Here is a 243,793-nt window from a genome sequence, read left to right as displayed (position 1 = left end):
TATAAAATCCAAGAAGAAATGTACTCATTATTGTGTACGTGTGGGTGAAGATAGGATTTATAATACTGTTTCTAGCTAAGTTTGCCTGCAGCTTCAAATCATATGACATAGTTTAAATACTTTTTAAACTTCAAAGCTCTCAGTTATTCTGGCTTCAATGTTCTATACTGTATTTCTAGTCTCATGATGAAACTCAGTTAGAACACTTCAGGTAAAAATAAGTATGGAGAAGAAGAGTTAAAGAGTATATGTTTGTCTTCATAATATGAAACTTGATTATAACAGGTTGGGGGGAAGTCATCTGGAATACTGTTCATCATGCCTAGACCTGAATTTCATTAGTGGGATGCCAATGCTCCATTGTTATTGTGGAGAAAAAAACCAAGCAAAACACAACATTCAAGGCTGTACTTAAAAATTGTGTTACAGATCTGAAACATAACTCAGATGAAAAAAAAGGAAACACAAATCCATAATAATTCAGTCTGAAGAAACACTGAGAAAGGACAAGGCAAAATAAGGATCAAATGGGGTTTAAAATGTGGTTCCAGGCTGAGAATACCATCATCATGCTCAGCCTTTGATGCTAAAGCCATCTTTAAACAAATACTATTCCCATAAATGTCTGGTATGTATTTCAAAACATTACCATCTTTGCTGCATTCTGAATGATGGGAAAAGGAAAGGTGTTTCAAACAGAGGACTTAACTAAAAAATTAAGTATATTTCTAAATACAGATACATATATATGTAGACCTAAATAGCAGAAGAAATAAAGTATATTCTTTCTTTTTCAAAAAATACGCAAAACCAAAACAAAAATTTTTATTTGATCTAAAGCACTGGAGAAATTTGGGGCTTGGGGTCATAGGCTGCAAAGATATTAGAAAAAAAATTATTTCAAAAATGCATAGTGCTCAGCTTTGAGTGGTACATTCGTTTTATAATTTGTATTAAACTATTTAGAGTAATGACATACATACACACACACACACACATATTTATATATATATGAAATATAGTTCTGAGGACACTGATAGTTGCCTTCCTGAGAAAATGTTCTTCCTTTTTGACATGTATAGTTCATGTGCTGGAAATAAAGAAGACACTCTTCGTCTCCTTAGGCTTCAGTTTGGAATACCAAACTATTCTTTTTGTTGTTGCTGTTGTCCTGTTTTATTTTAGCTTTCAAAATACTGAAGCAATGTGGCATAAAGAAATATTTTCAGATATCCTTATTTATAAGGCTAATAAAGGTTTACTTGTATATTTAGAAGTATAGTTCTCCTCTGTACAGGTGTTAAAGTCATGTTCTTGTTAAATGTTGAGATTTCTGTTTGAATGTGACTTGAGGTTTTGCTGTGATCTTTCTGCCAAATTCTTTTTCAACTTCAACAAATGAATATAGCTCAGGTAATTCAATGTGCAGAATGACTCACAGTGTTGTAAAACTGTTTATGGGGACCTGATCTGAATTAATTTTAGAATAATCCCACTCTGCCTGTTTCAGCACAGCCATTTGCTGTCAGCGCAGACAGATTTTGCCCCCAGGACAATTAGTGTTTCTGTAACTAAACAGGTGAAGATACATTGACCCTTTTCTTTGTAAGCAAATCTGCTTGCTGGCTGGATAAAAAGGAAGCAGGTTAGACAGATTTGGTAATGACACAATTTTAATGTAAGGAAAGTTTATGCTGGCTTTTGTGGAAAAAAAATTAGGAAGCCCGTCAGTATGTTACTTGGAACCACTCAATGCATGGGTCATAAAAACACAGTGCAAGCTAAACAGAGGCTTGTTTACACTCCCCCCAGACTACAAGCCTCCATGTACTTCCAAGATTAGCTGCTGAAGGGGATATGTCTATACAAACAACAGATTTGTGGTCTTTTGGTTTTTTGTTGTGGTTTTTTTTTAATAGAAAATGTGATTACTGGTTAAAATAACTGTCATTTAAAGGTATGAGAGCAGTTCAGTATATTTAGTAAATTCTTCTGAATATGCTGTCGTAGTCTTCTTGTATCTATTAGTTTTGTGAAGAGTCATCACTTTATCAGAAAACTGATCTTAAAACCTGCTTATTTCATGTTTTAAGGGTAAGGTGGAAATGAAGAGTCAAACACAAGGCAGAAAAATATGTTCAAATACTTTTAGCCTTTTTCACTCTCCCCAGTGTAGTTGGTGAACAAAATTATTTTACTATTCTTTTGATTCATGCTCATTGAGTAAACTGATTATTTACAAGAAAACAAATCTTTTAAAAACTTCATTTTAGTGAATTCCTTCTTTGGTTTAAAGATGTCAACTTAGACATTTCAACACATAAGCTTCCTCCAGACCTTGATCCATTTGAGCATTGCTACCTGATGCTTTTGCTTTCAGGTAGTTAGATTATTTGATTATTTTTAGTTGATTATTTGGATTCACTCAGAGGGATCAAAGTAATTTGTCATATTTATAATTTTCTATCTTAAAATTTTTTGCCTTTCTTTTTATCTATGACCATCTTTGGCTTTTTTCCCAGTCTTAAAGTGTCACTTAAACTGGGAGGACTCCTCAAAATAACCTCCACTGGTTCAGAGGTTGTTTTGGCTATTTTCTGATATATTGTCGATTGAATTCCCAAGGCCCTGATGATTTGGAACCACCCAATTTATCTCAGTACTTTTATTTTTCCTCATAATCTGTTCAGCACAAGTTAGAGTGTCAAATACCTGCTTGCAAACTTTATTGGGGAAGTTGAATATAGGAGGCCAAATCCTCCATTTTAAGTGTCTTTTTAAATGAAGCCCGAAATTACACTGCAGGAAGGTATAGCTTACAAAAGAAAACTTTTAAAAAAATTTATAAAAGACGAGAACGGCAGACGAGCTGAGGGGTTTCTCCCCCTTTACCTGGCGGGTCCTTGCCGGGCCGGGCTCTGATTCTGTACCCACCGCCGCCGAAGGACAGAGGCGGTGACGAGGCCCGTATTTCCCTCAGCGCCTTCTGTACGTGCGAGAGCAAATCCCACTGAACCTTCCCTCCACAAAGTTACCGCGGGTCGGGGATGATGCCTGCTGGCCACCTTCACCCAAGGATCTGGATGTTTCCAGCCTCCACGGTGACTGCGGTATCTCGGCGCTCACACTCCGCCGACCGCGGCCTGCGGGCGTGCGCCCTCCCAGCACCCCGTACGCCTCCACCGCAGGAAACAGGTGGGGAGGTGGGCAGGGCGAGCCCGCTCCCGCCAAGTCCTCACGTGCATTATTGCCCTTATCTATATGCGAGCCGCCGCTCCCCCTGCACCTCGCCGGTAACTTTTTTGGCCAGGCTTCGCGCCGCCCGCCGGGGGACCACCCAAGGTGGTGGTGGGCTTAGGGTGGCAAACTTTCTGCCCAGATAGGCCAGGGTGCCAGCTTCGTCCTTCCCGTATCTTCAACATCACGGCAGTAGCACCATCCTCCCCCGGGCGCGCCACGCTGAGCGGGGGGCGGTGCGGCGGAGCCCTGCGCTCGTTCCGGCAGCGGGCGCCGCTCCGCTTCGGCCCGCCCCGCACCGGAGAGAGGGCGACAGGCTTCGCCGGACTCTGCTGCTGCTGCTGCTGCCGCCACCACCGCCGCCGTCCCCGTCGCAGGAGGAGAAGGATGGAGCCGGGCAAAGAGCCCCCAGTGACCACGGGGGAGAAGCCCAGCGAACCAGAGCCGGCGGTTTCCTTCCAGGCCCGGCTGTGGAAGAACCTGCAGCTGGGGGGCAAGGGCCGGAGCGGCGGCGGGCGGGCAGCAGCCGAGCGCCGCACTGCGGAGCCCCTCGCCCCGCCGCCGGCCGGAGGGAAGGGGGACCCCCAGCCCCGCGGCAAGGGGGGCGGCGTCAAGCGGCGGCGGCAGGTGCTACCGCGTTTCTTTCCTTCCCCCCACCCCACCCTATCCTGCCCGGCCGCCGAGCCGCGGGACCGGCCCGGCGAGCCCGCCTCCACCCTGCGCCGCCTGCGGGAGCACCTGCTCCCCCAAGGCAAGGGCCCGCCGCCCGGCCGCCGCCCGGAGCCCGCCGCCGGCTGTGAGGGGCCGGCGGGTGGCAGGGAGGGGCGCCGGCCCGGGGCGCACCTGTCCCACCAGAAGAGCTCCTCGCTGCCCAGTACCGCCTGCCTGGAGCAGCTGCTGCAGGGCTCGCCCGCCGCCGGCAGGATCCAGGACCAGCGGACGGAGGACGGCGAAAGCAGCGCGGTGAGTGCCGACCCGCGTCGCCCCTCTGTGTATAGGGGCGGGAGGGGTGGTAATCCCCGGGGAGGGGAGAGGAAGTGGGAAGGGAGCTGAGGTAAGGAGAGGTGGGAGGGCGACCGCTGGGGAAGGGAGCTGAGGGGAGGCGAAGGACAGCCACGGCTGAGTCTCAGCTCTCCTCTCGCTCCCTCGCTATTGAGGAGTGCCTTTCGCCTAAGGAGGGAACGGCTCGGGTCCCGCTCGCATCCCGCGTCGGAGCCCTGCACTCCCCCGGCACGCCGTGACAGGCGGTGTGGCGGGCCCGAACCTTGGGAGCACCTCTGCCAACCGTGCTCCTGCTCCGCTGCAGGAGCGACCTCCCTCAGACCTTCATTGCATAAACCATGTAGAGGAAAGGTGTCTCGGAGGCTGGAGTTAGGCTTCCCTCGCTCTCACGCCTTTCCCCAGTGGCCGCCTCGCACGTCTCTGAGGGCCGTCTCTGCTGATGTCTGCTCTAAACACATGCAGCACGGCTTTACCTCAGGTAACCTCGGCTTTTTTCCTTTTTTGGTTAGCCAGATTTTAATTACTATGCCTTTTGACTTCTGCAAGACGCACAAACGACGACCACTAGTACACATTTAATAGATGGTAGGTAATTATTTGGCACCTACACACTGGGTACTGTCTCATGCAGCTGTTAGTTCAGTCTGCAAGACCATCGTCCTGGTTTTTGGGAGAAGGCAGTAAACAAAGCCGTAACTCTTCCAACTGTCAGTTTTAAAATTACATGGTGAAGCTATTGTTGATAGGGGCTGCTGAATTTTGGAATAAATTTACTGCAAGAAAAGTGCAAAAACATATGAGTATTTTCGGATCTTCTGTAATTCTAAGCAATCATCCATGTTTTTAATTTATGACTAATGCATATTATTATAAATTGTTTTATCTCATAATCAGGGAGAAATGAGTAGCTGAAGTAAAAGGCATGCTCTCTGTGTTGACAAAAATATGCTGTATAAATGCATTTAACTGCTGCCAGAGCAGAACCTGTGTTAATGAAGAGTGATAGTAGTTCTGCAGCGATTTGCAAGTCTACCTTGAGGTCAGGGTTACTTTAATGTCCCTTTCCAGGATTGAAAGGAGTTTGTCTTCACAAATATGAGAGCTAGACTTAACTTTATACCATGGGGTTCCTTTGTTTATAATCACTGGCCTGACTGGAAACTAATGTGGTTACCTCTTGTATAATGCTTGTTAAAGGTTTAGATCATCGCTTATTGAGGTGGGGTTATTGGACAGGTGTGTATAAAGTGGGCATTTTCCTGCATCTTCCTCCCCAAACCCCTGTCTCACAAGAATGTATTTTAAGTATTTAAGCATTTTAAGTATTTAAGTACTGTTGTTTGAGATGACAGGACATTACTCTGCTTTAAAGACTGCTGCATCTAGCAATATGATAATGTGTGACTTTCTTCAGTGTTGTTCTGCTGTTGTGTTTAGTACAGAATTGTAAATGTTTATTTACAACACATGTCAAGTGCTTTTTAGTTGTGAGGGCATTACTCTCGTTTAGATCAAGCTAAAGTCAAAGCATTAGCGTACTGCTATACCAAATCAATTTAGCCTAACACTTGTTTTAAATCAGCAGGATTATGACTGATTCTTCCAAGTGTTTTCTAGTATTAATTTGGGCTGTGCCTGGATACCAGATATGCTTGTTTGTGTGTTGGTGAAGTTTGCAGAGCTGCTGATTGTGTTGGGATGATCTAAACCAGAATAGCTTCTTTGTCATTTCATAATAAGCACATTCACTGCTTTTATCAACACTAAAGTATAATCTCACTTGGGTTATTAAATCTACTTTAATTCACCAGCTTCACTGAGTTACAGGATACTTGGGGAAGTAATACTCCAATTATAAAGCATTGTTGATTATCTTCAAGTATGCCTGGTACTCTTCAGTGATCTGTTAACAGAGTAAGTACCTTCCGCTGTGAGCAGCTGGAGTTTCCAGTTCACTGTACCTCAGTAGTCAAGTCTTGCATGCCTACAGGCTGCGCCCCAGGGCAGTGAGGTCCCTGCCTAACCTCAGTCATGGCCTTTACACCCCTCTGACCATTTGGGATTACACATCTGGTAGCATGGGTTTGTAATAACTTGCATTTTTCAAATTCAAGTTACACTTACAGCATATTCTGGTTTTAACAACTGCAGGGAACCAAACTCCAAACAAGCTGTTCCCTTTCCCACTGTGCCTCCTGACAGTGGAGAGACAATAAGAAGAGATTATGAGTTGAAATAACAATTTACTAAAATCAAAATTACCACAGCAGTATCAGTAGCAAGAAAAGTATTTTAAAAGAGGGTGTTCCACCCACAAAAGGGCATTTATCACTGGGAACAAAAGAAAAAATGCTTCCCAAAGACAGTGCCTGGTATGGACTCCAGACAAAGGCAATATGGCCATGAGAACTCTGGTGGCTTCATGTTCTCATCCCCCTGGCTCAGTCTAAGTAGGGCAAGCAAACCCCTCAGAATCCTGCACCATGCTACTGCCTCAGACCACTGAGTGGTTGGGTTCTGCACAGCCTTCTCTGGCCCTGCCATCAGTCACTTGGCTCTGCAGGGGTTTGGGGTCTGAATGGCTCAGCTGAGATTGGCTCTCTGCCGCCCCTTTTCTCTCTCCTTTTTTCTAATTTTCCCTGGAGTGCTTGGCTTGGACTCTGCATTGCTGTCCTTCAGCACCACATCTTAAAGCCACAGCTCGCAGGAATGGGAAAGGGACTGAACAGTGGTGAAGAGGGGCTGGGTCCACATGGCTGATCCCCATACCTTCTCGCTGGAGAGAGCCAGGCAATGTGGTGCACTTCCCCTCCTGCTCCTTGGCTTTTCCTGCTGGGACCACTCCCCCTTTGACCACAGCGATGACGTGTGTGTTATGGAATGAACAGCATTAAAAGCTCCGTTCCATTTTTTCTGTAACCAGGACACAGCAGCACAGACTTTCAGCAGTGTCTGGATTTTCATTGTCTTTCATTGTGGCCTTACATGTCCAAAGATACAAAAAAAGTATATCAGAATCATTAAAATGAGATTAAATTACCTAAAAGTATATCAACATGAAATTGCAACTTCTTTTAAAATCTTTGTACAATTTTCTTGAAACAGAGAGCAAGCAGATGCTACTGCCTCTTTTGGATCAAGACTGTTGAATTTTTCAGCAAATCTGCACACAAAACGATCTATTACGTATTTTAAGGGAGATGGTGAAGAGAAATAAAATCCCACAAGTCAATTTTTTTGTGCTTTTAAGCCAAAATAATACAGTTGTCATCAATAGAAAGAAGCATAAGTTAGTGGGTGGGAAGACTTTGAATGTAAGATTTTATCTTGAAATTTAATTTTTGGCATAATCAAGCCATTTAAATTGAATTTGATCTCATTAAAATGTGGTATAGCACTATTGCATTGGGCACGGACAGTCTAGCAGAGACCTAGTTTTTTTCAGTATTGAATAAAGCTTCTGTTGCATTGAATAGGATTAGTACCTTGGTTTGAGTAGTGCTGCACAAATAGAAGTGTGGTCTTATGCAAACAATACGTATTACATTTGAGCACTGAATACTAACCTAGGTCTTTACTGAAGACTGAATACTTCTTGGAGCTGTCCGGGAATATTTTTTGGAAAGAGCATTTTAAGTATTTATTGGCAGGAAACTTAAGTTTCTTTTAAACAGTAACTGAAGTGTAAATGTGTGTTTTTAGGACAAAGAAATGAACATGTGCAATTATGCATCATCCTTCTCCACTGTCCAAAGACTATGAGACAGGTTTCCTCAGCCAAACTTTTCATAACTTTCCATGTGGTAGCCAGGCACTGTCATGTAGCTGAGAGCCATGTGTGTGCTCCATCCTTGAAGCACTGAGATGATGGTGATGGATGCCTCCGGGGGTGTCCCCTGGACAGGAGATGACAGCAACACTCCAGGAGCAATGCTTCACAAGGCTTCCAGTGTCTGAGTGGAATGCCATGGCCCAAGGCAATGAGGCAAGGGTTTTTCTACTTGTCCCTTTTAATTTTTCTTTCTGTACCAGCTGGAGCGTGAATTTATCTGACAGTGCCTGTGCCAGCATGGCCTTTCTCTTTAATGTGAGACATAGCTTTGCATGAAAAGTTTTGCGTCACAATAATTTAGTGAAAAACAGGAGGGGAGAAATATCCCTGTTTCTTCTTTCTGATTTGCAGTAATAGAGACCCTACAACTGTTTCACTATCTTAAGCAAAGAACATGGCATATGTCATATTGAATTACCAGTGAACATGAAGAGGGCTTAGGGAAGGGGTTCTTGATTTAAAGGATGTCTAGGCTGCAGTCTGACTTCCACAGTGAGAACTCCTGTGGGCACTTCTCCCTGGTGTGTTTTTCTTGCAACATAACAAATCTGATAAGAACTAATTTTGTAATCTTTTAAAAATTTGTCCAGGTTGATCCATTAAACCAAAAAATGGACAGGTTCTTACCCCCTTCCCTCAAGTTTCCAGTTCTGAGTGGCTGTGAATAGTTTGGAGGTGTGGGACACCACTGGGGTTATTGCAGAGAGAAGATGGGGGCTGGCTAGAGCTGCTACTCAACCTCTAATTTCTTAGCCATAGGAAAGCAAGTTTTGTTAATTTTATGACACATGGAGCTATTTGTTTCATTAATAAGCAGGGACTGGAAAACAGTGGTCTAGAATATATAATAAAGACTATGAGAGATAAGATGAAGTGAAAAATTGGAGATGCATCCAGACACAGACTCTTTCCCATTCTTACAAATAAAGGTTAACTATTAGTCAATAAAGCTGATGTAAGAGGGTGAACTGTAGGGCACAAGAGGAGGACCTGCAGAAAGAAGGGGAGTTTAGTGAGCTAGGTGGTATGGCAAGACATTGTACTTTCAGAGCAAAGAGCATTGTCTTGTACTGAGATGTTGGGAAAGAGAAAGGAAATTGTATTGAGTAGAAAACAGAGCTGGGAGGAAGCCTGAAGAGAGGGGAATTAGAATTAACTGTGGAGTGGAATGCAGGGCCAATGAAGACCAGACTGGCATACCATGTATGTTTCTCTGCCTATACCAGAAAGAATCTATAATTGGTTTAAAGCCGTGTGTGAGTCAGTGAAGTTACACAAGGGAAAAATTTGGTTTGTTTGTTACAGTTGGTGTATGTCACAGGTAATTGATCCAGCCAAAGAAGGAAACAGAACAAGAAAAGACAAAAGGCTGAAATGTCAATGAAAAGATACAGAGATAATGTCACCCAAGAGGATCTTAATTGCTACTTTAATTTCACTGAGAAAGATGAAGCTGGTGAGAAAATTTGAAAACTAGACATTTGCTGACTGTCAAGGATTAATTACCTTTTCCTGACATAATGCCAGTACAAGACAGAAAGAGTTGGGGAGATCTAATTTGCTCAGGTATTTGGAGCATGCTTTGCGAGCAGCATAACTCTGAAAATTAAGAGGGCAATATTTTAGAAAACACGAGAATGCTTGCTTTTAGGGATATGGCCATGACACCCAGGGAATGAGTACATGAAAAAGTGTTTAGGCTGGGTGAGAAGACCATGGAGCTGGTTAAATTACATAGAAATAGCAACCAGGACTAAAAAGCTGTTGCTAAAGTTTGTTTCTTATAAGATAGCTGTTGTAGCTGACCAAAGCTATTTGTTTCTCCAAGAGTTTAATTAGACATCTGATATTGTTAAGGAATGTTCTGCATTACCCAATTTTTCATTGTATTAATCTCTAATGAAAGGTTAATCTTTCAGCAGTTTGAGATGTACTAATCTGTTTCTTGTGCTTTGTTAGCATCTGACTGTCAATTTATGGTATTTTAATAGTATTTATGTTACTGGAAGAGAAATCAAGATACGGCACAACAGAGTTATATTTTAAAGGCACCTCATGTTTCACGTGAGTGACTCTTTTGATGAGGACAAAGGCAAGGTCTTATCAAGTCAGGTGATTAATAAGAATGGTGTGCAGTCTTTTTCCTTTGTGCTCTGCTTTGATGTTGCTAGTTTGCTTTTGTGTGTTGTCATTTGAGCAAATAAAATCTTACAATCACAGAGTGGATTGTGTTGGACGGACCTGAAGGATCATTTTAGTGGCTTATGAACTGATGGATAGAAGTACTGTTACACAGTAAAAAAAAAAGGGATTTTTTTTATAATTAGGATAATGTATCTTGTAATGTATTGAATTAGCAGGATTAGAATGTATCAAGTTGTCCTAGTTTCGGCCAAAGACAGAGTTAATTTTCTGACAGTTCCCATGAAGGGTTGCAACTTGAAGCCTTGCAGGCACCCTGGGGTTGTTGTGATGTAAATGAGATATAAGAACATGCTCTACAGCACAGCCAGGGAGAGTGGTCCTTTTAGGATCTCTGGTAAAAATTACCCACAGAGACTCAAGGGTGACCCTTGGGTTTATGGAGTTGGGGATACAAAGGATCTGGCCTGCTAACCCTAACTAAAAATGAGATCCTTGCAGTTTATTGAAGGGTTTTGAGCTGCTTCAGAAGTTATTCGTGGCAAAGCACAGCTCCTTCTGGCACCCTGAATGCAGGGGCTGGGCTGGATGTTCAAAGGGGAATTTCCTTACACAAATCATGCCACTGATACTACTGGTGGAATAAGTGGATTGCTCTGACCACCCAGTGAGCTCCAACACAAAATGCTCATCACTCAGGGATCTTAGAAATTATAATGAACTGTCCCAAAGGTGAAAATTTTGGATTATTATCAGGACAGGAGGAGGAAAAGGTGACATATGCTGAGGATGCCCCACCGCATAATCAATGGCCAGAAAATGTAAAAGAATATATGTTTTATTTCATGATGGTTCCTGCTCTGTTATAGGAGTATATTGAAAATAGAAAGCTGTGTTATGGAGTCTTAAATGCGAGTCCCAGAAGCTACGGAGCTCCATTGCTGTGGAGTAGTGTTCGTCAAGTCAGGTTGCAGAGCTGAAAGCCATCCAGCTGGCTTTAGATATCACTGAATGAGAAAAATGGCCAGTGCTCTACCTCTACATTGGCTTGTGGATGACAGTAAATGCACTGTGGGCGTGGCTGAGCCAATGGAAAAAGACCAACTGATCGGTGAACAGAGGTGAACCCATCTGGGCTGCTGAACTGTGGTGAGGCATCACCACCCAGGTTGAGAAGCTGGCTGTAAAAGTATTTGGAGTAGATGCACAACACATACCCAGGAGTGAGGCTACTGAAAAGCATTCCAATAATGGACAGGTGGATTGGCTGCCAAGATTAAACTGTTTCAGGTGGATCTGGATGGCAGCATAAGGGTGAATTATTTGCTGCATGATGGGCCTCAGGTTATCAGAGAGAAGCTGTACTTAACAATAACATTATGAACCAGGTTATCCATAACTGTGAAACATTCACTGCAATCAAGTAGGCCAAGCAGGCAAAGCCGCTGTAGTTTAGGGGGATGATGGTTGAAATATAAATATGAGGAGGCTTGGCGGATTAAAGATTAATTATGTCATACACCAAACAAACCTGCCAAGGCAATTATTATGTGTTTGCAGTGTCTTAAAGAACCTCTGGACGGCTGGAGATGTACCCTCTTTCACCACTGCCTAGAACACCATCTTGGGGTTTGAAGACCAAGTCCTGTAGTGACATGACATCTCAGAAAGAACTGAGTTGGACAATGAAACTATTTTTAAAAACATTTCACAGAGACATCTTGGCCAGAGAGCATGGTATTGAGTGGGTATCATATTCCCTGTCATGCAGCACCCTATGGGAAAGTTGAATGATACAATGGACTGTTAAAAACCACGCTGAAAGCAGGGGGAGGTTGGACCTACATTGGACAAAGGCAGTTTGATTAGTTAACGTTGAAGGCTTTAATCACTTGAACTGCCCCTGCCCAATCAAAACCTCCACATACTGTAGGAGAGAACAAAGTCCCCATGGTACATATAAAAAATGTGTTAGGGAAAAAAGTTTTCATTAGTTCTGCCTCTCATCCATGGGATTTTTTTTTTTGCTTAAGGACCTGGGTGCGCTTGGTGGATAATCCAGAAGGTCATGGAAAGACGATGTGTACCTCAAGGAGATATGAGTTTTGGTTGGGAACAGCCTGTAATGTTGAACTCTGTGTGTAATGGCTGCTGAAGGATTCTACCACCATATGTCATAACTACTATGGACAGTATGTGTGGAGGAGATGCTGGAGTGGTTCTTGGAAGATGTTTTACAGTTGATATCTTGCTACCTGCTTTTGACCTTAATTTACATAATAAATTTGGTTGTTTTTTCTGTACAAACTCTCTATAATCCTTTCATGTTGTCATTTTGCAAGACAAATCCAACAAGAATAAAGAACTTAGATTTTTTTTTTTTTTAATGAATACTTACAGTTGATTCTAAGTCTTTACTAAGCTTCAATGCAGAAATTTCTGAACTAGGGACAGGTTGTGTTCAAATTGAGTCACATTAGCACACCATGAAAAAGTAACACAAAGAGTTATTTTTGTCTTTGGAAGTCTTAGGTATACCAGATTTAGTAAGGAAAAGCAATAAACTGCAGAGGAAATCCTGACAGTAAGTGAGACCAAGATTTCTGACAAAAGAAAGTGCAAAGAAAAGAGCAGGGAGGGCAAAAACGGTATTGATAGAAACCTGGTCATATTGAGAGAGGGGCCTATGTGTGCAGCTTTAGAATAGCTCCTGCTGGTTTTCCTGAAGGATTTGAAAGAGATAGCTGGGAAAAAAAAATTCCAAAACCAAAACCAGTTGAAATAAGTTTATGACCTACACTATGCCTGAGAAAGAAGCAGATATCAATACTGATAAAACTGAAAATCAAAAATTTTGCAATACCTTTCAGTAGTATGCATTATTAAATCCTGGAAGAAATTTCTGGAAGAAATAGAAGTTAGAAGAGATGAGAGATATTTTGCACATTTTTGTACAGATAAATGCAGTCAGAGGATTTCAAATGTGACAATTCTTTTGTTGTTAAAAAGCTCAGAATTTTGATATGCAAATAATGTTTTCATAATAGTAACTAATTACTACTTCCCCTTTATTGGAAGTGCACGCGAAACACTTTTCATGTATTTTCTTTTTTGTTTGTTTTTTAATGTCAACACATAGAAAAACAAAATTAAGGCGAAAACCCCAAGCTTTAAAAGGGATTTTTTCGTAATTCTTACATTATTATTTTAGAAAGGAAGCCCTCAAAAGAACCAAACAGCAAAGTCAAGGATTCAGATGATCCCTTGGTAGTTAAAGTTTCATCAGATATTTAGAACCCTGAAGATTGGGACATTTTTATGAATAATATAAACAGAAATTTGTCATACTGGAAGATCTGCTTATATTTTCAGACTGCTTTTATCTGCCTGAATTCCTGTTTCTATATGCTCAGATCTTTCTGAGCTTATTTGAAGGTCACAGCTGATGTTGAGCAGCCAGACCAAAGTAGGAAATCAGATTGCTGCACAGAATGTGAATGGCAGAGCTTATGCCTGCTTTGCTTTCAAGACAGATATCACTCAGACAGTGCTAGGAGTATATTTGTAAATTTCAATTCCACAGGCTTAAGCTAATCTTAGGATTTTTTTTGCCTAAAAGATAAATGTAAGTATTTACCTTGGCTTTAGACTTGGCTTTAGACCTGAGTGAGAAAAGAAGTGGTGTGTGAAGGAAGAAGCTCTGTTATGAACATGTGCAAATATATGTGTGCTTCCAGAAGTATTCTTGGGGCTTTAAGGAAATGTAGGAAAAAAGAGCCTTCCAAAAAAAGGTAAGTAGTTTTTACAGGTTAGGTGATGTAATTGCATGATCTGCTTCTGACGACAGCCTGTGTGAACTTTTCTGTCAGAATACTCCTGCTCATCATAAGTAACTTAATCATGTAATAACTGTTTTTCTCTTTGGTGTTTAGGGGTTTTTTAATTTCTTTAAAAAATATTTTTCCACTGCACTTTTCCTGTCCCGTGGTAAACCTATTTGGTTTTTAGATTCCAGTAGCATTAAGACTCCTCTGTTAATAGGTAATGGGTTACTTTTTGCAGGAGGGATGCTAATCCAACATGCTGGGAAATCTCCTGGGAAGCTCTCTGAAATCATTTCACCAAATCTTGTCTTTCTGCTTCTATTTCTGTGGTAATACTATACTTTTCTCATTAGTGTCGTGGTTGTAAAGACAGTTTAATTATTAAACATCAACTTCTCCACTGAGTATTGTAGCTTCAACAACAGGGATTTTGGCTTGGTGTAACCAGCACAAGTACAGCTGCAGGTTCTTTTATTTAAGTTTATCCATCTGGAACTAAATTTAGCTCCCCAGTTGAGCTACATAGGTAACTTGAAGTAAATCTAAGCCATCTGCAGCCACCAAGGTGCATGATGCCTAAAACATGCTATTTTGGCCAAAATTAGGAGGCATGATTTGGCTTTTGGAAAACTGTACAGGTTATGGTTTAAATTATGATGGATGCTGCACTTTGCAGTGTTGCATCATTCAAAATAAAGGGCAGTACAAATTTACTTTATTAGGTGGAACAGGGTCTCAAAAATAACCATCTTTCCTTAAAGGAAAGTTGAATATTATGTACATATTTAAACAGATGCATAATTTTAATAATAATAATAGTTTTCCTCATGCAGTATGAATGAGTACTCTTGTACTATTTGAACTTGAAAGCTAGGTAACCTAATTACCTATTTACTAACTAATCTAACCTAGTTCAGATTTATTCCATTGAGAGATTTTTGGATCTTCCACATGAAGATGTTTTTGGAAATAATTAAACAAGTGTGTGTGTACATTTTTACCACATAATCATCTAGGTTGGAAAAGATCTTTGAAGTCATCAAGTCCAACCTATGACCCAACACTGCCTTGTCAACTAGACCATGACCCTAAGTGCCATGTCCAGTCTATCCTTAAACACCTCCAGGGACAGTGATTCCATCACCTCCCTGGGCAGCCCATGACAATGCCCCATGGCTGTTTCTATGAAGGACTTCCTAATGACAAACCTAAACATTCCCTGACACAGCTTATAACTGTGTCCTCTTGTCCTGTGAGACATGTTTACAGGCAGGAGTACGCATACGGTGTTTGTCATTTGTGTACATCACTGCTACAATAGAAGAAACCTGAGATGTCACCACACTTTAGTAACATGGTATTAAGAAGTCTATGTCTCTTCACAGTGGCAGTTTCATGGTTTTAAGTTATTTTCTGTGCCGCTGTCAAACTGAATCTGAATATCTTTTATATGACCACAAAGGGAAATGGTTTATCACAGAGCTGAGGAGTGAGAATGTAATGCTTTTTTGTCTTAAAAATTGCTTAATGTAATGCAAGGGGAGCAGTGACATGTACCACCAGGTTTCTCTATGTTGCACTGGGGCATTTGCTGGTACTGATGCTGTTGTGTAATATCTGTGTCTGTGTTTCGTGAATGTACATACGTGTACTGCATATTTGTATAGTCCTGGTCCTGTAAGGGTATTAGCTTAAAGAGCCAGGACATTCTGGCAAATCTTTATTCTAATTGGGATGAAGTGTTCTGTTTATCAGTAACATTTTAATGTATCTCAGATGTAGTGGAGGAAATGCAAGAAGCATATTGTCCTGAAATGTGAATTAATATATTAAAAATATACAGTTGGATTGCATTTAGTGGTAAAATAGCATCTTATCATGCAAATGGAGAAACTGATTAACTTGTTGCCTTTCTGCATGAGGGACAAGTGACACAACTTTAAGACTTCCTAGATTCAGAGGCTCTGTGGACAGTGGCACTCTAAATGCTTTGAGTAATTGGACATGTAAGTAGAAGTTTGCTTTTTCTGTGTGTCCCTGAGCAGATGGTCATGTGAATGAAAGAGGACTCTTGCAGCAGTCTCTTGCAGGACTCTTAAATTAAACAAGGAACAGGGACAAGAACTTCTGCCTCTCAGAAACTAAATCTCATGAAGAGAAACTATGTTAAGTAGGCAGGTTTTAAACTTGGTCTTCATATATACCTAGAAAAAATATAAAAATCTTTTAGCAATTCTGATATAGTAAGGAAACACTGAGGTAGATGCCATTTATTTTACCTGTTAGAAAGTATCTCACTTCTGTAGGCAAAATCCAGTGACTGTAGGGATGCCAAGTTTTTCAGCCATTGCTTTACTGTCTTTCCTTGTAGCGTGTTTGAGGGAAATAGAGATCTGTTGGAGCAGTGATACATGTGAATAAACTCTTATTGTTTCAGTTGTATTTCATCGTATCATGCAGTTGTTCTGAACGAAGCACCAATGTGTTATGTAACTTATGCTTGTTCATACTAATTATCTCTTTCATTAAACTTACTAGAAGTCTATAAATAATTCTTTAAGAGTGGTTATAAATAGCTCTTTTATACTGCCTGTCACTTGAGATTAATATCAAAATTAAATACTAGTTACTTGTTAAATTGTGGATGTCTAGAAAATATTTCCAACATGCTTTTCATATAACCCTACAGCATAACCCAGTAGACTGTTGCCTAGTAATGGAAGAGGAACATAGTACTAATAGTAGTCACTAAATCAAGCTGTTAATCCTTCCAAAGTGTATGCTGCTGGTGCTGGAATTGCATTGTTATTTCTATACTTTCTAGCAAATTAATTCCTTTATTATTTTGGGTTTTTTTCTAAATTATTTTCATGGTGCTTTCAGTGGTCATTTATAAGTGAATGACAGTGCTTTTACTGGCAGTGTGTACAATTTCAGAAATGTCATCCTGTACCTTAATGAGCATCACTAACAAATGGTGTAAGCATTTGTGTCTTTCAGTGCCAATAGTGATGTTTCAGATAACTGAAGTTGCTCCTTAAGTGCCCACTAAAATACTAAATGACTGCAAGGCTGTGTCTCCAGCCGGTGCCAGCTAGCCAGATGCCATACTTAGTTACTCCTATGATGAGAAGCTGTTTTATCCCCTGTGAAAATTGAAAGCAGAATTACAGTCATGGGGTCTCAAGGACTGCTGCTGTAATTACTGACTTCTTGTGCTGTGTTCCTTATTTATGTTTAAAAATCAAAATGGCTATAACAATATCTGAAAGAGATAGAATAAGAATCTGAAATAGTAGAAACCAGTCAGCAAAGACTTCTTGAAGTCTTAAGTCTGATTAGAGTATGAGATAAATGAATGAAATGTTAATGAAAATTAGGAAAAAGGTCTCATGAGACATTCAAAAGTACCTGAAGGAAGAATATATGAAAATAACTTAATCTTGAAAACACGGTTGCAGGTTTTTAGATTTCTTTTATGCTTATTCATAATTTTTTAAAACATGGATTCTAAAAGAACAAGCAGATTGCTTTCTTCCATTGAATGTTTTGCTGGTAGGCACTATTAAGCAGCTATTTGAAGCACCAGCTGGCATTTTAGATTCGTAAAGATCTGTGCTTCACAGTACATTTGTATAGGAAATTCATCATAACTAAATTACTACATAGTGAATGTGAGCTAGTCGGAACCCTTTCTGCATTTTACTGCTGTAGAGATCAGTATGTTCAATTTACCTAAACAAAGGTGGAGGATGATTATTATCCAGGAGAACACATAGGATCTCTCTGTAGGTTTATGCCTGCAAGATTTCTAGTGGTGAGAGCAGGGGGAAGGGAGACAGTATCTTGCTTGCTTCTGCAACATTTTATAAATCTTTAGGCACATTAATCAAGTTCCTTTGGTTCTTGTTGTGAAGAAGGGCACATCTGACTTACTTTTATTAGGTTGATTGGCTTTGAGAGCAACCTATCAAGGTGCACAGCAGACTTGCTGAATCTTTGCACCTCAAGAGGATCTGTTTTGCCTGAGCAGTGCAGTGGCAGTATATTGCAGCTCAATATACTTTAGTATTCTGGGGAGCAGCCAATATATGAGATTTCTTAGTCTTATGATGTCCCAAGATCTGAAATCTGGATCAGTGGAAACTTGCACAGGTTCAGTTTTCTAGGGGCTGGTGCATGACAGGGAGTGTGATATACCTGCTCAATACCATGCTCTCTAGTGTAATTTTTGAAGTGAGTCCTGTAGTCCAAGTCATTTCTTTCATGGATGCCATGTCATTATGGGACTTGCTTTGCAAAGCAAAGCATGGTGTTCCAGACAGTGAGGCACTGGGTACATCTCCAGCCATCCAGTGGTTCTTCACACAAATGTCAGCATGTAGCTATTACCTTGGTGTGTTTGTGGGAGTGTGATGTAATTAATCTGCCGGGCCTCCTCATACTCACATTTTGACCATCATCCACCATTCCACAGAGGCTTTTGACCTCCTTGATTGCAGTGAATTTCACAGTGAGTTTCACAGTTACAGATCACCTGGGAAATAATGTCCATGTTTAAATCCGCCTCTCAGTTGTGAGCTCATCTGTATGTTGAATCTCTTACTCGATGATCTGAGGCATCAAGGGCCCATCAAGCCAGAAATAACTCATCCTTACATTGCCAGTATGGCATGAACCATCACTAAAGAGAGCTTACTACTTTTCATTTTCTGGTACCTGGTTAAGTGGTGGGCAGACCCTCCTCAGCATGTGTCATCTTTTCCTTCTCCTTGTCTGGTAGTCTGATAGTCTGAAATATTCACCTTTGGGTCAGTTCATGATGAGCTCCAGGATCCCTGGGGATTTGGTTTTTCTGTTTGAGCTTCCTCTCTGATCAGTGCAATCTACTTACTCTGTGCAGAATCAGTGGCATGATATGCATAAGGGACTGTCCCTTGGAACATCCAGCCCTGCACTGGCAGTTGGAGTGCCAGGAGGAGCTGCGCTTTGGTGCTGGTCACTTCAGAGGCAGCTTGAACCCCTTCAATAAACTGCAAGGATCTCATTTTTGTTGGAGTGTAGCAGGCTTCAGATCCTTTTTGTCTGTGACTCTAGATGGTAGGTAATGTACTGTCCTCTTCCCAATCTGCTTATCAATGCCCACATCCCAGGATAGGAATCCTAGTTTGGCTTCACTACCATCTAGTTTCATATCAAGGGCCATGCTATGCCAGCATTGGAGCAGCCAGGTCAGCAAGGGCTCACCTGACTGAAATCTCACCGCTGACTTGGGGCTAGAAATTAAGTGATTGTCTTTGGCCCTGCCTTCTGTTGTAAGGGCTCTACTTCTTCATCCCTCACTAAGTGAACTGATTTTGTCTTGGATTTCTTCTTCCATAAAGGGGTAACTGGTACTGGCATGGGTTGTTCCTGTGGTTCAGCTGGAGTTTGAGTGGCCGTCTTTCTTTGCTTACCTCCTCTTCTGGGTGAGGGTACTGTCTAGTATCAAGCAGTGTTCAATAAACAGTAGCCAGGGTCCAGGTTCACTGTAGAACTTTCTTCCCCTCTGGAACTGCCACACCATTTTTCTTTCTGCCACTTTTACAAGGTTCTGTAATTATTCAGGGGTCAACTTCCAAACCATTGGAGAACAGTGCTTTAAAACATGGCCCATTTCTTTCTGCCACATTCCATGTCACTCATAGCCCTTGGGCCAGATATCTGGATAATCTTCCTAGAAACGCTTTCTTGACTGAACATGATGTAGACAGTTCTGAGGAGACCTGATAGACTTAGGAACAAGAATATACTTTACTTCACATACAAGGGACTTCTGAATTCTCAAAAGCTCTTGTAACAGCCCTGAAAGAGGAAATTGGAGTGAAAGGCCAGGGAAAATAATCCTATTCTGTTTCCCTCTTACTGACTTGGTAAGATTATTGATGGACTCCCAAAGGTAGCACATGAGATAAGGACAGGAGAGCAGCACTGAACACGCATCTCAAATGGCCCTCATTGCCCTCGACCTTATCATGTCATAAACTGATATCCCACAGTACATCAACAAAGCCATTCTGGTCTCTCCCATTCTGAAAAATACCAACACATACTGCACATATGGGAATATATACAGGTTGGTGTACCACAACTATCTATATGAACAACCAAGCAACAATGTTACCAGTGGCTCCATACCTAGTGCAACAAATGCCTAGATCATATTAATTTCCAGTCTGCTGTGGGAAGATGTGCCCTTTGTGTCCCACATTATGCACCGCATAATGCTGTTGTGATTTAGGAATGGCACTCCTGATTTAGTGTTCCCACTGGGACTCTCCAAACCACGTTCTACTCACTCAGTCCTCCTCCCCATACTCACATTTAAGTCAGTAGAACCTGGCAGTTCTACTTTAGGAATGAGCTGGAGCAAGAGAAATCAATGAGCCTCTTTAGAGAAAAGCCCTGCTGCTTTGTGAGCTGCCGGATGGAAATGACTCTCCAGCTGTTGTTCCTGTGCTTGGTAGGCTCCAATCCCATCACTGTCCATGGCCCTGGTGTGTCTCAGTCACCTGAGCTGCAGAAAGGTTCTGCATGCTTTTACTTCAAAATAATCTTTATGTTTGAGCAGGGCTAATACATGTGTCGGTGGAATCACTGCTGTTTGCATCCAGGGCTGGAGACAGTGTAGCACTGTTGGTCTATATTCAGTGTTTCATAGTTGAAAAGAAGGAAACATAGTTTAGTTAAATTTCAGTTTCAGTCAATTGCTTCTACAACAGCTTATCTGTAGAGGTTGTGTTTTAATCAAGGTAATGTTGCTTTTAGCATAATGTGAAGCACACATAAGATTTTTAGTTTTACCTTACTGCTTTTCCCAGAATATTAGCACTAGTTTTGTTAAGAGGCCTTACTGATCTCCAAGGAATTAAGATATATTTATCTAAATTCTATAAATATATCAAAAGCTTTTGTTTTCAAACCTTGTTTTCTTTCATTAAGTGTAAGCCACACTGTGCAGAGCAAAATCAAGATGGATTCACTGCTACTGTTTCTGAATTTTTGTATATTAACCTAAGGGAAACATTTGGAGAATATTTGAAGGTGAATGAACTAGAAGTTCTTCTGAAGGCATACAAAATCTTATCTTGTAAGGTGATTTTAATTCTGTGTGGACTGGCATTTAGCAGCAGCACTTGAAATAAGTATTTTGCTTTTACTGAATTGTGGCTAGCACCATAAAGGGAGTGTATCCAGTATAATGCATCACTGGTATTCACCTGTTCCATATCTAGCAATGTCCCTGCATTCTTTCTGGCAGAAGTAGTGACTGCAGGTTGTGTGCACTTAGCTGCAGATATACTGTGTAAATGAGGAAAAAACTTTTTCTCGTGGGCTGATGAGGCAATTTTGCCTGAGGCTGGTTAAAAAGCTCTTAAAAGAAAGCTAACAGGTTGTGGCTGAAAATACAGAATCACTTCCAGGGGTGAGTTCATGTTAAGGGAGGTCAAGCACTGGGCTAGCACATGAGTGTTAGATTCAGCCAAGAATCCTCTGTGTGTTGAAAATTGCAGTACACTTTTCTGGACTGCTTGGTTCTTGCACTGTAATTGGCCTAAAGACTTAATTACTGAATTAAAGTCTTATTCTAGGTCTAGTTCATACTGAGAACTAATAATGATGTAGGGTTTGCAAAGATAAATGAAAATTTGTTCTGAACATGAAAGTATAGCAGCCTGTGTTTCTCAAGAGGATCAGGTTTTTTTTATGTCTTGGGTGTTTTAAAGTACCTTCTAACAAGTAATTTAACTTTCTACTCTCTGAAATTGGGTAAATTCTATACTAGGAAATTTTATGATTCATCTCACCTTCAACTGAAATGAAATTGCTATTCAAAAAGTTCAGCTGGCATAAAAAAAAGAAAGAAGGCAATTAACCAGACTGCTAAATAAAAAAATAAAATTTATATTACTTGAGGTTTGCTTCAGCCTACGTAAGAGTTTTGTGGACATAGGTGTTTGTTTTTTTAAAATTACCAGTTACTATAGATATTCCTGGTAGCAGTCTATATATGTTATCAAGAGATCGTTGTAAAGCCGAGGAATTTTCTAAGCAGGAAAGGAACCTACCTTAAGCATAAACATATGAACAGAGGTGGAAAACATACACTTTCTTACCTAACATGAAACTTGAGTTCAAAGTACAGAGAAGGCCCAAGGGCCAGTGAAGAAAGGAAATTTGACTTTGTGAAAAAAGTGTGGCAGAAATTTATTTGCTTGGATTTTTTTTCTTGCTGTTAATATTTTGAAGTATTTTGGTCTAGAAGCACTGAGCAATTTTTGTGCTTGAATTCTTTTTCTCCAAAACCAGATCCGCTTCTGCAGGACATCAGGAGCTGCCTTGGTGTCTGCAGCAGCTGAGGAAACTGGGCACTGGTCATCACATCACTGTCTCAGCAGCTTGTCTATTTATCTGATTTGTGCTGCCTGAAAGTTGGAGCAGAGTCCTTTCCATGCATATTTATGTTCTACTTATTCAGTTGTTTCCATGAAAAATGACATTTTACAAACAATTTTAGTTTTTCTCCCAGGCTTTGGCAATCCTTGGTACTGTGACTGAGAGCTACAAGCAAGTTTTTAATTTCTTTAGGTTTCTCTGTTAGGTTGTATCAATCTGTGTTGTTGGTGAATTTCTTTGTCTCTGCTTTGTTTTGCTGGGCATTTTTAAAAAGTTTTAATTTTTGTTGCATAGCTTTATGATGAGTTGCCTGTTTTTTTTCAGAACCTTCTGCCAGACTTGGGTCAAGTTTGAGAGAGGAATATGAAAGGAACATTATGTATTGTTTTAAACCAGGAAGATGTTAGAACAACAAAGCTTTTTAATTTTCATACCTACTTTTGCAAGAAACTCAGGAAGAGACAATTTTTTGGAAGTATTCCTCTAGAAAGTAATTATAGTCTTTGATTAATCATAATTTTTATGAAAGAAGGTAGAAAAATATCAGCTTTGTAGGGGAGTAGTTGGCTTGTTTAGAGGTCATTATGTGCTATTAGTAAATCAAAACTCACCTCTTGGAAAGGATGGGCCATCCTGAGCCTCCCTTTAAAACAAACAAAAATGTCAATCCTCTTCTGTCCCTGTTCATATTTAAGCAGATTCTGCGGCATCTTTGTGGTGAGGAAAGACTGAATATGACTTTGAGAATTTTTCTTCTGCCTAGTGATATTTTGTGAGGAGTGTTAGTCCACGTGGTGAGCCATCTTCCTCACCAGCCCATACACAGAGACACTAGTGCGCAGCAAAACATTCATCCCCAGAGAGACTTTCACAGCCTTTTCATCCTGATCAGCCTTTATCATATAGTTTAAATATGTTAAAACTTTAAAAGAAATTCTTGAAGATTCAGACCTGTTTCCTTCCTCTTTTCAGGAAGGAAAAGCTTGACTAACTAATTTAGAAAATGGGAAATGAGAGCTCTGTATGGCAATAACTGTATTGTTGAGCAACAAGTTTTGAAGGCTGTCTCATTTTATCAGTTTCCATGCTATATAACTTTCTGTTTCTTTTCTCCCTATAGAAGTGGAGTGATTCTCTTAAAAGTCATTAGGCTGCTTGCATAAGTACAGTTTGCTTATTACAGTTTTTACATATGCTCAAAATTCCATGATATGGAAGATATCCAGTGTGAGTAGATTATCTGAGCACCCTGTACAGATTTTCTTCAGGAAATAGTGTTGTCTCTAATATATTTAAAATTATCTGTTTGTTTGTTTATGTATTAATTAATTACTTTCTGGAAAAGTATTCAGACATTCATCTGTTGGATGGCAGTCACTTTTCTATCTTGTAAGCCTTTGGGAGTCTTGCTGTTGAGGAGGGGGACATGACTCCTGATTATTTCTGGACACACAGATTAAATAAGCATGATTTATATCAGGAATATCCTCATTTGTACAAAGGAGTAATAGACTACAATGCTTATAAGATGACTTTTGACAGCACAGGTTTTTATAGCATTTCCCAAGAGCTGTCAAATGTTGCTATTTCATAATGAGACTCTGCAGTATGACTGGTGTTTTTGTTGTTTTAGCATTGCTGTCTGAGTTATTTATGTGGTAATTGGAATATAATACACTAAGCATGAAGTATTATTTATAAAGATGAAAATGTTAAAAATCTATGGGCACATATTAGAAGTATCAATTTTAATAAGTCAATCAGTTTTTATTTTCTGACTACATTTTTCTATGCTCCTAATGAAATGCTTAGGTATATTTATCAGTATTATTTTGATAGTTGGTGACTGTGCATGAAGATGCCAGTATGGTAAAATACAGCATGTTATGCAACTGTGCAGCTGATTTTTATAGAATTTAAAAGATTAAAGCATAGTAATAATTTCAGTCAAGCATTCAAAAATGAGTTACAGTATCTTTAGGTACAAGATTTTGTGTTTATATTTTCTGCTTGTGGTATCATGCCATACTTCCTGAAGATGCACTGATTAGTTTGAAATGAGCTGGTGGTACTATGATTGATTTTTTTTTTTTTTTTTTTATAATTCCTTTCCTTTATCTGTTTTAAAACTGGCAATATGCAAGCAATTGAGAAAAAGAGATCAGAAAGGGAATTATGGACAAGGTTAAAATAGTTAAATGGAGGATATATTACTTTCTTACCTTGTTGCAGAGTTCCTAGAAGGTGCTAAAATTGGAGTTCTTGGACTATGATTTGCACTGGTGACACAGTGTTCATTGTTCCAGAAATTTCTATGCATAAAACATGAATATTTTGATTCTTCCCAGAATTTCTCTGACAATAAAATAACATGGTGAAAAAAGTTACTATTTGTGTATGTAGTAATACTCATCAGGAGGTAAATTTGAAAGAATAAATTTGAACAGGCATTTTATTTTGGCTATTCCTTGCTTTGAGATATTTATATAACATTAAAGTCTTCATCTGATAATTTTGACAGGAATGTCTAGCAGTATACTTTTACCTGCTTTTCTTCTGGCTTAATGTCTTCAGCTAACTATTCCTGATGGACTTTAAAAAAAAAAGTTAGTTACAATGAGTAATGTAATTTTTTCTACTCTTGCTGTAGGAAATTATTAAGTTTTATTTGATGTAGAGGTAATTTTATGTAATTCTTTTATTAGTACACATAATGCCATTAATTAAAGTAGTTCTTAGTCCCAATTAAAAGGCTTATTTCTTTGAAATTGGAGACCTTGCAAATTGAGGAAAGTGTATGTATTTCAGTTGTGCTGCATTTTACCTGATAAAGCACAGTTACTAGAAAATGTTTTGCTATAAGAGTATTGCAAGTATGTTAAGAGGTGTAGAAAATGCCTAAAGGCATCTGTAGAAATCTGTTTGGTTTAGATAATAATTTTCCAGTACCATTATCTCGATCCATGGTAGTTGGCTATGGTATAAAAAGATTTGGGCTGTGCCATCTAGTTTATTGAAAGGATGCATATTCTCCAAAGTTGGTTGGCTACTGAATGCTGTCCAGCTCTTCATTTTCTCTGGGAAAATACCTGCATTATTGTAACTGATTATTTCTTGCATTATTCTCCTGTTTTGTAACATTAAACTTCTAAGTTCTTTAGAAAAATACATTGTATTTTTCCCCAGTATTTCTGAGTTCTGCATTCTCCTGCAGAGTTGAGATTATGAATATTAAATTATGGTTGATCTTAATAATTTAACCATTATGTGAATTATACGTATCGTGTTCATAAGTGATAATCTCACAGCTTTCTTCTTGTAGCACAGATATATTTAGTTGTCACACCCATCTTCTAGTCAAACCCATAGCTTTTTTGACAGTGTGTTGTATGCTTTTCTTCCCTAATTAATTGGACTTTTTTTATTTTCCAAAATGTTTCAGTTGTCTCCGAAACTGCTACAAAGGACGGCTGTAGTGCTGTTTCCCATGTTGTTGTTTGGTTTATTTTTTCTTGTGTGTTAAAGTTCAGTGCTGCATCTTCTAGCGCTAGAAAGAGTGCCTCTTTAGGTAAAATTAATTTTTCTGTAGAGAGATGGAGGCATGGCACTGTCTGTAATAGAAGGGTTAGAATGTATGGAGCTCACAGTTGGCAGTGGAATAGTTGAGAACTTCTGGAATCCAGGGGCAAACAAATAATGATGATGTCATCAATGGGAGTCTACTGTTGACCTCCTGGCCAGGATGATACTGATGAATTATTCTTTGAGGAACTAAGGGTCACTTCTAAGTCAACTGCCCTTGTCCTTATGGGAGACTTCACTTCAACTTGCCAGGAGTTAACTGAGAGTTTCACATAGCTGGTACAAACCAGGCCAGAAGATTCCTAAAAAACTTGTAATACAACTTTATGGGACAGATCCTTAGGGAACCAGCTTGGAAAGTTACCCTCTTTGACCTACTGCTTCACAGCAGAGTGGATGTCATGAGTGAAATGGAGATTGGCAGCTGTCTTGGCCACAGGGACCACAAAGTGATCGAGTTTAAAATCTCTGTTAGTAGAAGGAAAAATGCCAGCAGAACCTCACCTCCAGATGTGAGGAGAGCAGACTTCAGGCTGCTCAGGGAATTGGTAAGATCCCCTGGAAGAATGTTTTTGCAGGTGCTGGTCACTTTTTAAACATCACCTCCAAAGGGCACAGAAGCAGCAGTTCCCAAATGTCAACAGTCAAGCAGGAAGGACAGAAAGCCAGCTTGGCTGAACAGGAGTCTTATCTTGGAAATAAGGCAAGAATGGGAGGTATATGCCCTGTGGAAGCAAGGTCAGGTGATGTGGGAAGAATACAGAGATGCTGCTTGCCACTCTAGGGAGAAAATCTATGTGGTCAAAACGCAACAGGAACTGTCCAGAGCTGTGAGGGGGACAATAAAAAGAGGTTTTGTCAAGTATATTGTCAATAAGCAGTGTATAAAGTAGCATTGACCTGTTAAAGGATGAGGATGGTCACCTCTCAAACAGGGACTTGGACAAAGCAGAGGTGTTTGATGCAGTCTCTGTCTCCATCTTCAACAGAAATGATGGAACAAGAGGATCTCTGCCATGACCTGAAGGATCATGTCTGTGAAAATGATCGATTCTTGGTTGGACCTGGAAATGTGTGGGATCTGCTATTCCAGCTGGATCCCTACAAATCTGTGGGATCTGATGGGATTATTCCAGGAGCCCTTAAAGAGTTAGCTGATGGCAGTGCAAAACCTCTCTTGATGATTTTTGACTGGTCTTGGAAATCTGGAGAGGTCCCAGCTGACTGGAAGCTGATGAATGTTGTCCTGATTTCCAAGAAAGGCAAGAAGAATCCCTGAAACTGCAGGCCCGTCAGTCTCACTTACTGCCTGGTGAAGTTATGGAGATTATTGCTCTGGAGTGTACTGAAATACACCAGAAAGACAGCACAGTCATCAGTCAGAGCCAGCACAGCTTCATGAGAGGTCCTGCTTATCAAACCTGATTTCCTTTTATGACAAAGTAAACCCCCTTATGGGTTCCCTTGATCAAGGGAAGTCAGTGGATGCGCTCTTTTTGGATTTCAGAAAAGCTTTCAATAGTGTCTTTCCCAGTATCCTTCTGGATAAAATGTTCAGCACAGAGCTGGATAAACACATCATGGGGTGGGTGACCAACCAGCTCATGGGTCAGGAACAAAGGGTGACAGTGAATGGGGTGACATCAGACTGGTGACCTGTCACCGATGGGGTTCCACAGGGCTCCATCTTAGCCCTGTGCTCTTCAGTGTCTTCATTAACAACTTGCATGCAGACTGGAAGGGATACTAAGAAAGTTCACAGATGGTACAAATGTGAGCTGTTGACTCCCTCAGAGGCAGGGAGGCCCTGCAGAGAGACTTCAGCAAATTACAGCACTGAGCAATCACCAACCATATGAAGTTCCGCAAGGGAAAATGCCAGATTCTGCACCTGGGCAACCCTGCATGTATGGACAGTCTGGGGAATGAGATGCTGGAAAGCAGCTCCATGGAAAGGGACCTGGGGGTCCTGGCCAGTGACAAGCTGAACATGAGGCAGCAGTGCCCTGGCAGCCAGGAGGGCCAAGTATGTCCTGGGGGGCATCAGGGGCAGCATCTCCAGCCAGGCAAGGGGGGGGATTGTCCTGCTCTGCTCTGCTCTGGGGCAGCCTCAGCTTGAGTGTGAGGGGCAGTTTTGGGTGCTGCAATACAAGAAAGATAGAGATTAGAGAATGTCCAAAGGAAGGCAACAAAGAAGGTGAATGTCCTTGAGGGGAAGCTGTATGAGGACCAGCTGAGGTCACTTGATCTGCTCAGCCTGGAGAAGAAGAGACAGTTACAATTTCCTTCTGTGGGGACAAGGATGTGCAAGCACTGATCTTTTCTCTCTGGTGACAGGACTTGAGGGAATGGCCTGAACTTATGTCAGGGAAGGTTTAGGTTGGATATTAGGAAAAGGTTCATCATCCAGAGGGTGGTTGGGCACTGGAACAGACTCCCCGGGGAAGTGGTCAGAGCACCAAGTCTGACAGAGATCAGGAAACATTTGGACAGTGTTCTCAGGCATGTGGTGTGACTTGAGGATGGTGCTGTACAGGGCGTAGACTTGGACTCAGTGATGCTTAAAAGTCCCTTTCAACTCAGCTTATTCTGTCATTCTCTGATTATGTAATGTCTGCAGTATCAAACCAGGATGTATATCTGTCCTTTTATGTTAAACAGGAAAATTACCAAATGTATAAAAAATCCCTCACTAAAAGAGGGGAGATTGAATCCATTGTTATTTTCCATATCTAAGATAAAGGAATATTCAAGTAAGTTAATGTGGAAAAGAAATGTGGACCCTAAATTGGTCTGGTTGCTAATTGAACATATTAGACTAAGAACAGGAAAGTTGTATATGACATAAACTGGTCTCATGTTTAGTGACTGAAGTATTCAGTGCTTAAACAGCTGCAGATGAGTTACTTGTACATGGAAGTGTATGGAATCTTTGAAACTTGAATATGAAATTAGCACTTTTGAGAGCTATCATATTTAGGAAAAAATTGTGAAGTAATTCAGTATAAAAACTTATTCCTGGGTATCCAAATAAAAGGTATAGTATTTTTTTGAAAATTTTAAGGGGACAGGGCAGGAGGAATAGAGAGATATTAATTTATGTTGGTAAACATACTCATGTCATATGAAAACCATAAAATGAGATGGGGTTACATGTTTTGGAGGGGGATTCTGGCAGTACTAGAAACTTGACCAGTCTTTTGGTTGGTCTTGAGGACCACAAACTTCCCTGGTGGTGTAGCTCAACCTGTGGAGTCTGTGTTGCCTTGCCAATAAACACTGTTGACATAACAGAGAGCCTGGGAGAATTGCTTTCTGCTTATTTCACTGAGTAATTTCAGAGGGTGGTTTTGAGTGTCTCTCTTCCCCAGAGGGCAGCTCAGACCTCAGGTGTGTCAGCTTTTGTCTCTTGTATCTGTACAGAGATCCAGGGGCACTTCTGATGTGGCTGAAAAACATCACTTATAGAGGCAGCAGTGCAGTCAGATGCAGCCTTTGTCAAACTGCATTAACCTGAAATGCCCATATTTATCATTATGATCCAGTTTCTCCTAATAATCATTTACATCATTGCCATCATTCACAATGAAATGATCTAGTAATGTCAGTGTTCATTTATGAAATTAAATTAGCAGAATAGTAGAATATTCTTAGTAGAGGAGAATAAAGTAGAAATAAGTAGAACAAGTGAGATGCTTGAGTCAGATGTGCTCATCATGAAATACAAAAGTGGAGAGAGAGAGCATTGTCGTTTAGGCTGTATTGATGGCTACTTGGCAATTCATATGTGACATTAATCCCTTGTCTAGAATAGAACATCCATGCAATGGAAGATACTCTGCTTTTAAAAAGATTATGTTAAATGGTGAGAACATAGTGATTTGAGGATGTATCAATCCACAGTTGTCCTGTGAGCTGGTCATCTCTTTCGTTAAAACACTTTGTGGCTTGAAGGTAGGGTTGCTTCTGCTTCCTGCCAGTTGCAGGTCTTCTGTCATTTTCCAGATCATGATAAGAGACAGAAAAATATTCATAAATGTAATTATACAAAAGCTGTTTTTTCTGCTGTGATTATGTTAGGATTAGGTATTGTATCATTTAGGGAATATTACCTTTTTTTGCCAAATTCTGGCAGGAATGCTGCAGAGCAGCACTACAAGGCAGAAGTGCATATATTGCTTATTGCTTTAGCTGATAAACCTATGGAGACTAGATTCCTGTCTCACCTCTTTTGTGCCCTCAAAATGCTTTAAAAATTGCACAGCTGTTTGCATGTTTTTTTCCCAAGAAACTATTCCGGTGAAGCTGTCTAAAATGTTATATTCAAACTATTTCTTAAATACTTTTGTTCACTGAGACAAATTTTATTTGATTTTATTAGCTTTTATTAGATTTTATTAGAAAATATTCCAGAATAGATTTTTCTTTCTGCTATTTTAAAAATAAATCTTATTCATATTTAATTTTTCACATTCCTATTCATTGTTGCTCCAAATTTTTATCCAAATTTTTTTTACTACAGATTACTAAAAGTAATCATAATGGCTTGTCCATGATTTTTTTGTGAAAGATCAGAATGCAGGTACAATCCCAAGATGGGTAGTTTTGGTTATGAGGGTGGAAGGCTGGTCCTGAGGCATGTATCCTGCTGCACATATCCTGACACTTCACCACTTCAGGTGCTTCATCACTGTGTCTGTCACTTTCCTCATTACTGCCATTTTGGAAACAGGTAAGAGAAAACTGAATGAGTATTTTCTTCCTGGAGGATTTAATAAAGTGCATGCTTGAGCTGAGGACTCTTGATGCAGTACATTACACTGCTCCTCATATCATCATCCACAACGTTCTAAAACACTCAGTTGCTCTTTCAGAGAATGTATTTTACTGCATCACACAGAGCATCTTGCTGATAGGTGCTCTCTGAATCCCAGTGTTACACTATTTGCCAGATCACTCTTCTTCACCTGCTGTGAGAACTGAGAAAGCTTAGGACCCTAGTATGATAAGTTGCATATGTAAGGGTAATGCAGGACCTCACAATGTGATCTTTCTAAACAGACAGATAGTTGAACGTGGTGGCCCAAAAATCAGTTCAAGCCAAAATGAAAATTTTGAACTTTGCTAAGAAGTGCATCTGATAAAGCCTGTCTCCTTTACCTCATCTCCATTGCCATCTGGGAGGGGCTGGAATTTGATGTCTAGCTGAAGCTGGAAATTATTCTGTACATTGTATGTACCTGGAGGTTTTAAGTGAAAAAAAAGTTGAGTTCTGGGCTGCCAGTTACATTTTGAGCGCGTCCATCTGACTTTGCTGTGTTGCTTCTATTTTCTTTCTCACTCTTTGCTATAATGGAACAACTTTGTTCTTGGCCAGTTAGCAAAGTATAATTCTTGTCCTTTGTTGTCCCTTGGTGAGTCCTTCTGAAGCAAGCATTTTGTTTCCAAGAACTTTGCATAGGTGTGTGGAAATTCCTGGTTGGTTCCAGGTATTTCAGAATTGTGACCATCACCATTTAAATGATTCTCTTTAAATAGAATATTTATAATTCTTTAGATAGAAGGAACATTTTAATTTTCATTTTAGTGTTTAATGCTCAAGATACCAGTGTTGAAACAAAGTAGATGGGCTAGTTGAGTTCTAAGCCAGATACTGAAAAAATTGAGTGCTCTTTTATTGCTGTCTTGTCAGTATTCTTTATCCTCACTGACTTGAACTTGTCTCTCTGTATGATTGAATTTTTATTCTAACTTGTCCTGTTATGCTGAGTACAGACTGTGCCAAATTGTCAGTTTTATAAGTGAATCCCTAATGAATATGAATATGAAATGGTACCTACTCTGCCATGTAACCTTGATGGATTAGCAAAATAATTTACAAGGTAAGCTGATTTCTGTAGAAATGAAACAGGTTTCCATATAGAATAAATAAGCTATAGAGACTTCATGTTTTCAGCAGAAGTGTAATTCAATTTGTATTTCTGTAATAGTCACCAGTGACTAGAAGAGATTTTTCACAGTCATCCTTAAATAATCCTCTCTGCCTTTTACAGTCTAGTGAAATCAGATTTTTTCATAGCATAAAACCCGTATTTTAAAGAGCCTTTTTATTAAAAAAAAAATGTTTATAGCATGCCATTATAAACTTTTCATGTTTAAGTGATGATTGAAGTACTTGTTGAAGTTATTTGGAAGAATATGGGCAATGAAATCAGAAAAGAAATAAATATTAGAGAAAATTACTTACTGTCATTTTTCATTAGGACTTCAAATAAAGGCTAAAACCTAATGGCCTATTTTTTCAGTTCCTTTTTCAGGTACCTGTATCTTTCCGAACTCAAAAAGCTATGTGTTCTGCAGTGTTCTTTTAATCAAAAGTCAAAAAATTGCTCTAGGATGAAACAATTAATTTAAGAGCCCTATACTGAAAAAGTTTATTTTTTTCCATTAAATGGAGCTGTGATCTCAGTGCAGTTTAACTGATCTGCAAAGTTAGTCCATGTAAAAATGCAACAGTAACATCACATTCTGAATTTAGCAATGGTGTTATTTTAATTCTTGAATCATGAATATTCTAGTTGCTCATTCATGGTTTTGAGAGATTCAGTCTCCCATAATGGTTTTTAATCTCACTGATTAATTTATGTTAAATTAATTTGTTGCGCCTAATCCAAATTTTAGGATCACTGTTAGTGGTAGTACCATGATTAAATGCTAGAGAACATATATTGCCAGTATCGACAGGAATGCATTAAGTTCAGTGATCTGATTTTTTATTTCTTTTTTTTAATTGGACCTCCTGCAATACCTTGAATTGAGGGATATTGAATGTAATTCTTACATGAGGGATTTATATTTTTACCAGCGAATTAATAAGATATGTGAAAAACTGAGTCTTGATGCTTCAGTGAGTGATTACCCACTCTTCATGCTTACATTATTTTAAATTTGGTTTGTAAAATGTGTAATTTGTGGATTTAAGCAGAAATCCAATCCAGCCAGAATAAAGGGATGGATGAATTATTGTATAAGCAACTGGAGGAAGTTTCAAGATCGCCAGCTCTGGTTCTTGTAGGAGATTTAACCTGCCAGACATCTGCCGGGAGCGCAACACAGTGGAAAAGAGGCAGTCTAGAAAGTTCTTGGAGTGCATGGAGGAGAGCTTCTTGTCACAGCTGGTGACTGAGCCTGCCAGGGGTGGGGCTGTGCTAGACCTGCTGTTTGCAAACAGAGAGGAGCTGGTGGGAGACGTGGTGGTCAGAGGCCTCTGGGGCACAGTGACCATGAAATAAGAGTTCTTAATATTTGATGAAACAAGGAGTGGCATCAACAGTAGTTCCACTCTGGACTCCTGAAGTGTAGATTTTTTTCTTTTCAAAAAAATGATTCAGTGAGTGTCCTTAAAAACAAAGGGGTCCAGAAAGAATGGACATGCTTCAAGAAAGAAATCGAACGCACAGGAGCAGACTATCCCCACGTGCTGAAAGATGGGCTGACAGGGGAGAAGACTGGCCTGATAAGCTTTTGAAAGAATAAAGAGTGAAAAGGAGGTGGAAAGTGGGGCAGGCAGCTCAGGGAAATTTTTAAGGATGTCACTAGGTCATGTAGGAAGGAAATCAGAGAGACAAAAGCCCAGTTAGTACCTAATATTTTTACTTCTGTGAAGGATAATAAAAAACGTTTATATAAATACATGAATGTCAAAAGGAGGGACAAGGACAACCTCCATTCTTTACTGGGCATGTGGTGGAATATAGGAGCAGTGACTCCACTACCTTCCTAGGCAGCTCATACCAAGAGGGTACTTCAGATTGCCAAGAGCATGGACTGCTCCCTGCTATTAATTTTTCATGTGGGTACAAATGAAAAAAAATAGGTAGGATCAAGGAAGGCTATAAAGCCCTGGTGAGGCAGGTGAAAAGTATCAGTCCCTACATCATGTTCTCATCTACCCTACTGGTTAGAGAAACAGGGACTGAAGTAGATAAACAATGTAGATCATCATCTCGTTTCATGGCTGGCCAAAGTTTTGTCTTTTATGACAGTGGGATCTGCTTTAATGATTGTGGCCTGTTAGGGAGGTGTAGGATCCACTGGTCTAAAAAGGGCAAGGGAAGCTTTGGCGGCAGGTTGGCCAGTTTGGTGAGATGGGCTTTAAACTAAAGGTCTTGGGAAGTGGGATCCAAAGTGGTACTGCTCATGCCTTTGCTTCTTCCTGGGGAATAGGTCATACAAACCAGTGCAGTGACTGGTGTTCCTTGACTGCCTCTCAAGATGAGGATCATAGAGCTAAATATATCAAGGATATTTATGAACATGAGGTGAATGCTCTTATATAGCCTCTACAGAACCTGGCTGCATGGCTACCTCTCTGAAATACCTGTATACAAATGCACACAGCATGAGCAGTGAACAAGAACTAGACATCTATGTGTGGTCAGAAGGCCAGGATTTCATTGCAGTTACTGAGACATGGTTGGATAGCTCACGTGAGTGAAATGTTGTCTTAGACAGCCATGTACTTTTAGAAAGGACTGGTCAGACAGGTGAAGTGGTGGATTTGCTCTTTAAGTGAGTGAGCAACTAGAATACATTGAGCTCTACCCAGGGACAGATGAATGATCTGAGAGTTTATGGTAAGAATTAAGGGGCAGCCTAATATGGTTGACACTGTTGTGGGTGTTCGCTGTAGGCCACCTGATCAGGAGGAGGAAGTTGATGGTCTTTCTATGAGCAGCTGGCAATAACCTCATGGTCACAGGCCCTGGTTCTTCTGGGGAACTTCAATCACTAATATTTTCTAGAGGGACAACATGGCTTGGAATACACAGTCCGGAAGTTACTGAAGATCATTGAAGTAACTTTTTGATGCAAGTGGTGGAAGAGCCAAAGAGGAGAGATGTGTTGCTGGACCTTGTACTAGCAAACTAGGAGGAACTGGTTGATAACGTAAAGATTGGGAGCAGCCTTGTCTATAAGTGCCCGTGAGACAGTGGAACTCAGGATCCTGCTTGGAGGAAGCAAAGGGACTAGGACCCTCCAGAGAGGCCAATTTTGGCCCCTGCAAACACATATTTAGAGGAATCCTGTGGAATAGAGCCGTAGGGGAGAAGGGGATCTAAAAGTGCTGATCGGTACTTAAACATCACTTGTTCCAGGTTCAAGACCAGTGTATCCTCTTGATTAAAATGATCAGTCAAAGGTGGCATGATCATGGATCAGTATGGATCAGGAAGCTCCTAATAAATTGCAAATGCAAGAAAGAAATTTGTGGGATGTAGAGAAAGGGAACAGACCATGTGGGAGGACTATAGGAGCATTGTCAGAGTATGCAGGGATGTAAGGAAGAAGGCCAAGGCCCGCCTGGAGTCTGCCTTGGCAGAGGAGTGGTACTACATGATCTCCAGCAGTCTCTTTCAACCCTAACAATTCTGTCATCCTGTGAAAACATTCCATAAACCACATTCACCTGGAAACTGACATTTTTGCAGTATACAGATGATTCTAAAGATAATTTCCACTCTGAACAATGATTTTGTGAATGTAACTGTGAAAGACAGGAACTTGAACACTTTACAGATGATTGCTCTTAAACACTTGAATAAAATATTCAAGTGATTTTTAATTGGACAGTATTTCCCAGAGTTTGTGTAGGCATCTGTGGCTTACAAGAACAGTACTAAGAACATTTAAAAACAAGTTCTGCAGGTTTGAAGGCATCCCCTGTCAGCATTATTCATGGCACTTCCAGTACCTGGCAGCAAGTCAAAATGCTATGAAGTTCTATTTTTCTTCCAAGACAGAAACATGGCAGGTTGAAACCAGCATGTCAGCTACTCACTGAGTTACCATTACTACCATTTTCTAATTTACAGCCCACTTTTTCTTTTTATTTAGATAGAGGCTTCCAGCACCAAAGCAGTGGATGAGGTTTTTGGTTTGACAAGGGAAAATACTTTGCTCTCTTCAGAATTAAACTGAAGATGTACAAGGAGTTGGGAGGGTGGGACAACTGACCCTAGCTGACACAAAGGATATTCCAGATGATATGATTTCATGCTCAGTATATAAAGCTGGAGGAAGAAGAAGGAAGTGGAGGATATTCAGAGTAATGGTGTTTGTCTTCCCAAGTCACTGTTAGGCATGATGGAATCCTGTGTTCCTGGACATGGAGAACAACAGCCAGTCCTTGGGAAGTGGTGAATGGATTCCTTGTTTTGCTTTGCCTATGCATTGTTACTGCTTTACCTGTTCTAAAGGCATTGCTTTACCTGCCGAAAGGCAGAGTTAACATTCTTGCAGGACTTCTAGTATGGCTTCTTATTGGTATGGTCTTTTATGGGCGTTTTTGGACTTGACATGTAGTCAGTTTTCCATGAGGAAAACCCGAGTAATAGGAATTATGATACATATTAGGTCATATGAGTATATATTTTGACACTATTTCTTAAACTAGGAATATACTTAAACTGTAAATAATACTGGAGCACTGTAGGTGTCTTGCCCAATAACTCAAGGCCTAGCCTTCGCTGGCACATCTCATTGTGAGGACATAGACTCTGAAATTGGTCCTGAGGTGAGTGGAGGAAGTATAGTGTGGATACAGTGAGTGGGTAAAGCAAAGCAGCAATTGTGAAATCTGGTGATTTTTCCTTATGATTTTTCATAGAGACTTTAAATAACTTCATCAATTACAGTGTGGGTAGAAGGAGAATCATAGTAATGATTTAATAGTTGCCTCATGAGAAGATTTTCTACTGTTAACAAGTTTGAGGAGTATTCTCAACATTGGGTGCGTATGAGTTAGCATTTGCTATCCAGTATGAGAAACCCATGTAATTTTTTTTTCGCAAAGATTTTAATTGTCACATCGTACATAGGCATATAGGAAAATTATGGAGAAAAATAATGGAATTTATGGAACACCATTGCAAATGGAGATATTTTTGTTTGTTTCCTGGAATATCTTTAATATAAGACACTGCTTGGTTATATACTACCCTGTATACTTCTCTGATTTAATGGACTGATTTAAAAACAAGTTCTGTTCAAGTTACCTTTTTTCCTGTATTTGAAATGGCTTGCAGACTTTTACAAAGAAGGAAAATAAGTATTTAAAGCAATAATTCAAATAAGTATCATTCCCTTATAATTTTGTTCTTTTTATCTGCTGGTTGGATTAAAGAATAACCTGAAAAATAATGCACTTTTTTCACTTTCATTCAATAAAACTTAAGAAAGTGTTTCTGTCAATAGCAGCAATGCAGGAGAAGAGTATGAAAGAATGAAGCAGTTGCAGAAAAATATTAAGACTGTTAATCATCTTCAATCCTAGTTGCTGCTAGAAAATCATCTAGGAGACATTTGGCCAAGATCTGAGATAATTAATGGTGTTCTAATCTATGTGCAGTGAAGATGAGAATCCAGAAGGTTATAAAGGCTTTAGAGGTGATATTATCTGAGCTGAGAGTTTACAGATGTGAATGATTTAACATGAGCAACTCCTGAGATACTACTGAATTAATGTTGATGGGAAAAAAGCAAGGCACAGAAATACAGTTTTCCCATTGTGTATGGTTCTATAATTGGTGATAAAAAATGGAACACATTGGGGTATAGCTTCCTGATGATTCTTTTTCTGTTAGGCAAGATATAATGGAAAAAATTAACCAATCTAGTGCAATGACAGAGTTGTTGATTTGTTGGGCACCAAGGTCAATAACTGTGTGGTACTACTTAATGAGAAGTATCAGGTAAGTATGTGTATAAGTATATATGCACTGAAAAATTCCTGTGCAAAAGTTAAATTTACACTTCATTTTTTCTCAGATTTTTAAGACTACTGAGTTTTTGTGTACAGGTTTATGGTTTTATTTGCATGTTCTTGTTCTACTAAAGCGATCTCCAAAATCTTGATGTGAGCTTACATACTTTTGACATTCACCCTTTTTATTCTTAACTTTAACAGCACGTGAAGAAAAGACCCCTGAATAGCAACTTTAGAAGTTTAACAGCCATTCTGCATCCTTTTTTTTTTTTGCATCATTGTATTTGAATGTTGTTTGACTGACAAAAAATGCTGATGATTTCAGTTAAATGGCAATAGCATTTTCAGTGATTCACTTCACTTTTTGTAGACACAGTTTTAATTCAAGCATGAGATTTTTGGGGCCTATTAGAAGGCAGTCCTCCTCTGATGGGTCTTGTTTCTTTATTTTTGGTGTTTGTTTTCAGAGAAGTTATTTTCCATTTCCTAATACATAGGGAAAAAAGATTAGACTTTTAAAGGAGGGAATAGAAATAAACATTAAGAATGTGAAAGGAAAAATGCTTACAATGTTTTCCAAACTCTGTAAAAGATTTTATCATTAGCATGAAAAGTATCATAAAGGTTTAGATAGTTGTAATACATGACATATTTTCATGCATGAGGTCTGAGATTCTTTTTGGATAGTAGTCTAAAATGTAAGTCATCTCAGTGATAACTTTCGTAATGACTTATTTCCTAAGAGGAAGTCACTGCTACGTAATAAATAAAGATTTCACTAATGCATAATAGCAGTGAGAGATGTTCACATATAATTGCTGAGATGACTGCCATGTTTTAGCACTCGGCAGAATGAATTCCAGATGGAATATATCTAGGCTGTGGTCTATCTTTTCATACAAGATTTAGTCAAGTAAACTCTTTTTCTCCACATGTAGACTGAGGCATCTAGTTATGTAACTTTCTGCAGAGCTGGGCATTTGTTTAAAGGAGATGCAAAGTATCTTCAGTGGACTAAGATTACCCATAACCTCAATATTCTAGGAAGCCAGCTGGTGTTTATTCGTATGTTAGCTGCTTTCATCTGTACAAAATAAAATTCTGGAGAAATTCAGTGTGCTTTATTTGTCTATGTGTAAGATGTTTCCATCTGTAAATGTTAAGCTTCTGTTACTGTAAATCTGAGGGACAGTCCAAATGGTCTTTTTCCCTTCTTAGAAATGTTGAAATTTTTAAAAATCCAAATGAAATTACTACACAGGAAGTATTGTGACACGTACTAATATCAAGGCCCAAAGCTGGCATGGTTTAGAATGTACACAGTACAGGAAGCAGGAAGAATGTATCAGCTTTACTGGAAATGTGTTACACTACATGTAACTGTATGAGTGCACATAAGTATGCATTTGTTTGAAATAAGAAATCTTTACAAAATATAACTGTTAAAATAAAAGTAGTATATGCCAAAATAGTGGTAGTATAAGTAATCCTTACAAATAATTACTCTGTGTTTTAGTTTTTCCCTGCATGATACTATTTCCATATTTATATTTGAAGATGAAGTTGAAATTCAGTCCTTGGCTGATAGATCTCATAGACTCCATCCTAATTTTTTTAAGTGAGTCTTCATGTTTTGATCTACAAGATCAAAGTAAAATTTTTCCCTTTAGCAGCTCCTATTGATCATTAATTGTATTCCAGATGAAATAATAGAAAATAAAAGCAGTTTATTGACTAGCATTTAGGAAACCAATGGGTGTCTTGCCTGTTAACATTGCAGTCTAAGATTCCTGTTTCTCGTAACAGACTCCTGCGAATTTTCTGGATTTTGGCAGTACCTTTCCTGCCCTTCCTCTCCTGTACTTTAAGTAGCCATAATATGGACAATTCATATTGGTTCTATGAGGTTTGTTTGCCTTCGAGAACTATTTTGGTCAGGATGTAATGCAAACCTCTTGGTTGATTGTCGCTGGAAATAGATGCATCTCTTGAACTGTACTCCTGAAGCATATTATAAATACAGGGTTTCTCTGCTTAGTCACTTAGGATATAGAAGTCTTATCACTTTAATGAAAAATACAGAAAGTAATGAAAAAATTATTGCAACATGTATTAAAATCTTTAATGAATAGTGCAAAATTTTGGTTTGCTACTATGAAACAGCACTAATTTCTGGATGTCCAGAAAATGTTTAGAGTTAAAAAAAACCCAAAAAACCCCTGAAAACGAATACAAACTTTTATAGCCATTCTACATTTATACCATAAGTTTGAAAGTTATGTCAAGTATGCGTAGGCATTTTGCAATTACAGAAAAAAACACAGGAAGTTTTTTCCAAGCTGAGTGATGATGGATGCTATGAATTACTTTTTTTTCTTCTTTAGCCCAGTTTTATGCTATAAAATGCAATCCGTGTGAGTGACAGCCTGAAAGGCTTGGAGTGGAGCAGCAGTTAGTGAAGGGATGTTGAAAACATAATAGATGCAAATGCAGATCTATGCTAAACTATCCACTTAATTTTCCTAATCCATCTATTGAAAGGCTGGAATGAGTCATTAAGGTTGCTTATTGCTGTCCATCAAAACATTTTATTCTCTTTCCTTCCCATCACTGCAACTTTGAAATAAACTCAGTTTTCCCATCCAAGAAAATACCAATGTTATCTGGAATACAGACAAAATATCTCTTCCTTGATTTTTTTCTTTTTAGTGCCACTAATGGCTGTATCAAGATGTCTAGGACTGTGTATTCTTTGGGAAGCATTTAGACAAGTATCGCCTCTGCTTATATTGACTGCAAGGGGCATATATTGGTTTTGTCTGCCAGGACTGTGTGCGCTACCAGTGTGTGCTTTTCCTTGTGTATTTCAACAGCTCTTGGTCATACTGAGCTGACTTCTGCATAACTGACCAGTATAAACTTTAGGTAAACCAAGAATTCAAATTTCACTTGAATTTGTCTCATGTTTTTTCTTCAAATACTGGGAATAACTCTTCAAAGAAATGACTTTTTGTGTGAGTAAAAAGAGAAAAGGGAAAATAATTTTAATTTTTAAGTAATAGAAAAATTCAAGGAAATCAATTGTGCCTCTTTTATGCCTTCAGGAATAGAGAAATGGTAGTACTGCTATGGGTTTGGTCAAATTAACACTAGTGGAGCATAAATAACTGACTCGTACTGTTAGTATAGCTTATATGAAATATTGGTGGTTACAGTATATGTTTAGTATAAGATTCATTTACCAAAAAAAAATCAAATAAAATCGTAATTTAGGAAACACATTCCATTTTTTATTGAATTCTTTTTTTACAATAAAATATATACACAGCATGCCTTAGTGAATTTAGCTAAAGAAGTCACAGTTCTTTGAAGTGTTTCTGGCATCTGATTGTTTCCATTTCTGTATTCTTTGAGGAAAAAAACCCTGCTACTCTCTCATACTTGTTAGCAGTGTCAGTTTTCATGTGGGGGAAAGTGATTTCTGTGAGAAAGCTAAATGCAATTAGGACATAACTGATTCAGTTACGTTCTTGACTTCACATTCTTGGTCCTGCTGCATTATTCTATGAAGGTCTGTTGCATGATGACAGACACGTTTAGAAACTGAAAAATTCTGTAAGAGAGCTTTTAGAAAGGGCATGAAGTGACAGAACAAGGGGTTTAAAGTGGCAAAGGGTACATTTATATTAGATACAAGGAACAAGTTCTTGACTCTGAGGGTGGTAAGGCACTGGAACAGGCTGCGCAGAGCAGCTGTGGTTGCTCCATGCCTGTGAGTAACTGGGTCTAGTGAGAGTGTCTTTGTCTTTCTATATAGAAGAACTATATCTGTCTGTCTGTCTATCTATCTGTCTATCTCTGTATGTCTTCCCTATAATATCATTCTCCCCTTTTGACTTGTGCCAGTTTAAATCAAATCAATCTCATTTTGTACAGAGCAGGATTAAGGTTGGTGGGAAAAATAGTGCAAGTTAGAAAGCATGGTGCTGTTACTCACTGGCAGAGTGGCATGCCTTTCAGAAGATAGTCCTGACTTCCAATCTCCTCTCCCAGAACCGAAACTTAAAGCAAGCTGGAGGAGACCGCTAAAAACTGAGGGAAGGGGCCAGACCATGGGCAACTGCTTTCCTTCCCCTGCACAGCTTCTGCAGAAGGAGGTGGCACTGGTGGTCCTCTTGACTGGTCCTTGAGGCAGGATCTGTGGGATAGAGCTGTAGGACTGGAGTCCCTTGTGCAGACCCTATGGATGAACTAAGATATCTCTCTTTGTGGATGATGGTGTTATGAAAGGCAGTTATTGTCATCGCAGCCACATGCTGCACTTTTCAAAAAATTCTGTGAAAGCCAAAAGCTCAGTGAGTTCTGACACTGTGAGGTGTGGTGGGTAGGGGCATAGCTGGGTTTGGGTTGCAGAGGCAGGACATAGTCTACAGGGCAAGTGAGAAGGTCTGTGCTTTTGGAAGAGAAGCAGTAACAGGAGCTGAGAGCAGGTACCCTTCAGGGTAGATGGCAGATCTGGAGGATTTGGAGGGCCCCTCATGAGGCTGCAATGCACTTCAGTGTACAAGGTCTAAATTCAGGCTTCATGCCAAAGGAAATTCCTGTGTTGTATGTAATTTAAATCTTGTTTTGTCTAGTAATAACTGCTAATTGTAGCAAGAATTCTCCTGTGTTTCATCTGTTTTCTAAGCAAGATCTATTTGCAAGTGCAAATTTCAGCTTGCAGTGTCACTGGAAAACGAACTACTTGTGCTGACCCTTTGATATATTCTAAGTTTTTTTTGCTAAATAAGTTGACTAATTAGAGCATGAAGAGAGATGAAGGCTGAGGAGGAAAGTTTTCTTTCAAAGTAAAACCTAAGATCTTGTCAAGAAAAATGCAAATACATGCAGTTACATGTTTAAAAGACTTTTTAAAAATTATTACTAGTGCAATAAGCTTTGGACCCATTTTAGCAAAAAGCTGTCTTCTTCCTGAGACTTAAATGTTTGTACAAATTATATGCCTTCATATCTGAAATAACAAGTTAAAATGTGCTCCTAAAATGCAGTGTGTTAAAATGACCCCTTTCCAAGGTGCTTTTTATCACTAGAGGAGATGAAGAGGATTTGCAATCTATCTTCTCTTCCTGGAATGTCTGTGGTGGTCCAGTGAATGAAAGCATGCTGTACTTTGCAATTACTGTGCTTTGAAAAACACTGAAGCAACTATTTAATATAGTTGATATTTTCTGTCTCCAACAGTTTGCCTTCAATATTTGTATTTATAAAGATGTTCTAAATCCAGCACACATTTGTGAAGGAGCCTGTGGAAAGCTTCTTCATAAATGTATTTTTACATGAATAGAAAAAGGAGATCCTCTTCAGGTTTCCAGGCTGGGAAATGGCTACTGTAGCAAATCAAAGCTTTGCTTAGTCTGTTCAATTATTGAAACCTCTTGGGTCCAGTCTTTCTCCAGAGCTCAGAATAAATTCTGCAGTCTGAGTATTTTAAAGAAACTGTTATGGAAATTAATACCCTGCCACCTTCCTCCCATCAAAACCCTACTTCCACTAAAATAACCCCAACAAAATAACCTCCAAACAACAAACACACAAAAGCCCCTACACCCAAACAAAAACCAAACAAATAAACAAAAAAACAGTTACAGAAAATCATAGCGAGTATCCAAGCTACTAAAATGAGAAAATGTCCATTCCATTCTTCAGGAATAAGACTTAGTATAGAAAATAGATTTTAATGCTGGATTAGTTTTATGTTTTTGCACATACATTGTTCCTATTGCCCCTAAAACTTGAAATGTGATATATGAAAGATTAGCAATTCTGATTCTGGAGCTTTTAAAAACAATTGAAATTGTTTTATAAACAATTAACACACATAGATTTCAAAAGTCACTGTAGCACTTAAGTACTCCTGAGAATTTTTACAGCAAATTCCAGAAGTACCTGCCTGATACCTGTGAGGTGTATTTTGGCCAAAATACAACTCTGTATAACACAGGTGACTGTAGCAAGACACTTAATAATTAGTATTAACCTATTTGTGAATATTAGCATGTCATTATTAATATCTTTCTCATGAGAAACTTAACATCCTGCACCTCCATGGGCAGAGGAGCTGAATGTCAGACAGGTGTCCTTAGAATTTACAAACCCACGCTGCATCTGAAGTGGGCACCTCTTGTACTTCCTTTGAAAGAGACAAATTGCCACATGCAGAGGAAGAGCCTCACCTGTCACTTTCCTGTGCAATACAGTGCTATCTATAATGGCCTTCCATAGTCAAAATTGCACTCAAAATTACCTGGAATGTTGCACTTTAATACAAAGATTAGGATCTGTTATCAGAATGGTTTAAATGAACTATTTTTATGAATTCTGTATTATTTCTAACAGTTTTTTGTCCCTTTTTGTTTAGTGGCTGTGTCCTTGGTTTCATCCTCTTAATTGTGGTTATTATGAAAGGTGAGTCAGAAAGGTTAACTGAAATGTTTTCATGGTGGTCACGTTTTTAACGTATTCAAGAAGATAGCTTTAGAATAAGGGTCAAAGTAGAACCCTCTTTATAAAGTCAAAAGATGCAAAGGTGCACCTTAGGAGAATGAGATATTTCTGCTGTCTGAAACATTTGTTAAAACAACTATGTTTCCAGAACTTATTAAAGTTTATTAATAGTGTCTCTGGTGAACATGTTTTCTACAAGATGATGTACACAATTCTATAAACCTATTTAAACTCCTCTACTTTTAGTTGCTTTATTATTAATTCCAGCTATTTTACTTTAGTATAAATGTCTCTTTTTTCAGTATGGCACTTTTTGTAGAAGCGTCACCTGTTTGTCACTCTCTGGGCCTTTTTCCTTCTCTCTTAATTTAGGATTCTGTTATAGCCAAATATCTGTCATAACACTTTCAGCTGGCATTTGAAATATACCCTCAGCTATAAAATAATATATAATATATAACAAAATAATATGTAATATATACCAAATATATAATATTTGTTAATGGTATTTTTAAATAGTGGAAAAGAGACCTGCACCAACACAGAAACTGCATGTTGTGCCTGTGAAGCTAATACATTATGCATCTTTGGTGGTTAAAATATGGGGTGGTAACCAGTCTCAGTTCAAAGGAGTCTGCTTACACCAAATTCTTGTCTTCAGCAAGTACATTGCATCAGTTCTGCAAATGTAAACCAAGATAGTTCTGTTCTTCACAGAGCTTTTTGTTGAAGTCCACTTGCACTTAGTAAGATGATATCCATTAAGAAAACTTCCCACTCTGACCATTCACAAGAACCTCTCTCAGTCACACTCCCAGTACTTGAGATTTCAGCTGCTGGGACCGAGGCCCCTTCACAGTGGGCTGCACCAGTGAGCTGACTGGAGCCAACTCCTTCCATACACACCACTCACATGTAGTCACACCAGGTTTCTTGTTGGTTCGACCCCAGGTTTCCCACAGGATAGATTCATATCTCTAGTTCTAGAAAGCCATTTATTGACAGTAACACAGAATTGGCTTGAGCTATCTCCTCTTGGAGGAGTGTGAATAAAGGAGTTGCTGGGCTTTTATACACAGTCCAAGTGCCTGTGAGTTTTTGGCTCCTGCTTTGTCTCTGTGTCCATTCACCTGGTCACCAGTGTCTGGGCCCTTTGTTACGGAGAGGGTTGGCAGTTCATGGCTTCTTGTCTCTCCGGACTCTCATCCAGAGCTCAACCTGCATCTCAGTCTGTAGCTTGAAAATGCAGCTTGCAAACAGAGCTACCTACACCAGATGTATTCCTTAGCAGTAGCTCCCTTAGTACCTAAGTCTCTGAGTGGATAGACTTATTTACATGCTTACTTCAAAATCCTTTTTTGTTTTTCAAATCAGGTAAAATGTAAAATCTTGTACAAAATTATCTTCTGTGGTATCTTTACTGGGTCCTCAGTGGACAAAGACTTTCACTATTAGAAAGAAATAGACGTGCAAGTGTGTACGTATGTTTTACACAGGTTTGCATCCTCCCATTTTTTGCACTGACTTGAACCCCATCTTTATGGGGAGTTGCAGTAGGGTTACAAAGTATTTATTGATGCATTTCAAAATTGTGAGTTTTAGAAAGGAGAATCACTGATGTTCAAGGTTGTGTTTATAGAACTAGAATTTCTAGAAAATTTCTCATTTGGGGCAATATAATAAAATCAATAAATTCTATATAGTGCTTGCATTAGGGTTTATTCTTTACCAGAAGTACCATTTCCATGAACATATCAACAATTCTTTATTGTATTATCTCTAGGTATTCTGCTCAGCTCAGCTAAGAGAGATATATGTTGTAGGTGACAGGAACAGAGACGGAGATTTCAAATAAAGTCTGTGCTTCTTATTATGGAAAGAATAAGTACTTAATCTGAGTTTATGTTGTTGCATGTTAGCTGTGGTTTCCACTTTCTGTACTAAAGGGCAGACTGGCCTTTTCAGGTCTTCAGGGCAAAATCCTGTGACTTGGGCTGCTGGAGGAAAACCTGTGGGTCTGACTGTAAAATCCACCTGCAAAAAGTTAGCTCTTCAATTATAGGAAGAAAGCTGTAATTTCCGTACAATAGCTGGAATAAATCTAAATAGCTGTGGTTGCATGTCTGTCATGCCGCTATCAAAATAGACTTCTTCTGCCAAGATTTTTTATTACATGAGAGATATTAGAAAGAGAATAAATATACAGAAGAGATATGCCGAAAGGAAATTACAGGGAAAATAGTAAGTATATTGTGAGTATTCCAAGCCAGAAGGCAGGAAAAAAAACCCCAAGGAAATGGCATTTTAATTCAGCCAGAAATGTTGCCAGATCTTTCAGATAATGAGATTGTCTTACTCCGTTTGTGTGAAGATGTGAAAAGAGGTATTAACCAAGTTTGCATGGTGACTGTGAGTCCCAAGAATGCCTTCATAGGGAATGTAAAATATTCAAGTATTGTCCTGAATTAGCTCCTCCCATTTACAGGTCACTGTAGACTTTTAGAGATCATCAAAAAGCAATGTAAAAAAATCCCATCATTTTTAGGCCTGAGGGGCTTTAGTATGTGTTTCGTATCTGCATGAGTTGTTAATCTGTGCCAAGTTCTGAGTTCCTGATTTTGGAACCAGGGTGTTCATGGCTGGCTAGGAGTTTTTACATGGTATTGCACTGGCTGTAGGCATACTGAGCAGATTACCTGGTTTATACAGCAAGGTAGTGGTGCAACCAAAATCGCTGAAAGATCTATTTGGTTGTCTCATGGATATGAATGGAACTGATTTTGTTATGAAGCTCTAAAATGGGTTTAAATACATGTAATCCAGGAGGGGCCTGGAGGAATAATTCCAGGAGTTGAGAATAAATACTGTATCATCTTCCACTATGCATGAGCAATGAAATGAAATTCCTAATTAAGGGTAAGTAAATGTAATCTTAAGAAGATAATAAATAAGTAGCACTCCATTAACTTTGATCACTGCCCTGTTTAGACTGAAGTTTTAAATGTATCAGAATGAATTTTGTATTTTCATAATTCAGCAGTGCTTTAAAGGAACAGGTGCTCTTTTTTGATGAAAAAGACATTTCAATATGCTTTCATTTTGAGTAACCTGGAACATGGTGATTCTTTTTAGAGTGCATCTGTTTGTAAAGTGAATTTTGGTGTAGGATACATATTTTTGAGTCTGAGCAAAAATTATTTTTGTCTTCGTTACCCCCTTGTCTCTTTTGTAAACTGCTTACACCTTAAGTTACGTGAAGCTGTGAAAAGATTATGTATGGTGGAAATTATAGGAACTACATTTCCATCTGAATGAAAGCAGAAGTTTGCTGTGGAGATAACTTTTTCTATAGGTTCTATTTATCTGCTCCCTTTCTGCAAGCAGTGGAGACATACAATTGCAGTTAGCTTTACTTCTCATAGTGTGGCAAATGTCAGATGTGATTCCAGGATGACTCTTCAGAGTCATGGGCAAATTAGTACATCTATGCTGGTCACATGAAAAATTGTATAGAATTAAAAATAGGACAGGGTGATTTCAGTTTATTAATTTTTGAATTTGTTCCACCAGTATTGAATTGCCATAAATGCTATCTTTTGCTAAATAAAAAAAAAAAAAAAACCCAGCAAAAAAATTTACTTGTAAGTTGATGCTTCAATCTCCAAAGAGATTTTCTTTGGATTAAACATGGGTAGTTTGGGGAAGATTAATTTCCTTGTGGCCATGGCCTCTTTCTGTTTGCCATCCCCACCAGAGGGACAGATTGATGTCAGAGGATTCATTCCATGGCCACACCCCTTTGGGCTGTTCCACCCTCCCAAGATAGTATTTTATTTTATTTTATTTTATTTTATTTTATTTTATTTTATTTTATTTTATTTTATTTTATTTTATTTTATTTTATTTTATTTTATTTTATTTTATTTTATTTTGTAATTTATTAGATACTGCATACCATTTCTCCTCAAAAGTTTAAAGGACAGTGTCTAAAAATTAATAATGCAGTCTTAAGCACAATACAGTCTAAACCAAATCAAAACCAGTCCCTTTATTGAACAACCAAGGTCAGTTTTTGCATTAAAACTATTTATAAGAGAATGAAGTATGCTGTCATTAGGCAGAGAAGAGCCAGAGGAGTTCATCAAGGTATAGGGAAATTTGCTTTAGTATGTTATCTCACTTCAATTTTTCACAAGATATGTCATAGTTTTGGTGCCATTATTTCTAGTTAACTGTTGCTGCTAGTGGTTCTTCTTGGCAGTCTGTCTCTTGGCAATTAAATGAAAGAGGGAAGGAAGACTGATCTGGTGTCATTTTATACCTATGGCTGTGCAGCCTGAAAAATTGCTCTGCTGCACACATACAGCCCTGGTGCTGCTAAATTTGCCTGTGATGAGAAGAAGAGTTCACCAGCAGTGACAGTCTTTGCGTTCTGTGAAATAAAAAAAAGTGATATCCCATTAAACAGAATTCTTTAGTTGAAAGAAATACAGTACATAACTCTTTAATATTTAATGTAGTACACTTGTATCCTCCTAATCAAACATTGCAGTGTTAAAATGCTTTTTTTTTCATCAACTTAAAATGATTTCCCCTTGTCATACCAATGCTAACAAGACCTATCTTATTAATTCCATATTAATTTAGAATGTTAAATCAGGAAGTAACATTATGAAACTCTTGTAGGTGGTGTTTTTCATTTGAATGGTGCAGCAAACTCTGAGAAGCTGGATGCTACTCATGAGGATAGTTTTCTGAAGAAAAATAACACCACTGGTGTGTAAGTGGAACAAATGAAATAAATGGTTCCAGTCTTTCAGGTGAATATACAGTGCTTTGCTGAAATGAATAGTTGAGGTGTATTTGACCACAGTTTGTTATTTTTTGGTATAAGTAATGAACTTGTCAGGTTCCAAGTGAAGTAATCCAGCTGAAATGTGCACATGGATCCTGCAGATAGTGTTTTTATTTTGTGAACTTCAGCAGAAAATGCACATTTTAAGCACACTTTCTCAGTGTCACACATTCAATATGTGCTGTTAATTTTAATTAGGGAAGTGCTGCGGCACATGGTTTACCTTCCAAATAACTGATCCCTATCCATAGCAGGAGGGTTTCAAAATAACCAGATTTACAAAACTATTTTAGTGTAACAATACATCATCATTTGTCTTTAGAAACTAAGGAGACTGGCACATTATGAAAATTAAAGAAAAGGAAACCAAAAGACTGACTCACTGTTGACTCATTGTCAACATTGTCTGTATGCTGTAGTGTGGAGTTCTTGGTGTAATAGATCTTTATCCAAGCATCCATCAGAGCACTCTGGATGGTGTTTCTCAGTCTATACTCGTTTTCTTTGCCCCTTTGCTAATATGGAAAAGAAGTAATGAGTAGCTTTGGAACAATTTCTCAGCATGAGGGCCCAGGAGGGTGCTGGCAGGAACTGACTGGGTGATGGAGAGTTAGGGAGGCGTCAGTCAAAAGGGGGATACCTTTGTTCTCCAAACAAACACCTTTGCTTTTGCTCTATGGGAGATATGTGAGTCTCTTTGAAAATGCCTTTAAATGAGAACAGCAATGTATGTGATACTTAAAAATGAGTTAATTGTTTTCTAGAGCTGCAGTCAAGGAGATAGAAAATGCTACTATTCCTTCTGTGGACCCTCTCACAGCAATAATTTGAGTGCTCTATGTTTCATCTGCAAAGTAAGGAAGAATTACGCTGCTTCCAGTGGTCAAAAATGAGGCATAGAGGGATTAAATGAGATGGATATGGGCAGTATGGTATGTGAAGCCACAAAAACTACACAGATCCTTCCAAAACTATTGTTTCTTCCTGAGGAGAGTGATTCTTTTTTCCTTTAGGAAAATTATGATTAGGAAATTGATTTCTTTTTTCCTTTAGGAGTCATTTAAAATAAAAAAATTACTATTTTATAATCTTTTTTTAGCTTTGAAGTGAATGTCAGAAAGATATATAACTCCACCACTTTGAAATTATAAACACAGATAAAATTGCTAAAAAAGTGTAAGACTGACCAAGAGTAGCGTGCAGGTTCACTGCTATGTGCCATGAGATAATTAGTTCTACCAAATCCTTCCTATTTCCAGCAAGCTGCTGTTGAGGGAAGACTTGGTGTTTCATTGCAGTCATCAGTGATGCTTATTAAATCAGTTATTTAAATATTTAAAATATGAACTACTGAAAAAAATGGCTTGCCCATTTGGTTCCAGTCAGCTGTGTGTTTTCTGAATCCATAAAACTGAAACAACTGCAAAATGTAAAAGATACCTAGAGATTTTAAGGAAAGACATTTCACACATTTCACATGTCCATATTCAAGTTTCAAGCTAAATTGAAGCAAGATTTATGTTACTTTCATTCTGAGTAGCTGCAGTTTGCAGCAGTTGTCAAATGATATTTATGCAGAGCCATTGCTACCAGCTGGAGGTGAGGAGTATTGCTGAGCAGTTGCCAGCTCAGAAGGCTGACTCGGATTTGCAGTTATCTTTGTGAGACACAAAACACTAGGAAAGTTCATCTTAGAAACAGTTTAGTGTTGTTTTACTGGTAGTGATACTATTGCTGTATTTGCTTTTAAATTAATTCAAAATAATTCAAATGTCATGTTCTAATATACTTCCTAAAATGTAAAATACAACTTTGTCATATAATTTAAATAAAAAACTAATCCTGGATAAGCCAGGTTATGTAAAATATGTTTATATGTATTTATATAAATATTATCTGCATATTTTTAGATTAATAATACAGAAAATTAAGGTAGGAATATTTTAGTAGTGTTTTCTGTTGTGAAAACATAGGTGATTCAAGTTTACATACAGTGATTAGAGATTAATTTTTTCAAGTGAATGATGTGTATAGCATTTCTGTTGACTTCAGGTAAGTATCTCATTTTGAAATGGAGAGAGTTAATTGTTCAAAGATCATCTTTGATTTAGATGAGACACCTCCCTCTGGTTCCTAATTGAATTATCTTTCATCTGCCATGTTTGACATCATTTGTTGTGCAATTCTGCACTCTCCAGGCATGTGAGAGAATTTTTCTATGTGATAGTGCAAGTTTTCCTAGAGGTGGCAGAAATGCTAGCTGCCAGAAATTGGAATAGTGCTGGATCTGTCTGAGACTTAGTCTTTGGGAAAAACAGGAAAAAAGGAAATGCAGATATGATTTTAATGCCTAACAGTTCAATTATTTTAAGAATTAAGGGTCTAATTTTAGCAGGAAAAAATGGTGTGAATTTTCAGTGTTATTTTCATCCCCTTAGAGACTGCTTCTATTTCCCCTTTTACTTTGTGCATGCATCATGTGTTTGTGAGTGCAAATGCATGTGTGATTGCAAAAATGTACTCAGACAAGCCATGTAAGTTCCAGTAATCTACTTAAAACCAAAATGGCACAGAATTGCTCAGCCTTTTTCCTTGGAAGGAAAAAGTCTTGGAAACCGAACAATTCTGCAATAGTTTTTCTGAAAGTCAGATCTGATTTGTTTCATGATGACTGGAATTTATTATGCATTTTAATTTTTGAAAAAGATAATATTTGTGATTTTTGAGGGTGCAGGTAGCTTGCTTTCTACAAGTGCATGTAGAAAGCAGCTTCATGTTTGTTGAGTCATACACAATATGGCTTGATGTGCCTTTGAAAGTAATGGGTTTCTTCACAGAGAAGGACTGAAATGTGCAGGGAACGACTACAACTCTTATGAGCACTGCAGCATAAATGCAAAGCAGAAATATATATGCTTATCTTGAAAAATTCAGGGTTTATGTGTATCTTGGCATCTTAGACATGCTCTTCTCTTAAAGGGTTGGAGAGGATGGTAATTCTGAATGCCAACTTGCAGCACTGCCGTATCAGGGCAAACAGAAGTGGAAGGCAAAACAGTGCATTGAGGAAAGGTAGCTAAGTTCATCATATACTTTATTTACCATGACATTTCAAAGCAGTAAAAAATCACAGGGTGGATGAGGTTTGCAGGGACTTCCAGAGACAGACCAATCAAACCTCTTGCTCTGAGCAAGATTGCTCGGGACAATGTCAGAGCAGATTTTGGGTGTCTTCAGGGAGACTCCCTGGGCAAACTATTCCAGTCTTTGGCCAAGGTAAAGTGGTTCAGCCTTGGTACCAAAATTGGCCAGATAGAAACATAGCCTTTATCTAACACAGTTTTGAGTATTAGAAATCTGGCGTTCATCCTCTGAGTGACCGGCAATTTGCTGGTCACTCAGAGGATCCTTCCTGTAATCAAGTACCCCGAATGTCAGATAAAAAGAGCTTTTATCATAAGCAGTGATTACATATTCATGAGCTATCCCTGGTTACTTGATGTATATGTATTATTTCATTTTACATATCACGTCCCTTGTCAAAGTCCTTATGTGGTCCTTCTCAGGTCTTCTTTGGTAGTCTTCAATGTCTGGTGTCCTTTTTAGGTGGTTTTCCTCAACCCCCACTTTTGAGTTAGCACACTATGGTTTTTTTCCATAACTTCTGCTTTATCAACCTTGCAGAGCTGAACTGGCATCTTGCTGCATTTTGCACAACTCCGGTTTGTGTAAGTTACATCCTCTATCTATTTTTCCAAGGCTGTGCTGTTCTGTTTGCCTGTCCTTATGAGGGTAAAATACTGTTCTGCTCTGCTGTTCTTAACAAGTCCTCCCTTTTCTTGAGACTAAATTCCTTAAGGGAACTGGTCTATTAATATCTGTATTTCATTTTATAGTGTAAGACATTACAACAGCTGAATCATGATGCAAGCTGAAACACACAGCGGTTATTATGGTGACAATTACAAACATGTTTTAATCAAGTCCAGCTGGGTAACCATGAAGTAAATTTGATCCAGATTTCTTCAGATCCCCAGGAGGTGTCATCTTGAGCTATGCATTGTCAAATTTGTGGGTTTTTTTCCAGATTTCCTGGGCATCTGTAGACACTCTACCACTTTGATCAATGTGTGCAGAGCAACTGATGTTAATGATAGTGCATACTTCTCCTTGTGATACCAAGAGAAGGTCTAATACCATTTATTTTTGTAAAGTGACTTGTGACAAGCTCTTAACTTCTTTATGCAATGCAGTAATGACATCTGTTGTATGATTATATAAATATAATATAATATAATATAATATAATATAATGGTAGCATAAAAGTCTACTATTTTATTTTCTAGTTCCCTTACTCCTGGCCAGGGTAAAAACCACTGTACAAAACAATAGAGTTTTGTTGGTTGCTCAGTTACAGCATTTAAGGTTCAATTTGTACACTTCCAATTAGCTTCTTATTGATAGTCCTGAGGGCACGTGGTCTTTAACAATTATTGTTATGTTAGGGACTAAGGCTTTGAAAGTACAAATGCCTTTCCAGCCTAGGGGCAGCACTTTACAAAAGGCTTTATCCCCACATACCAATATCCCACATATCCCCATTCCTTTTGGTTCCAGCCAAGGATGATTTACTTTGCCTAGTATTAAGTGTTTGAGCGCATTGTGTGTGTTTTCCAACAGAAGTTCCTATTTCATCAGTACAATCTAGTGTCCTGTTCTTTTGTGGGGGGTTACACCTTTGCACATGTGTACAATCATAAGAGATGTTGGTGGGTACTTGCACACTGACTGATTTGTCTACTTCTTGGTAAAAGGAAGTGTTCACCCAGTAGCTAGTATTAATTTCTTCTGGAACTGGAATTGCCATAAATGGTTAATGGTTTCATCAAAAAGGCTGTTACACAACACCATAGAAAAAGGTTAAGGCAATATACTCCAAAGGAAGAAAAGAAGGGTAAAAGTAAGAAAATTACTTCATTCAGTTCTTAAAAAAACTTGAATCCCTGTGCTGGCAGTCTGTTGTCTGTAGGTGACCGATTATATTTGTAAGAAACAAATGATAACCCCAGTAGGATTTGGCATGATTGCAGTAGTTGCTTTTCACAGAAAACAACATAGTTTTTACAAAACTATGAAAACAACAACAGTTTTTAATTTGTGATAAAAAAAAAGAGGATAATGACATGAGAGAAAGGTGGTAAGGAAGCTGCAATTTTTTTCATGAAGAAAGAAACTTTCAGGTTTGTAATCTTAGTGGAGAAACGGAGAACTTAGTTTTATTTTCCCTTTTGTTGTACCATCGTACTATCTTAGGCTCTGCAAGTACTGCAGAAGTAAAATTTTATATTAGATTTAAATTAATAAATGTCAGCAAACTATTTTGCTCCAAAATCAGGATATGGAGGCAGATGGAAAGAGGAGCAAATTGATGGAAACTCTTCTGTTTGCTTTTTTTGCTGCCAGATATTCTTTGTCTTTCTTTCACCAGTGAGCATGCCAGTGTGCTTTTTGACCAGCATTTTATGTGCGGCAGCAAAAGTTAATATGCTAAGGCTTGAAGTTACGGCTTTGAAACAACAAGAATAAACCAGATATTGAAATGCCTTTATTTTGTGTCCTCCTTCATGCTTTAGCTTTAGTATTACTTTGAAAAGAAGAAAGGGTTTAGTAGGAAGAGATAAAACTTGTCTCTTGGTGAAATGGTGTAGCACTTGGTACGTGTTCTGAGATATTTCTATCATGCAATTTTTTTTCTTGCAGAAAACCCATAATCACATAATAAAATATTAATAGCACTACTCTTAAAAGATTTAGTTCCTAGCATGAGCATATGTAAATATAGTGTTCAAAGTGTGTAACAGATGAAGTTCTTGTATGTACTGTGAATCTATAATTGATTTAATTTTTCTAGTCTTAAAATTAAATATGATGTTTCAGTCACGTGCTGTAATTGGATTCTACTTACAGAGAGATGTGTTAAAATCTATTTTGCAAAAGCTTCTATATACTAAGAAATGTAATTACTTTGTCTTTTGGACAGAAATATGTTTATTGTTCATGCACTTCAGAGGTTCTGGAGAGTTCCTTGCATTCTGACTTCTTCTATTGTATTTTTTTAGGACACATTTTATACAAATAAATAATCTAAGGATGTTTGCTCTGGCAAACAGAACTACAGATGCATTTCATGTCTTTCTGATTATTTCCCTGGCATAGCTTCCCCCAAAACTCTGTGGGAAAAAATCTGCTTTGCTTGCAAAGTACTGCAGTAGAGCACAAAATCTTAATTCATGTACGTTTATTCAATGCATACATTAAAACTAATCTACACAGGATTTGAGGACACTGGTAATGACTAGTCCAAGTAATGCTGTAAGGTCTAGCTTTGTGGTTTTCTTACTTATTTTGCTTCAGTGGGCCAGGACTAGATATGAATGTAATTAAAACTGTAGTTCTTAAAATCATTAAATAGTTTGGGTTGGAAGGAACCTTAATGACTGTCAATTTCTAACCCCTTTATATCAAAGGGTTGGTTTTTCAACCAGTTTGTTTTGTTTATTTTTTTTTTTCTTTTAAGGAATGTTGGTAGTTGTCATGCTGACAAAATAGGGCTGATTCCTCGGTGTTGGGTAGTAGCTCTGAGGTGGGGGAGTGGGATGTGGCCTTTTCTTAGTTCAGTAGGATGATGTTGTATACATATAACTTACGTGAAATGTTTCATAACATTAGCTATTGCATTTTTATTTTTTTCCTCCCCAGAGAACAAGTTCATTTGGAACTAGTAATGCAGATTTCCCACCTGGGGACCCTGGAATATACCAGTTGGATGTTACTCTAAGAAGAGGACAGAATCTAGCTGCACGAGACCGTGGAGGTAAGTGAGCTGGTGAACACTGGCTTAATGATTGGCAATTTGCATGTTCATTGGGTAAATTTATGTGTGAGATTAAAATTAAAATGCCCTGGGGAATATAACTAGTGACTTGCCGCCAGTTGGATGTGACACCACGCAGTCACATGCTCTGGGCCCAGCCTTCCAGCCAGTTCTTAACCCACTGGAGAGTGCACCTGCCCAAGCCATGGGCTGCCAGCTTCTCCAGGAGAATGCTGTAGGAGACAGTGCCAAAGGCTCTGCTGAAGTCAGGGTACACAACATCCACAGCCTTTCCAGCATCCACCAGGCAGGTTACTTGGTCATGAAATGAGATCAGGTTGGTCAAACAGGTTGGACGTGAAATGAGATTAGGGCCTGATCCCTTGATTGTCCTGTATGTGTATATGATCACACTCAAGAGAATCTGATTCATAACTTTCCCAGGCACTGAGGTCAGGCTGACAGGCCTGTAGTTCCCTGGATCCACCTTCTAGCCCCTGCTTGTGGATGGGCAGCATATTGGCTAATCCCTGGTCATCTGGGACCTGATGATAAAGAAATGATGGAGAGCAGCTTGGTGAGCGCTTCCACCAGCTCCCTCAGTACTCTTGGGTAAATCACATCTGGTCCCATAGACTTATGACTGTCCAAACAGCTCTGCTAATTCCTCTTGCATTACAGGATGTTTATTCTGCTCTCCACCCCTGTCTACCAGCTTAAGGGCTGGTTTCCCTGGGAATAACTGGTCTTACTGGTCTTACTGGTCTTACTATTACAGACTAAGGCAAAGAAGGCATTAAGTACCTCAGCCTTTTTCTCATCCTTGGTGACAGTGTTGCCCTCTGCATTCAAAAATGGATTGAGGTTTTATTTGGCCCTCCTTTTGTTGTTAATATATTTATAAAAACACTTTTTATTTTCTTTTACAGCAGTGATCAGACTGAGTTGTAGCAGAGCTTTTTTCTTTCTTATTTTTCTCTTTACATGACCTAATTACATCCTTTTACTGTTCATTGGTTGGCTGTCCTTTCTTCCAAAGGTCATAAATGCCCTTTTTTTCCCCCCGAGTTCCAGCAAAAGTTTCCTGTTGATGAGACTTCCCTGACAGCTCATCTCGCAGCACATTTCACTTACGCATCTCTAAGATTTTCTTCTTAAACTATGTCCAGCCTTCCTGAACCCCTTTATTTCCCAGCAAAGTCCCTGAACCAATTCCAGAACAGGCCAAAGTCCACCCTCCAGAGGCAAAGGTTTTGTTGATCCTGTTCCTTACTTCACCAAGAATTAAAAACTCAGTCACTGTGCCCAAGATGGGCAGCCAAGATTCTGACCAACACAACTCTCACCAATCCTTTCTCTATCCACAAATAGCAGGTCTAGTGGAATCTCAGCCCTGGTAGGCTCTCTTACCAGCTGTGGCAGGAAATTCCACACACTCCAAGAATCTCCTAGACTGTCTCCTCTGTGCCGTGTTGAGTATGCAGCAGACATCCAGCCAGTTGAAATCTGCCACAAGAGCAAGAACGGGCAATTGTGAAATGTCAGCTAGCCACCTGTGCTTCATCCACCTCTTCATGAGGGTTGAGTGGTCTATAAGAGACTCTCACCAGGATGTCTGCCTTATTGCCCTTTTCCCTGAATCTCACCCACAAGCACCCAAACTTACCATCACTGTCCTTGAACTGAAACACTCCTTAGTGTACAGAGCTAACATTCCACCTCTTCTTCCTTGCCTAACCCTTCTGAAGAGCTTCTATACATCCATGCAGTACTCCAGTCAAGTCATTCTACTGTGTTTCTGTAATGGTGACTTGTGTCACAGCTTTTCCACTGCAGAATGGCCTCCAGTTCTTTCTGTTTGTTACCCCTGCTGGGTTCATCTGCTTTAGCTGTGTTATCAAGTTCAACCCTGACACCGGCATGCTGCCCTCTGGCTCATCTTTAGTGAGCCTGGTCTTACCCCCTTCTCCCTCCAAACCTAGTTTACAGCCCTCTCAATCAACCCTTCCAATTCATGAGCTAGAATCGGTTTTCTTCTTTTAGATGTTCCAAAGGTGTCAGCAAAAGATTGATTTTTCTCTTCTTGTCTTTCCACTCAATGCCACTCCCACCTTAACCATGCAGAAGTTCCTGGTACAGTCAAGGGATGCTTCATTGTCAAACTGTCTGCATGAAGGTCAAGGCCTAACAGAATTCATGAGATTGTAGAGTGGTCCCATGGAGCCGGGTCTGGGCACACCATAACATAGTGTTCATACTAAAAACATTCTTCACATTACATAGAATTAATTTAAATACTTGATCTTTGACTTCAAAATTATCACCACTACTTGAAAAACCAAGGAACAACTTAGTTGTGCTAGAAAGAAACACTGAAATTCTGTGCCAGGAATTACAGTTGCAAATGACTGTAACATGAGAGACCACAATTTTCCACCGCTATAGTTTCTTGAAACGGGGAGAGATTAACTTCAGGTAAGGAGTACTGACATCTTGTGGCTGGATGAAATAATGCAAAGACTGCTGCTCATAACCCTTCTAATTTACGTTTAGAAGAGCATGTTGCAATTTTAAGAGAAGCTATTTTTTTTTTGGATGTATTTCGCAGTGAATACAAACACAAACTTCTAAAATCTGCTGGTCTCTTGAAAAGCCCTAATGGTTAGGGAAAAAAAATAATAAAAAAAATTGTCTTATAATTCTGCTACTGTTAAGGAGGTACAGTTGTTACTCAAGTTAGAATTACTGTTTAAGATAGTCTTTGATCAATTAGGCTCATGCGCACTCCTTGATGACTGCAAGTCTCTGTGCCCCCCCAAGACTCCTTCTTTCACAGGTGGTTCAGTTTTTCTGATACTTCCACATACATGTCCCACGCATATGGCATTCATATGTCATATTTAACATTTTTCTTATACCTGTTAGGGTTGTTTTTCTGATGACAATTAATTGTTACTCAGTTGTTTCAAGAGGCTTTGTCCAGTACTCTGTAATGAGTAGGTGATTGCTGCAGGAGGCATGTTGAGGACGTTGTGGTCAGACTTTAGAGTTAATTTTCTCATCATGTGTACTGCAGGAAGTGAGTCTATATGGAAAAGAGAAGCCTGGACACAATAAAGTCATTGAAGACTTACGCTAGAGGTGTCAGTGGAGTATGTGCCTTTTCAAAGGCACAACATAATTAAGTTAGTATTTTACAGGAGCAATTTTAACTTTATAATCTAATTTTTGTTGTTGCATTAAGATAAAATAGTAACCCTGATAAGGACAAGTTAACTCTATTAACTCGCATTAACGAGTTAATTCTGTTAACTAAAAACAATACTCCCAGTCTTTCATGTGTGACTTTGAGAATGGATTGCAAACAACAGAAAGTGATGCAAGCACTCATTTGATGTTAACTGACTCAATTAACTGAGTATTGACACCCTGGAAAGTAATAGATTGTGACAATAAAGAATTCTTTTCATCTGACGCTGTTGTGAATTTGACTATCTGTAGACATTACATTTAGTTCTGTTTAAAGTAATTTAGTCTCAATTTCCTTAGTGTATTATAAAGATAGAATTAGCAGTATATATGTGTCTTTTCCAGGAACAAGTGATCCATATGTCAAGTTCAAACTTGGAGGAAAAGAAGTATTTAGAAGTAAAACAGTACACAAGAACCTCAATCCTGTCTGGGAAGAAAAAGCTAATATTCTTATAGATAACCTAAGAGAACCATTGTATATAAAGGTAAGACAGCAGCTTATATATGTCTGATAAGTTACAACTGAAGAATTATTGGAAGAATTCAGGATTTGTGATTTTCTGTATACTGAAAGATTCATTGCACAATAGTGAAGAATAAAGACTATTTAAAGTGAAAATTATTTAAGTTTTGTTTGAAGAATGATGATATCAGCATTTTTAAAAGTGGCAAATACAGGCCTCTTTTTACTTCAGGTCATAATTATTTTATATTTCTTTAATGTGATCTTAGAAGAAGAGACAAAGTAAACTGCATTTCATGATCCATTTCATTTATGGAAATATCATTGCATAGTAATGATATGTAGAATGGTCTGTCCCATTAAAAGCAATTCACTGCTGAGGTCAGTTTTTGAGAATTTATTGAGATGTCTGCCTGATTCTTCTATGTTTTTTAATTTTTCTGTTTGTATGGAACACAGTGAGTTTGCTTCTGTGTTTCATGCAATTTTCTGCTCTTAAAATTTTTACACTGTAGCTCTCCCTAGTAAATCACAGGTGAGGATGATTTTTTTGTGTTGGATGCACCAATTATTCTGAAATAACAGATTGCTTGAGTTTAGATCAGAAAGTGGCCACAAATGTTATGACTAATAAGCAGCAGTGCCACTAATATTTCTTAGATGTCAGTATTGGAATGGAAACTAGGAAAACTGTGATGGTTGTTCTCACACAGAAGAGAAAGATGCTTTTCTGGCCCTTGTAGTCTATGATGATCTATATGCAAAAGTGATTCTTAGTTGTGTAAAACAAAGTAGATAAAAATAATGTTCCAAAAATCTATTTGGAAAAACTGTAGTCCTAGGATACAAAATGCATACATTGAAAATACTTGTATTTTTCATATGTATGGAAACTTGGCTTACCATTATAATTCTCTTAAGATGATCTGAAATTACATGATGTTTTAGATCAGTATCAGTCTTAATCTAAAATTCATGACAGAATTTTTAACTGAAATGTCAAATTACAGATTTTTTTTTTTAGTAGAGCAATACCACTTAAACATCCTTTAAATATTATTCAGTACTGTGTTTCATGCTATTCAGAGAAAGTATATCGTTACTAGAAAACCTTAAAAGCTAATTAAAATCATCAAATGGCATTTTCCTGCTTTTATTGTTTAATAACTCATAACAAATCAAGAGGTGAAGGAGAGAGGAAGATGCAAAGACTTGCAATATAGTCACCTGTTTAAGGATTTATGCTAAATACCAGATCTGCAGTAGGATGTGTATTTTTTTCCCCCAGGAAAAGTGTGTCAAGTGGTATGTCTATCATGGCTGTATTCTGAACACACTCTCTGAAGTATTTTAGGTTTTACAGCTCATTCAGATATTTTAAGACATGATTGAATTTTACTAAGTCAGCTGAAAGTACTTGGTATTTTTACCTTGGTAATTTGTAGAGGGAGAGAGGGGAGAAAACAATTTTGACTTTGCACCATGAACTGAGATTTCACCATTTGTTTTCTTTTCCCATTGGAATGACTAACAGATGTAGAAAATGCAAGGGTAGATCAATGCATGCAGGTAGATCAGTACATGTGAGAGACTTGTGCTCACATACTTGTATCATGAGTGCAGCTGTGCTGTAGCCTTTAGGCCACGGGATTTCTATTACTACTGTCTTAACCCTGACCATATTAAGGTATTTGTAGAAGATGAACTGTTTTGCCTCCTGGAAGAGTTCCTGATGTACAATAGTAGAAGTACTTACATTAGAGTTGAAGACCTTGAACCTAGTCCTGTCATATACTCAATTTTCTCCTTTCTCTTTGTAAGGTGTTCACAAGTCTCACTCTTACCTAGATGAAGATATGTTCTAGTCCTCAGAAAACCTGTTTACCCCAAAAAAGGCTAATTTACCTTAAAAGTTGATTTTGATAATTATCTTTTCCCTTTTTAATTTTTTGCATTTGTGTTGCAACTTTTCGTTGTTGCTGTCCATTTTTTTTGTTTGTTTCCCTGCAATAGCTGCCCCCAGATTATTTGCTATTCTTTCTTCATTCTTAGGAAGTCATAACCCATCTCAAATAGTACCATCTGATATACTGGCCAGGTTCCTGTTTTGATGTCAGTAAATTTATCAAGTTATTTTCTCTTTTAGGTACCAAATTAGGAGGCAGATTCCTCATAGCAGAGTATTAACTGTCATTGTTTTCTTACGCATATTCGTTCAGTTTTAATTTTAGATTGTAATGTTTCTAACTCTAGAAAGTCGCATAACCTCCAAAATGTACAATTATATTATTTCAAACACTGATGCAAGTGTTATAATAAAAGCGAAAACAGTTTCCATAAACATATCCTGCCCTTCTTCTTCCACTTTGCAGGATTCATAAAGGAATCAGTGTATAGGAAATCAGTGATTCTGTTTGACTTTATTTATTGTTGTGATCTTCCTTCTTTCAATGTCTGTGTTTATAAAAATATTTCTTTCATTTTTATAAAATTGCTGTTGTTCACATGCGTAGTCTACTAGCAGTATTAACCACTGTCTCTATATTATGCAGTCTGACTTATAAACAAGCAGTTTCAGACTTTATTTTCTGGCCAGAAAATTTCAGGTTACTTTTAGGTAGTCCTGATTCAGCAAGTGAGAGACATGACACTACAACTCCAAAAAAGAGTTTCCAGAATAATTCATAGTCAGAAAAGTTCTTAAGAAAGAAAGATTTCTAGTACTAAGAAGTGCTCTTGTGCATCATAGGTATTTGATTATGACTTTGGACTTCAAGATGACTTCATTGGTTCGGCATTTTTGGATCTCACGTCATTGGAGTTAAACAGGTATGGCACAAACAAGCCTATGGAATATTCATATATATTTATCTGCTAAAACCATGCTTGTGGAGTTGAGGGTAAAACACTATTCTAGAAAACAGTTACATAAACCTGCACAGCATAAATCTAACCAAAGAAAACCACTTATGTCTAAGAAATTATTATATGATGAATGTTAATTTATTAGCTGATTATGCACATTTTCATAGTGTTTATGGAGAGGTTTGTTTTATAACCACTTTAATCTTGTTTTTGTATTAGTTTTATTCACAGCATTACCCCCTAATGTTTGAATATTTTTCTGTTTTTTACTCCATTAATGTTATATTTTTGATTTAGTTACCTCAGTACATGTAATACAGTAGTTAATACAGAGTAAAAGTATTTACTATTTTTTATGAGCATTCAGCAGAAATACTTAAAAGTAGAAATGGGGCACATTTGTGCCAATGTTTTATAAGTAGGTTCATATTAAATCAGATGCCTTCAATTATGATTGGGAAATTTCATTATCTGAGAGTCTGAAGACCTAGTAAGTGCATTGATTTTGTCTTTTAGGCAAACAGATGTTACCTTGAGTCTGAAGGATACTCATTACCCCGACCATGATCTGGGAAGTATCTTCCTGTCTGTTCTGTTGGCTCCTGGAGATCAGCGAGAAGCGGTAATTTTGACTTTTGTAAATGTCATCACTCCTGTGATTGGTCTCTGTTGGATGACATAAAGCACAAGAACAAATCTCAAATTATGAGATTAATTTGACTTTTCTAATTCTTAAGATAACACTGAACAGTGTTTCTGGTATAGTATATTATATTTCACCTGAGTTGAATCCTCCCTTATATAGTTAGTAATAGGGGATTCAGATGGATCAGGTAAAGTCAGTTGTAGGTGAATGGTGCTGATTAATGTGGAGGAACATCAGTAAACCATTGGTTAAAGAATTTTGGACCTAGTCTGCTATTTCTATATAAGAATATTTGAATCCTATTCCATGTAGAAAATAAAGTTGAAATAGTGTTTCTGCTTTTTAGCAAATAATGTTAAAGGATTATTTGATGATTTTCAATTTTTTGAATTTACATTTCAATTACAAAATTGTATGATTTTTTAAGTTTATTGTAATTCCTTAATTAGTCTTACTTTTCTGAGCTGCATAGTGGTAAGTGAAGATAGTTTCCAGGTTTCTAGATACTCAGTTGTGACAAACTCTTTCTATTATATTTTATTAGCTTTTGTGACTTTTGACTTGAGCAGTAGAACTATGGCAAGAATAGAAGAGGTGATTCTCAGTATGAGAGGTTGTAAAATAATACAGATTCCTTTGGCCACAGGCAGGCTGTAGGGAAGAATTTGGACTGTGCAGCTAAATTTTGCCATAAACAAGCTGTTTTCAAATTAAAGGAAAAAGCACCTTTAAGCAACAGAACCTGTGGAAGCAGTGCAGTGTTTTGTTGGATTTTTTTATGCCAGTCTCTTTCCCACACCATTTCACCCACTAACTACAACTACAAAACTCAGAAAGTTTACTCCCAAACTTTGCCCAGGTGCTTGAACACAACCCTGAGACACATGCACTCAACCCTCCCCTGCTGCTTCAACACAGACAGATTTCCAGAATCTTCCAGGAAGAATACTATTCTCCATGCCCAGAACTCATCTAGGAGGTATTGGGGCATTTATTTACCAGAAGAGCCAGGGTCATAACCCCCCAATTTTTGTGGGCCTCCACCTGTGATGGACCAGGACTGTACATCACAACCATGAGCTGTGATCACCCATGGGTCACAGAAGCCACAGGTGGTGGTATCTTTCTCTCTCTTCTATTGTCCCTTTTACTTTCTTTTTCTCTTTTGAATTTTCTTCTCTTAAGATGATTATGCATTCCAAAACAGCTATACACCCCTTTTCCAATCTGTTACTCCTTTTTTATTTACTTTTCTTTATTTTTTTTTTTTTCCAGTTATGGTTTCAAAGCACTTACTCTAATATTATCTTTTTTTTTTGTTCTATTGCTTATTTATAGTTTTGGTTTAATCCACCCCTAAGGATCCCTTAACAATGAACCTATTTGCCCTGCCTCAGGGACAGGTAGCAGCAGAGGCCAAGAAAAAGCATTACTCTGATGAATATGTCCATGGATATGGTCAGCTGCATGCTTTTTATAAGAATACGTATGTTTCCATATGCTGTAGTGTGAGACATCCTGTTGCATATGCACTTGCGGAGTACTGGCAGATTCTACTAGTGTTCAATTTACATTTTTTTCCCAAGCAATATTAAATAGCCTAGTAAGCCAACTGGAACGAGGTCTCTGGTATGTAGTAATGCAAAGATGTAGAATTTTGAAAGTAATTTTATCCTCTGTTAATTTTCCTCATGAGGTTCTGCTAGCACGTAATAAAGATAATGGAATATGGTGGTAGTAATGTGCCTCTGGCTTACATAAGCAGTGTGTATTTTTTTTTTAATTTATTTTTTTTATTTTTTTTTTTTTTTTTTTTTAGCAATATGTTTTTCCATGCAACTCAGAATTCAGTCTTGCAAATTTATGCCACAAGAGTCTTTGTTACTTAAATTAAGAAATTAATTCAGGTTTGGATTTTTTTTGCATTTGGGTAAGAGCAGCATTTCTGGGTCAGGTGGAATTTGTCCAGTTTTTCCAAGTTGCTTTGCCACTATCCTGTCATAATTCTAAGTCATGTGGCCCAGAAACATTGTATTTTTTGTGTACAGCACATTTGTTTTCTTTCTTCATCATTCAGAGAGGGTAGCTACTGTGCTGCCCCGTGTTTTCTGCTATTGTACTGAGTGCTCCAGAAAATTAAGAGGTGAGAAAGTGAAATCAAGACACTACAGTGTAACATGCATTTCATGTGGAAGTTCGTAAATTAGCAACTGAATGTTGAAATTATTGGGAGACTTTAGAGTTGCTGGTTAGCAACTTTTTTAATATCCAATAACTGGTTGTAATAGGATGGAGAATTGAGTTTGTATTACTACACATTTCATTATTAGCTTTTTTAAATTTAACTCACATCACCAAATTTTCTTCCCTTTTAAACTGTTATAATGGAACTTCAGTCTGAAAACGGCCAAGATTCCAATTAAGAATCAGATGCCTAATCTGAAGCTTAATATTTATTACTGGAAAGCAGTCTTCCCAAGATATGGATCCCAGAGCAGTTCTGGCAAAATTGCAATAAAATGAGACAATTTGTGTCACAATGCAGAGAAGATGACCTACAGAATTAATGTGGAATTTCTGTATGTTTAATATGTTAGTGCTTTAATAGTTCTAGACTCAATTAGATTTTTTCAGTTACTACTGGTACTTACTTACTTATTAGATTTTATTTACTCTTTAAGGAGCAGGCATATTACCAAATTTATCACTTTAGTTGAGCTGTCATCTTTGGCTATTTTTGAAAGGTTTTGTAACAATGAGGATATTTTTATTGAAATGAAAAATACTGAGGTCAATAAAGTTTCAAATGTTATGTTAGAGGCTCAAGACTAGTTCTTGTCCACTCTTGAAAATATACAACATATAAAGCTGCAATAAAAGCAACTCCTACATTCCCAGTCTGTGTAGTGCACTGTTTGAATATTGATGCTCCCTCTCTACTTGGATATCTCTAAACAGGTAATAATTTGTATGTACTTGAAATATATAGATAAAAACCTGAGCACTTTTAAGTATGCATTAGTGACTGATGCATAGAAGACACAGATACATTGTGTCTTCACATTGTGTGCAGTTTTTTCCTGTCATAGAAAATTTACTTAAATCCTGTTGGTTCAATATCCCTACATTGTGTACATTTCTAAAATGAATTTTCTCCTGAATAGGTTTTACTTTGCTCTGATGATAACTCTTACATGGCCTGCAATTAAGAGTTGCAAGTAATAATGTAATTAGGGTAATATTTTACCACTTTACATGGCTTGCATGTTGTTGCACATAAATGGTGTTAAATGGTTTAATTGTAAAGCTGAAAATTATGGACATTTCCTGGAATCACTTAAATTGCTGGTACTATAATTCCATGTGTTTAAAATTAGAGTGTTTATTAAGATCATGGGGGAAATAAAAAAATAGAATAGCTTCAAAAGAAGAAGTGTTTTCTTTCCCATGTGGCCACAGAGACTACATGGTGTATTTCGGCAGGTCTCTGGCCATATTTCAAATTGAGCCCTTTTAAACAAGACTTGCTGCTTCTGATGTGTTCTTTGGTAATTTTTTGATGTGGATTATACTTTCCAAAGAAATCCTTGCACTGCCTGAACTGCAGCGAGGCTGTTTTGGAGGTCATTCATTAATGTGCAAGTAAAAGAAAAGTCTTTTGAGGATATGTTGTTGGAGGACAGGTCTCACAAAGCATTTTATTGCTGTTTCAAAATAACATAGCTGTATGTTACAAGAAAAATCCTGTCACACTGCCTAAGAAATATTGTTGCTGCTGGAGGATAAGATACTCCAAGTGCAAATTTGAAATTAAATGGGACAAATTCGGAGGCCTAGTTGTATACTGCCACCTGTCTGTGAGAGGGGTATTATTGCAAATGGTTTAAAAAACAAGCAGCTAGTTTGACATAGTAATAGATTATTCTGTTTTGGATGAAGACTTGAGGTGTGAAAAGAAATGATAGAGATATTTGGTCCACACAGGTGCATTTTCTTCCTTATCTTTCTGAAAAAATTCTGATGACATTAAGATTTTATGTGTACTGACTGATGAGATGATCTTGAGAGTTATAGCTGGAAAGGCCCATTTCCTCAGATCAAAGCATTACATTTTGGGATTCAGATATCAATTAAGAATATTAATGTAAATATAGGTTCATATAACTGTATGTAAAACTATATTACACTGACTAGGAAAGAGGAGTATTTATTTTTGAGTCCTGATGAACTGTGAAAAACAGTGGTTTACAATTGTGTTGTTTCAGGGGTTGCATCATTGGAGGATTTTGGACCTAATTTCAAACATACATATATTCAGTAAACCAGTTTCAGAAATAAGGACTGAAATCCTTATTTCAAGGATTGAAATTGATTTTTGTGGTACATTTTATTTGAAGAAAATGCAGAAATAGCCTGCTCTTCTTGAGTATATTCAATACTATTCAATACTATTCAAGAGTATGGGCAGATAAATCAAAATTTCTAGAAAATCTAGTTTGCATCATTGCCATTTGCTACCTGGTGCTTGTCCTAAAGGCATAAAAATGTGAACATTTAAAGTAATAATCTTCATAGTTTCATTCAAACTATGTACTTGAATAGAACCATAGGATGCCTAAATTCCTTATTGGAAGTCCTTTTTGTTTGTTTTTTGATGTGTGAAGGCAATTGATTTGTTGTGATTTATGAACAATCATAAATTGTGAATCAAAATTGATTAATAAATTATTCTTATATGGCTATAAAAATTAGAAAGGTTTTAGTATTCAAGAAAAGTTTAATCTATTTCCAGCCAAATGCAGAAAGTTGCAGTAGCACTAGTTCCAACGATTAATTTGTGTTTGCTTTGTTCTGTTTAGAAGTACTTGTCCTTGACATTAATGCAGCATTTCAATTTTACTGCTTTGAGAGGACAGACAGATTAGGAAACCAGTGTAAACTAAAAAGATGTAAAATAAATAAATATGAGAGAAGTATGTGTATATAATAATGTGAAAGCCTGTGAGCTCTATTGAAAGACTTGTGAATTTTAAGTCTGGTCATAAAAAATAATGTGGTTATGATTTACTTTCTGTATTTTTCATTAATTTCTCCTTTTGATGACCAGTTTAAAAGAAACCAAAAGTAGCAATAGCTTGATTTTTTTCTTAGACCTGCTCCAACAAAGCTTGTCTTGTTACTTTAATTCTGACAGTGTTTATTATTTTTTGGATACATGTGGTGCTGCGTGTGCTAGTGTGCTCTTTGTGATTTCGTGCATGTGTGCGGGCTTCCTGTGGGTTCTGTTTGGTGTTGTAGTCATGGGTTCCACAATGCATGTGAGATTTTCTGACTATTTTCCCATCAGCATTCAGTTCACATATTCCATCACTGGAAAACCTGCGGTAGGCAAGTTCTTCAGAGCTGCATGTCACCCACATGCTGCATGTCTTCACTACCACAGCTGTTCCTTACCTGAGCCTTAACAGGCAGTTTTCAGCTACAGGAAATGACAAAGTTGGTAGCTTGATAAGAAGCGTTGCCTTGGGATCAGCAGAGACTGGGGACAGCTGTTCATCACTGCCAGCGACCTAACAAACAAAGGAAATGGAAAGAAAGGAAACATACGAGTTCCACCTGGATACTGTTATTTATTGAGATTAAAGTTCAAGACATGGCTTTTTTCCTAAAATAATCTGTCTCAAATGATGCTTAGTTTTTTTTTCTTCATATGAAACTATTAATATTATTGTGCTGTCAGTTTGCTTGCTGTGTTAAATCATATTATGCATTATTTATTTATTTATTGATTGATTGCCAGAGGGACATTAATATCATTTAGAAAAACTCCATTGATAGACTCAGGGCATGGAATATTTTCAGATTAAAAAGCTCCATGTAGATAATTTATTCTGATCTGCTCTATGCTATATTTATATATTTTTTATTGGCTTTTAAGGATGGTTGTTATGACTTCAGCTTATCTGCTTTAGCTGATGATGATGAAGCCAATGCACTCAATAAGGGTGGTCACACCTTTCTGTAGCTACTACTCAAACTGAACTCGTCAGAGTTGAGAGAGTCATGAGTAGTTTGGTTTGGAAGGGCCCTTAAAGATCATCTAGTTCCACTCAACCATCTCTACTAGATAACATTGCCCAGGTCCCCATCCATCCTGGCCTGGAAAACTTGCAGGAATGGGGCAGCCACAACTTCCCTGGGTGACAAATTCCAATGCCTTGCCACCCTCATGGTGAACAATTTCTTCCTAGCATCTAATCTAAGCCTGTATAATTAATTCAGCTGTCAGGATTTACTTTGTTCCTTGCTCACAGCCTGGTCTGAAGTACAGTGAAGCTGAGTTTGTCCTCTCACCTAGGATTCAGAAATGACAAGGAAGGGAGGAGCTGTGCTGTGTTGGACAGGACCCAGGAACTCAGATTTTCTTCAGGGCCTGCTTCAGGGCCTCAAGCTGTTTATTTTTAAGTGCTTTTCCTAGAAAAAATTAGTTAAATTACATCTCGAGATTAATGAAACATTTTCATGAAACTTTTCCAAAGCCACAGTGCTACAGTTATTATTAACTTACTGCTGAGTGCTTAGGCTTAGCTGTCCACAGCAATTAAGAAGTTTCCTCAGTGGCTAGTTATTTTCCTTCTCAGTAAAAACTATGTCTAATTGAAAAACTTCCGGATATTTCAGAAACAAAACCCCCACATATTTTCTCTCATTTTAATTTTTTTGCCAAAATGTAATTTAATTTTTTAGCGAGGAAAATATTTAATTTCAAAATTTATTTCCATTATCTGAAAAAGCAAGTATTTTTGAAATAGTTAATAAAACATTAAAATAATGTTTTTCACAGAAAAAGTTTAAATAGAAATGAATGGCCTTTGATTTATTCCTGCTCAGTGTAAATAACAGGCTACTAAATCTTACTAAGTTGTATAAACTGATTTATTTGCATTCCATAGAAATGGTTTAAGCAACAGTGTGTTCGCAGATAAACTTTCCACAACCTACTTGACCAGAATGTTTCTTTTATTTAATGATTAGGAATCTGTCTTGGATACTTTGGCACCTAGCAGTGGCAGGGTTTTACAGATTGTTTATGTAATGGGACAGGAAAATTTGGCTTTTTAAAACAGTGAAGATACAACTTCTTTTTCTATTTCATGTATGTAATTATCAAACCAAAGAACTGTTTTTACTGCTGTGAAATGAATGAGCAGTGATAACCTTAAGGATTTTTTAATCTATTCATGTCATCAAAGGAGTCTCATGCAGATTTTCTCTTTTGCGGCTACACCTGTGAGTAAAACAGTAATATTCAAAAAAACTGAAGTACTTATTATTAAGAAATAATAAATAAATAAATATTCAAATATCATTCAGAATTGAAGTCACTATTCATAATGGCACATTTATTTCTTTTCATTTTTAAATCTGGTTCTTTCTGTCTTTTCTTTCTTACAAGTTTGTGCAATGCATTGTCTCCAGAAATGAGACACTCACTGCCCAGAAAGTATGCCTGGGTGTGCATAGGGCTGCTACTTGTCTGGATTTATTTCAGTCTTGTGTGGATCTGTTGCTGGAGTGTACATGTTGCTCCTTGACTTGTGGTGGTTAAATGTGAATTGCCTTGCTTGAGACTGTTGGCCTCCCTTTCTGTATTGCAGAGAAAAGGTAATAAAAATGCTCTATTTTATTTTCAGACAATGCTAATGAGGAAGAGTTGGAAAAGATCAAGTAAGGTAACTTTGTAAATTTTAGCATTTGATTTCTAGCTTTTGGTGTTTATTTGTTTGGGGCGTTTTTTTAGAACAACAATGATTTGCTGCCAAGCATAAATATATATTTCCCCATATGACTGGAAACTTCTGGCACAGGATTTATTGCCCTTCCAAATGTGTTTCAATGACAGTGTTTTTTGTTTCATTAGATAAATATCATGATACAGTTCAGCTTTTAATGTAATCACAAAACCTTTCAGCTTTGTTAAAGCACTTTAACCTATCTTGAATTCATCTAGTAACTTCTTATAAGTGGCCAATGTCCCAATTCCTTTCCTATAACCTTTAATTTCTAAAGTGTAAAAAATTGCCTTTGTTAATGTGAACAACGAATTCATTTTCCTGTTACTTACTTATCTTACTGATTGGAGTTCTTGTGTGCAAAGTTTTCACAGTGAAGCTTCTTGAAGACAGATTTCCCCTGTCACTGGTTGGGCACAGGTGACAGTCATGGCCAAGCTTTACAAGAGCATAATGGACTCCACTTTATAGAGCTCTTTAGAGCTCTCCAGGCTTTTCTGGTCTTAGGAGTTATGGAGGTGATAAAAAAGGAGAAGTGTATGCTGTTTTCCACAAAAGAAAGACTGAGAGTTTGACTATAGTGGAATACAACCAATTTTTACATTTTTTTCTTCTCTCTGTATTGTTAAAAAGAGTGTATTTAGTGCGTAAAGCAAGTGAATTGAAATTTTTCAGAGACTTGAGCTAGTGAGGCCTATAGAAGTTACTATTTAAAGGTGTTAAAATGAGAAAAAAAATAAATAGCTATGTGGGGTGATTCACTTTTATTATTTACTCTTCTAGCATATTCAGGTACAACTTTGAAAGGGAGGTTATTAAGAAACCTCCTCCTATTAATAAAGTGCTCATTTGACAAATATTTGCACTTTTTTAGGTCTATTTGTATTTTTAATATTAAAACAAAAGAGAGCAGTGTTTGTAATTCTAGGGTTATGGATGAGTTTTTCACACAGTCTGCTTCTGGGATGCAGGACAGTAATCTATTTCCTTCATGAAGTTTATGAACTTCATATGTGAAGTGATGCTATGTAGTTTTTTGATTGTTATGTGGTTCTTGTAACTTCTGAAATATCTAAGATGCTCAAACTGAAGAGATAGGGGAGAACTGGGAGAATGTTGAGGGGTAGAATTGGTTTGCATGATGAAAGTTAACTCCTAATGTGCTGACTATTTTGGGTAACAGATTGTCCCCATTGCAAACTGAAAAAACTGTGATCTTAATAATCCTGAATGAACAATACAGTGTGAGAGTTGGGAATTCTTTAAAGATATTCAAGTGAATTATTTATCCCTGTTCTGCTTTGTTACATTGGTTGGATAACATTTCATTCAGAAGTTGGCATTTTTGCAACCTGCCATGTCAGAATATTCAGCAAAAAGTGAATGTATGGTTTAAACATTGCATTTTTAATATGGTTTTCTTAGCTGGAGTAATATTTTAACCTAGAGGTATAATGCATGTACAATATCTTACATGCATTGCTGTGTTTATGATTTATATACAGTTAAAACAAAGGAGATAATTTGCCTTGTGGGCCTATTCCAACATTCTAAATCTTTGATCTGCTCTCAGCAAAACAAATTTAAAAAATCTTCTGTTTACAAAGAATTCATTCTAAAGTCTTGCTGTTTTCTGGGGTGCAAGATGATCAATATTAAATAAGACTCTTATATCATTTGCAGATTAAAACAAAAGTTGTCTAAAAGTAGGTGTGTAACCCTATTAGGGAATAGAGAAAGTGCCATTTTTGAGATCATCCTTCTTCAGGAAGTTTGTGTTATGCTTCTGAAAGCTGAGAAAAAAGCAGAATATCAGAATTTTTTTAAGATACTTATATATTTTTATTAAAATATTTGTAATTTTTAGGAAATTATAAAATTTCCTGAATTTAATTCTGTATCTATCTAGAGACTTTATGTACCCCTCTAATAATTTAACTTGTTTTTACATGTTGTGCACTGTTCTTTACTTTTTGAAGTTTTTCCTTGAAGCCTACCTTTTTTGTAACATAGGTAGCTTGAAATTAAAGTGTAGCAATGCTACACCTAAACACCGTGATGTTGATTGTGTTCATGAACTGCATGTCTAGCTCATGTTTTCCTGTGTGGCTACAACTATTTAAACAAAGCTATTGCAGTGAAGGCACTGCCTTTTAGCCAAAGCATATGAGAGAGAGCTCTATCAGAAGCATCAGTTTCACTGAAAATTGTTTTCTTCTGAATAAGTGTCTTCTTTTTCTGTTTCCACATCTGTGGGAGAATTGCTATTAAATTGAGTTTGAACATGAACATTCCCCATGTTAAACTTCTTATAATAATGATGTATTAAGGAAACACCAGGAAAACTTTCAAAATGCTTTTATTTAAGAACAAATTGATTAAACAAGTGGTTTAGCAGTTTTATCCAACATATTAGGGAAAAGTATATGTAAGATTTATCTGCTATGCCCTCTCAAGTAACATTATCCCAGCAAAACCTGGACAAAAAGATAATGTCGCCTTTTCTTCTCTTATATGCTCTCTTCTGTTTAATATCATCAATGGTAGTTTAGAACTGAGACCACTAGTAAGTAGTAAAATATAACAATACTCTTTAATTTTTACTATTAATATGTGATGATTTTTTCAGAGTGACATGGATCAGTTAGAACCAAATGCTAATTCTTCCCAGGAATGAAGACAAATTAATATGTTTTGCAACAGGTTATGTATAAACTGAGATTAAAAATACTTTGTCATCCCAAAGTCGTAGAATCACAGTGTGGTTTGGGTTTGAATGGACCTTAAAGACCATCTTGTTCAATCCCCTTGCAGGGACACATCCCATTAGACCAAGCCAATATGGCCTGGTACAGTTCCAGGGATGGGGCATCCACAGCTTTTCTGCACAACCTGTTCCAGTGCCTCACCACCTTCACAGTCAAAAAATCTCCTCCTAATACTCAGTCTCAAGCTACCTTCTTGTCAGTTTGAAGCCATTCATCCTTGTGCCTTCACTCCATCCCCTTGTTAAATGTGTCTCTTCAGCTCTCTTGTAGCCCGTTTGGGTACTGGAAAGGACTCTAAGGTTTCTCCAGATGCTTCTCCATGCTGAACAACCCCAACTCTCACAGTCTGTGTTTATAGGGTGGATGCTCCAACCCTCTGAGCAGATTTGTGGCTGCCTCTGGACCCATCCAATAGGTCCATGTCCCTATATTGAGAATCTCAGAGCTTGGATGCAGTACTTCACCTGGGGTCACAACAGGGGAGAACAGATTACAGGATGAGAATCGTCTCCTTAGATGCTCACCTGCTGACCACACTTCCCTCAATGCAGCTCAGAGGGTCATCCGTGTCCTGGGCTGCAGCAAGGTCATGAGAAGAAGAATGTGAGAAGATCATGTTGAGCTGCTTATCCACAAGACTCCCTAAGACCTTCTCCTCAGGGCTGCTCTCATTCCATTCCCTGCCCAGCCTGAACTTGTGCTTGCCTTAGCCCTGACAAAGGTGTACACCATTGCATTTTTCCTTGTTAAACTCCATGAGATTTGCATGGGCCCCCTCAGTCACAGCTGAGAAGCTACTTTTCATTGGTAAACTGGGGATAAATTAATTTTGCCTAAAGCAAATGAATTAAAGTTTTTTTTCTTTGCATTTATGTAACTATATTTATTTTAATTCAGCTTTAGAAACTTTTGCACATACTTATAAACTGAAAAATAGAACTTATGAACATTTTAAACAAGAATGAATTGTTCAATGAGTCTCTTTCAGTTCCAAACTGCTGACTTTTTAAAAAATTTCTTTTAGAAGCTTTTCCAAAAGTATGTGTGCCCCAGTTGCACAAACTAAAGTGCCAAAACCTATAGCCTTAAAAACTGATCATTTTATGCCCAGCTCAAAATACTTCATTTCTGTGGCTCCTGATTTGCATTTTCCTCATGTCAAAAGCATTTTTTCTGTTTTAAAATTGAAACAAAATGCTTTTCCACTGGAATGAGATGCCTCTTGAGAAGACAATAAAATTGGAAGTAGCAAATCATAGTATAAGTATTGCAAGGACAAACGTAAGCATAGAGTTCTATGATAGTTCTTAAATGAAGGAATTTTCAGTTGGTTCAATCTTTCAGCCAGAATCTCTGAGCCAAAACTCTCAGGAATTTCAGAATACATGGTAGAATTACTGCATTTTAAGTTCTTTGAAGATTTTTAAGACTGAGAAAAACACTTGTGTTTTGTAAGCCATGGGGTTCTAGATGTCAATTTAGCAGCTATAAATAGTGCTTGAAGGAAAGCTACTAAATAATGGAATAGAAGTAAAAACCAGTCAGAATAAATAAGCCTGTTTGGTAGACACCTAATCATAAAAGTTATGCAAATATTTGGTGAGACTTATATTTGCATTAATTGTATATGAGTGATACCAGTTGATCCAACTAATAGCAAGAACAGCAGAGTAGCATTTTGTCATGGGGGTTTCTTGCCTACATTTCCTAAAGCATGGGGAGTTTCCATCAAGTATTGGTTGCCACTGTCGTTTTTTGTATCAGGTCCATGTCAGCTTTAGGACTGTGGTAACATTGATTATCCCAGAGAATAACAGGATCATCAGAAGACCTGTTGACTTTCGCATATTGCAGCTGCAATTTTCAAGGGGAGTTACTGGGACAAAAAACAGAGGTGGTTAGGTCTATGTTGGCACAGCCTCTCTGCAAAGTGCTTCCACACACTGTTGCCCTGTATAAACGTTTTCACCCTGTTACAGAAAATTCAAGTCACAATGAGTGCCACAGTCTGCATCATACTACACCTGAGCTCCATCCAGCAAGTACACTTAAGTAAATTGCCAAATTATTCAATTTAGAAAACCACAAAAATATATAAAATGCTGCAAAAGTATGAGCTCTTATTACATATGTTCTAATGCCACAATAGCATTACGCTATAGTAGAAGTATCAGGTTGTTAGCACAAACTCTATAAACCAGATTTAACAAGGCAGTTAGAACGCTCAGGGTGTAGGGCAGTGTAAATTTCTCAACTATAGAAATTTTTAGTAGCTTCACCTAGAATTAAAGTAGCCTAAAATCTAAAATTTAGTTGATAAAAAGTTAAGGAAAGCATTGTTTTGTATTGCAATAATTACCAGTAGTGGTCCACTTAGAAAACTTTCTTAGTTACAATGAGCAAAAAATAAGAAGGAATCATCATGATCCCATTGAATGCATTTCTGTAGCTCAAGTGTCTATAATGCTGATGAATTATACAAGCTCATACTTTGTGTCATTTCTAATATGGGAAAAGCATTGCAAAATGCATATGACTGTCCCTTGATTTCTTCATTGTTTTGTATATAAAACTAGCAGTTGTATCTACTGAAATTCTCAGTCTTTGTTTTACATTGTTTATCCAAGCTCTGTGAGCATCCTAGAAATTGGGGGAGAAGAATTCTGTTTACATTAATTTACAGCAGTAATTTGCAACACTGACTTTGATTCGCTTTGCTGTATTTTTACATCTGTTCTCTGTTAAGTGATGGAGAGAAGTATTTCTATTTTCTAAATATTTTCACTAATTTCTTGATTGATATTTTTTTAAGCTGTTCTGGTTTAGGGCCAATTTGGGAGGAAACTTCCAAAGGGATCTCCCTAGAAAGCAGATTCAAGCAGCCCCTCCTCTAACTGGTTCAGGAAAATATTTCTTTGGAGAAAAATGGAAAAAAATGTTTATTTAACAAGCAAAGTATACACAAGCATTAAAAAATGAATAATATTAAACAATAAAACCTCTCGCTGTTTGAAGAGATGGTAAATGCAGAAAGTCCTTGTCGTGGGTGTAGCTCGGCCCACTGTCTCTTGTCAGTCCCTCTGGCACTGGAATATGCCACATCCCAGCCCCTGGTGGGCCACAGGTGTGAGCTCCTGGGGTTTGTCTGGGTTTTCAGTCCAGAGCAGGGCTGAACAGATCCAAGAAAAAGAAAAGCCACACTCTGGGGATCTTCTCTACCTCAGCTGGCTAAAAACAAACTAACAGCAAAGGAGAGCTCTGTCCCACTGTCTGTCCGTGCTGCACACAGCACAGCCCAGGAGCAGAAGGCAGAGGAGTGAGTGCTGTTTCTGAAAATAAACTGCAGCTTCTTCCTTCCCCCCTTCGCTCTTGGAACCAGTCTTAAATGTGCGGAACTTAACATCCAGCATAAACAGAACAGACAACTGGGGATACAAGTATCATTAAGTCACCCTAGGACATAAGCCTTGAAACCAAAGTTATTTTCATTTATTTATCTGAAAGTTATTTTTTATTTATTTATCAGAAGTGCCTCTGCAGGACATGTAAGTGGATTATTGATTTGCTTTTTGAAAAAACTACTAAGTTTGTGGTAGACTGTACTATTTCTGTCTGTTGCATTCCAGGACTCAGAGGAGAAATGTGTCCTAGGGGTGTGTGTAATAAGGAGAAGATTTAATAAAAGCAGAGTCTTTTTGCCAAGTACATGCCAGTGGGAGAGGTGGTACTTTGCAGGGCATGAGGGCTGATCAATGAAAAAATGAGGTTGGGCTGGGAGAGGACAATGTAGAGTTTCTCCAACTCAATATGGACTAAGATTCAGAGGACACTTAGTTTCCTAAAGATAAACAGAAATAGCGGATTTTCAAAAATACCAACAAAGTGCATCTCTTCTTTAGACAAAAGTGACAGTAGCTCATCAACAATGTGGTATTGATTATCCTGGGATCAATGCCCCAATTCTGACTAAGCCTAGTTAGTTTCCCATCCTTTAATGTTATCCAGAAATACCTGAATGCATGCAGAATATTAAGTCATAATTATTAGATCATCTTTCAGCTCTGACATTTGGCAATCTGTATTAATCACATCTAGCAGAGGGAGCAATTCTGTCAGAAGATTCTTTCCTGTTGATGCCCCTAGCCCATCCACTACGTTACATTTACACAGAATAGGTGGAACACAAATAAAAGCTGTGTTTTTAACATAAGAAAATGCTGTGTTTGCATGCTGTTTATTAAGTTTTAAAGCAGTGTGTGGATATCAAAATATGTGGTTTTTCTTTCACAGGCAGCTTTGAGCATCTTTTGGCATGAAAGACTCATTTTCAGAAGTCAAGTTTAAGTTTCATTTTGGAAAAAGAGAGAGGGAGAAAACTTAATTGCATACACACTGCAACTTATGCACCACCCCCTTTTTTGGGGGGTTTAGAAACTGTCAGGTGGGAGTCACCATGCCTGTATCCTGCACAAAAATATGAATAATGTAAACAATAGCCCCATATTGATGATGGTTGTAGACTGAGATTTTGATCTTGCTTTTTTCCAAATTGTGGCATTATATATGAAATTTGTAACTTCCCACCTATTTACTGACAAATGAAAAGCTGTGCAGTTTGTTTTTTTTTCTGGTTGTGGCACAAAAGTGAATCTAGGCTGCAATACTCACTACATGCTTTCTGAGGGAAACAAGTTGCCCAAGAATAAGTATTGAGAAACAGTTCTTCATAGCAGAAGTTGAGAAAGATACATGCTCATTTCTTTATTTTATTCTCATGGTTACCCTTCTGGATTTGTATCTCACTGTGGGCTGGACTTTACAGGTTTCTTAGATACTCAGAAATGTAGCTAGAAATGTGCCTGTCTCACACTGTGAAATAAAATTCATAAGGAAAGAACTTTAAAATGTGAAATAGGTCTTACTTTCCTATTTTTTCAGCTCCTAACTTTTTGTCAAATTTGACTTGAAATTTGAACATTCTTTTTTTGTTTTTCTACCTATAAGAACCATTATATGAAAAAAGAGGTTATGTGAGTAACTTATCTGTAATTTCTGAGAATAGAAGTGTGGTTTCAGCTGGAAGAAAAGTGTGTTGAATTCCCTTCAGTCTTGCTTAGAAACACAGAAGGTGCCAGCTGGAAGCTACTCTTGCTGGAGAAGGCCACACAGCCTATATGCCTTTCATGTCCAGGAAATCTCAATAGCTTTAGCTCCAGTGAGCTATTCTCTGACTCTGTCAGTACCTCCAGCAAGCTGTACTCTGACTCTTTCAGTACATCTCCCTTTTGCTGTTCCATGTATCTGTGTGTTACCAATAAAGACAGAAACAAGTGCTGCTGTGGTCCACATTCCCTACCTTGAGGAAGAAACAGCCACAACCAATCAATTCCTCTTTTTAGCACCTGGCTGCTTCTCTTCCAGCATGGCAAGACGTAGTCTCTGGAGCTTCACTGTCAGTTAAGATGCCATGGGGCTCTGCATAAAGCTTTAATTGTCATTGACTGTGAGATGTGGCTGGGAGGGCTTCCTCCAGCAGCATGTGACCATTTGCTCTCCAGCCTCCTGCCTGACTCGTGTAAACTTCTGTCTGACGTGTCTGTCATTTTACACCCAGCTCTTGGTCATCTAGATCAAGTTAGCCTTGCTGCCTTGTGTAGAAATTGCCCACACTGACCAAACTCCTGACTGGTCAGAAAAAATCACCTTGCTTGATGACGAGGCAGATGCTCTAGTGCAGCAAACTATTTTAAGAACTACTGAAAATACGGAATTTAGATGAAGTATATTCTAAATTTTTTACTGTCTCATTGGATGAGTGAAAAAAGAAGAGAATCTAGAAAGAGAGAGCTATGCAGTGTGCTTAAGATTTACTTCAACAAAGCTGTAAGTGCAAACTCATGATAGAATCCTGAAAATCATATGGATTCCCATTCAGCTCTTCAAACACCCCCAAGAACTGTATATTCTTTGCAGAAATAACTACTGTTCATTTCCCAGTATAAAATATTTTCCTAAACATGTCTGGTCTTATTTCTATATCTCTCATCATCTTGTGTTCAGGGCAGAGTCAGTGTTGGTTATTTATTATCCAGTCTTTTGCTCTAAGCCTTCTAATAAACTGGAACAAGAGGAAAAAAAATACCACTTCTTCACAAGTCAAGTCTTTGGAAATGTTGATAGTATGCCCTCAACAAGAGGTGTATTTGTGCTGAGAAAAAATTTGAAGTTTATATAATGCTCCCAAGTTGTAAATGCAATCTCTTCTGGCAACTGATTTTCTCAATTCTGCCCTACTTTTTGTAGAGTCTGCTTTCTGATGTCCCACCACTGCGCCATGTCGCAGGTTAAGTTGAAGAGTATTCCACACACAGTTTCTTGTTTGCCTTTGTAGAAACAGCAAGTTTGTGAGACGTTTCTTTGCAGTCAAATCCTTCACTTCAGGAAGAGAAACCTTTAATAAATATAGTGAAATACTTTGGGAATAACCATAGTACTTGGAATGAATAACCATTAGAAAACACAATTGCATGCCAAAAAAATACCTGAAATATTGCAAAAAGTATGTTAATCAAATCTGCTCCAAGCCCAGTGGCCACAGTTCTCATGTCTCTTCTCTCTGGAGTCTGGATGAGTGTGATTATAGTCCAGTCTAATCCCTGTCATTGTCTCTGGGTAATAAAGTAAAATCCCTGTCCTGAGCATCTGCATAGCTGTAGCCATCCAGCTGAGTTTACAATCTAAAAGCCTCAAACCAAACCTGCCCTGAAACCCTCCTACAGCACACAGTGGAGGTTTGCAGGGAATGAAGCCAGGCATGCAAGACCTGCGGGTGTGGAAGTTTGCTGAGCCCATAAAGCCTTTGTTGCTCAAACTACACTTTGTAATAAAGTTACAGTTATAGCACAGTATACATGCAGACTTGCTTTTTTTGATTCCTAAACAAAATAATTTGCAAGTTGAAATATTGTTTAGCTGTCTAGTGCTCTGATTGTAGATAAGGTAGCCTTGAAGGAATAAAGTTTAATAATAACAGGGAGAGCCTTTACCAACATTGCATCTCAGATGCACCCAAGAAACATTTGCCATCCTCAAGAATGCAAAGGTGATTCTCCAGTTGTGGTACCTTGTACCCATTTTAGATCAGAGCAAACTGGTAATGATCTTAAGTTACTCAAGTTTATATCCTCCTGCTCTCAAACCCCCAGTGGAGTTAATTGAAAAAAACTGTAGTTGCTTGCTTTGTGTGTGTGAATCTGTTAACCCCCAAAATCAGTGGCTGAGCATTCACAGGTCCACAAGTCTCCACACAATTCTAAACAGAGGTTCTGTTCAAACTCTTGAACTTACGTGCTGGTACTTAATTCATGTTTTTGAGAATATCAGACAGATTCAGAAGCAGAGATAGAGGAGTTTATTGAATTATTTTTCCTTGATCCATGTTTCTCATTGTGGTTTATATTGTTATTCTAAAGGACGTTTATGTTCACACTGGGGTTTTATGTTTAGAAACATTGAGTTTGTTCAAATTCATTCAATTACGTGCTGCTAATAGAAGAGACTTTCTAACATTTATTCTATCAGCAGAGGAGGAAGTGAAGCAGAAAAAACACCCTTTTTTAAAAATGAACATTTCCTTGAGCAGCATTTGTTCTGCTTGCTTCTGCAGAAGCAGCATATGACATTACCTGTGTAATTGTCACTATTTTATTTCTCTCTAAGTAATTCTTTGTAATATAGTTTACGTATGTACTGTCAAATAGCTTAAAAATGGCTTAAGGTGGTTGTTTTACATTCATAATTACATTAACAATTACATAGAAACAGAACATTACAAATCAGGGGAAATTTTTGGAATTGCATTAACTAAATCTATGCTTTTGTTTTCCTGAAGTTTCAGACCCAGAGCTTACGTCTCTCAGACCTGCACAGAAAATCTCAGTTATGGAGAGGGATTGTTAGTGTTACCCTAATAGAAGGTCGTGAACTTAAGGCAATGGATGCAAATGGGCTCAGTGATCCTTACGTGAAGTTTCGTTTGGGGCATCAGAAGTACAAGAGCAAGGTAAATTTAGCTGTGACTGAATTTATTATTTTTTTTTTTTAATGCTTTGTTCCTCTTTGGTGTTTTTTTAACTTGTATGACTTTCGATACTGATGGAAATTTATTGTTGTAATAATTACCTGTCAGAGCACCTGGAACTTTGTTCTTTTTTGTTTTGTTATAAACAAAAGTGGTACTAGATTGGAAGAAATGTAGCACTGAAAAATGTGGGTTTGCAGGGGGACACACCTAATGTTCCATACAGACTGTGTTGGCTTTTATTTACTGTTTGGGGTCATTAATGGCAGAGAAGAGATGCAGAATGGGTCTGACAAGATCCTACTGGCGTGATGCTGAGTGCCTCTTTGACCCTTTGCATTGTCTTATCCTCAAAGCATGTCATGCTTGTAAGCTCACTTTTCATGTCCTCATTAACAAGTTTCATTAAAGTTTTCTTCATATATAAGCTTCACAGGTAGAGAGAATTGATCTGGGAGATAATTGTTGTGAAGACTTGCTTGGCTTTGTTACTTTTATTTTTTTCTCTTGGTCCCTACCATTTTGAAAATTGCTGTTCAGGGAAGATACTGGGACTGCTGATGATGTACATGACCTTCCTCTCTTGATGTCCATGACAGTCAATGTGCTTTTCATGGGCAAATGAAGGGTAAATTGAAGAGGAGGGCAGGAACATTTGCTTGTCATATTTTTAGACCTCTGAAGCTGCACTAGGGCCTCTTAATCTGAAATTAGAAGAAATCAAATTTCATGCTTTCATGAATTAAAAACTTTCATTGTCCTTTCTGAATTTTCTTTTTTTTCAAGCCAGGAAGACTGGTGGTTGTAGAGCTTAATGTTTGCTAAGTAGGGCATATATTAGGGGTCTTCTGTTCATGTTCAGGACAGTGAATACTGCTTTTGCATTATGTAGAATTCTGCAAGCTCTCTGTTCTTCACAGTGTGGTAAGAAATGTATGGACTGAAATCTATTGAATGAAGAAGTAACTAGACTAAAAGTGATTTAAAAAGCTACTTTCATCAGAGTTTCAAAGGAAAGAAAGTGAAATACAGTTTTGGAAGTGAACTAATTTTATTCCATAGAAAGTAAACTGTAGTATCATATTTCTCCCAGTATTATTACAGCTGGGAAAAAAAGACATGATACAATTGTTTGTTTATGTACTTATAGTCACCATCTATGTGTCATTGCAGGTGCTTTGTTTCTTTTTGGACTTAGAAACATAACTTTTTAGCTAACTGTCATTTCACAGAGGACATAATTTTTCTACAGAGGAATGGCTCCATTCCCAGGACATTTTTTTTGTTCAGGAGGCTTTTGAAGGTGACAGGATTTTGGAGGTTGTTGTTACATCAGAAAGGCATGAGAGAGCTGGCTAGTAGTCTTTCATAATCACTATTTTTTAATTCTCACTGCTTGAGATATTGATGCTGCAGACAGTAAAAGCTTCCTGAACAGACTCTAATGAGCAAATTTACAATTTAAGAAAGTGTCGCAATGTAATGCGACTTCCTTTTTGTTCTCCTTTTAGATTGTTCCAAAAACTTTGAATCCTCAGTGGAGGGAGCAGTTTGACTTTCATCTCTATGAAGAACGAGGTGGAATTATTGATATTACCGTGTGGGACAAAGATGTTGGCAAAAAGGATGATTTCATTGGCAGGTTTGTCTAATTCTAGCCTTCTTGGTCTGTGGGGAGAGAGAAGTCTGTGAGAGGATGATTAAAATGAGCCTTGCCTTTGAAACTGTTTCTTACGACCATTTGTTCTTGGTTTCTTGTTTGGGTTTTTTCTTAAGTCTGGGGAGGATTTTCTGCAATGTTCAAATGCATTGGTGTAATTCTTTACATTGATGATGTAATATAATTTTTATTGACCAGTAGGTGGCAGCTTTTACCAATTGATAGACTCAGGTTTTTAAAACAAAAATCCCCTGTTTAGAGCAATCTCTAAGATGCAGGAGGTTCCATACAGAAACATCCAGCTTGGAGTAGACACAACTCTTGACTTGCTGCTTGAGACCAAATTTATGCACCAGCCTTTTTGGTAAACTACACACATATTTTGGGATAAAGGATCATTCACCTAATTCATATTCAGGGAGAGGGAATCTGTCTGGGAATTCAAGAAGAAGCTTATATTTGTATGGCTATGCTCCATTTTACAAAATAGGAAGTGGCATTAACTGTTAGCTAAAAGGGAAAAAAATGTCTTGTGCTTATAGCTACTACAAAGTAAGTGTTGTTTGGAAAGCTCAGATATTTGTTTACTTCATGTTTTCCTTGATATCCATGCATTCATAATAATAGTATTAATAATTAGTAATTACTAATTCTATATATTTTTATTATTTTTATTGAAGGTGCTTTCACCATCACTTTCACATGTTATCATATGATAACTATCAATATTTTGAGGTAATGTACTAATTTAGTCCTAATTCAACATGTTATATACCTTGGGAAAGTATTTCAGGTTTTTTTTTTTCATTCCAAGCTTCTTATGAAAATCTGGTGAGATTTAAAGTTTTCATGAGTGATTTTTCAGAGCATTGTCATCCAAGCACCACTTGCTGAAATCTTGCTGTTCTTGATTTTTTTGACCCCTCTGTTGGTGTACATATAATCCCTCTTCAGTTTGTCCTTGCAGACACTGTCTCATTTCACCTTCTGTTGGTACCTTATCTCTGGTAATGTAACCTGCAAAAAAATTCTTCTCCAAGGAGATTTACATGTAAAACTGTCATTTGTCAAGCTCAATCTGAATACGAAAATAGGTCTTAATATTCCCCCTCCCTGATATTCTTTTCCAGTCACTGCAGATAAAAATCACCAACACCTGACAGCTCCACTTAATGCTGACCTCTCTTCCCCAGTTTCTCCTTTCAAGGCTGTCCCTAAAAGCTGGAAATATTTTGTTGCATACACTACAGACTTGCTCTGTGTGTGTGTTATGGCAAGTGTGTGTTAGTTTTTAAAAGCACAACTGAGTTGTGCTCCTTGATTAAAGTCTATGGCTTTCAAGATACACATAAAAAGTTTAATGTTTTGATTCAGGTTCCAGAAGAAGTGATGATGAGGTTGTGGGAGGGAAACAAAAGACTTCCTGGTAGCATTCTATCATTGCTCAAGAATGGAGTGTAATCCATTTCATCTTGCTGCGATCTTCCTGCTTGCTTGAATAATGTGCAAACAGCAGCTGTAATGTTATGTAAGAATATTTCTATTAAATGTAAATTAAAACAACCATTTCTTGAAGATGTCCTCCCTGGCCAGAATGTGCCTAGGGACAAGGCACACTAGATTGAAGAACTGACCAAACTGAGAAAAGGTTCCCCAGGTGGAAGGTAGAAGGGAAAAATTCCAAGATCTTCCTGAAAAATAGCACAGAAAACCTGTGTTTTTAATTTGCTAAGCTCAGTTACTTGCAAATTCTATTCCAAATCAGAATGCTTCAAACTCTTCCGGAATAATACCATGTTTCAGCTGCACTTTTGTGAAATTAAAGAAGTGGGAAATCAAGAACATAGGCTTCTATGGGCCTTGTATATATTATTGTCCTTGTTAGGCTGGAGCATGGTAAGGACAGATGAAAGTTGGGAATGTGACATGGTAGCAATGGTGTGTGCTTGCAACGCCTTGGAATCCATTTCTGAGGTCAGGAAAATACAGGAAAGATGTTTGAGAGGGTTGAGAACATGGAAGTGAGATTCTGTTTTTTGGATGGTGAAGATGAAAGTGGAAGGGGTGGCTTGTAAGATCCCCCTGTAAGAGGGAAGGAAGGTCTTCCTTGTGAGAGGGAGGAAGGTGTTAAGAGTCGGAGTGACAGCATGGCATCCTAGTTCAGAAAAGTGAAAGGAGATGTCTGTCACAGAAGTAGCATACAGCTCTGTCTTCATCTTGATGCCCAGGCATGTTCAGTATGGCAGTGTCTGAAATGAACTACTGTCTGGTTGATTTCCATTCTTAACTTGGAACATTTTGTGTTTATAAAATACAATTGAATTTCAATTGTGTGCATTCTCCATGAGAGTTTAAAGGTTGTAGCACCTTGTGAACTTCCATCTCAGAATATTCTAAAAACCCCAAATCCTAGAACCAATTCTGTGTTTATTTCAGTATTTCAAAAGCCTAGGAAAAGACCTCATACAAGAGCTTTGAGGAAAATATATTTCCAATCATGTGCTGATTTGTATGAGAAAACACTATTCTTGACTAGAACTGAGCTGCATTTTATAGTAGATAAATTCTGCCATCCTTCTGAATATAGCTTTTTTTAAAAAAAGCAATTAACATTTCAGGACCAAAAAATGAGGTCTAGAAATTCTTTTTACTGAAAGCATCCAGAGCTAAAGCCACATGGGCCGCCTTCAGCATTTAAAGAAATGTATAGACTTGCATAAGTGGCATTAGTTATTGCTTCATCTGATAAGTAGAAATATCTATGTGTATATATTTTTCAGTGTGAATGTATTTAATATTCACATGTTTTTGCTGTCAGCAAATAATTTATGTTCTATATTGAGTCAATATGCTCCTGTGATTAAAAATGTACTGCAGTAAGTTTTTGTAGGTAATTACTAAGACCAAAATGAAGGTGATTTTAATCGTCATGTAATTATTTAGCTTTCTTATCATTTATGTTTTTGAAGGCAATTCTGACTGTCACCTTTACGATAATCAGTTAATAAATCCTCATGAATGTTACACCTTTATGCATAGCACTAATCTGAACAAATGGGCTGCTGACAGCTGCAATAAATTGCTAAGAATGAGTGCTGTCAGAGAACAAGTTGTTTCTGTGAACATAGAGAATAAGTAAATCCCATGTCATGCAATTTTATTCAGCTGAAGTTATTTGCAATCCAGTGCAGTGGGATTTATAGCATTATTAATTGGTATGAAAAATCACATTTATCTTTAAAATGACATTGACTTTTGCTTTTATTTTGTGTCAGGAAATTACTGCTGACTTCATCTATATCTATTTTCATAAGTATTTATAGATGCTATTGTCTTTTTTCCCATTTGATGCAAATTAAGAAAAAAAGACCTTGTATGTAGCGAATTCGTTAAGGCTATGTATTAATTTTGTCTATAGGAAAGTCTAATTTCCCATATTCTCTCTAAATATTGACACAAATATTCAGATTGATTTTGTGAGAATCCATATAATGGATGCTGTGAAATATAAAAGTTAAAATACTGAAAATTATTTATTTAAATTTATAATACCTAATATGTTATCCCTCTTCTGCTTAGGTTTTTTTTTTTTGTGGTAAAAAAACCATAGAATGGGTTTAGGGTGTACATAAATACAAATTATATGTGACTATGATTCTCTGATTAATCTGAAAGCACTGGAATATGTTATCCAATTTCTAAAGTAAAGTGAGATTTTATGTTAAAAATACTAAATTATAAAGTACTTATGGTTCAGGTTTTTTCCCCCCACTGACATTTATGTAATTTTGCTGTGGGGGTCTGAGCATTATCATAGAGAACTGAGATGTATATGAATACGCCAACATGCATGTGAAGCTGGGTGAATAACACTAAATATGCTACTGCAAGTGTTTCTTCCCAGATCTTTTTCTAGAGGTGTTGTGGGGACTGTGATCTATATTAAAATATTCGCAATTTTCTGTTTCCAGAGAAGGTTTTGAATAGTATTTGTGAAGTCCATGTTAATGTTAAATTGCCAAGTCATGAAGTTTTCTCAATTTTGCAAAACTCTGTAAACAAGTTGGCTTCCTCTGGAAATGTAACTAGTACTTTATTATGCTGGTCTTCAAAAATATTTTTTGCATTGCAGTTTGAAAATTTCTGCATGTGGAATTTTGGAAAAATGTATTATATTAATAATGTAAGCATAATGATCAACATGTTGTAATTTTGACTTGATGTGTGTGCACGTGAGTTACAGCAATGCTATTCAAACGCAGAAGAGCACACAACCAGTAGTCTGTGTGTATAATCATTTGTTGATTATACATGACAACTAAAGTTAAATTAATTGCAGATGCATTACTTGATGTAAATTAAGATTATGCCTGAAGCATTAAAATCTAAAAGTGCTACTGCCAGGTCTGCCTTTGAAAAATCCTGTGATGTGCTGAGCCGTCTCCATTTCTGATCGTTGTCAAAAGGAGACAGATGTAATACTGCATCTCAAAATTTGGCCTTTAGGTATTCCATACCTTATTTATTCCTATCTCAGCACATCTTTACTATACTGATGCAGAGGCAGTTCTGTTCTGCTCGAAAGCCAAAAGAGTTTCAGTTTTTATTCGCAAATCTTTGGTAACTTTCTCTTACCAGATACTTTATCATTTACAGCTCTTACTGACAGTTGTTATTGTTGTGTTCTGACATGAAATTGATAGCATTCTCCAAAGTATGCTGAGATACAGAATGCTGCCTGCAAGCTGTGCTGTTTACGAATCCTTCTTCTGACTCTGTCTTCTCACATATGGAAGTCTACTTCTTGAAGAGTGGCAAAATAAAAGGAAGGGAGAAAGAAATCAAATGGCCAGTTTAGACATGAGGACCATGACAGTGTGTAGAAAATGGTGAAGAGTGCAAATACGGTTTTGTGATGATTTATGAAAGGCACAGATTGTAGTGAAAACTCTTGCAAAATTTCTTGGGCTAACTAGTGAGGAGAGAACTATATAGGGAGACATAATGTTTATCAAAGCAATAAACTGATTTAGCAGAAGAAAGTGTTAATTTTGCTGCAGAGAAATTACCCCAGTGACAGCACTAACAGTCTGTAGTATGTGATTGTGCCATGGGGACAACCTAGGAAATATCACATCAGAAACCAATCATAAGTAATTTCTGCCTGTGCAATATCAAAAATAAATCTGTATTTTTATAGTGAAGAACTATGCTTAGGAAAAAGTTAATCTGTCATTTCAAAATCCATCAGCAGGTTATTGTAGCATGGACTGTATTTCTTTTAGCAAGCAGTAAACAGTAATTCTGTATTCAGGTATTGCTTGGTGACTGGTGAAATTGTATTTCATAGAGCTCTCATATTTCTGTTACGGTGACTGATTTACCCCAAACTGCAGGGTTCTTTCCTGCCTTCCATGTGTTGCTACATGGCAACTGACAGCCCTGTTCTTCAGGTCCTGCTGAGGTCTTCTCTCCCAGCTGCCCAAGGATCCTCTCCAGCCTCCCCAGCTAAGCTAATCCTCTCTTGTCCTTAGTCAATGTCCAACTTAGCTGAGATACTGTCTCATACCCCTTTGAGAGCTTCCCTGGTTTTCAATCTAACACCTCTATCAACCACTTAACACAAGCATCATGTGGAGTCCATAATTTAATTTCTTTCTCATTATCTTTACAGTTAAAAATGTCATGCTCCAATTCTTCCAAGAAATTCACATTAGTGCAGTCAACACTCAATGTTTCTGAGATGTGTCATTTTCTGCTAGTGCTTTGCAAAATTTTCCCTCTCCTTTTGTTTCTTGGTTTTAGTGGAACATTTTACTCTGCTCATAAAGGATGTGGAGTCTCACAAATTGTAGCAGTTCATGCCTTGCTGCTTCTGATGTGTGTCCAGCTCAGTTCTAATTGTGGAATCACACAGTTTCCTCTCCTTGGCATCCTTTGGAGCAGCATAGACCTGGATCACAGTGGAGTTAAAAATCTGTGTTCCTGAACAAGTCATGATGGTAATTAAGTTGCCTGGTTTGTAGCCAAGTGGTGCTTTTCTGTCCCTATCACTTAGGATTGTGCCAGTTCCTCTTTTATGCTTTATTTTGTCATGTGAGAAAACGATCTCACTATCTGCTGTCTCTCACTTCCCTGGCCACCTGGCTTTTAAGAGGCCTTCTATGTCATGTCGCTACCTTTGTAATTCATTCATTAGCAAGAATATTTCACCAGGGTGCCAACACAGTCTTACATTCCAGGTTCTGTTAGAACTAAAGAGGGGAGGCGATTTTTACCTGTTAGACATGCTGATAATAAAATACTACATATAGTTCTGCCTTCCACACTTTAAAAAGGATGCAGGAGAATTTCACTGGATCAGAAAAGTTACAAAAAGTCATTTGAGGGCTGTAGGAGATATGTTCCTAGGAAATGTATAGGGAGCTGAAAGTGTTTAGCATATCAAAAGGAAGATCAAGAAGAGATATGATTATAGTGTATGAGTTCCTTCACTAGAAGAAAACATGAAACACTAAAGGGTTTTTCAACTAGTAAGGAAAGGCATAAAAAGAACCAAAGGCCAGATATATTCAAATTAAAAATAAATCTGAAATATATTTCTAAAATTTTGTGTGATTAACACGCTGAACACAGTTTCCGACAAGTGGTTGATTCTCCTTGAACCTTCAAATCTTCCTCCGTGGGAGCTGTACCCTGTTTTTGAGCAATTCATCTGTGATAACTTTGGCACATGAGCTTGATGCACTTTTGTGGTTTTTCTCCCTTCTGATCTCATAAGGCCTGAAAATCCAGCTACACATGGTGCCTGTAGTGTTCACATGCAGAACTGACAGGTGGGACACATACCCCTATGTCTCTTTCTGAAAGGCCAGCCAGCCAGCAAAATTGTTCCAGTGCTCCTGCCCACCACTTGAAGTGCTGAAACCAATGTGCCCTGAGGGGGCCATACAGCATGGAAGATACAGAAAAACTCAAACTGCCCTAAAAACTACAATTACTTGCAATATGATTTATAATCATGCTTGGAAATCTGTCTGTTGATTTAACGACAATTTTTTGTCAATAATTCTTCAGGCTGATCTCATCACAGGTGGAAAAAGTCTTTGCCTCTACCAGTAGCATGTAAATAATAATTCCTTAAGAAACAGGATTGTACAAAGTTAGTATTTTCTCATGTTTTCAAAGTGACAGCTGCTGGTCATATGCAGCTTATGGTCTCCTCAAAATGTCTGAAATTTTTCATGGTCCTTAATTTGAGAAAACAGGACAAAAATTTCTCATTCATTCTGTACCACTTTCTCGTAATGTACAAGTTCCCCTTCATCCTCAAAGCATTTTTGTCCTTCATGGAGACAGGCATTGCAGGAAACAAATGTCTTTTTAGAGAACTTCTTAACTGATACAAAATTCAGCATTGCCAAAGATTTAAAGCTTGGAATACTTGAATATAATTCCAGTAAAATATTAAGGGACATTGTCAGCTTGAGCTTTCCAAAGATATTTACATTTGGAAAACAGGTATTTGCCAAAGAGATGCTTATTTTTGGAAGAATTTTGTTAGTTTCAGTCCTACTAAGGAAATGTAGTATAAAAAAGAGTTTTGTGGTTTTCCTATTGGAGTCTGTCAAGATTATTCTGTGATAAGGTCAGCATTTAGGTAATACCTTTATAACCGTATCCTTCACTTTTTTTGGTCCCATACAAAGATCTGGTGAGGTCAGAGGAGAATGAACAAAAAATGATAAAATTTTTTGTCATTTTTTTTAGGATAATTTGGCATGAAGATCAAACGAAGTTGATTTTTTATCATGAAAAAAAAATCAACGACTAATGGGAAAAAAATTGCAATTTTTCTTGCCTTGTCTGCAGATTGGAAAGTTTTACTATGTTACTGAAATGCATGTGCTGTAAATACACTGCCCTTGGGCTGGAGCTCCTTGAGCCTCCGTACTTTCAAGTTAAGCACGTGTAAACTGCATCTCCTGCAAGGCCAGGGCAGAGCACCTGGCATGGGGTGAGAAATCTGCTTTCACCTGACCATGTGTACATAAAGATGCTCTTAACATGGACTTCTGTAAAGCACAAAGGTGACAGTCCTTAATGGAATAACCCTATATTTTTATCAAATTTTCTGAGGGACCTTGAGAGAATAATTTTCCTTTAAAATGGTTAAGGCTTTTACTGGAAAAATTTTTCCAGATCACTTCCTACATTTGTATGATATTAGGAAATAATGAGCTGGTGATAGCCTGTTCATGAAGATTTATCAAGCGGATGATAGATACATATTTCTCAGGTGATCTGTTCTAGATGTGGTGCTATTAGGAATATTTCATTGCTGTTGGAAATGTGCACAGGTAAAATCGAATTATTAGTTGCTTATTTTAGCCTAAATAAAAAAAACTAAACTACCCATGTTGTTAAAGTGTTGTAGCTTCAAGAATTGAAGAAACTGCATCTAGTAGCCCTGATGTAGACCTTGTAATTTTACTCTCATTGCTTTTTTCTGATGGATATATGTGGGATAGCTTTTGTTGCCTGTTTTTGAGTGAGGAGTGGATTATTTCTTCATTTCTAGTATCGTAATGGTCTTCTGTTTCTTTTACTGATTTTAAGAAAGTTTAGACTGGTTCTTTAAATGCTTATTGGTTGAAGACAATATTGTTGCTGAGTCCTATTTTTGAGTGGTATCTGTTTTGAAATAAATTTTTGAAGAGTACTTAATATCAGAGATGTTTTAACCTACTGCAGCTTTGAATGCTTGATTACAATATTTGTTGTCTTAAGGAAGGCTTTAAATTCCTCACTTCATCATAAATAAGAATTTGACTATTTATGTACATGTACCAAGCTTGTATTGATTATCAGCCTGCACTGATAGCAACAGCTTTATTTTTTCTTAATATTGCTAATTTAATTTCTCACTCCTTATCATCCAAAGAGTTCAAAGTAGAAGAAAAGCATTAAGCACAGAGTGCTACATAAGTTGGAAATTTTTTCATTGTAAAATAATTGAACCTTATTACTATATGAGATTTGCAGTAGTTAAGTGAACTGCATAACAGGCAGTAAATGTCTTTAAAAAAACAAAAGACAGTTTTCCTGTAATAAATTTGATCTGCCTGTGATAGCACAATGCTCATTTTACAAGGCTGCATTTATTCTCATAATTGGCTATTTCCTTTCCTTAAATGGCTATATTTTCATGTCTGCCACTTTTTTCTCAGTTTATTGGCCCTGCAGTGACAACATTATCTTTGTCTCCAAAATCAATTGACATTTTATGAAAAGAGTTTGCTAGATATTTAGTTTAGTGAATTAGTGGCATATAGTCCATGTGCTTGTCACATTAAATAATCTCTATTGAAAATGGAGTACACTTTGACTAACTTATACATAGAATATATAAATTTATTTTATTTATTTTATTTATTTAGTATTATTGGTGGTTTTATTTAGAGCATAGAGTTGGCAAAACTCATTTTGGGATACTATAAGTATTCCAATTAGTGCTTTTTCACAGAAATTCCTGTCCAATGCAAGCTGGCGTTACATTTGACACAGACACTGAATTTCCATACTATGCTCAGAGTTGCAATTTAGGAAAGTTGAAACTTGTGCATTGTACAATTTAAAGTATTAAAACATCTAAGCTGTGGGCAGACTAATCAACAGTAATATATTATTGTTTTATTTAAAAGGTTATCATAGTCAGCTCTTGGGTAGCAGAGATACTCCTTTTCCTTCCATCCTTTGACTTACATTTCTAAAGATGTTGCGAATCTGTTTCTGCTGTCTGGCACGTATGGAATCATTCTTCATTAGCTCAGTGTATGGTACAGCCAGATGTATTTGGAAGGGGATCAAGCAGGGCAGATTTGCTTCAGCCACTCGGCACACACTCTGCACAGTTAGGTGTAGACCCTGCCCATTGCAGCCTGAGACATTCTATATAAGGGGTTGTGGCATCAGATTTTACCTTGGGTGCCTGCATGAGGATTTGACCCATATACAGCTTACTGCATGAGAGCTGAGCCTTTCAGGGGGTGCATAAGTTGAGTTTTTCTGTACTCAGTCATCTTTATGCCATCACAATTAAGTCCATGAAAAATTTTATTTTTTACAAAAGGGTTTTTACTGTTGCTAGGTGAAAACTGTTCACATGAAAACTTATGATTTATATCTATACAAGATAAAAGTAAAATTTGCATCTGAGCTGGATTTTCTAAAATTTTCTTTGAATGCATTTGAGTAAAGAATATTAGCTAATCTTGTCTCTAGAGCCTTTACATTCTTATCAATATTGGTTTTTCACTTCAAAACTGTGTAGCTCTGAAAAAAAAGAAACAAGCATCATGGGTTAAAGCTGAAGAGAAAATAAGAATTTCCAGAAGCTGAGTGGGAGTTTCTGCTTACTTGGGTTTTTTGTCCATTTGAATGCAAGCGAGCCATTGTGCTCTTCTTTGATGTGAGAAAAACCACATGCTGATGGAGAATGTGTGTTTCTAGGTGCCAGGTTGACCTCTCGACCCTGAGTAAAGAACAAACCCACAAGCTGGAGATGCCTCTAGAGGAGGGAGAGGGATACCTGGTGTTGCTGGTCACTCTCACAGCCTCAGCTGCAGTCACTATCTCTGACCTCTCCATCAACTCCCTGGAGGACCAGAAGGAGCGAGAGGAGATACTGAAGAGATATGTATGAAGTTTTCTTTCATCCTTTGTTAGCAAAACACTGGCCTATAAAAAATAACTGTAATGAGGGGAAAATCTAAATATATCTCTTCTGTTCTAATCATACTTAGCCAACGACAATCATTTAAACTAGTTCTTAATACACAAGTAGTTACAGCCGGAACAGGTAACATCAAGAAGGCTACAAATGCTCTTCATACAATAAGGTTATTTTTTACATGGTAGTTGAACTGTTTGATGAGGTGTCACATAATGAGGGTAATTTTACTGCCTTGCAGATAATTTTTACCAATGAGAAAGTGACTAAGGGATCATTCAGCAACTCGACAGTTTCTGGTGATTGTTTATGCCAAATAATTTGAGGTGCAGATGGTTTTCAGCTTTTTTAGGTGTCATCTGTTAAAGGGCAAGAAAACTTTTTTTTGTGTTCATATTAGAGGCTGAAGCGCATAAAAATAATTTTTTCAAACAATGTTTCCATTCTAAAATATTCTGAAGCAGATTATTTTAATTTCCCAGCATCCTCACATTACACAGAATCTTTGTAGTTTTATCAAAGCAACAGAGAGGGGAGCTCTTGCTCCATCATTTGCTCATACCTAAATCACTAAAAGTAACTGTCTCCCTACACATGAAGGAAGAAAGAAAAAAATGCTATTTCCACTTGCAATTACAAAGCTTTTATTGTACAATGCTGCCAGGTGTTTAGAAGGGCTTCTCTAGATACTCAGCCATTAAACCAAGCTCTGACTATCAAAGAGGCTGCTTAATTTATTTTTAAGATTTAAAAATATTCCTATTCTATGACGGACATCCTTTCAATAACAGAATTTAATAAAGATGTACCTTATCAGCCCGTGCAGATAACATGAAGTCCTAGTACTAATACTGTACAATATTCTTCAAACAGATTAGCAGGATGTGTGCTTCAGCAAATTTATTCTGTCTATCTCCACTGAATCAGCTGTCTGCTAATGCTTGTACAACTCATACATCAATAGTGTTATCATAAACACAATTTAATAGAGGTGACTTAGTGAGGCTAGATATAATATTCCAAAATGAACTGAAGGCTAAGGTATTGTCCACCATCTCTGAAAAATATTTACAATTAAGAGTGTTACTGCACATTTTGGAATCCACCAAGGCAGTCTGTGGTTGTCAAAATAGATGTCTATAAGTAGAATAATTTTTTTGATGGATATGTTTTTGAGGTGCCATAGTTCCTGCTACCAGCAGCAACAATAACATATTTCTGTGGCTTATTCTGTGTGATGATATGGCAGACAAGTGATACTGATGGTTTTGATTATTTCAGTAGCAGTATAGAAACATGTTACGACTGTACTATTAATAATTTTTCCTAAATCCTCAATTTTTTTGTGCCCAGTGTAAAGCATAATTATGTGGTATAAAATTGATCTGGTTTATTCCTGTTTCTTGGAAATACAAGGATATGTGTCTGTTTGTATATTTACATGGCCGTATGCATTTCAAAACATTTACATTTTAAGAAGACATTTATATTGCAGAGGTATGAATTTCTCATTATGTGTTTGTGAAAATTGTGGCATTTAAATACTTTTTTGATAAATTCCACTGTTTTTATTAAAATTACCAGCACAAGAAAGAAATTACCAATATTAACTTAATTCAAGTAGTTTGCTTTCAATGATATTCACTTTGACTTTGGTATTCATATCTGCATTTCAGAACTAATGCAAAGACAACACATGCAAGTAGCAAGATGCAGAGCTCCCTGTTGAGTGGCTGTATTTTTGGGTTTATTTCTTCTTAAAAAAATCTAGCTTTCATTTGAGAAATGTATTTTGCACCCTTTCTACAGCCAAAAACAGTTAATGAGCTGACCTTGCCATCAGATCAAATAGCCTTAGAAAATGACTCTATTACTGTCACTTAACCATTTGTAGCTGAACATCAGAGCCTTACAAATTAAACAGGCATTACTGTTTGAACCATTATTTTACCACAATTGTCTGAAAAGATTAATTCCTTTTGGGGTGAGGAGGGGGGCACATTAATGGGTACAGACCAAGAGAGATTGTATGACCTTTTCAGAACTGGTGTGCTGAACTCATGGTCCCCCTTGTCACAGTTTAAAAACCAGAGGAGCTAGTTTAGAGAAGTTGTTAGCATTCCATTTTTATTATGACATTTCACAGTCATCTGATTTAATGTCCCTTGACCAGATTGTCCACTGTGAGACGATGGGCTTGAAATGTTATTTAGAGCACTGATAAAAGGTGAGCAGTTCTAAGATGACAGCAAGTCATAAGGCTGGTGGTGTGACATTAATTTTCTCCATAACAGAGATGGAATAAGACGTCATGGTGACAAGCTGTCAATCAGTACTAGCCCCTCAGTGTATCTCAATGCCATGGGATGGGGTATTGCTTCTCCCATAATAGAGCTGAACTGAGATGCTCTTCCTGACAGCTGCTGCAGCCATACAGAAAATATATTATACAGCCTTTCATTAAAAAAATAAAGAAGACTCATCTCCAGAGCATTTCAATCTTTTCCCATCTATTGAGGGCAGAAAAGATTCCCAGCAAACCACAGATTCCTCTGCCATGGAAAATTGAGGCTTCAGAAACTATGCGGATTTTTGGTGCCTTCAACAGTAATCATAAATAAGAAGGCAGAATATCATCTGATAAATCATTACTTAAAGTTATGTATTTAAAGTAATGTGTTAAAGTAATTTGCTTCTCCAAGAGCCTCTGTTGTGTCATTGTATTAATTTTCATCATCTCCCCAGTCCGAATGTGCAGTAAATGAATCTAAGCCACCTACTTTCTTGAAATAAAGGTTCAAAAATTCTGTGGGATTCTGACAAAGGTGGCAAAGCAAAATACAGCACTGGCACCCTTTTGAAGAGTGGGCTAACCAGGATGAAATTTGGAGAAAGGGGACTATATGGCATGATAGGAAGCAGGTGCCGTCTCTTGCTTTGTACTTGGCTTTTGCTTTGTTCTATTTCTACAGTTTGATGCTTGTTTTGGTTGTTGGGAAACTTGGGTAGAATGTGGAAACATTTTTGTAAGTCCTATAATTTTTATCATGCTATTACAGAAGAATTATCTCTGTTCTGGTACCAATTCTGATAAGAAGCTCCCAAACCCTGATCATCATTGTAATAAATGAGGGGGTACCAAGATGCTTTTGAATTATACCAGTGCTATCTGTAATACCATCTCTGCTACCCTCAGCTTGTAAGCACATAAACAAGGGGTTGAGTGTGTGCTTATTAAAATTGACCATCAGTATTTTGAAGTCATATTTATGATGATCCTCTTATTAAAACTGGTAAAAATGCATTCACTGTTATCCCATTATAATATGATGCATGTATATAACATATGGGCTACTACACTTACTTAGATTTTTAAGTTCAGTGTAGCAAGGTCAAATCTTCACTGTAAACGGTAAATGGTCTGCGGGGGTTTGTGAAATTAGTATCAGTGTGATTTAACTGTTAGAATTGTCTTATTAATAGAAAGACAGGGATGCATATTATATGTCAGCATCTTCATGGGTAGATTTTCTGTGCAAAAGCATACTGTTTTTGCAAGCTGACATTTAATGTTTCATTTAAGCAGCATCTGTGATATTTAGATTCAGCGATGTAATTTATTCTCGTTTTCCATAACAGTAAATTTTGCGTCTGTAATAAATTAAGGAATTGTTGATTGGATGTTTTTTTCCTGATGCTTGCTTTCTGTAGAAATCTGGACATTGTCATAGGCAGTGGAAAAACTTTCACCACATTAAAATTTTCGAGAAAACTGTAGGCATTAAATACATTAGTTGAGATTTAAAAATATTTCAAAATAAAGGTAGGGGCTAATATTTATGAATAAAATTTGAAAAACCAACCAAAAATGTGACCACATATATAGATTTGCAAATTTAATTTTAAGTTATTTTGGAGTTCCTCCCCTGGGTTATCTAAGAACTGAACAATAAAGCCAGACTAGTTATTAATTGATTACAGATTCAAAGTTGCATTAAATGTTTTATCATTTAAAACTCTGCAAATTTTAAATAATACTAAAAGCTAGAGTTTGAGAATTATAGCATGTCACACCTAATTAGTGCAATACTCCCAGTTTGTTAGTTTTGGTTACTTGGAAAAAGAGCAGCAGTGGAACATGGTTTTTAAATAAGCTTTCTAAATCTGTGTTGGGTGAATAAATGCAAGCGTTAGTGTAGTGAACTCTTTTTTCTTCCTCTTCTTAATGCATGTATATATTGAAGAAATTTATGCTAAAAATATAATGATTTATGGTAAGAGCTTTCTGCCATGGAATTTGAAACATATTTAATTCTATTTTTATCCTTTCTGCATGTGATTATTATGAAAGTAATTAAGTAGTTGTTATCCTCTTTTTATTGCTTTTGCTGATGTTATTCACAAGCTTATATAGGTGTATTGGTATATACAAGCTTGCATGTAATAGTCAACTACAAAAATCTATATTGGCCCTAGGTCACTGCTCAAGATAACATTGGAGCCATCAGAGGGAAAATGTGAACATAGATCTTGCAAAATAATTCAGGAAGAGGAGTTGTTTCATTTTTTGTGTTAATTTCTTAATATACTGCTAGAATTTCAAATTTTGAAGGACAGTTATTTCCACAGTACTTGAGGATTAATTCACTAGAATTTGTGTTATATTTAATCAATAATATTCTAACTTTTCCTTTGTAATTTTCATTGATAAGTTAAAAGTTGCAAAATATAGGAAGAAATGCAAACATCTGCACACTCTTCAGCAAATAATATTTAAAAGTCTGAGTATGTAGACAGATTTATAGTAACTTACATCTGGACTAGGGAGGAGTGTATTAATATTGCTTTTGATTTGTCTCCCTTGCAATATAGAATTATTTTTCTTTTTATTATTTTTTAGAGTCCAATGATGATGTTCCATAACATCAGCGATGTGGGATTTCTTCAAGTGAAGGTTATCAGGGCAGAAGCATTGATGGCAGCTGATGTTACAGGCAAGGATTCATTTAGTTTCTGTGACACTGAATATCGTAGTAAGATCTGGTGTTTTTAGAACTGGGGAAAAAAGTGCTTAAAACAAATGTTCATCTAAACGTTATGTTCTGCTTGTGTACTTTCACCTTCTGCTCATTAAGAAAAAAATCTAAACAGAAATGAAAGTTTTGTAAGTAAGGCAGCAAGTCATTCTAATGCTAGCAGAGTCCTGTGTAGGTTATTTTTGATAAAGGTGAGTTACATATTTTTCTCCATCAGACATCCTATAAGAATTACATAGAAGAAATCTGTTTTAGTAGATGAAGCTGTACAAAATTATCAACATTAAATTCCAAGGGACAAGGCAAATAAAGTGTTCCAGACTTAGATACTACTTTAAAGTTGTTGCCAAAAGAACCATTTGAGATCTGTCAGATATTTAGCAAGACTGCTGTCGGTTTCAGACATTTCAACTGAATGCAGTTTTCTGTAGCTACTGCTCATCTTTTTAAGATAAGGAAAATGAGATTTTTTTTTTTTTTCAATTCTATTTTATGTTATAAGTTGAATGGTTAATTTAATATGTTGCTTTACAAAATAAAGAAAAAGTATTTCAGGCATACTGACCATATTTATCTAGAAGTATCCAAGTGCCACATTTCCTCTAAGTACAATTACCTTTATACTGCATGAGTTGAATGGAGCAAAATGAGCGGCATCTGTGTCAGAAAATAGCCATCTCTGCTTTAAAATAATAATGAAAATTTTAAAAAATAAGAAGAAAATGAAAGGAAAATAGAATAAATGTTCTGTTAAACGAGCAGATATAGATTTAGAGCATCTTACTTGATATTTAGTAGGTTTTTTTGATAATTAACATGACTACCAGTATTTTAGAGAAGGTAATAGTGCAAACACTTTATTGCTGAAACTGATCAACCAGTTTGTGGCACACAAAATAACAGATTCTATTTTTGGTGAGGTTGTAGAAATACTTCTAAAGATCCCTCCATCTGGTTTGACCTTATAATCCAGTGTTTTCTGAACAGAGAGAGAGATTAAGTTATTCAGGGGCAAATGGGATAATTCAGTCCCTGACCTCGTTCAGTTTTTGACTTTTCCAAATCAACGTGTTATTTGTGCTGGTTGAACAATTTTTTGGAAATACATTCGATTCAATTAAAGATGTATAGAGCTAGCAAACATTTTCAGACATTATATTTAGCATGACAGAAAGGAAGATGGGGAAGAACACTTAGTATCTTCCCTTGTTAGTAAGAAAAAGCATTTATACAGCGATGTATTTTGTAAGATGGCTGCACATTCCATATGTGACAGAAATCTTGTATATTCTGAGCAAAAGTAACCGGGTATTTTGAAATGAGGATGAGGTGGTTATATTATCTACTGTTGTAGTTTATAGCTATTTTTAGTAACTTGTATTTATGTACAGGTCATTAATTTTAAATTAAACTTTGAATAGTAATAGCGAGAAATAAAGTAGGTGTTTGGTGATTGTCAGTAAATCATGTTTGCAAAAATTATGTAAAAACTTGACTCACCTTTATTCAACTAAGTAATTAGAGTGGAGAGAGCTGTCATCAGTGGTGTTACTTACACCACTAAGGATTGCTTCTATGAGTTAAAGCTAAGGACTAGTTTGCTCATCTTACTGTATTGTGTTTTCAGAGTTAATCTTTTGTCCCTGAGTCTGAAAAGTAGGTAGAACAACTGAATAGTATCTGTGTGTTTTGCTCTGTTTCCTGTCTGCTAAACATATCCCATTTCACTTCCAGGAATCTTTTCATGTGAAGTAATAAATCAAAATTTATTAGTTTGAGCTGAGTAGATTTTTTAAATCCTTAATATTCCATCATTAAACATAATCACAGAGGGAAAAAGATTTCTGTAATCTTTTAAGTAGTCATCAGTCCTACTACCATTGCAAGGATTTTTTTTCCCCTTTCAAAATGTGAAATTTTTCCTTTGTACCATCCATTGAGAAGCATTGTTACACTGTACTAACTCTGTGTGAATAAAGAGCAGTTGAGACTCCTGTTGAATGAGTGAGTAAAAAAGCACAAATTACTTTTTAATGAAACCCTCAATTCCACTCCTTTCCTCAGAAAGCTCATAGCTTCCCTCAGCAGAATCCTACTACAGTAGGTCACTTCAGTTAAGCCCCTAATAAACTGCTGATAACCAGGGGCAGTTATTTTTCCCCACTTTCAATAGCCTAATGTTGGACAGTGTGCTTCAAATCCTTAAGGCTAGTACAGATTTTTTTCTTTTTTTTAAAAAGAGTGATTAAGGATGGTGGTTTGGATCTCAGCTTACAACTCCCCTCACATGTACATGCAATGAATAATGTGCCAGGATAAGCTGAAATTTCAGTTAAGTTGCAGGCAGGGGAGCAAGTTGACATTACCGGTTTTGAAATGCTGTGCTGCTGGAACATGCCATAACTGGCTATTAAAAATACCCCAGAAAAGAACAGTCAGACCTCTCACTCAACCCAAATGCCAGATCTAGGAGGGGAAGAACCATTCAGGGTTTGAGAGATTCCCCACCAGTGCTTGAAAGCTTAACTTGATTTTTGGGAGAGCTGAAAAATAGGGTATCTTTCAGGACCAGGGCCTTCGGGAAAATTATTGGGTCTCTGAGGTTGATTCCCTTAGACAAATAGTGTAGTTCCATGATCAATACACAGTTTTAGGGATTCCACCAATGCAAAATTATGTTCTGTTGGACATTATAGTCACAGCAGAAATTACATATTATTTAGTATAAATTCTTTGAAAGTGTAATCTAATGAATGGAAAAATATTGATAATGAAGTTAAGTGTTTCCTTCTCTGTCTGAGAATAAACTTTCAATTGAATCTTACACTGTGTTTTAGCTAATCAGTGCCTGGCTTTTTTCTCCCTAAATCTCGAGTTAGAAAGAGTTTATTCCTGTTTCCCTAAATCTTTTCTTGTTCATGGTATCTCTGGCAGACTTTCTCAAGGATTTGACTGCTTGTAGATCCCTGGCAGGACAGGTGCTGTGCCTACAGTGACATCCTTTGATGTGAAGAGATTTTCTGGTAGTTCAGTAAAACCTAAAGTGTAATGGACTCATCACAGTGGCTTCTGACATGATACATACGGGTTTCACCTGACCCGTATAAATTACAAGTAGTAAAGCAATAAGCCCTTCACAGTGACATAGTTTAGGTTTAGGCAATAGTCAGATATATCTATACCTTCAGCAGCCTAGTCAGGTGTAGGTGGTTGTGGAAGGCTGCTGGCTTTGCAAGGCAGTATCTGCTTCTCTTTTACTGGGGCAGATGCATTGCTCCTTTTCCTTGAAATTAAATGAAATAAAATTCGAAATCTCTGCCTTTTCATTGATAAAAAGTAATCAGAGTGGGAAAAGATGTGCCATAGATTTGATTGATTTCGGCAAAAGTGCTGTGCTGTTAAGGAATAATAGTTACCAACTCAGATTCATTAGCAGAGCAAAACTCAAGCTCCTTAAGATGGCCTGACTAAAAAATAGTTTGTTTTGTAGTCTTTGGGCTTAATTAAGATGTGTTCAATTCTAGCCCCCTGGCTCCCTTCTCCCCCTGCCCCCACCCTTCTTGCTGTGTCACAGGCCAGCGATCAGACGCTTTCAGATGGTCCAGCCCATGACTTTGACCTTCTGCGAGGTCTTGTGTTCCCTGGGGAACCGTTCAGCTCATGAGGTCTGATTTCACACTTCCAGGATGCCTTGGCTCTCATAACAATGACAGGGAGACAAAGCCCTTTAGAGTGGGCCGCATGGGGACTTGTTTAAATTGGAAACTAGAGAGGAGTCAAGGAACAAGGTTACAGGCTACAGAATAGTGCTTTTAATAAAGAGCTCACAGCTCTGGTTCAGCTCAAAGAGGGCTATCTCTGTACAATTAATTGAGACATTTATCTGGAGCATCTTAGGCCTCCACTTTCTCACAGAATTATGTGATAAATATCAGCTAAGAGGCAAGTGAAATGTGCATGAAATGAATTTTTAACACTTTGATTACTGTGTCTTCAGTCTTCATTAGAAGTAAATTTATTTGTGTTTCTGTCCTCATTATTAATCAATTGTCTGTGTTTTTTCTGAGTACTGTGATTTCAGAACGTTATGTATCAGAGAGATTTTATTAAAGAGCTCAGTGATATTTGGGTTTGTTTTCAAAAGCTTTTCAGGCTTTTCCTCCTCTAAAGAAGAGAAACTAAGCATAGAAAATGAGTCAGGTTTTTGTTTTCTTCCTCTTTTTTTTCCAGTTTTTTGTCTGGTATTCAACCTCTCAAGAAAATTCCATGTTAAAATTTTGATTACAGTACTTGAAAATGGGATGAAGACACCAAGATGGCTAATTGTGCCATGTCTTTTCTAAAATCTGTCCTGCTAAACTGTTCTGACATCACATGTGCAAAAATGGTCTTTGAAATGGTTCTTCAAATGCTAGGAAATGCCAGAGTGATGAGCACAAACATTAAATTCACAAAGGTATGGAAGCCCAGGCGTGTAAAATTGAAGGAATAAATTCAGAGGTCTTTTGGAAATACGGTTCCAAAAGTAATTTGCTCTGTCAATTAGTGCAAACAGATTTCAATATACACTTGAACTATCTCCACAAAGTACAAAAATCTAGTAGATATGCAGAATTCTATGGCAGACAAAATATTTCATTGCATCTTATATAGGTCACCTGAAGACTTTGGTCCAGTGTTACGTACAGCAATGGTACGGAGTTTAAAGTACCAGTTCTAGCACAGTAATGGAAAAAACAGGATTTATAAGATACTTTTAAAATATATTTTCTTAAAAGATATTTTTTGTTAACCATAACATTTCTAATTATGCATACAATGAGAGGATGGCTTGTGAACTTTTTTTTATTATTTTTTTTTAAAGTATTCTGCAGAGATGAGTTTAACTTGATTATGCTACTACACTGAGTTGCCTTTTTAAGATACCTCAAGCATTCATGGTATCAGTCTGTTGCAACATGTTTGCATCATCACAGATAGAGTAGAATTATAATTCCCATTTTTAAGATGGAAAACTGAGAAAGGTTAACTGACTCAGCTAAGGCCAACAGAGCAAGTCCTTGTCAAAGGTGGCATTTCGCTTGGGTTCTGTACTTAATCCATTAGATAAGGCAGCTTCTCATGCTATTGAGCCATTCCTCCTCCTGGCCAAAGGTCAGGCTGACTGTTCTGCTGCAAGCAGCTGGCTGGCAGGGAGCTTGGAACAACATTAGTGACATTAGTGTCTGCATGAGTGGCACTGCCCCCCAGAGTCATGAACTGGCTGTCTTGTCTTCTAAAAAAATAAAGGCCTTTTTTGCTGTGGGGACTTAGATCTGTAATGGATAGGCATGGCCAGAGGTAGGAGGGAATCATAATAGCCTATGAAATATTCAAACAATATTTTAGCTTTTATAGCCATGTTAAAGTTGGTAGAACTTCATGAAGTTTTGGTTTGAGAACCTTAGTTTTAAATATAGAAATTAAATTGAAATCCCTTGTTAAGTTTTTAAACTGTCTAAACATTTTTAGTTCAGCTTGGTAATGTAATGTCAGTAATGCAAAAAATCATACAGTATTTAGTTTAGAAAAAGACTAGTGATTTTATAAAAATTGGTTCATGCTGAAAATTGCTGAAATTGACTTTTTATCAGTTTTTGTAATTTAATGGACTGTGAAATGGCAAAGTTATGAAATTATTTGTTTCCCTGGAGTTATACTGAAACCATGCATGTTTTCCATAGCTATGGTAGAAGTATCTCTGAAGGACTAATGGGTATCTAGCCCAATGCTTTGTGCTGAACCTCATGAGTTAATACTTCAGAAGTGCAATAGGTTTTTTGGAGGACAGGTAGATCTGCCATGTGCTCTCTGGCTTGCATATACTCTGAAGAGCAATTATATCAGTGGTAATTCATAGGAAGAGACCATGGCAGCCTTAATGAGAGAGTAAGAGCCCTTCTACAGTGACTGGAGACAGGCTGGAATTTCAGTGATTGATGATAGAGAAGCATGATATTTATTACTGTACACAAGTGTTTTCTTCCTTTTTAAAGCAGAGAATTATCCTACTGCATGAAATATAGATGTTTCCATGTTTTAGTTTACTAAAACTCTTTTACAATATTAACTGGATAGTAAGCAAATGACATATAGTCTTCTGGAGACAAATGCATGTATTTAAGAGAGTTTTATAATAAAAAAATGTCACTGTTGAACTTGTATAAAACATGTCAAGTTGTTCAAATTTAAGATTTGACAGCTCTTCATCAAAGGAAAGTCTGCTTTGTATACAGGTGGAGTTAGGGAGTGCAAAACTGCAGTTATACTCAATTGAAGTCTCTGTTTGAAAGACCTGCTGTGTTCCAAAATTAATTTTTGTTGGAAAACAGTTTGCCAAGAGTCAAAAATTTGTATTGGATGATTTTCACCTTGGGGACCACTGAAGGGAGGCCTTTATAAATTGTCCAGAAATATAAATTATATCATATTCCAGTTTGACAGCTCTAACACTCAGGTGAAGTTCATGATTAGGCAAAAAAAAGATCCTTGCATCTGAATTGGTCACATGTCTTTACCATCTGTTGTGAAAAAGTAGTAATTTTGTAGTTGAATTTGAGATGACACCCAATGGTTCATTGTTCTAGCTGCCCCCTAGATTGGAGCTCAGCTTGCTTCCAGCCTGGAAGGTGGCTGCAGTGGTGTGTGACCAGCCCACCAGCCCATGACCATCGTGATTCAAGGTTTCACAAGTCATCTGATATGTTTGGTGCTTGCTTCTGAGTACCAGCATAGAGAGTCAGATGGAAGTCCTGCGGTTTTTGAACTGATGGAAAGGGCCTTTCCCAAACTTTTCCACTGAAAAGACACACCTGTGTGCTGCTGTGGCTACTTGAGAAGAAAATCCAGAAGCTGAAACTGTGTGGAGATTGAGGCTTTGTTGTTTTGATTTTCTAAATATTTGGAGGAGCAGTTAAAAGTTCCTTCTATCAATCACTATTTATGTCTCTTTTCCATCATGAAAAAAGTGCGTTTTATATTTTCTTGCAGGAGAAAAATGTTTAGGTGACCAACCAAAACAGATAATGAATCTGAGATACCAACTGACTTTGATTTGTTTGTGAAGGACTTTCTGGGCTCTGAGGGACTTGAAATTTTGAAGAAAACAACAAGTAACACATCTCTAGCTCCTCATTGCTACCTCTTTTGGAGACCTGGGGCTGATTTCAGATTATGGGTGTACAGTTCATCCAGGGGCATACAGTTGTTCTGAAGAATAAGGTGACAAGTAAAAGACTAATTTAAATTAATGTGTGCTTGATGTGAGGGACACAGTCCTGACTGAAATAAAATAGTCTTCTTAGATCTAAGTAAGGTAATCTCAGTTTGTGCTCTGGTCTTGCACTGTCTAAAGACAGCATAGCACAAACAAGGATATTTGTCAAACTAGATGCAACATGTGGCCTAAAATTCAAAACCCTCAAAGATAAAAACAAAAATAGAATTCAAAGTTTCAAAAGATAATAGCTCTTCAGGGTTTTTTTAGTGGTGGCATACATGACAAAGTAGAACTCCTAGAGTTCATTATCAGATAGTCTAGTTTTGTAATGGGTAAAGGTGGAAAATGGGTGAGGGAGATCTGTCAAAAGAGAAGTTGCTTTTCCTTACAATTATGCATATTATGTAAATTTGCAGTTTTATTTCTATAATTTCAGGAGTCCTTAGGACTGTACAAGTAGAGACCAAAAAGGATGAGACATTACAGCAGAAGAAGGGATAAATGATACATAACTTTGTATTGAGGTTTTCTGAAGGCTTGATTTCAGTAAGTTGGAAGGTGTACTTTGTTTTTTTCACTACCTACTTTTATTATGAATTCCTGCAATCAGTGGTAAGGTGTGATAGCAGTTAGCTCTGCTGTGATCATGGGATACTCAAAATTTTCAGTGTTGGTGTTAGTGCTCCTGGGAGCATGCTTTTAATGTGTGCCTTAGGCCCATGGCAGTCATCTTATTCTTGTACAGCACTTGTACATGTTGTACATGTTGAGGATTGTATTGAGAAGTTTGTTGTGGATGTCTGCCTGATGAATACATCTCTAAAGTCACTGGAACCAGTGGCTGGAGTAGCCTACAAAAAGCACAGAACAGGGATTGCTAGTTGGAATATCCTCAGTAGATACAGAGAGTTTGGTAGAATTTCTTGATGTATGACAGGTTATATACAATTGTATACAGCAGTTGTGGTTTAGTTTGTGGTGAAAGGTATTGTTGCCATGACAATATAATATGAAATGATATAACTTAGTGTAGACAGCACAAGACTAATCAGAGGTTTTTAAGTGTACTTTTAGAAAGGCCAGGGGGAGATTACATACTCTTCTGAACATGTGTGGTTCTTTTCCCAAAAAATGAGGAAAACCATTTCTGTATCCCTTGTTTAAAATAGCTAATCACATTAACTGACAGTTTTTTGATGCTGCCTTTGTGCTTAAGGTACTGATTTTGAATAACATGGCATTGTTGCCTCTTTTGGGTCCTTCTAGAGACCAAGAAGTCTAAGGATATTTTTTACTCTTTTAGTGCTCTCTTAAGGCTTTCATTGGGAATGATCCCATAATTTTGAACACTCTTGAAATGCAGCAGATTGCCAAGGCTGTCAGTGGGAATTAGGATAGCATTTAGTCTTTCTAATAATGAAAATGTGGCAGATAGATACAAGTTTCACCAAGTCTTCATGCATTGTTCTGTCTTTGTCTTTCTGGATCATGTTCACTTATTTGGATTACTATCTTAATGATTGCCATACCTTATGTTGAGCTTGTCAGCAAAGCTGCCTTCCAGAGGCCAGCTTTGTTTCAGCATATGGAAGAGGTGCCCATAGGCAATGGTGAAGGTGCATATGGGAACATTGTAACCCAGTAAATCTGATAAAACCAACATTCCTTCGCAGAGATGTTCAAAGCTGGGTAACTTCTCTTTGTCAGACATGAACCATGTCATGATATTGCCTCTATTCAAATTGGTTCTTGTAGTATTTTCAAATGAGAGGAGGGAGGAGGTGTGGAATGTTGACTGTAAGTGAGGGATTTTTTAATTTCTAAAAACAATTTGTCTTCAGTTTGATTGAGGAGCTCTGTAATTAGTGTTACATATTATGATTTATATCCATGTAAATCTGCAAGAGGAGTCATTGAAAAAGTGCATGCCAAGGGGAACAGCAAAGAAATAAATGTAGTAAATACCCCCTCTTTGTTTACAGAAGATGGCCTGTATATGCTGCACTGTAAATTACTGTCTGTATGTGTTTAATAAGCTCAACTCACATTGTACCACCATATGCAAAAATGATTGATAATACTTCAAATAATGAGATATAGTAGTCCACCTGTTGTGCCAGTGCTGCCTTGTTTCTTTAGCTATCTTCTGGGTGTTTCTTTTACAAATACTGAAAGCTAAAGAACTCAGATAATATAAATGGTTTAGATTTCCTATCATCTTCTAGCCTTGTGAAGTAGAACCTTGAGATGTGTGGTACATCCGTTTCTGCTAACTAATGAATTGTATCATTTTTCAAGATAATGGGAAACATTCAGCAGTATATGATTTTCTAGAGAAGGTAAGCATCAATTAACTGTAATTCACAATATGTTTAAAACAATTATTCTTTATCATTAAAGTTAATAATATGCACATCAGCCCTTGGTGTAATCAAAATCAATACTGCAGTTTGGGAGATGTGGTCCCTGGACAGCTTTGTCAAAGTATAGATTTCATTGTCATTTGTATAAGGTATGGAACAAATTATGTGCTTCCCTAATATCATTTATGTAGCCCCACTAATGTAGCTACTGTAGCTACTTAGTTTATGGTTTCTAATAATGCATGAAAAATAATACAGAGTTATTGAAGACATTGAGAAATACATTTGCCTAGTATGCTAGATTTAATTGTGGAAGACTAATGCCAACATTCAATATATTTTGAACAGTTTACTGCCCAAAGAAAACTCTGGAGAGAAGAGCAACCCAAGTGGTACTACACATCTCAATTGTTCATTTACATCAGACAAAGTTCCCCTGGGTCCAGGAAGCAGCAATTTGTTGTTCAGCTTTCTACTTACATGAAAATAATGTGTACACTTGTACTCTGCCAAAGGCAAAGGTTACTCCCTTCAGCTACTGGAGAAAATAAAAATATAAAGGCAGGATATCATGTCTCTGTTTTGGACAGCATTTATAGCAGTTGCCATTACTGACATAATTTGAGCTATGAGTTAAATAATTCAGTTCACAATGTGATTTCTTCCCTTTATTGTCTGTTTAATGAAAGAGGTGTCCCCACCATGCCCCTCATGTTTTCATTAGTGTTCTTTCCATCATAGCTGTTCCTTAGGTCTACCTTGCTACCTCCTTAACCTTCTAGAAAATTTCAGGATTGCCCTGAAATGCTGAAGATACCAATCCTGCCACCTTTTTCTTTCTCCCACTTCAGAGCACTCCTTTTTCAGACAGCCAAGCTGCTCTTAAGCATCAGATTCAGGTGTCTGCTTTTCTTCTTATCCTTTTTGTCGTAGTTTGGTCAGGGATGTGTGAGGGCAGAGCCTGGGGCCACATCTAGGCTGTTATTCTATACACTCAAATCATTGCTGATCAGGGAGTCTCACTTCCCAGATGAAGAGGTCATGGCTTCGGGTGGAGGAAGATGGGGGCAGTGCACTTCCTTTCTGGGGGAGTGTGTGGTGAGAGGAATGGTGGGTTGGTGCTGGTCCCAACTGGAGAATTTGTCTAACGTTGTAGTTTTTTTCATTGTCTTGGTCTTGGGGAGAAAAAGTGTAGGTGTGGAAAGTTTGTGTGCTATTATTTTTTATTGTCTCAGGCTTGTGGGAAAAAACGTGGTGGAAGGAGAGGTTAGGTGGCACTATCTGTGGAGGTGGTGTGTCAGACTCCGTGAGCGTTTTGCATGTAATCACCTTCTCTTCTACACTGTTACTGTTTGCTTTCTTATCTAAATACTGTTTCCTGTAAGTTGTTATGTCATCCCATAATTTCTGCCTTTAGTTTCTCTCACCTGAAAGAGAGGCTGGGGAAGAGGGGAGCAGCTTATTTCTTGGTGGGCTTAAACCATGACACCTTTCCAAAATCAAACTATAAAAGGGTTAGTGTCAGTTTCATGTTCTACCCCTAAACTTGCAGTTGTAATCATTTTTCTTGCACTTTCCTTAGTATCTAAGCTTGTGTGCAGTCTTTTGCTGTAATCTGTCTATTTGATATTTAAGGACACAAACACACGCACACACACTTGATTTTCTTTAAAGGAAATAAACATAGACCTCCATTTCCATTATCCTGCTTGCACACAATTATCTACATAATGCATTTTTCAAAACAGCAGCTTCATACTTTCTCTTTTGGTGGCTTTCATGCTGAGGGTCCTCCTTGTAAACATACCCAAAACTACTTTTTTGTGCTTCAATATATAATAAAATATCAACCATGTTTGCCTTTCTGCTGTGCTGAGACTACACCCCATCATTCCAGCCCATACCATCTCATTCTTTAATTATACTTGCCCACTTTGCCATCTGTTAGGCTTTTATATGAGGCTGTCTTTAAGATTCTTTGATTCTGGGGAGAGAGTTTGTTCAGCATGAAACATAATACAGAACAATAGTCTTTGGATAATTTTTGTAGGTGCTATGTTGTTACAAATAATACAGAATAATTATCTGTATATCAAAACACTCCCATTATGTTATCTTTAAAGTCGATGGAGAATTGGTACCATTGAAGTAAAGCTCTCTTAGCTGTCTCTCAAGGGTGCTTGGCAATTTTTAGGAACATGCTGTGTTTCATCAGAAGTGTCTGTATGGTGATTTTTTTTGCCCCCCCCCTTTTTTTTTTTTTAAGGCAGAAAAATTGTTCTTTTAGCAAAGAATGTTAATAGATTATGGAGATGAGTAGTGTGTTATGGATATCTTGAATATAGTGCAGACCAAACCATCCATTACAGTGAAGCTCAGAAAATGAGAAACAGCCCCCCAAACTTGTTTTTATTTACAGCTTGCTCATCATGTGTTTTCTTAGTTCATGCAATTTGTTCACAATTTTCTCTTACAGGTAAAAGTGACCCATTTTGTGTAGTTGAGTTGAACAATGACAGACTTCTGACACATACAGTCTACAGGAACCTCAATCCAGAATGGAACAAAATCTTCACATTGTAGGTGTTTGGATTTAGGTGGGGGGGAATGGATGGGCAGTGGTTTTGGGTAGTTTTTTGGAGGTGAGGGTGTTGCAGAGCAAGCAAAAATGCTTACTGGTAGTTCTAAAGAAGAATGGTGATGACATACTGATAACTGCCTAACTAAACATCCAGTGCGTTTTGAGGATTGAAGATATAAAAAATTAGAGAAATTATATAATTTTGAATGTAAAAATGTCAGGTCTGTTTTGTGGAAACCAGGTATGAGTAATGCTGTGCACACCAGACTCCTGTTAGTCAAGCAAGTGATTCAAGGGTCAAATCCAGTGTGATGGATTTGCCCCTGAAGTTTTGAGTAGGGAAAAAAGATACTGTGAATATGACCTTCATTAAAATGTGGTTGTTAACTGTAAAAAAACATTAGATAACTACATAAAGTAAGAAATTTTACATGCATTTATATTTCTCTGAATTATGATGAAATACTTTCCACTTCTTGTTTCCATTTACCAGCTGCAACTCTCACAATACCATCTAGTATAATACTTGTACAATCCAGCTATAGGGTAAAATGCAGTCTAAAACAATTTAATGGGAAGTTATGTGATTGGTTCTTTTATCCTTGTCTTATTTTGAATGCAGTTAAAGGCTGTGACAAAGTAGAAAAACAGTCTTCCAGAGACAAAATGTCGTTGTTTGCCTTGCTCAGTCGCCTTTTTTTCCTCCCTTCTCTCTTTCTTACTGTAATGTGACACCAATGAGGAGAAAAAACTGATCATTGCAGGTCTCACTACTGCGGAAATTAGTAATAATCCTCTGCAAAAACAGTAGAAGCTTTAGTTTTGTGTACACTTATTTCACTTTATCATACATGAAAATGCTATATTTTACCCTTAATCTCAAAACTCAGTGTGATTTTAATTTTTGTTTTCCCCTCTAGATTTGTTATTCATACATGTAGCATCTACAGGTTTTCTCGACCTGCAGTGAGCTCTCAGAAATTAATTCAGAATGAAAGAAAAAAAATCTCACAGTAGTTGTACTTTTCAATGGCTTATTACAGTAGTTCTCATTTCTGTATCTGCAAAACCATGCTTAGTTGTTCATTGATATATTTTTAATTATTTACCAATAGAGCCAGCAACTAATCATCCTGTACTTCTCAACAGTGTTCTCTGAACAAGGAATTGCCTGGACTTGTAGAGGACAAAAGCCTATCAGAAATCGAATAGAAAACCTCTAAAGGCTTTCAAGGCCTTGCTTCTATGTACATTTGCATTTATCCTTGGACTTCTTAATTAATTTTTGGGCTAGCATTCCCTCATCTGAAGGAGTATATTTTATTGAAGTTCAGCTGCTTTGTTTGAATTTGTATTTCCTGGAACAGCCATTCAATCAAACATGAGTTCTGTAAAATAATTTTTTTTTATTCAAATAAGGAATATGAATTTTTCTCCCAGAAGTTTACAATGTACAGTGACATTTCCTGTGCATGGCAATGGAGTGTTTAAGAGTGTTTAATAGCTTGTAGTCTTTTTTCCTCAGTTGTACCTGAGAGATGCATTGATCCATGTTGTTTGTTCCTTATTTGATGTAATTTGTTGTATATTTGTAATTAACTGAGGATTTCAGAAACAAAGAACTTGTTGTTAGTGCAAGTATATGCTCTGTAGCTTGTAATTATTTCCAGTTTGTAACCTACAGGTTTCACTGTATTTGCAGAAAGAATTGCCACAAGGGTAGCAGTGTTTAAGAGTAGCTTTTAAAAGCTCTCTGTCCTTCTGCTGGTGGCTATACCCAGTATAGAGCACCCAGTGCTGCTCCTTGCAGGTCATGCAGTGCAAAGCCCCGGTTTAAAGCAACATCCTTCAGAAAACTTCTGCTGGAAAAACCTTGCAGAGAGAGGAGTGATATCTGCAGCCCTTAGAAAGTATTTTTGTTATAAAAAGCCTTGCAGAGAGAAAAAGAGAGAGTAACCATTGCAGCCCTTAGAAAGCATTTTGGTTATATTCAGAGATGTCTCATTTACTTGAGCTCAGTTCTCCTCCCTGGCTTGAAAAAAACAGATGGATATCTGTGCTAACCTTTGACAGTTTTGTCCTTGGTACCCGTTGGTGTGACTTCTTTCTTCTGTGTGTACTTCTCTCTTCGTAGCAATATAAAGGACATCCACTCAGTGCTTGAAGTGACAGTTTACGACGAGGACCGCGATCGAAGTGCTGACTTTCTAGGCAAAGTTGCTATACCATTGCTGTCTGTAAGCCTCATTCACCTGACATACTGCTCTGAATTTTTTCTGAAAATGAAAGGGGGGAAAGAGGGGAAAAAAAAATAAAAAATTTGCAGCTCTGAGTCTGTCATTTCTCAACCAAGGTCTGTAATAACACTAAAATTTTAACATACTCTATTCACGGCCATGTTGAATCCCATGATAGTTAATTTTTCCTGACAGACTCGGTCCTGGTAATGAACAGGTACTTGTCAGACTTGCCACAGTTGTTTTGGGTTCTCTGTCAGTTTCAGCAGCTGGGGGTCAGGGGTCACCGGGGGGGTGTATTCAGCGGAGACCGCAAGACAGACGGCTGTCATGTCCTTTTCCTGCAGATTCAAAATGGTGAACAGAAAGCCTACGTCTTGAAAAACAAGCAGCTGACAGGGCCAACAAAGGGGGTCATCTATCTTGAAATAGATGTGATTTTTAATGCTGTAAGTCTTAACTTTAGGTTTTTTTGTACTGCTAAAGAGTTCAGTTTCATGAAAGCTTTTGTTCCTGATTTGTAGAGAATTTCTGTCATTCCTCATTTTCTCTAAGCCTTGATTTATACTACAGAATACTCTTCTGCCACTGCTTGGCACACCCACTCTTTTTGTTGCTGCTGCTGCTATTGCTGCTAATGTACTGAACAGCAGCTCTTGTCTCTGTGTATGCTTATGTGTCCCGAGCTTGGCAGCCATGACTTTGAAACTTGGTAAATTTTGCGAATTGAAGCCTGTGTTATTAGTGAGGAGCAAGTAAACTTGAAATACTGACACGCGTTTTAATGCATAGGTGAAAGCCAGCATACGAACCTTAATGCCCAAAGAACAGAAGTACATTGAAGAGGAAGACAGACTGTCTAAACAGGTAAAGAGTAAGGAAACACTAATCCTTTCTAAAATCCTTAATATCAAGTGTGCACATTCAAATATCTGGTGTCATACTGCTGAGAGTAAAGAATAACATTTTCATTACGTGTTTACAGAAGAATATGATAGGTTGAAAAGTCAGAAACAAAATACATGGGTTTAATGTGTCTCCTCTATAAATTGCTGCCTAATTTCCATGAAATACATGAATAAGAGCACAGTTGAAACCATCAGGTTTCACACGTATCATATTATTGCACAGGTGCATGTAAAATAAGTCTTGCGTAAATTTTTGCTGTTAACTTCAACACAAAAGTTCTCCATTTGTTTCAGGGTAGAGAGCCAGCATTCTTTTAGCCAAATTTCAAAGAAGTTACTTGAGTAAGGCTTGAATCAAAGGTGAAAGCAGACTAAAACTCTTTGGAATCCTAGGAATACAACTGGACTCTTTTTTCTCTGGATATTTTTGCTACACACAGTTTCAATGTTTTGGTAAAAAATTATTTAAACACACATTTTTCTGCGCTCAAACTACTTTGGACTCAGTTTTTCGTGTCCCACAAATGTTGTATCTTACATGAAGAGAACTTGTTAGACTACAGGAACAAGATTTTTGTTGTTTTCAGAGAAAACTCAGAGATCTCAGAAATGTTTTCTTTGTTTCTGAAAGCTTGTAGACTTGAGCATGGTTTAAATTACCTGCTGGATGATTTTTATATCAGTTTATGATATAGTTCATAAAAAAAAATTTCAAGAGGCAAAATATTTCTTTATTTTCAATTTTAAGTAATGCAGTTACTAAAGCTGCATTTTGCACTACTATTCCAGCTAAGAAGCAACAAAGCCTTTTACTCAAGATTCATTCTTCTTCCCACTTTCATAAATGAAAGTGGCATTGTGACTTTTGGAGATGGCAGGAGGAGTGACCATTTGCTATGCGACTCAGTACACAAATCATTCACTGATTTGTTCACTTTTTGTGGTGAAGTGTTTTTCCATTTTAGAAGATTAAAGTACATTTTCCTGAATCAAAATGTAGAGTTTTTATGTCTTACATTTATGTACTTTGAAAGTATGTAGATTACTTTGGTAAATACTTAAAACAATGCTTTCAAAATACATCACAGCAGAAAAATTTGTAAAAAATGTTAAATGGTGCAGATATCTTAATTATATTAGACCAGTAAAGTTTCATGGTTTCAGTTTAGTGTCTTGCAGCATCTTTTTTATTAAAAAAGTCCAACATTTGTTAAGAAAGGCTTAATGAAACTGAAATCTAATTAACAAAATAATTTGTGAAATTTTGTAAGTGGCTTTTTAATGTTGAACAATTTTTGTACCATCTAGAATTAAATTCAACAAATACCAATTGATACAATTAGCAAATTCTCTCTCTTCCAAGTCACAGATTTTAAACTAACTTGCTCAATTTGTTAGCTAGAGAGCTTAGTATTTTCTAAGCCTTCACCCAAATTGAGAATGGCAGTATTGTTAGCATGAACTTCTCCAGAAACTTTTTGAGGTTTTGAAATATTTTCAATCTTTCATCCTTTTAACAGCTACTGTTAAGGAACTTCATCCGGATGAAGCATTGTGTCATGGCCGTCGTTACTGCTGTCTGCTATATTAGCAGTTGTTTTGACTGGGATTCTCCACCAAGAAGTCTAGCTGCTTTTTTGGTATGGTCTTTGTATTATTTTTAATCATCCCAGTGTGTTTATGTTCTAGACTGAGAGACAATACTGTGTAGATTGGTGGTTTCTTTTTAATTTACTTTAAAGTTTGCATTATGATGGTACCATAACTCACGTTTATTCGGTTTTAAAAAAAAGTAATCGAGTTTAAAATGTCACACAAATAAGAGTGTTCTTTTAAACATTATAATTGTATATTTATAGTTAAAATGTAATAGATTATATAAGCAAGATTGGATTACAAGCAGGTAATCCAAATCAAACCAGAGTCAGTGAACTATGGGTAATATATTTTAAGCTTCTCCCTTAATGAAATAATATGATATATAAATGAAATAACATATAAATAATGAAAAAATTATTTCCATTAAATTTTGTTTGGTTCCCTTGCATATTGAATATTAACTCTTAAAGTATTTTTGTTTACTGATTATTCACAGGTGGTGTTCCTAGATTAAAAACATCCACAAAAATAAAACAAACCCAACCTTAAAACCATAAATGCAAACAAACTAGTACCTTTTAGGCAGCAAGCTCTGGTCATAGTTTTTAGTGAATGGTTTTAGTGAATTTTTTCTTAGCTATTTAAACAAGATGGCCACTTTCTTCATGAACATGATCTTCATTATTATTAACCTTTATTTTTATGTTAAATTTTAAAAATTCCAAGCACAATTGTAAGATTGCATTGTGTTACCCAGATAAGTACCTTTTTATTTTTAAAAATCATAAGATCTACAAACAAGACCATTATTTTTTCATATGAGAGTAGAAATGTATGCATGGACATACTTTCTGGAATTTATACGTTTATTAAATTGGCTGAAATACTCTGATATGGAGCCTCTCCACCACGATTATGAACAGGGAAGTTTTGGTATAACTTTGAATTCACACATTGTCTGGTGACAGTACTTTTTACTTGGGTGCTTGAAGGTCAGGTGCCTCAAATTTGGAGAAATCAAACCAGGCATTGGGGTAGTTGGGTGTGTCACTAAGTCATGCTGTTTTGCAGAAAGTTTCTTCTAACATAGCCCCATTTGAACTCTGTTGCTTGTTAAACCCTCCTGTTCCTGTCAAGGATGGCAGAATGCTGTTGGTCCTTGATTGCCATGTTCATTGGGAGTACAGGAGATATATATGCTATTCAGAGAGCCAGGGGGTTGTACTTTTACTGATGTCTGTAGTAATGGCACTCTGTGCAAAGATTGAATATGCTTGCTACTGTTTGCTGTGGGAAGGCAATCTATCATAACAGTTAAAAGTTATCAACACTTCATAGGAAAATGCAGGTTTCAACATAAAACTCAAATGTTAATATTGCTATTACTGTTTCAGTTAGTAAGTATTCATCACTCTAAGTCAGATTTTAATAAGGATATGGAGCACTCAGCTGTTACCAGTGGAAGAAAGGAAAATGGAAAGTCATCCTATTCGTTGGGCAGATTAATATTTTTTTGCCCATGGCACACTGCTGTGGCCGTGGAAGAAGTGGTGTTACTGTTAAACTGTAATTGTTTCTGGTCATAGAAAAAAATCAGTATCATAATAAGTAGTCGTAGTAGTGGTACGTAAAACAGAATTTGAGTAGGGAGGTCAATAATCAGTATATGTTATTATTATAGTTACAGTGCATATTGCAGTAGAAATATGTTTCTGATTATATTTTATAGATATATTCATATTTTTCATTCCTATCTATATAGAGAGACATATTTCAAAAATCTGATTTTCTTTGTTTTCTTACAGCATTTGTTTTGCTGTGTAAGTGTTGCAGTAGATTTTTATGTTTACATCAGTGCTGTGATTGTAGAGATGTATTCCTGTTCTGCATCCAAAATGCATCCAAAATGCATCCTCTGCTTTTCTGCCTGTTGGTATTCTCTGCAAGGATCAAGTCATTCCTCTGTCAGGCAAAAGAAGTTTTTGCTGGCCAAGTCAAATATTTGTGAATTTTTATCGTGATTATAAGCTTTGGGTTTAGATGTTTTCTGGACTTTCATAGGCTGTTGACATCTTGAGAGCGATCCATTTATTTGTGTTATGGTGAATTATACTTGCACTAAGGCTACATTTGAATTTAATACAATGTACAAAATAAATGTACATATATGTTACATTTTCTGTTCACTGTTATACAAATTACATATCCTCTTGAAGTTGTTTTCTAGAGGCTAGGAAATGTCACAGTGAAATGTCAGTTCCAGAAAGGAGATGAGAAGCAGTCTGTTCTGGAGGTCTTCAGCTCTTTAGGTAGACTAATAAACAGCATATGAGAAGTAAAGTTTTAAATTAACCATTTCTTCTATCCGGTTGGATTTGAAAATACACTGCAATGGGTGCATCCTGATACACAGTTAGAGTTATTTCACCTAAATTGCATATGTAAGGGTAATTTTTTTGTATCTCCCAATGCCCCACATTTTTGGCATTACAATTATGGATACTTTTTTACCATGAGGCTTTTCTTTCTGATGGGGATATGCAGGACCACAGGTGAAGAACTTCTGGCAGAATAGCTCAGTTTTCAAAAATGTAATTACTAAGATAGATCAGGAAAGGAGAACTACCCTTGAAAACCTACTGAAAACCTTGATTAATATGGTAACCATAATAAGTTACAGTTACCTGCTTTATATGCCTTGTGCACTCTTCACTGCAGATCTTATTAAAATCATTTGCCTTTGTTAGTCACCAAGGTTAACAGTGTTCATTGATGGGGCTTGCTGATTATTTATACTCCTTAGCTTAGCTGTCTCAAACTTTTACATTATTTGGAACATTTTAGGCATGGAATTGCTGTATTAAGTTTTAGGATGTTTCTTTCTAAAATCTGTCTGAAGCCATCATCTCAATGACCAGTGTTGCCTGTGCTGTTGATAGAGATACAGAAACTTCAAATTAAGTTTTCAAGGTTCTAGATTATGCATTTCCTCAACTAAACAATATTTTACCTGTTTCTATTAAACTTCATAAGCTCATCATCTTCACTGGGGATTTTGTCTGAATAACTGAGAGTTTTCACTCCCATTTATTTTTTTTATGCTTTGGTAATTCACAGCAGAAGAAAAATTCCTACCAATATAGATATGTATTTTCATGCTGATATAACTATGATGTATCAATAGCTGTTATTTTTCAGATACCTAAAAATACTTAAAGATAATAAAGATGATAATAAGTAGCTCATGAACCATAGGTTGATCTGCCTAGCTCTATGACTTTGTCATAGAGCAATTAGAAAATTCTATGTTCTCTCCTGCTTTTTTTTGTATTTTTTGTTAAATAAAGGAAGTACATATCAACAATATTAAGTTAATATTCCAATTCCAGTACAGCTTTATTATATCACATGTCTAGAGGCTGATCAAGAATGTGTTATGTACTTATGTTTATGCTTCCTAAGCCCTAAATACAATGGGGAAAAACAGAATATGTAGAGAACATCTGCCATAAAATCACATATTTTTTTCTGTTTAAAACAGACCTTTGCAATATTTAGCAGTTAATTTTTTTTATTATTATTTGGTAATTAATATGGTACATTTCAGGAGAAAGAACTTTAGTAGAGTATGCAAAAGTGGATGTTTTTTCCTCAGATTAATCCACTGTGGGCACTGAAATGTCTGCTAAGTTTAGCCTAATTTCCATCAGCTTCTTGACCAGACATTTGTGTTCTTTTAGATGTCAGTGGGTGCAACATGAGGCGAAAAAGGTGTGTATTCTTTTTTTCCAATACTAGCATTTCTCACTGTAATGAGCTGAAAAATAATTGGACAATGGGGCTATCAGTGAAAGGACACTCTTCAGTGTGAGTCAATGAATTATTTTATGGTACAAACTTTAATCTTGAAATGTGATTGTAGATAATTTGTGCTACCGTCTGTCCATTTGGAATCCTTTTAACCATTTCAGTCATTATACAGTAAGTACTGCTGTGTTTAACATTAACATTTGATACACATTTAATTTCTGTACTGCTCTGTGGTCCTTAGGGAGCTTTGCTCTAGTGCTACATGAGAAAGACAAAGTATTGATCAGTTAACATTTCAGCTATGTATGTTGCAAAATTAATGAAAATGCCAGACAAAAATGTCAGAGTGCACAAAAAGGTAAAATTTAAATTTGGTAGTTTAATGAAAAGTTTAAGATGAGCATTATCAAAAATATCCCCTTGCCTTTAAAGTACTTTTTATAACTGAGTAACTAAAGAGAACCCTGTATTTTACTTAGAGGAACACTAAATATGAAGTATGAGAGAATATATAATCTTACATATATATAAACACTTACATATGAAGTGTTTGGTATCCCAAAATGTCCTTGGTAAGGTACTTAATTGTCTACTTGAACATTTAACTGTTACTCATAAAATTAACATTTCATTTCTCAGTAGGAGGCAGAGTGCCCTCACCTGATGAACATACATGCTAGCCTCAAATTAAAGCTTCTCATGGACACTTCTCCTATTCCTGTTCCTATTCATTTCATTCATTCTATGTGTGTGCATGCATACAAAGAGAAAACATTTTTTCTTTCCCAGCCTCTCAAATATTGATGAAGTGACTCTCCCTGCATCCAAATCATTTGTCAGGCCTAACTCACCTTCACTTTGTCTTCTAACATTACAGAATTCAAGTGTGAAAATGACATAATAGTGTCCCTAGCTTTTGATTTAGTGCTAGTTCTCTTGCACATATGCCATTTAGTTCTGGAGGTGTCACATTAATTAATTGAAAAGGAAACAGGATTTAAAAGGACTAGTTCCTAGAAGGAAATGAGACAGCAGAACAATTTTGTCAATTTACTGAGCTTTTCCCTAATAAAAAGGGAAACAATACTGTGTATTTTGGAAACAATGTTTACGCAAAAATGAAGACAAAGAAAGATTATTTTTCCGGAGAGACTTGGTATGATACCATCAGGGGTTGGAATGCCTTTGTTGTAATTATTACATATTTTCCTTATTTTTTCACACTGTAATTTTAAGAGAATCAGAATTTTTCACATATATTAAAAAACTTGTAGATGTTCCCATTGTGGATACCATTATTGAGGATACAACCTTCAAATAGTTTTTTTGCTGAACCGGGGTGAAATGTGTCATCATATTATCTTTGCCACCTCTTGTCTAGAAATTTGAACAAGTGTTGGTAAGGGAGTTGCAAAAGCTTTTTTTGTGTCCTAGAAAAAAAGCCTTACAAAAATTGTTGTAGCTATCAAAACTGACTGTTCTCAAAAGAGAGCTTTGCAGAGGTTAAGTAGTATGGCTATGGCAAGGTCAGGAAGAAGATTAATTTCTGATGCACAGTTCACACACGTGTAAGGTTTTTTCAGCTTTTTGTCATCTGTGTCATCACCAGCAGGTTAGAAAAAGAAGTGGACCAGACTGCTGTGGGGTTTGGTGGGGGTTTTATTCCAAAGTAAAGTAGACAAAAAGAAAAGGGGTCTAAGTTCTGTTTCCTCTTTCCTAATTTTCTATGTATCAGCAGAACTAATGTTCGACCTCTTCAAAATTACAATGGAATTTAAGCTTTTTGCACCAGTTTCCTATACTTTGTGCCATGTTTTAGAAAGTGGAATAAGAAAGAAAAAAATAGCAGAACCTGGTATATAGGACTAAATAGATCCATTAGCTATTAATACTGAAAGAACAAAGCAGCACCAGCTGTGAGTAAAAATATACCTCCTAACTATAACAACTGAGGAATGACACAGGAATGGAAAAACTGGTGTCATCAGTCCACATCTTTTGTTTCACAAATTGTATGTTTGCAATTCTGATAAAAAGAAAGACTGGGAATACTTATGTAAAAGCCTCTTCTAATATTTTATTTTTTTTATAAAAAGTCACTTTAATTTTACTTTCTTCACAGAGTGAATGCATACTTGCTGAACTAATTTAACAGTGAGATTTATTGCCCAAACACAGACCTGTGCCATTTTCAGTAATGTAGAGCAACCTGTGTGCTGTCCAGCTGCTGTCCCAGAAGAGTATGTGTCTGTCTTAGGTTCGTTCTGTCATTTCTGCCATCACCATCCAGGTGACTGGGGTGCCCACCCGAGGGTGTCTAAAATGGCACTGTCTCTACCTTTAAGCACTCTAATTGCTCCCTTAGGTGTTTATTTTACCAGCATATATATTTTAGTACCTAACTAGATGCTGTTCTGAGTTTCTTTTTAATCTTAAGGCATTAAATCTCAAAAACACCTATGGTGTGTGGGGAATTACTTTCCTTGTTTTTTGATTTATCAAACAGGAATAAACAGTAGCAACAGTTAGACTTCTCCTTCAATATTATACCATTTTTCCCATGTATTTTCATAGAAAGCTGACAGTATTCTGAAAGTATTTAACTACCAAATCTTTTCAAATGCTGTTATAGCATGATATGCCAAAAAGTCTGACAGACGAAAATGTGGTTGATGAAAAATGGTGGAAGTTGACAAAAACTATTATTTACTCTCCCATAGAACCTGAAAAGTTCTAAAAGTAAGCTTAGATTTCCTGCTAAAGTCATGATGTGAGTAGAAATCTGGGCAGCCAATTTGTGTGAATTTCAGTCTTACTCTGCAGTATGTTTCTGATAGCCCAAGATATGTACAAGGCAGTCTCCCACTGCCTGGTGTTACTGGAAGAGTTGCAGAGTGGACCACTGGGCCCCCAGGGAGTGCTTGCATTGCATCACCAATTCTTACTTGCACTCTCCTCTTCAGTGCATGAAACTGGACTGAATGAAAAACTTGGCACTTGAAAGAATTCAGACATCATTGCTACCGAATTTGGATAATTACTAAGTAGCTTGGGTGTTCTAAGGTAGATGTGTACCCTATCATCCTCAGGTTCCCTGAGGTGCTAATTCATAGCTATCACAGGAGATCTTGGCCATTTAAACTTCCATGACTTAGATACTTCACATGACTGAGTTATAAGATACCTTACTCTTTCGTAATCTTCTAATGATGAGTATTATGGGAACCAACACATTATAAAATCATGTTACAAAGAGTGTTTTACTTCCTTTTTGTTTTAGTAGGAATAAGTATTGTAAGGTTTGTTTTGAAGTGGAAGAACTGTAGGACATGCTGGTTTCACTGGACTATTCAACAGTTAAAATCAGTGTAATGTAATAGTTTTGCCAAAAGTTGCAGTGTAGTGACAAAAAAAGCAGGTATGTCTTGCCCAAGTAAGGTAAATCAGACAGAGGAGAAATTGTTTCAAATCTTTTGAAAATACAGTGTGCAAAAGGCTTAGAAAGGACAGAAATTAAATTTGGAAGTTAAACTACTGGTTTCTTCTATTGCTTCTTAAGGAATCTTCAGTGTACGTATCCCTGCAGAGTAGTTGTTTCTTTAGCAGGTATGTAGCTGGTAGGTGATGACATTAATGTCCCAGTGGAAAAATTAAGGGAAAAAAGTTATTTTCAATGTGCTGGATTTTGCTGGAGTGAAAACACTTTAAACAATTTTGTCACAATTCAAATATGCATAAAAATACATTTCTACAGCTTATATTATTTAACTCACAATTTTATAAATTCAGTTTTGGTAGCTGAATGGGAAATCCGGGCTGTTAACATTAAAAAGCCTTAGACCATATTTTGTGTCTTCTAGTGCCACATATGCTATATGACTAACTGCAACTGCTTTTATTGATAATGTAAGTAAAGCCTCTAAAGAAAAACAAACTCAAGTAATCATTGGAAAACTTACATGTGTTTTGTCCCTTTTTCCTAAAAAGGAGTGTCTGCCACACATAGCTTTATCGTACGTTTTTGGCAAAAGAGAGATGCTGCATGCTTCCATTCCATAAATGTATGGTTTGGAGCTGGAAAGGATTTGAAAGCTTATTTAGTTCTTGGAAATCCCTGGAGGGTGGTGATGCTGTTTGTGATGATGATGATAAGGTGGACTTTCAATGCAAGAAACTTTGTTTCCCGTGCAACTCCACTGAGATTTATGTAGGAAGGTCCTGTGAAAGCACTGGTCTTTTACAATTGTTTTTTGTCAGAGATAGGGAAATTTCCTTGTGATCCAGTGTGAAAAAGCCATAGCACTAGAAGTTGTCCCTTGCTTGAGATAATGAGTCTGTGTGCTGAGCAGACGGTCTTAATGTCAAAGGGAGAAAAAGTGGGCTGTTGCAGAAAAACACTTCAGAAGTTCACAAAGGATGGATATTTTTACTTTTCTTCTAGATTATGTATGAGTTATACAGCAGTTTATTAGCCTAATTTTTATTGTATAGTTTCAGCCAAGGTTAATGAAGATTCCACTCAGGTTGTTTTCTGTTTCTGAAGAATTAGAGTTAAATAATTTTTTTCTGAAAAATTATGCTTTCCTGAGGTACTTTTCTATGTGCTTTTTCCCCCCATCCTGCCAAGGCAAAATATAAAGATCTCAGTGACAAGGATGAATCATATATATTACTATCCAGACAGAATGTTTTCTTAAATTTCTCAATTAAAGGCAAAATTTGCCGTTACAGTTTTGCAAAGAAAATGCTTGTGTAGCTTTAGCCACATCACTGGTAGAGCCTGCAGGTTTGCAATGGCCTATCTTGCACAGTAACCTCTTGTACTGGTCATGGCAATATAAAGAGAAGCAGAAAATACCTCAAAGATCGTTTTAGTTAAGTGTCGAAGCAAGAAACAGTGTTGTCTAGATAGTTTTATAATATGTGGAACACTTAACAATGTGTACAGAATGTTAAATTTTTACCAAGTGTCATGCTTATGTGATTTAGCTTGCGCAGGAAAGAAGAATTTCAGTTGTCCTTGAAGTAAAAATCTGTAAATATCATACCACTTGTTTGATGAAAGCGGCATTTCTATTTTTATTTTTAGCTTATTTACTTTTCCAAAGGGAAAAAAAAAAAAACGATACATGAAATCTGTTTAATACTTTGCAATAAAAAAGGTGACATAATTTTAAAAGTATTGTTTATTTTGGATTCAGTGGTAGATTGTATTTATTCCAGGGTAAGTATTAACACCAGTGAAATAACTGTAGTTGTGACTCCAACTGTTACTGAAGAGGAAAAAAAAAAAATAGTAGCTGTAATCCAAATGTCTGCACCTGATATTGAAGAGACTTAAAACTGTATGGCAGATCTGTGAATCTGTGCATTCCCATGAACAATATCTATACTATTTCTGTAGGTTTGAAGTTACAAGAAACCAATTGCTTTCCAGGGATACAAGTGCTCTATGGAGAACCCACTGATTTTCAAAAATAAAAAAATTGACATAATTTAGTCTTATTTATTTGGGATTGACGACTACTCTCACAGCTGTTACTAGCAGTACAGAGTTATCTGTTAAAACTGGTATTATGTAATTGGAACTTTTGGTATTTCCTTACATTTCTCCTCAGTTCTTAAGTGCATGGTGTCTGTTCAGCTGTTCTCGCTGTTTCTTTCTGGTGCTTATTTACACGGCAGAGAAAAAAATCTCTTTCTTATCTTAGATTAGAAGGCACAGGTGCGTGCATTTGAATCTTTATTTTCCAATGACAAATTCTTCATTTTCTAGGAAAAGTATGTTTTTAAAATTAAGACCAGCTAATTCCTTCGAAAATGGGAAATTAATACTGTAAGAGATACCAATAATGTTTATTAAAGCATGTTTTCCTTTAAAAAGAAAGACTGAGTAATTTTTGCTTGTATTACAGTGTTCTTTTTGCTCTTTTCTCTTGAAGAAGAAATAATACCAGCAGATAATGTATTCCTTTAACATGAGCTAAATTCAAAATTATTTTTTTACCACCATATTAATTATTACTTGCTTAGAGCATCGTTAGCAGAGGGATTCTGAGTTAATAAACACATCATAGCATTAGTATATAAAACACAATATACTTTTCCCAAGACAATGATTACTGGCATAAGACTACATTAACAGCACTTAATGCTTATTCCTTAAATTTTCATCTCTTGGAAATAGTATCATAATATTGCAGCAAGTAAACATGGAAATGTATTGGAGTGACTTATTTTGCAGTAGAGGTAACTAATGCCTTGCTTGAGTTTTGCTTCTGTATTATATCATGCTCTTCATAGCCCTGCAGCTTCGTATCAGCTGGATTTGGGTTTTAATCCTGAATATTTAACTTCTTTAACACAACTCTGGTGAAACACATTAAAAATGTTACTTCTTCATCACAGTCTATTAGCTGGAACATTTGAAAAATAACTTCAGTGTGCTCGTAGGTCTTTATAATGTACTATTTTCACATTCAAGAATCGCTTTGGCTGTGATTTATGGAGTTTTAACCTTTTAAGACATTTCTGCTTTGCTCCAAGTGTGCTTCAGGTTTTTATTAGCTACTTTGATTTCATCAGTATGAGCAAGATACATATCTATAAATTACTGATTCACTAGAGCATATTTCTTTGCATCAGATTTGAGAGCTCTGTCAGCCCCATCCAACGGATGGTGGGCCAGTCTGGAGTTACCTACCACAGCCTGGGCTGCCCATCCAGGTCAGGCATTCTTCTCCCTCTCCACTGGAGCACCTGCACACCCTGCAAACTGAGCCATGCCCCATTCAGCCCTGCAAGAACAGCTCAATTGTTGCATTTTCTGAGGGAAAATTATTCCAGTTCTACTTCTGAATTAAAAGCAAGGCTGTTATTACTCAAGGGATGTTAGGCTTCACTGCTTTTTTGAGAAAACAAATTTGCTGTAACTTTATCTGTAATTTAGTACCACTTGGGTGCAAATAGAGGCTACATTGTATAGAATACAAGGCAGAAAGTAAGGGTTTGTTAAAGCCATAAAATGGTTGGGTAACCATTGTATATCCGAAAGCAGCCACATCAAAGCCGGAGGTTAAGTAAAGAAAAAAAAAAAAAAAAGAAAGAAAAACCCAACCCAAACCCCCCACAAGAAAACCAAAAAACAAAACACCCCACAGAATAAACAAAACACGTAAAACCCCAAAACAACAACAAAAAATAAGAAATCAAAACAAAAAAACCAACAACAGCAACCAAACCTGAAGAAAATGCATGCATTACAGCTTCATCATTAATAATCTGTTTTGAAATGGCTTCAAACACACTGTTAAAGAAGTAAGCTTTCTGTCTATATGGAGAATAAAGCAAAACCGCACATTTCCCAGAAGTTAACGTTCATTCGCCTTGATCACCAGCTTGCTCAGAGAATAGTCATGGTAAAAGCTATTCAGCTCTTTTTCTGCAAGTTTTTGTTTTGGTTTAGTTTTGCTTTCTTGCAGTAAATGTAGCAGAGCTGTGCTGTTCTCAAGTGCCACCTTCTTGAAGAATATTATGTCAAAATGCTTAAATACACTTTCCCTTCTGTTAGTTGATTCTTGAATGTCACAATTTCATAGGAAGAAATAATACTGCTTAAAACCTCAGTCCTGTATGCATAGCCATTGCAAATGATGGCTGTGGGCCAATCCAAAACAGTCAAATGTTTTATTCCATCAAAGTTAATTTTTACAACTGTGTGCTTGTTCACTGTCCTACATCCTGATTAGGCAGCAAACGTGCACTTTATTTTTTTGTAATATGAAAAAACACCAGTTAGGTTGTAGGAGTTTGATCTTGCTGATTAGCAAAGTTAAAGTTAAGAACTTAATGTGGTTTCTAATCATCCGGCAGCTGTCATTAGTGAGTGACAATGCAGCTAATCCCCCCCTTCCTCCCCACTCTGACACACAAGCCTACTCCTCCTTTCTCCCCAAAGCAGCGGCAGCACCTCCGGGCACACTCTCGGCTGAAGCTGGGAGCAGGGAGTATGTATCTGACCTGGGATCTGAACCTGGGAAACTCTGGTTAGTATGCCTCATTGTCTCCGGATCACTGCACTCACCCTTCTGCTCCTTTACTTACAATGTCTAATATGTCTGATTTGAATTAAATTATTTTAATGAAATCATTCCACTGTTTCTCACAGTGCAAGACAGTTAAGAGCTGTAACTAGCGGTGTTATAAATCAGGTGTACCCCCTTGCTTAGGCCAAAGTTAGTAAGCCAACGATGGGTGTGGATTCTGGCACAGGCAGAGCAAAAAGTGTATGTGAAAAGAGAGTCAGCACTTAAACTGGAACTGAGAGATACAGCAGTTACTTTTATAAGCATCAGAAGCATTCCTGCTGATACTTTTCTCTCAGCATTGTGCCACAAGCAATGGGTTCACTGTTTGCAGGGAAGGCAAAAGGCTGAAAAGGGGGTTTGTGGTTTCTGGATGAAAATAAAGTTCATCTTGGTTTATCTCTGATTTGAGCAGTCCTGTCATTTGCCAGTCAGAATGTGTAACGAATGCTCAGCTGCATCACCAGACAGTTTTTCATAGATAACTCCTCAACAGCTGATGACACTGCACTGCAGTACTCTGAAGCTTGTATTTATTTTATTTTCTGCAGACATCCATTCTTTCTCCCATTCTCTCTATTAAAAATCAAAAAATTTGTCTCCTCCCAAGATGCACAGAAGAAAGTAAACCCTAAACCTTGAAGAATTTCTAGTGCAGGAGGAGTGTTTTAAAACACAGGGGATGCCTGTGCTCTAAAATGTGATTATTGACTAATTAAATTCTGTTGCTGACCTGGCAGTGACAAATGCGGCACTTCTCTTGAGACCACTTTAAGATCTGGCTGGTAGAACCAGCAGCCCCCGATACCTCTGAAGAACAGGACTATCTGATTGCTCTGTGATGTATCTCATTTCTGCTGACTTTTGATTTTTTAGAACTGATAGTCAAATATAAAATATATATTGGTTAAAAAATGACATTATTTATTATTTCTGGGTCACCTTCAGTGTTGACCTGTATGATGGGCTGCATTTTTTTAAGTTAATGTAGTTTAGAAATCATTTTAGGTTTCCCAACACAAAAGAAAGAAGTGAAATACTGGATTTGCAAACAAAAGCTTTGTTGGTTTATGACAAGTAATCCATCTTTTTGCATTACTGTAGCATTCTACTCCAGATAATTTTTTGCAATTGGTAACTTGTGAGTCATATATGTTATCTATTCTTTTATGGGCTTCTAAATAGTGAATGATGTCAAAGGTCATCAAGCATTCATAGGGAAAATTTTTTTGTTTTACTTTTTCAGTTTTGATCAGTGTTCTGAAGAACTCTGTGAACATTTAATGGAAAAGTACAAAGAAAAACATAATATCCCTTTTCCTGGAAGGAACTTCTTGCAAATACTGTTACAGCAATTCAAAGAAGAAATTAATTTTAAGACATATGTGAGATACTGCAGCAGGGTTTAGTTAAGGGTTTAGTTGTTTAGTTAAGTCAGTTATGATTTATGTAATCATGGTTAGGTTTTAAAAGTTGGAAAAGCTTGTATTGCATATACCTGCAGCAAAATTAAGAATATTTGCACGTAACTGAATAATTTTGAATTTTTCCCTGTCAGAAATATTTTTTGCAGCCATTTGCAAGCCGTTGTTTTCCTTTCATCATGAGTGTTTATTGAAATCTGCTATCCTCACTCTTTGGAAGAATTTAATATTGACTACGGGTTAAGAAAATCTAACAAGGGAGAAAAAAAACCTTTGCATCTAAAATAATAGATGTCACCAAAATGGTGTTGCATTTTGATGTATTAGTTTATCATAGGCAAGTTATTAATAGAAGGATTTGGGCATATCATTTAAAATTTAGTGACCATAATGAGAAATCTAGTAGGAACTTTTCTCTTTACTGCTATTTCTCCAGCTATCCATGTACATTGCCACTAACAGCTCATGAACTTTCCGATTAAAAATTGGGAGAGCAGAATAACATACAGATAAATTCAATTAGTGGCAAAGGCACTGAACTAATTTACAGACAACTATATAGGAGGCATTAAGTATTTTAAAATGAATTAAATATTAATTTCACAGTAAAGTTGTTATGAACATGCTGCCACAGCTTGTGTGGTTCTCTCTTCAACAGTCATTTAAATCTACTCTGAAGAGTTTAGTTATAATGACATATTTATGTTAAAAGATTATTCAGAGTCATCTTAATAAAAAAATAGAATTGAGCTTATTTAATTGTGATGTAATTATATTATATGTAAAATAATGTATATGTAGAATTATAGTAATGTAAACTTTTTTTTACTCATTTTCTAAAAATAAGAATAGGAATAGCTGACAGGTTTTGATCAGACCATTCTTGAAATTTCATCTGAAAATCATGAATAATTGGATATTTTGCATAATAATTTGAATCAAAAATCATTAACAATATGAATAGGATCTTGTCCTTAAGAGAGATTTTAGTAACTTAAGAATAAATCAAAAGATATGTATTGCTGCTGAAGATTCTTTATGTCCTTCTATGGCATACATCAGTACAATTGGTTCTTCTCTGAGTTTATTTTTTATTTATTTTTAAGCTTATGTTGTGGTTTATTTCTTTGGAATGGCATTTTTAGACAAGCTGGAATTATCTACTAATGTATCCTAATTATTTCATAAAAGTGCTTTAATCTGCATTATCTGTTCGTCTGAGACAGTAAACTAAGGCACTTTTTCAGCTCATCAGATAATTGACTTTGAATGTCACAATTATTTGATATGAATAAAAAATTATGTGGACATTTACTCCCTAAAAGGAATTCAGTATTTGGACAAATGGACAGAAAAGAAAATCTAATTTTAAAATTCATGTTTTGATAGCATGGTAGGGATTCTAAAATTTATGTAATTGTACTTGTGACAGGGTGTTGTCTTTTCTTCACTTTAGTTATGAAAAATACAACCTTTAAATACAGAACTGCTGAATTATATTTTTGAAAGGGAAAACATGCTCAGTTATTACTCAATTATATAATACAAAATGCATTTAATAATATTTATCTTTTTATCTTCTATTTTTGTACACTTTTGAAGCTGTTCCCCCCTCAAAAATGGAAAATAAAAAATGGTGTCTGAATTTTTTTGAAAGGCCGAATGTATTAGTTTTCAATTTCACTGCTTGCCTTATTCTTAGCTGAAGGTAAATGCAAGAGAACAGTGCTGCTACTGCTGTTACCATTATGTGTTGGATGTATACTGCAGTGACACATACAGGATGGTGAGCACACCTTTGTTCCTAGCAGTTGACAAACAGACCTTGTGCTTTTAAATTCATATCATTAAGTTCATTCAAATCAGTAGGAATATCCCCAACAGTAGATCTACACATATTCATAAATATTTGCCATATCTAATCTGATTGGGTACAAATGTGTAAAAGATGCAGAGCAAGAGAAAGCAGGCTCTTAGCTTAAAGCACTTTCACAAGCATTTTTTCATTATCTCAAAAATACTGGACATCCTGTTATTTTTAGGCAAGTGACTCTCAGTACAGTTGCACCATATTGAATGGTTTGTTTTATTGTTTATACAGTAGGTATAGATACATATTTAATACGGTACAACTACTTCCTGTCTGGCACTTAACTGTATTTGTAAGACCAAAAATTAATTTTGATCTTCAGATGTGATCTTTTGATAGTTGTGGCCAAGTTTATTTGTCAGTAAAAATATGCCTGAAATAAGAATATCAGAAGAGCATGCAGTTTATTTGTTGTCTGTTCATTAAAAAAGAAAGTTAGCCTATTTTTTTTATGCTACAGTAACTGATTAAAGAAACCCAGAAAAATACAGACACCATTGTAATATTTAGAATTAAATTGGGTTAACTGAAAATCTTTGATATTATGGATTTTTAAAAGTTCGATAAAACGAGTTCTTTAGCCTGAAATTAAGAGGTGCTTAGTTTAGTGGTAATGCTAATTCTATTCTATTTCCTTATAAAATGGGATCCTTTTTCCTGAGCTTCCCTGCATGTCATTCTCTGCTCAAGCCTGTAGGTAGCACCTTTGCTTCACACAAAAATCATTGCCTTTCCTGAGAGACAATTACTATTTAGGTGGGGAAGTCTTTACTTGTGCAGACCTCTAAATGTAGCTATTACTATTTGCATAATTTCCAGACTTTGATGACAATATGTGATCTTAAAACAGCAGATCACTCTCATGAGGTACCTCAGAGGTACAGCGTTCTTTCGTAATTATTTGTTTTATTGTACTGTCCATCAGGTATTAATAAATGAGCATAATTCTGCATTTATATTTCACATTTCCTTATCTGTTCTGCAAATTGCATGACACTAGTGGTCTCTTTTATCTGCTGAGTAAGGTAAACTGTATGAATTTAACCTAACTCTGTTCATCCTTCTCCCTTTGGGCTCAATCCATCACTTACAACAGTCAGCAACTAACCATGGAGGTGCTGGCTACTGACTTGATGGTCAGGGAGTTTCATCAAAACCACTGCAAAACAGGATCAGGCTACCCCACAAGAATACCAACCTTGCTATCAGTGCTGGGGAGGTGACTTGTTACCAGTGCTGCTACTGCTTCCTTCTTCAACTTCTAATATGCAATATCAAAAAAAAGTAACATAAGCATTCTTTTTAAATGAGGCTGCAGTTTTTCTGAAAAAAAAATCTTTTTTTTTCCACCCAAGTATATGCTTTGTAATATCACTGCTTCCATTTCTAGAACCCAGTGACAGCATATAATCTCTTAAAGTGACAGTTTGTTTTCCTTTGGAGTTGCTCTTATGTCACATAACACAGAATGTCTCTAGGTTTATTATTTTTCTCCTAAGAGGTCATAACAAAGAAGGTCTGGTTATCTATCACCCTTATCCATGATCACAAGTGTGCTGAATGAAACTGTTGACATCTATTTGATTCTACTAAGATTGTGCTTAATTTTAGTGAGAGTCAGTAAATAGGGTTTAAAAATAAAACAATCATACAAAGCTCTTATTAAGGTACAAGTTAATGATTTTATCTGTGCTGGACTGGGATATTTGAGGAGGGAGCACTGAATGTCTGAGAGAGCCTCCCATGAGCAACATGATTTTTAATCGTATTGTCTGAATGCTTGGTTGTGTATTAGAAGAAGCAAAGTGTGATGCAGGTGGGAGGGAGCTAACCTTTGACACACTGTAGCAGCAGAAAAACATCAGGACTATCAGCATGGGAGTTTCCAGCCTTTCCCTTTCTCACTAGAATAGAAGGCATTTTTTGTTGTGGATGAGAGAAGCACAGATTGAATTCCCACATGCACTGAGCCACTCTTTGTCTGGGTTGGGTTTTGTTTTGTAAAATGCAAACCTTTTCATCTTTCAAATTGTTGCAGGAATCCAAGCAAGCATTAAAAAAATCTGAGCGGAAAGTATATTTTTTCAGTTGTTTTGCCTGAGCAAATACTGCATGGTTAACGAGGAAAGCTGACTTCTTTCTGAAGGCCCTGCTTCAATTTGTCATGTCAGTGGCCAAGTCAGAAAGACACTTGCTGTCCATAGCAAATGTTCATATTGTAACTCGTAAGTCAAGGGAGTAATTTCCCAGCTTGTGGCACCCAGAGAAAGCAGGACCACATCATGACTTACTGTTATCAAAGCAGAGCATATGCTGTGTAGACAGGAGAAGGAAAAACAAAAACACATGGAAAGGAGGCAACTCCATCTCATACACATTTGAAAAAAAATCTTGTTTTAGTAATAGTTTATTTTTTTTACTTTCCTGTTGCATCTTCACAGCAATTCACATCTCTACATCAGGTATTTTATATGCAGATCGTACAGAGCTATATATCTGTGTAGCAAGGAAAAATTAAAGGTATACACAGACATGGCTGGTATGTTTTTTTCCTGTATGTTACTTTCTCTCTTTCTGTTCTCACTGTGTGGAAGAATAAGGCTACACTTACTTCCTACCTAAGCATGATAGAAAACTGTTTAACTGATTGTCTGCAGGATGAGCTGCAAGTTTTCTTTTTTAACTTTTTCATAGTTAGATAACAGTAGATAGAAATCTGTTGGGTTCTGTGACAGAAAGATTACAGTGAAATACACATATATTCCTCTACAGTAGATTCCCCTAAACTTTAAAGAAAATTTCGATGGTATAAACAATTACCTTATAATAAACTTATGCTAAAACTGCAATAGTGCAATTTTGCTCTTTTCTATTTTATCTTCCTGCTTTCTTTCGGTGAATTGATTAGTCTTTAAGAATTATTCAGAAGATAAACACTATGTAGCTGTCATTGAGTATGTGGTATAGCAGTGCAAAACTTGCATTTCACAGATACGAATATCTTAGGAATAGTATCTTAAGAAAAATAGGCATTTTCAATGTTTGAAGTTATTTAAAGTTTACCTGGTAATCTATTTTAAAATGTTCTGTTCCATGATGATATTCTACCAATTAGATCAAACTCTTTTTCAGTAAAGGGCAGTCTTCAGTACATGTGAATGTGTTTACCTGAAATATTCCTTCTCTTGGGGAAGAATATCTTCTATTATCAGGAAAGTCCACTGAGCAAAGAACATGCAATTTGTCACTGTCAAGACACAACATCAAATTTTCAAAGGAAAAAATGGGAATGCAATCATGAGTTTTCAAGAGGTATTGTAGTCCTTGTTTTTATGTATTTTTCTTTTTGAGTTCTGACATGGATAAACATTATTGACGTACTGTTTTAGGGGATTACTGGTATTACTTTGTTCTATGATGTGAAAAGCCCACAGCTGAAATCTGTTCTCATAAGGCTATTTTTACATCAGGATTTTGCCTGTGTTTAATTCTCCACTTGCTTACACCCTTTTTAATAAAATTTTAGGTATTTTGTTGCTGAGGCTAGTTTGCTGGGGCTGACTGACAGCAGGGAAGGAAGAATTATGTGTTTCAGCAATGACTCTTTAATTCATTTAGGTGGGTTCTAACAGGATCTTGAAGTCACTGCTCTCTGGATTCCTGTCATCGGGAAGGTGTGGTTGGGTTTCCACCACCACATGTATTTATGTCATTTATGTTTATTGTCCCCACTAAGAAAGGGGTTTCCATTTCCTGCTGTTGGGATGCTATTTCCTGAAGTAGTGTCGTGAGATAAAGATTCAAGAGAAGACAAGTGAAGAGGCTTACAGTCAGTTCTTTTCACCTGAAATTGGTAATTTTAGTGTGGTGGTTTTAGAATGTGATGTATAAAACACTGTGCTCTGGATTTTGCTTTATGTTGGGTATAGATATAGATATAGGGATAGGGAGAGAGATAGAGAGAGAGAGAGAGAGAAAGAGAGAGATAGAAAGAGATAGATAGATAGATAGATAGATAGATAGATAGATAGATAGATAGATAGATAGATATAAATAGCTATTCATGTATACAAATAAATAGCTGGATCCTATCTGGTTAATTCTGTCTTCATAAACAAAAGGTTTCCTTAACCCATCTGTATTGAGAACAAGAGTCCCTACTGTAAAATGTTCACCTACTTGAAAAACAGCACACAGATTGGCTTGGAAACATCACAGATCTTACAGGTTACTACAAGTTCTTATGTGAAAGGCTTTTCTTATACTACTGTGTCTTGGCTTAAAAGACATTTGTCTACCGAGGAAGGTGGGAACCTTCCTGGAATGGAAAGAAGACCCCTTCCTCTGAATTAATATAACTTTGAAAATCACAGGGCTTCCCAGCCAAAATGTAAGAAAAGACATTACCATTCCTTACTAGAAAAAAAATATATAGAGCAGAAAAGAGAACAGAACAAACAACAACACAGTAACAGACACTTCCCACACGTTGATCATCACTATTTTTCCGTATTGCTTAGTAGTTGTGACCCTGGCTGGCAGGGTGTGTTGGTGGCTCAGGCGAGGCAGAGGTGCTGCAGAGAGGATGCAGTCCGTCACTCATGCATGGCATGGGGCACTCCGGGCTGGACATGGAACATCCTCAGGAGTGATGCAGGCCTCTGACAAGAGGGAGGAGGGGGAGTGATTCCCCCGAAACTCATGCAGGCAGCAACCAGTCTTGGAGTGCCAAGTAGCAGCAGGGAGAAGCAGAGAAAGGTGGCAGATTCAATCTGAGTGCTGAATTGCAGAGTAGCAAAGTCCCAGAGCTGAATACACAAAACTAGTGACCACTTGGATTGATGCCCAAGCAGCAGGAACGAAGGGAACCCTAACCCACAGCCAAGTCTCAGGTCAGCACCAACACCTCCTGTGGTATTATTCTGCAGTTCCCAAAACAAACCCCACTGGGAGAGCCTAACCCCAAGCCAAGATTGCCAGACACCGAAATGACTCCATTGGAATGCCACAGGGCTACCTTGGTGGGTTTGCAGCAATGTGATGTAAACAGCCTGCCAGACCTACATTTATTCCTCCGCTCACCTTAGAGGCTCTTGGCCTGCTTAAAGAGGTGATGACTGCTGGCTGGGGCTGCGAGTCTGGTTCGTCTGGAGCCAGAATGGCCATAACATCTGTTAGTTGTGCTGCTGGATTACCCATCCACCTTTCCCTGTGACTGCAGGTGGTGCTGGTGGGAATGTCCCTGGCCCCTGCAGCAGATTTGTGGGCAGCATCTCTTCTCTCTGGGGCAGATTTTGGAGTAGCTACCCAAGGGAGCTTCACCCTCCCTCTAAATGCTAAATGGATAACATTGAATAAACTCAACAAAAACTTCAGCAAGAAGATGAAGGAAGGAGAAGGAGGGAGAAGGAAGGAAGAGTGGAAAGAAGTATGGAAGTGTGGGAGGAAATGTGGAAGTATGGAAGTGCGGAAGTACGGGAGGGAGGGAGTGCGGGAGGGAGGAAGGAAGTGGCGGAAGGAAGGAAGGAAGGAAGTGGCGGAAGGAAGGAAGTGGCAGAAGGAAGTGGTGGAAGTGGTGGAAGTGGCGGAAGGAAGGAAGGAAGGAAGTGGCGGAAGGAAGGAAGGAAGTGGCGGAAGTGGCGGAAGTGGCGGAAGTGGCGGAAGTGGCGGAAGGAAGGAAGGAAGGAAGGAAGGAAGGAAGGAAGGAAGGAAGGAAGGAAGGAAGGAAGGAAGGAAGGAAGGAAGGAAGGAAGGAAGGAAGGAAGGAAGGAAGGAAGGAAGGAAGGAAGGAAGGAAGGAAGGAAGGAAGTGTCGGAAGGAAGGAAGGAAGTGTCGGAAGGAAGGAAGGAAGTGTCGGAAGGAAGTGTCGGAAGGAAGTGTCGGAAGGAAGTGTCGGAAGGAAGTGTCGGAAGGAAGGAAGGAAGGAAGGAAGGAAGGAAGGAAGGAAGGAAGGAAGGAAGGAAGGAAGGAAGGAAGGAAGGAAGGAAGGAAGGAAGGAAGGAAGGAAGGAAGGAAGGAAGGAAGGAAGGAAGGAAGGAAGGAAGTGTCGGAAGGAAGTGTCGGAAGGAAGTGTCGGAAGGAAGTGTCGGAAGGAAGGAAGGAAGGAAGGAAGGAAGGAAGGAAGGAAGGAAGGAAGGAAGGAAGGAAGGAAGGAAGGAAGGAAGGAAGGAAGGAAGGAAGGAAGGAAGGAAGGAAGGAAGGAAGGAAGGAAGGAAGGAAGGAAGGAAGGAAGGAAGGAAGGAAGGAAGGAAGGAAGGAAGGAAGTGTCGGAAAGAAGGAAGGAAGTGTCGGAAGGAAGGAAGGAAGTGTCGGAAGGAAGGAAGGAAGGAAGAAAGGAAGGAGATGTGTAGTTGTGAACATTTAGAGGTATACTTTTATCCTTTTAATATGATGAGTTATTTTCCTTGTGTTTGAATATCTGTGTGTTTTAAAAAGTACATATTAGGAATGGCATCATGCTTTCTCTCATAACAAAAAAAGAAAGAAAAAATAGATTGATTTGGGGAAAAAGAGAGGGGAAAGGAAAGAGAAAGGCTTTGTTGCCTTATGTTAGATGGTTTCAGGTCAAGTTCTTTGCACACATAGATTATGTCATTTTTTTTAATTGACAATCACATGCAGTAATGCCTATCTGCTTCCTACCAGAATTTTAAGTCACAATAGCTTCTACCTCAGCAGCCAACATTGTTGGTAAAAGGCGTACTCTATTTACACAAGTTCACCTATTAGGTGAAAAAAAAATCTTGTTTGTAACTTGAAGCAGAGGCTATTAGTATAGACTTTGCCAAAAGTCGCTTCAAAATCAAGAAAGGGACTGTACCTTTTGGTTATTTTTCATAAAGAAGCATTAACATCTTTATGCTGCCTTGTTATTCACTGGAAAGCTAAGCCATCAAGTGAATCTGAGCCTGTTTATAGCAATTTTAATTTTATCTTTTTTTTTTTTTCCTCTCTTCTCAGTCTGAGCATTTAAAAAGCCCTTTCCTTTCCAAATCTAAGCAATGCAAGACCTAAATTAATCCTAAGTGGCTACCATTTCTTACACTGTGGTGTAGGGCTGTGTGTTAATTAGCTGAAATAGATTACTCCCTGATGTGTGGCATAGTGTTTGTGGTAACTTTCAGTATGCATAGTTGTGTTTATTTTCACATACTGAGGCAAATTCTCAGTATGTCTTCAAATTACCTCCTTGCGGGTGTTTTTTCCTGAGCTAATCCTGACAGACTCTCCCTGCCAGATATGCCCATCTTCAAGAGCAGAAGAACACTACACATGCAGGAACCTCTGTGCTTGGGGCTGTATGCAAATTTAATGCCCAGCTCATGTCTGTTTCTCTTACATGCATGACAGACATTTTAACAATAACTTTTGCATTTCCCTATGGAAATCCTATTGTTTTACTGTATATATATGAGCACATACGCGCATTTACTCTCTGTATGTATTTGAATATGATACTGGCAACACCTATACTTGTAAATAAATATGTTAGCCCTGTCTGTGTATTTGTATATGGTTAAAATGAGTGAGAAGTCTTGTATCAAGAATGCAGTTGTCAAACAGCTCTTAATCAGAGATGTAGTGAGATCCCAGAGAGACTTATCAGATACTAAAAACATATAGGGTGGAAAATGTGATAAACAAGAAATTGACACTGAAAATAATTCTACAGCATTTGGGGTTTCATGCGAAAAGCAAGTGCATAGGAAATAAGCTTTTGGTTTCTGATGTTTGAAGCAAATACAGTCAGAGTAAATGATATTCCAGCAATTGCATATAGAACTTTCTCCATATATGTCACAATTTTCATGACTGAAATGAATTCTCTCTGCTGCCACAAATTTTGAAAGAGCTGGGAGTAGCTGAAGAGCTATTAGCTGTTTTCTGCTTTTTAAGGGCAGTAACCATAGTGTAGGTACTTGGACACCAACATCTGTATGTCAGCACTGAAATAAAAATTGCCTTGGTTGGCAGGGGTGCAGCAGAGCATAACAGCATTCCTTCCCTTCTTCCTCAGTGTGTGCTTTTGTGTGTGTAGACATGCCTCTTTCTGAAAGGAATTACCCAAGGAGGAGATTGTGTCCTTGTCCCAAATGGGACATGGGAGATGTACCTTTTTCCCAGTCTGCAAAACCAGCTTTCACTTGTGCTGGTTTATATGTTTAAAGTTAGGTTGTACAAAAGTCACTCTTCAGAAGAACTTTGAAACAGAAATTCCAGAAATATGGATAGAGGTTTTAAAGATATTTTAGTAAAGGGAAATCATACAGATGGTAAATACTATTTCACTATTCTTTTTTACAAGAATTCTTTTTCTTTGGATATCATGGGCTATCAATATGCTAAAGTTGTGTTTCAATAAATCTTTTCTTCTTCTCTACTAGTCATCATTTGCAGTGCATTTGAGTGGCTTAAAAAGGCATCATTATAGGCAAACTATTTTTTACTTGAATGTACTACTAGAAAACTCATTCTTCTCCTTTTTTTTCTGCTTGAGATGGGAATAACAATTTCATGTTAGTGGTGTGCAGAAGAAAAACAACAGAAAACACCCACCTACTCAAGTATTCAAAGACTGACATCACAGTTCAAGTTCTGTAATACTAATAGTAATGTATTCAAGTATAAAAGTACACTGTAGAAGTAATTCAAACCATTGTCTTTTTATTCTTAGAACCAAAAATGCTATTGTATGGAGAAATATGTCTAAACCTATGTGTAGATGCCATATATAGACATATATGTATGTGTGTGTGTGTGTCTGTGTCTCTGTGTGTGTGTGTGTGTGTCTGTGTGTGTGCATGTGTGTAGATGCTATATATATTTAGATGTATATATGTATAATAATTTTTTTTTTCATTACCTTCTGACACTACCTGCTCTGGAATTGTATTCAGATAATTAAAGAGAGTATCCCATAATTGAGGTATATTTAATATAAGATGTTATACCTCAGCAAGTTTAATGTAGTTTCACAAATAATGAACACTATGTAATAGTATTGAACATTATGTGAAAGGAATGAAGGAAGTAATATAATTATCTGGTGAGATTTTGACGCTGCCATTATTTTTGTAACTTCATGGGTTGATCAGTTTTAGAACATAAGGAGCACATACAGCTTTCCAAAACATCTTGCTTCAGCATATTTTTATATTTACTGGTGTTACTTCTCTCTTTTTTTTTTTTTGTTTCATGAGATGTCTCCCTTTGTTTCAGATTGTATTTATTCTGTTACTTACTTGTGAGGGACTCATTAATGTTAGAGTGAAAATGTCTCAACATTGGATTTTATTCTGAACTGTTGTTCAAAAATCTGTTGTTTAAAGGGAAAAGTACTAGAGAATGTGCCTTGGCAGTGACAGCAGGTACACATGTGCACAGCAAGCACCCATGACTGGTGCGGCAGGGAGGAGGGTGAGAGGGGCTCTGTCTCTAGGAGGACTTCTCCAGGCAGCCTCCTGGGTGCCTCTGCCCACTGGCTGCCCTGCCGCTCTTCCTGCTCTGCCGCCTCAGCATCTGCTGTCCTGCCCAAACAGCGCATCACTTGCTGAGCGGCTTGCTGCTTGTGGAGTTGCTTCCTTCATCTGCTTCTGCCTTTTCTGTCTGCACTAAAAAGGCCAATTTCCTTCTCCAAAACAATAAACTACTCACAGGTGTAATATCAACCTCGCTTATGTCTAATTTCACCCTAGGAATCTTAGGAATTCCCCTCGGTCCTTACTCTGGAACAGGACATTATCTTTTATAGTGCTTTATGATAACATGCTACAGCACTAGTCTTCATACTGTAATTTGTAGTCACTTTCTGTATTGAGTGTTTCCCAGATATAAATCTACATTAGACAGCATGTATTCAGAGATTTCATGATAAAGATGTGTGGTAGTTTGGAAGAAAATGCAATAACTTAAAATGGCCTAGTATTAGAAGCAGTGCTTTCAGATGCACTGATGTGTAGCTGTGTCTTGTGTGATTTGATGGTGAGGAGAGGCTCATGACATACTGTCTCATGAAGTTTTCATACGAGTTTCCAAATTTAACCACCAGTTAGTTAACTGTAGATGCAGCATAATCTAAAACTGCCTGAAAACAAAACTGCCATGGCTTTTTAATGTGATTTTATGCATTCCAAAATTATGTAGAAAAAAAGGATACCCTAATAAAGCAAAAGGAGCCCTGTCTGTAAAATGGAGAGTTGTTTTACCTCCAATGAGTAAATGTTATGTGTTATTTTTACCTAGGCAAAACAAGTACAAAGTATTAGACAGATTTGATACTTTGTCTCATTTCTTAACTGTGCAAAGATGTAAATAATCAATTGAGGTACTGAGGAATGAAACCTCGTCCCATTGCTGAATAATATATGTAGCCCAAAGGACCTATGTAAAACATATATGAATGGAATTAAAAAATGTGTGGAGCACAGATTGCTGTGCTATGTTATCAAACAGTTGTATCTGAGTGTGTATATAAATTATTTGTGCGCATAATGTATATTTCTGTCTTTATTTGGAGCTCTTCCATTTGTCTTTCAGGTTGGTATGCATTATTCTTGGTGCTATGATGTGTTTATTTCAGGTACGGTGTTTTCCACATCTCCAGTATTTAGAAGTAAGGGAACTGTGGACTAAGACACCAATATGTCTTTACTGGTAAAATTACCATAAGTGTTTTCAAAGACCCAAGAAGAAGTTTCATTTTCTCAAGATGTGAAGAGAGACTGTAACAAGAGAATCCTGATAGTTTTGTGCTTTTGGTTGAACCATACAGCACTTTAATGAGGACAACAGCTTTTGTTGATCTCAAATCTCCACAGAGACTTTTTCCAGTAATTAAATTCTGTTCTGGTTATACACCCAAATTCCTCTTTTCTGCCTGATATTTATCTTTGGTTATTTCAGAAGTGCTGTCAGCAATTAAGATCCGTCTATAATTTTGTCAGTTGCTTTTGACTTTGGTCAGTCGCTTTTGACTTTTGTCAGTCGTAGGATTCTGAGGTCGAAACTTCATTGAGTTGCATTCAGTGTAGTCATGTGGTTAATTTGTTTCTAACGTGCAAAAATTATATCCTTAACCTGAAATATTTACAACGCTGTATTCCTGTATGTTTAAATGTACCAGGATTTCAAAAAAAGAGGTCAATCAAATGCTGGTGTTTTGCCTTTTGTTTTCTGCTTGTGCACATAGGGAAATATCTCCAGCTTGCACCAGAAGAGGTTTACACTGTATATTAGAAAAATCTCTTCAAGAAAATGTTCTTAAAACACTAGAACCAATTGCCCAGGGCAGTGATGGAGTCACCATCCCTGAAAGTATTTAAGAGACATATAGGTATAACACCTAGGTACATGGCTAAGTGGTGAACTTGGCCATGCTGGGTTAACAGCTGGATGTGATGATCTTAAAGGTGACCTAAATGATTTGGAGATTTTGTGTTGGCCAGCTTTTGAAAGCTGCCCTACCTGTGTCTTGTGAAAGACATGTTAAATGTATTTGGTGGTTTTACCTTGGATGAACAGAAGGTGCCCACCACAGCCTCTCCAGCACTGCCCACCACAGCTGGACAGGGGAGAGAAAATATAACAAAAGGCTCAAGGGTCAGCATCATTGAGCAATTACTGTCACAGGCAAAAGAGATTCAACTAGGGTCTAAAATTAGTTGAATTTATTGGCAATCAAATCAGAGTAGGTTAATGAGAAGTAAAAGCAAATCTCAAAACACCTTCTCCCTGCCTCTTTCCTTCTCCATGGGCTGAACTCCACTCCCAGATTGTTCCTCCAGTGCTTCCCTGGGATAGGAATGGGGACTGTAGTCATTTCATAATATGTTGTTTCTGCCATTCCTTCCTTCTAAGGCAGAAGATTCCTCACACTCCTCTGCTCCAGCATGGGACCATTTCTACAGCAGACAGTCCTCCACAAATTTCTCCAACGTGAGTGTATTGGATATGGCCAGATTTTGGTAGTGGGCAGGCTACTGAGGTGGCTTCTCTGAAAAGCTGCTGGAAGCTACAGACCCGTGGAAAGAAGAACTCATGCGAGAGCAGGTTTCCTGGTAGGACTTCTGACCCTGTGGAGGACCCATGTTGGAGCAAGCTGTGCCTGAAGGATTCACTCTGTGGAGAAGTGACCCACATTTCAGCAGTTTGTGAAGAGCTGGTGCCTGTGAGAAGGACACACTTTGGAGGAGTTTGTGGAGGACTGTCTTCTGTGGGAGGGACACCATGCTGGAGCAGGGGAAAGACTCTTCTCCTGGAGCAGTTGCAGAACCTGTAATGAACTGACTGCAACCTCCATTCCCCATCTTCCTGCCCTGCTAAAGGGGAGGAGGTGGAGCTTGAGATGGAAGGAGGAGTGGGGAAAGGTGCTTTTAGGATTTATTCTACTTCTCATTATCCCACTCTGATTTTATTAGTATTAAATTATATTAATATCCCCATGCTGAGTCTGTTTTGCCTGTGATGATATTTGGTGAGTAATGCCTCCCTTCTTTCAACCCATGAACCCTTTTGTTATATTTTCTCTCCCCTGTCCAGTTGCAGAGGGAGTGATAGAGCAGCTTCAGTGGGTGCCTGGCATCCAACCAGGGTCAGCACACTACAGGGTGTTGGACTGCAGTTCTTCTACAAACTGCTCCAGTGTGGATCTCTTCCAGGAGGTACAGTTGTTCAGGCACAGATTGCTCCAGCATGGGTCTCTTCCCTGGGTATCAAAGTGCTCTGGTGTGGGGTCCTCCATGGTGGATATTTTCTCCATTGTGGACTTCCATGAAATTCAAAGACAGCCTGCCTCACAGTTGGCTGCAGGGGAATTTCTGCTCATACATATATATATATACACACAGGAGTACCTGCTCCTCATGCTTTTTCATTTACCTGTATGTTTGCAGAGTATATTTACATATAATTAAATATATGCATATTCTCGCTCTTCTCTCCAGATGTAGTTGTGTAGTTTTCTTTACATTAAGTACATACAGAGAGGCTGCCACCATCACTGATGGGCTCAGCCTTGGCAAGCACTGGGTACTTCCAGGAGCCAGCTGGCATTGACTCAGTTAGATATAAGTGAAATTTCTGGCAGCATCTCACAGAAGCCACACCTGCAGCCCCCCACTACCAAACCCTTGCCACACAGAAGCAGTACAGTGTGTCCATCTGGCTGCCATCTTCTATAGATTTTTTTTTTGCCAGGAGCCTTGGTGCTTCTTAGTCCTGAAGCACCAAGAACTGCAAATTGTCCCAGGTGGGGGAGATCCACATGCAGGAGCTGCTAACTAGAAAATCCCATGTATCCCTCTTCTCCAGGCAAGGAAAAGGAATAAGGATCCTGATTTGAAGCTAGAACCTGTTTGGGAAGGAAGGATTGTTGTTAAGGTTAAATGAGAATTAGTGATAAGGTTAACAATGCAGATATCTTTGTCGGAGTCTTACAGACAGCCAACCAGGATTAAGTGGCAGGTGAACTATTCACTAAGCAGTTGACTGGTAATTCACAAGTGCCAGCCCTTTTCTTGTGGAAGACTTGAAATAAACAAGAAAAAGCTTGCCAGACGTTTCCTGGACTCAACACAGAAAGGAGGCAGTCTAGGAGGATCCTGCAATATGTGTAAGAGAACTTGCTTTGCAGCTGGTAAGGAAGTCTACCAGGTGTGGTGCCTGCTAGACTTGCTGAACAGAGAGGAGCTGGTGGGAGATGCAGTGGTCAGAATGCCCATCCTGGGCACAGTGACCACAAAATGATTTTTTGATTCTTGATGAAGTAAGGAGTGGGGTTAACCACACCCCTACGTTTGATTTCTGAATGACAGTATTTGGCCTGTTCAGGACACAGAGAGATCCTTAGAAAGCAGTCCTTGATAATAAAGGGATCAGGAAGGGTGGAATCTTAAAAGTATAGGAGCATGCTCTGTGTGTTGAAAGACAAGCCATCAGAGAAGATTGGTCTGGCTTTTACTGGAACTTGGGATAAAAAAGTTTATGACCTTTGGAAGAAGGGGCAGGAAAACTCAGGAAAAGTACAAGGATACAGTTAGGATATGTAGAGAGAAAATCAGAGGCAAAAGCTCAGCCAGAAATCAACCTGGCCACTGCTGTGAAAAAAGTGGTTTTATAGTACATGAGAAACAAAGGGAGGTCCAAGGAAAATCTTCATCCTGTATTGAACATGGAGGGGAACTTTGTCACCAAGGATGATGGAAAGGCTGAGGTACTTAATGCCTTTTTGCATCAGTCTTTAACATAAAGACCTGTTATCCTCAGGACAACCAGTCCCCTGGACAGATAGACCAGAACAGGGAGCAGAACAGACCCCCTGCAAGGCAGGAGGAAGTGGTGACATGCTGTGGTACTTAGACACTCACAAGTCTGTGGGAAGGATGGGATTCACCAGAGTACTGAGAGATCCAGCAGGAGAGCTTTCCAAGCCATTCTTCATCATTCTTCATCTTTATCATGAATTCTGGTTAACTGGGGAGGTCCCAGACAGCTGGAGGTTGGCCAATGTAATGCCCATCTACAAGAAGGGTTGGAAGGAGTGTTTCAGGAACTAAAAAGCTGTCAACCTAATCTTGGTGTTTGGGAGGGTTATGGAACAGGTGTCTTGAGTGCTGTCATGCGTCCCATATAGGACAACCAGGGGATCAGTCCCAGCCAGCATGGGTTTAGGAAGGGCAAGATCCTGCTTGACCAAGCTGATCCCCTTTTATGATGAGGTTATCTGCTTAGTGGATGACGAAAGACTGTGGATGTTGTCTACCTTGGACTTCAGTCACCCACAGCATTCTGCTGGATGACCCAAAAAATGTGTATTTCATATTTCCTCTACGTTAATTGATGTAGTGTGTTTTACTGTCACTTTAAGACTGAGCAACCCAGGAAACTGAACTTGTGTGTTTTACCCCAGGTTCACAGAAGAGGGGTTGGGGGATCCCTTTACAAAACAGAAATAGATGTGTGTGGAGCTCTTCTTCTGTTGTCTTCTGGCTGTGTAGGATGAGGCATGGGGCACACCTCTGAGTAGCAACCAAGAAGCTACATTTTGCAATCAAAAACTTTTCCACAGTAAATTTTGCTACAGCTTTTTGTGGCTGCGAAACTTTTCAGGACAGCTGTGTTGTACTGTGCTATTTGTCAATTTAGTTTTCTTTTGTTCTTCTTGGGCTTTGGAGGATTTCACAATACCTTTTTCTCCAGCTGCTGTGCCAGGCCAGGAGAGATCAAACTCACTGCATGAGTTCCAGCAGCTCACTGTAGCTGCTGTGCCATGCTGGGAAGCTTGGCAATCTGTGAGTTCCAGCTCCTGAGGGTGGTCAGTGCTGCACCTACTGGGAAGTTTCTTCCCGTGTCCCAGCAGCATTGATTTCTTTTGGACAAAGAATAGTATCTTGGTTTTCTCTTTAGTAAGCTTTTATTTTTTCACTTAGATCTTTTCACATTCATTTTTCCTTATTGATGAAAGGGGTGTGGTTAAAACTGAAGGGGAGACTCACTTTTGAATATCTCCTTGTATGATTATATTAAACTAAGAGAAGCTGGCAGCCCACGGCTTGGGCAGGTGCGCTCTCCAGTGGGTTAAGAACTGGCTGGGCCCAGAGCGTGGGGGTGAACGGTGCTGCAGTTGGTGGTCAGTCACTACAGGGATTCCCCAAGGCTCAGTACTGGCTCCAGTCCTGCTGAATGTCTTTATTGGTGGTGTGGATGAGGGGATTGAGTGTACCCTCAGGGAGTGTGCAGACAGCAGTAAGCTGGGCAGGAGTGTTGATCTGCTGGAGCGTAGGCAGGCTCTGCAGAGCGCTCTGGACAGGCCGGGTCAGGGCTGAGGCCGGTGGTGTGAGGTTCAATAGGGCCAACGCTGGTTCCTGCACTTGGATTACATCAGCCCCATGCAGTACTACAGGCTGGAGAGTGACCCAGGAGAAAAGGACCTGGGGTGCTGATTGACAGCTGGCTGAAGATGAGCCAGAGTGTGCCCAGGTGGCCAAGAAGGCCAATGGCATCCTGGTCTTTATCAGAAATAGTGTGGTCAGCAGGAGCAGGTCAGTGATTATTCCCCTGTGCAGTGGTGATGCCCCAGCACAAGTCCTGTGTTCTGTTCTGGATCCTCTACCTGAAGAAGGACATTGAGGTGTGGGACTGTGTGTCCAAGAAGGGCAACAGAGCTGGTGAAGAGTGTAGAGAGTAGGATCATACGAGGAGCAGCTGAGGGAGCTGTGGTTGTTTAGCCTGGAGAAAAGGAGGTTTGTGGGAGACCTTATCACTCTCTTCAACTCTACAGCTTTCTACACCAGAAAAGAGAGTGTAGTAAGATGTGGTTGGTCTCTTCTCAGTCAGTTAATGACAGGACGAGAGCAAATGGCCTCAAGCTCTGTCAGAGGAGGTTCAATTGGACATTAGGAAGAATTTCTTCACTGAAATGATGGTCAGGCACTGTAACAGGCTGCCTAGTGAAGTCAGCATCTCTGGATGTATTCAAACGGGCTGGACCTGACAGTGCTATGGTTTAGCTGACGTGGTGTTTGGTCAAAGGTTAGACTCTGTCATCTTTGAGAGAATAAGGGAAGGACAAACATCAGAGAGGTCTGGTGAGAGTGAGCAAAAGGGTAGAGGAGTCTATAACATGGAATGTTACAGATCTTATAGAGCTCTTATAGAGCTGGAATACACTTTCCTAGAGAACAGGTAGTTAAATTCCTGAGTCTTGCAAAAAGCTTTCTGAGCATCAGCAAAACATTTATCCCCCTCTCCAGATGCTGTTGTGAAGACACTGGCCAAGCAGTGCCATTTTGAGAGAGTTACCTCGAGTGGTAGACATCTCTGAAGAGTCCAGGTCTGCTCACAAATCATCAGTCTGCTTCAGTGTGACAGGTCAGTTCCTCAGGACTTTACAGATTTATTAAAAACCCAGGTGAAATTACTCCTGCCTTCCTCTCCTTGGTGTCAGCCAAAGCTCAGTTGGAAGGGAAGGGGAATTGGGGAAGAAAGAGTGACATTGAAAAGACAGTCTGCTAAAGCCTCAAGTCTGCTCTATCTTTAATAAAAAATACAAGGTTAGTAATTATGCTGTGCATACCTCATCCACTGTGACTATAAGAATCCTAAGATCAAGCCTCCATCTTGAATTTTTTCACATGTGCATAAATCAACTAAGTGTTAGTGATTCAGGGTTTGAGCAAGAAATTGTACTCCTTTGCCCTAAGGACAGTTTCTTGTTGTGTTTCAAAGACTTTTTATGATTAATAAATGTATTAAAACTTGTATAAAATTGAAAAAAAACTCTTTTAAGTTGTATATAACTTAAAAATGAGACTTTCTGTGATAAAATATTTGACTGTTTTGGCTTGACAGAAAGCTTTTGGGACTTGAATAGAGTGTTAAAATACAGAAGCCATATGTGTATAATTCCAGGTCTTGGGCCCTGCTCATTTAAATTTATGAAATATTTGTTTCCAGAGTTTGGTCCTTTAAAGGAGAACTCGCTACTTCCTGCCATATGTAGCAAGTTTAAACATGCATACAAAATCTGTCCTTGTTTAAACAGTGGTGATCTCATTGCTATGTTATTTTGTACAAAGAAAAACAGAAACAAATCAAACAAACAAAAAAAAAAAAACCAAAACCAAAAAACTTGAGCATGTAGCATTGGCTATTAATGATGATACACTATTCTGTAGGTAGCAGTAAAATACTCTGAATTTCCCTATTCACATTTCAAAGATATGCTTTGAAGTAAGCATCTATAAAATGTACTGCTCTTCCCTGGCTAGTAAATGTTATGGATTATGGTCCTGGCTCAATAAATGCTTTTTAGAGCTGTGGAACATTTCTCTATTAAATTACGACTAAAAATGTTGGAGTGGCAATCATCTAAATAAATGAAATGTAATTCTGCTGAAACAACAAACTACTGAAAAGTGAGGTAGATTCTATGAAACATCATGTACTTGGAGTCTACAATACTATTTCCTGCAAATATGGAGAGAGGAATACAGCTTGGGTTCTAGCATTTGCTGACTGGAAAGATAAACTATGAAAACAACAGGAAAGTTGCCAGGTCTCTGTGCTAAATATGATTTAATGTAGCTTGTGAAAATACAAATATAATTAAATTTATTACAGAAAAACAACCGGTGTTTTCAATAACATGAAAATACACTTCTCCCTGCAGAAACATTACCTCAGTGAAAGCAGCAGAAGACAGTTTTCCACCTAGGATCATAAGAAAGAAAATATTTTTTGTTGTTGAATTTATTTGTTTTGAAAAATTACATTGCCTGTTCTAGATTAAAAATTTTATTTCTCAATATATCTTACAAGAGTGAACCTTAAAATCAGATTTAAGAATACGAAAAAAATGTTTGCAGGCTGCTTAATTACATGGTATACTCTTTCTGTGTTTTGGATAGGGGTTCTGTATCCAGCTTACTGCTGCCCACAGAACTTGCTGTTACTTAAAAGTACATGATTCAAAAATGTAAACTTGTGAATGTTGTTCACCTCTACTTTTCTTTCAGCTTTCACCTCTCTTGTCTTTTTCTAGCACATTATATGAATGGTTACTTAACTTTAACCAAAATGTAAGGGGACTTTCTGTAGTTTTTAAATAATTCAGTTTTGTTTGGTAAGTCTACTTCTGATACTCCTTTTTTGCTTTTTTTTTTCCCATGAAGCACCTCTGCTTTTTCCAAGACGTCAGTTTTATGCTTGCCCTTGTTTAACAGGAGAGTTTTGTAGATATTGAGAGAAACTTTTTAGGAGACTGAAAGTGCATCAGACATTATAAGGTGTGAACAGTGTACTTGTTAACCAGATATCTGACTCCATTTCTGGTACAACTCCCATCAGTTCAGGATATTGCTCTAGCAGAAAAGGCTGTATAAGTCTGATGTGGTTTCTCAAATGCACCTGAGTGGAGCTTTGCAGACCAGAGAAGTTTAACAAAGGCACGAGGAAGTCAACTCAACCAAAGACTGAATGGTGGTACACTAGAAAATATGCTAGTTATGTTATAAATTACATTTTTTTAATAATTCATAACTGATTCTACCAAATTGTGAAGTGATTGTTAATAGATGTCCTCCCATTCCTTTGTGCTGTGTTTTACAATAATAAGAGACAAAAATGTATGGATATGCACATATTCATGATCTACATTCTAACTTACGCATTCTCTTTATCTCACTGAAATATTTGGAGTTTGCACTTTTTATGCTGATAGCAGAAGTCATTGTGTTCTTCATAGTGCAATTTAATAACTTTTACATAGATGTATGTGAATATACTTTAGCTTTCTTGGGACCTGCTCTAGTCTACTGTAAAAAATTGCCAGCTAAAGATGAGCTTGGAGAGTTTTGTTTTGAATTTTGTTTAAAGAAAGCATTGCAGAATATAGTTACATCTATCCTACTAGAGAACAAAAAATACTCGCTTGTCTCAGTTACATCAGCCTGGGGACAGACTTATAAGTACAGGATTTGGGTTGTTCAAACACCTGGATCTGCTTCACTCTGTGATCTGAACTGTTATTTTCCACTAAGTTCTCATTTCTGCAACCTACAGTTGTACTCTGCACAGGGAAATTTAAAGACTTGGTAAATAGTGAAGTAAAACACATAGCCTGCATGCTAACATGTAGATATCTTTGGCATCAAAGTTATTTCAAACAGATCTTTGGGGGTAGAAAACAGGATGTTCATAGGGAAAGAGTAAAAGACTGTAAATAGACTAGAAGGAGTTGGTAACGTCAGCCCGGGATTTATATTAGAGTTGTGAACAGGAACAGGCATGCATAGCTATAGATGCTACACAAATGTCTGCAAACTCTGAGAACTGAAGTTTTGGAAGGAAAGCCTTGAGATCAGTGAATTTTTTTAAATTACAAGATAGACTGGGAGACCAAGTTACAAACAATGGCAAGCTAGCTGAATTAATTACTGAAATGAATTTATTAAAATTTATTTACAAATAAGTACATTGAAGAGGGTAGAAAAACATTTTCCTACGCTGTGTGAATAATTGCAGATTATGTACTTGAGAGCTGGTCAGCGATAGAGGAACAAATCCTAGGCTTTTTATTTATTTGCTGTTATACAACTAAACAATACTCCAGACATCACAGAACAACATAATGAAGCAGGTCATGAATCATGAGTCTGAAAATCAGCCTGGAGACCTCACTGAGGTTGACTGATGGTCTTGAAAATTTTAAATAATTTGATAATTAGACCTACTTGGGCAGAGTTTCTTCAATATCATAAAGGCATTACAGTTCCAGTCTGTATAATGAGACTTAATGAGAACAGTTTATGGAAGTTTCTCTCATAGGGAAGCCAGTATTTCTCTTTGTTCCAGACATATTGATATCAAACCAAAACCTAGTATTTTTGCATTTTATTGCTGGAAATCACACTCTGCTTTGACACCTTCAGCCATGTGGTTTTTGTCTTCATTCATATAGTTTAAATTTTATTGCTGTCACTTTCACTATGACCGTTGGTAAAGTGTCAGTTTTCCTACAACCAAAGGACTTACTTTATCAAAGGTTGCACTTCCTAATGTCCTAAGAGTCCTTTTATTTTGGTGTTGGTTATTCATGAATGAATAGTCAGGAGGGCTTATTTTGGTTTTCTGACATACCAATGAATATGGGCACAGTTTAAGCATTTGTGAGGTTTATGACATTCATATCCATGATTTTTAAAGTAAGTGACTTATTTTTCATGAAAAAACATATTTTCTACTTTGCTTTGTAAAAAGTAAGTCTGAAAGTTTTGTATTTCCCAGCATTTGGGTAATGTGACTATTTCTACCCTATTAAATGTTTTATAGTGTTTTCTTAAGATGCTAAATTATTTTCCTTCATCTGCAATAGGGGATAGAAGATAAGGGAGGGAGCAGATTAAGAAAATGTTTATCTGATGCAGTATGTGAAGTAAAGAAAACAGTATTTCTAACAGCTTCCATGCAGGTGTCTGGAGAGTATGTATGTTGTCTGAACTCCAGTACATCGTACAGTGAAGTGTAATTAAGCTGAAGAAGGTACTAAATATTTTTTCTCTATACCAAGTTTAATAACTTTTGATGGACAATTTAATTTTACAATCTTCAGGCATTTGGGAGGAACAGGAGGCAGGTTCAAAGCCATCAGCTCCTCATCAGGCAGTAAGAAAGGAAGGGGGTAGTGATAACATTTTGCTCCTGGATTGTCTGAAGAAATTACATTTTTCAAATTGAACTGCAAGACATAGATGACAGAAAATTGATGCCCAGGTAAAAAAGGCCTACAAAATGAAGGAAGATAGATGTGAATATGTAGATCCCTGGTTGCATGCAATCTTTTTCAGCACAACACAATTTGGAACCATACAGAGCTCTTAGGATCACCAATCCATTGTGTATAAATAGCTGTAGTTATCTAACATGATCCATGTTGAGATTTTTACACTTCTCACAAAGTCAACACCTTAGATTTTTCTTCTGCAGCGATTCTCTCTCTCTCTCAATGGAGATATTCAAGATCTGTTTGGACACAATTCTGTGCCATGTGCTCTGGGATGACCCTGCTTGAGCAGGGAGGTTGGACCAGATAACCCAATGTGGTCCCTTCCAGACTTAACCATTCTGTGATTCTCTGAAAATCAATCTGGTGACAGTAAAAACACTTTTTAACATGGAATATATGTAGAGCAGTTTTTATGTAATGTCATTTAGACAAAGACATGGGCTGCTCAGTAAACAGTTGGGTATCATAAAATGTGGTATTAAGATGTGATGGAGGTTCAGTGACCCTAGCAGCTCCATTCTCAGATGCGCTTTTGACCTAATGTACACTAGTAGGTAATTCTTAACTTGATGCCAGGTGTCAGTGCTCATAGGAAAAGTACTGTCAATTCCTCATAGTTTGTCAGCATTTTAGCAGTCTGACAAAACAAGCCCACCTTGAATTGGCCTGAGAATGGCAGGACGTTGCATGTATGGGAACTACATCAATGAACTATATTTTTCCCTTTAATTTTATCCTGTATACTAACTACACAGATGCAATAAGGCAGCTCAGAAGCTCTTAAGTGAAGGGGAAAAAATGACTCAAGAGACGCCACATTTTACAAATATTTTTGAGTGGTGTAATTTTTATTTCCATCTAACTTTTGTTACTAGTTACAATAGCAACTGGTTACAGCAGTACAGATTTTATATCTGTAATCCACGTGCTGTTTAAAGTGGCACTGCATTCATGTCCTGAGGTTTGCATTCTTGAAGTTGTTGATATTCTCAAAGTAAAGATCGTGATACTTCTGGAAAATGGTTTTGAAACATCTGTTAGAAGTTGTAAGGAAAAAAGAAAATAATTAAATAAAAGTTTTCAGGATTTTAAGTAGAACATTTTGTTGGTGCTGACAATCTTGTAGAGATGCAACATACATTATGGTATTGTATAGCATTATCAGCAAAAAGGTTGTTCTGGCTGTAAATGTGTTTCACAAATAAACTGGGTGGTTTGATGCAGATCAAGTGAGTCACATCTAGTTGTCAGAATTGTTGCTTTAGTAACGAGGATGCACATAGATAAAAAGAGTGAGATGAAACAGAACCTTGGGTTTATTGTTCAGATTAACAGCATTGAAAACCTGTGACCAAAAATGTCCTACCTAGTAAGTCCTTTTGTTGCATTTTTTATTGCACATAGTGAAGGTAAAGATTAAAATTATTCCAGTTTGTTAACAATTTCAGAAAGTATCACATTTTACTGTTTTTCACAATTCATCATTAATATTCACTGAGCTTTACATTAGCCTTTTCTTATTTTCTTCTCCTCATCTAATGCCATCATTTAATTAAATATTCTTTCAGTGTGTTCTTCTGATACGGGACCCAAGTGCTCTAACATGTGCTAATATATGTCTTTCAATATATCAAAATACATCAAAAGCCCCATTGGGACTGGCATTAATTAATACTTCATCCATTCTGTTAAGTTCTTGTTTCATTTGTCATGGACATGTCTCTTTTTTCTCTTTCTACATGAAATAAATAGAAAGAGTGCTAATAAAAATCTAAATTGCAGTAAACTCAGTTCTTCTAATTCCAGCAAAGAGAGAGACAATTTAAACAATTCCATGTTTGTTTCTACGATAAAGAAAAAGTTCTTAGAGAATCGAAAACACTAATTATTCTGCATTTCTCAGACTCCCAAGACCTCAGGCATTTAAAAAAAGAGAATCAACAGTAATCCAAGGTTGAACTGAAAATCTGTCAAAATAAAGGAAGTGGGAATTATATTGGGGTTTTTTCTGTATTTTTTTTACACATTGCATGCTTTCACTATTTTCAAGTTGGTTTTTTTTTTTTGTGTTTACAGAAAAAGAGAGTAACAGATAATGTGTTTCAGATTCAAATCTTTTATACTGCACCTCCTCCTAGCACTATTGGAACTAAAATTGCAAGACTGATAAGAAAAACTGCTGGAATATGCTTTAGAGTAGGTTTAAAAGGCATATTTCTTCCAGACGTATCTGAATGAAAGCACTCCATTTGGAATGGATTCCTTTAAGTTTTTACATTAATGTTAGTGTATTTGAGATCTGTTGCAGCCAAAAGAAATGCTTCCTTTCTAATTCTTTTATAACAGTATTGTACAGGATCAGAGGAGTTGTCATCGCTAGAACTAACTGACTAGTTTCATAATGGAAGAAGCTATTATATCTCCAAGGTCCAATACAAAGTAGTTGCCAGTGTTTCATAGTATAAAACACCATGCAGGAACCTTAAAACCTGCAGTACTTGGTACACAGTCTGTATCAAGCAGATATATGGGTTCTCTCTCATTCTTTCTAATCTTGTGAGAATACATCAAGGAACAAAGCCTCAGGTAATAAAACTGTCCTATTAAGCTTAAATAGTAAATGGAAGATCCTGTGATTACAGTGCAATATTTGGAGCTGTAGACATTGTCTGTTTGTGACTGTGCCAAAAAGCCGCCAACTTTAGTGTTTCCAGGGTAATCAAGAGGTTGGTTATAAATATAAGGCAAGGATATAGATAATATGTAAATGAGGCTGTAAAGATGTTCCGTGAAAATTATCAAGGAAAGCCACAATTTGAGAAGGAAATTGCAGTATAAGTGTTGTGCCTTGTGTGAGACAATGGCAGTGGGGATTTCTGTGTTTTGCCTTACTCCCAACATATTACAGCTCATGGCTTTGGGTGCTACCACTGCCAATATCTGGTCCACTGAACTCAGGCATTTCTGTGGAATGAACCATTTCTAGTTTTGTGGTAAAGCTCTCAAACAGCAGTTCTTGCAGCCCTCCTTCATCATGTCCTCTGGTCTCTCCTGTATCTGAGGATGAGGTCAGTGTCCCCTGTGTGGAATGATCCTTTTTTTTCATGCTCTTCTGTGCTATCAGTCAAAACAGAAGCAAAAAGAAAAAAAGGAGAAGAGTTAAGAAAAACATGGGTTAATGCTGTGAAGTCTGTGGGTGCAAACAGGATTTTGTTAAAAATGAAAAGAGGTTGGGTGGAGGTAGCTAAAAAGAAATCTGAAATAATTGTTCTGTAGAATATGGCCTTTCCACATAGGCAGAAATCTTTCTCTTCACTTCTGTCAGAAGACAGTCAAATAGAGAATCTTGTCTCTTAATTAGAAAGAAAAATACTCATCAAACACATCTCATCACTGGAAAGCTAATGATCCACAGCTGCTAGTCTGAAAGGGCAGGCTTTTTTTCTGAACAGTAGGAAATGTTAATCATTTTGGATGAGATTTCTTTTTAAAATATACTGTAGTTTGCAAAAGAATAGGATATTCAATATCCTAACTTAAATTATTTTTTGAAGTGTTGTACACTAGGGATAGTGTCATGTGTCTCTCTGAATGATCATTTAATGCATGTGTCTCTTCACTAAGAGTATAAACTCGTGTGATGTTGTAAATGGCCAGTTCACGCCTGTGAGTCTGAAAACTTTGATCTCACAGGAGAGATGAAAAAAGCCTTTCCTTATATTCTTCTGTATATGAAATTGCATTTGTATTGAACTGTAACCTTTGAGACTTACACTCATCACATAAATTACTTAGCTTGTTTCGGTAGTGATGAGCATCCTTTTTTTACACAGCCAGCCATTATTTTCTTGGAAGATACCGTGCCAGACACAGTCCACTAGATGCTTTATAGACATGGGCAACTCCAACAAGTGTTCTTTTATACTTATTCATTAGCTTTTCTGGTTTGGTTTGCATTTGGGACTTTTTGGCCTATGCTTGCTTAATGGAATGTTGGTTTACTTTTCCACCTTTCATGACGCTTTGTACATATCAATTCCTTCTTCTCTTTCACCTCCACTACCTTTTGACTGAGTCCTGGAGTTCTCTTGCTGTTCTGCAACAAATTTTGGGTTTGTTCATGTGTACTTAGAAGTTTTGTCTGATACTGGAAAATCTGCGTGTTTTCTCTCATACGCATTTCATGAGTGCATTTCTTATCTGGGAAAAATAATGAGGCCATTTAGGTCAGAGTGCCATAACTGTGCTGGTTGCATGCAGCATACATCTCATTTGTGTTGCAATGTTTGTGTAGTGCCTGGCTGAGACAGGTGCCTGAAATGAGGAGCTGGTCAAAATTCAGCCAGACTAGATGGAAATCAAGGTGGTAGGTCAGCAAAGTCATCTTCAGGAGATGACAGGTGTAATATCCACACTTTTGAATGGCATGTCCGTACAATTTGCAAAAAGGTAATATCTTAATAAGTTTTACTGGCCTTCCGAGTCCAGTATTGTAAAGAATTAATGCCCTTACATTAAAGGGCAAAGAGAAATTGACAAATTTCAAATGAAACTGCCAAAGACAAATTGTAGGTCATTTGGCCTTTAGGAACTTCCAGTGAAAAGTGTTTGCATGAGAATTCATTGATATTCTGGAGTACAAAGTACATGATGACCATAATCCTCAGAATCCAGTCAGGTTTATGTCTCCTGAAACTGTGTGTAGATTGCTGGCTTTTTTTCTCTGGGGCCAGGGAGTGTTTGAATAGTACTTGATTTTTTTTAACCACTTTTTAACCAAAGTTCAGCTGAGGCCCTAAGAAAGACTTTATGTGTTGCCTTTTCTCAACAGGTAATCTCTAATACTTAGTTTTTTGATAATTGGTGCTGTTTGCTGGCTTCCAGAGTACTCTTGAGTATGCATCCATTGACTCAGGGCATTTCTGGGGTTAAAGGTTATTCTGATGTTATGTTAGCATAACACCTTCAATCCTTTTAGAAGGTTTTACGAATAAAAATATTCAAAAGTTTAACTATTTGGATGAAAAGACTTATCAAGATTTCTGGATGTTTATCCAGCTGTGGTGCATAGTGTGATTTGTTTTCACTTTTTTTGATGTTTTTGTGTTTCACTGCTTTGTTTGTGGAAGAAAACAAACCCAGGTTGTGGCTACAGCAGGCTTAAATAAAAGGGGGGTTCATTGATAGGGAAAATTGGAGGTAAAAATGGTTTTAGTTTGATCCCATCTAAGTCAAATTATTTTTAGCTCTTTCCTGTAAACCATTAATTTTGTAGCAGCATTGGTAGGGAACAATGTCTGGACAGTGTTGTATGGAGCTGGCAGTGGGGGTGGTTTTCTCTGGTGGTGTGGTCACCAAGCTGATCCCATCCTGAAGAGCAGATGCAGTTACGTAGGCACGCATCTCTAGGAGATGTAACCCAACCAGACTTCTGGCAGCCCCTGGTCACAGAGCAGTTGAGCTGTTTTGAGCTACCACTGCAATAAATCAAAGTTTTCAAATTGGTAGACTTTGGTGGCTTCTCAGCATTCTTTTTAAACCCATTTTTAATGAGTCTAAGGTCACTATACTATCATTAAAATAATCATATTATTTTAGCTTTTACTGTGATTTTTATTAGTTTTCCATGCAAAAGACTTCTGATTGCTACCTCTGCTTGTTTGTATGACATTAATACAAAATGACAATGTTCTTTTTTCTAAATAGCAAATTAATCTTTAATCAACTCTTGTGCCACCTTTCCACTGCTACAGGGTTGTTTCAAAGCTAAAACCAGATTCAGTAACATGTTGAGGTCTTCTTTAAATTAATCATGTCCCTGTGACCTACAAGAAAAATGAGAGGCACTTTTTATAAGGGTTAATAGCTTTAAACTGAAAGATGTAGATATTGAGAAGAAATTCCTTATTGTTGAGGGTGGTGGCACTGGAACAGGTTGCCCAGGGAAATTGTGAATGCCTGGAAATATTCAAGGCCAGGTTGGATGAGGCTCTGAGGAGTCTGGTCTAGTGAACGATGTCCCTGCATGTGTGGAGGGAGGTGGATCACCTTAAAGGTGGCCTCTAAAGTCTCTTCCAACCCAGGCCATTCTATGATTCATGAAAGTATCTAATCTTTCTTAAAATGTAATCTTATTTTTATGCTCTTCTGCATTATTCACAAAAGCATTGTTTTATAAGAGAACAGTTAATATTCCTCTTAGATGATAGTGCATCAATTTTTCTTTTCCAAGAATTAAGGTAGGGAATTGGGAAGTGGGGTATGGATTGGGAAGTGTAGCAGTTGTATCATGCAGGTAAGTATGAGTCAGCAAAGTGGTTGAACAACGCTCCTGTCTAAGGAGAGGTGGATTTCATTAGAATTGTTTTATTAGTCTTAACTCTGCACAAGAGTTTAATGTAATGCTGAGTTTAATGTAATTTCAGTCCCTTTTTTCCTACTCTGTCTTCTAGCTTTTTCTTTTTGTGGTCTGGAACTTTGAGCTCTACATGATACCACTGGCTTTGTTGTTGCTGCTGGCATGGAACTACTTCTTGATCGTATCAGGAAAAGATAACAGGCAACATGATACAGTAAGTCTTCTCTACTTCAAGGGCATGCATGTCCTTTTCTTTTTTTAACTAGGTAAAATTTTTAAACTGGGTTTAAATACTATATCTTTTTCAAAATGTCTCCCTTCACAATGTTCGAGGGACAATTTTCCCACCTGCAATTTAATTTTATTCTGTCTGTCCAATAAGTGTGTCTGGTTTTGTTGAAATGTCATGCAAAAATACAATAGAACATGCACTATCTAGAGAATCTGTTTTGTGTGGGAGCAGAGAGGCTTATTATTGAGGAAAAGGCAAATTCTTTGATAATTATTTTATATGGCTATGTCCTTATGTTACATTTTTTTATTTCACATGTTGAAGTTAAAGATTAAAATTATCTCAGTTTGTTAACAGTTTCAGAATGTATCACATTTTACTGTATTTCACAATTCATCATTAATCCATAAAGCTTATTAGCTTTTTCTTATTTTCTTCTCATTTAATGCCATCATTCAATTAAACACATGTAGTTAGGATATAATGTAGCAAACATTTGCTAATAACTGGTATTCATTAATAATATTTAAATGGTTTTGATTTTCAGAAGTACATATTAAAAGTTGGAATTTTTATTATATGCTGTACAAATTTCCTAGGAAGATAAAGGATTTTGCATAAGGTACCGCTGAGCCTTGAAATTTTATATTTGTACTAGTTTTTGTATCCCAAAAGCAGCACGTTGTCTACTACTTTATGATCTGAATGGATAACTGAACAGGGAGAGGAAAAAGCCAAAACAGATTAGATAATTGATCTCTGAGGACAGCAGTTAATGGAGGTCGATAACAAGTGGACTACGAAGGTGCAAGGTCCTGTTAACATCTCTTCCAGTGATGTACAAGAGATGATAATGCACCCCCATCAAGTTACATCAGGTGTGTGGGACCATTTGACACTCTGGATCTGCCACTCAAAGAGATCTGAGTTGGATAAATGAACTGATAGGAAAGGCATGACATTCAGAAGGAAGAATCCTGATCTTGGGGAGAAATAACTTGTTGCAGTGATACAGAGTAGAAATTGGTTGTCTGAAATCACTTTCTGAACTGGGCCTAGGGGTCTTAGAAGGCAGTGACATAATCAGAAGCACAGGTAGTGGACTGAGGGAGGTGGTTATCTCCACTCCTCAGCATTTGCTAGAACTCATCTAGAATAGTGTCCAGTTTGGGACATGCCAGTTCTAGAAAGTCATTGATTGACTTCAGCAAGGTCAGTGAAGGGCTACCAACTTGATCAGGGGCTTAAGCCCTCATCAGCTAGCCCTTGAAGAGAAGCTGAAGGAAGTGGACTTGTAAGATCCTGGAGAATAGAAGGCTTCTAGTGACTGGAATATCCTTTTCTTACTACTAATATGTACTATTATTGTTAACCTAGGAGGTTAACAAGAAGATGGATCAAGAAGACTGCACAAGTGATCTGTGGTGGAAGAGGCAACAAGCTTCATTTGAAACAAAAGAGGTTCAGACTGAAAAAACTTTGCTAGGAGAATTGTAAAGCAATAGAAGAGGTTGCTCAGGAAACTGCAGTTGCTATAGGAAGTTTCTAGGACCTAACTGAGTAAAGCTCTGAGGAACCTGATCTTACCTCATGGTTGACCCCACTTTGAGCAGGAGTTTCCTCCATTCCTTCCAGCCTGAGTGATTGCCTAATGTCTAGAAACTGCTATTAGTAGAGCACATACAGTCCTGATCCCAACACTCTTGTTACCTGTCTACATAAGACTTATGCTTCCAAGGATGATCTAAAAATAAGGGTGGGAATGATAAAGGTATTCCCTAATCCCAAATGTGATTACACTTATGAAAAAAGCCTAAGATCGAGATTTAAAAGATACAATACTTAAAACACAGACCATTGTCTCCTGATGGCTGAAATTCTTAAAGCTTCTCAACCTGAAGATTTTATGGGTACCTGAAATCCCTGGTGAAAGGAGAAATATCACTTGTGAGCTGCAATACATTTAATTTCTCTCTGAAATACCACCTGCCTGGGAAGATTACCTAGCTATGCAACTTTTTAACAAAATTAATGAAGCTACTGATGGACCCTCAGTTAAGAATACCAAATGCTGCTCCTAAAACTCTCTTGCTGAGAGTGCTTCAGACCAAGCTAATACAGCCTATATCAAACAACCATGTTGATCCCAAATATTTGGTATCTGTTGAATTAATGACCTTGTTTTTAAAGATTTAAGTTTGCTTATCATCATGTTGAGGATCTACCTTGAGTGAAGTCATTTGCAGATTTATTGTAAGCCTTTCTAATGAACTTATGAGTCTTCAGTAATATCATGAGTCCTTAGCTCAGGTCATTAGCATAGTATCATTAGAATAGGAGTCATTTAACTACTTACATTTTCCTATGCAAAGTGTGAATTTTATCTAATTAATTAAGCAGAGTTTCCTAGTGGCTAGAGGATGCTTCAGCATTCATGTGATCTGGTTTCTCTTCCCAAGTCTTCAGAGATTCTTCGTGTGTCTCAGTGAAATCATTGACTACTTAGCTTAGAAATATTATCTAACTTTAGGTGTTTTAAATGTTTAGATGTGTTTAGATGTTTAGATGATCATCTAAGTTTAGAAGTTACTATGAAATCCTAAGGCTAATTATAAGACACAAAGATGTTTTTGGTATAAAAAAATGTAAATAAATGTGTTTTGTATAAAGGTACTTTATTACCTGATTAACATTAGGCAAGCATAGTTAAAAATTGTATGATGAGCTGTACAAGTACAAAATGATTTGTACTTGTTTAATGTCTAAGGAACATACTTCAATTTGGGACCATGTAAAGCACTCAGAAGAGCTGGTTTCCATTGTAATATCTCAATGAAAAACAATTGTCAGTTGTCTTACCAGTCCAGATGCTAGGGACCACACTTCTTCTGCAGGTCAATGATTAGTGATCACTGAGCTTCTGTCTGGATATGGCAGATAGACCAGCCTTAACTCATCCTTTAGTGACCATCTCTATAGACAAGATACTATTTGCTTTTTCCTCTTGGGCATTAGGGTTTTTTTAAGTAGTTTGGTTCTTATTTCCTCATGGAGAAATTCACCTGCCAAACAAGGACCTGGATACCTGTATTATAACGTAAACCTGTGCTTCTTGTTTGAATGCAAAAATAAAGTAACATTATTTTGCCATTTTTCCAACTCCTAGTGAATAATACATGCAAGTCCTTTCTTGAATTCAAGGTGCAATATGGCTGGGGCAAGGGGAAGGCACAAGAGTATTTCTTAGGAGAAGATAAGTCAACTGGAATGCCCAACAGAGAGGTGAAGCAGCATACTATGTCTCCATGGATTCAGTTGGGCTCCTCGTAGGATTGATGATCATTGTGATTTTAGTCCAACACTGATGCAAATTTCCAAAAGAAGCATTGGATTCCACATCTTTTTTATATTTTGATCAAGATTAATTATATTTCTGAAAGATACACTCTCATTAAATAGGAGCATTAAACACTAGTGTGACTTTAGATAGAGGTAGACTTAGTCGGTAGTTCTGAACTGAACTAAAATTAATTTCTGTCATTGAGTCATGTGGCAGATGTAAAAATCACATTATAAATATTTCTTGCCAGTATTAAGTGAGGAAAAAGTAACTAAGATGGAATTCTTAATGCCGCCTTCTGAATTTTGCAGTAACATTTTTACCTGAAGTACACCCTGCTAATTTTTCAAAAGATATTTACACTGCCTTATAATTGTACTCCTGAGTATCTGACCTCACAAAATTTTTAGCATTTTTATTTAGCAATTTTTAGCATAGATGCTGTTGTTATATTAAACCTATGTGATCACCTATATGTGATCACCTAACACACAAGATTAGAACTGAGTGAATCTTACTAGGCTGAGATTTTTTTTCTTCTCTTGCCTTTTTCCCGTCATCTTTTTCACATCCTCTGTGGGAGAGGTATCAACCACTGCTGTGTTACTGTCACCACTCTCTGCTGCTCCTTGTCACCTGTGCTGGATCTGTGTGGTGGGAAGTAGCTGCCCCTACACATAACAGAGCATGGAATGGTGACAGACTGCAAACTAAGAGAAAGTATGGTGGGTTTAAAAGCTTACTGTCAGTGTTTTCAAGGAGCTACTTAATACTTCAATGATTTAAAGTACACCAAAAAAAGCCCCTCACCTTTGTAACTTGGAGAAAACAGCAGTGTTCCTGTCTGGTGTATGGAGTTGTCTTCTATTTCTAAGGAAAGGTCACAGTCATTATAACTATGTGGAGTTAAAGGTGAAAAAAAATTTGTTGGGTTTGGTTTTGGTTTTTTTGTTACTTGTGCATTTCTACTTCAGGCTATGTTCTGCGTGTTCTGACTGCCTGCTGGAGCTGCCTAACTTAAGGAATGGTCAGATAATCTCTCAAAGTAATTTAAAATGTTCACACTGTCCAGCTGCTCTTGTCCCTTTCCCTGGGATGAAACAGTTGATTGTATGGTTGGAGTGTGTCATATGGAGAATTAAGCACAATTTGCAAAGCTATGAATCATTATTTTTACCCTGTGTACATAAGCCTTGCTTCCACAATTAGGACAAACTGTGACAGTCTCTCAGCTGTTGGTCTATAATGCTTAACTGCTGTAACAGGCTCATTGGATCTCCTGTGGTGATGGTGCAAGTTCTTGTTCTTCCATAACCGAATAGGTAGCAGACAGAGAGCGCAGGTAATTTTCTCCTCCATCCTGCCTGTGGAGGACTGGATAGATCTGGAAGGACAACAACCAGTTGCACAGCTCTTGCTGACAGCAGGGACTTGGTTTTTACAACTGGGGGTACCTTTTCAGGATTGAACACTACTAGGAAGAGATATACCTCACCACATGGGGCAAAGTCTTCTTTCCCAGAAGGCTATCCAACCTGATGAGGAGAGCATTAAACTAAACATAAATGGGGGAGAGAGGTGATGGTGACCCACAAAAGTGATTCCTCAAGTGAGGAATCAGAATAGTTTGATTTGGAGGGGACCTTCAGAGCAACACCTTCCACAAGACCAAGTGGCTCAAAGCCCTGTCCAACCTGGCTTTGGAATTCTGCCGGGGATGGGGCACCTATAGCTTCTCTGGGCAACCTGTACCAATTCCTCCCTATCCTCACAATGAAACATTTCTTCCCAATATCTAATCTAAACCAGCCTTCTGTCAGTTTGAAGCTACTGCCCCATCATGAAGTTGGTGGTCTGAGCTGGCAAGAAAAGGGTGCAGGATGAATGGCCAAGAGAGCCCTCAAAACCAAACCAACAAGACAGATGTGTCCCCTAGCCCACATGTAGACACACTGTGGTGGTTTCACATTAATTGATACTTAGTGAAGAAGTAAGAAAACATCCACAGAAGTGATTTCTCTTGAGAGAAGCTGCTGGGTGCTTCCTCTGTACCTGGGAAAAGCCAATAGCTGGCTAGTTCTGAGACCAGACAACATTTTGAACCGTTTAGGAATTAGATCCACCTCTGGGAGATCTACATTTTAAAAACAGCAAGCCCAAGAAATCTGTCTTAGTTTCCGGCCTCAGAAGGTACTGGAGCTCTGGTGAGGCCGGCCCTGCTCACCCACGGCCTGTGCAGCCTGCGGGAGGCCGGGCCGGACCCCAGCGGCTCCTGGGCAGGGAATGGAGGCTGCAGGGCTTCCCCTCAGCCTCAGGTAAGGTCAAACCACAGCTACTGACATCTTACCAACACTAAGCTCCCTCCTGGTTCACACCGACAGCTCCAGGCCGAGCCCCCCTCCCAGTGCTGCCACGCAGGGAGAAGAGCCCAGCACAGCCTGAAATCCATCATCATAACCGCTGCTCACAACCATCTGCAGGCCTGGCAAAATTTAACCCTTTCAGTACACAGATAAGACCTACAAATCACAATTCTCCCTTCAAGTAAAAAAAAAAAGACAAAGTAAAAACACATAAAAAACAACATAAAAACACTGAAATCAATAAAGAATCAAACCAAAAAATAAATTAAAAAACGCATTTGTATTAAACTAAAATTATTTTAATAAAGCTATAAAAATAAATAATACACTAAAATACCCCCTTTAATTAATGAAAAAATATCAAACTATAGATGTAAGCAAAAACACCCATTAATAAAGCCAAGCAAATATTAAAGTAGCTATAATCCCATAAAAAGCTTAAACAAATAAAAGAGATGAGTAATAAAAACACTTTACCCCAGAAAAAAATAAACCTCTGTTCCCAAAAATAAAAATAATCACAAAAACAAATAAAGAAAGCCTTTGCTTTTAAATAACTCATCCTTAAACTAATACCCCATAAATTCATAGCCCATAAATACCCCTGTAAAAAACTGTAAAAATAAAAAAAATCACAATTACAAAACTTATCCCAAGCAGCTACTATTTGTAAAAATAAAAAGCCATGAAAAAAACTGTTCCTTATAAAAAAGTCTCCAAAGCATAGAAAGAAAAAACCTCCCCTCCCTACAAAATTAATTAAAAACTATTATATAGTTAGTAACTAATTTAACTTCCCAAGTTTTGTCTCTAAGTTATCAGTTAAAAAAAGAAAGATGTTAGGCCAAAAAAAAAAAAAAGTATTCTAACAGTTTTATTATTTTAGTTCTCTTAATAAGGTTTCTTTATTAATTTTAAGCTTTAAGCCTATTTTACCCTTCTCCTAATCTATATCTCACAACAAAAAGTGAGTAAGTACAGTAGTAGTTTTTAGCCAGTACTGAAATCCACCACACACACAAATAAAGAAACGGCCTCTGGAAAAGTCTCTCCCACCTTCTCTGAGAAGCCAGCATGTCCAGGGCAATTACATTAGTGTGCACAATACAGGAACCAGTAGGAGTTCAGAGGTCCACATGAAGCTACATTCATTCACAATCACAGAGACATGGTGAAACTGCTGTCACGTGTGTCATGAAGTCTATGTGTACTGGCTTTTTAGTTAGGACAGGCTGGGGAGGTGAGGAGTGGGAGTTGCTTTTCATTCCAGCAAAGGAATGATGATGAAGGGATCAAAGCATCTGGCATACAAGGAGAGGCTGATAAAGCTGGTACTGTTCTGCATGGAGGAGGGTTCTTGATGATGTGTAGAAATGGCTGAAGGGAGCAGGAGAGAGACACAGCCTCTTCTCAGTGATGCTCCATCACAGGAGCACCATCCAGTATCAATGGCCACAAACCAAAATACATGAAAATTCATCTGATCAGAAGAAAGCACTTTCATTGTGGCTGTGGTCACAACCAGGGCCAGATTGCCATGAGAGGTTGTGAAGTGTTCATTGTGGAGATATTCAAGGCAACATGCTCAGAGGTGACCTTGTGTGAGTAGGGAGGTAGGGCTTGATGACATCTGCTTGACTGGGGAGGACAGGGTGGCCCTGCCAACCTCTACCACTATGATATTCTCTCAACTGAAGAGACTAATCTTTCTTTCCTTTTGGTCTGCTATTTGTTAAGGATTTTTTTCCAAGCAATTTAACATTTAATGCACATCCCTGAAGGTACCTGTGAATGTTCTTCTGCCATATATACTTCCATAGAGAAGAGGTTTGATCACATCTCGCATAATACTTAGAACCTTTAAGGAAATATTAAGTAGCCAATTTCCTTGTAAAGTTATGAGATGTATATGTCATTACATACCAAATTATGCTCAACAGCTGGGAATTAATGTGCCATACACAATTTTTAAATGAATTTGCATAATAGAGTACATACATATATTATCTATCTTTTAAGAATTATATAAAGTGACAAGACATCTAATTTCATTGTAGATTTTTTCCTACACAGACTTTGATGATTTATATGTGTATGTTTCTATTAGAAGTTAGAACCAGCCATGTTTAGGATTAAATTTTGAGAACAGAAGAAAAAGACAGCCTTTTATTTAAAGATTTTAAGCAGTTTTCTCTGGGTACTTTTCTGTAGTCCTCCAATACGAGGACTCAAATCTTCATATGTGTTCTCAAAATGGCCAAATTTAAAAAGTGAGAATGGGAAGAATGATGCTTATGGATGTGTCCATCTGAGTGAATTCCTTCTTCATTCAGGAAAAGGTGGTCAGCACAACGAGCTTGGATTGGTCATAGAAGCCTAGCTGACTTGCATCTAGGAGATCTTTTCTGATTAGAATCCTATCACTTCGTTCTAGGAGCCAGGCAATAGTGTCTGTCAGAGCACTGTCAGGTGGATTTGTTGCAGCTCCTGTTTGGGGCTGTGAGTGCCACTTTGCAGTATATTCAATGCATTAATTAACTCTAACAGAAAAGTGCCTGACTTAAACCAGCTGTTTTCCTAGAAGTTGAAAACTGAGTTACCAAGTAAGTAAACAAGGCAGGAACTTGATTTTTTTCTGTTTCTTCACTTCATGGTTTTAAAGACTGAGTCCTTATGGTCTTTATATTCAAAGGCTTTCATGTGCATACGAATACAGGACAAACACCAAGTGTGTCAGATGCCTTGCCAGTGTGGTACTTCAGGGTTTTGAGCTTCAAGTCCAGAAGTTCTATTCTGCCAGGGAGGCTGCAGAGATTTCTAACTGTGAACTAAATTCTTGCTGTGAATTAATGGAAAAAATAAAAGTCATTGCCCCATGTATTCTAGCTAGACTGTGTCTGGATTATGTAATTTGCACAAGATACAAGAGAACGTTGTCAGGTGAGCAAATACATCTTGCCTGCTTTCTGACTCTACTTTCCTACAAAGTTTTGCCTCTGGTATGATAATAATGATGGTAGCCACATGTTCCCCCCAGCATAAGGACTGCTGCTCTGCACACAGCCACAGAGCAATATGTGTGTAAAGCTAGCCACATCTATGAGTCTAAAAGTAAGGAAAGTATGATTGTTTCTGTAACGTTATTTCAATATCATGCAGAACGGATTTAATCTTGTATTTTCTAGCTCCTATTTAATCATAAATTTGCCTTCATTTGTTATCAATAAAATAAATGTGAAGGGCTTTTGCAAATGGTATGTTTCTGTGGGCAGCATGGGTGCTGTTGAAGAACAAGGCACAACATGCGCCTGAATATTACATATTCCACTAAGAAGCATTGTTGTCTCCACACAGATGTTTTTGGGTTTTTTTCTGTGTGACCCATACAGTCAGGAAATAAATATATAATGTAGTGCTCTGCAATGGGACAGGGTGGGGTTTCTTTTAATATATCAGAACAGAAACATGAAAATGCCAGCTTAATCATGCATTTAAATTTTGTTGATCAAGTCTACTTTTTATGAGTGCACATAATCACTGAAGCTGGACAAATTTGCTCTAGATCGCATCATAATGTTTGGTGGCCTGCTGCATTTAAATGGAGAATTATCTTTATGAAACATCCTCATCATAATTTGCCATTAAATGAGACTTGAACAAATCAACATAAATCTTACATAAAGGTTATTTAACTAAATGTTGGTACTATAAATATTTTAAATGCATTGTGCAGTAATTCAATAGTACACTATGTAAAGATCTGCACTGGGCAGTAGGCATTTCTCTTCTGAGCCTAACACAAAAATACGGTGCTGCAAGTGGCTGTCTCAGCTACAGATAAAAGAGGCTGTCCATACTGCAGTCATAATCTTTGTGTCAGAGGTCTGCATACAGTAGCAGAGTACATAGTAAAATCCTTGGCAAAACTTTATGTGCTTGTTCTTAACCTAGCAGCAGCTGCAAACCCAAACTCACTACAGAATTGGAATGCTTTGGCTTGTTTTGGTCACCTGAAAAGGCCAAAACCAAAACCCCATTCTAAATATCTCCAGAATTGTTTAAAAAATTTAATTTTCTTTTGCCTGTCAGAAAAAAACTGTTTTTTTAATTTAAATTTTGCCACTTTTTATTTCCACAGTCTTTCAATATTGCTGGCATCTAAAATAAAATTGAAGTTCATAGCACAGAGAAAGCATTTTCTGTATGTGACTGTTATAATGATTTTTTTTTGCATTTGCATTTGCCTGAAGATTTAAATGGCAACAAGATTCACAGACAGATTGTAGTAGCTATTACAAACATTCAGTACTATGTAACCTAATATCAGTTTAGTTTCTAGAAAAAACTCCCATAGTAATGTGAGATTTTTATTGTTTGTTTGTTGGGTTTTTTTTGCTTTCTATCACTTTAGCACATTTTAATGAAGGCAAGACTTAAGAATTTTGGTATTTTACTGTACTTACAGAAATATATAAACACCAGGGCAAAAAGCACCTAACTGAAATTACAACAATATGTGTATTACATACATTTTCACCTAAAATATGTAACATTAATTTTTTGTACCAAAAAGCTGGTCAACTTCAAATCTGAGTGTAATCGACACTGGGGTACACCCATAAGCTTAAAATAACTTGGATAAATGCTATTTTATAATAGAAGCATATCTGGTCCTTCTAGAATCTGGAAACAATATGTTGGAAAAGAAATAATAGTAACAATGAAAACCTATAATGAGATATTTGTGTTCTTTTTAAGATAATTTATCATAAGGTTTTACCTAAGAATTCTAGTTCACAATATTTTGTGAAGGTGTTATTTTTAATAGTCCTGCATAGTAATCTCATTCATACTTAGTCAAGCAAAGAATGCAGTTATTTTTATTCTGCTGAACTAAAAATGAAGCATTCGGAGAGATCTGACCTTTCAAGTGTACAGTACATATCGAAGCCTTTAGATGGAGACATACTTCAAATAAACACCTAATATTCAGTTCACAGTACATTGTGTAAATACAAGAGAAAGCTAAAATAAATGAGAACTAAATATTGAAAGAAAATGAGAGAAATGGTATAGTACTTGTACCATCGTAATGTTAAAAATTACTTAGTCTTTACTACATGGGCAATTGAATATTGAGCGCATATAAAGCCAACAACAGTAAAAAGATTACATGCTCTTGTATAATCAGCTGTATTTACTGCTGATACATGTTCCCAAGAAATGTATTATACTGTAAATAAAAATTCTGTTGTTGACATTACCGAACTCCGTGTAATCAGCAGCATGCATCAAAAGGCCTCTGATAGCCGTATTAGTCTTATTTCCTATTAAGAATCAGACTAAATTACATTATGAGCACTTCCCAGAATAAGCTAACAAAATGCATTCTGTTAGAAGACATAATTTGAGTGCCTATGTAAAAACCAGAAAGTAATTTAGTAGAAAAGTACTAATGCTTTTGTTTTTATTCTTCTGTCTTCTATACTGCAATATATTCAATGTTACTGAGAAGCTTATCACACTAATTATCACATCTAGTAGTTCAGTTATTCTGATGAATACTACAGATGAATACCCCAAGATCAAAATGTATAAATCTGGTTGGACCCGGATATACTGTACTCTTAAATCAGAATCTCTTACTTTGATCTTTATTTTCCTTAAAAATGTGGTATAAAACTTGGACATTTTAATGAAGATGTATCTACTGTAAAGTTTCTCCTTGGCAATTCCATAAAAGAAGCAGACGTCATGTTGAGAAGATGAGCACATAACTGCTGCTGTAGTGGGCTTGTGGACAATGGGTATCTTTCCTTCAAATGAAGTAGCAAGAAATGACCTGAGAAAGCCCAAGTGGTTTTATGCATTCTCCTTAATCCATACAAATGGCACAGTTTTATATTACAATTACAGGTATACACTGAGTTGCATGGCTCACATGTTTATAATACATTTCATGGCAGGACAGTATGAATATAAATCCAAACAGTCCTGAACAGTATAATTCTGACTACATTAATTGCATATCTAAAATGCATTTAATTTGGAACCAAATATCATCCTCACTTTTGATTTCTTTTTTAATCTTAATACTTACTTACAAATATACAAATGACTGTAGATAATTTGAGATCATAACGTGTGTGGCGTAGAAAATGTTTTGTTTTTACTGGAAACCGCCTAGCTTTGAAGGAGTACAAGTAAGATCTAAGCAGATATAGAGAAGTTCTAAAGAGGGGTATTATTAAAGTATTAAGGTAACAGTCACCATGGCTATCTGCAGAGTTAGTGTCCTTTTTTTTTCCCCTCCTTTTTTTCAGTGCCTCTCAGTGCCGAGCAAATACCTGGTATTATTAACTTGTGAAGACATCAGAATATCTTCTATGCAGGTGTTTCTTTTGGATTAGATGCAAAACACAGAACAGAGACAATTAATGATGGTTTGCACACTCTGTGTGAGGAACAGAAGGCTGATGCTAAGAGAAAAGGACCTTTCATTAGAAGTGGTGTTAAGTTTCAGTGCGTCACTTTTCCACTGATTCTTAAAATTCAGGAGGTATTTCTAAGTCATCTACAGCTGTAGGGCTTGGATTTAACATGCCTGCAAATAACTATAATCCAACTCTGCTTTGCAGGTGTTGAGGTTAGAAGTCAAAATGAATTATTTTCTCAGAAATTCTGTCCTCTTTGTTAATCAGTAGATCTTTAGAATAAATGCAATTAGTATTTAATGTCAGTTTCCTCAGAAGACTGCACTGTAGCCCACAGATGCTGAGGTTTTCCTCGGTGTCCAAATGTGATGGTTGTGCTTCCTTCTGGTGACCTGTATCTGTATGGTGTATGGTATCTGCTGTGACAGAGCAATGGTCCTCCAATCTGTTATGGATTATGAGTCGCACAGTTTTTTTGGCCTGTGTTTCTTGAAGATGGTGGGAATGGAGCAAGAACAATGATGAATAATGATAGGAATTAGATTACATGCTGCTTCTGATTTATAAGCTTTTAATAGGGATATATTGTAGAGGAAGGGTCTTACTTTGTAATGCTTAAACATCATCTCCTTACCTTTTGGCTGTGAAGTAACTTACATGTTGTATTTGAGGCCACTTATGTGTGTTTTTTTAAAATATCATCTGTATTTGCATGACATTCAAGGGACAGTACCAAGAAACAATTTCTTTCAAGACCTTCTACCAGTATGCAGCATATAAGACTGTGACAAGAGATGTTACAGAAGGTCATGCCACTTTTAACTGCTTGCATTAGGTCTTTCTGATTTCCCTAGTGCCCTTCCATTGTCTGGTAAATACTATTTGATTTTAAACAACATAGGCATCATTTAGAGTGAATGTTCTAAGGACAATGTAAGATTTTTGCCATAGAATTTTTATTAAAATAAATGTAACATTGCATTTTATCTTTGTTACCTTTTTTTGCCCACTTCTCTTCCTCCTTCCCCATCACCTCCCTCCCTCCTTTATATCTCCTCCAGGTATAATGCTTGACATAAAGATCCAAATAACTAATGTATTCCTTCCAAACAGAGTGGCACATATGCACTTTATTTGAATAGAAATGAAGCAGAATCAAAGGATTAACAAACCCATTGTGGGATTTCTTTTTCTACTGTATTCTTAATACAATGTGAAACTGAAACCTGTGTTCAGATTTACGGTACTTCACTTGAACAGCCTTGCTTTGTTCTGGAAGACACTGTACTTCAGCATAAAGCTTTTATAAGGCTTCAGTGTGGCAATAATTCATATGTCATGTGACTATGAAGAATCTAATTCCCTTGTTTTAATTTATGGCCAAGTTCTGAAGACACTTGTTTTGGTGCCTTAATGAATTGTATTATCATATCTGTATTGTCTTAATGGTTGTGTGTGTGTTGGGTTTTCCCTTTTAAGCCTTTCTTTTGAATTTCAAGACAAGTAAAACTATGGGCTATGTTTCATATAGTTCAAAGAATTATTTATGTATCTTAGGCACAAGCATTCATTAAATTTTATTTTGCTACAAAAATTGAGTTCTGTTTTTCTTCCCAAACAATTTAGTACTCCAAATCTAAATGTAATTGATAGCATAGCTAAATTAGAAAAAGAGCACAGACTGGCACTGGCTTTTGAATTAAAAAATAGAATGGAGGAAATGGATATCTGGGCTTAGTCTGATACTTAGTCAAGTAATTTCAAAGGACTTTTTATGCCCTTTGAACAAGTTAACATTTTGTCTCTCTATAGAATTTTGTAGTTTGAGATCCTTAGATGTGGGAAAAGAACCCCACACCTGAGTCTGAAGTGTTATTATCTGGATAAGTTAGAATGGATATTGTCACACAAGTGATTTCTGTGAGGTGCCCTCATTTACAGCCATTTTAGAGATTTCCAGTTCAACTAATTGTCTCCATGCTAACTTGAATGCTAATGTGAGATAGACATCCTGCTATTCAACCTTGTCAAGACAACAAATTTCTGGATGTGCGTAAAAGAGATCTTTAAGTATCTAGGTTAATGTTGAAAAGTAAGAGACCTACTGACTTAGTGAGCTCTGGGCATTAGGCAACGTGTGAGTCAACAGATCTCATTTTTATCTAGGTCTTTAATCAACTAATGGTAGTTAAGTGGGTGTTTTGCATGTGGAAAAACTGATCTAAGAGAGTTTCCATCTGCTGCAGCCCTTAACAGCTTGTTTTCCTCTTCTTTTCTCATTTTACCATTTTCTTTGTAGAGTTGGTAAAGCTGCTCAGTAATTTGGGTCACTGGAACCAGCTGCACTAAAGGTTAGAGGATGTATGTTATTGAAGAACCCAGTTACTCCAGTGATGCCGTTTACTGCTCAGCTCTCCAAAGATTTTGAACAGCCCAGGGAATATAGCAATGAGCAACCAGGAGATGAACAAGAAGGTGATGCAGGTGTATGGGAAACAGAAAATGCTTACATCAAACCATGATGTTGTTCATGCTCTGCATGGGCCCATGTAACATGGCTAATGGGGACCCTCTTGATGGTAGAGCTAACTCTGGGAAAGGAAACTGATTCACACACTTTTTTTTTTTAGATTCTTTTCTTACCTGAATTTGGTTCTTGGATAAAGTCCCTTAAGTTCTTGTACATGAATGTGGGAGCACCCTTGCAGCATTTTATGGGGAGGTGGCTATGAAGTTATAACTTTAGTGTGTTGTCTTAAATGACAAAAATTGAGTTTTACCTCTTCTTTTCCTCTTTATGTGTATTTTATAATACATAGTGTAGATTTTTTGCACCCATAATAGGATACTGGGCTAGTTGGATCTTTGCTGACCTTCATTATGGATTTTATTATAACCTAATACATATATATGAACATAAAGATATAAAGAAGCACACTATTTTCTGGTTATAAGGAGGTACAACTTCTATTCCATCAACAGAGAATTTTCCTATTAGGGTCATTGATCACAGTGTAATGAGAGGGATATTTTTAAGTCTGAATCTGGTATGGCCCATCTTTGGAAAATCATTTGATTTCTCTGTAAACTAAACTCTGTTTCACGCTGATGGTATGATTAATAATTATTAATATTTGGAGAAAGTATTTAATGTATGTTTGTATTTCATGGTGTTGGACTGAAAAACTATATATGGAAAAACACATAGATGCAGGTGTAGCAAGTGCAGCTAAAAATTAATGTGCATAAAGTTAGATGCATAGATTGTATAAAATTATTAGCAAAGAAACACTTCAATGTGTTTAAGGGCTAATGTGGCATATGAGTATATATCATTGTTAAACTTGATAAGGAGATAAGCTACTATGAATTTATTTCTGGTTTTGTATTTTTCAAGAATCTCTTGGTGAATACTGTAAATGCTGTTGAAAGTGTTGACCTTTTATGCAGGTAACCATAAATTTGAAGTGAGCATGTGTGTGTGCTGCATAGGCACCAGTGGAGCTGACAAAGGATTCCTTTAGTTAAAGCAGGCATATACTGAATTTTGAACTACCTTTTAAATACTTAAATTGTCAAGCAAGCATTTTGCAAAGGAAGGGTTTTCAGTATGTAATTCCCCAATGTAGGTCAATTAAAGCTATAACACTTTCCTAAATTTGAATCACTAGATCAAGTGTTTTTTCCTAGTTGTACATTTTCCCTCTGTGCATTTATTTCAAATGTTAATAAAGTTTTCATCTACAAAAGGCTTAGAATTGACAGAACAAAACTCTTTCTTTTTAAATGATGACAACTACTACTGTTTCTGTCTGCAGGTAGTGGAGGACATGCTAGAGGACGAGGAAGAAGAGGATGATAGAGATGACAAGGTAATTATCTTTCTAGCACTTGGGTATCTGGGGATGGGAGAATTTAGACATGACACTGTTTTTACCGACAGTTAAAAAAGGAGTTGATGTGTTTTAGTCCAGAAAATTGGACAGAGCTGTTTATCATCCTAATAATGCTATTGAAAGAAAACTTAGAGGTCTATAAATCCTGCTATTTCTTTTTCTTTTTCTTTTTCTTTTTCTTTTTCTTTTTCTTTTTCTTTTTCTTTTTCTTTTTCTTTTTCTTTTTCTTTTTCTTTTTCTTTTTCTTTTTCTTTTTCTTTTTCTCTTTTTTCCTTTTTTTCTTTTTTTTTCCTTTTTTTCCTTTTTTCTTTTTTCTTATTCTTCTTTCTTTTTTTCCTTCTCTTCCTCCTTCTTCTTTTTATCATTCTTGTTCCTGTTCTTATTCTTGTTCTTCTTCTCCTTCGTCTCCTCCTCCCTTCCTCCTTTCTTTTTTCTTTCTTCTTCTTTTACTTCCTTCTTTTTTCTCTTCTTTTTCTTCTTCTTTTTCTTCTTTTTGCTTTTCCTCTTCCTTTTTCTTTTTTTTTTTTTTTTTGTATTTTCTTGGCCTGCTTCTGGATCAAATACTTTTTCTGCCAGGAAAAAGAATATCTCAGCCTTTCTGGAATGTGATAGCTCTTGTGAAGATGACTGCAGCAACAACTGGTTTTTAAGGACAAAAATTCCTCTTGTCTTGAGTACTACAACAAGGGGCTGCACTTCAGGGGAAAAATTATGTGGAAATAGCAGCTCTGTACTGGTTAAGGATGGGATATTGACATTTAAAATTTTCAAAGAATTGCTAAATAGAAGAATGTCTTGAATGTTTTGCACTCTATGTGACATTTAATCACAATTCTCATACACATCCCTTTGAAGTTTGCATTGTGGCCTTGCAAGCTGGGAAACCACAGATCATTCACCTATTTGAGTGGACGTGATTCAGTTTAGATGCTGCTAGTTAGGTTGAGGATTGCAACCACAGTAAATAGCAACTCATTTCCACATATTATTGAGCCAAGCCATGGGACTTCTTGGATTGGTTGTCCCCCAGAGAGAGGGAAAAAACAAAGAAAATAAATCAGAATGACCCTGCACCACTGAAGCAATGGCTAGCACTGGCAGGATGGCTTTCTGGTGAGGTGAGTACAGTGAATGCAGCCCAATTCTTGCTGGTATTTTTCTATCAGAAGGGTGATATTTGTGAAAGAAAATAAAAAGGAAAATAATAGATAGTTTTACAACAACTCTGTATTAAAATTCAGATTATTTTGACCTTCACAAATGTTCCCCCACTTCTGTTGTAATATAGCATTTTTTTTTTCCTGAGAGGAGAAAAACAGTGCATCTTAATTTATGCTCTTGACCTTTTTTTCTGGCTGAGATGTACATTTATACACCACTGTAAGAATTCAGATGCTGGCAGCAGCATTTGAAATGTCAGAAAATTCACTGTGATTAGTTAATCCCCTCAATGATTATTTTTCTGTTACCTTACACTTAAGATGTAAGAGATGATAAAAAAATAAGTATTTTCCTTATTCTGTTGCCAGGTCAAACATTTTAAAATTATTATATGAAATTCTTCTATACATCAACTAAATTGTTAGCTACTTATTTTCTTAACACTCTATGAACAAAATCTTCTTTTCCAAAACATATATGTGATGTTTTTTGATGCTAAATGATATGAGCTTCCATTTCTAGCAATAAAATATATGATTTATTGCAAAAGTCCATCATGTAGCTGTGGAGAGCTTGAATTTTATCTCAATAGACTAGCTTTGAATCATCATTTGTTTTCTGATAAACACTGATTTACCATCCATTTAGGCCATTTTCTCCTGTTTCTTTCTACTTTATTATAAGATCTGGTGCAAGTGTGTCATACCAGTAGTATGAGTATTCCTGGACATTTTAAGCACTGTGATTAGTTCACAAAGAATAGTACTTGACTGCTTGTAGTTTAAACCAGCCTGTGTGGTTGCACTGCTGCTTAGTGGGTTTTGGAAATTGCTAAATAAACTCCTTTAAAGGAGAAGATGAGGGCAGAGGTCAGCCCTTCCCTCCCCCCAGTTCTCTGGTGATTCTCTGAGCAAACGCCCCTAATTAGAAGTATCGCTCTAGGTTTCAATGTTGTGATCTAATATTCAGCTTTCTCAAACTGACACTAGAGTTCAAACATTTTTCTAGATCTAGTTACCAAGGTTGAATTAAAGTGAGGGCTGACATTACCATGTGCATTCAGTGAGCCCTTTTATTGAATATTTAAGAGCTGTTTTTCTATACAGAAGGTGTAAAGGTTGATTTTTATAAATTCAAAGCTGTCTTCATTATTGCAAATGTTTTGAGCTCTCAAGATTAAATATGCTGTTTGAATTGGAAAAAAAAAAAACAAACTACACTTTTTTTTAAAACAAGCATGTATGGACTATTCTATTTATTCAGTATGTTTGCACTGGGCATTATTTTGCCCTAGATTAAATTGTAAATAATAAGCACAATGGTTAGGACTAGCTTGTTTGCTGTTAAAAGCTAGCTTTTCCTTTCTGGTGCACTAGACATACTCTCTTAACTATTGCTGTTCCTCTTGCATCTTTTCTCTAAATGGAGGGGTGCAGATTTATGTTATTGTAGTTTGTGTGTGTGTTTTCTTAAAGCTATGTTCAAAATTAATTTTTGTGAGGAAAAAACCAGATGTTTTGTAACACCAGCTGTAGTAGTGGCCTCTGGCTTTTATTATTTCTCTTGGTTTTTTTCATGTGGTATGACAGAAAATTCAGGAAAATGGGTCTCCTTTTGTGAAGAAAGCTACAAGATTAATAAATGTGCCAGACCCTTACTTTCATTAAAACTGAAGCATGTGTTGGAAATATGTAAAAATATGCCCCAGCTGTTTGACCATGGCCAGTGTTTTGCTCCCTGATTACCACAAGGAAGCTATTAGTCCTGTAACCTTTGGACTTAATGATCAATAGGGTATTACATGGCATAGAACTGGATCACCTGTTTTCCATTTAGTAAAGGCTCCTTGCAGGTTTTACCTAAACCTATCCATATGTTTTCACTTATCAGATTGTTGGGCGATTATGAAAAGTGTCTTTCTTTAGAGCTGACTTTGATATCAGTGACTTGCTACGTGACGACCTCAGTGCAGGCATGCACTGATGTAGGTTGTGTGTCATGGAGGGACATTGCTCGACATTCCTAAATTGCAGAGTTACAGAACTAGTAAACTGAGAATGATGAATGCCAAAATATATGAAATTAGTTAATGTAATGCATTTTATTAATAATGGTGTGTAATACTTAGAGGAGTCTGACAAGATAGATTTGCACTTATCATGTCTCTTTCTAATGTTCTGGATTTTAGTAACTTCTTTCACCCTCTGCTGAAGTCAAGACAGGACTGTTAATTTAAGGCCACAGGATGTGTTTTTTACTGTAGAATCTTAGCTTTCATCTTTACTTGCAATATGAATAATAAACTAAAGCAGCAGGTATGCTACTTGTATGGGTTACAAAGTGATGCTCAGCAGTGAAACACTTTTTCCCTGATTTTTCTTCATTGTCTTGTTATGTACTTAGGAATTTAAAAATATGTAATTTGTTTGGCTCAGGCATTTGTCCTTCATTTAATACTAGTTTTTCCAAGAAATAGCACCGGATTCTGCATTCCATATGTTCTGTAACATTTGCTAAACCTATGCCAACCACAGTTTAATCTGACTTCCTCTCTTCTTTTTTCTTTTGGCTCCTTTCCAAACACTGGCTTATACATTATCTTAGCAAATAAGGGCCAGTTAAATTACATTAAATCAAATTATCAATAAGCTATTACACAGTTATGTTATAATCATGTTGCAGTCAATATGCATAATCTATGTATCTAAGATTTGTCTGTGTATCTAAGATTTAGTTTTTAAGAAGTTCCCATATGCTTTTCACATAGCTTTATTCTTTTAACAAGCTCCAGGTAGGATTTCAGATAATCTCAAAGATTTTGAGGTCAGCATTTTGATGGAAGCCCTCAGCACACCACAGAATTAGGCCAGTGAGAAATGCTACCATTGCTGGCATAAAGGGAGGAAGATGCATGTTATGAGCACTGTTTGGTTTTACCTTCATATTAACATTTTATTAAGAAAAAATATTCAAAACATTTGCACATTTGGTTATTCTCTCTTTAGCCTTTCGTTCTTTGAAAAATTCTTTGCAGCTCTCCGTAAATGGTATTGTACTTCAAGATAACTAGAAGCTTTTGTAATGAATTATAGTTTAGTCAAATTAAAATATGTTTTAAAGCTTTTAATCATTGTTGCTGAGAGGTACTAGCTTTGTTCTCAAGCCAAGATAGATTTGTAACCTGTCTCAGAAACATGCCCTGCATTTTTACAGAGAGGAGATCGTGAGGAGGAGGAAAGATAGCTCTGATGTAGCCCATATTTTTATATTTTATAAAAGGGAAGATTGTGATCTATTACAGTGGCAGTTATTTTCTATAAAATAAATGGTGAGGAAATGATACAGAGAAAGAGAGCACTCTCTTCTTAAAATTCCAGAATGAGTAAATCTATTGGTCCACTTATAGCTTGATTCCACCATTAAATTCTCCATGAACATAGCATCTAAATAACACCTGTAAATAAAAAACCAACAGCAGCTTCCAGTGAAAACTGTAGCTGTAGTATGAATCTGTTATCCTCTCAAAGTTTAGCTGATACAACTGTGTGAAGTTACAAAAAATCTCTGCAACAGGGCAATCTACAGTACCTGGCTGTGACAGTCATACTTAGTACAGTTTGGTTTCAGCTCAGTTTAGTTATTCATGTAGAGATGTTGATAAGAGGTGAGTAGTTTTTATAAAAATTGTACATAATATATGGGTTGATGGTATAGATTGCTTCAGCCTGTACTCTGGAATATCAACTGGTTTTGATCACCCCCAAGTCACAGCCATGAAGTTACTTTTGCTTGGTTATACCTTGGATCACGTGGAGCCTTTGCATAGCAACTTTCACAAAAAAGCAGTTTTCATCCTGCCCTGTAGTGGGACATCATATTCATCATTAACTTACACATCTTTGAAAACAGGTACTTGGACAGCCTTCTGAGAGGTTTAGTTTTAACGAGATCAGGTTTCTTTGTCCGGGTGCAGTCTTGAAATACTATCAAAACCGGTGAAGTAAAATAAGAATTAATGAGATCAGAATATGAGATTTATATCTGAAGTTCAGCATTTGAGGAGGGCTGTATGTGTGTACGTGTACATGTACATGTGGCTTTGGCTGTGTGGCTGTGTGGCTGTGTGTGATAATCCCTGGGAGACCATGGGTCTGTGTCTTGGTTCAAGACAATTTAAAGAATACTCTGGAATGAGTTGTCTCCTTTATAGGTTTAACCAGTCACTTTCCACCAATAAGGAACAAATACAAGTAGAGATAAGTGAAAAACCAGCAGTTTACTAACAAGCATGTGAGCAACAACGCTCACTTTTAAAATTTCAAAGGTTTATTAAATACAGCAGAATGACTGAATAAGAAAAATTGCAGCGGAACTAAACCACCATGTGCTCGCCCACAAAATGGCTGTTCCACCTTTTTGTAGCCCCGGTATTCCATCAGGTAACCTTAACCCAAGTCCATCAGTCAGCTCTTCCTCGCCGTTCATGGCTGCAGCTGCTTTCTCGCAGCCCGGCTGCAGCTCAGGTGTTGCCGCCTCCCAGGAACGAGCCTGCCCGCTCCGGCTGCCCCGGCTGCCAGGGCTGCGGGTGACAGCAATACGGGGAAGGGAAAGAGGACTATGGGGAGAACATGTCACAGTGATGTATCTACACATCAATAAAACCTCTCTTAACATACACATAATATTCATCCCTTAATTGTGAGAGCCAAACCATCGCACTGCTCATCTACAACAAACCGTAACAGCAACAGGCAAAAAATAACACTAAAATTGCTGTATCTGAAGAACAAAGATAGGCCCAAAAATGCTGGGGGCATCCCTCCCCTCCAACCTGGTGCTTGGCTCGAAGTGTGTGGGTCAAAGGACAAAGGGACAGGTGGTGTCAGTTTTCCTTCTGCCCCTACCCACTCTGCTCATCTCCCTGACAGCTGGAGCCCAGGCTGATATTCTCTGGATGAAGGGGCTAGAACTCGAAGAGGGAACTTCACCTTCCTTATGGCAGGAGACGTCAAGACAGGCAAAACAAAGCGGCTGGCCTGGGCTGTGGTGACTCATGGCTTGCTGTCCGGGGCTGGGCACCATCAGTGTATTGGGAGCGGCTTGCACTGCAGCGGGGGCTGCCCCGCTTAGCAGCAACAGGTGGGCGCCTGTGGAAATCACCCCAAGGCAGCCTCTTCGAGATGAGAAAAAAGAAAAAAGAAAAAAAAAAACAAAAAGAGAACCCAAAAAGGGGAACAAAACCTCTGCCTAAGCAAAGACCAACCAGCCAGCCAAGCAAACAGCACACAGCAAAAGGCAGGAAGCTGCCTGGGAGGCCCGGTTTTAAGAAAACCCCTTAAAGAACCCCCTACGCACAAGGTTCTTGTTTGCGGGGTCTTAAACATACAGGAACAAGCTTTGGACACAGAAAGATGTGGAATGTAATAACATTATGGCTTACCACAGGACAGTCTATAAACTGTTGAATGAATTACATTTACCCTTGTACATGGTGCTATTCACCTGTGACCAATATAGTGTGGGTGATGTTCCTTATGAAGCAATTCAAGTATAATTCAGCAAATTGCTAAATCAAGTAAAGAATATGTCTAAATTATATTAGCTATTACAGGATGTGGCGTACTTTTTCCTCTACACTTCATATTATTTCTTAACGTAACTAAGCAGATTTAAATTCTTTGAGGCCAAGCAAAGGGCTATTTTCACCTAGGTCCTCAGTCAAAAACATCTATATGGTCTTCTTCATGACTTGGGAGAGAAAAAATGAATGCAAAAGGAAACAACCAAAGCCTTCTACTGATGGTTTTGCTTTGAAACCTTTCTACATGTGCAGGTTAGTTTATACCTTAGCTCCATGTGGTTTCAAAACAGGTGAATGGACCATCACAATTCTTTATTCTCAAACAGAATTTCTTTGAAGTAGTTTCACACAGAATCGTGAGATCTGAGTTCTGTTTAAACTACTGCCATGAACCACTTGCAGCTCTAAGCAAGCCATGTAGTCACTGATTTGCCAGCCACCAGAATGTTCCTTCAGGTTTATTCATAACACCATTTTTTTAACCTTCCAAAGAACAGCCCCAAACACCTTTGGAGAGATGCCTTTTGAGCATTTTCTATAGCAAAGTGTAGAGCCCATAACACACAACAAATCTTCCTCTGGGTTGCACAGGAAGCAAAGATGGTAGTGTGTAATGTGGGTTGACTGTAGCTGGATGCCAGGCACTCACCAAAGATGGTATATCACTCCTCTCTGCAGTTGGACAGAGGAGAGAAAATATAACAAAGGGTTCGTGGGTTAAGATAAGGACAGGGAGAGATCACTCACCAATTACTAGCACAAGAAAAAGAGACTCAACTTGGGGATATTAATGTAATTTTTTACTAACAAAATCAGAGCAGGATAACGAGAAGTATAATAAACCTTAAAACTACTCCCACTTCTCTTGCTTTAACAGTGCAGGGCGATGGGGAATGGGTGTTACAGTCAGTGTATCACTGGTTGTTCCTGCCACTGCTCTCAGGAAAGAGAGTCCTTGATCTGCTTCAGCATGAGGTCCCTGCCACAGGAAAAAGTCCTCAACAGATTTCTCTATCCTGAGTCCATCCCATGAGTAGCACTTCTCCACAAACTGCTGCGACGTGGGTCACTCTTCTGCAGAGTACAGTCCTTCAGGCTTGGCTGCTCCAGTGTGGATCTCCTGCAGGGTTAACAAGTCCTACAAGGAAGCCTGCTCCAGCAAGGTCTCCTCTTTTCACAAGTCTGCAGGTCCCTGCCATGCTCCACCATGGGTTTCTCACAGGGTCACAGCCTCCTCTCAGGCATCTACCCTTTCCAGCCTGGATCTCCTTCCCAGGCTGCAGGTGTGGCATCCCCATGGATCTGCATGGGATGCAGCAGCACAGCTGCTTCACCATGGTCTTCATCTGGGGCTACAGAGAAATCTCAGCTCTGGCAACTGGAGCATTTCTCCTCCTTCTCCACTGACTTTGATGTCTGCAGAGCTGTTCCTCTCACATATTTTCACTTCATTTTCCCCTGGCCTCAGTAATATCTGTGCAATATCTTTCTTTATTTCCTTCTTAAATATGTTATCACGGAGGCATTACTGTCACTGCTGGTGGGCTCAGCCATGGCCAGTGGTGGGTCCATCCTGGCTGGCATTGTCTCTACCGGACACAGGAGGAGCTTCCAGCAGCTTCTCATAGAGGCCAGCTCTGTTGCCCACCCCCTTCCAAAATCTGGCCATGCAAATGCATTACAGAAAGATACAGCTTTGGAAGCCTTGTAGAGAAAAATGATGGTTGAGATGTGCTAGCATGAGCTAAGTACTGCATGAACCCAGTTCCCAGTAGAGCCTGTGGTTGACACAGTGTGTGAATAGGAATGAATGAGTGGCAGAGGTGATGCTGTGAGAGAAGAGGGTGCTCAGCAACATGACTGTGTGAAAAATGGGTGCTGTATTGTAGTCTGGGTTTTCAACTGAGGTTTGACACTGAGGCTCACACCACAATACGGCTGAAAATCCACAGCTTAACCTAGGTGTTTGTCTTTGACTTCACAGATAGGCTTCTGACGAAAATTGCAATCTCAACTATGAAAATTTGCCAGGACAGTTGGTCAGGCTTTGCTGTGCTTGATGGAGGAAAAACAGGAATATGGGAAAATAAACTGCAAGATTTTGCAAACAACATGCAACATTCATTTTGTTTACAATTTGAAATATCTGTGTGTCTGTGGGAAATTTTGTAATTTTTACTTAATGATGATGTGTGGATCAGTGATGAAGTTGTAGGCCAGATCACCTAGGCAAAATAAAATCCTGACAAAATGAAAGAAGCACCCATGCCCAAAGCATTTAAGAACAAAGCTCATCCTAGAGCAAAGTGGTATGGAATTAAAAAGGTGGTATTGTGTAGCAGTGTGTAGGATACATCACAGCATGCTACAGAGCAGTCTGCCTCTACGCAAGTGTAGTCTGCTGGCAGATTAAAAGGCAAATTTAGCATGAAGCTTTTGGACAAATAGTGAATACAACCACTTCGTTCTGTTTACATTTTGTTCTGTGATAGGAATTCTATGCATTTACTGATAACTACTAGAAAAGTTCCGAAAGTAAGAAGTGTGTCCAGGCTGCTCCTGCCTGGACTCATGAGAGGCCAAGCACTGGGACCAACTGCCAAGGAGGGCAATGTTTTTTTTACGGATTTACTGACTTTCCTGTTGAGCTACATGCAAGAATACCAATGCCCACCCATGAACCCTGTTGGAGCAGCTCTGAGCTGAGTCTGTGGGAACTAGGGCTGGAAGAGGGAGAAGGAGTAGCAGAAATAAGATATAAAAATAATGGTACACAACTTAGGGAGCAGAAATGGCAAGGATGCAGGGAGAGGCCACAGAGTCCCAGGTGCAGGTGTGCTGGGGTAACAGGTGTGGGTTGAGGATCCAAATTGGAATGTACAGAATTTACCTTAGGTCTCCCATACATTAATTCCAGAGCAGTTAGCTTCACCATCTCAGTAGTTCTTTGAATCTAGTCTTCAGTGTACAATTTAGATAGACTTGAAAATTAGAATTTATGGCATATGGAAAAGCAATAAATGGTTGTTTTAGCACTCTGAATTGGCATTAAATGTGACTTAAGGACCAGGTAGGTATCTGTGTTATCTGCATGATCAGCAAATGCATGTTTGGCTGGTTCAGGAGCAGTTGAGGTAATATGGTAGGTTAATGTACAGCTGTAGCAGTCTGATAGTGCAGTGTTTTTATTGATTGTCTCAGTAAATGCACTGGGGTATTAAGTTTGCTTGTCACAGTGCTTAGTGCCTAGGGTAGTTGAGCAAGTTACTTTTCCACTGAGTTGACCCCCAAGTCCCAGAGTCTTTCAATCAAACTCTTTAGCTTTCATACACTGGCAATTCCTTTCCTTTTCTAATGGGCTGTATTAAAGAAAATGTGTCACCTTTTGCACCATGTAATACTAAATCAGATCAGAATTCATGCACAGTTATGTCAGTGGAAATATAATATTACAGTCCTGCTTATCTCAAGATAGCACATGGGAAAATAAACTTCCATAGCTGACAGATTTGCTTGATTCTGCAGATAAGTAATTGTAATTTTAAGTAATTGAGCTGAGAAATGTATATGGATTATTTTAATACGTATCAAAAATATATAACAAAAATTACTAATAAATATTTAAGTATTGTTTCTTTTTTATTTCTCTTTCTCCTATTTCCTCCCTTTTTTATATTTTCTTGGCCGGCTCAGGTACTAAAGTAACTGAGTCCAGGATGGGGAAAACAGATTTTATCCTAGCAAACTGTTTTTGTTCTAAAGGCTAACAGCTTTAGAAAAACAAAATGGATGCCACTCCTTTATGTGATGTCATTGATACTTTAATGCCAGAGTAGCAGAGAGATCTGAGAGAAAAGAATTCTATTGAAAAAGTACTGCTTTCAGTTAGTCTTTGGTAGAGTGAATAAGTCAGAACAGCATTGCTAATCTGAAGCTTTCTTGCAATCAAAAATAGTAATTTAAGATCAATTGCTCAGCAGATGTGCTTTTTAGTATTTTACACAAAAGAATGGTACAATTCCTCCTACCCTCAACATATTAGCCAGTGTCTTGCTATGTCTTTAATGCATGGTATCAGCTATAATTCAAAATTAACTATAGAGAAGCCATTTGTTGACCTTTATTTACTGTTTGATTAAAAATTTAAATACCAACAGGAGAAGAGTAGATGTAAATTCTTTGTAATGCCTTCTCTACTGCTAATTTGTAGTTGGATTTCTTTTTTTAATTTGCAGAGAATTTGAAATCTGTGCATATGTTCATGTACACCAAAGCGTCTTCTTTTGTATTTTCTGCACTCATAGGACTGCTTTCCTTCCCACTCTCAAGGAATAAATGCTGCCTGAATATTTTAGATCAATACACAACATATAGTAAAGACCAAGAAACAGTTTACTCAGCTATTTTTCTGAAGTATAATACAAACCCCTGCATTTTGATAGGAGGATGGTTTGCATAGTAATAGTTGTGGTTTCTGTATAGTCTATTAAAGATTAAGATGTTATATGTCTGTTCAGGGAATGCTTGAAGCTGCATTATCAGAAATTACATTATATAATGTTATAGACCAAGAGTCAGTTTGTTACTAAATAATTGTTTCAAGCAGGTCTTACATTGTGTAATCCTTTTCACTTATCTACCTCAGGATATATTGATTCAGGAGAAAATGTATTTTAACATCTTGATGTTTTTAGAAAGAAAAACTTCATGCTGAATTTTGATGGCTTAATGCATAAATACAGAAATGTCATTCCCTGAAAGTGCTAATGATTTTTTTTTTTTCCCCCCGCTGAAATGTTGTCTGTTTATTGAACATTGGAGTTTGTTTCTTTGATTTTGAGAATGGCTGCTTTTGAAAGGAAACCACAGCAGTTTGGTGCCGCGGTGACGGAAAGCCCGGAGCACCGCGACTTCTCTAGAGAAACAGCCCTGAAAAGGGCTCGGCCGAAGCGTGGGAGCAGCTTCGAGCAGTCGAGTGATTTCAGCTCAGCTCAGCGGCGGCAGGCAGGCAACACAGGAAGCAGGGACGAGAAAGCTGGTCCAGCGTTCCACCAAGCACAAGCCTTTATTCAGGCAGAGCTTTGGCGAAGGGTGCCGGCAACAGCGAATCTCTCGAACAGGGGAAAACCCGGGATATTTATAGGGAAGGAGAGGGGCGGGGGGAAGCCCGAGATACCTGTATCGGGGTGGGACAGCAGGGGGGAACACCAATGAAACACAACAGTTTAACATATCTAACTCAAAGACCCCTGGGAGCGATACATTGTCTCTCTCTGAGTGAAAGGTGTCTTGCCTCCAGGAGAGAGCCAGGATTTTGGGCTCCACGGGCTCGCTCCTCCGCACCCACAGTTTGGTCTGTGTTTTCCTATGACGTCAGTTAGGCTTTCTGGTGCTACCATAATTCCAAAAAGGCCCAATCAAAAACTAGCAGATGGAAAAGCAGCACTTCACAGTGTTGAAACTCTCCAAAAGAATTCGGTGGGCAACACCTTAGTAACATAGCGGTTTGTCAAAGCATCTTTGAATCTGGTCAAAGGACAGCACAACCCCTCCTTGGGAGCCTGCTGGGGCAGTAATATAGGGAAAGTTCAGCAAATTTTGTAATTCAAAATTAATGTTCTGATTAGGACCTAAGGTGTCACTGCAGATAAAACTATCTATTGAGTTCATAAAAATACCATTGGCTTTTGAAAGCAGGTCAGCATTATAGTGCAAGGAAAAGTAGAATAGACAAGGTTTGATGAAGTATGTAGAATGAAACAACATTTTTTTCTGGATTACCAAACTAGAATACTTATAAAATATTGAGAATAATTGTGTAGGGTTGAAGTAATTAATTTTTCATAATCTGAACATGAAAAGCATCCAGAAAAAATAGCATTACCTTTTAAAAAACACTAAAATAAAAGAATTTGCAGTCAATGACATCCTACATCATATTCTTATTTCAACGTTCCTTAACATTTTGAATAAGGTAATTTGTAAGGATGATGTCTGTAATGGCTTCCAGAGAGTCAAAAAGGATGTAATTCATCAAGGATGAAACTTCAGTTTTAGCAGAACACTGTTACAATCATGCTGTTATTATATCCTGCTTTGCTTTTCCCATCATAGGTAGAGAGGGGTTAGTGAAGGACAGGGAGCACACCAACACTGTTGGAAGTGTTGTTCTTTCCCTTTGGAGATGTTGATAACACCCAGGCACTATGCTTTCCTTCAGGTCACTCTCAGTATCACTGTTCAGAGTTGTATCCCAAAAAAACTAATGAAAGGACACGAGGCAGGAGCATAGCCAGAGCTCTGATACAAGGTTATAAAGTGTGATATACTAGACACTTACCTGTTCTTAGGACACTGAAAAGTATTTGTGATTAGGAAAGCCTTGTTTTCTTCTATTTCTGTCCCTTTTCCCACAGATAATTTGTCCTATTCTTACATTCTAGGAGAAAATTGAAACTCTCATTATATACACTAAATTATCTCCACCATAAACTACATATACTTTGCAGCATTTAGTTGTTTTACATGTTGAGGTGCTTATTTAAACCTCTTCAGTGGTGGCTGAGGTTTTTAAAATATTGGTTGAAAGTAGTATCTGTAAGGAAAATTGAATGTGGTGTGGATGAGATCTAAACACAATGCTGCAAAAAACAAACCTTCTGTTTTGCTCCCTAAGATTAGACATGGTGAGGAGGGGAAAGCTCAGTGCAATTCTGGAATCAGCCAGGGGATTTATACAATGCAAATAGGATATAAAAAGAGTTGGAACCACATGGCCATGCAAAAATGTGTTACAGTTAATAGTCTTTCACCACTGAGCACATCTCAACCCTTCTGACGCTGAAATCAGAATTATCTGGAGTAGATAATTGTTTTTCTGCCCCCTGTTTCAAGATAGACTCGTCCTCTGGGGATGCTGGGACCCAGCAGGCTCTGCTCTGACAGGTGCCCCCTCCCCTTCCTATGGCAAACAACAAAAAAACATTTTAATTATGGTAATTATTTATTAATATTAACATTAATATTAACAATATTACATATTAATGTCAATAGGGCTACTAATAAAGAGCTTTAGCCATCTCTCTGTGCCGGGGAGCAGTCTCAAAGACAGCCCTGGAAGGATGCCCGGTCAGGTTGTGCTATCTCCAGGAGTCACGGTATTTTCCCTACATTCCCTTTGTATTATCGTAATGCAACAGGGGTGTCTTCCAGATATTGGAGGGAAATGCTTTGCATACACATCTGTGCTCCACTGGTTTTGAGTAACGCTTGTTAGTGAATTCTCTTGCTTTTCTCCGTTGTAGCACTATATTAATATTTTCCACCACATTAGTAGAGGAATTAGCAGAGGAATTGAGAGCATTAAAGTCAAAACAAGGGTGGTGAAATTTTGGGGCCAAGCTAGTGCAGTAGGGTGCCCTTTGGGAGCTGTGTGCTCAGGAATGCCAGCTTTTACAGAGCTTGGAGTCTGAGTGAGGGTGAAGCCTGATATCTCAGGAGGAGGAAGAAATTACTGCACAGTACAGAGGTACTGACTAGTGGTTAGCTTTAGATTTCTACTAAAAAGTAAGCAAGCCCATACACACCCACACCACCACCACCCCTGCCCTCCCCACTGCTGTATTTTGACATGTAAAACAAAGGTTCTCATGTGATTTTCAGTTTCAGGTAGGGTTGAAGATATTTAGGTATTCAGATTTCCTCTTTTCCCTGAGAACACCAGAACTCCTCTTACATGCTTGGTTTGCACATGCTATTATACAACTGTGTAGTAAAAATGAATCTATTTCAAAGTCTGGATTGGCAAAGTTCACCTGAAGAAAACATAAAATAGGTCTTATGACATCAAGATTGGTGCAAGTGATTAGTGTTGCAACCATGGGCATGCCAGCCATTCTCTTATTCCCAGTTCTCATAACCAGAAAAAAATTACACATTAAAATTACATATTTATTCACCTAGGATGGGAATGGTTACCCAAAAGTATATTTGCAAGGTTTTTTCCTTATAAAAGAAATCAGTGCTGTGATCTTTTGTGGCCCTGCTTGTTCAGAAAGTTCATATAAAGTTTATTTTTACTATATGGTTGAGGTGTTTTTATATCTGTAAAATCCTTTATAGAAAGTAGTGGGCAGTGCTTCTCAGTACCTTTAGTCTAGGCTAAAAAGTCAGAAGTTCCATGATTCTGTTTACCGAGTTCTTGTTCTCCTACTACTCCTTGAAATGTTTTAACAAATAGGCAACTGCCTCAAATAGTAAATAGGAAATGTTTCAGCTCATAGAAGCATATAGAATAGTTTGTTTAGAAGGGACCATTAAGGTCATCCATGTGTATATTGTTTATACTTAATTTTCATAGTAAATTTTGCTCTGTATTCTGACTCAAACTTGTGCCCGAGTTCCAAAAGATATTTTGAAGATGTCATATTCTTGTGTGAAATGATGGATAGCTGTCCTACATACTAGGAAAATGATGGTATATGTATTTAATTCTTCTGTTAGTTTTAATAAGTTCTTCATATTAATGCTGCTTTGTCAGCAAGGTCCACTGGTGAGTTTTCCATTGAATGGAAAAAAAGAATTTATTTTTATCAGCTTTATTTCTGCCTTTCAGGTTCTTGGAATATTTTTCTCTACAGTTTTATGAGAGTAATTAAGAGTCTCAATTTACTCTCTAAACCATTCATTACTTTGAGTATCTTGATTATATTAATTCATCTTCTGTGTAAATTAAGATGTCCTAGTACTTTTTGTTGCTCATCATCTTAATTTTCCTCACATAATTTACATTGTTTCAAATATCATGTCTGCTTTTCTGAATCTGTTTTTTTATTTTTATTTTTTAATTTAGATTCTGTACTGTAGCTGAAATTATTAGGCTTTTACAATGGCACTAAGTAAACTACTAGTGTTAGTAATTCAATTAACTTCACTATATTCCTCAGAAGTTTCATGTCACATCTTTAAGTAATTCTATCACCTCCAAACTGAGCATCTCAACCTTCCTTCTTTTTGGTCTAGATTTATAAACACGTTAAACATCATCTCAATTAATCTCTACAGTTAATATCTTTCAGTGTATATATATAATACGCTCTTTTACTTCTTTCTCCTTGCATAGTTATTTTGATATCCTTTTTCTTTTAGCAACAGCCTAACCTTTATTTTAAGCACAATGTAAATTATCATTTGCCTTCTTATTGTTGATTTTATTGCTTTAAAATTATAAAAAATTTGAAGAACCTTGTAGTAACTAATTTGCAAATTTCAATTTCAGTGCATAGTACTAGGAACTCAAGGACCCACGGGCCTTGGATTTAAGATGTAATCGTAATCTCTTGCATGTGTATTCATTATAGAAGACCTTGGTGAAGTTTCCATAGGGTTTGTCTGCTTCAAATCAAGTTTTGATAAAAGAAGTTACAGAAAAATATTAATAACAAAATTATTAATAACAGATTATCAGGACTGGATGGTGTTTGCCTAAAAACTCTGAAGGAACCTGGGGGGAAATAGTTGAAACACTATCAGTAGTGTGAGTTCTTGAAGGTTATGTAGGTCCCATGTAAGTGGGCAGTCTCAGGGAATGAAAAGGCATTGAGAGTAACTTGGAACAAACAGCTGTGGAAACTCCTGCCCCACCATTCTCTGAAAGCCTGAGAAATACTTTGAGAAGTTGGTGTAACTGACCTTACCATGCTCATTTCTCTTGACTGCTCTGTTTCTGCACAAGCAGACATCCAACCCGTGCTGTGTGTGAGCCATCCTTCCGTTTGATAGCAAAGAACTGTGCTAAAATAGCAGAGGCTATTTTTAAGTAACACACAAAGCTGCCACTTTTCAAAAAGATGTTTTAATGCAGTGGAGTTGCTTGTTACAGTCTCTCAGATAATTGTTGTGCCATGAAGTCTAAACACCTCAGGTGTCTGTATGTTTAATCCCAAACTGTCAGAGTGGAATAGCACAGCTTTCTAGAAGAATGTCACCTGCTCTCCTCCATGTTTTCTCTGGGAAAAGCTTGAATATAGTATCACCTCCTAGCCAGTTGTTTCTGTGATAAAAATCTCTTCTCCCTTTACTTAGTTTACTGTTTACTTAGTACTGCTGTGCCCCAGTTATGACAAAGTGCAGATCTAGGAGAAGTAATGAAATCTGTGGAAAGCAGTCACAAAGGAGAAAAAAAAAAAAAAAATACATTGGCAGTTTTATTCCCTGCTGTTGTCGGACTGCAACTGGGTACTGAGTTTGCAACCAAGGCTGAAAAGCATTTCAGCTTTATTTACTAAGCAATAAATAATACAAAGACTACTGAAAGTTGAAGAAGAGAGCTGTCATTGAATTCTTTCATTGTGGCTGGTGGTTGTTGCTTTTCTGAGTATCACAAAAACAAGCAATGAGCTTAAAATTTTGGAAGAAGCAAGCCTTTTAAGTATGGAGGGTTAATTTGTCCTCGCTGCTGAAAAGGCCGATGTGAATAAAATAGGCTATCCTAAACAGTCTGCACCTTGTTAGGGATGATGTGCTATACAACACCCGCCATCAGAGCAGCACTAGTGGAGCTGGAGAAGCAGGAGATGGCACAGTGCTTCTGCATCTGTGGACAGCCTGTGCCAGCAAATCTTTGAAGCTGATGCCATCCTACATGGATTGCTGGCAGTTGTGAAAATGATGCAAAAGGATTGGGAATTTAGGAAGGGAGAGAGGGTCTTCAATTCCCTTTAAAATTTCCTGTTTTCTCTACTGAAAATAATTCTGTGTTCAAAAGCATCCCCTTTGAGCAGGGATGCATCATGGGTTGAATGCCAGCTCTTTAGCGGCTTTTCAGGCTAAGTGCTGTTGGTGCCCCTTTTTGCTTAATCTAGAGTCTGTCTCATTCATTCATTTGCTTAATGTCCAATATCCACTCTGAATTGTTAAACAGCAACGATTTGTTGGTTTGCTGTCAGCTGCAGGTTTCCCAGCCCTCCTCATATGGCATTTGTATGTCTGTTGATCTTGGTACTTTAAAGTTTTTTTAATAGGCACTGTACTAGTTAGTTGATGGGAAAAAAAAGGTAAATTGGGGAAATACATGTCACATGGTTACTGGTTAAAGTATTTTGCTTATTTGTTTCTTCAGGAAAGCAGTTAAATTCTGTTAAATGCTTATTTTTTTATATTATATTAGGCATATCTCAGCTGGGTTTTTTTCCTTCTTTAGTTGCAAGATTTAGTGTAAATAGTATCATCTGTGACCCAGTATGTTTCCTGTGTCATGAGCGCTCAGTGGCCAAGTTAGTCATTCCCAAAGAATGACAACTGTTTGTATTTCCTGCCATTTATTTTTTCAGCTGTCAGTCCAACATTGCAGTAATCATATGAATTTTCCATTTAATTGTAATGACATTTTGCTTTCCTTTTTTCCTTCTAAAGCAGCTCCATTCACTATTAGTTCAACTCAGCAAGTCTTACTATTCAATTCTAGAAAGAAATTCACTTTAAGTGACTGAAGACAAGCTAGTAGCTTTTTCTACATCCTTTTATTGTGAAGTAGCGGATACACGCATGCAGTGCACAGTCAAAGTCTTTCCCCAAGCTACAAATGCTTGTTTTTTGGGGGAAAAAAAAGACATTTGAGCAAATAAATGCCTTTGAGTTACTCTCTTACTTTCTGATGTTTTCTGATGATGATTTCACCAGAATGTGAGCATCTTTCATAGCTTTCAATCAGAGTATGATTTACTATGGTCCAACATAAATACGTGCATTTTTACTTCTGAGAAATTAGTATGCTGAAGCATATTTAAAACAAATGTAGAACATACTATTGTAGTGGGCAGATATTAAAATAAAATCGTTACGAATTACCTTTTGTTGTGATTTTTGAATATTCACCCACCCCATCTTCACTACATGGCTCAGATTTAGATCTTTTCCAAAATTGCAGTAATTCCTAACAAATTAAAAGCGTGTGTTTGGTTTGTGGTTGGTTTATTTTTTTTCTTTGTATGTTTTTTTTGTATGTCTGTTGGGGATTTTTAGGGGTTTTGTGGGGTTTTGTTTTGTTGGTTTGGGTTTTTTTTGTTGGTATGGTTTGGGTTTTTTTATTTTGTTTGACTTTGGGGCTTTTTTTTCTGACTTCAGTGAAGTAAACATAGAAAGAATATGGGCAATGGAGCCAAATGGAACTTTCAGGTTGTTCCCAAGATTTTTTAAAAGACATGCTAGAATTCTTGGTTCATTCTTCATTCCTTGCCCACTGTACCACCAGAATATTTGCAGGGTTATTTTCTAGATGCTGCTGTTTTCTTCCAGTTTATATTGCTTTGCCTCAAATGCCAAACTATTTTCTACACTACGTAACTTTCCAAAAGAAGAGTTTGAATATTTATCCAGGGGAATTATGTAAAAAATGAGTGGGTTTGAATGGCTTGTTTTCTTTCTTTCTTCAATTTAGCAATTTGATAGCTTCCTTGGATAGCTGTACCTGCTGTTTTGAAGTGTGTATTTATATATCCACTGTCTTTAGAACATCATGTAATCCTTCCTGCTCTAGACATGGTAGGATTTCTTCTGAGCTAAAGAAACAGAGCAAGTGATCATGATCATGGATCAGTTCTCTTTGATTTTGAATATTCATGGTTCTTTTAACTATCCTTTTCAATCCCAAAGTGCTTTCAAGATGACTTCCTTTAAACATTCAGCTCATACGAAGAATGCCAAGCAGATCTCACATACTACTGTTTTCATCTTCATTGCTATAGGTTCCTATTTAGAATTAACTATTTCAGATAATCTACACTTGCTGGTTTAGCTGTTCTAAGGTGTAATGTTTTTCTTTCCCAGATCATATTCCTAATGATTGATCACTTGCCAGCAATCAAGCATTTAAGATTCTAAGGTTTGTTCATCAACTGGTGTAGGTCATCTGGGCTCTCTTGACCTCAGGATATGGAAGCAACACATAGTCACTAGGAATTTTATGTCTCTGTGCAGTTACTCTTTACAAATAGCGTCCCTGGGAAAATGGTTTAGTTTGTTTTTTCCCATAGCCATTGAGTTAAATCACTGAAATCTAAAAGAGACATTAAAAAGTTTGGATTGGTTATTCCAAAGGAGCACTGTTTGAGCAGCAAATACCAACAGTAAAGATATTTCTGTAGTCCTCTGCTCAGCAGTCTGCTTGACCAGGCCCAGGCAATTTCATACCAAAGTTATCTATGTTAGTTTGAGTAAGGAAATTTTCAGGTGAAGGAATCTCTTGTAATTTCTGTGAACCGAAAACGTTAGGTGAGATCACATGAATTTTGAAATACAAAATAAATTTTTTCTGTGTTTCATCTAAAGGTGTTGTTAATAGCAGGGAGTCTGGGAGAGAAACAAGAGATCTGTTTGTTTAGGTGCATGATATATTAAGAGTTCTAAGATCACAATATCTTGTTAATACAGTATTGGAAAAATTCCAAAGGCGGTAAATCTGAATCTAAAACTGTTTCTTGTGGAGAACTCTCCATGGAATGACAAGAGAAAACTTCTTCTCTCTACAAAGACTAAGATAAAACTGTTGTATAGTTAGTACTGCTTTAACCACCAGTTTTTGTGGGCAAGGAAATAGATGGGGTGTGGAGGAAAGGTCTCTGGAGGTTTTATTCTGGTTTCTTATTCTTGTAGTTCTATTAATAAACTTTCTTCATTCCTTTTAAGTTTTAAGCCTGTTTTGCCCTTCTCCTAATCCATATCTCACAGCAAGAAATAATTAAGTATTCTCGTGATTTTTAGTTAGAGCTAAAACCATGACATTATTTGATGCATTGGCCAGGAAACGAAAATTGGAAAATCTAAACTAGTACACATCTGAAGGAAGAATTTCAGGTATTTAAAACACTGACCTAAAGCACATTCATTGTGTGTATTCTAATCACCCCAGTGCTTAACCCTAGAGTGCTTTAATTCTATGAGTTTCCTTCCAAAATAAGGCCAGGAAAGGCACAGCAAAATTTGGCATTGTTGGCTTTTTGCTTCTGAATCTGTCACCATAAACAAATAAGCTTTCACCCTTTTCAAGTAAGATATTTGCTTAGAGTATATATGAAATAAACACCTCATAAAGGTTTAACATTAGTCAAAAAGGAAAATGCAAGGAAACTTTTTGTTTCTCTCCACTAGATGGCCCTTTGGTGGAATGGCATGTTGCTCTATAAACTGGCTCTATTGCCTCCATGTTTCTGCCTTTTATCTGGAGTGCTGTTCTTACAGTATTCAAATGTGCAGGGAAGGAGAGATCAGGAAGGAACATACTTTAAAAAAAAACTGTGGAATGTGATAGGGAGAAAGAGAAAATAAAGAGCACCAGTAAAACAAAATAAATCTCAATTTAAAAATAATTTACATAATTGTCTTTACAGTGTTATCTCTTTATGTTGGAAAGCTTGCAATATCTAATTTTTTTAGAATTATTACTGTAGCTCTTGGCATTATTTTTCCCCCAATTTTTTATTTATCTTCTAGCACTGCAGCAGTCCATGAAAAAAATCTATTCATTACATAGGTGGTACTGCCAAAAAGTCACAGAAGGTTCAAAATTATTTTTATCAACTCTCAGTGTAATGTTTGAGGAAGAACAGATTGTTGTAATATTCACACAGAATCACAGAATTCTTAGGGTTGGAAGGGACCTCTGGAGATACCTAGTCCAACTCCACTGCTAAGAGCATGTTATTATTCATGCTCACAGGTGTGGTGTCTTCATAAATAGTGAATTTGTCCCAATCTAGAAATGTGTCCTAAACTATGAACACAGGGAAGAGTGGAATATACCCAGAGTGATATCTGAGATATAATCTCTCCAGAATGAGAGTAAGACACAAAGGATGTCAAATGTTGATAACCAAAATGACAATACACATTTACTCACTATCTAAGAAAGAGCAAGAAAGAAAATAGAAAAGTAGGAAAAAGCAAATAATTACAGAAAGGAAGAAAGGTAATCACAATCACCATCAAGAATCTGTGGTGTCCTGCAAAGATCCTTCTTCCTTCATCTGCTGGTGAGGAGGGTTCTGACAAACGTGCTGTGCATTCACTTATACAGAGGCTAAGTGGTGCTTTATGGCAGCATAAGGCAGTTCCACTCCAGCTTGGGATCATGGACATGGTATTCACAGGATATTCCCATGTGATATACCCCATTAGCTGGCCCTAATATATATATTAGCTGGCCCTAGAGTTCACTCACCTTTAATAGCAGGGCACATTCACTGCCCTGCTATCATGGGCATTCACAGCCCATTATCAATAGATGCTCATGGCCCCGTATCACACCAGATCTTGGAAGTGCAGGTCTTATCAACGGCTGGGCAATAGTGAAATGTCTCCCTTTAACAGTTCATTACCAAGTCTTCAGTATTTTCCTCCACGTTTATATAATTTCTGTTCTGCCTACTGTCTGCTGTTTTAAATACAGAATCTTACTAGGCAGTAACAGTTTGTTTGTTTCTTTCTTTAGTAATCATGACCACAAATATAATTTCTCTCTGTAAAACCCTACTCTTCATTATTATGTGGTTTTCTCCATATTTCAAAACCCTCAGCCAATTAGGCATGAGCAATTATTTTCAGACCTCATCACCATGCACTCATAAAGACACATGCTAGCACATTGATTTTAGAGACTACATATTGAGCATTTATAGACAGCTGATAGGATCTGAAAAATGTGGTCACTGAAGGTGTGGTACCCAGTAATACAGGTGAAGTTGAAGCTCAAAGTTTAAAATCTCAATTCTGTTTATCTATATAACCCAGAGATTTGATGTCTGAGGTGAAATGGTGCCAGTGCTTTAAGGAAGCCTGCTCCTGCTGTTCATTTTCAGAGTGGAAGGAGTACCAAATAGGCTTTTTATTTTGCTGATGCTGAAGAGAGAACCTATGCAGGCACCTGTCTGGACAGGTCACTATCAGTCATTATTTGAAATAAGTTAAAGTGTCAAGAGTAACAATCCATCTTACTAAAAGGGTGGGAATTTTTTAATCATTAAGGTCCCACTGAAAAGTTTTAGTATTTCAAAGAGTCTTCCCATATTTTTTCAATTTAAGAACTGGGAAGAATAATGTGGTTGTGCTGTTCCATGAGTGATAGCCTGCAAGGGTGAAGAACAGTTAAAATAACCTGACTCAGTTCATTATAGGATGTAATGAGGATACCAGCCTCAGGTCACATTGTGCACCTATCAAGATCCCGTAGACCATTCACCTTTACCTCAAGACCTGCTTCTACAGTCAGCTTTAAGATAACAATATCATCCTGGTTGTCCTCCTTCCATCAACCTGAGAATTTGATTATAGCAATGGGAAACAAAGACACATGGATCTCCTTCTTGCTTCCTCTGAAGATCATTTATTGCAGCAAACCAAGCCTTTCTGTGCTCTAAATTTAACAAAGACCAGCATGCATTGTCTGCCTGCCACTGCAGTGTCACTGTTCACGCATCACTTTACCCAGCCAGCTCTCTGATCATGTGGTGTCCACACATCTACCCAGTCAAGCACTGCCTCATTCATGAGGTGACCACAAGCCAGCCATGCAACCTGTCCTCTGGTTACAGGGCCTGTTCTTCACCTCGCCATTTGTCAAACCTTTCCCAGAGTGCTTTCTGTTGCTCACCAGAAGTGAACAGGAGTTCTTATCTCCCACATTTGATAAAATAAAAACTTAACTGTGTGTTTGTCACCAGATATGAGGCCTTTTGATAGAGATTCAGAAGACTTTAAGGAGATAAATACCTCCAGAGATGAAATAGTGTTGGCTTACTATCTTGTTCTTTGTGGTCTTCACAGAAAACAGTGTTTGGAAGGTAATTACTGAAGATAGGGTTTTGAGCAGTGGCCAGACTATAAACCAGTATTTCACAGTCTATGTCTGTATGTTTTTCTGGGCAGTTTACTCCTGCCAGTAAAGGACTAATGCATTTACTACCAGCTACTTCTGGGTCTATTTCATCAGTCCACAGAAGGAAGTCTGCCAAGTGTTAGAGCCCTGTATATAGCTGAGTCTCCTGCTCAGGGATAATCTAGGTGCCTATTTATGGACTCTACTTTGGGCACCAATTATTAGTTGAATTATTATTATCTGAGGAATTTTCTCACAGAAATTTCTGTTTAAGCAATAGAGATTTTTTGGCTTGTTACTAGAAATCAAGGATGATTAGAGGAGTTCTTTACTGATTGCAGCACGGCTATACTTTTGCTTTTGCGGCCAGAGGTGACAGACCCTAGCAGGGTTGATGTTTGAGGTGTTTTCAGATGCCTGTGTTTGGGGAAAGGGGTCAGGCCTTGCCCCTTGCCCTGCCCCACCCTTAAGGCTAGTATCCTGGCTGGCAGAGCTGCCAGCCATGGCACACCAGAGTCAGGGCTCCACTCTACCTTATTATAACTCCTGAGTGGCCAGATGACCAGCCAAATCACCCACCTGTGAGGAGGGCCCATGAAGGCCAAGGGGTATTTAAGGCCAAGCAGGAGGCCAGCATATGTTTTCACCCTACCTGGTATTGGAGTTTCTCTCTGAGCACCACTGGAGCTGAGAGCTGTATGTGTGCTTTTCTCTATCTTTTCTGTCTTTCTCGCTTTCTTCTTCCAATTCCCTCTTCTCAGAACATTGTAAGTAACTTAACATTGAAAACGTTTAAAGTTTGCTAAGTAAGATGGGCCAAGTTAGCATAGTTGATGTTAATGTAGTTAATGTGGCCCAAGTATTTTATATTGATTAGATGTTGTACTAAATCTTTTGCCAAAATTGTCTATTTTTCTAAATTTTACCCGTGACCTTTTGTCTTGTTTTGACTTCTTGAGAATATCTGGTTAGCATTTCTCACGTGCATCTCACCCAGAGTACAGGAACCACTGTAAAGTCCTTGTATTGGGGCATTACAACAGGTAATCCATGAGCCAAGCAAACAAGAGTTCATGTATCTTCTGGTGGCCAAGTGACACGACCATACCACTGATGGCATACCTGGGCTGACATTGTAGCCACCCTCTGTGTCTACTACAAGTTAGTCTGGTTTGCCTTGGTTGATGCAGTGTGTGCAGAGGCTCTATCATACCAACTTGGGCAGTGAGGGTTGTTTTGGGAAGATCCACCTGGAGTCTTTTTCCCAGGCACCATCTTGAAAAAATTTCAGCATTTGCTTCTATTCTCAAAACTCTCCTTTTATGATCTGTGGCTTTCTCTCCAAATAAGAAGCTGCTAGTAGTACAGTTATCCATGATAAAATGTTCAGAGTTTTATTCTCTGTACTTAAAGCTTCTTTTTTTTTTTTTTTTTTTTTTTCCTTTCTTTTCTGTGTTAAACCCTTTATCAGAGTCTGCTTTTGAGTCTGGCTTATTTATTTCTCTCACTTTCCTGGTCATTTGAAATGTTTTTAAATGCACTTTCACTTGAAGAGGAGAGAGGTTTGGGGTTACAGATATAATCCTTTCCTAAATTGCCCTATTTTGTCATGGGGTTGGAAGCACAGTCTGTTGAATAAAAAGACTCACACAGCATGGATTTTCTTTAGGGACTTGTGTAAATTAGCTCAACAAAGTCTAGAGCTAGTAATTTACTTTGTTTTCCTTTGGTTTCACCAAAAGGAAAATACAGCTCTGGCTGAAAATCAGTATGTAAATGTTAAGTATTAGTATTTGCCAAGCAGCACATTAGTCTTTAATCTACAATTTCCTGTGAAAGAGGAGGAGGACATCTTTACTTCTCAGTCTTTACTTTGGGCTCATACCCTTTTTAAAATTCAGGTCAGACCATCAACATCAATTTGACTCTGCTTTCACAGTTTGTGCTCACAATATGCCCTAGCAAATCTCTTGCTTTTCAGGTACCTTAAGCCTACTGCAAACAAATCACACAAATGAAAAAGTAATAAAGCTTTGTATTAAGTTTTGGTAGCTCTGTATTATACATTTTATCTACTATATAAATGACAATTATGTCCAGAAAATTGGCAGTTGTAGTCATGCAAATGGTGAAATTGATTCCAGTCACAGCCCATCTTCAAGGCCCCAGAATTATCTTGCCAAGTCCCTTAAAGGGGATTACAGGTTAGTTTTTTCTTTTACCCAGAGTTGGACACAAAGGAGAAATACTGACAAGATATTCCTCAAGAGTCAAAACAGCAAAAATTTTACTGGAAACTTTAGAAAATCAGAGAAGTTTGGCAGAAGTTTAAAGCAACATTGAAACAACACAAAAGCATTTCACAAAGCATTAATTTAGCATTAATTTAGCAAGCTTATGGACTTAGGTCCATTCAACTTGACAGACTCCAACCCATCTGAGCTGGAGTTATTTAGACACCAAGAAGAAAGAATTAGAAGAAAGAGAACAAAGAGTAAGACAGAAGAGATATAGAAAAGAGCAGATATGATGATCACCAGTGGTTCCAGTGGTCAAGACATGCTTGCCTCAGGCTCTGACGTGAGTACCCTTTGGCTTTTCTGGGCCAAACCAGACGGGTTTTCCCTCAGGTGGGACATCTGGTAGCCACTCTGGGGCTGGATTAGGGGCTCCAGGGGCAGGTTTGGAACATTGCCTCCACTGTGCTGCTGCAGGGCTGGCATACAGGCTCTAGGGTGTGGGGTGGATGGAGCAGCGCACCGCCTCACCAGGGCAAGGCTAGTGTGATAAATGAACTTATGAATAAAAATTCGTAGAGGTCTAAATAAATATATTTTTAGCTATAATAATATAAAATATAAAATACAGTGTGGCCAACAAGTCCTTCCCCAGATCTAGTCGCGAATTCCCATTCGAGAGATAACGATCCTAGCCGGCGCCCATCAACCGAAAAGAATGAGCAGGACACGGGCCATCAGGCTGACAAAGGGACGAGCTCGGACGAGATACTCATCGCCGGACCTGAACACCCCGCCTTGCAGGCCACTGTTGGGGAAGCAATCAGGCTGACAAAGGGAAAAGTCCAGCCGAAATATCCGTCAGCTCCAACCCGGATCCAACCACCCCATCCAGATGGCCCGAACCAAAATGAAATCAAGGAACACTCAGAACTTCTTTACATATGAGGAGACTCTGCCCGGACGTCTATTTGACTCTATTCTCCAACGCCAGGAAATCAATTCATCCAACAATCAAGGACCCTTGGTGAATGGTGCCTGCCTGGAATTTGGCCTCAGGACACAAAATCCCTATAAAAACCCAGGCCAGAGAACCCTCGAGCGTGGATTTGGGAACACCTATACCTTTGGGTATAGACCCCTGTCCACCCAGCGCTGCGCTGTTTATTTTATTGTGGTTTTTTCTCTCGTTGTTTGTGATTGAAATTGTTTTATAATAAATTGCTTTTTATATTAACCCTATTTTTGCCATTGCATTTATAACACTAGTCTTCCCCTTACCCCACACATGCAACCAAAATGCATCAAATCAAGACAGCGATCTCCTTCCAGTCTCTCACACCATCTTTCTCTGGAAAGGAAATGCCAGTAGTGTTTGAAAAATCAGTTATTAATGTGAGAAATGAACTTGTAAAAATTCGTAAAAATCTAAATAAATGTATATAACAATAATGATATAAAATATAAAGTACAGTATGACACACAAGCCCTTCCCAGATCTAGCCACGAATTCCCACTCAAAGGATAATGATCCTAGCCGGCGCCCATCAACAAAAGAATAGACAGGACGCGGCCCATCAAGCTGACAGGAAAAAAAAAAAACTCCTCAAACTGACAAGGACAGGCTCGGTGACCATCAACGGGGAAGAATAGGCAGGACACGAAACATCAAGCCAAAACGGAGAGGCACCGACGAGATATTCATCACCGGACCCGAACACCTCGCCTTGCGGGCTACCGTTGGGGGAAGCCATCAAGTAAACAAAAGGAAAAATCCAGCCGAAATATCCATCGGCTCCAACCCGGATCCAGCCATCCCATCCGGATGGCCTGAACCACAAGAGCCACTCAGAATTTCTTTACATATGAGGAGACTCAGTCCGGACGTCCATTCGACTCTATTCTCCAATGCCAGGAAATCAATTCATACGACAATCAAGGACTGTTGATGAATGGTGCCTGCCTGGAATTTGGCCTCAAGGCTAAAAATCCCTATAAAAACCCCGGACAGTTTACCCTCCTGCGTGGATTTGGGAACACCTATACCTTTGGGTATAGACCCCTGTCCACCCAGCGCTGCGCTGTTTGTTTTATTGTGGTTTTCCCTCATTGTTTATTTTTTTTATAGAAATTGTTTTATAATAAATTGTTTTTATTTAACCCAAATCTGCCTTTGCATTTATAACAGATTGGTGCCGTGACTCGGATCGGAGAAACTGCGGGGAATCTCGCTGCCCAGGACGGGTACCCCCGCTGATTTTGGCGGCCTGGTGAGTTGAGAACCCCCGTAGTTCATTCCGATATCCGAACCAAATTTAGGCGGAGGTAAAAACCACAATAAAAAGGATAAATCCGGATCGGAGAGCTCGGAAGGCACGGAGCCTTCGGAAGCCGCGGCTTACTTTGCTCGTAAAACGTCTAGTGCGCACAAGGGACACCCACGCAGGAAAATAGCTGTAAGTACTGCTGGTTGAGCGGGCGATCGGGCGAGTGTGTGAGACGTGATCTGATCACGAAGCGAGTGCGGACTTCAAGGTCGCGTTTCCATCCTCCCGCGAGGGAATTGGCCGGCCGCGAAGGAAGCGATACAGAGTGAAAGTTTTTTTTTCCCTCGACACACACTGGTAAAACCTGAGACCAAAGGGTGTCTCGGGAACTGATCGCAAGGTACTTGGAGGGGAAGGGACGTCTTGTCGAGCTCGAGGCTGGTAAACCCTCTTAGTAACGGACCCAGGGAGAGGTCCAGGGAAGAATCAAAAGTTCCGATTACAAGAGACCTCAGCTCAGCTCGCTGAAAGGTGAGTATCGGCAAATTAAGACCTCATTAAACACAACGCAGAAACTGATATCGACTCACGGAGAAGTCGAAGAAAGGTAAGAATATATTTGCGAAGTATAGGGCAGAAAAAGAGTAAGCTTCAAGGAAGAAGCACAGGAAAAGATTCCTCCGATCAGGGGGAGGAATCACCAGACATCCCACTGGAAAGTCCCTTGGGGTGGATGCTAAAACACTAGGAAGATTGTCCCCAGAGGAAGGGGAAATCAAAGGAGAAATTAATACATTATTGTATGGAGGTTTGGGGAGGACAGGAGTTGAGAAGTCACCTCACTTGGCCAGTGTTAGGCACATTTGAAAAATGGACGTGTAACAAGTTGTTCTCCTATGTGGAGAACAAGGTCCCCTCAGATCCTGAGGAGAGGGAATACGCTAAGCTCTGGGTAAATGTCAGAGTAGGGCTATTCCCAATAAAGCAAAAAGAAAAACGTGAGTCGAAAACTGAGTCCTGGGAACCCCTCGATCACTTACCACCCCCGTATCGAGGACCAGCGGGACCTTCCTCTGCAGATCAAGTAATGCCCACAGCACCCTTGGGCCCCCGAGACCAACCCACTGAGATACGTGTGTCTCAGACGGGAGACTCAGGGCCAGCAGCGATGCCGGCAGCCCTTCCCCTTTCCCCGCCTGTAAACACCGTAACCACAGCAACCTCCTCGGAGGTTTTTTCTGCGCAAGGCTGGGGAACACCCTATCCATCCCTGCCGGTCCAGCCGCCACAACCGGGACCCTCCCATACAACGGAGGGAACTCCTCCCTTCAACCGGGTGACGGCAGAATTCCCACCATTAATAACAGGGAGGCAGCACACAATCACCAATTCCCCTCCCGCAAGTAGAACCCGTTTAAGAGCGAGAATGATAGATAATGAATGGGGAGAGAGTGAAGAGGGGCACCGGTTGTTCCCTCTTAGGGAAGTACCGACGGCCCCTGGAGTGATCAGTTTTGTGAATGTCCCCCTTAACTCTGGAAATGTAAGAACATTTAAAAAAGAGATGGGGCGGTTGTTAGATGACCCTCTCGGAGTGGCTGAGAGGTTAGATGAATTTTTAGGGAGTAGCATTTATACCTTTGACGATCTTATGGCAATCCTGAGATCACTGTTTAATCCGGAGGAAAGGGAAATGATTAAACAAGCCGGGATCAGAGACTGGGACAGACGCAATCCACAGGGGATGCCAGGTAACCAGAAATGGCCTAGCGCAAGCCCGAGCTGGAATGCACAAACAGAGGAAAGCAGATAGAACATGATGGATTTAAGGAGCATGATTGTACAAGGTATAAGAGAAGCGGTCCCTAGGGGCCAGAATATTAGCAAAGTTTTTAGAGAGTGTCAAGGAAAAAAAAGGAACCACCCACTGAATAGATCGAGAGATTACGGCGAAGTTTACAGATTTACTCTGAGACTGACCCGAACTCTCCTGTGGGGGAGGTTCTGTTAAAAAACACAATTCGTTGCTAAATCTTGGGAGGACATTAGGAGAAAATTAAAAAAGATCGAGGAGTGGCAAGATAAAAGCCTCCAGGAGCTCCTAAGGGAAGCTCAAAAAAAGTATACATGAGGAGAGAAGATGAGAAGCAGAAATTGCAGGCTAAGGTTTTAGTAACTGCAGTAAAAGAAATCCAGAAACAAGAACAGATGCAGGGTAAGTTTAAAACACTACCCGGAAAAAGTCGAGGTTCTCACTGGGCAGCCCCGGCCCCACGGAGAGAGAGCCCGGAATGCTACTACTGTAAAAAGGTAGGACACGTTCAGCGGAATTGTAAACAAAGAATAAAAGATGAGAAAATTTTTCAAGAAGATTAAGAGTGTCAGGGGCTCTTTAATTTAGAGACCAGAACATCCAAGAAGCCCTTGATAAAATTAAAAGTGGGCCCCTAACGACAAGAAGTAAGTTTTCTTGTAAGATACTGGGGCAGAGAAAAGTACCCTGCAGAAATTGCCATACGGATGTGTGGCTAGCAGAGAAAAAGTTTTTGTAATCAGTGCAAAGGGAGACCCCTTTGAAGTACCTATAATAAAAGATGTGGAAATAGAATCTGAAAATAAAATTTGCTTAGGGAATTTGCTATTAGTAGAAGAAGCAGATTACAATTTACTGGGAAGGGACATGATTGTTGCTTTAAGAATTAATATCTTGATTAAAAATTCTGAATTAGTGGTGAAAATATTTAAGTTGACTCCTAAAAATGAAGAGAAAATAAACCCTGAAGTATAGCATTCAAAGAGAGAAGGGAGTTGAAACAAATAATTGATGACCTCCTAAACGGGGATACTTTAGAGCCTTGCATGTCTCAACACAACACCCCCATCCTGGCTGTAAAAAGACGGATGATAGCGTCCGATTAGTCCAGGACCTACGAGCGGTAAACGCTAGGACCCGGACTAGATTCCCGGTGGTGGCCAACCCCTATACTTTACTAAATAGACTCACACCAGAAGATGTGTGGTATAGTGTGATTAATTTGAAAGATGCTTTTTAGACTTGCCCTCTAGATGAAAGGAGTAGAGATTATTTTGCATTTCAGTGGGAGGACCCAGATAAAAACCGTAAGCAACAGCTAAGGTGGACGGTCCTCCCCCAGGGGTTTGTGGAGTCTCCGAACCTTTTCGGACAAGCTTTAGAACAAATGTTAACCCAATTTGCTCTTGAAGACAGGACAAAGCTTTCACAGTATGTAGATGACTTGCTAATAGCTGGACCGACTGAAGAGAGTGTGAAGAAAAGCACGATTGCCTTGTTAAACTTTCTAAGAAAGAAAAGTTTGAAAGTATCAAAATCCAAGCTGCAATTCACAGAGCCTGAAATAAAAAAATAAAATACCTCAGACATTAGATATCTCAAAGAAAAAATTAGACCCGAAGAGGGTAGCAGGCATCCTTGCATTGCCTGCACCAAAAACAGAAAGGCAAATTAGACAAATTCTAGGGCTCTTAAGATATTGCAGGCAGTGAATTGAGGGTTTCAGTGAAAAAGTGAAGTTTTTGTATGAAAGATTAAACACTGACAAGCTGAAGTAGACTGAACAGAATGAGTCTAATTTCCAGAAATTAAAAACTGTTCTTATGACTGCCCCAGTACTAACTCTACCAGATACGAATAAAGAATTCCAGTTGTTCGTGAATGTGAGTAAACAAACAACACAGGGAGTCCTGACTCAGGAATGGGCAGACAAAGGGAAGCCTATAGGCTTCAAAGATCTTAGATCCAATCAGTCGGGGTTAGCCTACGTGTTTACCAGCAATTGTAACAGTGGCTCTGTTAATAAGAGAAGCAAGGAAAATAACTTTTCCTCCCCTAGTAGTTTACACTCCCCACGATGTGAAAAACATATTGCAGCAAAAAGCAGAGAAGTGGCTGACTGATTCCAGGCTTCTAAAATATGAAGCCATCTTAATCAGCTCACCCGGTTTAGAATTGAAAACCACTGCACAAAAAATCCTGCTCAGTTTCTATTCAGAAAAAATTAGTACATGATTGTTCTAAAATCGTAGAGCTGCAGACCAGATAAGTTACATCAACGCAAACTGTGATTGTTTTCCATTTATACATTTTAAATGTGCTTGTTGTAAACAAATTTGAGTAACCCACTGTTGGGGAGAGTACAAACCTAAGAAACTGTGTACCAATTGTCTGACTAAAGAACAGGAGCTGACTAGCCGTTTCTTAATACTTGTCACCCGGGCGAGGTTTTTAGAACTTGACTCTCCTGAGTGGTACCTGCTTTTTCAAAAGGGGATTAGAGGTAAACTAGACTCCAAAGCAAAAACTTTAAAAATTAAGTGCCAAAAGACAGTCAAGGTACCGAGCAGGACAGACACAATTAAGTCGTCTCGGTGGGCTGCTTTCAAGAGAAGGTACGCCATTAGGACTACAAGGGCCCCTGAAGAATATCCTTGCTGCCGAGAAGATGGTAATCCCCGCCGTATATTTCTATACGGGCGAAGGGCAAGGCAGAGGGATACACCGGTGGGGAATCCTGACTGTCCTGAGTCTAGCCGTGTGCTTAGCCGAGAGAATGATTCCCGAAGTACCTCCGGGGGAGCGTCTCCTGGGGAAGTGTGAGCAGTGTCAGACTGCCACAGATACCAGACGAATAGTTAACTACTGTCCTCCGGAACGTTGTTTGTCTAACAGCACTCAGTATAATCTTTGTGAATTAAAGGGGAAGGTCCAGTGTTACCACTCAGGGGCAAGGCTTAAGAACGGGCAGTCTAAAACTCCTATGAAAAGAAAGACTGAAAATTCCCATTTCAGGTATAAGAAAGAAGTGGAAATGATTCCCCCAATTCCAATCTGCAGTCAATGTAACAAAACGGTCTAGATAGGGGGGGAAAAGACAATCCACCTTTTTGGCATATTATGCGGTTAACCCTTTATGTTACAATAAAGCGAATTTGAAAATGTGTACCATGGGAGGGAAAGTATATTGGGAAAGTAGAAATTTAAAACATGAAAAAAAGGCTTTTTTTAATAATGAACCGATAATCCTTGATTTGTTAAAAAGTAGTGATGACCGGGTATGTTTGCAATTCAACCAAGTATTCTGCTTCTCCAGGGATGAGGAAGGGGTGGACCCTGAAAACAAAATATAAAACAACTAACCCTAGAGTTAAAGAGGCAAGAAGCAGAAGCTCAGAAAAAGAAACTAGAACAGGAGAGGCTTAACTCTCTTAGTGAACATTATGAGCAATTAGAGAAACAATACAGCAATTGGGGGTTGCCAAACCCCAACCAGAATCTTTTCATAGATCTAATGCAAGAAATAGCCACAGAATTAGGTCTATCTAACTGTTGGATCTGTGGCGGTTTAAAATCAGCTGAAAGATAGCCTTGGAAGGGAGAGGAACTAACCCCAGAGTAACTTCTAAAAATGAGAAGGCTCTAAAATATCAAAAACAAAACAAAAACCAGAGAGAAAAGAATTCACTGATTTAGTAGGCTATACCCCGTGTGTAAGCACACTCACGGTGAATTCGGAAAGCAAAACAAAAACCTGGCAACCTGAACCACCCGCGGGCTATTGGAGTCGCTCCCGGGGGAATAACTGTGAATAGATGGAAATAATTGAACTTTACTGGTACAAAAACTCTGGGGCCAATCCCTTCCATGAGCTAATAGGATTGAAGGAATATTGAGATGATCCGGCAAAGTTGAACAAGGGTTGAGAAGCTCCTAATAGTATATATTGGATATGTGGAAAAAGGCATACAGCGAGCTACCCAGAAAATGGAAAGGATCCTGCACACTTGGAATAATTCGGTCCTTTTTCTTTACTCTACCTAAAACAGAGAGTAAATCATTGAGCCCCTCTCTTTGAGACATTAAACAGACAAAGGAGGGAATTAAAACGGAAACTACCAATAGCGGGAGGCAACCAGAAGTGGAACGAGGAAGAATGACCTGCCAAAAGGATCATTCAATATTACGGGCCCGCTACTTAGGCAAATGATGGCAGCTGGGGTTACAGAACCCCCATTTATCTCCTCAACAGACTTATCAAGTTGCAAGCGGTGGTAGAGATAGTTTCCAACCACACTTCAGAAGCCCTAGAACTCCTAGCCAAACAACATTCTCAAATGAGAGCTTTTGTGTACCAAAACAGACTAGCTCTCGATTATCTGCTAGCCGAGGAGGGAGGAGTGTGTGGCAAATACAACGAATCCGAGTGTTGTATGGAAATAGACGATTACGGAGAAACAATAAAAGGATTGGCTGCTGAAATTAAAAAGGTAGCTCATGTGCCAGTCCAAAAATGGAATTCAATCCTACAAGCCTCCTGGTGAGACCAGATATTCGGGCAAGGAGCTTGGTAGAAGAAGCTAGTATTTTTCATCACTTGTTCAGTTGCCGGAATCATTTTCCTTCCCTGCTTAATTCCTTGCTTCATCAGACTAATTCACTCTGTTGTGCAAGGAATGCAGATTGCCACACTTCCAATTGATCCTGAGAAAGCGCAAGGGAGACCTACTCCTCTCTCTAAACTAATGAAATTAGAGGAGGAAAAAGAAAACGAAAATGTGATTAAAGCCTTAAAGAATTTTTGAAAATAAATATAACCTGGCACAAGCATATAGTGAGAATTCGTTAACAGACTGGGAAGAAGATGAATGTGAGTAAAAAAAATTATAGTCCTCCCCTGCAGAATTGGATGAAATAACACGAATTTTTAATGTAATGAATTATTAGGCGGGGGACTGTGAGAAATGAACTTGTAAAAATTCGTAAAAATCTAAATAAATGTATATAACAATAATGATATAAAATATAAAGTACAGTATGACACACAAGCCCTTCCCAGATCTAGCCACGAATTCCCACTCAAAGGATAACGATCCTAGCCGGCGCCCATCAACGAAAGAATAGACAGGACGCGGCCCATCAAGCTGACAGGAAAAAAAAAAAACTCCTCAAACTGACAAGGACAGGCTCGGTGACCATCAACGGGGAAGAATAGGCAGGACACGAAACATCAAGCCAAAACGGAGAGGCACCGACGAGATATTCATCACCGGACCCGAACACCTCGCCTTGCGGGCTACCGTTGGGGGAAGCCATCAAGTAAACAAAAGGAAAAATCCAGCCGAAATATCCATCGGCTCCAACCCGGATCCAGCCATCCCATCCGGATGGCCTGAACCACAAGAGCCACTCAGAATTTCTTTACATATGAGGAGACTCAGTCCGGACGTCCATTCGACTCTATTCTCCAATGCCAGGAAATCAATTCATACGACAATCAAGGACTGTTGATGAATGGTGCCTGCCTGGAATTTGGCCTCAAGGCTAAAAATCCCTATAAAAACCCCGGACAGTTTACCCTCCTGCGTGGATTTGGGAACACCTATACCTTTGGGTATAGACCCCTGTCCACCCAGCGCTGCGCTGTTTGTTTTATTGTGGTTTTCCCTCATTGTTTATTTTTTTATAGAAATTGTTTTATAATAAATTGTTTTTATTTAACCCAAATCTGCCTTTGCATTTATAACATTAAGAACTGTAGTTTACTCTAGGTAGCTCATGTGTTATATTAGATAACATGGCATTTTGCTGTAAGAAAATAAGTGTAGTTTTTCCCTCGCCCAGCTTATTTTTTATGCAAATATTTGGAACAGGAAATAAAAAACAGTTAATAGTTTTGGGACATGTGGGTATAGTTGGAATAGTTTAAGCAAAGATGAACCATGATTCTTCTGACTGCCTCCTCTTTCCTGTGCTGTTTTGTCTAATCCTGCCTCAGAGTATGTCAACAAATTTTCTTGAAGCTCAGAAGGTGCAGTGGGTTGGAAATAGTGATCCTTTCTCTGTCTCTTCCTGTCTTTATGGTTTTTATGGGAAATTATTTAAAACTTACATATTTGTGGATTGTCTGGTTCTGGCTAAGACAGGATGAATTTTTGCAGGAAATTCCAGTACTCTAGGTGGTGTTATGGCTGGAACCCAGAGGTTATTTTCTATCATCTCATATCATTGTTGGGGGTGGGGGAAAGGGATTCTCTTCTGGGAGGAGGGGTTCCTTTTGGCTGAGTAAGTGTGGCACTGGCTCTGAGCCAGAGGGAGCAGTCAGGGTGGTGTGGCTGCAGTCAGGTTGGGCTCTGCAGTGAGCATTTCGCATGTAAATCACTCTCTCTTTTGTACACTTTTGTTTTTAATATTGTCGCTGTTGTTCATTTCCTTATCTCACTGTTGTTCCCAGTAAATTGTTTTTATCACAGCCACAATCTTTTGTGACTCCAGTTCTCATCTCCAGCCCACCACAGGGGTGGGGAGGGAGAGGGAGTGAGCATGCAGCAGCAAGATTTGGAAAATCTCAGTGGGAACACTAAATTGGAGAGTGCCATTCCTATATCATGACATGGAGAAAGGTACAAATTTATCATGTAAGATACCTATAAATTAAAACAGCCTCAAAACCTTTGAATGTAAGCACACTTGAGTTCTGGTTCTGCCACAAAGGGCACTGGTTTTGTTAGAGTGACATAATTCTTTTCTCAAACAAGTTAATTATAAACCAAAATAAATTTACATAGAGGGCAGAATCTCTTAAACAAAACTGAAAAGGCAAGGGGTGTACATATTGAGTTAGTAGAAAAATAACTGTATGTCTTACTGTTCACTTCTGCTGTACAAGGAAACATTATACTAGAAGTATGTGTTTTACAGGAAGGAATAGAGCAGGTGCCTATTTCCTGATGACAAATGAAGCATGCTGGTACATGTTGCACATCTTCAGAAACTGTATACCTGAGAGTAATGGTGTCATTGCAAACACTTCAAGAATCCAGTAAATATTAAGGAAGTAACTTACATAAACAACTCTGTGTTGCTGTTCGGCACTGGATGTAGTAGATATCACTGGTTGTGATCCATTATGGTCATTCTCAGAACACAAAAATATTTCTTTGTGATACAATAATTATTAATCTTATGTGAGAATAGAAAATCTTTTACATTGCCTGAGAAACTAGTGGTTTTGCTTTGTCAGAAGTGCTTGGTTTATAAATTACACTTAATCACTGAAAGTATTTTTCTCATCTCTGTCTGCTTCTCTCATGGTTGTTTTTTAGATAATCTGTGTTCTCTAACTAAATACTTTCAAACATCTTCACAGGTAATCTTGCAGAACCAGTGATGTTGAAGTGATTAAATGATAAATCATGTTTTCTTCCAATCTAATTTATTAAGATAGCAAGAGTGAACAAATATACTGCCTGATAATTATGTACCAGGGGAAGAAAAGAAAAATGAAATACAACATATATTTCTTAGATGCTGAACTTTGGAGTCAATGACAGAGATGGTTGTATCATGTGGTTTGTGATGACAAAAAAGTTGAATGTTTTTAATGAAATATTTTCTTACAAGTACACAATTCTCTTTCCATTTCTTATTTTCAGAAAATAGTAATCACATTCAAACTATATAGGGTAATATGGCAACAACCCATTGGAAATGTTGAACTTTGAATGTTTGAATTTTGGCCTATCTGTAGTCTGTAAAAAATGAAGAGAAACAATTTATTATTTTTTTGACATGATGATACTTCATTTAATACATCTAATGCAGTATTGTTAGCCGTTTTGGATTTGATGCTGAAAACATGTCTGGATTTCAAGATGGATATTTGGGGGAAAAAGAACAGCTCTCTATAGGAACTGAGTTTTCCTGGTTTCTTGCTCAGTGCCCTCCACAAAAATGTTTATTTTCCTCTGCCTACATCAGCTCAAGAACCAGCATTTCAACAAACTGCCTTTATTTCACCTTATGACTCCTGTTGCTTGAAAGAGCACACAACATACATGGCTGGCGCCTTCAGCATGTTTAAAACCTAGAGACCTGTCTTACTCAAATATGTGTTTAGAAACTAACACAGTGACAGACAAAATTGTGTGGAACTCAGCGTATATGCTAAACCATACCTATTGCAATAAGAACTGTTCACAGGACAAGAAATTGTTTTCTTATTGCAGGTTTTACCAATTCCTTTTAAATGAATCTGTAACGCAGGACCTTTTGAAACTTAACTGATGGCTACACAATCTTTTTCCTACAGTCAGAAATTCTTTTACTCAACTACTCCTATTCTTTTATTTAGGACAGTGAAAAGAAAGGATTTATTAATAGGCTTTATGCCATCCAGGAGGTGTGTGTCACTGTCCAGAATATCCTAGATGAAATTGCTTCTTTCGGTGAAAGGATCAAGAAGTAAGTGCTGACACAGGTGCTGGATTGCTCTCCAATACCCTTTAACATCTTTTCCATGCAGAGATATAAAATGTTAGACTTACTTATTCTAGGGAAGCCCATTGTTCAAACTCATCTATATTTACTTTGCTTTATAGAGGCCCTCAGTCAGTGGAAATTCTGTCATATTAATTCTGGAATTTATAATTACATTAATTGAGACAAAAATAAGAAGTAAGGTTTTTAAGTAAAACAGAATGAGCATCTTGTTGGGAGGTGTTAATTAAAAGCAATAATAAAAAATGCAATTTTGATAAATGAAATAGCAGTACTGAATAGGGGCTTCATATTTTAAGAATGTACACTTTATTTTTAAAAAGTTTTATTTATAGGTCAGCAAAACCTTTCCTTTAGAATATTTGTAATTTGTATCATCAAATACATGGTATATAAAAATTGACAACAAATCTAGACATTAAGAAAGAGAGGTTCTGAGATATACTGCAGGAAATGTACTTGTGTATTTCTGGCATGGTCAGTGGACATAAGCACAAGTTTATTACTTGAGGTCAGACAGGTTCCAGAAAGACACCTTCCAGCTGTAAGCTGCAAAGCATGGAGAGGATTGACTTGCTGTTCTGCACCTTGAAAGCCAAAAGCATCTTACCAGTACCCAATTTACTTTTAGAAGTGAATTTTAGGAAACCAAAATTCTTGGGTGGAGGTCAGTCTGCAGGAATCCTGAGGATCATCTCTAATACTGTCCTTTTCTATCCTGATGACAGGAAGATTGCCATTTATGCATTTAAGGGAGTTTTCCTTCCTAATTTGCCCTAAACTAAGACAGTCCCTAATAGGAAAGCCTGAGAAAGTGTTCCCATAGGGATAATTCCAGGCAGGCTGTGTTCACAGCAGGAGAGGCAGGTGCAAGCATATCATATCATACAAGTTTTCCCGTTACAAAAATGAGCCAGTCTCTGAAAAAAACCCTTTATCAAAAGGCTATTCGTGGAAGTTGTCTTGATGATTAAGTAGTTCTAATTGTGCCTTTTGGAGGTAGGGTTTGTTCTATTATATACCAGATGAGAGCTACAGAATTTTGTAAACTGAGTGAGACTATAAATCTTTGTAATTTGCTCCTAAAACTATAATGGGAAACCTGTACTGAATGCTGTGTTAACACAGCCCATAAGGAGCTTTGCTAAGTGAGGAGCCAGTGCTCGCACGCATCATGGTGTGTCTGTGATCCATTGCACAAAGCCGAGACACAGGAACATGAGCAGACCCTCAACCTTCTGTTCATCCCAAATGCCTACAGGAAAGGGGAAAAGAGCAGGTGTCCCCTGAGGATAAAGGGAGGGGTCCTACACTAAGTGACACTACCATAATGTTAGTGGAGACATGTCAAAATTGTCAGGGAAAAAAGAAGACAAACACAGGAAGCCAGAGCTCATTATGAAAAATATGGCTTGCAATTCAGATAATTGCAATTATTCATCTAGAGAAGCCAAAATAATGTAACCACATTGATTGAGAATGTAGCTAGTAGTAATACTTTAAAGTGTATCATGAGACTATTTAGATTTAAAGCCACATTTTCCTTCTGGATAAATGTCAGGCAACACTTTTGAGATGGCATTGCCTTCCTGGAACAAATCCACTGAACCCAGCTCCCCTTAACCAACATTCCTATGGGACATATTTATAAAATTATCATCTGGTCTTTCTCTCTTCACTGAACACAGAGGTTGGAGAGCCACAGCACCCTGTTTTAAGATCAATTAACTGTCCCTTTCTCACACTTCAGTTTTGCAGAATGAGGTGACCTGCAGACTTTTACCAGAATAGAGTCTGGGATGCTTAGTGAGGATGTTTTTATCTGTGACTTTTTTTGGAAAGGTAATGTCCTGAAACCCTGATGGGATCCCAGAAATTCTCTTCCTTTATTCATATAAATAACCGTTACTTATAACCTATTTACTTATTTCAGGGTTTTTATTACCTTTTTTTTTTTTTTCCTTTTGACATTCAGAGCATTTTTATTTCTTCTCTCAGCCACTGCTGTTGCATTGTCCCTGTCTTCATGACTAACTGTTCTATCCCCTCCTTTTTTTTCCCCCTGGCCCTCTCCTTCTTAAGAATGGATGAGTTTCCACCTTTGCATAGCCGTGCACTTGCCTTTTCCTTTTTCCCCAAAGCTGGAAGGCACCTGGCTGAGGTGTGCGCCTACACCTCAGACAGAGGGGAATATCCCTGTTCAGCCTTTAACTGCTTGTGCTGTCCTTACAGTGGAATAGGGAGGAGATAAAACAAGAAAGCCTTAGTAGTACTCTTCCAACTATTGTATCCTACTCTCCCATGGTGTTGAGAAGAGAATGTAGATTGCCTGTGCGAGTACATTTGCCTGATGCTGAAACTGGGGTTAGGCACTGAGATTTCTGAAAAGCAGAGCAGTGATTCACCTGGCAGATGTGCACTGCTGGGCTGGGAGAGGTGAAATTCAGCAGGCGAGTGGGCAAAGCCAGGACCTCCTTTCATTTCATTTCCACTGACAGTGGGTCCAAGCCCAGACACTCCCTGATGAGTGGCAAATGTATCCATGCCTTCATCAGTAGACTCAGTTTGTTCTCCTTAATGGAAACTGACACTTCTCCCACTGTCCTCTGCTCTTGTATTGGCTTTATTGGCTGACCTCAGTTCTGACTTTTGTTAACTTTTCTCTAGTACATTCAACTGGACTGTCCCATTCCTGAGCTGGCTGGCAATTGTTGCCCTCTCTGTGTTCACAGTCATCTTGTATTTCATTCCACTGAGATACATTGTCCTTGTCTGGGGTAAGTAAAGCTGTTTTAAACTGCCTGTACCGCTTTATAATCCTGGTTTTTAATGAATGACTTACACTGACAGTACTTTTTGGTATTTATGGCCATGAAGCTGCCCTATGATGGAATTAGGAATGTTAGTTAAAAATTGCAACAGTGTAAATATTTAGGACCACCTGCAAAATGCATTTTTCTTGGCTGGCATTCTAGACTTAATCATACTATAAACATGTAGCCATGAGGATTCTTCATATATCAAAATGTAGCTTTGTCTAGATATTACTCTGATTTATTTTCACCACTTATACATAAACAGAGACATTTCAATCTATATAGTGCATTTAGGACAATACACCTTTTTTACTGCAGTACTTTATCTTGTGAAAGTGTATGCAAACATAGCAGCAAGAAACCTGTTTAAGGGGTCACCTTTAGTTAGACAGAAAGGAATAGAGGGTATTTGGCTGGTTGATAATGAACAGAAACCCTAGGCAGATGGGGGGATGGAATTATGATTGATCCAAGATTTCACTACTTGTGTTTATATCTATTCTTTATACTGTATTTTAAAAGCTTCTGTTACCACATCTGCTGTAAATAATGCTTCTTTCATTTGTATATCTTTTCATGCATCTTACACCACCAGCAGCTGTACCCTTACCCAGCAGCACAGACTTATGGAGAGCACAGTCTCAGTTACATCAGTGGCTAGATTTTCTTTCTGAAGAGAGAATAGCAATCACACTTTTGTGACAAACTTTCGAATTCAGGAGACAGCACAAAATCACTGAACTGACTCCAAAGAATTTATTTTTTGTTTACTGGTCAGTAATTTTCTGAGAATGTTTTCTCAAATGACCATAGCCAAAGCAATAAAGAAGGTATGAACAAAAGTATTTCTGCAGAACTAACAAAAGCAAGCATATGGGCTTCCTTTCCTTTCCTGTCTTTGACTTCTTCTTATTTCCCCATACCATGCATCACTTAAGTGTAACCCAAACTCTTAGTTTGTTCCCAAAATTTCATTTTTTCTAGCACACACACAGGAAGTTCAAGTATTTGTCTGTGTCCTTTTTCTGTAATTTTTCAGATGGGTCTGACATCTTGCTTTTTTACATCAGGTTTGATACAATAACCAGAGATTATAATACCCCTCCAAGAGCCACATAACTGTAGAGCCAGAACAGTTCTTTGAAAAGCTCATGACTCATATTCCTGTAAGTGTCACACTCCCACAGAAATATCTCTGTTTCAGGCAGAGTCTCAACTCCCAAGCCTACCAAACCATGGATGGATAGCATAAGGATAAATTATTATAAATGCACCTTGCACTCTCTTCAGCTCTTCCCTCCCTGCCTTCAAGTTACATAGGCTGTGTTGAGAGAACTTCAAGCCCCTTTGTTCACTTGAGGTTTCAACTCCACATTTTTCTCCGGCATGTTTTTGTCCTTTTCCAGTGACTTTTTACTCGGCAAGCATATGTGGATCCCTTCTTTAAGAACCTTTTGCTCCTGCATCATGACAAGAGATCAGACAGGCACTGCATAGGTGCACGTCCCACAGTTCAGACCTCCTCAGAATGAAATGAATCCTCACAGAGATATGTCAAGCTGAGCATAGCTTTGAGCCACTGTCCTTTCAAAAACTGCAGTATTCCAAACGCCTATGTATTTTCTCCACCATTGCACGTTTCTAGCCTCTCCTAAGTATATTTATTCATCCTATTCATCCATCCTGCCTGTGGAAACCATTGATTTCTCTTTTTATTTCCGTAGGAACGTTTGAGCTGGTCTGTAGCAGCACCTGCCCATTTTGTTCTTTGGAAGATAGAGTTTTTAAATGAAAATTTCTTCATATTATGTCGCCCTGAAAACTCAGCTTCTGAGCTTGCTAACATAGTTTTCTAAGGACTTTCCCAGGACAGTAACTGTAAACATAGATATGTGTACATTCTTTCTGTTACACGGCTTGTGATGGGCATCTCTCATGGCCAGTGCAGTGAGAAAGTGTTATCCTGACCATCCAATCCCTGGCCATGGTAAGAAGCCTATAAATCCTGGGAGGGAAAATAAACTCTGCTCTTTCTTTACCACACCTCAACCTGTGTCCGCGTGATCTATTGATCTTCAGCGGTAACCATATTATGTGTCATCTTTGGTATTGCTGTCTTCCTTCTGTGCTTCCATAGGGTCTGCCCCTTTCAGCCTGCCCTAGCAAGAAATTCTCCATCCTTTCCTGGCTGTCTCTCTCCCAGAGGAGACTACCAGTCCTTGAAGATGTGGTGTGTTAGATGGAGTGGAGCAGGTAGAGAGGAACCACCTCTCCATCCTAATCCCACTTGATGAAGTCCTGAGTCCTGGTAACAGATACAGCTGTTTATGTGGAAAATACTATAATTATTTTAATCTGAAAAATTTCAAACTGTTGGAAAAGACCAATCCCCTTGTTATATTCTGCTTCTTTTGTAGTGTCTCCTCTCATCTGTGCAGCACTTTTCCTTTCTCAAGGTTTCATGTGCTGACTGGTATTTTTCTTTATCAGATGTGGTTAAGTGAGATCATACATACCACCTGAATTCACCACGGGTGGTCCAGTGGCCATGTGCAACGAGCAGCGGTGTTCACCTTAAATTTTGCAGTCACTTGTGATGCAAAGTATCTTCTTAAATGAAGGTTCTTGAACGTCAGATATTCCTTCTGAATACTCATTATCCAATACCATATAAAGGGAGGGCAGCATCTCCTATCTATGCAGCAGAACTGAGGATTCATGCTGTGGGAAGCTTTGGGTGTTGTTGACACTGAATCTTGCATGCCTCATCCAAAGGCTTTATGTCCTTGCTAAAGCTTTCTGAAAAGTTTGGGCACCAAAGACTTTGTAGAAGATAAACTATGTTATCTTATATCTGATAAATTACACAGAAAAGCATATTTTTAATAGTGTCCTGGCTTGCTCCTGCTCATGTGAAAGTCAATGCAGTTTGCACTGTTCCTGTCCATATTTTAGATGTGTTCCCAGAGCCCACAAACCAGGTTCTCAAAGTGTATGAATCTGACTTGCTATGTAATGATAAGAAAACAAGTATAATTTAAAAGCCCGCTTTCTGGTTATTTTGTGAATTATTTTTCTTGGTGCTTCTGAACTCTAATTGTCAGTAGGCATTATAAGACCATGATGTCTAAGGGAGACATATCCTCTCTTCTCTGCACTGCCATCAGCTCTTCTCTATCTGTCATTCCCACACAGAGGTTTGTGCAAATTCCTCTAAAGTCTTCATATGATGCAGACTTCACGGCTTCCCATATGTTTCATTGTCCTTAACATGAAAAATACTTCCCTTGAATCTTCTGAATCTTTTATAAATCTTGTGTCCTCCAATTAAGCTGATTCCTGCTCATCTTTTCTGTTACATTCTGTTTATGCCTCTGCTTTTCCCAACTTCCTCATAATAACAGTTTTAGTTACTTTCCAAAAAAATATATTGAAGGAATTTGAAAATGTCCCTAGAACTTTTGCCTTTTGAAACAGGAAACCACAGAAGCAGAGTCCAGCCTTTGGAGCCTGAGTTTTCAATTAATGCATTCAGTGCTACAGTCAGGATTCAGAATGGATCCTAAAATCTGTTTTAAAACTATGACAACAGTATGTATTTTTTGATATCTTATATATTATGATAGTAACATATGAATTTTCACTTTTGCAGGCATCAATAAATTTACAAAGAAGATTCGAAATCCATATGCAATTGATAACAACGAGCTACTTGACTTTCTGTCCAGAGTCCCTTCTGATGTGCAAGTGGTGTGTATATTTTTTCTGTTTTGTTTTTTTTTAAAAAATAATTTTTAATGCAGTTACTTTGCTTTACTATTACATTCTTTGGCAGAAATAAATTGCAAAGTCAAGCTGAGGATAGCCCATAAACCATAAGGAGGCTGCTAGAACTTTTTCCAATGAGAAAGAAGTTCCTGCATTGGTTGTACCTCTGAGGATCCATAGGAGCAATCAGTAGAAGGACAAGTGTTTGTGAGATGGTAGCAGATGCCAGGGCTCCTATTAAACAGCATCCAGCATGATGTGAATCTGACTAGGATAGGGCACAGTGGAAGTGCTGGAGCGGAGGCTCTCAGGACAGGCAGAGAAGGAACAGGAAGGTCAGATAATGGAAGAGGCAAGCAGCATTGCCCAATGTCTTGTGACAGCACTCTCTGAGAGCAGTTTGGCCTTTCCACACATGAAAGCTTTTGCTGTGGCCTCAGTTCAACAGTGCTCATAAACTCCTTAAAAATAATTTTAAAAAAAGATGGTTGTGAATTACAGGCTTTTATGATGCAGCACACAATACCCAGAGCAAGCAAGATAAGATAGCATCAAGTACATAAATCATAACCTGTGTCACAAAGATTATGGACTTCCCGTATTTCTAGTTTCAGTTCAGAGCTGGTATTAAGTAGGAGATATGGGTGCAAACACCCTCTCTGTATCTGATACCCTCCATGGTAGACATTTAGAAATAACCAAGTTTTTAAGAAATATTATGAAGAATGGTATCCAACATGATTCAAGATGATAATGTTTATTGTCTGCTAGAGCTTGTGGAGAAAAAAACAAAAAAAAGTAGTAGTTTCTAAGTTTACTTTGTTATTTCCTGGTAGGATTTTTCCTGGTGTTGGTTTTCCTTCTTATTCTAGATCTGTCATTCTGTTGTTGGTTAATAACATCTGCAAATCCTGTGTCATTTTTAGGGGGAAAGCCTCTTTTTTTAAACTTTTTATCCCGTGGTAGAAAAAAAAGATATCTTTCTTTTTTTCTAACAAGTGCCATCTGACAACTTACTTTCTGAACTTTGTGTTTAAACAGATGCAATACCATGAACTGAAACAAGATTCTACTCACAGCCCAAGCAAGAGAAAGAAAAATAATCCTGCCTAGCCAACTTCATGTGTTGAGGAGACCAGCATCTGCCAGGGGAAGATAAAAGAGCAAGCCTAAAAAGCATTTCCTTTCTCTAAGCTTTTTATTTATCTTGCCTTTTTATCTAGTGCGGAGATTTTGTAACAGTATTAAAAGGCGTTTCTCATGGAAAATCTATTTCTCATTGTAAAGACATTTGTTTCAGGTAGGATTTTTGCCATTTTAAAGCAATGTAAAACATTAAATGAGTCAATCTAAAATGGAGAAGATATACTACTACCTGGCTGTCAAATATACATGAGATAGTCAAACCATGCCAACTAAACCTACAAAATGTTTAACTTTAAATCTGACTCAGAAATTTCTCAGATTTTATTTGTGAGCATTAATATTTTTATCCAGTAAGTCATCATTACAATTTTCTATGTTTTATATATTGCAAAAGAAATACAAAGTAGTAGGACCTACTGCACTTAAGTTTTAGCAGATTTTTTTTAAATTTCAGACCCTGATGTTAACTCCTGGTGCAACATTTTTCTATGTGGTAGGACTGCTTATAAGACAGTGAGAAACACCAAGTGCAAATTTCTTTCTGAAGCTCCTAAGAGCAGTTCCTGCTGTCTTTATCATTCCATTGTTATGACCTAAAAATCTCCGTTTCAAAATACTGCCAGGTTTGTAACTGACTGCCTATCATGTTTTTTCTACATGTACCAATAGTCTTCATTTGTACTACATAGCTTAGCTCTAATGGGTCAAACTAACTCCATACTGCTTTGGGTGTCATGCTGTGAACACTTTTTGTGCACATAACTATTTTAATATGGATATCTTGCAGAAAAGGTTTTTCATTCAAATCACAAGATCATATTAATATGCTTTATGGTATAACATTACCTGTTACCAATGTGAAATACCGTGTAGAGGAAAAGAATGCAGTTATGGTAAAACTGATATGCCAGGGTTTTTTCCTTAGTTAATAATGTCAGTTCTTCTGATATGATCTTTCCCTACTGCATGGAAACTGCATTATCTTATAAATTACGTGGAACATAGATGATAAACATTTACATTTCAAATGTCTTAGTGGCCACTGCATAATGAGTACTTGGGGATATATTCTGGTAGCTGCATGCAGACTTCCACACTCAGCTCCCCACATAGTGAGCAGAGTCTCATTCCTGAGGGACTACCTGTGCACAGCTCCTCATTATAGTTCCCAGTGACATTGAAGGGGATTTTTTTGCCCAGGGGAGAGTGACAGGACTGCATCCTCAAGGGGGGCTGTGGTCCTCTCTGGATTACCTCTCACTGGTTGCAATTGCAGATGAAGTTATATTGCACTACTTTAAAAATACTTTTTGAAAACTATTTAGAAATACTTTGCAAGCACATGTGAATATGTATTTGTCCAAAGAAATACGTGTTAGCTGCATTGCTCATGAAGGATCATCCTGGATTTCTTTATTTTGCAGATAAGATGATAGCCAAGTTCTTACATGACATTTTACTTTGATCCTTCTGTTGTATATTTAAAAGAATGCCAATCAAATGAATGGTCTGCAGAAAGCCTTGGAACTAAACAAGCTCTTGTTACATCATGACTTTGAAAGAGTTTAATTTTGCAGCTTGTGTAACCTTCTGGCTGTATCCTACATGTATGAAGAGCCATATACTATTGGTGAAATCAGAAGCACTGGTCGGCCTATTTTGTTTTAAAAAAAACAAATTTGTGACCGAACAAGATGTGAATGTTTGTTGCCTGTTGTCAGTTTTGCACATTTCTTTAATACACTGCAAGCCTTGTACCTTCTTAACCAAGTTGCCCACCAGCCTGTGTGCAATTTCTTCTTGTCTCACAATTTCAAATGTCTACTTTGGTGGTAATATCTCAGCTGATTATGCACGTTTCCTGCATTAAACACACTTCTAAGCATCACTCTATTAGATATTCTGAAGCCTCTGTCTTTGAAATCCTATGTTGTAGTTCTTCCTTAAGTGCTGCGATGGGCAAGTGAATGAAAACATTGTATTTCTTTGTGCAGGATTTTAGTATTTTAAGTTCCATAACATGCGGGATAGGGGGGGTGGGGGGACACACACACACACAAAAACATCTTTTTGTTGAAAAATGGTGAACTTCTTTTAAATGCCTTGTCACTCAAAATTGATCTCACTGAAAATGTAACGCACAAAGGCAAGGGTAAGAATGTGTATTGATTAAATAGGATTCTCCTGTCACAACAAGACAATTTAAAATCACAGTTTAAAATAGTTTGTGAGTGAACCCGTTTTCACTATTTGCAGTTTGTCTATGCTGCTTTGTGTAGGTGGCCTCTGCAAAGAGCCAATCCTGCCTTATGCCATAAATATTCCAACATATCTTCCTTTTCCTTTTCCAGACTGATTCTGAAGTCCATTTCTACCCTATTGGATTTGGCAGACTTTATTCCGAAAGCAATTTGCCCATGCATAAACAATAAAAAATGAATAAGGCATTTCACAATCATGAAATTGTTACTGTTCTCAGAAAATAAAATTTAACTTCATGTGGGTTCATAGAAAATCATTAGTTTAGTTGGAGTCCATATTTAGATTGCATGTCAGAGCACTCAGAAACCACTAAGGCTGATTAATCTGAGAGGATGCTGTTGTATTCCTGCTAATAACTCATAGTACAGAGCTTGCTTACCCTGTTTTTTACAGCTGTTCCTCTTTGTAGAAGCACCTAAGTATTTTTCATAACAGCAATAAGCTTTTAACTGGAAGAACTGCTGTATTATAACTTAATATTTTAAATCCAAGTTTAATAACCCCAAGATTTTTTTTCTATTGCAATTAAACTAACAGTGGAATAATGAGAAAGTAATTAAGCAGTCTGCATACACTCTATCAGCTAATTTGATCCCTGAGAGCATAGGCTTTACCAGCAAGAGGAAGAGCTGCCAGCCAATGCACTGCATGATGCTAAGGTATTTCATGTGAAGATAATCCAGGAGCATGAAGTGAATGAGATAAAGGAAAACTTACTCCTTTCATCATTGTTAGATTACACATGCATGTATACTACACAAAATATAATGAAAAGCTTTGAAGCTCTCTGCTCAGCAGCCACTGATGCCAAAGTGCAGTTTGACTTGACTTGTGGTTTAACACAGACTGAGTGCTTTGTGGCAGAAACTCTTCAGTTGACACTGACCCACTTGCAACTTGCATCTGCACATCAACTCCCAGAGTCTGCTCAAGCCTCTACCACCTTCTCACTGAATGGTAACAGTAAAAGGTATTGGCTTTTTGTTGAGCTGGGTACTCAACAAAAAAATCAGTTTTCCAGTGATGTTTTTGCCACGTTATAGGACTAAACTTGCTGATTTGCAGTGTGGTGCACTGACCATTTCTCTTACTTGCAAAAATTTAGGTCTCAGAACCAGACTGCTGGGCACCTCTATCCTTGAGTTACATTCATAAAAGGAGTTTTTTTGCTGCCTCTTGAATAAATTGAAAAATATTTTCCTTCCTCATAGGATTTCTAGCCCTGGGACACATAGCAAGTTCAACAAGCAAGTGTACTTGTATCAGGAGGAGTCTGTTGTTTACAGTCATGCGATAATGGCTTGATCAGAAGAAATGGGTCTGGAGACTAAAGAAGCCTTTCCCTACTGTGTTTGTATTCTTCAAGCTGAGTATTCCTGAAGACATCTGTTGGGAAAACGGAAGAGGAAATGGGGAAGAGCCTGGATTGCTTGATAAAAGATTTACTGAGAAACTGGTTAACTACCTACTATATCTAATTCTTGTAGGATTTTTTTTTAAAGGACTGGGATTTGTGTAAAAGACAAGTCTTTCTGCACTAGAAGTAAGTATCTTACTTGTTCACTTGTTCAGTGACTGCAATTTGCTGAGGCAGATTACAGTTTTGGGAAGACTGGACTGGAAAAGAGTTGGGGAAGAATTATAGTGGATTATAATGCTGAAAGCAGCAGTGTTTTCTCTCCATGATGCAGATACATACTTTTCCCTGACATGCTTACAGAGACCTTACAGCTTTGAGCTTGCAGCTCAAAACCACAGTCACATTCACACAGTTCCAACAGCCACCCCATTCCCCATCTCTTCCCAACTTCACACGTTGCTCATGCCATGCCATTGGAGTTGGCCCTACACCTCTCAATGTAAAGGGCCTCTCCTTTCTTCCACTTTGGCCTGCAGTCTCTAAGTGACCAAATTCTTCATTTCAGTGGTCACCACTGAAACTAGGAATTAATTAGAAACTGTTTTCCATGTCATCTTCTCCTGCTTCTCCCTATTTTTTCTTTTGATAGGCTATTTTTCCTCATCCACATTCTTTGACTAATTCACCTTTTTATAGATGTAACTCCTTGACAAGATGATCACAAATCTTCGGCTGCTGGTTTCATGTCAGCATTCCAGGTTTCCCTCACATACCTCCTACCCCTGAAGCTCAATGTTTGGTTTCTCAATGCTGTAATACCTGTCTTTCATCAGTTCTGCTTCTCTTGGACCTGCAATGACTCCCATTTAGACCAATCTCCCCACAAATTCAGACTTTGTTGACTCCTCTTTCCCTGGTAGTGATATATTTTGAAGATGTTCTCCATGATAGTACAGAAAAGAATAGGAAATGAAGTCGAGGAAATGAAAATCTAAATTTAAAGGAAAATAAATGTCTTATTTATTTTTAAGTTTTATAACTGTTCCTTCAATTTGCATCCATCTTGCTGTTGCTTACTGGCTTCTGAAACATCTGAGCTTGCACTTTTGCTCTGCTCCAGTTAAAGGATTTGGACCTCCATGTGACTTGTATCAAGTGATAGTAGGCATTTGATCTGGGGGGAAAACAACATAAATGCATGCCAAAGCAGAAAACCTGTAGTTCATGAAGTCTGTGTCTAAAAGTAGCAATTTTAGCAAGCATGGGTTGCTTGGGGTTGAAGAGGATTGTTTTAATGTATTCTCCATCATGGAAAATGGGCTTTCACTCTGCAATTTACTGTTCTTTGTAAAATCCTCTGATTCATAATTAAATACCACACTATGATTTTTGCAGTTTGGGTTCCTTTTCTACAGGATAATGTGTAGGCTGCACTTTAAGCAGACATTTTCATAACAAAGACTGGCATTTGAAAAATAAATAAATTTTTTAATTGGCTGGCACTTTCCATCACTTGGTGTCAAAGCTGTCAAATGCCAGGAAGTTTAAAGCCAGGGTTTATGTTTACCTTTTTAAGTTGTGATAAAGCAGAGTTCTGATAAAGTTAAGGGAGAGTCAAAAGAGAATCACAGGGGCACACTGCCTGCATGATGCAGGGAGTTTGCACCTGCCAGTCAGTAGTAGGAAATTGGTCTCATGTATTATTGAGGATACAGAGAGTTGAGCACTGGAAGTGTGCTGTCCCAGAGCTGCCAACACTCTGCATGGCTGACAGTAATTGAGACTATCATGGCTGTAACAAAGGAGGCACAAGATGCAGTTTCTGTGAAGAGCTTTATAAAGCATCTCCCCAGCTGCCTTGTCTCAAACAAGTGCATTAGTTCATAATTTTTGTGAGTGCTAATTTAAATGATCAGTGTACAATATGAAAATGCATAATGGTGCAAGGGAAGAAGGGAGTTTCTTGGGCCTTCTCCATCTCATTCTGAATGTTAACCCTTCTTTCTAGTCTGAATCTAGTCTCCATAGTTGAGGACATGTGACATGCATCACTGCAACTAACTGAGAAACCCTGAGCTTTTAGAAACCCCAGTTCCCATTCTGAAACTTCAGTTCCTTTGCACAGAGTGTGTTTCCAGGGTTGATACTGGACAGTAGCCATTCCCCTTACAATACACATTCATGCAACAAGGCAAGACCACATTTCTCAAATTCTCCCCTCTCAATGATAAGGAATGTGTAAACTCTGATGTTATTTGTAAATAATGTGTTTTAAAACTAATTTCTTAGTCCAGACGTTCAGTGATGAAATGCAGCTGACAGCTTTTCTCCTAATTTCAGCCCTTTTCAGCCTGTTACCAAAGGTAGACATTTGGTCATGAAAGAACTACAGACATATCATATGTGTAGCCTTAGACTCTGCTATTATATGAGGAAATAAATTTTCAATCTTAACCCCTTACCAGGCAACTTAAGCCAGAGGACACAGATCAGCTGGACAAATATTTTTGTAAGGCCTGTGATATTAAAATGGTGGAAGAATGATGGGTGAGCTATTTGGTGGTTAAGGAATTGGCTGGATGACTGCACCCAAAGTGTTGCAGCCAACAAACAGCTCAATGTCAAAACAGAGAACAGTGGTAAGTGGTGTGCTTGAGGGTGTCCCAGTACCAGTACTATTCAATATCATCAGTGACAAAGTGGGATCGACCATACTCTCAACATATTTGCAGATGATACCAAATTGAATAGTGCAGTTGATTTGCTGAAGGATAGGAATGTGTATCAGGTTTTCAAAAATTGAATGTCTTTTGACTGATGGATGAAGGATATGGCTTTAAAAACTTGTGTGGTTTATGTTCAGAGTAGAACTGAAAGCATCCTGACCCCCAAACCCACAGCTAAAACATTTTGAGGGGTCAGGAGGACAAGCAGGTGACATCAAAGCCTCCCACTCATCAAAGGAAACAGATGGGAAAGCCAATCTTATGTTGTAGCTTTTCTAAAATGAAGACCATGTTTCCATAAACTGACAAAACACTTTCAATTTCTCATAAAGTATAGAAGTGTTTGGGGGTCATATTCCCACCTCAGAAAAAAGTCTTACTTTGGTAGTAGACGCAATAGCTAAGAGGAGTGTTGGTAAAGCCCTGAACACTTGGCAGAAGTTGACCTCTGCCAGCAGGGGATGGAGGATGGAGGGGATGGAGCTTCAGCAAGGCTGCTGAAGGGAAGGTACAGACATGTAGAGCTGTGACTGTGACAACCATACAGCTGTGATGATGTGAAGCTTCCCCTGCTGCAGCTCCTTAGTTTAAGTGTAGCGGCATGGCACTTGCCCTAGACAGGAAACCAGAGTTTTACTTTCTGTTTAGTATGGCTGGACTCAAACCCACGATGCATATTTCCTAAGATGATGCTCTAGTAGACATGAGGCTGGAAAGATGAAGGAAGAGGGACAGTGGATCTAATCAATTAGTGTATCAATCCTCTTGCAGCTGCAGCTCAGTGCAGAAGATCCAGGACTGACTGCTCAAGAGACAGCAGAGGCATAGAGGGGCTGCAGCCTTGAAGGCTTCTAGTGAGTAACAGAAAAATTTGGAAATATAACTAGCAAAACTGTATGCAATTTTCATGAAGATACTGCAGAAAAAATAGTATACATATGCTTCCCTGCAGGAGAAAACAAATGTCTTCTTCCCCTTTGAAGATACTCTCGCCTATAGAGATTTCTAGGAAAGGTAAGCATAGTTCCCATTCTGCTTTGTAGGGACCTCTCTTCCCCAGTGTCACTAGATGGAAGCCTAGAGAGGACCTGAAAGTTTATCTTTGGAATGGACACTTGCTAGCAACTCATTTGTCTTTTATTTACAGGCCTTTACTACACAATGCTGTACAAAATTTGTGCTTAAATTTATAAAAGGAAAATATTTGAAACAATAGCCTGATTGCCTCTTTGCAGTCTATTATGCAAAGCAAGTTCTTTTGCTCTTTCCACTTGGGCAGCCCACAATGTAGCCCTCTAGCAGATGCACAGAGTGTTGTTCATTGATGGCTTGCAGTCACTGTAGGCAAACAAGATAATACCAAAGGAACCCTTCATGTCTTAAACCTGGTACTTCTGTGGTACAATATGCAGCGGGATTATTTTTTTATTTGTGGAGAAACCAAACCAAACCTAAAAACACTCTGGTTCTGGGTAGGACAGTTTTTGCAGTAGCTGGAAGCTGGCATGGCTAACACATGGAGGTTATTCTATATCACTTCCTGCCATTGCACCCTCTGAGAAAGGACCCTCTTCTGGGGAGAAGTGGTTACTCCAGTCAAGAAATTGTGGCAGAGGGAGTTGTCTGGTATTGTCTCTTGTTGGAGAGGTTTCTGTTCACCACAAACAACTACAGAACCCTGTTAAAGTAGCAGAATATTTGAAAGAAAAATGGTGTGGCAGTTCCAGAGAGAAGGAAGTTCTATAGTGTACCTGGACTCTGGTTATTCTTCATTGAACACTGCATGATACTAGACAGCACCCTCAGGGGGAAGAGGAGGAAAGCAGAAAAACAGGCAGTGGGGCCACTCAGACTGACCTGAATGACAGGAACAACCCAGTGCCAGTAGAAGTGGCCCCAATAAAGAAGAAGAAATACAAAGCAAAATCAATTTCCTTAGTAAGGGAGAAGCTCACAATGTGAAGCTAGATGGTAATGAGCTGCAAGCCCTGTCCCAGGATGTGGGCATTGACAAGGGGATTGGGAAGAGGACAGAAGCTCTCAGCCTTTGGGAATGACTCCTGTCAAGTGTGTGCACTACTCTCTGAAGGATGATCTAGTAGTGCACCCAGGCAGGTGGGACACCATGGAGAAAGCACCCAGTACCTCAGAGAACTGGCTGTGCTGGAGGTAATCTCTGTCCCTAGAGATAATATATGAGCAGTTCCCTGTAGGTGCAGATGAGGTCCAGTGTGTACAATCCACATGGCAGAAGTTTGCATGGAGCACATGATCATCGTATACCAACTCATTGGCACTGATGTCCATGAACAAAGAGCTTCAGGTGATTACCTAGCTACAGCAATGTGATGATCATCTTTTTTCCTCGCTTTTTTCCACCCTGATTCTTGTCTGTGAAAAGGCTGTGCAAGACAGTGGACAGAGTTGAAAGGCTTCAGCAGATTAGAGTGGAAATGTCCCATGCCCCTCCAGTATGGAGCAGAGTCTCTGCTATTGGGAGCAAGTACCCCTCTGTTCAAGAGAGAGGGTACAAACCACAAGGTAACCTGTGTTTTTTGCTGTGTGAGCACAGAGAGGTTGTGAGGAAGTGGGATGGAAAACCCACCTCTGCCCTGGCATCACAGGTATGTGACTTGAGAGGAAGAAGAACCACCACAGGAAAGTCAAGGACAGATGCAGCTCCAGTTTCAAGTGAGAAAGTCCTCAAACAAACTAAAAGGGCTGTTGCTACTGCCAATCCTCTTGAAGTTCTCTGTATTTCCAAGAAGTGAGCAACGAATATTATGACCATAATTAGAGGGGCCCTTCCTCCAGCCAGGTGGAGGAAAAGGACAATAGCATCTACTATATGTATCCAATGGCCTGGTGTGAGGTGCCCCTGAGCAGGGAGGCCAAGATTTAGTTTCAGGTAAGCATTGTTAAAGTGACAGGCATGGCTTCAAAGCCCTGCAAGAGTAAATTCCATCCCTCTGTCTCAGGGGATGTGTCCTGTGAGCCCAGGAAGAGTTGCCCTACCCCAGACCCTCGTGGGGTGGCAGCCCAGGAGTTCTGATTGGGTTTGTGCCCCTGGGGTTTCTCCCTTACTCTGTTCCTACTAGTGCCCTTAAACTCCACCCTGGCTCTATCCCACAAAACCCATCACCCTGCCTCTGTTGGGGGGCTGTTTGTCTCTGGATTTAAACTGAGTTTGTTCCTGTGTTAAATAAATGGTTTATTAAGTTTAACCACACAGAAGCCCGTCTCCTTGAGTCCCATGCCAGTCACCAGTAACTGTAGCCTCCCTGGACATGATCTTGCAGCAGTGGAATGCTACTAATGGTGGAGAATGTGGGTACCAGGAGAGCAGAAGGACCGGCTCCATGGACGCCCCATAAGTCCCCAGCTGATGGCTTGAGAGCCGGCGAGACCCCCGCCTTAGAAATGAGGACTCGACAGTACCTGGCAGGAGGGCAGGCAGAGAGTGCCTCAGAGGCATGAGGAAAAGAGCTTACGAGGGGGGCCAAGACCAGGTGATGGGATAAACATCACCCAACGAGACTTATTATGGATGGTTTAACTTTTTTTCATACATGAGAGGGACCTTTATGGACGATATTAACAGTATGGATGATTATGGACGGTATGGCTCTTCCTGTGGTCTGAATTTTAGCTTCTGTGAAGCCCCTCTTTTTTTGTGCATATCTCCCCATATCTTCCCCTCTCCTCTGTTCCTAAGGGCAGGACAAAGGGTGAAAAATGCCAAGATGGCTCAGGACTGTTACCAACTCCCCGTCACCCCTGTGTCTTTCTGCCATTCCATCCCCTGCTTTCCTGAAGGCAGGCAAGGGACAGAGAACATCCAGAGTCATGCAGGTCTGCTGCCACCTGCCCGCTGTCCCGTGTCCTCCTTCACCCCCTGTCTTTCCATATTCCCCGTTCCCTGTCCGGGAAAGTCCATCCTGGACCTCCCCCTTCCCAAGATGGCAATGGTCACAAGGTCTGGGATCCCTTTTTCCCGCCTTACTCCTTCTTTTCTGGCCCCTAACTTTCCCTTCCCCCCAGTAACTCCTGCTCTGGTTCCACCTCATTCTCCGTCTGGTCCACCTTGAGGGCTGTGCCTTTTCCATGGTGGGTAACAGCCCCTACAGGAAAGGCGAAACTGTAACCCAAACTGTAATAACCTGAGCTCCAAAGGCCAGCATTTCACCATCACCCTCTAAAATGGTGATGCCCATATCGTTGGGACAGGAGCTGAGGCTGAACACTCTGAACTCTGCCCCTCTAAGAGGAGATCAAAGAATTGCACCCTTCCTAAAAATAAAATCAAGAACTGGAAGAGATTGAACTAAAAAACCTTAATGTTTTTATTAACTACCACCAATGCTTAATTTGCTCAGCTGCTGTGCAAGTTTTAAGTGTGGTTTTAGTTTTGTTTGTTTTGTGTTTGTTTGCTTAATGTGTTTTGTTGTTGGGTGCAAGTGTTTTTGGTGTCCCAAGAAGCGAGGTGGGTGCTTTGTGGGGGGTTAGGTATTGTATAAGTTCTAGAAACATTCTAAGCTCCTAATCAAATTTTATTTAAAGAAGGGGCAGTTGTGAGGTGCCCCTAACCAGGGAGGCAAAGATTTAGTTTCAGATAAGCATTGATAAAATGAGAGGCATGGCTTTAAAGTCCTGCAAGAGTAAATTCCATCCCTCTGCCTCAGGGGGCAGAGCCAGGGAAGAATTGCCCTACCCCAGACCCTCGTGGGGTGGCAGCCCAGGAGTTCTGATTGGGTTTGTGCCCCTGGGGTTTCTCCCTTGCTGTGTTCCTATTAGTCCCCCACCTTAAACTCCACCCTGGTTCTATCCCACAAAACCCATCACCCTGCCTCTGTTCAGGGCTCTGTGACTCTGGGTGTAACCTGAGTTTGTTCCTGCTTTGAATAAATGGTTTCCTGATCTTAACCACACAGAAGCCCATCTTGTCTCCTTGAGTCCCAGCACCACAGCCTGGCATGTCAGTCCCACAGGACTGTCAAGGTTTAGTTGACACCAGCACACGATGTACTCTGATGCCATCAAGCTATATAGGGGCAGAATCCATCTCAGTTTCTGGGGTGACAGGGGGATCCCAACACATGACTGTTGTGGAAGCTGAAGTGAACCTGACAGGGAATGAATGGCAAAAACACCCCACTGTGACTGGCCCAGAGGCCCTGTGCACTCTTGGCAGAGATTACCTCAGGAGAGGGTATTTCAAGGACCCAAAAGTCATTGTTGGGCTTTTGGGATAGATGTTGAGGAGGCAGAGGAAGTTAAAGAGCTGCACACCTTGCCTGTTCTCTCAGAGGACCCTTCTGCCATGGGACTGTTGGAGGTAGAATAAAAACATCACTACCACAGCAGTCACCATCGATAACAGCACGCCAGGCAGGACTCTGTGACCTCCATCCATGAGGTGATTCCTGAACTGGAGAGCCGGGGAGTGGCCAGCAAGACTCACTCACTCTTTAATGGCCCAGTGTGTAAGTCCAGTGGAGAGTGGAGACTGACAACAGACTGTCATGGCCTGAAGGAAGTCACACCACCACTGAGCGCTGCTGTGCCGGACATGCTGGAACTTCAGTACAAACTGGAGTCCAAGGCAGCAGCGTGCTGCTAACCATCAATATTAAAAAAGGTGTTTTTTTCCTTTCCTTCAGCAGCAGAGTGCAGGCCACAGGGTTGTTTTTTTTGTATTGCATCCAGTATACCTGGAACCACTACTTGCCTTGGACTGATCCAGACTGCTCTAGAAAAGCTGAGGCTCCAGAACACTTGCAATACATTGAGGATGTCACTGTGTGGGATAACACAGCAGAGAACGTTTTTGCGGAAGGAGAGAAGATAATAGAAATCCTTCTGAATAATTTTGCCATAAATCATAGCAAGGTCAAGGGACGGGTCCAGGAAATTCAGTTTGTAGGAGTAAAATGGCAAGATAGAGATATCAGATTCCACTGTGGTCAAAAAAGTAACAGCTGTGTCCTCACCAATGACCAAGAAGGATACATAGGCTTTCCTAGGTGCTGTGGGTTTCTGGAAGATGCATGTTCCAGAATATAAATATGTCAGATTGTAAACTCTTTTTGTCATGTGACACAGAAAAATAATGATTTTAAGTTACAAGCTTTTAAACAAATCAAACAGGAGACTGTTGATGTAGCCCTGGGGCCAGTCAGGACAGCAAAGATGTGAAAAATGGCTCTACACTGCAGATGGGGAGAATGGTCCTTCCTAGAGTCTCTGAAGAATAACTGAGGAGACTAGAGGATGAACCCTGGGGTTCTGGAGTCGGGGATACAAAGGATCTGAGGCCTACAGCCCAACTAAAAAAAGAGATCCTGACTGCTTCTGAAGGACTTCAAGCTGCTTCAGAAGTGAAGGCCACCAAACCACAGCTCCTCCAGGCACCCTGACTGCCAGTGCTGAGCAGGATGTGCAAAGGAAAAGAACCTTCCACGCATCATGCCACTGATGCCACATAGAGCAAGTGGATTGCACCAATCACACAATGAGCTCAAACAGGAAACCCAAATCACACAGGAATCTTCAAAGTCATCATGAAATGGCCTGAAGATGAGAATTTCAGTCTATCATCATCATAGGAGGAGAAGGTGACATATGTTGAGGTACCAGGAAAAGAAAAGCAATACACTCTTTTTACTGATAGTTCCTGCCATGTTGTACGGCTACACGGAAAATAAAAAGCTACGTTATGGAGGTCTACATGCCAAGTCCCAGAAGCTATGGAGGGACAAGGTGCATCAAGTCAGGTTGCAGAGCTGAAAGCCATCCAGCTGGCTTTAGATATCACTGAATGAGAGAAGTGGGCAATGCTCTACCTCTGTACTGCCTGATGGGTGGTAGCAAATGCTCTGTGGGGATGCCTGGGCCAGGCTGCTAAATTGTAGTGAGGCATTACTACCCAGGCTGAGAAGCTGGCTGTAAAAGTATTTGGAGTAGATACACAACACATACCCAGGAGTGAGGCTACTGAAAAGCATTCCAATAATGGACAGGTGGATTGGCTGCCAAGATTAAACTGTTTCAGGTGGATCTGGACTGGCAGCATAAGGGTGAATTATTGCTGGTCAGTGGGCCCATGATGCCTCAGGCCATCAGGGAAGAAATGTAACAACACAAATGGGCTCGTGGCTTAACTATGGGGTGGATTTAGTGATGGACACTATTCCCAGCTGATCCATAACTGTAACATGAACTGTGAACAAGCAGGGCTAGCAGGTACAGCCCCTGTGGTGTGGTGGATGATAGTCAAAATATAAATATGGGCAAGTCTGGCACATTAATTACCTGTCAAATTAATTACTCGCAGTCTTGCAAACCCCCCAAGGCAGGCTCTGAGTGCTGACAGAGGTGTACAGAACTGCTGGATGGCTGGAGATGTACCCTGTGCCTCACACCACTGCCTGCAACACCATCTTGGGCCTTGAAAACCATAAAAGGCAAACTTCCCTGTGTCAGTACTCCTAACATCTGGTATAAACTGAATGTTCACTCTTTGTTTTATTTTCACTTCTGCTACATTCAAGATTATTGAATATTATGAACTATTTTTGGAGCAATATAATTGTGATTTCCAAACACTGTTTCACAGATGTCTGTGTAGACATTTTTACTGGAGCTCAGCAGCTTTACTGTTTCATCTCTTCTACAGGGAATTCAGTGCCTGCCTGGTGGACAGTCTGCTGATCTCATCCATTTTTTTTTTTAAAAAGGCATTTTTCATTTACTTATGCTTCATTTAGACACCTAAAATATGCTATTATAACAGTATTTATTGATATCCTGACTTAAACTGGCTTCTTAGACTAATCAGAATTCTTTTTTCTTTTTCTTTTCCCCCTCAAGATTACAAGTTTGGTTAATAATTCAGGTGAACTTCCATATCTTTGTCTGAATATGAGCACAGAGAGGAATATTTTCCAAAGTTATTTTTAGAGCTGTTTTCTTAAAAAAGCATCTAATTAATATGATGACAAATTTAGGAATTTCTAAGTATCTTGACATATAACAGCTGAATGATTGTAATTACTTTATATGCATTTAACAGACTAAAGATTGAGTTATTTGACAGATTTTAAGCTCTATGTGAGAAAAACGCCTGATTTTGAAATGACCACACAGTGAAGTCTGTTCTTTAAAAGTACTGAAAATAAGCTGGAGATGGATTCCTTTGAATTTACTGGGCACTCTTGACAACACAGGAGCATGACTGTGCTAACGCAGTGTGGGCCTGGGACAATGGGGCTGACTGCCATAGAATCATAGAATACTTTAGGTTGGAAGAGACCTCTAAGGTCACCAAGTTGAACTCTTAACTCAGCACTGCCAAGCCCACCACTCAATCATGTCAGTAAATTCACATCTACTCATCTTTTAAATCCCTCCAGGAGTGGTGACCTCACCACTGTCCTGGGTAGCCTCTATCAGGGCTTGACAGTCCCTTCGGTGAGGGGATTTTTTGTGATATCCAGCCTAAACCTGGTGCAACTTGAGGCTGTTTCATCTTGTCCTATAACTTGTTACTTGTGTGAAAAACGAGGTTCACTTGCTTAACAGACTTTAAAAGGTTTAATATAAACAAAAAGACAATTAGAAGACAAAGATAATAAAGCAAAGGGTTAAAACGGCTGGGTGCCTGTCTCTCTGCCAAGAGCACACCTAGCGTCTTTGGAACACTCCTTTTATCCCATTTTGCTGTAGGAGTTTAATGCATATTCAAACTTTTCCAAGAACTAGTTTGCATAGCCACTCCCCAGGTCCGCCTTTTTAGTGCATGCGTCGTAGAAGCTTGATCCTTCTTATCACCCTTTTATTTGGGCTGGGGTTCCTTCCTCTGCAGGCAGTCAGTGCTGATAGCAGCCTGGACCCCATCATCTTGTCCATTGGGGGTTATCTTGCTTTGTACAGACAGGACCTAGCCCTAACATTCAAAATTCTTCTTGACCTACACCTAAAACTTGCTAGCAAGAGAAAAAGACATAGCAAAATCATATAACATTCATCTTAATACTTGCGAAAAGCCAATATCACAATATGGATTTATAACACTTGGGAGAAGAGTCCAACTCCCACCTGGCTACAGCCTCCTCTCAGGCAGTTGCAGAGAATAATAAGGTCACTCCTGAGCCTCCTTTTCTCTGGGCCAAACAACCCCAGTTCCCTCAGCCACTTCTCATTTGACTTGTGCTCTAGATCTTTCCCTAGCCCCATTGTTCTTCTCTGGACATGCTCCAGCACCTAAACGTCTTTCTTGTCACGAGGGACCCAAAACAGAGCACAGTATTCAAAAGTTGATGAGGGGGATGAGGCGTGGTTTGGTACCTTTTGCAGTACAGCGATTTAACTGCAGTCAGACTTGTAGCTGGTGCAGGAAGAGCTTCAGGACTATTTAGTTAGATTGTTTAAAGGGAGCTCAGACTCTGAGATCTGAACCTCTTCTCTGTTATAACAAATTTTAAATGGTTACTGAAGCTGCAGCAATATTCAAATTTCATATGCTAAACTTTTCTTCCATATAAAAATAAATCAACAGCAAAACTTTTGAGGCCAGACTATGATATTCTGGCAGTACTTATTTATTTGCCAATGTGAGTGACCATTTTGAAATCAAGAAACCCTCTGCAAAACTTCTTACAAACAGCTTTTGACATAATGTGCTTCCTATCTTGTTATGCACTAGTGTGAAACAAATAATATATAACAGAGTGAGAAGGACCAATCTGATTTTTATTTATGCCTCAAACATATGTTATAGGGCCTGCACATGTATGATTGTAGACCCGTCCCGCGGAAGGCTCTGCCTGGCAGCCAAGGACAGCAGAGAAGACCTTCATAATCGGGCAGTGAGTGACCCCCCGTACTAGCCAATGGGGCATGTGCCCGCCAAAATTGCCCGCCAAGTCAGGCTGTGGGAGCCATAGCACATTGTAGTGCGCCACAACGGGAGCCATTTGGCTTTGGGTGTCTTGGATGGACGAAGGACTCACTCGAAGGGCCAGTTTGGCCTTTCTCGCCCGCCTCCTGCCCTTTCCTCCCAGTGGTCCTGCTTTCCTGCCCGTACCTGCTTTGTCCTGCGTCGCCTTTTCCGCCAACCAGCTCACCACCGGGACAACCTCGTGCTCCGCTGCAGCCACCCCCGTCGTGTTTCCCGGGCACAGCCGACCCCGGCCTGCACCCAGTGGCCATGGTCGCTGCGCTGCCCGCCACACTGGCCTGCCGTATCGCTAAACTGCCGTGGCACTAGCCTGGACCGACCGGCCTGTCGCCACCACCTGCGCCCAGCTGCTGCCGCCGCCACTCCCTGCACTGAAGCGCGCCCGCAGCCGCAGCACCCTGACCCTGGGAGCCCGGAGCCGCTCCGGGACTGCGGCCCTGGCCTTGACAGCCCATTCTGCCTGCTGGCGGGGGAACACGCGGCTGCTGCTGTTTGGAAACTGTGGCCAGAGCGCCGCGGGAGCAACGCAAACCCAACGCGGTTCGTAGCACACCCTCCGCCCGCTGAGCTGACAGAGCACCGGGCTCCTGTGGTAACGCTGTCCCTGTCTTCTCTTTCTTTCTCCGTCTCTGTTTTTCCCTCCCTGGTCCTTTTCCTATCCCACTTTTGTAGGAACACTTGCCCTTATTTATCAGTAAACGGTTCTCAGATTGTTGCGTTTACGCTTTCTTCTCGTCCAGGAAATCTGTCAAAAAGGATCCTCCCCGACTGCCCCTTTTCTATCAGGACGGAACAGAGTATACAACGCTGAAATGAATGCTTAACACAACTTTTTTTGGCAACTTTCAAATCTTGACCAACATCTTTGTGTGCCACAGAAATTCCTGACTGCGTATCCCAGTGTCCTCTACCCTTTGTTTTACTGCCGTCAACTTTGCTGACCTCTGTTATTCACTGACCGGGAAGCAGCATTGCAGCCTCATCATTTGGCGCATATATTCTCCAGCTGTATGCTGAACGTGAAAAATAATTAAGAACTTCTTAAAGGCCTGGGAAAAATAGGATTGATTAAGGGTGAAGATATACTTTCATGCTTCTGAAGTGTGTCAGCACGTGAAACTTGGGCATTTAGAGAAAAACTTGATTTTGTTCTTCTAGCTAAGAAGAGAAAATACCCTACATACCAAGAGAGATTTTCAAAAGCAAACAACCGCTTATTAATAGAGCTCACTGTAGCAAGAAAATCTTCCTGTACTGAATCATCAGAATTTACCAGATACTTTAATAAATTGGATGAAGCATATAATTTTATGTTAAATATGACATGTACTTAAAATCTTTTAAAGGTATGAAGTTTGCAAACTTGAGTATATAACGGTTATAAAGTTGAACTATAATAACTGAGAAATAAGAGGAAAACTTCCAGTTTATGATCCTTAAACTAAGAGAACTTAAGAATAGAATTATGTTATCATAAAAGGACTGACGCTGTATGCATACGATGTTGTCAGCTGGGGCTACTTCTGGAGGATTAATTCACATATTTGCTAACTTCTTGACTGTTTTGTTTTCCAATATTAATAATGTTCATTTAGCTTACATTATGTACATTATCTTGGAGGGAGGTACTTGAAATTACTTTAGATAGTGAAGTACAATTTTTTAAATGATTGATGAGCAGTTTTGTTCTTTCTAAATGATATAAAAAATAACAAATAATTGCGGGCATATCTTGGCTAAATAAGCAGAATCACTATCAGGCCAAAATAAATGAAATTAAAGCTTTTCCTGCTTTCATTCAGTCACTGATATACTATGTTAGAATTACGAATATTCTAAAGGATTTGCTTTTTGAGACCGCCCAGAATTTTTTGACAGTCCTGAGTCCCACTTATTAAAAATTCATAGTTATGCATCAAATTACTGACTAAAGCAAATGTTAGTGTTGTAAACTTAAATACATGTTTTGCACTTTGTAGAAAGTACACACTTAATATTTCTTTCATTGTGTCCTACAAAAGGAAATACTGAAGTTTATTAGTCCATTTCATATATAACAAAAGTGTTTTTGGTGTTTCTTTCTTACTAGAGAAAGAAGTGCACAGACAGAAACATCCAATATGCGCTGACCTTTTAGTCTGTTAGAGCAGGTTGTTTTGCCTGGATGTATACCAATAATAATTGGTCGTTAATAAGCATGGAACATTTGTAAGGAAGTTCTGGTTCCAAAGTCAGCTTGGTTTGAGCATCTTCTGTGGCTTGCTGTAAGATCATATATCTCAGCTGCAGAAAGGCCAAATGGAAATTTTAATGGGCTGCATGCCAGATGCATCAATTAAAACTTAGTCCCTCTAGTCAGGCAAGATTAGTTATAGAAGCAGCTCTTATTCCACGCCCTTAATTTCAGTGGTTTGCTTTTTTTTTTTAATATTATAAATGTCTATTACAGAAGAACTGGAATTTGGAATGTTGCTTTTTCGTACCTACCTTTTGAAGGCTTAAGTTTTTTAGTCATTTATTACTGAATCTATTAGGAAAAAAAATCAGGTATCCTCTATCCTTTAAAGCAGCTCTTACTTCACTTGGAAAGGAAGGAGATAAACTTCTGTTTGAGTGTCTCTCCTCCAGATCCTAATGTGGAGTTATTTAGATCTCTTCAAAGATGCAGGGCAAAGAATTATAGTGGTTTAACTCTTCTACAACCCCAGATCCATAAGCACAATTGGGAAATTCAGCTGCCTTGCCTTCAATACCTTTCAAAGAACAGCATGGGAATTTCTACTTTTCTTAATTAATTTAAAAGTCTGTCTGATAGAATGTGTAGCATAAAATCCTAAATCGTTAAAAGCATTAGTTCAGAGGATTTACCATGTGTAGTTTTTGCATGCACTCACTAAAAATAGAGAACCAAAGTTTCGTATTAAGTGGGGCATAAGTTTTAAGGATATCCATACTTAGTGTCAGAATATGATGTCCAGTATATACTTAAACTCTTGTCCTATCCTTTGTAAATTCCTCTGACAACCTAAGTAGATTTGTGCCACTGCTTCCACCTTCGTCTTCCTTTGAGGTAGTCCCAGGAGTGTTAGCACATCACTACATGCCAGAGTAATGGGTTTATCAAATCACTGCAAGCCAACATGAGTTGGAGCAGAGCCAAGGACAGCCTTAAGTTTTGCTGAGAAAATTCAGTTTTCCAAACTGACTCAAGCATCATTGACTTGGGAAGCAGCAAGTGCTACCCACTGTATTTTTGCAGGTCACCCAAGTGTCCAAGCCAGTTTCCTTCACTTGGTCACTGCACAAATAAACAAGACTACAAACAGCATAGTGCTGATGAGGAACAACATTTTCCACATGTCTTTGTGTGACCACTTCTATCAAACAAAAACATGGTAAATGTTATATATTGATTATGTAAATACATAGTGCCTTCTCTTTTGAATTTTGCAACTTGCAATTAATTTACATAATACAATTTAATTTTTATAAGACAAGGATAAATAAGATGAAAATGAATAGAAGGAATTTACTTTTCCATGTGTTTTTATTTCATGTTATATTTACAACATCTGCTTTATTAAGGGATATCAAAATACGTAGACACAAGTCGTTATCAAGAAATGAAACAACTGCTTGATTTAGGTTTAAGCTCACTACCTAAGAGAACCGAAGAGAAATATGGCATGAGGCATGTAAAAAAAATACTCCCAAGACAGAAAATACAAAGTTTAACTGAATGTAAATGATACAGCACTTTCCAATCACACCCATCCCAATCTGTCAGGCAAATAGAAGCTAGTAACACTCAAGATTCAGCCAATGTAGCTTATTTGGAATTTAAGCACTAGAAAGATTTAGGCACTGACATGCTTCTACCATAGTTTCCAGAACTGCTAATAAAGCCTTTGCCTGTTCACTAGGGAAGAATAACATGTTTTCAGATATTTCTTGATGAAATTGTGGTAGTTTTTCAAAAGTTTCTAGTTCTTTAAAATATGTATCCACCAGCCAATCTCCAGAAAATGCGTTTTTCATCTTAAAGCTATCACAAACCATTTCTGGAAGTACATCTGAACAAGCTAGCGCTCTCAGAGTAACAGTCAGGGGTGTAGACAAATTATAAACAGAACAAAAATTCATCAGCATCTTAGTAAATGAAATCAAACACAGTTCTTTCTTCTGATTGCAAAAATCTTGTTCTCTGGATTCATAGAAGTCTTCAATGCTCTCTCCTGGATAAACAAGATTGAAAAGTTCTTCCTTTACTGTGACTGACTCGACATAATCCAGGGGCAGTTTCTCATGGGAGTTCCTTTGCTCTAGAAGGACTGGCCCTTCAGGGAAAACAAACATTATTAACAACAGACATTATTAACAACATTTTGTGATGAACTGGCAGCTGAACAAGATTTTGAGTTGCTTGTTGGCAGAAGCCAGGTGTCTTAAGTTCTTTTTTTTTGATGACTAACATACTTGCAACACAAGATAGAACATGCAAGAGAGATCCTTTGTGACAATTTCTTTACAATATTGTCTTAACTTGCATAGAGTGTGCAAAAATGCAATTTTATTACTTTTTGTAAAATTCTGTTAAGTACTTGTAGACCAGGTTATTTGCTGACACTGACTTGAAATTAAAGACATGCTACTATGATGGTCTTTATTTTACTTTTCTGGGTGGTGTGGCCAATTTTGCCTTATGCTGTGCAGCAAGGTAAACTACTGGGGTAAGAATCAAAGTCTTCCCCAACAACTGAGTTTCAAAATTTGATCTTAACAGACTTCTAAAACACAAAGCATAATTACTCTAATAAATAAAGTTGAAGAACAAATAAAATAAATCTGAACAAATAAATGCTTTTGGTATTTCCTATTTATTAGTACAAGGGACCTGTTAATATTTAAACAGCTTACACATCTCTTGGGAAGCTTAAGAAAACAGCCTTCATTTTTTCTTACTGATGCAGCCTAAGATACTACAAGTGCATTTCAAATATGAGCACACCAGGAATCTTCTTACATAAATTTGTATTACTATGCTAAAGTAATGCTGCCATATTAACATGAATGCTTCTTCCGAAGTAGATTTTATTGACAAAAGGTAAATTCCCACATTACATATCCATAAAGGATATTTTAACTTTGCTCTGATTAAGGCTGTATTATTATTTCTGATTATTTAGTATCATTAACTTTTGCAAGCTAAAGGCTTTTAGAGACAGAAAGTAGGTATGTTTTTAGAGAGATGTGTTCTAAATTGTTGAGCTAAGTAAATTCACACTGAAGAGGTAACATGCTTTCCACCATGGGCTTGTCAGTTACTTGACAGGCCATAACTCAGAGTGTGACAAAGGCAGAGATAAAGATACATGCAGTCTTACTCTTCCCAGAAAACCTTGATGAATGCAAGAGCAAGTATAGTTCTTCCCCAGTGATAACAAGATCATCCACTACCTATTCTTCACAACAGCCTAGGAAAAATGCACATCTGTCAGTGCAATACCATTTCCAGTTGAGAAGCTGGGCCTACTATAATACTGGCTATTGCATCACTGCAATTGATAGAACTGAGCCCAGGTATTGGCTTGGCACATTAGATGTCAAGGTGACATGGTTCAGTAGAGATATAAAACACCTGGGAGCCACAGAACTGAGACTCTGTAAACAGAGGTAGAACTGCAGAAGGAATTTATTGATTATGATCTGGTGCTTGCACAACAGACACAGCCACAGCCTTTAGGGGGCAGGAGAAGACTGTAAATACAGAGGGTCATATGCCAAGAATGTATCAAAATTTTGTTCCTCTCCCTTAAGTAATAGGCTGTCTAAAGACACTCTTCTTCCTCATGACTAAACAAAGAATGATTTTTACTGAAAAAAAAATCTGGATTTTTACTGAAAAAACTGCATATAAAGCACAGTTTACACTAAATATTAAA

General features: G+C 38.2%; 2 protein-coding genes across 5 annotated transcripts in view; one reads left to right on the top strand and one right to left on the bottom strand.

Moving 5' to 3' along the window:
* The first annotated feature begins 3,548 nt into the window (after nt 1-3,548).
* On the top strand, nt 3,549-223,346 carry MCTP1 (multiple C2 and transmembrane domain containing 1). Of its 2 annotated transcripts, XM_014259098.2 has the most exons (21): nt 3,549-4,200; nt 55,944-56,058; nt 59,653-59,795; nt 62,523-62,602; nt 63,155-63,260; nt 70,979-71,017; nt 81,737-81,907; nt 83,437-83,567; nt 94,098-94,284; nt 99,218-99,311; nt 111,451-111,553; nt 113,690-113,792; nt 114,140-114,241; nt 114,585-114,659; nt 116,221-116,340; nt 159,220-159,339; nt 175,313-175,366; nt 213,670-213,779; nt 216,483-216,592; nt 220,284-220,381; nt 221,441-223,346. In XM_014259098.2, exons 1-21 carry the CDS (start codon nt 3,625-3,627, stop codon nt 221,510-221,512), a joined length of 2,709 nt encoding a protein of 902 aa, XP_014114573.2. In that variant the 5' UTR covers nt 3,549-3,624; the 3' UTR covers nt 221,513-223,346. The 2 variants fall into 2 exon arrangements, with proteins under 2 accessions (XP_014114573.2, XP_087910217.1); XM_088054091.1 differs by lacking the exon at nt 70,979-71,017.
* Nucleotides 223,347-241,379: 18,033 nt separating this feature from the next.
* Nucleotides 241,380-243,793, bottom strand: part of SLF1 (SMC5/6 complex localization factor 1) — a 33,474-nt gene continuing 31,060 nt past the window's right edge. For all 3 annotated transcript variants that reach the window (XM_088053994.1, XM_014259107.2, XM_088053995.1), the window contains one exon: nt 241,380-242,188. In XM_088053994.1, the coding sequence (XP_087910120.1) occupies nt 241,692-242,188 (497 nt within the window). In that variant the 3' untranslated portion in view covers nt 241,380-241,691. The remainder of the gene's footprint in view (nt 242,189-243,793) is intronic.

This window comes from Pseudopodoces humilis, chromosome 4, assembly GCF_049639895.1.
Source record: "Pseudopodoces humilis isolate 2021_Gansu_Grassland_sample_001 chromosome 4, ASM4963989v1, whole genome shotgun sequence".
NCBI lineage: Eukaryota > Metazoa > Chordata > Aves > Passeriformes > Paridae > Pseudopodoces > Pseudopodoces humilis.
The sequence above is the reverse complement of the archived record's forward strand: the minus strand, read 5'-3'. Positions and strand labels throughout refer to the sequence as shown.

What these genes read in the sequence shown, in the direction of transcription:
- MCTP1 (XM_014259098.2), top strand. Translation starts at nt 3,625, where the DNA reads ATGGAGCCGGGCAAAGAGCCCCCAGTGACCACGGGGGAGAAGCCCAGC. An exon ending in AGGACGGCGAAAGCAGCGCG is followed by an intron (nt 4,201 to 55,943) that starts GTGAGTGCCGAC and finishes TTTCCTCCCCAG; the next exon opens with AGAACAAGTTCATTTGGAAC. An exon ending in GATGGCAGCTGATGTTACAG is followed by an intron (nt 99,312 to 111,450) that starts GCAAGGATTCAT and finishes TTTCTCTTACAG; the next exon opens with GTAAAAGTGACCCATTTTGT.